Source organism: Ptychodera flava, chromosome 16 (assembly GCF_041260155.1).
Source record: "Ptychodera flava strain L36383 chromosome 16, AS_Pfla_20210202, whole genome shotgun sequence".
In the NCBI taxonomy this organism is placed as follows: Eukaryota; Metazoa; Hemichordata; class Enteropneusta; family Ptychoderidae; genus Ptychodera; species Ptychodera flava.
In genome coordinates, this window is record NC_091943.1 from 2,936,559 (window position 1) to 3,154,189 (window position 217,631).

The 217,631-nt window shown below is 37.3% G+C and overlaps 8 protein-coding genes, 1 long non-coding RNA gene and 1 other non-coding gene across 14 annotated transcripts; 8 read left to right on the forward strand and 2 right to left on the reverse strand.

The window, feature by feature from the left end:
* Positions 1-8,427: 8,427 nt before the first annotated feature.
* On the forward strand, positions 8,428-24,019 carry LOC139114900 (uncharacterized). Its single transcript, XM_070676830.1, has 12 exons — positions 8,428-8,529; positions 8,932-9,040; positions 12,426-12,550; positions 14,776-14,947; positions 16,219-16,347; positions 16,858-17,044; positions 20,410-20,519; positions 21,053-21,178; positions 21,378-21,638; positions 22,301-22,452; positions 23,023-23,185; positions 23,883-24,019. Exons 1-12 carry the CDS (start codon positions 8,428-8,430, stop codon positions 24,017-24,019), a joined length of 1,773 nt encoding a protein of 590 aa, XP_070532931.1.
* A 351-nt stretch (positions 24,020-24,370) lies between these two features.
* LOC139152524 (fibroblast growth factor receptor 3-like) lies at positions 24,371-27,752 on the forward strand. The gene is made up of 6 exons (XM_070725712.1): positions 24,371-24,571; positions 24,853-24,935; positions 25,470-25,510; positions 26,398-26,494; positions 26,797-26,908; positions 27,114-27,752. Exons 1-6 carry the CDS (start codon positions 24,428-24,430, stop codon positions 27,186-27,188), a joined length of 552 nt encoding a protein of 183 aa, XP_070581813.1. The 5' UTR covers positions 24,371-24,427; the 3' UTR covers positions 27,189-27,752.
* A 2,025-nt stretch (positions 27,753-29,777) lies between these two features.
* On the forward strand, positions 29,778-33,713 carry LOC139152432 (uncharacterized). Its single transcript, XR_011556631.1, has 3 exons — positions 29,778-29,814; positions 31,667-31,753; positions 33,632-33,713. It is a non-coding gene; the product is annotated as an uncharacterized lncRNA (long non-coding RNA).
* A 355-nt stretch (positions 33,714-34,068) lies between these two features.
* Positions 34,069-39,100, forward strand: LOC139114858 (uncharacterized). Its single transcript, XM_070676797.1, has 6 exons — positions 34,069-34,156; positions 34,569-34,674; positions 36,328-36,452; positions 36,782-36,953; positions 38,001-38,129; positions 38,657-39,100. Exons 1-6 carry the CDS (start codon positions 34,070-34,072, stop codon positions 39,007-39,009), a joined length of 972 nt encoding a protein of 323 aa, XP_070532898.1. The 5' UTR covers position 34,069; the 3' UTR covers positions 39,010-39,100.
* Positions 39,101-44,062: 4,962 nt separating this feature from the next.
* On the forward strand, positions 44,063-76,656 carry LOC139152526 (fibroblast growth factor receptor 3-like). 2 transcript variants are annotated; one of them, XM_070725714.1, is made up of 9 exons: positions 44,063-44,258; positions 45,750-45,912; positions 46,956-47,066; positions 72,466-72,746; positions 73,231-73,313; positions 73,668-73,708; positions 74,284-74,380; positions 74,683-74,794; positions 74,998-76,656. In XM_070725714.1, exons 1-9 carry the CDS (start codon positions 44,115-44,117, stop codon positions 75,070-75,072), a joined length of 1,107 nt encoding a protein of 368 aa, XP_070581815.1. In that variant the 5' UTR covers positions 44,063-44,114; the 3' UTR covers positions 75,073-76,656. The 2 variants fall into 2 exon arrangements, with proteins under 2 accessions (XP_070581815.1, XP_070581814.1); XM_070725713.1 differs by lacking the exons at positions 72,466-72,746; positions 73,231-73,313; positions 73,668-73,708; ... (1 more) ...; positions 74,683-74,794; positions 74,998-76,656 and adding exons at positions 47,355-47,635; positions 48,134-48,216; positions 48,563-48,603; ... (1 more) ...; positions 50,740-50,851; positions 51,055-51,472.
* Positions 76,657-82,266: 5,610 nt separating this feature from the next.
* LOC139152527 (medium-chain specific acyl-CoA dehydrogenase, mitochondrial-like) lies at positions 82,267-102,422 on the reverse strand. Of its 3 annotated transcripts, XM_070725718.1 has the most exons (11): positions 102,244-102,422; positions 100,261-100,363; positions 98,751-98,848; positions 97,924-97,993; positions 97,240-97,340; positions 96,492-96,572; positions 95,541-95,780; positions 85,566-85,706; positions 85,019-85,114; positions 84,100-84,348; positions 82,267-82,838 (listed from the first exon to the last, which is right to left on the reverse strand). In XM_070725718.1, exons 1-11 carry the CDS (start codon positions 102,286-102,288, stop codon positions 82,758-82,760), a joined length of 1,305 nt encoding a protein of 434 aa, XP_070581819.1. In that variant the 5' UTR covers positions 102,289-102,422; the 3' UTR covers positions 82,267-82,757. The 3 variants fall into 3 exon arrangements, with proteins under 3 accessions (XP_070581819.1, XP_070581817.1, XP_070581816.1); XM_070725716.1 differs by lacking the exons at positions 82,267-82,838; positions 84,100-84,348; positions 85,019-85,114; ... (5 more) ...; positions 100,261-100,363; positions 102,244-102,422 and adding exons at positions 87,201-89,104; positions 89,697-90,806; positions 94,316-94,536 and having other exon boundaries at positions 95,541-95,681; XM_070725715.1 differs by lacking the exons at positions 82,267-82,838; positions 84,100-84,348; positions 85,019-85,114; ... (6 more) ...; positions 100,261-100,363; positions 102,244-102,422 and adding exons at positions 87,201-89,104; positions 89,697-90,806; positions 92,940-93,337.
* A 2,944-nt stretch (positions 102,423-105,366) lies between these two features.
* On the reverse strand, positions 105,367-121,112 carry LOC139152528 (medium-chain specific acyl-CoA dehydrogenase, mitochondrial-like). Its single transcript, XM_070725719.1, has 11 exons — positions 120,992-121,112; positions 117,884-117,989; positions 116,525-116,622; positions 115,606-115,675; positions 115,196-115,296; positions 113,971-114,051; positions 112,444-112,683; positions 110,811-110,951; positions 110,076-110,171; positions 109,546-109,794; positions 105,367-108,958 (listed from the first exon to the last, which is right to left on the reverse strand). Exons 1-11 carry the CDS (start codon positions 121,031-121,033, stop codon positions 108,878-108,880), a joined length of 1,305 nt encoding a protein of 434 aa, XP_070581820.1. The 5' UTR covers positions 121,034-121,112; the 3' UTR covers positions 105,367-108,877.
* Positions 121,113-126,055: 4,943 nt separating this feature from the next.
* LOC139152529 (choline transporter-like protein 2) lies at positions 126,056-175,180 on the forward strand. Of its 2 annotated transcripts, XM_070725720.1 has the most exons (21): positions 126,056-126,274; positions 144,953-144,985; positions 149,230-149,278; positions 150,132-150,205; positions 152,098-152,179; positions 152,664-152,748; positions 153,318-153,566; positions 154,291-154,351; positions 155,402-155,543; positions 155,879-155,962; positions 156,317-156,429; positions 156,997-157,119; positions 157,853-157,952; positions 158,679-158,871; positions 159,428-159,663; positions 160,691-160,785; positions 161,279-161,382; positions 162,141-162,214; positions 163,523-163,688; positions 168,888-168,972; positions 169,712-175,180. In XM_070725720.1, the coding sequence occupies exons 1-21, from the start codon at positions 126,169-126,171 to the stop codon at positions 169,816-169,818; spliced, it is 2,361 nt and encodes a 786-aa protein (XP_070581821.1). In that variant the 5' UTR covers positions 126,056-126,168; the 3' UTR covers positions 169,819-175,180. The 2 variants fall into 2 exon arrangements, with proteins under 2 accessions (XP_070581821.1, XP_070581822.1); XM_070725721.1 differs by lacking the exon at positions 144,953-144,985 and having other exon boundaries at positions 126,057-126,274.
* Positions 175,181-184,613: 9,433 nt separating this feature from the next.
* Positions 184,614-184,695, forward strand: Trnas-gcu (transfer RNA serine (anticodon GCU)). The gene has a single exon. It is a non-coding gene; the product is annotated as a tRNA-Ser (tRNA).
* An 811-nt stretch (positions 184,696-185,506) lies between these two features.
* Positions 185,507-200,192, forward strand: LOC139152530 (uncharacterized). Its single transcript, XM_070725722.1, has 14 exons — positions 185,507-185,776; positions 187,028-187,091; positions 187,869-188,146; positions 188,572-188,713; positions 190,497-190,636; positions 191,765-191,848; positions 192,564-192,688; positions 193,215-193,367; positions 194,079-194,213; positions 194,712-194,871; positions 195,418-195,519; positions 196,287-197,401; positions 197,954-198,138; positions 199,113-200,192. Exons 1-14 carry the CDS (start codon positions 185,684-185,686, stop codon positions 199,292-199,294), a joined length of 2,958 nt encoding a protein of 985 aa, XP_070581823.1. The 5' UTR covers positions 185,507-185,683; the 3' UTR covers positions 199,295-200,192.
* Positions 200,193-217,631: the final 17,439 nt, after the last annotated feature.

Here is a 217,631-nt window from a genome sequence, read left to right on the forward strand (position 1 = left end):
CCTTTACAACTTACATGAACTATTCTACGAGCCTTGTCGCTCCTTGTCGACCGTCATAGCAATGCGATGAGTTTAAAAATTATGACGGTTTCATGTGTGTGAAGATCTCAAAGTGGTCCCAGACTACAAAGTGGTCCCCATCCTGAATGTCCGGTAAGATAGGGGTTAAACTCAAGTCTGACGACACCTAACCGGAGTCATTCTAGTCGCTGCTCTTAAATTCATAAACGGATATGAAATACACTTTGCAGCAGTGCTATGGCGTAGCAATCGCGCTTGAGGGTCAAAAATTCATCCCACAAGCCAACCCATAGACATTTTTGGTAGTTTACTTCGACCGGGACTATAACACCCGTCGGTTCACGACCTATTGTCTATACTTCTACTAGCTACCTCGATAATATAAACATGTATTTTCAACCATTTCCCCATGAGCCGACGTCTACGAATTCTGCAACGTTTGCCCTCGTATTGAGTACGTTGGATCTGTCAAAAGTTTAGAACCGAGCAGAAACAGTCGACGGCTCTTAAAAAACGGTTGATATTAGATGTTGCCACATTCGACATAATTAATGGAAGTAGGAGATGAGTCATAGATAGTCAGAGATAAAGTTGGCACATGTTCATTGATTCAAAGACTAAGCTTTTTCATTCTTTTGCGAGGTAAATAAAAAAACCTGATTGGTGTCGTAGTAAACTACGGAAAAGGTCTATGTTGGAAGTTGCAAGTTTTTAAAACTTCGTCACAAAAGCTCATAAAAAGTTCAATATACATTATTATTGTTAACGTAGACTGCATTTTTCATTCAAATCGTAAATGAAAATCGTGGAGGCAATACTTTGAAGGATATGCCCTCTTTATATAAATCTATTAATCTTTACATACGATCTATTTTTTCGCCTCTAATTTTGTAGAGCAGAAGTTAACCCATTCAATTTTATGAGCAACAGAAAAAAAAATTTATGATGTCAGTTATATGTGTCAGCGGTAAAACCTTTCACACTGATATAAATGAAATAACTGCCATGAATGTTGATTTAAAACATTGTAGCCTACGCTTTATATCCATGACAAATTGCTTCCCACCCATTTGAAGCTACAAATAACACATGCTGTAAACCAAAATACCCATAGTCTTTTTAGCTTGTCCTTTACAAATAACCGGTGTAGGGAAGCACGCATCATCGACCCTACTATTTACAAAGAACAGAGGAGAAAGTAAGATGACTTACTTTTTCAGTCATTTCTTAAAGTATCCAAATCTACAGGTAACAAGTATATGGTACTGCGATGCGATACCCTCCCCTGTTATTATCGCAGGCGATTTTATTGAATAGAGAAGAAAAAGCTGTGAAGTGGTCGTTTATGAAGTGGCGCTCTGTGAACCGAAAAGAAAATGTATTTATTTTTGCCGAACTCTTGTTTTATGACTAACTTTGCTGTATCTGTTCATCATTGAAGTCGGGAAGATGATGATTCCCATGATTGGTAACACGAAATAGTTTCCAGAATGGTTCATTATCAAAACAAATATCAAAAAAAAAATAAAAATAAAGCTATAATTTTGTGACGCACTCCTTTTCATATAATACATAGAATACATTATTTGGATATATATCTAAGTTTCAGCGTTTTTACGTTCTACCGATGAATTCGTATTACGTAAACTTGGTATTTTCCTATTTAAAGCTTTTCAGTTGCGAAAAAAAATACTTTGTAAGTTAAATGTTGACAATCCTTAAAGTAGAAATTGTTAATTACAGATTGCTTTATTTTTGAATTGTAAATTTTTAATTTATTTGCATTTTTGACGTGTAACTCCTCTGCAGTTGAGCCGGAGGGCTTGAAATGCAATAAACTATTATCAAATTATTATTAAAATACATGATTAATTTTGAGACCAATCTCAGCTAGTGGAAAGATATACAAAGTACTTTTGTCTTGTTTTCTGTGGCTGGCGGGAATCAAATTACATACCTTGGAATTTGAAAAGAGATCAGGAAAATGCAAATTTATTGTTAGTGAGAAGATTTTGCCCAGTCTGTTTAGAATATCACATCACCTGGATGTAATTGGTTGCCCTAAAACTGAATAAGGACTTGTGAGCCGTAATGTTGGATACTTTGCCTATGAAAGACTTGTTAAGTGAGTCATGTTACATTTCATTTCTGTGCGGAGGACTGTGGGCGTGCGCCTCTCTTAACTTGTCATCTTTAAAACCACAAAGCTACAAGGGCCTAGTGGGTCGTTTGGTTTATGGCGTATGAAATATTTGCTTCAGAAGTGTTAAACGTAATTTGTCACAGATTGATTGTTATGCTTAGTGATACCTTCTGAATTTTGCCCTGCTTTCATTTGGCTAATTTGGCCCTGAAAGTTATTTTTAATCTAAGTAGGTTTTCCCGTAACCTTAATATACAATTTACAAATCAAATTTCCATCAAATCTTCCAATTATAATGCAGTCGTTTTTGTGCTTTTGTCATTGCAACTAACTTTTCAAATTAGATTAAATTAAATTATCCCTGTAAACACGTTGATTTGGTCATATTGACATGATAGACAAATGAATGAGTGATGGATTACATAACTATTTTCCTCTGTCTTATAGAGCTCAAAACCTGTGAAGAAAGTATTTAATTTTAGAGACGAATTGGGAAGCAACGTAACTTCGTTCCAGATGCTGTCAGGCAACAAGGTAAATGTGTAAAAATTGGTCAACGTCCTTGTTAATCCTGTTTAACTTTGGAATTCTAGCCTAGGCGGAAATACATGAAGAGAAAACGAACAATACTGGTCGTGCATTGTCATCAACCTAAATGGATTCGGGTGGACTAGGCTTGACATCATTGAAATATGGATCAAAAGTAACTGGCGGAAGATTGATAGAGCAAAGGGGTTTCGTAATCTTTTTCGTTGGCGTACAAAAGGAACAAGTCGAACTAGTAGGGATCTCTTCTCACCTGGTAAAATTTCGGCCTGCTTTAAAAGAACCATGAGTATATGGCAGAAAGAGTTCCTCAAGTTATTTTATCAATTCAATCAATCAATCAATCAATCAATCAGTAGAGTTTTTATTGTGCCAAAATTAAAAAAAACTGTGATTTGCTCTCTGACGCTCAACGGTTAAATCAAACATAATGCTTTGGAGAAAAAGTGCGTTTTCAGTTTCCTTTGAAAGTTTAGGGATTCTCTGATGTCGAGTGGTAGTGCGTTCCATAGTTTTAGGTGGAGCGTATGAAAATGCACGGCCACCATAGGTGATGGTTTTGTAGGTTGCAGATGAAGGGAGTGTACTAGTTTGAATATAGGGTTGGAGTAGATCACAGATGTACGCATGAGTTCAGTCATCAATTGCCCTGAAAGTTAACAGCAATATTTCGTAGTTAATCCTGTGATGAACTGGTAATCAATGGAGATGGGTGAGAACTGGGGTGATCGGCACAAATTTCCTGGTATGTGTGATGATTCTCGCTACAGTATTTTGACTCGTTGTAACAGGCCGATTGTGTTGTCTTGGACTCTATATAGAAGTGAATTATAATAGTCAAATTGGGCTGTCAGAAGTTGTATGTTTGACAGGTTCCATTAGTAAGGTGGCGTCGTAAAGATCCAATGGGCGGAATTGGCTATAGATTGATTTCCAAGTGTACTTAATGTGCTGACTAAACATGTGATTGTTGTCATAGATTATGCCTATTTCTCGAGCAGATGAGAAGGGTAAGATAGAGGTAGATCCGTTGTTGACACTGTTGGCTGGAGCAGGTGCACTGTTAAAATGACTTCTGTTTTATTGTCGCTGAGCTGGATTTGTTTTGAGTCATCCATTCCTTGATGTCATGAATACATCTTTGGACTGAAAACAAGGCTCGAGAGTCACGATACGAACATGAAAGAAGAAGCTTGTTGTCGTCTGCATACTAGCGGAAGTTAAGCTCACGCTTTTCAATTAAATTTCCACATGACACAATGTAGATGGTGAGGGCCTAGAACAGAGCCCGATGGCAACCCGAAACTGAGTTATGATGATTTTGTTGATTTTGACGGACTGTTCCTTTGCATCAAGTATGAGTTGAACCAGTTGAGTGCAACACCGGCGATACCAAGATGAGAGAGTCTGTGAAGTAATATCTTGTGATCGATATTATTGAATGCTGCAGAGAGATCAAGGAGAATGAGTAGAACATAATTGCCAGATAAACAAATGTCATTGTGTACTTTCAGGAGGACAGTTTCAGTACGGTGACATTTCCTGTAAGCTGATTGAGATGGTAGCTGGAGAGAGGTTTTTTTGAGGGTAGTCGTTGATTTGGACAATGATGATCTTCTCAAGTACTTTAGAAAGAAATGGTAGATTGGAAATAGGTCGGTTAAGTTAAAGTCCAGTGACGATTTCATGAGGAGTGGAATGAATACTGCTGATTTGATTAGCTGTGGAACTGTGCCAGTGTGAAGAGACAGGTTGACAGTTTTTGTGATGAATGGAAGTAGAAGAGGGAGACATTTCTTGAGCAGTGAAGTTGGAATTTGTCGAGGCAGCATGATTTTGATGTCGAGTTAATTATGATTTTGCTGACATCCTCTGTTATGACGGACTAGAAGTGCGATAATTAGAAATTATTCCCTAATATTTTTCTTCGTTCAGCAAAGGAATATACGAATGACGTAATGACCGTGTCACCACGAGTCGAAGACGAGTGGTGACACGGTCATTAATTTTCCGAGCTGAAAGAAGAAAAATATTAGGAAATAATATACTTATCACATGCACAAGCCAAGAATTCGTTATTTTTTGCAAAATAAAATGTTTTCCATGACAATTCCGCGTTTATACTTTTGAACTACTTTAGGAATAAATATCAGTACGCCGTGCACAAGTTGTCAATCATTTCCAGTCGTCCGTCCTGTGCGTTAGCGCTCACGTTCGTTCGTGTGTTGAGCAAATGACAGCTCTCGGTCTACACGAAAACTACCTTCCGCAAAGTTATACTCTATTTCAAAGATAGCATAGTCCAAGAAATTTATCACAGACGAAGATACGCTATATTTCGGGAACAAATATCGACTGAATCTCGACGGCGCGAACACTGTAAACGTCGCGCCTGACCCTGTTTGCAATGCGTACGGAACCCACGGTATACGTGACCAGCTTCGAGTTCGTTGTTTCAGCAAATTATTCACGCAATTCCTTCGGAATATACAGGCGGTACACTCTTGTGTTTACATTGTTCGGATTAGTAATGTCGTAGTCTGTGAAAATATCGATTTAATTCCATGACTTTTGACCGTTGGAGAAACATTGGCCGCCATGTTGTTTGTTTACATATTTACGAGCACACTGAAGATCGACCAAAAAAAAGTCCGACGCACCAAAATTGATGACATAGACGCAGGTTGTCATGACGCAGAACGACCAGAGAATTAATCCCGTATTTTTTGTTCGGAGACGACAAACTTGGCTTGTGCATGTGATAAATAGGATTTATTCATGGTTTTGAAGTGGCTATGTTGAATGGTTGACGTGTTCGACTTGAGGATGTGACGAATATCGGTGATTTTCTTGATGGAGTACTGGCTGAATCGTTGTTTAAGATCGAGAATAGAAGTATATCAGTTATACCAACAATGCAAACACATGAATAATGAATATATAAATATTTAATATCAAGCAAATCCTGTATATGCTTAGAAATGTTGCAAAGAAAGACAAGTCACACAAGTAAAGATATCCTTATGTTGTGTATGTTGTGGGTTCAAACCCGATTGAAAACTAGCCGTATTTTCTACCTTGGGTTGGTAACTCTGCTGGTGGACAGAATTGTCCCCGAGGTTATCGTTCGCCCACTTAAAGCTATGAAATTCGTTTCTTCGCTTCAATAAGGTTTGTATGTGCGATGTGTGATAGTGAGCATGCGTGCGAGAGTGCTTCACGAACTCTTAAACGTGTGGAGCGGTCTCAGTCAGAAAAATGTAACAACTTAGCTGGCTATTGAACTACTCTTTTTTGGGAGTGGAGATTTAGCCGAGCGGTTCTCTCTGTGGCCTCTCCGCTAGGCGACTAATGCCGTATGTTGTTGGTTCGAACCCGATTGAAAACTAGCCGTATTTTCTACCTTGGGTTGGTAACTCTGCTGGCGGACAGAATTGTCCCCGAGGTTATCGTTCGCCCACTTAAAGCTATGAAATTTGTTTCTTCGCTTCGATAAAGTTTGTATGTGCGATGTGTGATAGTGAGCATGCGTGCGTGAGTGCTTCACGAACTCTACAACATGTGGAGCGGTCTCAGTCAGAAAAATGTAACAACTTAGCTGGCTATTGAACCACTCTTTTTTGGGAGTGGAGATTTAGTCGAGCGGTTCTCTCTGTGGCCTCTCCGCTAGGCGACTGATGCCATATGTTGTGGGTTCGAACCCGATTGAAAACTATCATCTGGATAATTTAAAATGCAATCAAAGTACCAAGTACCTTTATTCTTTTTATAAGTCACCCCATAGGCTGCTCCAAATTCAATCATTACTGGGAATCATGAATCTGAACTTATCCATTCACTTGTAGAATCGTCTCGTTTATCAACCCATAGCTTGAGTCAGTACTAGTATCATTAAATTCCTTTTCTTAGGACGACAGATTCAAGCTGCAGCCTGAAGGTATTCTGCTCACAGAAGGATTTTTTGACTGTGATATCGACGCTCATTACAAGCTGCACATGTCATTTATGGTGAGTTACATGGTTATCTTTTGGCCTAAATTAATATAGTGCATGCATCCACGAACGATGTACTTACACAGTACGTAATGACACCTTCATGCTTGCGTCCAAAATTTTGCATTATGGCGAAGAATAACACCGACGCCCAATGCAGAGGTGTAAATGTGTACTAGTGATATACGTGTCTGCATCCCACACCCACCGTACAACTAGCAGCTTTGGCTAAAGCAGGAAGTGGGAGTTCTATAAGTAATGTATCTACGAATGCCAAATTCGAAAGAAGAAGAGATATAAGCTGTACTGACGCCTTTTGTGTGAAAAGTCTACAGGATATCTCATATGACAGGCTACTACTCCTTTAAAAGTATGCCAATTATCGCTTGACTACATAACTGTTTGGGGGCCGTAAAAGCAGTTTCAGGCACTACAACAAGAAAAAGAACAAGTACGCGCGCAAGGCTTGAATCAACGCACAATAATGTAAATGCCAGGGAAAGCGGCATTGCACTCTAATAATGAGTAACTAACAGATTGTGTGTCTTAAAAGAAACTTAAAAGATATTTGAAGAAAGACGTACGGATTTGTGATACACAACACTAAACAGGACACTCATCACACAAAGTAAACATCCAGATACCAGATCCAGATATAATGGCCCCTTTAATGATCCTGGTCAAACTCCAGTGAGTGTCCCATGAACAAAGCTCATTCATATTACCTTATTAATGGTAGTACAAACTAATCCCAGGGCAGTGGGTACTAAAGATAGCTCGATGACTAACTATCCTTGATTTTGTCACCGGTACAATCGTTTTAGATAAGCATTGAAGTGCTATGGTTGTAATATTTTCACGATTTGGGTATTGATGTTATTTTAAGTTTCCAGGACTAGAAATGTGGTTCTAAGCTGAGAATCATAAAAAACATGTTGCTTCCAGGTTGATTAAAACACCGTTAAGGATGTGGATGAATTTCAAAAATACAATCCGACCAAACTGTAAAACGGTGAGCCGACAGGTCGACACATTTGACAACAGCGTCGGGTCTTACATACAACTGGTGCAGGTGCGAGGGTGCTAGCTGATTTTTACGTATCACCTGAAACGTGTCTCATATGTAATTTAGTCTTTTCAGATCTTCATAAAGACAGTTATTTTAAGGGTGGGGAATTTTCTCCAGTCTTTTTAAGGATCGGAATTTCGCCGAGCAGTGTTGACTGCGATGTCATAGCTAGGTGACAAGTTACCGTACATGGAGAGTTCGAATCCGATCGAAAACGTTCTGAATTTTCTACCCTAGGTTGATAGCTCTGCTGGTGGACAGATTGTCCCCGAGGCTATCTTTCGCCCAGTAACGCGATGTTTTCATTATTCCGATAAAGTTTGTGTGCGATTTGCGATAGCCAATATGTGAGTGCTGGTGCTTCATGAACTCTAGTGTGTAAAGGAGTCGAAGTTAGAAACATTGTAACAACTTATCTCGGTTATTGAACCACTTGTTTTTATGGGGGGATTTGGCTGAGCAGTTTTGACTGCGATGTCTTCGTTAGTCCATACGTTATGAGTTCGAATCCGATCAAAAATCTACTGACTTTCAACGGACTGCAATATAACGAAATCACATAAAATCTCTAAGACATATTTGTTTAATCAGCCATGGTTACACAAAGAGTTCTTAAATTTGTCTTTTTTCCCAAAAGGAACGTTCACAGGAGAATATGGCAACGTTGACAGTGGTTCTTCAGGACGAGCCCGACTGGCCACCATTTTACAACTCAACGTGTGAAACTACTGTTTATGAAGGCCTTCCAACGGCTGAAGTGAGTAATTATCTATTATGTGTATTACTCAAACAGACGACAATGATCACAATAAATTTTTGCGATAAAACGTGTATTCCAATAACAAAAAGAGGACATTTACACGATAATTCGTATATCACTATGTCCCGAAGCTTTCCGGAATGCACTGAAATAAATGCTATCCAAAGCAAAAAATTCAAAAGCTGTGCATGCAGGTATGTCAGTCTCCTCACTCACATTTGTAGTAATAAGTATAATTGCCAATTAGCCAACAGGATGTAAGTCAAAAATTGATAAAACTGACAAAGGTATCAAAACTCTAAACTTTGTTTGATGAAACCTTTTGTCTATAACCTGTATTTTTAAAGGAGATAGGATGGCGCAACGATAGTATCTTGACTTTCACGTTTCTATTTGCAGAATGACTATCAAGTTTTTTTCGATATATTTATTGGCGAAGCGAGAATTCCTGCATTCGATTTTCAACTTCCAGATCTGCTTTTGGATGCAGACTTGGACAATGGTAGATGTAAGTCCTTTCATTTGAACTCCTCGATATTAATGCCTTGAATATGCAATATTGCTTAAAACAGCAGTGGCTAGGTCATATTAGATGCATGGGTAGCCATGGTACCAGAAGCCAAAATACACCAGTAAAGGCACTGTAGAACACTCTGATACCTAAGAATATATTTCTGGCAATAATTCTGGAAACCAGATACCCGAACGTTGAATGCTTGTCCCTCTCTTGTTCCTACTGCCTTCATGTTAAGGATAACCCTTTATATCTCAGCAAAGTACATTACTTGTGAAACACAGATGTGTTGAAAGGACTTAGGCCGTACTATAATCCACAATTGTCATCGTCAGTTAAACGGCAACAGAATTCAGTGAGTGTAATAAGGTAATTAAACCATGTAATCAATATCTATGCCATTTGTCTTCTTTCAGTAATGATATTATCGAATCGCACATGCTCATTTGCTTTTATTAGAAGGCAAAATTCATTGGCGCTGTTGATTACAGTAAGCTTTCATCGTAAAATTTAAATATAAATACTGATCTCCAGGGCACAATCCTCTGATTGTCATTCATGCACTATCTGCCATCCAGTGTTCGCAATAAAGGACAGTAGTTAGGAGATCCTCCAGATGACTAGTATATTGATTCATTTTCGTAAAGGTTCAATGCATCCATAATTGTATTGTGGTGTGAAACAAGACGAAAAATTAAATATTTGATACGGGCTGATAAGATAGCTCCCGCACTGTATCTTGTCATTACCAATTGTGACAGCTGTAAAATATCCTGTGTTTTGTTAAGACGTGAACCGAATGATGTACTGTTATCATTCTCATTAAAAAGCTAAAATGAGTAAGTTCATTATATCATCTAGGTATGCAGAATGCAAACAAATGTATTAATATGAGAAGAAAGTATGTTGCTATTTGATAATTAGGGACTGGACATAAATTACAGGGGGGGTTGGGCCGGTGTTTTTCGAAACACCGCTGCATCAAAAATAGTGACCCTTCAAAAGTACATGCACAAAAATTAGTGACCCTCCCCCTTATCCGTGCATGAAAATAAGTTACCCTCCCCTGTTACTCAATACCCCCCCCCCAACAAACCCGCAATGTGTTCAAGACCTTCTTCTGACTTACTATACTTTTGAAGTCCCCTCCCAAAAAGAAGGTAAAATGCGGCCGGTGTAACGCTTTTCCAAAAACTATCAAATCATATATGTGTGATAATTTATGTAAATGTACTTTGTTTGAAGTGGCAGGTAAAAAGTGCTTGCATGTACAAAAATGTAATTTTTAGATTTCATCGATAATGTCGATTCACTATGCATGGCAGCCTATGATGAAACTATGAATATTTTATTTCCAATACAAAACTAGGTAAATCTGTGCATTTATGTACACCTAATTATTAGTATTAATGTTCGTGATTAGACTAGAGTGGTTTCAAGTCAATGGTTGTGCAAGAAATTTGATTTTGGAATTTCACTGAAATGTCCATTCACTATGCATGGCAGCCTATGATGAAACTATGAATATTTTTTTCCAATACAAAGCTAGGTAAATTTGTGCATTTATGTAAGCCTAATTATTAGTATTAATGTTCATGACTAGACTACAGTGGTTTCAAGTCTATGGTTGTGCAAGAAATTTGATTTTAGAATTTCACTGAAATGTCCATTCACTATGCATGGCAGCCTATGATGAAACTATGAATATTTTTTTCCAATATAAAGCTAGGTAAAAATTACAAATGACCTCAAAAGAGAGATAAAACTGCAGCAAGTGTGAAGGAATACAGTAAAAAATTGGCCGACTAGCGGGAAATACAGTATTCGTTAAAATAAAGAGCAAAGTTAAATCAAATACAGTAAAATACTAACCGACCAGCAGGAGATAAAACACTTGCAAAGCAGAGACTAAAAATTTTTAGTCTCTGCTTTGCAAGTGTTTTATCTCCCGCTGGTCGGTTAGTATTTTACTGTATTTGTTTTAACTTTGCTCTTTATTTAACGAATACTGTATTTCCCGCTAGTCGGCCAATTTTTTACTGTAAAGCTAGGTAAATTTGTGCATTTATGTACACCTAATTATTAGCATTAATGTTCATGATTAGACTAGAGTGGTTTCAAGTCAATGGTTGTGCAAGAAATTTGATTTTGGAATTTCACCGAATGTTGATTCTCTATACATTGTAGGCTTGAGAAAACTACAAATAACTCATAGGTTATCTGATCCAAAATTGTTATTCAAAAGTTGTTTGACCTGAAGCTTCCAGTTGTTATTGATGACATTTTGCACTATTCTGAATAGTTTGTATTCTGTCAATGTCCTCAAAAATGAAAAATGTATATACAGCTTCATGAACATTTGACACCGACCTATACCTAATGTATTGTCAATGGGAGAATGATATCAAATAAGTGATCTCCCAAATTGTTATTGAAAGCGTCATTATAGGGGACAGTTTATATGTACAATAGAGGAGTTATAAGTAGAAATCATGACAACTTAAATCAATGTCGCTGCTTGGATCATCATTACATTGTTTTTTATATCCATAAACTTGCGCCCGAAGGGCGCGCCAAAAATGGAAATGACAGAAACTGAAAGTGCCAGGAGGTATTTTTCTTTTTTCAGTATTCCATATTCTTTAATACGTGCACATGCAACTTCAGCTTTGATGCATAAAAAAGGTGACCCTCCCCCATAGGCTTGCACAAAATTTTATGACCCTTCAAAAATGCTTGCGCGAAAAATGGCGACCAACTCCCAAAAAAAACCGGCCCACCCCCCCCCCCTGTAATTTGTGTCCAGTCCCTTAAGCTGTAAATTTGTGTATAACTGGGACGTAATGACCTTGGGTAATAAAGGCAGGGACGATGATTACCCTCCTTTCTTAAGTTTACAGAAAGAGTGTGGCAGTCGGCCCTGAACTCATCATATGTCTTTATTTCAAAGATACAGATATTGAATTTTGTTGAATTTGTTTGATAATCATTTGTTTCCCTTTGCATATGTTTGCAAGGACACCAATAAGATTGCAACAATAACTACAACAACCTAGTTTTGTTAAGTTAAATCGGATGAAAGCTTTAACAACAACGACAACAACCAGATTTATTAGTTCTTTGTTGCTATATCGTTACGTCAGGACTGTAGTGATAGTGGTACAGCAACAGACGGAAGTAGTGGATGAGGTGACCGAGGTGGTAGATGGGAAAGCACATTTCGGTGTAAGCCTTTTATAACCACTGTCTTGCTGTTAATAAGTCTAAAAACGTTTATCATTCGATCGTGCCACATCTGCAACCCCAAATGGTGATCGAAGCTACTGGTGTACTGTTACACTGCAAATGTTCATTTGAACTCATTCTTTTAATTATACAGGTGGTGCTGACGTCTTCGTAGATTTAATCGACCCATTCAGATTCCTATGTGATTTTATAATAACATTTAGTCAACTGGAGGGACCACCAATTCCTCAGCCGAAAATCACGTTCTATCAGGGCAGGGTAGGTTACATTGCTCACCAGAACTGACATCTTCTTAATCAGTATGTTGGTGTCCTGATATTTTGAATCTAAGTTTAGGAAAAGATAACATCGCTATAAGGGGAATTCACAATATGCCAAACGACAAAAAATCCACTACTTGTCGCAAAAAGGCAATGAGTGGACTGTAGTTGGTATTTGTCTAGATTAAAAAGCAGACGATGGATATCTTGCGTAACCGAATGTTGGTTCCATCGCATTCAGAAATTCAAACTATGAGAGAGAGAGAGAGAGAGAGAGAGAGAGAGAGAGAGAGAGAGAGAGAGAGAGAGAGAGAGAGAGAGAGAGAGAGTGTGTGTGTGTAGTGCGTATGTGCGTTAACCTTATAAACAAAACAAATGAAGAGTAATAAGGCCATAGTCAAACTATATGTTTGGGAGACTAACAACACAAATAGAGTAAAACCAGATGTGAGGTTGAAATGCTTACATGTTCCAGTATATATTGCCATTGCCTGTGATAGTGGGCCGACGTTTTGTTCTGGAACCATGCCGCTACGCTGTAACAGTTGTTTAGGTGGTTTAAGTTGGATGCCCGGTAAATCTACTCGAAATATTTCTAATTTTCACAACAAATCAACTTAACCTATTATTGACCTCTGCATAACTAACTAACAACTGACTGACTGACTGACTGACTGACTGACTGGTTATATGCAAAGGACTTGTGTTACAGATTTAAAGTTTTCGACAGAATTACAAACTGATCAACGAACTCATCATAATCATAGCAGTAAACAGTACAACAAAGAGAGACATTGCCTATCCAAACGAACACTCAGTAGAGAAGAATGGAGTGGGGTTGTTGTTGAAGGACTACCATTCAACTACAGTGGAGGGACTGTGATTGAACAGACAAGATGTATACTACATAATTGTCAAAGTATCTATCTCTTTATTGCTTGTCTGGATACTTCTAGCAAGGCGTGTAACATTTACAACTTTTCAGTGTACTAGTGTGACCGCCGAAAACTTGGTGAACAAGATGGACCACCCAAAATTGAATCTGATGGTTGAAATGAGATAATTGGTGGTCGAACCCCGACACTGCTAATTGCTTTACAGAACAATCAGATATCGTCAGATCAATATCAGATAATCTGTAGCAGGTTTCATCAACTTTAGCACATTATTTTCGGAGTTAAATCACTAATTTCAAACTTTATTTGATGTGCAACTGAGCTATTTATTAACTTGACATTATCAAATGCTTCAAAGGACAATTACATCAGATCTTAGCACATTTCATCATATAATTTCAGAGTTAGATCACTTATTACAAAGTTCATTAAATATCCTTAGTTAACTTGACACTGTTCAGTGCTTCACGCAACAACTACATATTTATAACCTAAATATTTTTAGTAGGTACATATGCACATGAATCCACAATTAACTTCAAACTACTAAACGCTTCACAACACAGTCAGATATCTGTCAGATCTGTATCTGCAGCAGATTTCATCAAATTTGATTTACTTTCGATGTTCTACTACTAATAACAAAACTTCATTAACTATGCAAATAAGCTGTTTGATAACTTGACACTGTTCAATTCTTCTCAGTGCAATTAGATATGTATCAGATAAATATTTGTAGCAGGTATCACGAGTTCGATAAAGGAATTTTGGAATTATATTAGTATTACAAAAGTTCATTTAATATGCAAATGAGCAGATAATTAACATGACACTCACAGTATCATCATCATGTTCTGAGATTGTCATCAGTGAACACTTTCATGAAATTTTGTGCAGTATTTCTTGATATATGTCAACACTGTCAATACTGTCTCCATCGAAAACCGTTATATGAAAAAATGATATTCAATAATTTCATTAACATGCAAGCAACACCAACAAGAATCTAATCAGCTATTGCGATAGGTATACAGTACTTACATCTGATTTGATTCCGTTAAGGCGTTCTTGAGTTATCATGTAAACAGACAGACAGACAGACAGACATACAGACAGACAGACCGTAGACAGACAGACAGACAGACAGACAGACAGACCGAGAGACATCACTACGATTTTAGCTCACGTGTGTGAACACGTGAGCTAATAAACGTATACCTTTGAGAACTGAAAGCGGTAGTAAGAGATGAACTTTATTCCAGCCAGCATAACTGTCGGATTAAAATACGATGAACTGTATCACTCACGTATGCTCTCTTTCCTTCAGAACACGTTTCCTAGGAATTTTTCCAACGATTTTTCGATACGATCTGATTGTATTGTCGAAATATCAATTGAGCAGATTTCTACCAGCGAACCTATTGTGATGCTTATATCTGCTGCTGAATCCGCCGCTGAATTCGTCATGAACGCAGTGAAAGCAGAAGTTGTAATAAACGGTGAGCTAAATTTCACGACGACAGTGCTATATCTGTATTTATCACACTTTATTATTGTCACCTTTCCTACATAATCGCTCTTTATTTTTATAACGCTTCTGATTACTCAGTATCTTGAAATTTATTATCGCAACGAATTCTTAGTTCTCCATGTCACTGGACCACGATGATGGTGGGCTCTGGTATCGACCATGTCAGCACTCTGCCATTGACACTATTGCTTGTATTAGGAGTGGCGTCAAGACTGGTGTCAGGCTTCAGTAAAGCGCAATACTGTGCTTTTAACACAGGCACTTGGTAACTTACGGAACCAAGAACATATATTATAATGATGTTCTATAATTTTTCTTGTCGGTAACAACTATTAAAGGTCACCGAGCCATGTTTAACACACGTTGTGCATAGCATCTGAGTCCGAGGCGGTGAACTCTGTGAAAGCGATGTGTACTTGAAAACTATCATTCAGCTTGAAAAAGTTTATCAAGATACAGTACGAAATCAGAATGTTAAGGGTTTTTGTCCTCGTACAAATCAATTTCATTTATTTCTCCTGTGCTTCCTTGAGCCCTATGAGCTTGTTAAGAACGTAAGTCTTAGTTTAATTTACCTTTGCTCATTATATGTGCCCGTTCGCGAAAGTGTTGGACTGTAACTCTATCATGGAGTTCTTGAATTAAGTTTGCATTAGTCAAATATTTAGATTTTCCAGCAACGAAGAATTAGAGTTGCATGCGCATTATCACTGCAGGCAAGCGTTTGTTCAAGATCTTATGCATTGAAGGTAACAAACTGAACAGAGATTTTGTTAAATCGGTTCTTCTCGAGAATCCAGATCATTTTCATGGTATATCACCTTTTTTAAAAATAAAATAAGCATCAAGGTACAAAATTGTACTACAGAGGATTATCTATGATAAGAGCATTATAAACATGATGAAACGCCAAGATAAATCATCAGATCCCATGTATGCCAATGCGTCAAAGATAGGTACCAGAGGAGAGTTGATTCCCAGTATTACGCGGGCTTCAGTTGGGCAAGTGGCAGGCTAGACTGAAAGATTCAGTCATGTGCGGGCGCTCCGGCGCCCTGTGACCTGCTGAAGGGTCGTAGGTCGCAGTGAGCCGGAGCGCCCGCACACGACTGGATCTTTCAGTCTGGTGGCAGGCTGCCTCATGTGCAGAATAGATATATTATCGAGATGTTCTTGAAATAGACATCTTTCACGTTTCATGTATTGCTTTCTGCAATTTTCGGACATTTTTTCCTTTAGGCTGCCCAGAAGGTAGATACGGTTTTATGTGTGATAAAATGTGCATATGTAGAAATGGTGCTACTTGTCATGGATTCAATGGTGCTTGTAAATGCCCCAAAGGATGGACAGGACCAGCTTGTGATATAGGTAAACAAATTTGATATTTATGAAACTGTTAATACTGTCTCTTTTTTACTTCACTGTGCGGATTGCTTCAGGAGCCAGCTCAAACATTAAAAACAAGTAAAAGAAACTGCAAAGACTTTTCAGTTAGTGAACCCCTTTTGTAGCATGCAGCAAAGCTCCTCTTGATAACCGACTTTTTGCTCGGTGAGTATGATTCATTGCCTCAGAGTTCGAATTCAATAGAAAAAAATAAACTCAGTATTCAAACTCTGATGTTATGTAAAATACTGTAAAATGCTATAATCGAAATCGACTGGTCCTTCACAGGGAGATAAAATGTTAAGTTATGTTTACAGCAGTTAAAAGTTCATTAGTTGCTTCCAAACATGCATCACAGTACATAGGGTCCTTAGTGGTGGTAGTCGTGTTATTTCAACATGAAAAAATATTAAGTAGGCCTATTTTCACGAGCAATATACAAAATGTATTAAAAATTATTGTAACTTTTCAGGCGCATTTCTTTCATTGCAGCTTCAAAAGAGATATGGATAGTTCCTATGAGCAATGTGCCCATCTACGGACAAATGTTCTTCCTTTCCTGTCACTACAACTTTAAAGTAAACTCTTCAAACAGTACAATATGGACATTTTTCAATGGTTCATCTGGTACAATACCATTGGATTCAATAGAGCAGGTCTTTTATGAACTGCATAGCAGGTCAGTATTTTTCATATGAGACTCTAGTGCCTCACAGAAGAGATCCATTTTGGCTTTTAATAAATATCAGTCAAATATTGGTGAAACCTCAGAACATCATACTTTTTAGTATGGTTAGTTGATTATAATCAGATAAACTGCAAATGCTCAAGTGTTTCATTATATATTGCGGTTGTGTGTAAATTTAAACTTTTGCTACATGTTTGCAACGTCATTGAAAGTGTTATGATTAACATCATAAACAGTAAACGCCAAAGATTAATTGCAAAGGTCATATATTGCGTAAAAAATACTAGATTTCTTTGACTGCTGTCATTGTATCATCGAGTATAATTGCCTTTTTTCAAGTTCTTCAAGCTATATATACCAAACTGTGAAAGCCCATTAGATATGCAAATGATACATAAGCTGACATAAAAATGCGTAAAGACTTTCAATATTGTTTTAACCTGGTATAATTAGTGTACATAATATGTTTTGCCAACTTTGATCAAGTCAATGTTGGTATATATCACAATTAGAAAAGTTTATCAGATATGAAAATTAGAAATTGACTGAAATTAAGCGCTTAATGACTTAAAAAATAATGTTGGGAGTGGAGATTTAGCCGAGTGGTTCTGTCTGTGGCCTCTCAGCTAGGCGACTGATGCCGTATGTTGTGGGTTCGAATCCGATTGAAAACTATCCGTATTGTATCGAAGTATCGTCAATGTACATAGCAAGTTTCGTCAACTTTGATTAAGTCAATCAAGATATATATCCTTAATTTGGAAAGATCATTAAATATGCAAATTAGGAATTTACTGAAGTAACATTGTTGAATGACCAACTTTCGTCAATTTTGATCAAGTCACTTCAGATATATTTCCCCTATTAGGGAATTTCATTAAATATGCAAATTAGCAATTATCTTTCATTTCACCCCTTAAAGGCTTTCACGGGTGATAAACATTTGTAAAGCAAATATCAATGTATTTACGGTTTTTCTAAAATCATTAATTATGTAAATGAGCAAAAAGTAAGCAAGCCACGCCAACCAAAAATTATTCAGTTCTTGAGAGCAAAGCGGGGAGTTTTAACCTCGATAGCACAATTTCGGCTATGTTTATTACAGTATAGAATATAACGTGAAGATTTGTTTTTTCGGCTCTTTCTAAATTATCAACTTTGTGGAAACCTAGAATTTTAAATTCCAAGCTTAACGTCAGCGCAATCTTCAAGTGAAAATCTATTCTATACAACAAGCACGCAAATTCAACATCTTAACACAGATTTAAGGTTATCAATCTTTGAAGCAGCATTTGGTCAATATTTGAGTAAAAGACGTGTTTAAAATCGTTTTTTGCGTTCTTACATTTAATCAACTCTAACCTTATGTACCTAGTGCTGACTTTCTTGTAGAGATATAGCAATACCTTATGTGGTGTTCAATCCATACCAAAGTTTCTACTTTCTATTTTACTGTTCTGTAAACAATTTGATGGCTCAACATTCTATTCTGAATTCAATTTTACAACTCAGCACTCTATTCTAAATTCAATTTGACACCTCAATATTCTATTCTGAATTCAATTTAAGAGTCAACATCCAATTCTGACTTCAATTTTGCAACTTCACATCCTGTTCTGAATTGAGATTTACAACGCAACATTCAATTCTGAATTTAACTTTACAACTCAACGTTTCTTTTGACTTTGTGTACTACTATTCTATACAGAATATTGAGTTGTAAAATTGAATTCAGAATAGAATGTTGAGCTGTAAAATTGAATTCAGAATAGAATGTTGAGTTGTAAAATTGAATTCAGAATAGAACATTGAGTTGTAAAATTGAATTCACAACAGTAAAATAGAAAGTAGCAATTTTGGCAAGGATTAGACGCCATATACCTTACCCTACCTACCCGTCAATCTAACTACTCACTTTCTCAGTGTCAACACATCAGTGTCAAAATGCTTTCATCGGTTTATTCTGAATTAACGTTAATGACGGAAAATGGAACAAACGCCATTTTTTTTTATTTTTCATTCTATTTTTTTCGGTTTCCATGGAAATGTGATGAAAAACATTTGGAACCATGTATCAACAATCGTTGGCGGAACACGTTCAATTTTAAGTATATCAAATATAAGGAATAGGCATCTAACCTTTTCAAAACATTTAAAAGAAAGACTTCTTGCTTCAACATGGCGTCAGCATGAGTCAATTTTGTCTGAGAAAGTGTTGTAAAATCAATCCAGAATTTTCTTTTCCAATTCTCAATTCATTTTTCGAAAATTAAAAAATGGGAATAGGCAATGACACCTTCATATTTGTAATTAAATGAAACTAGATATCGTTTAATATATATTAGCAATGTATGTAGCCCAAGTGGTTGCATTTAGTTAATGTTATACATTTATATACTTATGCAAAGTATATATTATCAGATTAGTGATCAATTATGAACAATGACAATTTGTAAATCATAAGCTTTTCGAAAACGCAAAAAGGTGGGCAATTTTGTCTTATCTCATTCCGTGTAGACACTTTCCACAGATAGTTTAAATCGTATATATTGTAGAACTAAATTCGAGATCCTACTTGAGGTTTAAATATAGCGTCGTGATTTTCACATTATCAAATAAACAAGTGTCTCAATTGTGAATGTTGTCATTAACGCTAATAAAACGCTATGAAAACCATCTCTTTGGAAAGTTCGTATTTAAACAAAATCTTGTCTGAAGACGGTGAATGTTCATTTCTACCGGTAAACGAAGCCTCAACACATGACTTTGGCTGATGTGTAGCGTCTCAGAAGCTGATATCCAAATGGATTGCTGAATCTTACCGTTTTAAATCAATTATACAAAAAGACTCACTGCGTTGTTTTGAAACGTGACAATCGACCAATAAAATATAACCTTCTGAGCACGCTGCACATCAACAGGACCGCGTGAGTACGCTTTGAGCATATAAAAACAATACAAGTTTAGAAATAAGTGCTTGATTTACAGGTACAATATTTTTTTCTATTTTTTTTTTTTGCTCATATTTACAGATGTAAAAAGCATTGTTGATGTACGTTGAATGAATAATAAAATCCAAACATCAGTTACCTTTGATCATTTGAATAGTCTACTGGTACAAAGTCTTTCGTTTTTATAGAAGAGTAAAGAATTTCATTACCTGCATAACACTTTGACAAAACAAATTCAGATTTTTTCATTCTGACTCTATATTTATCTCTTATATACGCTTGAAAGTAAAAATGGTTTTGTATTTCTCGAGCAACTGAAGTAAATTTTAAATTTTCAACTTTTCGAACTTCTTCAAGTACTATGTGCTTATTATTTGTAATAGACTTCGTATTTGCTTACTTCAGTCGACTGATAATTGCTCATTTCTACGAGGGCCGAGTCGGTACTTACCGGTGTTCAGTTACCGATCTCGATGGAACAGAATACGTCGCTGAAGCTACCGTTACCTATTCAGGTAATCACTCTACATTATTGTTACCCATATCCCTGCCTGATCGTTAACGTGAACATCAACAGCGTTACGCAGATTCCTTTGTTATTGTCGTAGTACTCTATGTTCGTTGTTTGTTTTGATATTGAAGTCCTAAAAGGGGCAGTAACCTTTCAAAATATTGATATTACTCTGAAAACATGTGCATTTTATAATTCGTTTTACTAAAGTAGGCTACACCTCAAACTAATAAACCTGTAAAACACAGTCAGTGTGAACAATATGTGATCACGCTAGTTTTGACAAATGAATGTTTGTTTGGACTTAATACTGTTTTTATTTCAAATGATATGTGGACCAGGTAAAGAAAAGTTTTCAGCCAACAGAATGAAATTTAAGAGAAATTTAACAAACTTTACAGACAATTTCTGTATATTTAAAAGACGGTCACTAATGTCACAGAGTTTCTTAGTAAAACCTTTATCCACCTTGGTAAGTTACACTCTACACAATAATTAATAAGAAATAACAAATTAGCGGTGTACTCTACCACATAGGTTGTGCGGAAAACTTCTTTGGCGATTTCTGCAACGACACATGCAATTGCAAACAGGCAGTGAGATGTGATCGATCCACGGGTTGCGTTTGTCTGGACGGATGGACCGGACAATCGTGTGACTTGGGTGAGATTGTCAATTTTAAACATTCAGACTTATCTGTTACGCACACTGAAGATCAGTTCTATTGTTTATTCAGCATTTAGTTTATCTATTTATTTCTTTTTTGAGACATATACCATGTCAAGATAGAATGGTCTATCAAGATTGTATGCAATTTGAAATGTGGACAAGCATGACCTGATCCTCACATTTTGTCCAGCAGACGTCCAGGCACCAAATATCACTGGCTGTCCTGGAGACCTAACTGTGTTGGCAGACGTTGATGGCGATTCCGCCGTAGTCAGTTGGATCAACCCAACAATTATTGACAACTCTGGTCAGCCAGTTGCCTGGGGATCAAATCGAGAATCAGGACAAAGTTTTGGCATTGGAAAGCACGACATCATCATGTGGGTTTCGGATCAATCCAATAACACAGCCTCTTGCAATTTTTCCGTATTTGTTACAAGACAAATAGAGAATGGTAAGCTGTTTTAAGGTCTGGATAATTTACGCCTTATACCTATCGAATAATGTTCAATTCAATTTTACAACAGGCTATTTTGTTATGTTTTCCCGAGGACTGAACTACGAATAAAATATCCAGGCAAATTTGGTGACAATGTCACATTCGCTCAGCCAAGAAGCATGCACGAAACGAGCACACAGAACATGTCAATAAATATGTATCAATTCAAACGTTTTATAATTTAGAAAAGACAAGCAGAAATATTATCTGGTCAAGAGTTTTGAACTGTTTAGAACCTCAGTAACTCTTAAGGCAAGCATGACCTGGAAAACTGAAGTCAAAATGAAATACTTGTAAATTCTTAAAATAAATATTCGACCCTCAAACTGTTTCTTAGAGATAAATTTCACTCGATATGTGTACCTCAGATATAACAAAACGTTCTCTAGAGTAACGGTAACGTCTTTATCTGGGTAATTGTTCGTCTACAAAAGTCCAGTATCACATGGCAATTATGTACCTATACTAACAATAATAACCGTACTATCCTATTGTAATGTGATGGCAAATTAGCTAAATAATTCACCACATTGAGCAAGAAGTCTGAACTAAATGAATAACAAAATCGTGTGATACCGCAAAATACACACTTTATTTTGCAAACTTATCACCTACAGCTGGAACTATGTTTTTACCTCTCTATGTGTGGGTAATGATAGTAGTGGGTGCAGTTGTCATTATTCTTCTCCTGATCATGTATATTGTGAAAACGCAATGGTCTTACGTACCCGTAGATGGAAACGACCGAGAGTTTGAAGATTATCTACAGGCAAGACTCACTTTATTTCATTATTATGCTAAAATTGACTCTTTTGCGAAGATAATTTCTATTTCAATTAGTTTTCAACCCATGATTAAAATACCGTTTGGTTTCGTTTTCTTTATCAATTCCAAAGTTTAGATTTTCTACCCCAAGTATGTACCATCTTCATTCTTCGAGTAAACTATTGATACCATTCTAAACTTGTTGCTTGTTGAAAAGATATAGTTTGGCGGGGTTTTCATGTCATCTTTGGTAAAAAATATTGGTTAAGTACAACTGTATCTTAATTAACGTAAGTACTTTATATTAACACGTGTATGATTTCTTCACTTCTCGAGTTCAGGTTTTGCTTTCCAGACCCTTATACGATCTTACACGGACGGGTCCCTACGTCATGCAGACAAAATTGTTCAATTTTCAACTTCGCATTTTTATCACATAGATTAGCCGGAAGTGGGCAAACAAAAATAAATAAATCTGGTACAAATGATTTCGAAAAATGTGTCTCTATGCTTACTATCTTTTCGTTACTATGCTACTAATTCAATTAAAATTATATGTATCGTTTCTATCTAGGAACATTTACCAAAAGCAGCATTGGCTTGGAATGTTGAGAAGAAAGCTTTGAAGATACTTGATGAAGAGCCGATTGGTCTGGGAGAGTACGGACGAGTCTACAAAGCTCGATTGGTCCTCCACGGAAAGGAACAAATAGTCGCAGCTAAAACTCTCTGCGAAAGTGGGTCAAATACCTGTAAACACACAAGCTGTCCACTTTGATAAAGGCTGCTATTCGCCTTGCGCCCTCTCGGCCCTATAATATGAAAGTCAGGATTAGCGTGTGCTCATAAACGTTATCATATACCAATGCCCCTATATCGCTCCATCCGGGTGGCGTTTTCCCTGCAATATCAACAGTAATATTTTCCGTGTGTGTTCCCATATGCACAATAGGCGTCATCAGGTTTGGAGTGTTTCCAAACTACATTTTCAGTGTGATAGCAAGCAAGATATACAAACAAAATGACTGCCGCTGTCTGTCTACGATGTGATGTCGCCGACATAAAAATTAGAAGGGTTTTGAGGAACAAGGATATTTAAGGTAGCTAAATACGGCAATAATGCGTTGAATCTTGTGGTTATATCACGTGGTTATTCTATTAAAGTTTTTGTAATTTTTATCTAACCTCCACTAAACAGATATTTCCTTGTTAATGAGCAAGATTGAATGAAAGTAAGGCGTGAAAATTCAATTTTTCTCCTATCACTCATAAAATTCTGAGCATGAGTACATGTATATGATAAATCGATTATTACCTAATATTTTCCATTCCTTGCGTCATATCAGCACCCATATCATTTGTACTGGTTTAGACACGAGACGATGGTTCGCTTGAAATTGTCTACTTAACTATGATTTTCGCTTTTCAATTCAGCTCGTTCAGATGCAATAAGCCGGAAAAATTTCATCAACGAAGTCCGGTGTCTGCTGGAATTAGCATGCCATCCTAATATTATCTCATTTCTTGGCATTCGCATAATTGGAGGTATGACAATTAACTTCATCCTATAGGGACAAATGGGTTAAGAAAATCAGCTTCATACGATTAAACTACGATTAGACAAAGCAAAAGATAAGACCATTACCTAAATTGTATACCAATGCCAGGTTTTTGGAAATAAGGTGTTTCTCAATTCATCTGAATATCTGTAATCTTATCGTGAATCGTATTAATTAATTTCTTTTCACAGTAATAAAAAGTTTTGTTCGAAAGAAAGCGTTGTTATCCACAGTGGAAACCTAATTAATGTTAACTTATTTAAGTTCTTCTTCGTCCATTAAGATCCAAAATACATACTGACAGAATATGCATCCAACGGAGATCTGAAAAACTACCTCATATCGCTGAGATTACTAAACTCCGGGACTGAAACACGATTGATCAAAGTTGCAAGAGATGTCGCTAATGCTCTGTCATTCATGTCCATGAAACGTGTCATGCACAAAGACATCGCTGCTCGCAATGTGTTTCTGACTAACGATTTTACTGCCAAGATCGGAGATTTTGGACTTGGACGAGACGTTTACGAAAGACCTGAGAGTGATTATCATTCACTTTCATGGGTATGTTATTAATTATTTTGATTTTCTTAAAAGACACCATTTACGTTCTTTTAGTCATTTTCAAACAAGGAAAATATTAGGAGGTAGTTCTATCCTCTTGTCTGCTAAAACCGTTTATTTAATCTGAGCCCTTCCTGTCTACCGATTTCTATCTTCTGTGGATATGCAAGCTTACAGGAGCGTTCTGGTGGAAAGAGGGTTATCATGAGGTCACACGTGCCACGTTTTACTGCGTATACTCACTTCAGCGTTTGTGATATTTCTGATATTTCTGTTCGCAGGCAAATCATCAAATCCGATTTCCATTACGATGGATGCCGCCAGAGTTCCTCGTTGATGGAACATTTACACTTGAAGGCGATAGGTAAGTTAACCCTTTAAGCTTCAGAACAAATTTTTGTTGACTAGATAAAATATACCACAGTCAGTTTTTTCTGATTTTTGCCACAATTTTGAATAAAAACTGCAGCAAATGAAATGTGATGTCGATTTGGTAAAAATTCATCAGAAATATTACATATAAATTCATCAAAATTAGTAAAACAGGTAAAAACGCTAATGTAGAATATGTGGAATTTTTAAGATACCCTTATTTTTCATAATTTAAAAAAAAATAATACGATTACTTCAACGTTTGTAACACTGATAATGTTTCTTCTATCTATTATCAATAGAACCTTTCCGAATGTTTTTCGTTTTACTCGTATAATATTTTATCACCTCGAATATGACAACAAGAAAATTAGTTTGTAACGACTGTATGTTAGGTTTACTTCCTTAAATGAAACAACGACATGAACCTCATTTTCTCTTAATACTGATATTAGCCTGTGTTTTATAAACAATATTCATTGACATTTTGCAATACAGTAATTTTGTATGTTTGTTCTTGTCACAGATGGTCGTACGGAATACTACTTTGGGAAATAGGTTCTCTTGGTAAGTTCTGAAAATCAAGGTAAAAGAGGGCACATCAGTCCCAGACCTCTGCTTCATTTGGGGTGGTGACCATAACCTGGCATTTGACATCGATAAAGATCGTATGGCAGAGAACCCCCGCGAGTGGCGACTGTCAAAAAGCCTTATTTTAAAAATGTTTGATTGCTAGATTTGGTTGACGTGCGGCGGGTTCTTAATCCACAAGTTCGTCTTTACGCGCGCCTAGAAGCGTCTCAATCCTGCCATCATTTAAAGCAGGGTTGACCTTTTCTTGATCAGCGACTCCTTTATTGATAGTGTAGAGGAAATATGGTATTCTTCTTTGTGCCCTGTCAGATCACTCAGCCATCACTCTATTTTTGAAAACACACAGAAAATGGGGTAAATATATACAACTAACTGGTCCATATCAATGACTTGTTATTTTCACTGATAAATTGATCATATTGTAATGTTACTTTGTTGATTCTTCTGACAGTAATGAGTAATATAACTGTATATCCTTCTATGTAACTCGAACAAACTCTTATTAGCCTAAATACGAAAAAGTGCGGAACATCACATATTTTGTATTGAAGTTAGAGACAGAGAGAAGGTTTCCACTTCGAACATAATTGAAACTAATTTGGAAAAAAGGAAACTGTGGTAATGTTGATATGATCAGCAGATTTAAGCTTAACCACTTATCCCTTTTTGCGATGCACTTGTCTTTGTTGGTGATCTGTAATGTTTCAACTTTCAGCTATACGCCACCTAGTATTTTTGATAAATTCGAACAATAAAGATATCCTATTCTCTCACTTCGTTACAATTGTGTTTATAACATATGGATACCTGTAGTTCTATCTTATTTAATACCTTCTGTTCGATACTCGTCTTTTGACCAGGTGGTTCTCCCATGATGGGTGTACCAGTTGAAAATTTACTTGACTATCTACAAAGTGGCAGAAGACCAGTGAAACCAGAAGGATGTACAGCTACTGCGTAAGTAATTTTCACATGTATCGTTAAGGTCATAATATTTTATTTTCCTTGAAGTACCACTGCACTTACCCCTTAATTTCAAACGTTGGCACATCGTATTCATTTAAAACGTGAACAGAACGTACTCACCGTGTATACCAGAAGCCGATCGCCACCTTCAACTCCGTGTCTATGACGACTTTGTATTCTGTATGTAATATGATATACTTATACTATTTCAGCTGTATACTATGCCAAGATACAGGGATACAGAAATGCAGGAATGTTTGTCACCGTACACCGCTATGTTTCATTCTTTGTAGCTACCGGATTATGCAGCACTGTTGGCATGAAGACCGATACAATCGCCCAACACCGGACCAGTTGATGGCCGACTTCGATTATATGTTAAGAACTCAAGCGAACAAATCTGAAGTAAGTTCTATGAACTTCACTTTATTTTGTGCTCCTCGAGTGTTTTCGTAGACTGTCAGTTAGAAAACTTTTAACAATCTCAAATTTACATGAATGCGAAATATATCATTTTTGATGAGTGGCACATGCTGTTTTTCTGAGTGTGTATTTTTCTTTCTTTCTTACATGTTCATCATTACAAATTCAATGTTTTCATCATTTTTAGAGATTCTTCACTGAAGACTTTAAAGAAAGACACAACAATGGACTCAATAACGAATCATTTGAATTACCTGTATGACAACAGCGTGTGGCTGGAACATTTAAGTCTTGTTTGACAATCGACCATGTGCTAAAAGAGACGTCCCTCGTTATGCACAGAAACCAATATACACGCGTTTGACAAAGAAGACTTTAGTCTTGAAATGTCGAGCACAAGCATTAATCGGAAATTATCTAAATTCCTGTCAACATATGAAAGACTGTGTTCATGCTTCATATTAAAGATGTCGTCTGAAACCTTTTGGTTGAATACTCTGTGGACGTTAAATGTGAACGACGCAATCTAGGACAAAGGAAAAGCACAAGAACTACGATTCTATGTAGGCCTCAAGTTATATGATAGTTTTGCCATGTTTGCCGTGACACTTTGCGTTGAGATGTCGTTAACTAGATGTAAACCAGGCCTGCATTTGGCATCCATGCGGTATAACTTTCGATAGATATTAACATCGCATATCATAAATGTTCGCAAATTTCAGATTCGAAATGTTGATTTCAACAATAGTCTAATATTTTGTATGAACACATTCGGGATTCATCCATCGTAAACAAGCAACTAAGGAATGTGCTAAAACTTATTAAAACGCGCACGATTACTATGTACATTTGCATCTGTACTAAATTGAATGCACTAATCTATAGAACTTGTTGGTTGCTCGTCCTGCCATCCGAGAACCTTTGGTAGAAACTAAGGCAAGTCTCTAACAGAGACTGGCGGCACAACAGACTATAAATTGCTCTTGTCTACAATTCGGTCACAGTCGATTTATTAATGATTATACTGCTGGTGTCTTGAAGAAAGTGAAAGTTAGTTACAGTAATGCAGCTCGTATTTTTCTGGGCTATGATAGACGCAGTAGTGCAAGTTATATGTTTGTTTCTAATAGGATTGATAGTTTTGATGCTCTTTTACGAAAATAAAAGTATAGTCTGATGAAAAGAATATCTTACAGTGAAAATACAATTGTAAGAATGGTTAATGATGTACTGTTTTACAGTTCTGACTTGCGTAACCTGTGGAGAAAGTCGATCTTTAAACTTTGCACTTTTCATTGTAGCTTGTCCTTTCGTGCATGTGAATTTAACTATGACTATACGATAGCATCTTGCCAAAAAGAGCGAAATAAATTTGCCTGGTACTGCCACAAAGGCACAAGGCGGAGTTTGCTGCCATAACTTTTGGCATTTGAATATTTTCATTACGATACGAAGTTTGTACTTTGAAAAAATCCCCATTTTATGCAGAGATATAATCAGTGAATGTAAAGTAATTAGTATGCTAAGCAAAACTACGTTAGCACCGGTAGGAGTTCCACTTTCATACATTGTCATTGAGAGCGTGTCATCGACATCGGCCTCCCTATAGAAAATCATTTGACCACTCTTGAACTTTGCGTAAAGTCTTTTGGGGTCCTCTGACTTTCGTATTTGGTCATGTTCTCAACAGATTAGCTCATTGTCTTCAAATACAAGGCCTCGTTAGAAATAGGCAATCAGACGTTGTAAGTGTGTGTTAGAATTCTTATAATTGTTTTGATTAAAGCTTTTCTGTGTTCTGTATTTTCTGGCCTGATTTATTTTTGGTATAGGTGTATTTTTTTACAAATGTAAACTTTCTTTTATATTTGACTGCAAAAAGTGACGCTCTAAAAAGTATTAAACAATATAAATTAAACACGGTCGTCTTATTGGCCCAGTTTTACATAAATGAATAGAATAGAATGAATAGAAGACAAATATTGTATTAAATAAAAAGAATATGTGTGTTTTCGGTAACATTGCTCCGAAAATTAGGCTTCAACGGTTGGAAGCATTTTTAAATATTTTTCTCTTTGTTGACCGAAACCCACAACTCTAGGTAAAATTAGAGACGCCACTTGAAAAATATTTTTCTCTTTGTTGACCGAAACCCACAACTCTAGGTAAAATTAGAGACGCCACTTGAAAAATATTTTTCTCTTTGTTGACCGAAACCCACAACTCTAGGTACAATTAGAGACGCCACTTGAAAAAGTCTAGGGCCGGTCGGGTCACCGAAGCAAACACTGTGTTTGTTTAGCTGTACTGGAATTCCCTATTTCTGTTCTCACCTGAGTCACATGATACGCACGCATCTTATTTTCATGATGTGATTTTCAACCGTTTTAATAGTACGCTCTGTTGCTTCAAATTTAAAATTCGGAAGCAGTCTGTTGAAACACATACTTTCATGAAGGATCAATCATGAAGACTGTCGGACAAGGAATACGTTACGTGGAGACGCGCGTCCTTTGTTTTTTCTGTCTTATGACATTATTTTGTGTAGGTAAGTGTGTGTAAAGCTGCTGGCTGTAATATACTTGTAGTTCACTTGGTTAGCATGTTGTGGCGCAGAGGTTCGGATTATCATATATTTTGACGTGGCAAAATATACCCGATTGACTGACCTTAAAAAATCGCAAGAAACTATCTAGGGCAATTTAAAGCAGATTATAGGGAAGTTTCGTTCGTATGAAGATAAATCAACGCTATATGACATTAATGCATGCTATTTGTACGTTACCTACCCTGCCTTAATCTTTCTCTCTCTTTTTTTCGCAACAAAAGCCTCTTCAAAGCACGTTGAAGGCGAGAATAACCTGAACTTTACGATCCGTATACCCGAAGTAAGTAACGCCTACATAATTTGGGGGCTCTTTACCACTTATGGAAGCGATGTAAATTTAAAAGTCGGTGATCTGTGCTCAGGAAGGTTAGAACGTATCACCACACGTTCGGCAACTCTTTATTCAATATTACAGTGTGAATAGATACTTTTGTGTAGTCAGGCTAAACTTTTCTTTATCCAGAGTTAACAATTTACATTAGCTATTGTAAGACTCTCAGCGTAGTCGCTCCTTGTTGATCATCATAAATGCGATGAGTTAAAAATATATGACGGTTTCATGTTGGTGAGTTGCAAGCTTTTAAAACTGTCACAAAAACGAATAAACGGTTCAATATACATTATCATTGTTAATGTAGACTGCGTCATTCAAATTGAAAGTGAAAACTGCGACGTAATACTTTAAAGGATGTGCTCTCTTTACATACAACCTATTGCTCAGTCGAGACGAAAACGCGATCTTATTCTATAAAGCAGAAGTTAACTCATTCAAATTTATGACCAACAGAACAAAATGGAAGTTTTATAATGTCAATGGATTGCGTTTGTAGCAAAGCCTTTCACACTGATATAAATGCCTGAACTGCCATGCATATTGATTTATAGCATGTAGCCTACGCTTTACATCCATGACACATTGCTTCCAACCCGTTTGAGGCCAACAATAACACATAGGCCGTGAGCCAAAATACCTCTTGTCCTCCTAGCTGTGGCTTTTACAGAAAACAGGTGTAGTGAAGCACTTATCATTGATCCTACTATTGGCAAAGAACAGAAGTGACAGTAAGGTGACTCACTTTCAGTCATTTCGTAATGTATCCAAATGTACAGGTTTAAAATATATGGAGCGGCGACACGATCTCAATCCCCCGTTATAATCGCAGTCGATTTGGTCAAATGAAGAAGAAAAAGGTGTGAATTGGTCGTTTATAAAGAGAAGCTCTGTGGACTGAAAACAACATTTATTCATTTTTTTGCTGAATTTTCGTTTTATGACAATTCATCACTGAAGTCGGAAAGCTTATTTCGGAAGATGATGTTTCCCATGCTTGATAAAACGAAAAAAATTTCATTATGTTTGATTGTCAAAACAAATATTAAAAACCAAAATAAGGCTACAATTATGTGACACACTCCTTTTCATATAGTACATAGGCCTTGAGAAAGAAAAATGAGACCAGTCTCGGAAAGTAGAAAAATTAGGAAGTTTTTTGGTCTTTGGTTTTTTCTGACTGGCGGCAATCAAATTACATACCTTGGAATTTGAAAGGAGATCAGACAATTGATAAAGTTATTACTGAAGATTTTTCGCAGTCTGTTTAGAACATCACATCACCTAGACGTAATTGGTCACCCTAAAACTGTATCTTGACTTTTGAGCCGTATCGCTCGATACTTTGCCTTTGAAATAATTGTAAAGTGAGTCATGTTCAATTTCATTTCTAAATTCGTAATCGTTATAACAACAAAGCTCAAAGGGCATAAGGGGACTTTTATTGTATGACCTCTCAAGTATTCGCTACTTCAGAAGGGTTAAAAGTAACTTGTCACAGATGGATTGTTAAGCTTAATGATACCCTCTGACATTTCCCTACTTGTATTTGGCGCAGACGGCCCGGAACGTTTATTTTTTTTCTTCCATGCGGTTTCTCCCTAATCTTAATAGAAATTTACACGTCGACTTCCATCAAAACTTTCAATTATAAAGCAGTCGGTCTTTTATTTTTGTCATCGCATTTAACCTGTTGACTTAAATTACGCCTCTTAACACGTTGGCTTGATCACATTAATGTTGACATGATACACAAATTAATGAGTGATGGATTACATAACTATTTTCCTCTATCATATAGAGCTCAAATCCTGGAAAGATAGTGTTTAATTTCAAAGACTCTCTGGGAAGCAACGTAACTTCGTTCCAGATGCTGTCAGGAAACAAGGTAAATGTGTAAAAATGGGTCAACGTCCTTGTTAATCCAATATAAGTCTGGAATTGAGTAAACTGCTTTATCTCAGAGGAATCAGTTCGATTGGGGGGATGATCACAAAAATTTTATCCAAGGCGGAAAGAAATGAATAGAAAACGAACAATACTAGCCGTGCATTATAACCAGTCAAAATGGATTCGGGGCAACTTAGACTTGACGTTATGGAATTATGGATCAACAGTAATTGCTGCAAGATTGTTAGAGTAAAAGCGTTTCGATAATTTTTCGTCGGAGCCAAAAAGGAACCAGTCGAACTAGTAGGATCACTAAAACCAGGTAAAATTTCGGTCTGCTTCAAAACAACAATGAGTATGTGACAGAACGAGCTCCTTAACTTATTTTTAGTAGTTCAATCAATCAACCAATCAATCAACAAAGTTTTTTTTAAGTACCAAAATCCAAAAAAGCGTTTTGCTCTGTGGCGATCAATGGTTACACCACACAGAATGAAACGCATTTTCAGTTTTCGTTTGAAATTTTCCAAGAATTGGGATTCTCTGATTTCGATTGGTAGTGCGTTCCATGGTTTAGGTGCAGCGTACGGAAATGCACGGAACCATAGGTGATGGTTTTGTAGGTTGCAGGTTTTAAAAGTTTCTTGGTGTATGAAGGGAGTGTACGAGTTTGAATATGGGGCTTGAGTAGATCACTGATGTACACATGAGCTTTGTTGTCAATAACATTGGAAGTTAACAGCAATTTCTTTAGTCAATCCTGAAACGAACTGGTAACCAATGGAGATGGGTGGGAACTGGGGTGATCGGCGCAAATTTCCTGGTACGTGTGATTATTCTTGCTGCAGTATTTTGAGCTCGTTGTAACAGGCCTAGTTTCCTTTGAGATAGTCGGTGATTTCAACGGCGATGATCTTCTCAAGTACTTTAAAAAGAAATATCAGATTGGAATTAGGTCGATAATTTTTGAGAATGTTGAAGTCCAGTCACGATTTCATGAGGAGTGGAGTGACGACTGCTGACTTGAATAGCTGTGGAACTGTGCTAGTGTGAAGAGATAGGATGATAGTTTTTTGTGATGAATGAAAGAAGGGGGTCGAGACATTTCTTAAGTAGTGAAACTCGAATTTGGTCGAAGCAATATGATTTTGATAGCTAATTGATTCTGATTTTCCTGATATCCCCTGTTTGGGCGAACTTGAATTGCGATAAATTGGAGTTACTCTAGATTTTTAAGTGCCTCTGTTACTGGTTGACGTGCTGGACTTAACGTTGTGACGTATGTATGTGATTTTCTTGATGAAGTCCTGGCTAAATTGTTGTGTAGTATCGTTGTGACAATAGAAGTATGGGAAGAATCAGTTACACCAACAAAGCAAACACATTAATAATGAATATATACATATTTAATGTAAAGCTACAGAAATGCTTAGAAATTTTCCAAAGAACACGATTGGAACTAATGTGGGATAATTGAATTTTCATATTTTGCAAATTTCTCAAAAGTGTTAGGTGCCATATAGCTGAATGTTGCAATATCGCAAATTACTCATAAAACAAGTGTGTAATATAAAAAGAAACGCAGATGAGATAAAATTTGTAGGTTAAATCTTACTTCACCATGCAATTCTCCCAAATTAGTTCCAATCTTGTTAAAAAATGACAAGTCATACAAGTAAAGATATCCGTATAAATATCATCTGCATAATTTAAAATGCAATCCAAGTACCTTTGTACCTTTTATAAGTCACCCATAAGTTGCTCAAAATGAAACCATTGTGTGGAATCGTGAAGCTGAATTAATTCATCCACTTGCTGTATCTTCTAATTTATCAACCAATAGTTATATTCAATACCATTAAATTCCTTTTCGTAGGATGACAGATTCAAGCTACAGCCTGAGGGTATTCTACTCACGAAAGGATTTTTGGACTGTGATATCGACGCTCATTACAAGCTACACATGTCATTTATGGTAAGCATCATGCTTATCTTTTGTCCTAAATTACAGTATATATAATATACACTCATTTTAAAGTACGTCAATTATAGGTTGACTACATAGTTTATTTCAACATATCAACTGAAGTGTGTTTACTTCACTTTAGTTTTTATTTTAACTGTCTGATATATAGTTAAGTCTTTTCAGATCTTTATGAAGATAGTTATTATTAAATCTGACTTCAATATAACGATAATCACATAAAAGCTCTAAGACCTATTTGTTTAAGCAGCCATGGTTACACGACGAGTTCTTAATTTTGTCATTTTTTGCCAAAAGGAACGTTCACTAGAGAATATGGTAGCGTTGACAATGATTCTTCTGGACGAGTCGGACTGGCCACCATTTTACAACTCAACGTGTGAAACTCCTGTATATAAAGGCCTTCCAACGGCCCAAGTGAGTGATTGTCTAAATGTGTATTACTCTAACAGACGACAATGATCTCAATAAATTGTTGCGATAAAACTTGTATTCCAGTAACGAACTGACGACATTTACATGATAAACCGTATATCACAGTATTCCGAAGCTTTCTGGCATGCAATAAATGCCATCCAAAGAAAACAATTCAAAAGCCGTGTATGCAGAATCGTCAGTCTTCTCACTCACATTTGTAGTAGTAACTATCATTGCCAATTTGCCAACAGGATGTTAGCCAAATACTGATGAAACTTACAGAGGTTTCGAAACTCTAAATCTTTGTTTGATGAAATCTTACTTATTGAAAATAATTGTCTGTGACCCGTATTTTTAAAGGAGATTTGATGGCCTAACGATAGTATTTTGGGTTTCACGTTTTCGTTTGCAGAACGGCTATCTCATTTTCGATGTCTTTTTTGGCGAAGCAAGAATTCGTGGATTCGATATTCAACTTCAAGATGTAATTTTGGATGCAGATTCCGACAATGGTAGATGTAAGTCCTTTCAATTGAACTCCTCAGTATTAATGCCTTGAATATGCAATATTGCATAAAACAGCAGTGGCAGGTCATGTAAGATGTGTGGGTAGCCATGGTACTGGGAGCAAAAATACACCAATAAAGGCTCTGTACAGCATTCTGACACTTCATGATGTTAGCCAAATACTGATAAAACTTACAGAGGTTTCGAACCTCTACATCTTTGTTCGATGAAATCTTACTTATTGAAAGTAATTGCCAGTGACCCGTATTTTTTGCAGAATGGCTATCTCATTTTCGATGTCTACTTCTGGCAAGAATTTTGGAAACCAGATACCCGAAAGTTGAATTCTTACCCATCTCTTATTCTTTCTGCCTTAAAATTAAAGCACTCAGTAAAGTGAAAAGATTCTGAAGAATTCCCCCTTTAATCTCAGTTAAGTACACTATCTGTGAAACATAAATGTGTTGAAAGGACTAAGGCCGTACTATAATCCACACTGTCATCGTCATTTGAACGGCAACAGAATTCAGTGAGTGTAATAAGGAAACATTTCACCCATGTAATCAATGTTTATGCCATTAGTTCTTTACCAGTAATGATATCATCGCATTTGATTCTTTATTTGCCTTTATTATAAGGCAAAATTCGACGACTCTGTTGATCACACTTACCTTTTATCGTAAACTTTCAATATAAATACTGATCTCCTTGGCGCAATCCTCTCATTGATGTTCATGAACTATCTGCCATCCAGTGTTGCAATAGAGGAAAGTAGAAGAGACATACACATGACCATTATATTGATCCATTTCCTAAAACAGGTTCCATGCGTCCGTCATTGTGTTATGGTATTAAAACTGACGAAAAATTAAAAATTAGATAAGGGCTGATAAACTAATTCTGTATCTTGTCGTTTCCCTAACATTTCATTCTGACAGCTATGCACATTAAGTATCCCTTGTTTTGTAAAGACATACAGCAAATGATTTACTGTTATCATTGTCATTAAAAACTGGAAACGAGTAGGTTCATGGTATAATTCTTGGTATGCATAGTGCAAACAAAACGTATTAATAAGAGAAGAACATAGTTGCTATTTGATAATTAAGCTGTAAATTTGTCTAGAACGGGAGGTAATGACCCCCGGGTACTAACTGCAGGGTTAATAATTACGCTCCTTTGCCCTCCTTTGATTCTTAAGTTTACAGAAAGAGTGTGGCAGTCGATCCTGTGCTCATTTCATGTCTCTACTTCAAAACAAAAGATATTGTATCCCTTTGCTAATTACTTGTTCCCCTGTGCGTATGTTTGCAAGGACATCAATAAGAGTGAAATAATAGCTACAACAATCTAGTTTTGTTCAGTGAAATCGGATGAAAACTTGAGCAACAATGACGACAACCAGATTTATCAGTTCTTTATGGTTATATCGTTTCGCCAGGACTGTGGTGATAGTGGTACAGCAATAGACGGAAGTAGTGGGCTTGTTGACCGAGACGGCAGAATGAGAAAACACATTTTATTGTAAGCCTTTCATAACAACTGTCTTGATGTAAATAAGTCTACAAAAGTTTATCATTTGATCATGCCAAATGGTGGTGGAAGCTAATGGTGTACTGTTATACTGCAAATATTCATTTGAACTCATTCTTTTAATTATACAGGTGGTGCCGACATCTTCGTAGAATTAATCGATCCATTCAGATTCCTATGTGATTTTATAGTAACATTTAGTCAACTGGAGGGACCACCAGTTCCTGAACCAAAAACCAGGTTCTATCAGGGCAGGGTAAGTTATATTGAGAGTCAATCTTGTGTTGCCAGAACTGACATTTTCTTCATCACAACCAAATGCTTGTTCCAAAATTGGTCTAATTGCCTTCAATATGTTTGAAACTACCTTTTGCCTCATGTTGTGATACTATCGCAGTCAGAGAACAATGAAGAGTAGGAACACCAGGGTCAAACTATTTGCTTGTTTCGGAGACTAACGACAAAATAGAAAGGTATACCCTTGAGAATTGAAAGAGGTGAGATGAACTTTATTCTAGCAAACATAAGGGTTGGATTAAGATAAGTTGAAATGTATCACTCAAGTTTACGTTTTCTTTCCTTTAGGACACGTTTCCTAGAAATTTTTCCAACGATTTTCCGATACGATCTGATTGTATTGGCGAATTATCACTTGAGCAGATTCCTACCAGAGAAGCTGTCGTGATGCTTATATCTATTGCTCCTTCCGCCTCAGAATTTATCATGAACACAGTGAAAGGAGAATTTGTAATTAACGGTGAGCTAAATTTCATGACCACAGTCAACTACATTTGTATTTATAACGGTCTAATCTATTGTCTAATTATTGTTGCATTTCCTTCAAAATTGCTCTTTATAATGACGCTTCACGTTACTCAGTGTTCTCGAGATTTATGAACGCAACGATTTCCTAGTCCTACATGTTACTGGGCGACGATAATGGTGGGCTTTGGTATCGACCCTGTCGGCAGTCTGCCATTGACACTTGTATGAGGAATGGCGTCAGGACTGGTGTTAGGCTTAGGTAAAGCGTAATGCTATGCTTATAACACAGACACTTGGTAATCTATGAAAGCGACAGAAATAATAATGATGGTATATATTTCTCCTTGTCGGCAACAACTAATGAAGATCACCGAGCCATGTTTAACACACGGTGTGCATAGCATCTCAACAGCGGCGGTGAATTCTGTGCAAACAATATGTACTTGAAAGCTGTTATTCAGCTTGAATACAATTTAACAAGATAGGGTACGAAATCAGATTGTTCAGGATTTTTGTCCCCTTACTTATCAATTTCACTTATTCTCCTATGCCGACTTGAGTCAATGAGCTTGTTGAAAACGTATGTCTCAGTTTAACTTATCTTTGCTTATTCTATGTGCGTCTGTGCGAAAGTGTTGGACTGTAACTCTATCATGGAGTTCTGGAATGAAGTTTGAATTGGTCAAGTATTTAGATTTTCCAGCAACAGAAAATTAGAGCCGCATGAGCGTTAGCACTGCAGGTCAGCATAGAGAATGAACGGAGTTTTCGTTGAATCGGGTCCTCTCGAGAATCCAGACCATTTTCATACCATCTCAATTTCATTTTAAAAACTAAGCATCAAAATATAAAATTGTACGACAGAGGGTTATGCCAATGTGTTAGAGTTATTATACCAGACGAGACAGCATAACACTGCCTCCGGTAGGGCAACCTTGCACGCTGTCCCAATATTTATATTATCAATATGCTTTTACAGTCGAAATCCTTCACATTTCATTTTTTTCTTGCTGCAATTTTCGGACATTTTTTCCTACAGGCTGCCCAGAAGGTAGATATGGTTTGATGTGTGATAAAGACTGCATATGTAGAAATGGTGCTACTTGTCATGGATTCAATGGTGCTTGTAAATGCCCAAAAGGATGGACAGGACCAGCCTGCGATATAGGTAGACAAATTTGATACCTTTGAAATTGCAAATACTTTCTTTTTTACTTCACTGTACGGATTGCTTCGGAAGCCAACTCAAACAATAAAGACAAACAGCCGAAAGTGCAATGATACCTTTCGGTTATTCAACCCTTTGTAGCATGCAGCGTAGCTCCCGTGATGACCGACTTCTTTGCTAGGTGAGTATGTACTATAGGCCGTGAGTTCGAATCATCCAATAGAAAAACATAAACACAGTCTGTAAATACAGACGCCATATAAAATGTAAAAAGCTGTTATGCGGTAATCGAAAAATATCGCATTGTCCTTATCAAGGGAGATAAGATATTAAGTTATGTTTGCAGAATTTAAAGCTTCATTAACTTCTTCCAAACATTCATGTGAAATAAAGTCCTCAGCGGTAATAGTGGTGTTTTTTCAACATAAAATATGTTAAGTATGTCTAATTTCACGAGCATTACACAGTGTTGCAAAACATCATTGCACACTTTCTGGACAGTATCAGGCGCATTTGTTTCATTGCAGCTTCAAAAGAGATATGGATAGTACCTATGAGCACTGTGCCCATCTACGGACAAATGTTCTTCCTTTCCTGCCACTACAACTTTAAAGTTAACTCTTCAAACAGTACAATATGGACATTTTTCAATGGTTCAACTGGTACAATACCATTGGATTCCATAGAGCAGGTCTTTTATGAATTGCATAGCAGGTCAGTAAATTTCATAGGAGAATCTAGTGTCTGGCAGAAGAGATCCATGGTACCGTTAACGCGATTGGAACTAATTTGGGATAATTGGATCTTCATATTTTTCAAATTTCTAAAAAGGGTTAGGTGCCCTATAGCTGAATATTGCAATATTACAAATTACCCATAAAACGAGTGTTTAACATAAAAAGAAAAGTAGATGAGGTTTCTTTTGCAGATTAAGTCGACATTACTTCACCATCCAATTATCTCAAATTAGTTCCAATCGTGTTCGTTGCTTTTAAGAAATATCAGTAACGTGTTGATGAAACAGCAGAAATATATATATATATATATATATATATATATATATATATATATATATATATATATATATATATATATATATATATATATATATATATATATCAGATGCTCTAATGGTGACCAAATTACATTGCGTAAGGATATTTTTGCATCATTGTAGATTTGGAAATGCACAACTACATTTAGTAAATCATCAATTTAATAGTAGAATTCGTTCATATTTTTTGGTATATAAAATTTCACAATATTTGGTTTAGAGTTTTGAGACAGAAATATCGTTACATGTAATAACTCCTTGATTGGCCACTTTGTTCAAGATATCCAACATTAGGCACAGTATAAATGGTAAATCATCAACTATTTTATATTGCCCCCATGATTTGTACTAAAACACAACAAAAGATTGTCGTGATTGAGCACATTACTCACACCAGCTATCGAAGTATTCCACAATTAACAGGCAATAAATTTATCGAGTCAAAGAAAATTCATTCAATCTGGATACATTGTCGGCCCTTTAAACTACAACATGTTCAGAAAAGCAATGTACAAAATCCTGATTTGGAAAATAGTTGCGCTTGCAATCCCTTCTCGTTTTCTGAAAGGCAAAATAACTAATTATACTCAATCCATTTTGCCAAAAAGCCGGACATCTATAACCGTCATTTTGTCTTGTCTCATTCCAGAGTGCAGAAACTTTCCACAGATTTCTTCAATTGTATATTTTGTAGAACTGAATTCGAGATCCTACTTGAGGTTTAACCACGGCATCGTGACTTTCACATTATCTGATGAAAAAGTGTCCGAATTGTTAATGTTTGTCATTATTGCTAGTAAAACGCTATGAAAACATCTGTTTGAAAATTTCGCATAAACGAAAACCTGTATGCTGACGGTGAACCATCATTTCGACCAGTAAGCAAAGACTCAACACATACCTTGAATACCCTTAGGACCGAGAAAGTGCTTTCATAAGTAAAAACAATAAAATTTTAGAAATAAGTGGGTGATTTACATTTAAATATCTCATTCTATCGCTTTGCTGATATTAACATATGTAAAAGCGATTGCTTGATGTTCATTCAATGAATAATAAAATCCAACGTTGGGTTACCGTTGAATAGTCTACTGGTACAAAGTATTTCGCTATTACAGAAGAGTAAAGAATTCCACTACCTACATAACACTTTGTTAGAACAAGTTCAGATTTTTTCAATCGTATATTTATGCCTTAAAATATGGTTTGAAGTAAAAATGATTTTAAATTTCTAGAGTGACTAAAGCAAATTTTCAATTTTCAATATGTTGAACTCCTTCAAGTACTGTGTGGTTGTTATTTGTAATCGAATTCGTCTTTTTTACTTTAGTCGACTGATAATTTCCGATTTCAACGAGGGCCGAGTCGGTACTTACCAGTGTTCAGTTACCGATTTCGATGGAACAGAATACGTCGCTGAAGCTACCGTTACCTACTCAGGTAACCACTCTACGTTATTGTAACAATATCCCTGCCAAATCTTTAATATGAACATCAACATTATTACACAGATTTCTTCTCCTTTGTCGTATGTTCGTAGCTTGTTTTGATATTGAAATCTTAAAAGGGGCAACAGCAGTAGCCTTTCAAAATATTGGTATTGTTCTGAAAACATTCACTAAAGTAGGGTAAAATACAAATTTATAAACCTGTAAAATCAATGTAGTGTCTAATATGAGCGGTCACGATAGTTTGTTTGGACTTAACTCTTGTGTCAACATTTGGAACATACAGGCTGTGTTTCTATTTCAACACGATATGTGGACTAGGACAACAAACTATTTTCAACCAACAGAGTGAAATTTATGAGAAGTATATCAAACTTGACAAAACATTTCTGTATAATTAAAAGAAGAAAACAACTGCCACAGAATTTCTTAGTCCAACCTTCATCCACCTTGGTAAGCTACACTCTACACATACAAAGTACATAATACATTAGCAATGGAGTTTCCCATATAGGTTGTGCGGAAAACTTGTTTGGTAATTTCTGCAACGACACATGCAATTGCGAACAGGCAATGACATGTGATCGATCAACGGGCTGCGTTTGTCTGGACGGATGGACCGGAAAAGTGTGCGACTTGGGTAAGATAGTCAATTTATAAACATTCAAACTAATTTTTCCTTTATATTATGCACACTAAAATTAATTTTAGTTGTTTAATAAGCATTTGTTTAGCTATTTATTTCATTTGGCACATTATATATTATGTCAAGTTGGTATGCTCTATCAAGATTTTAAAAACTATCTACTGTTGATTGACCAATCAGAGTGCTCAATTCAGGGTGTTTTATTTACTCGTAAAGCCTTGGTCACCAAATTCCAGAAACGAATGACAGCGCCGTAGTAAAGTACTGTCCAATCAAAAGTGAACATGTCATATTCTGTAGACATCTGGTACGTTTTAAAAATTCAAATTTGGTAACACAGCGGAAACCAGCTGCAACACAAAATCTGCTGTGCCCTAGGGCATTTATATAATGTGCCCTAGGGCATTTATAGGATGTTCCATTACATTGGAAGGCTATTTCACAAATAAAAGTTTTAATTCATATCCTAAACATGTTACATTGACAAAGGGGACGGTTGACGTAAACACATTGAAAACGAAAATATATCATTTAGGGGCGTTGGTTTTTAAGTCGGATAAAACCCTCGTACTTCGGCTCTTCTGGTATATAAAGTCCAACCCTACGATAAAATGTCTTGGCCTGCGGCCTCGACATTTTATCGTTGGGTTGGACTTTATGTACCAGAAGAGCTCTCGTACTCGGGCTTTATCCTATACTTAAACAACTTTATATCTGGCCATGTATGACCTGATCATCACATTATTTCCAACAGACGTCCAGGCACCAAATATCACTGACTGTCCTGGAGACCTAACTGTGAGGACAGACGTTGATGGAAATTCCGCCGTAGTCAATTGGATCAACCCTACGGTTCTTGACAACTCTGGTCAGCCAGTTGCTTGGGGATCAAATCGAGAATCAGGACAAAGATTTGGCACTGGAAAGCACGACATCATCATATGGGCTTCGGATCAATCCAATAACACAGCTTTTTGCAACTTTACGGTATATGTTACCAGACAGGCAGAGAGTGGTAAGCTGTTTTATGAGAACTCGATAATTTGTGCATTATACATATCGAAGAATGTTAAATTCGATTGTACAACGCGCTATACTGTGATAATGTTTTCCTGACGACTGAACTACAAATAAAAATAAAAAACCCAGCAAATTGACAATTTCACATTTGACCAACCAAGAAGAGATGATATAACATTGCAATTGCCTGTTGATGCACGAAACGAGCACACAAAATATTTCAGTAAATATATATATATATATATATATATATATATATATATATATATATATATATATATATATATATATATATATATATATATATATATATATATATATATATATATATATATATATATATATATATATATATGTATGTATCAATTCAAACGACAAACAGAATTAAAGCTGCGAGCAGTGTTGGCGGGACCCAAACGGTTGCCGTGGTTTCAGGTGCTTGCCATGATGATACCATGTGCAAAATTTGAGATTAAAATGGTCTTTTGATTCTTGCGCAAAATAAATCTGAACATCATAATATTGTTATTGTAGGTTTAGCTTGTAATCGTAGGATTTTCACGAAAACCAACACGACCGCCAAACTATATAACCGATCAAAATGCCTTTCGCAAACTTAAAAGTGTTCACACTAAGGATGACACAAGTAAAATTCAGTTCAATTGGTGTTTTGTTCTGGAGTAGAAGATTTTAAAGATTAATTTGGATTTGCTGAAAATCCAATACCACGGCCGAACCACGGGACCGATTCAAAAGCCTTTCGCAGACTTGAAAGTACTCACAATAAGGATGACACCAGTAAAATTTCAATTCAATCGGTGTGTTCGTTCTGGAGAAGAAGATTTTTTTAAAGATTAAATTTGGATTTTCGCAAAATACAATACGGCGGCCAAATCATGTGACCTATCCAACTGCCTTTTCACAAACTTAAAAGTTATCACATGAGGATGATATGAGTAAAATTTCAGTTCAATCGGTGAATTAGTTCTGCAGAAGACGATTTTTGAAGATTAAATTTGGATTTTCGCAAAATCCAATTTGGCGGCCAAGGTCACGTTTATTTGTAAATTTCAAAGACCTAGAATCGCGATTGCTATACAAAGAATTTCAAATCGACTGGAAACCTAGGTCATCAGGAGAAGTCATTTTAAGGTTTTGGGAAATCCAATATGGCCGCTAGGTCATGTGACCTATCGAAACTTTTACAGTCAGGTACATTGGTACTCATATCTACTTATTAGCCCTTCAAGTTTGAGAAGTTAACGTCGAGCGATTTTTGAATTCTAGGTGAGCAAACAACTTAGGGAAGAAGAAAAAGTTGCAGAAGATTATTGAACTCCTACAAAACCAATAGGGGCCTAGCCATTGGTTTGGGACCCTCAATACTGCCTTGTCAAGAGTTTTGAACTCTTTTGAACCTCAGTAAATCTTAAGGTCAACACGAACTGAAAACTTGAACGTCAAAAAAAATAATTTTCAAATAAACTTGTAAAATAACTGTAAATTCTTTAACACTCATTCTTAGAGATAGATTGCACTCAACATCTGTACCCCATAAAAACAGATGTAACCCAAACATTCCCTACAGTAACCTCATTATCTGAGTAATTGTACAAAAGTTCAGTATCACATGGCAATTTTATGCCAATGCTGACAACAACCGTACACTCCATATTGTTATGTGATTGCAAATTAGCGAAATAATTCACCATATTCAGAAAAAAAACTGAACTAAATGAACAACAAAAGCAGAGACAATTGTTATCCAGCAAAAACTCACACTTCATTTTGCGAACTTGTCACCTACAGCTGGAACTATGTCTTTGCCACTCTATGTGTGGGTAATGATAGTAGCGGGTGCAGTTGCCGTTATTCTGCTTCTGGTCGTGAATATTGTAAAAACGAAATGGTCTTACGTACCCGTAGATGGAAACGACCGAGAGTTTGAAGATTATCTACAGGCAAGACTCATTTTAGTTTATCATTTTGCTCAAAATTACTCTTTTGCAAAGATTATTTCCATTTCAGTTAGTTTTTCAACCCCAGATTAAAATATCGGTTGATTGCTCCTTTAAGAATGACAAGAAATCTTAAGTTGGGTGAGAAAGAAGCGTAAAGTTATTCAAAATTATGCAAATCACCCGATTTCCTGCCATTTTTTCCTCTCGATTTCAGTATTTCAAAACAATAAGCCCCAGTCTGGCTGGATCAAACGTTGAGTCATTTTCAGATTGTGTTCTTTATGTACTATATAACAAACGAAATTTTGTTAGGCAATACAGTTCTAATATTTTGAATAAGAATCATTTCAATTTTTCTCATAATGGTTTTGATCATTTTATGAATGTCAGTCTTACAACCGTTGTCGTTGAAGAATGATAACAATGATAATAGATAGTGCTCAACAAAATTGTTGCCTGAATTACATGCTGTAGCTTCAAATGAGATATTAAATTTCATTAAGCAGTATCAAGTAGTTGACTTCAATAAAATTTATCATTGATACCAAAATTACGATTTTTTACCCCAAATAACTACCATCTTCATCCCTTGAGTAATCTATAGCTACCGTACTACACTTTATTTCCTCTGCTTGTTGAAAAGGTATTGTATAGCAGGGTTTTCATGTAATCTTTGATAAGAAATATTGCCTTTAAAATGTATTGGTTAAAGGCGGAGCCTCCCTTTAAAAGGACGCGAAGCTATGGCGGCGTTCATTGTGTAAGTGGACACCAAACAGGCAACACGCGGGTACATGCTCAAGAAAACGCAACTTTTTAGTTTTCCCCAGCCGCAAAAACGAAGACAGACTGTCAAGCGGTCATCGCGAAGTTGATGCCGATCGAACTCTGTGGTTATATTCAAAGTGTAACGCGACTGGAAGACAATTTTTTAGGAAATTCGAACGTTTGTGGTGGGGAATAAATGACCGTTGGCGATTTGAACCGACCGTCAATCAAACGCTTGTATAAACTCTGTTTGCAGGATTAACAAAAGGTGACAAAAGGTTGAGATCAGTTTGTGTAATTAATGCTATAGAAATCAAACATCGTACTGACCAAGTGTTTGACTGGGAGGAGAACTCCACTAATGCGAGAACCTGGGATTGACAATTGCGGCTTTAAGTGCAACTTTTTCGTAATTAACGTATATACCTCATATGAGCACTGTATGATTTCTTCACTTAGTTCAAATTTTGCTTTCCAGGCTCTAATTCGATTTTCCATGGAGGGGTCCCTTCGTCATGTCGTCATGAAGATAAAATTGTTAAATTTTCCGCTTTGTATTTTTATCACAGATATTCGCCTGAAGTGTGCAAACAAAAATAAATAGGCCTAACTTTGGTACAGGCTTCTCAAAAGCTATTATACAACTGATTTCCAAAAATGTGTCTTTGTGCTTTTCGTTATGCTACTAATTCAATTACCATGATATGTATCTTTTCTGACCAGGAACATTTACCGAAAGCAGCATTGGCTTGGAATGTTGAGAAGAAAGCTTTGAAAATACTGGATGAAGAACCGATTGGTGTTGGAGAGTATGGACGAGTCTACAAAGCTCGATTGGTCCTCCATGGAAAGGAACAAGTAGTTGCAGCTAAAACTCTCTGCGAAAGTGGGTCAAATACCTCTAAACACACAAGTTGTCCACTTTGATAAAGGTTGCTATTCGTCGTGTGCCCCCTCGGCCTTATAATTTGAAAAATCAGCGTTAGTGTGTGCTCATTAACGTTATCATATACCAATGCCCATGTCGCTCCATCTTGGTGGCGTTTACCGTGCAATATCAGCAGTGATATTTTACGGTAAACTTCGAGATATGAGAGATATGTTCCGACATGCACGATAGACGTCATCAGTTTTTGGAGTGAGTGTTCGCAAACTACATTTGCAGTGCGATAGTAAACAAAATATACAAACAAAATGGAAATCTACGATGCGATGTTGCCAACTTAAAACTTTGAAGGGTTTTGAGGAAAAAGGATGTTTCCTGTGGCTGAATACGGGAATAACGCGTTGAATCTTGTGGTGTTATCTCGTGGTTATTATATTAAATTTTTATATAAGCTCTACTAAATGTTCTAACTTTCGCATGGCCATGGTCTGCCGCAAAACAGGTAGTGAGCGCATGGCGTGACAGCGATGTCGCGAGCACGACACCTGTTGACATGGCAACTCTCAGTGTAAACTGACAACGTTGCCACCGCTCCGCATGACGACCGACCGCGATCGAAATCGGCAGAAGTTTAAAGCAGATAAAAGTTTTTTGATTGGAAAAGATTGGAATAACATACTGCTCCCAAAAAGTTCGAGTATGCCTATTTTTTTTCTACTGACGTTCACGGAGATATAGAGGTTTGTCGCACGTGGTGTCGACTTCTTCATATACTTTATGAATGAAGCCTGTTTACACAAACATTTCCTTGTTATGAGCAAGGCGGGTTAGAAGTAAAGCCTCAAAATTTGTTTTCTTATCATTTACAAATTTCCCGGCATGAGTACATGTGAATTATAAATCAATTACCCAATATCGCCAATCCTTGTGTCGTTTCGGCATTCGTGTAATTAGTATCGAGTCAGACACCAGACGATGGTTTGCACGAGAAGATGGTTTGCGTGAACGTGCCTACTGACTATGATTTTCTCTTTTCAATGCAGCTCGTTCAGATGCAATAAGTCGGAAAAATTTCATCAACGAAGTCCGGTGTCTGCTGGAATTAGCATGCCATCCTAATATTATCTCCTTTCTAGGCATTCGCATAACTGGAGGTACGACAATAAACGTCCTGCTATAGGGACAAAGCTTCACAAGATTAACTTATAATTATATAAAGCGAAGGATAATATTTAATGAGTAGATGTAAGCTCGGTTGTGGTAAATAAGGTGTTTCGCAATTCATGTGAATATTTGTGATCTTAGCGGCTGAAAATAGCGTGAATCGTATGAAACGAACTATTTTAAGTGTGAGAAAAAAGGTTTATTCGAAACAGGCGATGTTATTCACCATGAAAACCTAATTCATTTCAACTTATGTAAGTTCTTCTTCGTCCATCAAGACCCAAAATACATACTGACAGAATATGCATCCAACGGTGATCTGAAGAACTACCTCATCTCGCTGAGATCACTCAACACCAAGACTGAAACACGATTGATAGAAGTTGCCAGAGACATCGCCAAAGCGCTTTCATTCATGTCCATGAAACGTGTCATGCACAAAGACATCGCTGCTCGCAATGTGTTCCTGACTAAAAATTTCACAGCCAAGATCGGAGATTTTGGTCTTGGACGAGACGTTTACGAAAGACTTGAGAGCGATTATCATTCGCTTTCGTGGGTATGTTATGCATTATTTTGATTTTCTGAAAAGTCACCATTAAACTCCTTTTCAAACAAGGAAATATTAAAAAATAGTTGTAAAGCCTATACTTTCAAACGCTTTTTATCGATTTCAATGGCCAATAGAGCACGATTTTGTGTAAAAACGGAACAAATGAAGATGTATAATAAGCATTAGTTATTTTTCGTGGCTCTTGTATTCTGTTCATGTAGATGCTTCTGATATTTTACAGTAGACTGGAAGCGTTGTGGCAGTGTCACAAACTCTTTCTGCGTCACATTTGTATTCGTGCCTTATATCCTTGCTACTTTATCCTCTTGTCTGCTAAACCGTTTATTTGCCTCCCACCTGTCTACCGATTTCTATCTTCTGTAAATACGCAAGGTTACAGGGGTCTTCTGATGGAAAGAGGGTTATCATGAGGTCACATGTACCACGTTTTACTGCGTATACTCAAGGCAGCGTTTGTGATATTTCTGATATTTCTGTTCGCAGGCAAATCATCAAAACCGCTTTCCATTACGATGGATGCCGCCGGAGTTTCTCGTTGATGGAACATTTACACTTGAAGGCGACAGGTAAGATTAACAACGGAACAAAGTGTTTAAGTTCCCCTTATTTTTCATATTTTTTATCTAAATAATGTAAGTGATTACTCTCAATGTTTGGAAAACTGAAAATGTTTCTTTTCTGTATTTCAGTGAAACCTTTCCAAATATTTTCCATTTTTACTCCTATAATACTTTATCACCTCGAATATGACAACAAGAAAATAAGTTTGCAATATGTTTACGTTTCCTCCCTCTGTTAAAACTAAAATATGAACCTCATTTCATCTAAATACTGTTATTAGCTCGTATTGTATAAACAATATTTATTGATATTTTGCTATACAGTAATTTTGTATGTTTGTTCATTTCGCAGATGGTCGTACGGGATACTACTGTGGGAAATAGGTTCTCTTGGTAAGTGTTGAAAATCAAAAGTTTTCACATCTTCAAACTCTTGTTTAAGAGACAGAGAGGAGATTGCCACTTTAAAGCGAAAGAGTCGTCGAAACTGCGCCTGTGCGAGTTTCTTGTTTACAAACAATGTACTTCGTGCCAGCAGGGTTGACTGGATCAGAGGGTATTTTAGTGAACAAAATAACCATCCATTGAAGCTGTTTTTACTAGAGTACTGAATCAAGTTGGAGGTTTAAAGATGTTATTTTTAAGTTGATTTACTACCGTTGAAAATCACAGGTTTCTTTTACACCATGTTGAAAGCATGAGAAGATTTGATTTTGAAAATACCACACAGTGTAAATAATTTGAATTCCAGAAAAACTCTTCAGTGGAACAATAAGGACATTTTGATTGGCAAACGTTCTGTGTTTTACCAGGAATTTGTGGAAGTAGGAATTCTATATTTAGAACAACTGCACAATTAAAATGGTCAAAAGCTTGACAGGGAGACTGTACATAGTAAAGGTATCCCTCGATCATCAATATTCAAATGGTTTGGACTAAAAAGTAATATTCCAGCCAACATACAAGTAAATCAGCAAAGTCCAGCAGATGATGACGATGAAGTAAACATTGTATTGGAAAATAACAGGTCAATTAGTGTGGACCTGTATAATACAAAAGTAATCACACAGAAAATTAAAGACATTAATTTTATACAACCAAAATCAGAACTGTACTTTGAACATGAATTTAAAATCAACATTGACAACTGGAACCACATTTATTAACTTCCATTCAAAATAACTATAGACTCTAAATTGAGAGAGTTTCAGTTTAAAATATTGCACAATATCCTATACAAATGCTGGACTAATGAATTTGCCAACGGTTGAGAATGCTATGTTATGGGGACAAAAATTAAAATTGAGAAAAAGACCAAGAATATGGAAGATCATATCAGGTGATCCCAAACTTTCTGTTATTGTGAATTTTCTACTCCTTATTAGTAAAAGGTATATCTATATCTGTCATAGTAAAATAGGAACTACCCAGCTTTATAGCATAAAAAAGATTTGTTAACTCTGTACAAAAAAGTGATTTTCACATTGCCTTTACAAAAGAGATTTCACATTGCCTTTAGAAAAGAGATTTCACATTGCCTTTAGAAAAGAGAAAATGTCTGCACATAATAAGAAGTAGGGAATTTACAGTTCTAATATCCACCGAGACCCATGCACACCAGACATGACACATGACAGTGATGAATATTCAATATTTAATGGGCTTCTGTAATGTAAGACAATTTTTTTCTCCGATGTAATAAGGCATGTATAAAAACCTTTTTGATAACTCAAATAAGAAAACAAACAAACGAAAAAAACAATGTACTTCGTGCACGTCTCGATGCACCGCATCATCATCGCTGCAACATTTAAATTATACAATGAAGATTATGACAGACATGTTTAACTTTCATCTCACCATCCTACCTTGGATAAAATGTTTATATTTAGGAACTAATTTGTAAGAATAGGATATATGTTGGCATGTTCAGCAAATTTAAGCTCATCTTTCTATTTTTTGCAATGCACTTGTCTTCATGGGTTATTTGTAATATGGCAAATTTCAGCTATAGTGTACAATTTCTGATAATTTTGAACAATAAAAGATTCTATTTTCTCAATTAATTCTAATAATGTTTATAACACATGGATACCTGTAGTTCTATCTCATTTAATGCCTTCTGTTCGATGCTGGTCTTTCGACAAGGTGGTTCTCCCATGATGGGTGTACCAGTTGAAAATTTACTTGACTATCTACAAAGTGGCAGAAGACCGGTGAAACCAGAAGGATGTACACCTACTGCGTAAGTAATTTTTACACGTATCGTTAAGGTCATAAGTACCACTGTAGTTACCCCTTAATTTCGAACGTTGGCACATCGTTTTCATTTCAAAAGGGAACAGAATGTACTTACCGTGTATACCAGAAGCCGATCGCTACCTTCAACTCCGTGTCCATGCCGAGTTTGTAATCTGTATATAATATGACTTGCTTATACTGTATCAGCTATATACTATACCAAGATACAGGAATACAGGAATGCAGGAATGTTTGTCACCGTACACCGCTATGTTTCATTCTTTGTAGCTATCGGATTATGCAGCTGTGTTGGCATGAAGACCGGTACAATCGCCCAACACCAGACCAGCTGATGGCCGACTTCGATTATATGTTAAGACTTCCAGCGAACAGATCTGAAGTTAGTTATATGAATTGTACATCATTTTGTGCCCCTCAAGTGTTTTTGTAGACTGTCAGTTAGAAAAACGTATATTAATCTCAAATTTATATGAGTGGAAAATATATAATTTCAACGAGCGGCACATGCTGTTTTTCTAAGTGTGTATTTTTACCTTTCTCACATATTTACCGTTACAACTTAATTGTTTTCATTATGTGCAGAGATTCTTCACTGAAGACTTTAAAGAGAGACACAAAATGGACTCAATGACAAATCATATGAATTGCCTGCATGACAACAGCGTGTGACTGGAGCATTTAAGCCTTGTTTCGCAGTCTACCATGGGCTAAAAGAGGTAGTCCTACGTATACATTATGCACAGCAACCCATATACACGCGTTTGACAAAGGAGACTGTAATATTGAAATGTCGAGCACCAGCATGAATCGGATATTATCTACATTCTTGTCAACATATGAAAGACTGTGCTCACACTTCATGTCAAAGATGTCATCTGAAATCTTTAGGTTGAATAATCTGTGGACGTTAAATTTGAACGACACCATCTAGGATAAAGGAAAAGCACAAGAACTACGATTCTATGTAGGCCTCAAGTTATATGATAGTTTTGCCATATTTGCCGTGACACTTTGCGTTGAGATGTGGTTAACCAAAATTTATGTAAACCAGGCCTGCATTTGCCACCCATGCAGTATATCTATCGATAGATATTAACATTGCATTTCGTCAACGCTCGTAAATATCAGATTCAAAATGTTTATTTACACAATAGTCTAATATTCACCCATCGTAAACAAGCAGCTCATGAAAGTACTAAAACTTATTAACACGCGCACGATTACTATGTGCATTTGCATCTGTAATGAATTGAATGCACTAATCTATAGATAGAACTTGTTGGTTGCTCTCCTGCCATCTGAGTAACTTCGGTAGAAAGTGAGGCAAGTCTCTAAGAAAGACCGACGGCACAACATATAATAAAGTTCACTTGTCTAAAATTCGATCACAGTCGATTTATTAATAAATGATAGAATATAGGTCAAAGAAGAATGCCACATTGCTAAACTTGCGTTTGAGAAACAGGCGTTAACGAGGAAAGCCGCAATAAATATCCTTTGTCATTAATCGGGAACAGAATCTATACTCATGATGGGAAGCAAATTAAAATCCTTTGGATTTGAAACGAAATAAGCAAAATAATAAAGTTATTGTTACTAAGAAGCATTTACGCAGTCCATTTAGAATATCACATCACCTGGACGTAATTGGTCGCCCTAAAACTGAATAAGGACTTGTGAGCCGCAGTGTTGGATGTTTTGCCTATGAAAGACTTGTTAAGTGAGTCATGATACATTTCATTTCTATGCCGAAGCATCGAAGGCGTGCGCCCGTCTGAACCAGTAGTCGTTAAAACCACTAAGTTACAAGGGCCAAAGAGGTTTTTGGTTTATTGCGTCTCGCTACCTCAGAAGGGTTAATCGTTATTTTGGCACATGAGAAACAAATTACCCAAGAGTTACCAATACTTGAAATTCAAACTGGCCGCCATCTCTGTCTTAACTTTATGAATAAAAATTAAAATTTTCGATTTTCGACAATGATGAAAATTTTTCATACTGCAAGAGCTTTAAATTGTGCTCTCATAATTTGTAGACCAGAAAAGAATTGTTAAAGTTTCAGAGTCCAGATATCTGTCCCCGAGGCGCGTTTTCCCACTTAAACTTTGCACTTTTCATTGTAGCTTGCCCTTTCTTGAATATGAATTTAACTATGACTGCAAGATAGCATCTTGCCCAAAAAAAGCGAAATGAATTTGCCTGGTACTGCCACATAGGCACAAGGGAGAGTTTGTTGCCATAACTCTTGGCATTTGAATATTTTCATGACGATACTGTGTCTGTACTTTGAAAAAATCCCCATTTTATGCAGAGGTATAATGAACGAATGTAAAGTAATTAGTACGCTAAGCAAAACTACGTTAGCACCGGTAGGAGTTCCACTCTCATACATTGTCATTGTCAGCGTGTCATCGACATCGGCCTCCCCATAGGAATTGGTTTTAACACTCTTGAATTTTGCGTAAACAATTTTGGGATCCTCTGCCTTTCGTATTTGGTCATGTTCTGAACAGACTAGTCCATTGTCTTTAAATACAAGGCCCCGTTAGAAATTGGCATTCAAACGTTTTAAGTGTGTGTTCGAATTTTTATAATTGTTTTGATTAAACATTTTTTCTGTGTACTGTATATTCCGGTAAGATTTATTTACGGTATAGGTGTATGTATTTTAAACTTTCTTTTATATTTTACTGCAAATAAATGACGCTATAAAAGGTATTAAACAATATAAATTAAACACGGTCGTCTTATTGGCCCTTATTACATAAAAATGAATAGAATACAAATATTAGGTCAAATAGAAGAATATGTGTTTCCGGTAACATGGCTCCGAAAATTAGGCTACAATAGTTGGAAGCATTTTTAAATATTTTTCTTTTTGTTGACCGAAACCCAAAACCCTAGATAAGATTAGAGACGCCACTTTAAAAACGTCTAGGGCCGATCGACCCGACCGAAGCAATCACAATGTTTGTGTTCCTGTACCGGAATTCCCTATTTCTGTTCACACCTGAGTCACATGATACACACGCATCTTATTTTCATGATTTGATTTTCAATCGTGTTAAGAGTACGCTCTTTTGCTTCAAATTTAAAATTTGGAAGCAGACCTTTGAAACACGTGCTTTCATAAAGGATCCATCATGAAGACTGTCGGACAAGAAATACGTTACCTGGAGAAGCGCGTCCTTTGTTTTTTCTGTCTTAGCATATTATTTTGTGCAGGTAAGTGCGTGTAAAGCTGCTGGCTTTAACATCCTTGTAGTTCACTTGGTTAGCATGTTGCGGCGCAGACGTTCGGAGTATCATATATTTTGACGTGCAAAACGTTCGACAAAATCAACCCTGCACTTTTAATATCCGATCGACATACCATAAAAAATTGCAAGAAACTATCTAGGACAATTTAAAGCAGATTATAGGGAAGTTTTGTTCGTGTCAAAATAAATCAACGCTATATGACATTCATGCATGCTAATTGTACGTTACCTACTCGCCTTGATCTTTCTCTCTCATTTTTTTCGCAACAAAAGCCTCTTCAAAGCACGTTGAAGTCGAGAATAACCTTAACTTTACGATCCGTATACCCGAAGTAAGTAACGCCTACATTATTCGTAGCTCTTTCACCACTTAGGAAAGTGGAAGCGACGTGAAATTTAAAAGTCGGTGATCCGTGCTCAGGAGGGTTAGAACGAATCACCACACGTTCGACAACTCTTTATTCAATATTACAGTGTGAATTTACTTTTGGGAAGTCAGGCTAAACTTCTCTTTACACAGAGTTAACAATTTACATTAGCTATTGTAAGACTCTCGGTCTCCCTCCTTGTCGATCGTCCTAACAATGCGATGAGTTACAAATTTAAGATTGTGTCATGTGGGGGAGTTACAAGTTTTTAAAACTCACAGAAACTAATAAACGGTTCAATATATATTATTATTGTTAATGTAGACTGCGTCATTCAAATGGAAAGTGAAATTTTCGACGTAATACTTTAAAGGATATGCCCTCTTCACCACAACCTATTGCTCAGTCGAGACGAAAACGCGATCGTATTCTATAAAGCAGAAGTTAACTCATTCAAATTTATGACCAACAGAACAAAATGGAAGTTTTACAATGTCAATGGATTGCGTTCGTAGCAAAGCCTTTCACACTGATATAAATCGCGAACTGCCATGCATATTGATTTATAGCATGTAGCCTACGCTTTACATCCATGACAAATTGCTTCCAACCTGTTTGAGGCCAAAAATAACACATAAGCCGTGCGCCAAAATACCTCTTCTCCTTTTAGCTTGGTTTTTACAGATAATAGGTGTAGGGAAGCACTTATCATCGATCCTTCTATTGACAAAGAACAGAAGGGATATTACGATGACTCACTTTCAGTCATTTCGTAATGTGTCCAAATGTACAGGTAACAAATCTATGGTGCGGCGACGCGATCACCGTCCCCCGTTATAATCGCAGTCGATTTGGTCAAATAAAGAAGAAAAAGCTGTAAGGTGGTCGTTTATGAAGTGAAGCTCTGTGGACTGAAAACAGCATTTATTGAATTTTTGCTGAACTTTCGTTTTATGACAATTCATCATTGAAGTCAGAAACCTTATTTCAGAAGATGATGTTTCCAATGATTGATAAAACGAAGCAGTTCTCATTATATTTCAACGTCAAAGCAAATATTAAAAACGAAATTGAAGCTATAATTACGTGACTCACTCCTTTTCATATAGTACATAGAATACATTATTGGCCTTGGGAAATAAAAATGAGTTTCTGACTGGCGGAAAGCAAATTACATACCTTGGAATTTAAAATGAGATCAGAAAAATGATAAAGTTATAGTTACTTGAAAGATTTTTCGCAGTCTGTTTAAAACATCACATCATCTAGACGTAATTGGTCAACCTAAAATTCTATCTGGACTTTTGAGTCGTAGATGTGGATACTTTGCCTATGAAAGAATTGTAAAGTGAGTCATGTTAAATTTAATTTCTAAACTCGTAACCGTTATAACAACAAAGCTAAAAAGGCATAAGGGGACTTTTTGTGTATGACGTCTGAAGTATTCGCTTCTTCAGAAGGCGTAAACGCAATTTGTCACAGATGGATCATTCGGCTTTATGATACTCTCTGAATTTACCCTGCTTGCATTCTGTGCCAACGGCCCGGAACGTTCATTTTTCATTCGACGCGGTTTCTCCCTAGTCTTAATAGACAAATTACAAATCGACTTCCATCAAAACTTTCAATTATAAAGCAGTCGGTCTTTTATTTTTGTCATCCAAACTAACTTGTTGACTTAAATTAGGCCTGTAAACTTGTTGACTTGCTCACATTAATGTTGACATAATGGATAAATGATTGGGTGATTGATTACATAACTATTTTCCTCTGTCTTATAGAGCTCAAAACCTGAGCAGAAAGTATTTGATTTTAAAGACGAATTGGGAAGCAACGTAACTTCGTTCCTGATGCTGTCAGGAAACAAGGTAAATGTGTAATAATGGGTCAACGTCCTTGTTAATTCAATAAAAGTTTGGAATTGCGAAAACTGCTTTATCTCAGAGTAATCAAATCGATTGGGGGACTGATTACAAGAAAATCTTAGCCCGGGCGGAAATACATGAAGGGAAAACGAACAATACTGGTCGTGCATTGAAACCAATCAAAATGGATTCGAGGAATTTAGGCTTGACATTATGGAAAATTAATATGGATCAAACGTAACTGCTGCAAGATTCTTAGAGCAACAGCGATTCGTTAATTTTTCGTCACAGCCAAAAAGGAGCCAGTCGAAGTGGTAGGATCCCTTACACATGATAAAATTGTGGTCTGCTTTAAAACAGCAATGAGTATATGACAGAGTGAGCTCCTTAAGTTATTTTTGTTCGAACAATCAATCAATCAGCAAATGTTTTTAAAGTGCCAAAATCCCAAAATGTGTTTCACTCTGTGGCGCTGAATGGTTAAACCACACAGAATACTTTGGAGAACAAACGCGTTTTCAGTTTCCATTTGAAAGTTTCGAAGATTTGGGATTCTCTGATGTCGAGTGGTAGTGCGTTTCATAGTTTGGGTGCAGCGTATGAAAATGCACGGCCACCATATGTGATGGTTTTGTAGGTTGCAGATGTTCAACGTTTCTTGCTTGATGAACGGAGTGTACGCGTTGGAATATAGGGCTGGAGTAGATCACTGATGTATGCATGGGTTTACTTGTCAATAACCTTGGAAGTTAACAGCAAATTTTTAGTCAATCCTGAAACGAACTGGTAACCAATGGAGATGGATGAGAGCTAAGGTGATCGGCGCAAACTTCCTGGTACATGGTACGTCTGATTATTCTCGCTGCAGTAGCTATAACAGGCCTAGTTTTCTTTGAGGTAGTCGGTGATTTGAGCAGCGATGATCTTCTCAGGTAGATCTGAAAAGAAATGGCAGATTGGAATTAGGTCGACAATTCTTGAGAATGTTGAAGTCCGGTGACGATTTCATGAGGAGTGGAGTGACGACTGCTGACTTGAATAGCTGTGGTACTGTGACAGTTTGAAGAAACAGGTTGACAGTTTTTGTGATGATGAAAGTAGAGGGTGGAGACATTTCTTGAGCAGTAAAAGTCGAATTTGGTCTAGGCAGTAACAGTGTGATTTTGATGGCGAGTCGATTCTGAATTTCCTGACATCCTCTGTTTGGACGGACTTGAATTGCGATAAATTGGAGTCACTCTGCATATTGAAGTGGCTGTGTTTACTGGTTGACGTGTTGGGCTTAACGTCGCGACATATGTCTGTGATTTTCTTGATGAAGTACTGGCTAAATTGTTGTGTAGAATCGTTGTGAGAATAGATGTGTGAAGAATCAATCAACAAAGCAAACACGTTAATAATATATACATATACATATATATATATATATATATATATATATATATATATATATATATAAAGTAAATTCTTTATATGTTTGAAATGTTGCAAAGAAAGACAAGTCACACAAGTACACAAGTAAAGATACGCTTATAAATATCATCTCCATAATTTAAAATGCAATGCAAGTACCAAGTACCTTTGTACTTTTTATAAGTCACCCCATAAGTTGCTCTAAAATGAAATCATTGTTTGGAATCGTGAAGCTGAACTAAATTCATCCACTTGCTGCATCATCTTAATTATCAACCCATAGTTTTGTTTTATTCAATACCATTAAATTTCTTTTCTTAGGACGACAGGTTCAAGCTACAGCCTGAGGGTATGCTACTCACGAAAGGATTTTTGGACTGTGATATCGACGCTCATTACAAGTTGTACATGTCATTTATTGTAAGCAACATGCTTATCTTTTGTCTTAAATTAATGAATATATATAATACACACTCATTTAAAAGAACGTCAATAATCGGTTGACTACATAGCTTATTTCAACATATCACCTAAAATGTGTTCACTTCACCTTAGTTTTTTCAGATCTTTATAAAGATAATTATTATTAAATCTGGCTTCAATATCAATAATCACATGAAAGCTCTGAGACCTATTTGTTCAAGCAGCCCATGGTTACAACGAAGAGTTCTTAAATTTTGTCAGATCTTGTCAGATCTTTATGAAGGTAGTTATTATTAAATCTGACTTCAATAAAGCTTATAACGATAATCACGTGAAAACTTTGTGACCTATTTGTTTAAGCAGCCCATTGTTACAACGAAGAGTTCTTCTAATAAGTTTTGTCGTTTTTGTCAAAAGGAAGGTTCACTAGAGAATATGGTAACGTTGACTGTGATTCTTCTGGACGAGCCCGACTGGCCACCATTTTACAACTCAACGTGTGAAACCCCTATTTACAAAGGCCTTCCGACGGCTCAAGTAAGTGATTATCCAGATGTGTATTACTCTGACAGACGTCAATGATCATAAAACGTGTATTCCAATAACGAACAGACGGAATTTACACCATATTTTGTATACTACAGTGTCCCAAAGCTTTCCTGAATGCAATGAAATAAATGCCACCCAAGCAAATAATTTAACATCTGTGTATGCAGGATCGTCAATCTTCTCACTCATATTTGTAGTAATAAGTATAATTGCCAATTTGCCGACACGATGTAAGCCGAAAAAAATGACAAAACTGACAAAGGTTTTAAAACTGTAAATCTTTATTTGATGAATCTTGCTTACTCAGGGTAATTGTCTATAACCCGTGTATTTAAAGGAGATATGATGGCCTAACGATAGTATTTTGGCTTTCACGTTCCCGTTTGCAGAATGGCTATCTCATTTTCGATGTCTTTTTTGGCGAAGAGAGAATTCGTGGATTCGATATTCAAATTCAAGATGTAATTTTGGATGTAGACTCCGACAATGGTAGATGTAAGTCCCTTCAATCGAACTCTTCAATATTAATGTCTTTAATATGCAACATTGCGTAAAACTGCAGAGGCTAGGTCATGTTAGATGTGCGGGTATCCATGGTACCAGAAACCAAAATACATCGGTAACGGCAATGTAGAACATTCTGATACTTCAGAATGTATTTCTGGCTTGTAACCAGATACCCATCTCTTATTCTTTCTGCCTTAAAAGTAAAGCACTAGTAATTCTAAAATATTCTAAAGGATTCCCCTTTTAATCTCATAAAGTACATTGCTTGTGAAACATAATATATTGAAAGGACTTAGGCCGTACTATAATCCACAACTGTCGTCGTCAGTTGTACGGCAACAGAATTAAGTGAGTGTTATAATGTAACATTTTGGTTCTAGGACAGTTACCACCCGGACAAATACCCTCTTGACAATCACCACCCGACATTTACCCCAACCCCACCCCACCCCGGTCTAATTACCACCAACCATTTACCACTTAAATATTTACCCCTAAAGACATTTACCACCCGGTTATTACCCCAATACTATTTATAACGACAATATTGTTTTGTCGAAAATGTCAAATAGCAAATAATGACAAATGAAGGTTCCCGAACAATCGCGAAGACTGCGTTTGCATCTTTTCTAGTACTGTCTCCTACTGGGTGCCACAATACATATCTGTCAAAGCACTCTCACTGTCATGGATTTATGAAAATTCAATTTCTGTTCAACTGTGGAAAGGCACGATCGAAACATTAGCTCTCATTCTTAGAGATGCCGCGACTTTTAAAAGTATCACAAGTTTACGACCGTGGTGAGCCCAAAAGATTCCGTTCGATGGCACACAGAGTGTATGCTTGTGGTGGGCACAGCGCTGCCATCACCGGTCTCCGCCGGTGTCAACTTGTCAATGCCCATGTTAGTCGTCAATGTTTTCGTCTTACGGACTTTGATGTTTGCTGTGACACATTATCGCTCGTAGATACATTCTAATTTTGTTACTTGACGGAAACTCTGTTTTTGTTGTGAGTGTTGTCCGAGTCAACTTTCGAAAGACATCAGATTCCACAGCGCTCGACAGCTTTAATGTCTTCACTCACGGTCCCTCTATCAGGCCTTTATAGGCCGTGCTTCATTATACAACCCTATGCTGCAGCTTTGATTCCGATTGAGAATTAACGGAATGTTTTGTGTTATGAAGGTAATTTATCGTTGTTCGTCGAATGACTTTATGCTTGTGCCGTCTATGTTGCTTTCCCGAAGATTATACGATACTCGTTTATTTAGTTGAACTTACGTTGAGGTGTATCTTTCGGGTTTATCGCCAACCGGGATCGCCAGCTACGACTTCCACATTGAGCCTTACAACTCGACTGGAGCCGCGACGTTACTGAGCCATTAAAACGATCGACGGTATCCTCATTCGAGCCTTGGGAATAGCTACAGCTTTAGCGACTCGAAATTGCGTTGGCCATACCTTCTATGTTTCCATCATGTCTGGCTTTATCGGGTCGCCTTTTTGTAAAAATGCCATGAGAGTAGGGCATCGATCACGACAAATCGGTCTGTATAGCGGCGTGCATGTATGAACGGTATCATTGCAAGGAAAAAAGTTACGGTTGATGACGTACAATAGGGGTAATATGGATTTCTAATCTGTGCTGGTGCACGTCACACAGGTGGTGATACAGGCCACTTCACGTGATAACACTGCAAATATTCATTGAAACACTTTCTTTTAATTATACAGGTGGCGTTGACATCTTCGTAGATTTAATCGACCCATTCAATTTCATATGTGATTTTATAGTAAAATTTAGTCAACTGGAGGGACCACCAATACCTGAACCGAAAACAAGGTTCTATCACGGAAGGGTACGTTATATTGCCAGTAAATTGTGCGTTACCAGAATTGATATATTCTTCATCGTAACCAAATGTTGGTACCAAAATTGGTCGAATTGCATTCACTATGTTGGATATTACCTTTTCCCATATTTTATGACATAATCGCAGTCACAGAGGAATGAAGACTAACAACAAAATATTGTATATAAGTGGGAAAAAGGTATACCTTTGACAACTGAAGAGGGTGAGTGAAATTTATTCTAGCCAGCATAACGGTTGGATTCAGATAAGTTGAACTGTATCACTCACGTTTATGTTTTCTTTCCTTCAGGACACGTTTCCGAGGAATTTTTCCAACGATTTTTCGATACGATCTGATTGTATTCTCGAAATATCACTTGATCAGATTTCTACTGTCGATTCTGTCGTGATGCTTATATCTGCTGCTCCTTCCGCCTCGGACTTCATCATGAACACAGTGAAAGTAGAATATGTAATTAACGGTGAGCTAAATTTCATGACCAAGATCGTCACATCTGTACTTATAATGGTCTAGTCTATGATTATATTTGTTGCGTTTCCTACATAATTGCTCCTTATATTGGCTCTTCTCATTACTGTCTTCTTGAGATTTACGAATGCAACGAATTCTTACATGTTACTAGGCCAGGGTGATGATGTGCTCTGGTATCGACCCTGTTGCCACTCTGCAATTTGCACTTGTATGAGGAGTGGCGTCAGGAGTGGCGTCAGACTTAGTTAAAGCGCCACGCTATGCTTATAACACAGACACGGGAGAACCTATGAAACCAACAGAAATAATCATGATGGTATATATTTTTCCTTGTCGGTAACGACGATTGAAGATCACTGAGTCGTGTCTAACACACGTTTGCGTAGCATCTCAGTCAGCGGCGGTGAACTCTGTGTAAACTACATGTACTCGAAAACTATCATTCAGTTTGAATACAATTTAACAAGATAGAGTACGATATCACTATGTTCAGGATTTTTACCCCATACTTGTCAATTTCACTTATTCTCCTATGCCAACTGGCGTTCAATGAGCTTGTTACGAAAGTATGTCTCAGTTTAACTAATCTTTGCTTATTCTATGTGCCCGTTTGCGAAAATGTTGGACCATAACTCTATCACAGAGTTCTTGAAATCAGATTGAACTGGTTAAATCACAGACAAATAGAGAAACAGACTAGCAACGGGTATTGTTCAAGGTGTGAAGCGGTTACCTAAGCCCTCCATGTACGCCTCACCTCAGGTAGCTCTTGACTCTCTTTTCCGAAGAGTGCGACCATGCACCCTTCGGTAGTTTCCGGATTTTCGCCAATTTTTAAGCGAAAGTATGTTCGGCAAAGTTTGTGTTGTTGTTGTCGTGTGGTGCTGAGCGCAATTGGCGTGCTGGCGAAAACGAAAAAGTTTTGAGCTTCGAGAAGATAAATTTTACCATTTTAAAAATTCCTTTGACATTTTTATGAATATATAATGAGTGCGTTTGAACCAAATTTGAAAGTCTTTTATCGATACTGTCTGATTTTACTCAATGATTTACGGTCAATCATAACGTCTTTTACAATTTCATCATGGAAAGAGATGTTTATGAAACTGCTGGCGTGTTATGTTTTGATTTGCGTGAAGCAGTGTTTCTGCCCTGAGAGCACACACAATAAGTAGGGTTGCTACGCGACAGGCAGCACGATGCCATCTCGTCGTACTTTTTGAATAATCTCGTGCAATTATCAACCACGAAGAAAGTGTCCAAAAAGTTTAACTCCTGTGAAGCTCATTTTAGTATGAAAGGGCCATAAATTATCGAGACGACCATGGAACAAACGGCGTGCCGCGTTGCTAGTCTGTCTTTCTATTTGTTTGTGGTCAATATTTAGATTTTTTAACAATAGAGTATTAGAGCTGCTTGAGCGTCAGCACTGCAGGTGAGCATAAAGATTGAATAGAGCTTTCGTTGAATCGGTACTTTTTGAGAATCCAGACCATTTAAATGGTATTTAAGCTTCAATTTAAAAACTAAGCACCAAAAGTAGAAAATTATGTCAATAGATATGTGATAAGAGCATTACAAACATGTTGAAATGACAAGATAAATCGTCAGAACTCATACTTGCCAATGTATTAGAGGCATGACACCATAGGAGAGTTGTTTCTAGTGTTACGCGGCCTCCGGTCGGGCAAATGGAAGGGCTGCCTTTTTTACAGAATATTTACATTATCAATATGTTTTTCCAGTCGAAATCATTCAAATTTCATGTGTTTCTTGCTATAATTTTCGGATATTATTTCTACAGGCTGCCCAGAAGGTAGATATGGCTTGATGTGTGATAAAGACTGCATATGTAGAAATGGTGCTACTTGTCATGGATTCAATGGTGCTTGTAAATGCCCCAAAGGATGGACAGGACCAGCCTGTGATATAGGTAAACAAAAGTGAAACCTTTGAAACTGCAAATACTTTCGCATTTTTACGTAATTCTACATATTGCTTCGGGAGCCAACTAAAACAATTAAAACACACAGCTGAACTGCAATGACACCTTTCGGTTCTTCAACCCTTTTGCAGCATGCGGAGTAGCTCCGGTGATGACCGACTTCTTTGCTAGGTGCATGAGTATGTACCATTGGCCTTGAGTTCGAATCATCAAATAGAAAAACATAAACACATTATGCAAATACAGACGCAATATATAATGTAAAACTGCTGTTATGCTATTATAGAAAAATATCGCATTGTTACACGGGAGATAAGATATTAAGTTATGTTTCCAGAATTTAAAGCTTCATTAACTACTGCCAAACATTCATCTCACATCAGATCCTTAGTGGTACTAGTGGTGTTTTTTCAACATAAAAATGTTTAGTATGCCTAATTCCACGAGCATTGTACAAAGTTGGAAAAATCATTGTACATTTTCTTAATGATATCAAGCGCGTTTGTTTCATTGCAGCTTCAACAGAGATATGGATAGTTCCTATGAGCAATGTGCCCATCTACGGACAAATGTTCTTCCTTTCCTGTCACTACAACTTTAAAGTAAACTCTTCAAACAGTACAATATGGACATTTTTCAACGGTTCATCTGGTACAATACCATTGGATTCAATAGAGCAGGTCTTTTATGAACTGCATAGCAGGTCAGTAAATTTCATATGAGACTTTAGTGCCTGCAATAAGAGATCCCTGGTGGCTTTTAACATGTGACTTTAACAAGTCACGTGTTGATGAAACAGCAGAATATCATAATTTTAGTGTGGTTGGTCGATTATATAAATCAGATGCTCTTATGTGGACAAAACATGTAATAATTCCTTAATGAGTCAACTGGTTCAATATGTTTAACATTAGGCACAGTGCTTTATTTCTATAAATGGTCAATCATCAATTATTTTTATATTGCCCACGTGTTGTGTACTAAAACACAACAAACTATTCTTGCGCTTAAGTACATCATTCACACCTGCTCTCAAAGAATTTCACAATAAAGCAGTAAATTTATTGAGTCACAGATAGTTCTTTCAGTCAGGACATAAGGTCGGCCCTTTAAGGTGAAAAATGTTCAGACAAGCTATCTACAAAATCTTGATTTCGTGTACAAAATCATGATTTAGAAAATGTTTGTGCTTGCAAAACCTTTCTCGTGTATTGAAAGGCTTTTAATGATGATAGCCTGATTTCACAAATAAAAACCTACCTAACTCTGTGTGTGCTTGACATACTAAGCTTAGCTGGTACTTATCTTCCCCTGACATGCATTACATCTCAAGCAAAATCTTACGTACCTGGGTACCCCTGTTCCTTCACTGCTCAATATATAGTGAAGTACCTAAATAATCAAAAGCCGTACTTTTCAACTTTAAAGATCTTTCTGTTGATCATATACAAATCTTTTCAATATAATGAAAGTCTGAATCTGCAGAATGCATCTAGTTTGCTAGCATCGTTTGCACATTAATGTCACAACGCCTTTATCTTAAGATTCATAAAAATGCATTGACATTCACAACGCCCTTGGTATTTCAACACATCGGCAAAACCTTTCTGAGATGAATAATCATGTCTGTGCTTTAAGTGCCCAGCAGGGTATATTTCTCTCGGCTTTCTATTTTGACACTTATTGCAGATCGCAACAAATTTACTAGCTTCCATATACGGTAATTTGAAGCAGTATTTTAACTATCTTGACTCGACGTTGGTAAAAAAGATCAAAGCGGCCGGTTTAAACCTCAATAGCACGTCTTTTCGGTCATGTTCATCTAAGTATACAATATAACATGAAGAGTTGTTTTTCGACTCTTTTAAACCATCGACTTTGTGGAAACTCCGAATTTCAGATGCAAAGATTATCATCGGAGCAATCTTGAAGTCAAAATCAATTCTGTACAACATGCACGCAAATTCAACATCTCAACACAGGTTTAAGGTAATCAATCTTTGAAGCAGCATATGGTCAATATTTGAATACAAGACGTGTTTAAAATTGTTTTCGCATTCTTAAATTTTTGCAACCCTAGTCTTATGTACCTGGCAATGACTTATTTATGAAAATATAGCAATACTTTATATGGTGTCCAATCCATGCTTAATTACTACCTTCTATTTAACTGTTCTGAATTCAATTTTATCACTCAACATCCAATTCTGACATCAATTTTACAACTCCATATCCTGTTCTGAATTCAGTTTTACAACTCAACATTCAATTCTCAATTCAACTTAACAACTCAACATTTCTCTTGACTTTCTGTACCACTATTCTATGTAAAATGTTGAGTTGTAAAATTGAATTCAGAACTGTAAAATAGAAAGTAGTAATTTGTGCATGGAATAGACGCCATATACCTTACACTGCCTACCGTCAATCTACCTACTCTCTCAGTGTCAATAGATTGGTGCCAAAATACTTTCATCAGTTTACTCTACATTAACATCAATGACTGAAAATGAAACAACGCCATTTTTTTAAATTTTCAATCTATTTTTATGTTTTCATGGAAACATCATGAAAAGCATTAGGAACCATGTAGCAACAATCGTTGGCGGAACACGTGCAATTTTAAGTATATCAAATATAACGAATAGGCATCTAACCTTTTAAGACACCAAAAAGAAAGATTAGACTTCTTGCTCCAACACGGGGTCAGCATGAGTCAATTTTTTCAGCGAAAGTGCTAGCTGTAAAATTAAAATCAAACAATAATTTTCAGATTTTCGGTCCATTTTGCGAAAATTCAGAAACGGGAATGGGCACTGACACCTTCAAATTTGCAATTAAATGAAGCTAGATATCCTTTAGTATATATATGAGCAATGTATGTAGCCGAAATGGTTGCATTTGGTTAATGCTATGCTTTTATACAAAGTATACATTCTTAGAACAGTGACCAATTATGAACAATGACAATTTGTAAATCATGTGCTTTTCGAAAACCCAAAACATTTAGCCGGACATCGTTAACTGCCATTTTTTCTTATCTCATTCCAAAGTTTAGAAACTTCCACAGACTGCTTCAATTGTATTTACTGTAGATCTGAATGCCAGATCCTACTTGAAGTTAAAACATGGCATCGTGCTTTTCACATTATCGAATGAAAAAGCGTCTCAATGGTGAATGTTTGTCATTAAAGCTAGTAAACTCTATGGAAATCATCTGTTTGGAAATTTCACCTTAAACAAAATCTTGTCTGCAGGCAGTGAATGTTCATTTCGACCAGTAAACAAACACTCTACACATGCCTTAAGTACCCTTACAGCCGAGAAAGTACTTTCAGTATGTAAAAACAATAAAAGTTTAAAAATAAGTGGGTGATTTACAGGTAAATATCTTATTCTATCACTTTGTTGTTTGGTGTACCATTCAATGAATACCAAAATCCAATGATAGGTTACCGTTGATCATGTCATTTGAACAGTCTACTAATACAAAGTATTTCGTTATCACAAAAGAGCAAACATTTTCATTACCTACATAACACTTTGTTAGAACAAGTTCAGATTTTTTCATTCTGACAGCATATTTTTTCCCTATTAATTGAAAGTAAAAATGATTGTACATTTCTCGAGCAACTAAAGTAAGTTTTCAGATTTCAACACGTTGAACTCCTTCAAGTCTTCAAGTACTATGTGGTTATTATTTGTAATCAAATTCTTCTTCAGTCGACTGACAATTGCTCATTTCAACGAGGGCCGAGTCGGTTCTTACAAGTGTTCAGTTAATGATCTCGATGGAACAGAATACGTCGCTGAAGCTATTGTTACCTATGCAGGTAACTACTCTACGTTATTGAAACCGATATCCCTGCCTGATCGTTAACATGAACATCAACAGTGTTACACAGATTTCTTCATCTTTGTCGTAGTAATCTATGTTCGTAGTTTGTTTTGATATTGAAGTCTTAAAAGGGGCAACAGCAGTAGCCTTTCAAAATATTGGTATTGTTCTGAAAATATTCACTAAAGTAGGGTAAAATACAAATTTATAAACCTCTAAAAAGAAATGTAGTGTCTTAAATGTGTGGTCACGATAGTTTTTATTAAGAAATGTTTGTTTGTTTGTTTGTTTGTTTGGACTTAAGTTTTGTGTCAAAATAGGGCACATACAGGCTGTGTTTGTATTTGAACATGATATATGGACCAAGTCAAGAATTTTTTTTCAGTCAACAGAATGAAATTCAAGAGAAATATATCGAACTTGACAAATAAATGTTTGTATAATGAAAAGATGGTCGCCACTGTCACCGAATTTATTATTCTAACCTTTATCCACCTGGCTAAGTTACACTTTGCACTTCAAAATGCATAATAAATTAGCGATGAAGTTTCCTGATAGGTTGCACGGACAACATGTTTGGTAATTTCTGCAACGACACATGCAATTGCAAACAGGCCATGAGATGTGATCGATCAACGGGCTGCGTTTGTCAGGATGGATGGACAGGAAAAGTGTGCGACTTGGGTAAGATTTTCAATTATAAACATTCAAACTAATTTTTCCGTTATAAAATGAACACTAAAATTCATTTTGGTTGTTTATTCAGCAGTTTTTTATCTATTTATTTCAATGTTTGACACATTATAGATTATGTCAAGTCAGTATGTTCTATCAAGATTTTAAGCATCTTGAACCCTTGTCATGTATGACTAGATCTTCACATTGTTTGCAACAGATGTCCAGGCACCAAATATCACTGACTGTCCTGGAGACGTAACTGTAGGGGCAGACGTTGATGGAAATTCCGCAGTAGTCAATTGGATCGACCCTACCATTATTGACAACTCTGGTCAGTCAGTTGCTTGGGGATCAAATCGAGAATCTGGACAACGTTTTGGCATTGGAAAGCACGATATCATTGTGTGGGCTTCGGATCAATCCAATAACACTGCTTTTTGCAACTTTACAGTATACGTTACCAGACAGGCAGAGAGTGGTAAGCTGTTTTATAATTATGCCTATCGAAAAATGTAAATTACGATTTTGCAACGCGCTATATTGTGATAATGTAAATTTAATGACAATTTTACAATTGCCTGTTGATGGACGAAACGAGCACACACAATATTTCAGAAAATATGTATATCAATTCAAACATTTTATAGATTTTCAGAAAGACAGAATTAAAACTGCAAGCAGTGTTGGCGGGACCCAAACGGTTGCCATGGTTTCAGGCGCTTGCAATGATGATACTTTCTGCAATTTGGGATTGGGATTTAAATGATCTGTTGATTCTTGCAAAAATGAAATCTGAACATCATATTATGGTTATTGTAGGTTGCGCTTGTAATCGTAGGTTTTTCACAAAACCAAACACGGCCGCCAAACCATATAGCCGATCAAAATGCCTTTCGCGAACTTGAAAGTGTTCACACTATGGATGACACAAGTAAAATTTCAGTTCAATCCGTGTGTTGGTTCTGGACGTAGAAGATTTTTAAAGACTAAATTTAGATTGCGCAAAATCCAATATCACGGACAAACCACGTGACCGATTCAAAAGCCTTTCGCAAACTTGAAAGTACTCACACTAAGGATGACACGGGTAAAATTTCAGTTCAATTGGTGTGTTCGGTCTGGAGAAGAGGATTTTTAAAATTTAAATTTGGATTTTTGCAAAATCGAATATGGCGGCCAAATCACGTGACTTGCCCAACTGCCTTTCACAAACTTCAAAGTTATCAAATGAAGAATATATGAATTAAATTTCAGTTCAATCGGTGTGTTCGTTGTGGAGAAGAAGTTTTAGAAGATTAAATTTGGACTGTCGCTAAATCCAATATGGCGGCTATGGTCACGTGACCAAAAGTGATTTTATTGGCAAAGTTTAAAGACCTAGAATCACGATAACTATACAAAGAAGTTCAAATCGACTAGAACCGTACGTCATCAGGAGAAGCAATTTTAAGGTTTTGGGAAAATCCAATATGGCCGCTAGGTCATGCGACCAGTCGAAAATTTTAGAGTCAGTATTCATGACGTGTATTATTAGCCCTTCAAGTTTGGAACGTTAACGTCAAGCGGTTTTGAACACTTTTGAACCTCAGTAACTCTTAAGGTCAGCACGACCTGAAAACTCGAAAGTTAAATAAAATAATTGCCAAATAAACTTGTAAAATAACTGTCAGTTCTTCAACAGTCTTTCGTAGAGATACATTACACTTGACATCTGTACCATATGAAAACAGATGTAAACCAAACATTCCCTAACCTCATTATCTGAGAAATTCTACAAAATTTCACTATCACATGGCAATTATGTGCCAATGGTGACAATAACCGTACTCTCCATATTGTTATGTGATGGCAAATCAGCTAAACAATTCACCACATTCTTAAAAAAAGCCTGAACTAAATGAACAACAAAAGCAGAGACAATTGTGATCCAGCAAAAGTTCACACTTCATTTTGCAAACTTATCACCTCCAGCTGGAACTATGTCTTTGCCTCTCTATGTGTGGGCAATGATAGTAGCGGGTGCAGTTGCCGTTATTCTGCTTCTGGTCGTGTATATTGCAAAAACGAAATGGTCTTACGTACCCTTAGATGGAAACGACCGAGAGTTCGAAGATTATCTTCAGGCAAGACTCACTTTATTTTATCATTATGTTCAAAATAACTCTTTTTCAAAGACTATTTCAATTTCAATTAGTTTTTTACCCCAAAATTAAAGTATCGTTGGTTTCGCCTTTTAGAATGACAAGAAGTCGTAAGTTGGATGAGAAAGAAGGCGTAAACTTATTCAAAATTATGCAAATCACCCGATTTCCAGCCTTCTTTTCCTACCGATTTCAGTATATCAAAACAATAAGACCCACTCTGACTGGATCAAACCTTTAGTCATTTTCAGATTGTGTTCTTTATGTACAATGTAACAAACAAAAATATCGTAATGCAATGCTGTTCCAACATCTTGAATAAGAATCATTTCAGTTTTGCTTATAATGGTTTTGATCATTTTGTGAATGTAAGTCTATCAACCGTTGCTGCTTAAGGATGACAATAGATAGTGCTCAATAAAATTGTTTTTTCTACATATGCTCTAGCTTCAATCAGATAATTAATTACTTTAAGTGGTATCAAGTGTTTAACTTCAAACGAATTTATCATTGATACCAAAATTAAGATTTTGTACCCAAAATATATACCATCTTTATCCTTCGAGTAACCTATTGGCACCATACTACAGTTTATTTCCTCTGCTTGTCGAAAAGTTGTGGTATGGTGGGGTTTTCACGTAATCTTTAATAAGACATATTGCTTTTAACATGTATTGGTTTAGAGCAAATGTATCTTTAAGTTAATTAACGTAGGTACTTTATGTGAGCACGTGTATGATTTCTTCACTTCTCGAGTTCATGTTTTGCTTTCCAGACTCTAATTCGATCTGACATGGACGGGTCCCTACGTCATGAAGATAAAATTGTTAAATTTTCCACTTTGCATTTTTATCACATAGATTCGCCGGACATGGGCAAACAATAATAAATAACTCCCTTACCGGCTTCCCTAAAGCTATTCAACGATACAACTGATTTCCCAAACCGTGTCTTTGTGCTTTTCCTTATGCTACTAATTCAATTAACATGATATTTATCGTTTCTGACTAGGAACATTTACCGAAAGAAGCATTGGCTTGGAATGTTGAGAGGAAAGCTTTGAAGATACTGGATGAAGAGCCGATTGGTGTGGGAGAGTACGGACGAGTCTACAAAGCTCGATTGGTCCTCGACAGAAAGGAACAAATAGCCGCAGCTAAAACTCTCTGCGAAAGTGGGTCAAATTCCTCTAAACACACGTTGTTCACGTCGATAAAGGTTGTTATTCGTCTTGCCTGCCGCTCCCTCGCTCTTATGATATGAAAGTCAGCATTTGTGCGTGATCATAATAGTTATCGTATGCCTATGCCCATATCACTCTATCCGCGCGGCGTTTACCGTACAATATCAGCAGTGATATTTTACGGTGAACTTCAAGATATGAGAGATATGTTCCGACATACACGATAAACGTCATCAGTATAGGAGTGTTCCAAAACTACATTTGCACTGTGACAGTAAACAAAATATACAAACAAAATGGCTGTCTATGATGCGATGTTGCCGACATAAAAATTTGAAGGGTTTTGATGAACAAGGATATTTCAGATACGGTAATAATGCGTTGAATCTTGTGGTGCTATCACGTGGTTATTCCATTAAAGTTCTTGTAATTTTTTTACATAAGCTCCACTAAATATCCAACTTTCACATGACATGGTTTACCTCCGAACAGCTTATGAACGCCTGTCATGACAAGCGATTTCGTGAGTGTGACACCTGTTGACACGGCAACTCTTCGTGTAGACTGACAAAATGGCCACATCTCCCCTCCGTACGGCGATCGCCCGCAATCGAAATCGGTGCTGGAGAAACAAAATTATCTGGATTTCAAATATGGCCGCCACCTCCATGTTAACCGTATAAAGAAATATAAAATTTTCGATTTTCGAAAACCTGAGACAGTCAAATAATTCCTTACACCAAGAGCTTTAAAATGAACCCCCACAAGTGGTAGATCAGTTAAGAACTGTAAAAGTTTTGGAGTTCGAATATAGGTTCCCGAGGCGCGTTCTCTTTGATGAGCAAACTGATTAAAAGTGAAGCCTCAAAATATAAAGTTTTACTATCATTTATGATCTTCCGGGCATGAGTTCATGTATATGATAAATCGATTTTACTCAATACTGCCAGTTCTTTGTGTCATATCAGCACCCGTGCCATTAGTACTGGTTCAGACAAGAGAGGATGGTTTGCGTGAACGTGCCTTCTGACTATGATTTTCTCTTTTCAATTCAGCTCGTTCAGACGCAATAAGTCGGAAAAATTTCATCAACGAAGTCCGGTGTCTGCTGGAATTAGCATGCCACCCTAATATTATCTCCTTTCTTGGCATTCACATAACTGGAGGTATGACCATGAAACGTCCTGCTATAGGGACAAAGCTTCTCAAGATTAACCTATAGGCCTAATTAGATAAAGAGAAGGATAATACTTAATGAGGAGATGTAAGCTCGGTTGTGGCAAATAAGGTGTTTCTCAATTCATCTGAATATCTGTAATCTTAGCGGCTGAAAATAGCGTTAATCGTATGAAACGAACTGTTTTTAAAGTGTGAGAAAAAAGGTTTATTCGAAACAGGCGATGTTATTCACCATGAAAACCTAATTCATTTCAACTTAATATATGTTTATGTAAGTTCTTCTTCGTCCATTAAGATCCAAAATACATACTGACAGAATATGCATCCAACGGTGATCTGAAGAACTACCTCATATCGCTGAGATTACTCAACACCAAGACTGAAACACTATTGATAGAAGTTGCCAGAGACATCGCCAAAGCGCTGTCATTTATGTCCATGAAACGTGTCATGCACAAAGACATCGCTGCTCGCAATGTGTTCCTGACTAAAACTTTCACAGCCAAGATCGGAGATTTTGGACTTGGACGAGACGTTTACGAAAGACTTGAGAGCGATTATCATTCGCTTTCGTGGGTACGTTATCAATTATTTTGATTTTCTGAAAAGTCACCATTAAACTCCTTTTCAAACAAAACAAATATTAAAAGATAGTTTTAAAGCCTATATTTTCAAGAGTTTTTCCCCCTATTTCAATGGGCAAAAGAGCACGATATTGTGTACACGGAACTAATGAAAATGTGTAATTAGAATTAGTTATTTGTCGTGGCTATTGTATTCTGTTCATGTAGGTGCTTCTGATATTTTACAGTAGACTGGAAGCGTTGTGGCAGTGTCACAAACTATTCGTGCCGTATTTTTCTCGCTTCTTTATCCCCTTGTCTGCTAAACCGTTTATTTGCCCTGGCCCCTCCTGTCTACCGATTTCTATCCTCAGTGAACACGCAAGGTTACAGGGGCCTTCTGATGGAAAGTGGGTTATCATGAGGTCACATGTACCACGTTTTACTGCGTATACTCACAGCAGCGTTTGTGATATTTCTGATATTTCTGTTCACAGGCAAATCATCAAAACCGCTTTCCATTACGATGGATGCCGCCGGAGTTTCTCGTTGATGGAACATTTACACTTGAAGGCGACAGGTAAGATTAACAACGGAACAAAGTGTTTAAGTTCCCCTTATTTTTCATATTTTTTTATCTAAATAATGTAAGTGATTAGGCCTACTCTCGATGTTTGGAAAACTGAAAATGTTTCTTTTATCTATTTTCAGTGGCACCTTTCCAAATATTTTCAATGTTTTACTCGTATGATATTTTATCACCTCGAATATGACAATAAGAAAATAAGTTTGCAATGACTGTATATTTATGTTTCCTTCCTCTCATAAAACTAAAATATGAACCTCATTTTATCTACCATTGGCCCGTATTATATAAACAATATTCATTAACATTTTGCGATACAGTAATTTTGTATGTTTGTTCTTGTCACAGATGGTCGTATGGAATACTACTGTGGGAAATAGGTTCTCTTGGTAAGTGCTGAAAATCACAATTTTTATATCACAGTAAGCTCTTGTTTGAGAGACAGAGGGGAGACTACCATTTTAAAGGGAAACAGTTATCAGAACTGCGCCTGTGTGAGTTTCTTGTTTACAAATAATGTACTTCGTGCACGATATCTCGATGCACCTCATCGTCATCGCTGTAACATTTCAATTATACGATGTAGATTATGACAGACATGTTTTAACTTTCATCAATCAACTTTCGTACCTTGAATATAGTGTTTACATGGTCGTATGGATCCCATACGACCTTTGAGCGCAGTTCTGACGACTATCTGACGACTAATCTGTAAGAATAGAATGTATGTTGGTATGATCAGCAAATTTAAGCTTACCTGTCGATCTATATTTTACAATGCACTTGTCTTCCTGGGCTATTTGTAATATCGCAACTTCAGCTTTTGTGCACCTAACATTTTGATAAATTTGAACAATTAAAAGATCCTATTCTCCCAATTACTTCCAATAGTGTTTATAACACATCAATACCAGTAGTTCTATCTTATTTAATACCTTCTGTTCGATACTCGTCTTTTGACAAGGTGGTTCTCCCATGATGGGTGTACCAGTTGAAAATTTACTTGACTATCTACAAAGTGGCAGAAGACCAGTGAAACCAGAAGGATGCACACCTACAGCGTAAGTAATTTTCACATGTATCGTTAAGGTCATAATATTTTACCTTCCTTGAAGTACCACTTTACTTACCCCTTAATTTCAAACGTTGGCACATCGTATTCATTTCAAACGTGAACAGAACGTACTCACCGTGTATACCAGAAGCCGATCGCCACCTTCAACTCCGTGTCCATGCCGAGTTTGTAATCTGTATGTAATATGACTTGCTTATACTGTATCAGCTATATACTATACCAAGATACAGGAATACAGGAATGCAGGAATGTTTGTCACCGTACACCGCTATGTTTCATTCTTTGTAGCTATCGGATTATGCAGCTGTGTTGGCATGAAGACCGGTACAATCGCCCAACACCAGACCAGCTGATGGCCGACTTCGATTATATGTTAAGACTTCCAGCGAACAGATCTGAAGTAAGTTCTATGAATTCCACATCATTTTATGCCCCCAAAGTGTTTCTGTAGACTGTCAGTTAGAAAAACGTATAATAATCTCAAATTTATATGGATGGAAAATATATAATTTCCATGAGTGGCACATGCTATTTTTCTAAGTGTGTATTTGTTTCTTTCTCACATGTTCATCATTACAAATTCAATGTTTTCATCATTTGCAGAGATTCTTCACAGAAGACTTTAAAGAAAGACACAACAATGGACTCAATGACAAATCATATGAATTGCCTGTATGACAACAGCGTGTGACTGGAGCATTTAAGCTTTATTTGGCAGTCTACCAAGGGCTCAAAGAGGTAGTCCTACAAACATAAATACGCGTTTGACAAAGGAGACATTGGTCTTGAAATGTCGAGCAGTTATTGGAAATTATCTACATTCTTATCAACACGTGAAATACTGTGTTTACGCTTCACATATCGAAGACGTCGTCTGAAGTTCTTGCTAAAAAAGTATGTTGATGTGAAATCATAACATTTTATCGATGTTAAAATACTGTGTGCACGTTAGATGTGACGACACCATCTAGGACAAAGGAAAAGCACAATAACTACGATAGGCCTCAAGTTGTATGATAGTTTTGCCATGTTTGCCGTGACACTTTGCGTTGAGATGTTTTTAACCAGATGTAAACCAGGCCTGCATTTGCCGTGCATGCAGTATAATTATCGATAGATATTAACATCGCATTTCATCAATGTTTGTAAATTTCAGATTTGAAATGTTGATTTCAACAATAGTCTAATATTTTGTATGAACACATCCGGAATTCACCCATAGTAAGCAAGCAGCTTAGGACTGTTCGAAACTTATTATCAAGATTACTTTGTAGATTTGCATCTGTATTGAATTGAATGCACTGAACTTGCTGGTTGCTCGTCCTACCATCTGAGCATCTTTAGTTGAAACTGAGGCACGTCTCTAACAAAGACTAACAACACAGCAGATAATAAATTGCACTTGTCTACAATTACCGGTTTGGTTACAGTCGACTTATAAATTAATGATACATTAATACGGTCAGAGAACACTAACTGCGATATTGTTAAACGAGCGTTTGATAAAAAGGCGCTGACAAGAACGCCGCAATAAATCTCCTTTGCCTTTGATCGGGAACAGCATCATAGGTTAAGCATTACAAAAACTCTACCCATCCAGGTGAATGTTACCAAACCTGTATATCCGTTAGCTGAAATGTAACAATATGCCGCGATTTTTCACTTGTCTCATCATTAGGGTTTTCATAGTCTCAGAAAGAAAAAGCAATTTGAATCACAGTTACTTAGATTTCTGAATATATTGTGTTTACTTTTCATGAAGAAATTACAGTGACTTACGGGCCGGACTGGTGACAGTAATATGCCTTAAAATTTAGGATGCATTAAGGTAGAACGCACCTCGGGGACAGAAATTCGGGCCTTCAAATTTTATCAATTTTATTCTAACCTACCACTTGTGGGGGCTCATTTTGAAGCTCTTGGCAAAAGAAAAGCTTTCACCGTCTTAGATTTTCAAAAATCGAAAATTTTATTTTTTCCCATAGAGTTAACACAGGGATGGCGGCCATTTTGAATTTCAAATATCGAGAAATCGCAAGTTATATGTCTCTCTAGTACCAAAGTTTGCACGGTGAACCCTGATTTTTATTCTTGCTTTGGTAAGAGAATGGTTGAAAGTTTCACTGAGGAAAGTTTGAGCAAAAGTTTAAGTCTTTCACTTTCGAGGTGCATATTACCTTAAATTAGAGAGAAAACTTAACATCCTCAAGCAATGCGTTTATTTCATTAAAATATGTTTGATTCATTAAAGACATCTTTGATTGACATGACTTTTATATTTCTAAATTATTTGCAAACAGGTAAAAATACAAGCAACAGAGTAAGATAATTTATATATAAATATATATCAGAAACACATGATTGCATTAATGCTTTCCAAATCACCGAATAAAGACAAGAGAGATAGGAAGGGGATTTACCTATTCCTCGGAAGGGCTAGGCGATACCCATAAGTGCACTAAAAATAATAAAAATAAACATATTACCTCGAAACTAAGAGTCTTCCCATTCTTGCCAAGAAAAAAAATTGACGCAATAAACGACGCACCGTCTATGAATGGTCCAATAACATCTTGACTTAGCGCTTTGAGCACAGTGGCTGTTGAGAAGTTTCTGCTCGGATGCATGTTAAAAGGGACACTCCTCAATCCTGAGTTCACGCATTTGTCGTTCTTGACATTGAGTGTTTATATGCTGTTAGACAATAATTTTTCATTGATTTTTTTTATCAGGTTGTTCAACTTATTTTTTGATAAAGCAGATACACAACATGCCCTTTTAGAGCAGCGTATTACGGTGCAGTTTTATAATCTAATTGTCATTGTAATACACGACTTCATGGTACGTGTTTGCCAATTGATGGTTCAAATACCGTCAATATCCAGGTAGAGATTGACAAAGTACAGACTTACTCGTAGCCTGGCGCCTGCTTGTGAGGTTTGACACAACCGGGTTCGCGCTCTTCCGCTTTTTCAATGCTGTATTCATGAAATTTCCCGAACGTGACAACGGACGCAAATAGCAACGTACCATAGTTAAGTACAGCAACATGATAAAAAAAGATTGCCTGGTAACAGGGACAGCATAAAAGGCATCATGGAGAGTGCTACCCATCACAACTCATTGCAACACGGTGTATCACCTATACTTTGAAAACCAACCAATTTCATGCAGTAAAAAGCAAAACAGCGGTATGCCATTTCATTCAGCCGCAGGGTAGTTATTCATACCTCTCCTAATTCCACAATGCAGAAGAATATGAATTAAATGTGTTCCGATCGAGGACACTTCCAGGTAATATATGATACTATTAGCGCAATAAAACAATTTGAAAAAAGGAACTGAGACGATATCAGTGAGATCAAAGTGCTTCATTTCCCTATAATTGTATATACGTTTATGAGTGCTGGTTTGTTGAGTGTTTCCTAAGATAGCGATCATCAATACCATCCCCTGCATCCCCCTACGTATGGAAAGTCAGGAAGGCTGTTATTTTTACCGATTATGAATGCTACAGTACTTGTACATACAGCAGTGAATACTCAGTGCAAAGTTAAATCCCACCAATTTTTTTACCACGGAGTGTTTCTTGTTTTGCAATTTTTGTCATCACCAATAACTTGTTAGTTGAAATTTATACCCATGAATAACTCACCAAGTTCAGACTAAAAGAGACAAATAGTTGAATGAGCGGGGGATTACACAACTTTTCACCGTCTATCTTATAAACAGCTTGGGTAAAATCTGTTTAATTCTCAAGACACGTTTTGAAGCAATGCACATTCCTTAAATTTCTGCCATAAACAAGCTCAGTATAAGAAAATAGGTCAAGTTCTTCGATGCCATGACTTTGCATCGCCGTTAATCATCTTCCTATGACTAACAAAGATTTGCCGGAAATAGATCATAACATATTTCAGCGTAGGCGGTAACGAGTGATAGATTAGCCATAACTAAGTTCGGGAGTGCACCCTGACGAACACAGGGGATCGGGGAATAAGATTTGAAATAATTAAGAATATTGAAAAACGAAAAACGGAACAACCCTAAACTGTACGACACTAAGGAGAGAATTGTTATTTTTCTCACAGACACAATCTCATAAAACGTACAAATGAATGAATAGATAGCTAGAGAATTCTATTATGAAAACATACGGTTATGTTAACAAAATATTAAACAAGAAAGTTAACAAGCCGAGCAATTTTCAATATATCCACTGAAATATATGATGAAAGTGCCGATAAATTTGTCTTTCGTTCATTTTATAGTTTCTTTCTTCTGTGTCATTTTTTTTCTTCACTGTATACTATGTTGAACTATTGCGGATTTGGAGTGAAACGCCGTTTTGCTCAACGTATGTTCAAGTGAACGTAAAGCACCGTCAAGCTAATCTCTCTAAAGAGGCACTCCCACTTTGTAACATTTTTAAAACACAATTTTTTAATGCCAACGGTCGATATTTGAATTGGCGACTGGGCGCGGATCGCGAGATATCGATAAAAACATGTCATTTCCCGAGCGTATTTTTCACATCCCGAAGTTTTACGATCGTTCTAATTTTGACTCGAAATCCCCCGAAGGTTTGTTGTTGTGCTGATTGACGATATTCTAGGGAGTCTACAATAAGTTCGAACGACGCAATTAATTTACTTCCCAGTGCACTGCAAAGACTTCATATACAGCATTATGCCTTTACCTCAGGTAAGTTTTTAAAAACTTCTCCTTAGTTTTTGTCGTTTTCATTATTCTAAATCGGTTGTATTATATTTTTAACCAATATTACATAAACATCAGTTTTTACATGTCAAATATTAGCCGCCTCCGATGACTACATTTTGTCGTCTGTCACAAAGTACGCCGCGCGCGTGGTATGCGCGCGTGGCATGCGTCTATGCATATCACGCGGCGGCCGCTATGTATCAACCGCACGTAACTGTGCTAGTCACCTTTGCCAATTCTGGTGGAATCAGCAAAAATTGTTTTTCGTTTATACGCCAAGTCAGTAAGACTCAGCTTTCTCCCACAGGCCATGACCGATCACCGACGCCAGTAGTACTATGGCGTACAGCAGCGTCAGCGTAGACTCGTACTCCATAGCTTAGTTGACAATGGCCCCAGTGCCGAACTTCCGATGTTCGGAAGCTGAATTTAGGTGGGCCACCGGAATTCAAACTTTTACTTTTTTGAAGACATGTTTTTGTCGATATCTCGTGATCCGCGCGCAGTCGCCTCGTCAAATATCGACCGTTGGCATTAAAAAAATGTGCTTTAAAAATGTTACCAAATGTGAGTGCCACTTTAAAATGGAATGAAAATAAAGGGTCATCGTAAGTTCACAGTCCCTCCACCAAAGGGACTGTGGTAAGTTACTAGTAAGCTTACGTGACCTTAACCTTTAGACATTAACAATTTCACCTGAAATTGAACAATGGAGTTAGAGGCAATTCAATAGTGTAGTTTGGCTGCTTAATTCTCTATTTACATCTGGTGTTAGCCCGTAGTAATGAGGAGAGACATACGCTTTTTTGGAAATATCGCTTTTTTTACAAAGCTGTGCTTATAGGTAGGTTCAGTCTTCTGTATAGGTCTTTTTCTGCTTTGTACAAATTGAGTTGATATGTCTGACATTGTTTGCCTCCAATTTACAAACTTATTCTTTTTTTAAATGCAAGTACTGAATTAATCTGCAAGCCATCGCTAACACATCATATCACATACATTAATGTTGTAACATGCAAAAGTCATGTGTCCTCGTCTCCCGACAGAATATGGGCTATTTCTGCTCGGTTGTTCTTCGTCAAGAAAATCCGCGTTCATGTCATATATAGTTTTTTATGCGTCGATCTTCTTGGTGATCGTCAAGGAGAGCAATACAAAGCAACACAGCGATAAGTACTTCTCATCCAAACGAAATGTACGGTCTGCGTAGAAATTTCGTTATAGTCAAAACACACTCGTTTGTACGGCAATCAAGAATGAATCATCTTTAATGGCCACTCGGAAATTGTAGCATTGACAATTCTTCAAACTTTTGACCAATCTGCCAGTGCTACGAACACACGATATCGTTGGCCTCGTGATCAGACTGAGCAAGTTAAGCATTGAGAATGTAATGGTGAAAAGTAATGGGCACGCCCGTAACTGGGAAGCCGACTCCTTGAACGTAAAACAAATGCGGAAAATACGGTAGTGTTTATGTCACCTCTTTTGAATAATTGAGCTATCCCTGAAATTCAATGGGGCATCCCAAAGTCAGATTTCAGTAAATGAGTCATTTTCTACCGCATTTCTCGGTCAGAGTGTATACGTTTACAGTTCTCTTTCTATTCGCCATAAATTTCATATCCATTTCGTGACCTGTCCAAATTTTTCCTACATGAGTCTCTGGGTAGACAGTACTGCCTAATCGAAACGATCGAGGATGGGATGGCTACCTACGAGCATGGCCGCGTGCACGACCAACCCGACCCTCCGATGCAGACACATGAACATGATTACAAGTGATTAAGAGCTGTGCATTCGTAAAATTGTCAAACTGCTAATGTGAACGCCATTTGTATGTGCAGTAAGCCTGACATTTACGGTGTAAATTAAGGATAACAGCATAACATTCAGTAGGGTTTGGCGAGTACCCTCACTCTTCTGTGGCTTCACCACCACTCAATTTGCTCACAAGCTCACATCGCAAGGTCGCAAGGACCGGGGGGGGGGGGGTTCACTCAGGCTCCCTCTTTGTTTGTTTGTTTGTTTGCTTATGTGTATTTGTTAGCTATGAAGGATTATTTTCATATACAATAAAGGACCAATCAAGAGTTGTATTTGTATTCACGTTTGCCAACAAAGAACGGTGCCACCATCTTCGAATTACTTACAAATTCTGCATATATCTGTGATAAAGAATATTTCATTTTTTTCAAAATATAAATACACATCATTTTTGTAAATGCGAGAAATTGTAGGTTAAAAGGAAGAAAAAACAAGCACAAATCTTAAGTCAAATACTATGAAAACTTCAGAGAAACAAATAGACATTTTGTGTGACCATTCCATTCCCAAGGGGTACATACTTTAAATCATGCAACGTACCCAAAGTATCATGTTTAGGTGCCAGCTGCATTGCTAAAATACATGACCACCAATCTATCAGATTTAGTTTAATGAGTAGAGACAGAATAAGTTTTATTGAATCCAAATCAGCTTACCCATTCTAGACACCTAGGACATGGTTAGGAATACTCTGAATTATACCTGTTTTGATGTTTTGTATATAACAATTTCTGTTATTTGAGTCAGAAAAAAAAAAACACATCATGGGTTCAATGCTCACAATTTGTGAAGGTGAGTGACATTGGCTGTATCTGGTGACCAATGAACTAAGAATGAAGTGTACCAATTTATGAGATCAAGATATACCACGACTGCTGTCTGCTCGAAGCTAGTGTACTCATATACTGGCATACTGCAAAATATATCAACTCTAAATTTTGAACTCATTCCTTGAAACACAAGAATTACTATATATATATATATATATATATATATATATATATATATATATATATATATATATATATATATATATATAATATATATATATATATAATATGTATATATGTATATATATAAATATATATATATATCATTCCTTGAAACACAAGAATTAATATATATATATTAATATATATATATATATATATATATATATATATATATATATATATATGTATATATATATATCCATATATATATACATATACACTACTTTTCAGGCAGCAAACACTTGAAAATATTGTCAAAGCACCTCTGAATATTCTTAGACTTTGAAAAAATACAGAATGGTTGCCATAAATGTAAGTTAAGATCAAGACAGTCTGTTCACATAATTTATTTCTTTCTGGTGTGATTATAGAATTTTACATAAATGCAGACTAATAGAAGAATACTTAAGTCCTCAAAGTTCAAAATGAAGAAGAGTAAAAGCATATCCTGAGAAGCATTCAGATTTTTTCCTCACATCTCCTATCAAGAATGATATTGTCCTTTGAAGTTTAAGGGAGTACAAACTAAAATTGAGACTCGGCCATTGGCCAGCATGTATCATATGGCCTTTAAACATTGATCCTTGCAAATTTCTTGAGGGTCGATGTTTTAAATCTGTCACTATTCTCAATAAGTTGATACAAGAATTATACCCAAACTCAACCAAGGAAAATTTGCATTGCTCCGTGTTGCAATTAGCAGAACCAGCGTGATTGGCTATTATGTATAGCTTATTCTACACAACATAAATACTGAAACCAGATTGGCTGATCCCGATATGGTTATATTCCACGGAATTGGTATGAATGATCCATTGTGTCTCAGTGACCTCCTGCTTTGAATCTGCTGATCAATTCTCTGGATATCACAATTCTCTGGATCTGAGATGTGCCTTCGTAAATCTGAAAAGTGAAAATCACAATGATGCAAATCAGACGGTTAGTGTCGTGATGACAGGTGATCTGTTTGTGACTGCATCACTAAACACAACACCGCTCAAAGAAAGCAATCGTGAAATTATAGCATATTATTATTTTTTCCCGTAAATGTCGTATCTGATTGGACAAACTTCATTTGCAAATAGCAAATAAAATGTTACCTGAATTTTAAATTGAAACAGACTAACAAATATGAATTCCACATCTGCTAGTTGTTTTTGGTGATATTATATAGGGCACAGCCTTTGGTGTCGCGCCAGGGGTTAAGATTGGCAATGTTATTTGTATTGATTCACGATAAAATGTAATTAATTGTTATTTCATAAACGTTTATATGACAACTATGCCCAGTTTCCCTCTGATGAAATCAGTTCACGTACGTACACGACGTCAAACCCTGCAGCAGTGCAGGTATAGATTTTCTGTAACGTGTAAAAATTTTGGACAAAAATTGGCAATTTTTACAATGATAACAGCCTATTGCGTTAAACAAGGGACGTATTATGCAATCATTATCATTGCAATGGTAACCGCACTGCCCACCTTCCACTTGCAAGCTGAAAACTACAGCGTTCCGTCTAAAAACTGGCAAATTTTGAATCTAATTCTTGACACGGGGCGCCTTTCTAAAATTCAATCCCAGCATTCTTTGAGTAAAAAAATTATTCACTGGCTTAGTTCTGTGATAATCAGGAATTTTATTTCCTCCTTAGAGATAACACCAGGCATGGCAGCCATCTTGAATTTCAAATATCAGTAAATATTGAGTAATTCATTTCTCTTGCCCCATAACTCCATAAAGTAACCCATGGTTTTTATTCTAGATTTTGAAAGAGATTAGTCAAAAGTTTGTGTCAGGAAAGTTTGAGTAAATGTTTTACGTCTATCATTTTTAGTGCGCAAACTACCTTAACCCTTTGAGCGCTGTAATATTTTCCATCAAAATTTTAGTGCAACATTTTACCAGTTTTTATGAATTTTTCTGTAATTGTTTTGATAATTTTGGACCAAAGGGACATCACATTTCATTGGCTACAGTTTTTCATCAAAATTTTGGCAAAAACCTGAAAAAATTCGACTGGGGTTACATTTTATTAAGGTGAAAAAAATTGACTTTGGCACTCAAAGGGTTAAAAATGAAAACATATACATTATAACATGAAAATATTATCAAGAGTGAAAACTAATTTCTTACAAACACAGGTTCTTTGGGACAAAGCCATACCTGGTATATTTTGGCATCTCTCATTAATTTTTCCACAGGATATTCACTGCAATAACCTGATCCGCCAAAGATCTGCACAGCATCAGCAGCACACCTATTGGCAACTTCAGAGGCATAGGCTTTCGCGATGGACGCATAGTACGTATTACGCTCCCCTTGGTCGGTCTGCAGGGCTGAGCGTTGCATTACAAACCTAGATGTTTCCACTCCAATGGCCATGTCAGCTAGCATGAAGGCAACCGCCTGGTGCTGTAGTGAAATGACAGACAATTTATGAATCAGACAACAACTATATATGGTTATGATGTTTAAAAACTGCAAATAAAGGAGACTTACTATAACTCCACCAAGTGGAATCACTGTCTCAAGTATTTGAAAAACTATAACTTTGTATACAATGTTCTAAGGTCAACATAAGTAATGATATTCAGTTCTCCAACTGACCCAGAATAATTTAATCCTGCATGATTGGATGATTGTTACAGGTCACTTGAACAAGCATTGTGATTTCTGGCATTTTACAAAAGAAATTCAGCAATTTGCCCACACTCAGTGGCTACCTCAACACCGCAAAATAATCACACGAAGAAAATTCCCAAAACAGAAATAAATCAATATAATATCAATACTAGAACTGTAGGTCAATTGACGGACTTCACCCGTGTAATGTGGAGTTCATAAACACCATACAAGTGTTCTCCCAGGCAATTCTGATATCACAACAACCAATTTGCATAACAATATAATTGTTACAGTGTTTTCTATTGTTATACCAAAATTAAAGAGTAGCAACTTCTATGCTTTAATTGCTCTGGGAAGTACACTGAAAATCAACATCTGACAAATATATTTTACCAGTTCAAGTACTGAACGACAAAATAGGACGGCAAAACATAAAAAAGAAAATTCAATGACAAACCCCAGCAATTGGTTTTCCCATGGTCTTCCTCTCCAAGGAGTATCTTGTTGCTTCATCTAGAGCTCTCTGTGCCACACCAACGGCAGCAGCTGCAACCTGTAGCAGTGAAGAAAAATAGTAACGGAGATGTCTTGGTTTCTTTATGTGAATAGCAAATTTTCATAACCAGTTATATCACATCACTTATCTTTGGTCACCGTCTTCAGAAGTGTCGTTTGTGAACTTCAAATATACCTGGTAATATTTCTACACACTGACTGATTTGAATTTAAAATTCTGTGTTAATTATTTGTTATTCTTTCCTTGTTATCAGTGTTATTTCAAGATGTAGAATTTTCCAGATGATTTATGATTCAATGTCTCACGTTACGCTTTGAGCATACATCCATGTGCTGGTACAAATTGTAAGGTAGAGTCTGATAAAGATACTACTAAATTGAAAGTTGTTTCATGAAAAAATGTGAAGTTTTTCTTTGAAGTGAAAATCAACTGTTATTTGGATCTTAGCAGTGATCGCGATTTGATAGGCTAATGGAAAAGTTCTTACAGGTGGTCTGGTCTTGTCAAAGGCTCCCATTGCAATCTTGAATCCAGCGCCCTCACCAATCAAGACATTCTCCTTGGGTACTACAACATCTTCAAATGTGACGCCACGGGTGTCACTGCAACGCTGTCCCATCATAATTTCCTAGCAGATAAAGTCAAAATGAGTAAACTTTTGCACTGCAGTAATGAATCCATTGATGAAATCAGTATAACTGCAATAATCAATAGTCTGCTGAGATATCCCTGCAGCAGTCCATCCCAAGTATGCAAATTTGCATCAAGGTACATAACACTGACTGGTACAAACTTAGATTCCTGTAACAGTCCTCATTTATGTTAATTGTACTTAAACTTTTGCAACTTTCTCTCTATTGAGCTAATTGTGAAGTTAATCATGGTTATAAGAATGAAGAATTCAGAAATTTCATGCAGGGCAAATGCACTACAGTGCTCTATGGTATGCAAAGTGTTATAAATAATAATACAAATTACTTCAAGTACAAAGTAATAAAATCTGTTACTTACGTTTCATGCATCCTGCAATCTTCTGTTATTATATATATATATATATATATATATATATATATATATAATATATATATATATATATATATATATATATATATAAAAATTTGAAAAATATATATATATATATATATATAATATATATATATATATATATATATATATATATATATATATATCAATTAAAAATTTCAAGCAAACAATAAATGGCTAGTGAAAATCAACAATCCCGTAACAATAATTTTTTCCAGGAGTTGAGTTGTGTGCATGTTTTTCATTGCATGCTATCATGTATGTAGCACCCTGGCCAAGTATAAGGTGACCTAGGCATATACGCATACAGGGGTTAGTGCGCCCTCAACTGTAGAGTTCACAACAAAGAGAAAGATGTCACTGTCACCGAGGTAACCCCGGAAATTTTTTACTGCTTGACAACTTTAACCTTGCATTAGCCTTAAGCCGATTGTTTTTGGAGAGTTCCACTGTTGACGATCCACTAACCCCTGTCTACGCAATATATGCCTTGGTCACCTTTTACCAAACTCTTAATTTGCATATTTAATGAACTTTTGGAATTAGGGATATTCATTTGAATTGACTTGACCAAAATTGATGAAACTTGCATTGTACATTAAAGATACTATATAACATTGTTGAAATTCATTAAGCATTTTTATTACAGGGTCAGCGTGAAATTTGGCAGCAAGTAAATGAAAACCATTATCTATTTTGAAATTGATTTATCGTTCATTTGATGAGGTCATAAACAGATCCTTTTTCTTGCCATTTTCAAATCCCTATGATTGAAATAACTAAGGTCAAGTTTCTAAACTTGAAAAAATGATGTAGCAAACTGGTACAAGCATGAGAAAGGTACATTTGAATTTTGACAAATGTGGAAATTCTCAAATCACTGAAGTGCATTCAACTGTAAATTTTGTCAAGCATGTGCAAAGTATATAAAGTACTATCTGAATTGATGTGTAAAGCATTCAAGGGAGAAGAATATTCAAATTTTTTCCAGTCAATATGAAAAGCATGAACAACACAAACAAGCATGTGAATATCATGAATGTACATGTATGGAAGATATTCAACAGTACTCTCTGTAAGTATTTGAAAAGTATGGGTTTTTATTCACATGTGAAAAATGCAATGAGGTATTCCTGTTTACCGTACATTTTAACAATGCAAAAATGCACAAAGGCAAAAGATATTGTCTTATCAGTATGATGAATGTAAAGGTTTTATCAAAACATTGGGTAGAGAGGTAATTCTTACAAGTGTAAAATGCTCAACAGTAAACGATATTCTAAAATATATACTTTAGTCTATAGTAGGAGTTTGTATGGTTAAATAATGGTAAACATAAAAAGAATATAATGAAGTACATGGGGCATGCAGTATGCATAAGTAGATTTCACAGACTCAAAACTTTATCACTTCCAGACTTGGTCCAAGTCTGTGAATGTAAAGACTCTGATATACTGTACAGTTGAGTAACTATGTCTATTTTTTCCGACTGTGAGTGTGATGTAGTAGAGTTGTTATGAGATTTCTGGGAGACACTTACTGCAGATCGCATTCACGCCATGCATGTGAAAATCTACTACCCACAGAGTTCCGACCCTTCACAAGCTTTAAGAGCATAGGATTGTACTGCAGAATCTTATTCAAAACATATCCTATTAAGATAAACATGCCTCGAAGACAGACAGGCAGACTCTCAAATTTCTACAATTCTTTTCCGATCTACCACTTTAGGGGGCTCATTTTAAAGCTCTTGAAAAAGAAAAACTTTCAGAGTCTTAGTTTTTGAAAATCCAAGATTTAATTTCCCTTCATAGAGTTAAACACAGGAATGGCCGCCATTTTGAACTTCAAATATCGCAAAATGTTTTGTAATTTGTTATGCTTGTTCCAAACTTTGCACGGTGATTTGAAGTTTCATACAGAAAAGTTTGGGCAAAAGTTAAAAGTCTTTCACTTTCAACGCGAATTCTAAGTTACTGCATTTAAACTTGCTGAAATGACTTGACTTTACCAATCACTATCTCAAAATAAGTCTACATTAGTTCTAATAAAATGTGGAAACCCTGGGGTGTGTGCTCTCAATCACTGAACTCTGACTTGCAAATATTAATGGAAGTTATTGTTAACCCCATTTTCCTAAAGAGACTCATAATTACCGTTGACAAAAATGGTTTCAAGGCAAACCATGATGACAAATTCACAAGAGGAAAATGAACTTACCCTGTATACAAATTAACCCTTTCGGGACTGATTTTGTGGCTATCAGAGATCCTTTTATATAAATGCAGGTTTAGGCCTGAAAAGCTTGTCATGGGATAGAATAAATGTATGTGTTTTGAACAAAGTTTGTATTTTCAGTGAGAGGAATCTATTAATAACCAATGTTCCAGCCGAGCAATGATTCACACCTAATGGCTTTTGAATGAAAGTATAAATAATTTGGCAAAATAAAAGAATCTTTCAGATGATATCCTTCTTCATAATCTGTTCTGGAATTTGAGTAAAGAACACTGGTTTGGCGTAAGTACGAAGCTGTGATTAGATTACAGTATAGAAATAGTAATTGCTATACTTTTTATGTTCCAGTGTGTATGGGCAGACATCTTGTAATGTGGTTTAAGCATACAAGCCATCTTGCTGAAGGCTGGCAATCATCAAACAAAGAAATCTAAATTTTAGAATGAAAATTCTGTTTAAAGATACACACTTTCTGGCAGTGTGGCAGTTGCAATATTGCTTAACAGTAATACATTTATATGTAAAAGAAGAATGGCCTGAAATGAACCAATGAGAATAGAGTCCTTGCGAGTTAAAGCATTACTCGGTGAATTCACTGATGTCTATTTCAAGAGGAATCATGGCGTGGCAATTTCTCCTCTCGTCTCTTATTGCGTCTTCGTGCCTGAGCACATTCATCATTGATGATATCATTGAAAATTGGAATGCTCAGTCTTTCCACTTGACACTTCTCGCGAACAAATGCTGAAAAAAAAACAGAGAATATTTGAGAATTTTAAGTTACACTTTGATATGATATCATTTCCTATTGTACGGATGTTTTCCTACTCTGGCCAAACACAAGGTACATGCAAATGCGGTAAAAAACTTAAGCAATAGTACACACAATTAATTCTAATCCTGGTAGACAGCATCACTTCCCCAGATGCAAAGTCAATAAAAAGCAGTATTGAGCCAACGCTAATTTTCACCTATTTTCACATGGTATATGTTATAGACGGTTTATAGAAATTTACAGCATCTACGCATTTTGAGGTTTCAAATATTCCAGTAAAGCATATATGGAACTTTGTCTCCCCCACTGGTTTTTAATAACAACTGTGCCTGATGATGACATATGAACTTCGCAATATAAGGGTTAAACAATGTTGATGTAAACATTAGAAAATCAAAACATGGCTCATCAGGACCTTCAATCATCATAGACAATAAAAAAAGGTATACTATTTAATCCGTAGGGAGCCTCCCTACTTTCTATGGTAAGTTTTACTAATTCTAAAGTTTTTTTTATCTCTCCTGAAAGGAAAAAGAAAACACTTATGTGATCAGTACATACCTTTTATTGCTCCTGTTATTTCACTGTCCAAACCACGATGTCCAGAATTTTGCCATTGCCTATCTATTGTCATGGCCTTGGACACAGCTAGCACATCATCTGGGAAGAAGACACGGAGGAGTCTCCTAACGAGGTTTGTCTGTGGCTTTCCTCGAGTACTATTTGAAAATTCAATTGCTTCGTTGAGTTGTCTCTGTGTAAGGAATGCATCGTAACCCTCGTAGAGTCGTAACTTTGGTTGGCAGGTATCCTTTCCTCTGCGCTGCCTCAACCATGACATTGCATCGCCTGCTGATTGACAGATGGGTGAAGTCAATACAGTATGTGATGACGAATGGTCGCTATCACTGCCCTGATTGTCATTATTTGGCCGCAGGTACTCAATCGCCGTTAATTGAGGTGGTGAAGAGACCCTGCGTTGTGATGGAATACTGGGAGAAAGTGTAATGTCATCTGAACTACTACTAGATGGACTGTCAGAAGAATTGAAGTCTCCGGAAGGTGGAATTGGAGTAGATATAGAAGATGCATTTCCTGAGCCACTGTTGCGCGATCTCCTGAAGTAGTCCTGAAACAATTCATCCAATGAAGAAAATCGTGGAGGTGTGAAGTCATCACACGTAGCAAGAACAGATGAGACACCTTGACTAGAGTCATTAGTATGTGAAAGCTCAGAGGACTGCAGAGTCATACAGCTAGTTTTACCAAAACACGGATTGGACTCTTTGTTTTCAACAGAAACATCACTACCACTTTGGGAGGGCCTTTGACCAGACTTCATTCTTTCATTTGCTCTAGATCTGATGGCTGTTGGGTTTTCCTTGCCAGACAAATTTGACTCGCAGCTTGTTCCTTTTTCTCTTTTAGGGCGTATTTCATTTAACAACACCATAGGTGAATGAGATATGGCATCCTCTGTGCACTGTATCTTTGTGACTGCAAAGTGTTGACTATTTTCTTTCCTTTTCCTATCAGTTCTTGCAGGCTCTGTAATTCTTTCATCTGTGTATGGCTGAGTGACAGGTGACCACTGTTCCCTGCATGTGTCATCACTTGGTTCATCCATATCAAAAGTTGACTGTAAATCCTCCAATAGTTTCTTCTTTTCCCCTGAAATTGAAATTGAAACACAAATCATGCAAATATATAACTTGATGACTTTGAAAACTGCATCTAGGAAGAAGAGTTGATCAATTTAAGTTTCAAGGCATGGTCATCACAAAGTTAGCCTAGACCCTATTTTTAAGCTTTGGCCTCCATGCCTCCGACCAACCAGAGTGTGGTTGGAGGCACAGAGGCCGATGCAAAGAAATTCAAATATGGTCTAGGCTATCACAAATTCAGTTGCTATGGATATTAGAACCAGCAGTTTCCTTGAGAATTTACACATTTTTTTCCTCTCCAATCACAAACTTTACTTATTTATGTACAAGATATGAAATGTGAATGCCTTTTAAAATTATCTTTGAGATTGCTAATTTTATCATAATAATCCCTTACCGGTACCAATTTTCACTGAACACATATCTCAGCATGGTTCAGAGTCCACCACCATATCAGAACAATCAATGTTTTACTAAGGCAGGGCTGTCAATGTTTTTCAGAATAGAAGGGTACAAGTGAAAGAACAGGAGGGTACAGCCTTGTGCGGAGCGAAGCGAAGCAAGGCGTGCGCGCAAGCGCACGCGGGGGGAGGCCAGGAGGGGGTGTCCCCCCTCCTGAAGCTGAAGCTTTTCTAATTATTCATCTTCAATTGGTGGCCTGTGGTGGCACTTTTGAGGGCAATTTACTGTCAAGTTTATCGTAACTGAAGTATCAAAAGTAACATGAAATTGAATCTTGTGAAATAAATTATGAAAGACAAACAGAAGTATTACAGAGTTTATATGTTTATTGATACACCAGGTTATTATTGTTTGCATACAAATTCTGTTGAATTACAACCTGCTTAATAAAGATCATAATCTGAACCATAATCAGAATCACTGGAGTACTCATCTAAGCCCAAGGCTTGTATGGCAGTACCAGATGACAATACCTCAATATTGTGTGATTCTCAGGCTGATGAAACAGTAGCTTCAGAAACTACATCTGCAAAAACTATTTCTACAGATGTAGCTTTAGAAACTACACCTGCAGAAAAAATTTCTTAAGAAACAACATCTGCAGAAAGTAAATCAATAATTGTAATACGTTCCCATTCAAAAACAGCTAATCGTATTAGAATTTAAAAAATCTTGTCCCCACTGCAAAACTGATGTCATAACGTCACGACAACAAATTCCGATCTGCGTCTGGTTGATACTGCTGTAATTTTATTTTGTCTGTTTCAAGACCTCTCCTCAGAGTTACGGGCTATGAATTTCCAGTGTGAAAATTTACAAATGTAATAGGGTAAATACGAGACCATTACCAGAGACAATTTTAGTAGATGCTACGTCATACAGACAATTACATACTCAAGTTTACATCCGCTAATGAAATTGCGTGGCTTCGTTGTCCGTCGGCCTCTCAGTCGACAAGATTGAGAATATGTTGATTTATTTACGTAGTAAATCATTGCGCGTGAAAGTTAACGATCAAATCTTTTCTCCTGATGACTATCTATTCTGATATCCCTCACAGTAGTCCGAGTTTTGTCGAAACCCACGCCGGCCAAGTGGGTAGGCTCACTACATGCATGATATATCCATATTCAAAACATGGTTTACCGCCATACGTACGTGCAAGATACCGCGAAATTATACAGTCAAGCCTAGCTAAATTTTGTGATTGCCCTAAACATTAAAAAATGTTGGTCTTGGTAAATGATTTTGAAGGATCGGAATACCGATATTTGCTTTTGAGGAAAGATTTTGGATGTCGGAAAATATTTATTAAACTTCAATACTCGAGCCTTCGAAACGACCACAGTCCCTACCTACTACCGTAAGAATACATTTCATAGAACGACGGCTTGGTGCAAACAAATCCAGTGGTAGTCAAAACTCACTAAAAATTATGTCAATCCCCACAAAGTTGTTTTTGCGCTGAGTAAACGATTCTTACTGATTGTAAAGAGCGTTCACGATCTGCAAACGGGAAAACAAATCAAAAATTCCAGTCGCTAAATACACGTAATGCTATGGCACTTTGCTCAGATGCGGCGTGAAATCACATTGCATGCTATACCATTGATGGATTGAATCCCCGATCACTGAAATTCCTCAGGAAAATAAAATGATTTACAAATATTGACATTACTTTTATATCCAGAGCTAGTGTAAGCCTCTCGGGGTCTTTTTTGGACCCATAAATCCAACGTGGCTGTCGTTCTTTTCGTAGCCATATCGATCGTGTACGTCCGAAAACCAATCAGAACACGCAAACCTTTTTGACAGTACCGATTGAAACCAATCAGAAATCGACTACCAACGAGCCTTAGGGGATGCGCTTCTGTAGCACAGCGCAGCCAACGGTAGAATTGGGACAGGAAAGAATTCATAACGTGTGTCAAGATCATCACTGCAGGCCTTGAATAGGGAAAACAGGCGGCGGCAAGACCTGTGTCAGACGGCGATTTGCCGCCGGTGACCGGCTATAATTGACAGCCCTGCTAAGGTGTGATGTAATACATGTGACGAGATCCGAGATATATCTGCTCAGACTTGGATCGATGGAGATAAATTTTCCCGCTCAAAAAACTGCTTAGCCCTCTGAGCACCAAGTCAATTTTTTGTCGCCTTTATAAAAGTTTTTTTCGGATTTTTGCCACAATTTGATAAAAAATCTGTAGCCCGTGAAAATTTTACGTCCATTTGGGCAAAAATTATCAAAAAAATCACAGAAAATTAATAAAAATTGGTAAAATGTCGGACTCAAATTTTGGTGGGAAAAAATTACAGCACTCAAAGGGTTAACTGTAGTGTAGTCTAACTCCAGGATTGTAACAACCTTGCTACGTGATACAGGTCTCGGGTTTAATGTCAGCAGTCAGATCTACATGATTGCATGCAAACGGGGCAAAACATATGCAGAAAGGTACGATGTGCACAAATTAACTTGAAGAAGGGATTATTTACAAGGAAACGCCGATTCGGTCTCCTTCTGAACGCACGGTATTAAATCGTATAGTACGTCAACACACATCATCATGCGTCACTTATAATCTTGTCCTGTACCTATTGACTTGACAAGTGGTCATGTCGTCGTGCTACATATAGCGCTACCCAATGGACTGTACCATTATGGGGGTGGGGTGGCTAGCTGAACCGCACATTCCGAAGAGTTTTCATGAAGTTAAAATATTGTTTATTAAATAAATGTTATTTCTGTTTGTAGGAAACTCATAGATTTGCCCTAAGTCTGCGTGCACACAAAATATCGGTGCAGCTAGAGTTGACGTAAAACAGAAGGAATATACTTCAGCAGCTTTTCGCGCGTTGATTGAGGTGGTCGCGAAATTTGAAGCAATACTCCGGCAAACTGTCTCGTAGATCGTTGGATGCCCAATAGCGATATTATAAAGAGAACAAATCTACATCAAGACTTCACTAAAACGAAGTATTCGTCGTATGGCGGCACGATATGTTTACTGTAATTTGTAAAAGGGATAAAATCATAGCAAAAACAATACTTACATAACTTCTTCACAATTCCGGGGTAGTACCGTGATTTACCATCGGACTTCAGCGCTATGTTGTATTTTTTCCCCGATCTCGATACGTTCGTCCCCGATGACGATGATAGACGAAGTGCACTGCACACTCCATGTTTCTTCATTGCACCTTCTGCCCCCATGTTTGCACCAATAGATCAACGCAAACTTGTTTGAAGCCATTATACCGATCCGGATTGTGCTCTGTGTTTGTTTGAAAAAGCACTTCACTTCTGAGTGGACGTGGTACCAAAACCTGCCGCGGTACGACCGCGCGTTTACGGTGAATGCAGAGCAAGGCCCGGAGCTCTGGTAGAGGTGATAACTACATGTAATAAAGCGGAAGAATAGCGGACTTCTCTTTGTGTACTTAACTTAAATTGGCGCGCAAACTTAATTTTGGCCTTGAACACGCTCCATGTGCAAGCAAATCATTTAACCAATCAAAGCGATTTGTTTAAATGATGTCATATCATGCATATGAAGGTGATGTCACCCCAACCACATGTGAAAAATCATCGCACATCGAAAGAATTTCATCAGCAGCTCCAAGAGGGCGCGCTACCTTTTGGTGAAAGACTGATGCGTACGCCGCGCCGATGCCAAGTCAATACTTTTCTTTTAAATTTGGCAACTGAATTTTGCTGCATACCGGTAGTTTTCACGGAATGGATAATATATTAAATACACTTGCATTGTTTTCATTCTTAATCATATACAAAGGAAGAAACAAACTTTCCCTATGACACCTTTGTCCCTGTCATACTTTTGATTGAAGGAGTTTAGAACACAATAACGAATATTCTATATGCTTCAAACAGGTACACCAGACTGGCACACATTTTCAAAAAACAGTTTATTTTGCCAAAAAGTGCATGTTTTAACCAACATTCATGTCCCATGTATAATCACATGATCTTTATCGTCACCACATTATAAAAAGTTACTCTGTCCTGATATTACACAGTTCTTGTGAGTTATTGGCGAAATACCCTGTAGCTCAAAGTAGGTCATAGACCATATGGAACACCAACTCAGCTACCTCACCTTTTATCGATTTTCTGATTTTCATCTTATTTCATGTATTCATTTTATTGTTATGTTATTTTGAATACATTGATATCCAATGTTGATCTGTATTCAGGGCATAAATCTGGGGATATACAAGCATTTAGTGAAACTTTATGTTTTGTTTGTCTTGCATTTACCTTCTTTCCAGGCTGTACTCCGGGCGTGTCTCCATCTACAATAAACCCAGTAAATGAACCACTTGCTTTGGCTCTGGGGTCAGGATCAGTTCTGGCCAACACAAAGTACCAGTTGGCATGGCCACCGTTGGTTATCCACATCTTCTGTCCATTGATTACATACTCATCTCCCTTTTTCACAGCTTTGGTTGTTATTCCAGCGACATCGGAACCTGTTCCGGGCTCTGTTACACAATATGACTTGTGAGAAAAAAGTGGAAATTTGACTCTTAGCAATGGATGTTGCACCATCAGACTCCAAATAGATTTAAAATGTCATTTTTCAGAGCTTATTGGTTTACAGGGCATATCGGAAAATTTACTTTATATGCCACAGTAAAAAAAAATATGAATATTTCCTAGGTTACAAAAAAAACAAGGGTCAGTAAGTTGTGGCCATTTTGTCAAGTTTCCTGTTTTGCTCATTGTAACTGAATGAATACAGGAAGAAAGTAGATTCCTTTAAAGTTTAAAACCAATGCAAAAAAGTTTGAATTAGCAACATAAAATAGGATACATTGACTTGTCAGAAACATTTGTTTATACAACAGCCTTTAAATTTCCACAAAATTTCTTAGTGATTAAATTTGACCAAAATCAAATTCTTTTCAAAATTCCAGTGATATTCAAATTAAGGTCGTCATCAAATAAACGCTTTTGATATCACAAGAGTTTTAAGTTGTTTTGCTGTCAATCTGTCATAATCCATAAACAGTCAGAAATTTAGAGGAAATGGTGGAGTCCCAGCCAAATATCATTATGTTATATTGACTACCGGGTGCATGCCATGGTCTGAGTAAAGGTGACTCGATCACTTAGTCTAGAGAGTATCGTTGCTTGTTCCTTCACAGAGTCTAGTCTTCACTCGGATGATTACTGTATGTGCACCAAATATTTACCAGAAATACTTACAACAATTAAAGGCTCATCCATCAACCGTCCAAGATATTTCTTTTTCTGCTCGTCATTACCTGTCAGAATTACTGGTTGTTGCTGTAATTGTCAGTTTGTCAGTGTAAATCAAATATGATAGAAGCAGAAGCAAAAGACAAAAATATATATGTTCAATATGTAACTGTTCTTTCTGCTGATCCCTTAAATCCCAATAGGCAAGCCCACACTGAATGTCAATCACTCAACTGATTTGGGCCAAACCATTCTCGCGAAAGGATTGCAGGTTATTTTACAAGCATTCCCTTTGGAACATGAATGTGGTCATATAGGGGGATTATAGCAGCAACACATTTCTGGTAGTTCGATAAAACTGTGGGTGTGAAACTCTGAATTCACATACTTTCATACATTTTCCCTCTGGGATATTTTTTGAATGGCAACCAAGTATATGAATTTACTTTTTCACTAAATACAGGGACTCTTTGTCTAATTTTTGATTTGTGGAGTAACGAAATATTAAGTTTTAGTTGAGAGTGTCCAGCTGTGATGGATGATAATGTTCACATCATGTTTATCTGCGTGTAAAGTGCCCAAGGTCCGGAATAGGTCATTTCATTTAGAAATAGGGGTTGGCACTTATACTCATACAGACCCTATTCCGACTTCTTCAAAAATGTCTCCAGCTGGCATGGCTAGTGTTATGTGAAGCATATAGCATGGGCACTTATAATATGCAGATAAATATAGTAGATCTTATAATACTTACAGCGAGAGTTGTTGCAGTGAAAGTACACGCTACTCCGGCACATCCGTATGATAATTCCTCTGTCAACATGCATGACATCAGTGTCCCTAGCTCAGGGCCACCTGTGATTGTCGTACATGGAAAACAAAAATAAGCCATAGTAGCCCATACCCACAAATTGTTAATATTTCATGATGGCATCAAAACTTTGATGTTTGACATTGAGATTCACATTCTTAACATATGATGCGCCTCAAGGGCTAATTTTTAGACTCTCAGACTTTTACAATATTCACTTGGCCTTCCACTTAGCCTTAGTTTTGTGAAAATCAGGAATCTTATTTTGCCCATAGACACAAAGCAGGGATGGCGCTTTGTTTCACTTGTACCAAAATTTGCAGAGTGACCCTCTTAATTTTAAAAGAGAAAGTTGGCTTGAGGGAAGTTTGAGCAAAATGTTGAGTCTTTCATTTTCAGGGCACGAACTAAGTAACCTCAATGTCATTGGAAATTAAGGATGTGATCTAGTAGTACATGTAACTAGCTGCATCGTTATCCCTAACTTATGCATGTATACATCTACAAAAATGACTTATGTTTCTCTTGCACTACTTACGCCGCATTTTAAAAGTGAGAGTTTTAGACTGATCATGAAACGCCTAACAGAAATCATGTATGATTATTCAATCTCATCTTTGTCCTTACCATATTTCTCTGGAATTTCTGGATTTAGCAAACCAAGCTCCCATAACCTCGTCAATAAGCCTTGAGGGAACTGAAACCAAAATAAACTTTGATTAAAGGTGGCAATGAAGAATTCGCCTGTAGCTCTATGGCACCTCGATGACCAAACCTTACCATGTACTTTGCATGAAAGTTTGATACAGAGATTTCATCAAAAGCTAAAGAGTATAAAATTCACAGATAATGAGTTGTTGTTCAAGTCATGTCACTTTAGTATAGCAAGAAGCAGCTTAACTTCATTTGATTTATCCAAAAAGTAATTGGGCCGTCCTTAAAATTAAGGTAGAACACACCTTGGGATAGATATCCAAATTCTCTCACTTTTCTTTTCCGCATACCATGTGTGAGGGTACAGCTCTTGGTGTAAAAAAACATCATAATGGCTTAGTTTTTCAAAATTCGTATTTTTCTCCATAGAGGTGTAAATTGTATTTTTCTCCACAGAGGTGGTGGCCATTTTGAATTTTAAAGAATGGTAAATCTTGGGTTATTTGTTTCTCTAGTACCAAAATTTGCACTGTGACCCCGAATTTTTATTCTTCATTTTGAAAGAGAATAGTTGAAAGATTCCTGAAGGAAAGTTTGAGTAAAAGTTTAAGTCTTTCTCTTTCAAGGCGTACCTAAACTGTCCCAATTTGAAGTATAATTGGGAAGATACACAAAATTGACAATTAGGAAATCATGTGCGTAGATTGAACATTGCCCTTTGAACAAGGCTTAGGCGACATTATAGTTGTACTATAAAATTCAACATTCCTGACTGTGTGTTTTCACTTAATTTTATTTACCTCTCCAGTTCTGTCCAACTGTGCAGCTACTGGTATGATTTCCTCTCTGGTGAACTTGCGAACCATATCCTGTATTTGGCTCTGTTCCTCAGTAAACGCTGAAAGGAAATGCAACATGCACATGTATCTGTAGAATAGATCTTATGTAACAACTTTCAGGGCTGAAAAAAAGCTTCATAGTCAATATTATAATCCTCCAATTTTATTTTGAGGTCCATTAAAATTTATCAATGCAGTTTCTTTTCTTTGCCTGTAAAATGAAGTTTCTTATACAACTCCTAAAATGATGTTGAAATGCCTGAATTTTTAACTTGTGAACAGAGTCTGCATTGTCTGTTATGTGCAATGATGATCTGTTGTCGACAACCTCATTTTCAACGATGTCATTTGCATCTTGAACACAATTCATTACGTTGACAACTTTAATACTAAATTTGCATATTCATCATACAATGAAGAAGAGATAAAGAAAATGTACTTCTTTTATAAAAAAGAAATGAAAATATTACAAAAAGCTAAAGGTATCATCGCTTTAATTATTTAAGAATCCTTTTTTTTTTATTTTCACTGAATTTTCTTTAACATTTTTTTCCCGGAATCGTTTGTCCAATAGCAATCAAATTTGCTTTGTAAATTGTAAATTGCTAGGTGACCTCATTCAGGTTTGATCATATCACGATGAAATTTGCATAATATGCAGATTTGTGGATTTTAGTCTTCAAGTTGTGACAAAGAAATCAACCAGTCCAGTGTAGCCCTGTCATGGCCATAACATTTTTATTGAGCCATATGATAGATATATATTACATCTTTATTTCACATTTGTAGCGACCATTTTAAGTAATCCAATGTTTCTGCGCATTTCTCACTTTGGCCCAAACCCTAGAATATCAGACTTTTCCTCAAACTTTGAGCTATAAGTCAAATCTCTTTGCCACCATGGGAATGCTGCTCCTGTATATGTCAGATTATTCTCAGTTTCTTTCTGAGTCTTCTCAATACAACTGTCTTCTATTGTCATCGTTACTACAGTTTGTCTTGTTGATCAAAAGCAAGCGTGTTCGTTACGCACAACCCTGTTAAATATTTTCAGTACTTTGTTCTGTAAAACACATGGCTTTCCCTTTTTTCTTTTCTTCAAACAATAATCAAGTACAAACTTTAGCCTTGCCAACACGACACATTGTGTCCAATATGCAATTGTTGACGAAGGAATTCTCATTCTTATTGGATACAACACCGATACAGGTTCTGTTGTCAGGTTGAAAACTTTGACATTTTCATATGATTTGGAGAACAAGAATCCATTTTACATAGGGAAGAGAATTACTGTAAAGTGTATCAAACATGCAGTCGAATATTGACAATTAAATTGCAAACTAAGCGATGATTCACAAATCATTTACCAGGTTTCAGCAACTGAATATCAAAAGCAGTGCCTTTACATATTCAATACGCCTCGTACTATGAATTCAATATACCTCCTACTATTATGATAAGGTAAACTCACTGAATGAGAGGCCACCACTACGATCATTTTCTGGTTGTTCATACACTCCAGATGCTGTAGATTTCAGCCGTAGTCCCGGAACACTAGCATATCTGCAAAAGTTCTACAATGATGGAAAGGATTCCACTGTTAAAGTCCGATGAGTTATAAGTTCATAATGACATTATGTCAATAGTGTTGATTGCAATTTCAAATATGTTACGAAATATAGCTGCACATGCGCTACATTCGACAACACTGACTAAAATTCAAACAAATTTTGTTGCGAGTGTGGCTGTTGTTGAAGCTTGTAGTCTGAGCCATCAATTCATATGAATAAGTGTGACTTTAAGTATATATTGTAACAATAGCAGGTTTTATTTTCGTTGTTTATGCGGAAATTGCAGACAAATATTTATGCATATTAATGAGAAAAAAGTGACATAATTTGCGATCAGTGATACTTCTTTGCATTGTTTATTTTTTTCAGATCTTTGTTTGAAAACTTATTTGCTAATTTCTCCTATTTCTTCATTTGTTTATTTCTTTATGCTCAATGTGTAAAAAAGAAACATGATTGGAACTAATTTGGGAGAATGGGATCTTTATATTTTTCAACTTTCTGAAAAGTGTTTGGTGCCCTATAGCTGAATGGTATATCACAAATTACTCATAAAAAAGTTGCTTCAAGAGAAATTCAGATTAGCTTACATTTGTAGATTAAACCTTCAATACTTCACTATTCAATTATCCCAGATTAGTTCCAATTGTGTTTAGGGCAACTCTTTTTTTAATCATTAAGTTGTATGTTATTTTTAAACAGGCTAGACATAATACAAGGGCTAATAGTTTTGAGCATTTTTCCCTGCCATGCAACTAGCATGCTTGTTTGTTTGTATGTTTGTTTCTTTTTTTCAGAAAAAATGTGAATGTGTGCACCTTCCAATTATTTCTCAGGCTTGTATTGGGTCTGAAATGAAGGTTACTGTATTACTTCGAACACAAGCCAATCTAGATTAATTATTAGTTAGTGATTTTGTCTGAGAAAGTAGGCCATAGTCGATGGCATTTTCAGGTAATGTGTTCAGGTTCTCTACAACCTAAGTCTTTTTTAATATCATGTGCAGCAAATGAAGCAGCTTGTGCAAAAAGGTGTTTGTGTGCAGTTTTTCAACAGGAAGGCACATTCATGGAGGAAAAGTCACCAATTACTGTGGGCACAGAAGAAATTTTAGCTTTCACTGTGCATGGGCAGGGAGAAAATTTCTGGCAGTGGGTACTGGAAAACATGTGGATTGAGGGGAATGCTGTGGTTGATAGAACGTCAGGGAAGATTAAGTGCCTTAGTAGCAGGGAAACAATATTCAAAGGTTAGATAAGTGTGTTGCCTGCACAGTTTTGTATTGACCTACTTTAGAGGGCAGCGGGCAGCTTGATCAACTGTTGTGGGGAGTAGCATGGAAAGCAGTGGGCATTTTAATTCAGAGGGTCACTGAATGGACACGTTTTGCACATATGTACGTGGGAAGGTAGTTACGAACAGCTTCACTTTACCCACCAAATTATAAGGTCATGGTCGTTGCACCTGTGATATATGAAGACATGAAAATTATTATCTTAAGGTTGTTCTTTAATCAGGACTCTTTGCGACTTGCCTTGTCTGTCCCAGAGGGATTATCAGTCGTAGGACCTTGCTGCAGTTCCGTAGCCCAAGCCCATAACTTTCCCTGGAGATTTTGGCCACCTTTCCCCTCCATCGCCGCGGGGAAAGTTGTGGGCTACTGAACAGCAGCAGCCTGGGACTCTAAGCCCCAAAAGTTTACCGCAATAGGTACCATATAATGCTCTTTCGTCACGGGTTTCTCTGACTCAGTCTCTCAGTACATTTGAACACGAATCGCCTAGCGGGAGTGCACAGTGAACGGAATCGGAGACACAAACACGAGTCCGAGTGGAGTATACTCGTCTTACATTATTAAAGTTCACAATAAAAACAAAACTTACCCCATGAAAACGGGCTACACTCGATAGCGTACGCAGAACAGACATCTTTGATCTTTTGCCCTAGACGAGCCCCGGAGAAGAGCATGGACTCTGGTCCCCCTACTGCAGTTTATTATTACAGTGAATCTCTGGGACATATACGCACGCAAGCAGTCAACTTGTACTTTGTACGGCCAAAGGTCATATAAGGTCATATACTGCTCTCACACTCTCTATATTTGATCACTAGAGGGCTCACTCGCTGAGTAGGGTCCAGTCTGTTGTTCAGAGAATATTCATAAGTTCACATCAGGTTATTTCAGGAAAATTTTGAATTGGAAGCCCTTCTTGCTTTTTATGTCATGGCATTGACATTTTCGTTTCTGAAGACTGTAACCTTTGAGACACTGACACACAGGTATATACTGTTCAGGGCTCGAAATTAACTTTTTCCCTAGGTAGTCCACTTGGGCTACCATTTTCAGTTGGTAGCCCAGTGACAATTGCTGGTAGCCCATGCATATTTTAGTTTAGGGGTTTTTTATTAACAAGAGAAGAAAAAGCCATTTTTCAAGATTCTGCCCATGAAGTGACTTTGTTAGTCATTTGATGTTAATACTTGCACACCCTTATTACCCAAAGGAAACTGGTATAATTGACGACAGTGACACTAAAAAGTTTGGTGACCTATCATTGTATTGACAACCCGTTTCATTCTCAGAGTTGCATGCCAATTTTGATAGTCGTCATGGCAATGACCATTGCCTTCTCGGCTTAAAACAGACCATGGGCTTTCTGTAGTTGGAAGGAATTTGTGATTGGTGCATTTTGATCAAAATGCAATGAGAATACGTTTTCGTTGGCCATCATTGTCTGTGCCTATCATCCAAGTATATCATTTGAAATATTGAAACTTTGTTGTAAAGTTCCATCGCAAGGTCGTCTTTGTAATTTGCAAAACAAAGTCATAGTCTGGCCTTACTGTGTCCAGCTGGGTTTGACTGCATTTAGCTCGTCCAAAAGTCAAAGACCGGACATGGCACGCCAAGTGCTGACTGAATTTCATGTCCCAGGCATTGGTTGTCCATGTGGGCTACCATTTCATGGACTTTGGTAGTCCCAGAGAAAAGTTGGTAGTCTGTGGGCCCGGGACTACCTCTAATTTCGAGCCCTGCTGTTCGATTTAAAAATCAGATATCGAAATCAGTAATTGTCAGTATATTCAGTATCTTTTAACAACAGAGTGAGCAAAACACTGCTGCATTTCCTTCTTCTATAACGCTTAACTTCATACAGGGTACCAGTACACTGAGGGTACCATCTCCAGTCCTGTGTGAGGTTTGTGAAATACGATCCTTTGCTGCTGCATTCACAAACATCACGGAGGGGGATTTGAAAATATTAAGGGCGTTTCATGTGTTTGGGGGCTTTGAAGGGATTTGGGGACTGAAATGGGGAGGCTCAAAACAAAACTGTCTCTGATTGATATGAAATATGCCTTGGGTTGTGCATTTATAATAACTTTTGGCTAATTTTTTTTTTGGGGGGGAGAGGGGAAGAGTGTATCTACTGCAGTTTCTTGTTCTACTGTCTGAAGTGTGATGAAAAGTCGTTTTTAACTTATCAACACAGCCATATATGCGTACAGTAAGCATTGCTATTGTTTAAAATTGTATTCAAGTCTGTACCAGAATTCATTTGTCATCAGTAACACATGATTATGGTCTTTACACATATATAAAGTATTTTGCCAAACAGAATACTTGTTATTCTGGCTTGCTGTAGGGAGAAGAACATTGCAGCGGTTGATACACAGACAACGTACTGAAAAATTGGCCAAACAGTACAGCTAACGTCCCTTCTATACAATTATGTAAATTATCTTCAGTTTTCCTGACAGGTGAGGGAAGTCATCCTGTTTCCAAACCTGATTTATGTGATAGCTGTTTTTCTGCTTTACCAGATCGAGTTTTCCTGTGAGAAAATATGTCAAAGTGGCACCATACATATCCCCTAAAGAAATATATGTCCATTCCAAATTTAGGCAAGCTTAACCCTTTGAGAACCAAAGTCAATTTTTGTCACCTTTATAAAATATAGCCCTGTAAATTTTTTTCAGATTTTTGCCAAAATTTTGATAAAAATCTGCAGCCAATGAAATGTGATGTCCATGTGGTCCAAAATTATCATATAAAAATTGGTAAAATTTTGCGCTAAAATTTTGGTGGGAAAAAATTGCAGTTACTGTACTCAAAGGGTTAATTTTAAGGGGGGATTTCTTTATTACAGAAAGTCCGTATTTTGAGTTTGTTACCAGGAAGGGGGGGGGGGCAGCATTTAAAAATCAGAGAACTTTTTTGGGATGCTCCTGCTGCTACCCCCCCCCCCCTTTTCCAGGTGTAGTGAATGCCACCTAAGTCCTGTTCCACTTTTATAACCCTTGACATATTGTGTTCTGTCTGATCCTGTTACTTTTTAAAGGCCATTTTGTATGTGAACACAGAAACCTGAATACATTGTAGAGTTCTGCTGCAAAGTCTCCCCGCAGCTGTGGTTTGCGTCTTTTACTTTAATTTTTACAAATCTGTGCGTCCTGCATGAATCAATGGGCCTATGCTGAGAATGGCCAATGCTGAGAATATCACTTCAACCATCATGGCTGACTAAAAGCATGAAAAGTCACTTATAACATAGTTTGTAACTAGTTTCTTTACTACCTGCTGCATCACAAATGACACATGCCAGTTTATCATGACGATGTGTATGTCACTGCATTTCTGTTCTATGCTAAAAGGGCTGATTCAGTGTACTAGAGACTGTTTCCCTGAAGGATGGTTAATAGAATCGCCATCTCAATGACTTAGGCCAGCTGACCAGTGCAAGGTCTAAAAGGTGGTAGATATTGTCAAACCCTGGTTTAAAGTAGTACTGTAACAGTGTGAAGCTCACAAACATCTTCAGTAATTCTGTTCAGATAGCTGTCAGATGTTGTAACCTTTCAAAATTCATTGGCAGATTATAACAGTCATATACAACTTGTTGTTGTAACACTATGAGAAGGGGTTACCTAGACACTAACTCACTTCCGTTTCTCAATCTGACCTCTCCAATGGAAAACATGATGAAGACAGATTCCGTTACCAACATAGCATTGCAATCTTTTTATTGATAAATAATCTTAAATAGACAGATATATGGAGTGAAATATTTGCATTGAAACTGCTCTGTGCTCTAATACATACTGGCCATTTGCTGATCTGCTTCAAAACATAACAAGAACAGATGACATAATGTGGTCAGATGAGCACAGATACATGCTGCCACTGTTTAGTTATGACAAATACATATTTCCATCAACAATGAAAAAACATGACCCCTTTCATGATCTTCATTACAATGACAATGACCACTGTCTCAAAACCTGTAAACACCATTTTTTTCTATTATACCCTTTCATTTGTTATACTCTTTCAATATCTCAGAGATTATCAATGAATTTCAGTATGTGTATTCCCATTCTATGCAAACCTGACAAATTTAAACTTCCCTGTCTCGAATATCAATCTTTTAAATAACACAACTTAGCAAGAGTAAATTCCCAGACCCGTTTACATTAACAATATAAATTGTTTTTGCCCGACTTGAAGACTTGCACTGTGATTTGAATTAGAAAATGGCTGGTTTAAAAGCTTCTCACTACAAAGTAAGTTTACATTACCAAAGTTTTCCAGATATTTGAAATTCAAAATCAAAGCCATCCCTATGTGAACTTTATGGGAATAAAAATACAATTTCTGATTTTCAAAAAATCCTACAGGGTGAAAAGTTTTCTAACTCCGAGAGCTTTAAGTTGAGCCCCTACAAGTTGTAGATCAGAATAAACTGTATAAGTTTGAACTCTGCATATCTGACCCTGAGCAGGGTTCTCAAAAATTTTTGAAGTAGGCGGAAAATTCAGAAAAGTAGGCGGTTAGCTTCTGTGTGCAACCAGAATCCCTGGGCGGGCGGGGGAGACAGTTCTGAGCAATTTCATGCATTCTTATACAGTATAAAAGGCTATTCCAACATACACACAGGGGGAGGGTTTCCTGTGTGCAAGAAATTTTTAAAATTTGAAGGCATTTTGGAGTAATTTCATGCATTATTGTACTGTACGGAAAGACCATTTCAGCATGAGAGTGTTAAGGATTATTTTTAAATTTGAAGACATTTCTGAGCAATTTCATGCATTCTTATACAAGTGTATAAAAGGCTATTTCAACATACACAAAGGGGGAGAGGGTTTCAGGGACGGGGACGTGTGTGGGCAAGAAATCTTAAATTTTGAAGACATTTTGGAGTAATTTTATGCATTCTTGTACAGTATTTAAGACCATTTCAGCATACAGAATAATCATTATCATTGCCAATTACAACATGTTTTCAAGGGATAAAGTTTAAAAAAGTCAGAAAAATTAAGTTGATATCACTCGGGCCTGTCAACTGCATTCAGTTGACATGGATAATAGCAAAATTTCACCAGATTGTTGTGTAGAATTATGACTTGAACAAACATTTTGAAATACATCATAGAATAGGGGTTTTCACTACCCAGAAAACGATCCGCTAGAATCCTGACCAGCCTGGCTGCACAAAGTGTTTTACTGATTTAAATAAACTTGATTGAAGATACAGTAAAATCAAAGAGTTTATTCATTCAATGAATTATAGGAACACAATTTTCAGTGATTTTAATTCACTGTACTAATTTCACAATAAAACGAATCCGCTAGCTGATTATTGATTTTTTGCTGATGTTGAATATAATTGAAAATGAAAGCTAAATTTCAGTGTTCATGTTTGATAAAACCTCAAACTAACGACACTGAACGCCAGCCTGTATTACACCGTGTGTGTACAAAGCACCGGTAGTCAGTACACACAACGCGATATCGGTCGACCTGAAATTTGACACTGTGATCGACGTAGCGTTTCAAAAGTACGAAAAGTGAGACCAAGTAATTTTTGTTTATTTAGATTTGATCTAAACCTCCCAAAACCAACAGACAAAGTCAGAAAATCAAAGTTTTCGAGCGTCGACTTTCTCTTCCGCGATGCACACAACCACGGCCCCTCCACAAAACGCGATGTCGATCGACTTGAGTTGACATCGTGATCGACCATGGATAGATTGACGTGGCGTTTCGAAAGTATGAAAAATGAGACTCAGTAACTTGTGGTCGCTTTAGATTGATCAAAAACCTACCAAACCCATCAGACTAGGCCCTACTCTTACGCAGAAAACCAAAGCTCTCGAGCGTCGACTTTCTCTTCCGCGTTTGAGCGAAACAAAAGTCGGCTTCATTCGGAAATGGTCGCTATTCGCGGCATAACGTAATTGTATGTTAGTCCAATTTTCGGCTCTACCCGATGTGAACGTCGGAATAATTCGGGCTGTGATCGGGCGAGCGAGGTTGACCTCGAGAGCGATTCCTAGTCACGGTGTACAGTACAACACGTTCGCTGATTGCGGTACTACAGTGATAGCAACAAGTTCACCGCGTAAATTGCTAGACTACATATAGCCACATCGGCACTTCTGAAATATTATCTGCGGCTTGCAAGACCACCAAAAAATCTAATTATTGTTATCAAAACCAGAATTTCCAGGCCAGAGAGCGAAACAGTGTTGAAAAGTAGCCGGCCAAAATACGAAAGTAGCCGGTCAATTTGGCCGGCATCCGGCTAAAAATGAACACGCTGCTGAGACACATTCTACCTGAGGCTTGCAACCACTGGATGTTGAAATTCAAATAACTCACTAAGAAACATATGGTGACAGAATTTTCATGACAAGCACAATCGTAACCAGTATCACAGAAAATTCATGCCATGAAGTTTGTGTACAGGTAGTGGATGCAACAATAGTTTTTCATAAATTATTACTGGTCATATGTTTGGCATAACATTACAACATTCTTGCCTTTAAAGAAGACAACAAATTGGTAAAGACATTCACTTTCTAAATTTTACAGTTCTCTTTTCTAGTCCACTGCTTGCGTTTTGAAGCCCACAGAGGAAATTAACTTTCCATGGTCTTGTATAACCCTTTCACCCCCAGTTCCCTGTATAAAGGTCCAACTTTACCATAGAAAACAATGGATTTGGGACAAACCATGGTGGTGAAAGGGTTTTAAGTGATACATCGAAAATTTATTTTTTCAAAATAGAGTTGACACAGGGTCAGCAGCCATTTTGAAGTTCAACTGTCAGTAAATTTTAACAAATTTGTTTCTCCAGTATCATACTTGCACAATGACCTACAATTTTTATTATTGTTTTTTAAAGAGAATGGTTCAAACTTTCCCTGAGGACAGTTCGGGTAAGGGTGGAAGTTTGTCGTTTTGAGGTGCATACTACCATAACTCTTAAGTAATAGCTACATTTGATAAAAAGTTGTATTTACAGTTTTTGCATGAAGATAACATCAAACACAAAAGCAAAAGTGTTGCAGAAAGTTCCCCGACTAGAATGAACTTTCCTTATTGAAATGATACTTGAAAATAATTTTTAAATTTTAAATATTCATATTTATCCACAATCACACAAGGAAGTCACCTGGTTGGTTCTTCAGAGCATCATGTGACCATCAGGTGACAGGAGATCAGACAGCCTTTTAATGTCCACCTTCTTTGACCTTGTTGATCCATTCTCTTGAGATAATGACTCTCTGAATCTGGGCAGTTCCTTCATAGATCTAGTAAAATTAATGTAACAGGAAATTACAAGTAGAATTCACGCTATGAATATAGTTTTTGGTAAACAGACAGAATTTCAGTTCTGTGTGAGAAAAGTTTTTTCATGGAAAAAATTTAATGTCATCAAATGTAAAAGGCAAAATGTTCACAGAAAAATTTCCTGAAGGCACCCTTAGGACATTGGTTTTTCCCCTTTGAGTCCGATAATGGAAAACCTCGGCCTCTTGAAACTATTGTATACTTACACATACTTGACCAGAGCATTTGCATCAATAAATTGTGTACAAATGCTAGTTTACTTTGTCAGACTTTGAAGCATTAACCTGTTTACCCTTAAAACCCTGTGAACAAGTCCAAAATCGGCACTGATAACAATGGCTCTGGTCTAAACCACAGTGGTGAAGGGTTTTAAAGATGGAGAGGGGAGAGTCATGAGCTTCTTAGCTGAGTTTCATCTGCACTTTGGACGCTCTCCTTCTCTACATGGAAAACGGCACTGAAATCGACATCAGTGAGAACAAACACTGCACTGCAATCAACATCAGTAGGAATACAATGTCGATCACCTTCAGTAAAAATTGCTCACCTGATAGATCTTGGCATCTCTCATTAGTTTCTCCACCGGGTATTCGCTGTTGAATCCATTACCGCCGAACACCTGGACTGCATCTGTGGCCGCCTTGTTGGCCACATCACCGGCCATGGCCTTGGCAATCGATGCAAAGTAAGTGTTGCGGCGACCCTGATCAATTTCCCATGATGCTCTGTAGGTCAGCAGCCTGGAGGCTTCGACGCCCATGGCCATCTCGGCCAATATGAATGCTACAGCTTGGTGCTGAGAATGGAAAAACAAATATGAAACTTTAAATATTACTAACGACACTCAATTTTTAAAGACACATTCAGAATAATTCTGTGACAAAATTTATCACAGCGTAAGCAGTGGTAGCAATAAGCAGGCTCACAAGTGACTTATCATGATACAGGTGCAGAATAAATATACCAAGTTAGAGGTAGTAAGGTGGACTTCAGTCCTGCAAATTAGCATCACCTTTCCAAACTTTATGAGTGCCCCTATATAGACTTGGTGGTTTGTGTTTTGAAAGGGTCACTGACCTGTGCAATGGCTTTGCCCATGGTTTTCCTCTCCAGTGCGTACTTTGTAGCTTCATCTAAGGCTCTCTGTGCCAGACCTACAGCTCCTGCTGCAACCTATGGACAAACAAGACAGGGAGAATGGCTAGGGTGTTGACCCGTTTGTGGTGTTTAAGAGAATCAAACAGAATATCAAAGTCACGGACCTCTAACTAGATATAGCGATTTAATGTTTGCAGTGAAGACTGGAGATTTTTCAGTGCCATTAAAATTATTTTCTGTGATGGTAAAAGTCAAACAGGTACATAAATATTTAAATTTGCTGCCACACACAGACATCATGTCACGTCTCCTAACAATGGCAGAAATCATTGTTCAAAATTCACAAAGTACCCTCAGCCATTCAACATTGACCTGTGACATTCTTCCCACTACATGATAGGCTCTTCTGGTTCAAAATGGGACAAAAGTCCTCCTTAATACAATAAATAACTAGTAACGATAAGAAATCCTTAAATTTTTCTCTCAAGAAAGGTTCTTAAAATTGTACTGAATTTACTTCATCAAAAGTGTTATTACTTTGTAATGAACTTAGACTATTTGCCTTATATTCCATTTGCTTTGGTAAGCCATTTCTTTTATGCCCTTCTACAGACTGTATTTGGTTATTGTGATGACCTTGAACTTTATATATTTGTGGGGATGTCATGAGACATTCAGAAAACTTCAACATTAAGCATTAATTAACTGACTTACAGGTGGTCTTGTCTTGTCAAAGGCTCCCATTGCAATCTTGAATCCAGCGCCCTCACCAACCAAGACATTCTCCTTGGGCACGACAACATCTTCAAATGTGATGCCACGAGTGTCACTGCAGCGTTGTCCCATATTCCATTCCTGGAGAACAGCATATGCACACACACGAACATTAAAACTTCATGTTTCCAATACAGTCTAGTATTAATTGTAGCTTCAATTTGTTGACCAACATTTCGCATAACTTATTCCACTCACTATAGTTTCACCCAATCACTAGAAGAATGCTGAAACAGTTGAGAAGGACCATTCAATACATGCTTTCCTACATCTTACCCTACCGTCACATGCCAATGTTTGGCACGGTCTCATACATCACCGTAGTATCATAAATTTCAAAATTATAGGTAACTGGTTTTTGACCCTGGAACCTTTCCTATGACAGCAATGATACATCAGTTCAATGTATCACGGTACTGCCCTCATCAAAACACAGTATATCATTCAAAACGGACTAAATGTATTTCTTTCATGGGTTGTTTGTATTGACCGTTTCCATACTTGTTCAGCTTTTAAAAATGTCTAGGAACACCATAATTCTATTGTAAATATCTTTAAAGGTAGTATGTGCCTTGAAATTGAAAGATATTTTCTTTTAACCATGATATTTTAATATCATGATTATGAACAAGTCATCACCAGGCAAATTTGGGGCAAAATAAAGTCACCTTGGATTTACTGATATTTGAAATTCAAAGTCGCCACAAATTTCTGTGTGTGGGGAAAAATTAAATTTTCGATTTTCACAAAAATACAAGGATGTAAATTAAGGTTACTCCTAGAGACTCAAAGTGAGCCTCGACAAGCAGTAGATCAGAGTAGTACTGTATGTCCCCTGGGCGAGGCATATTCATCCTCAAGTGTACAGTGAGTTGTGTTCTGATTCACAATTGAATTCAATGAAGGAGATTCCAACTGAAATTAACTAAGGAATATTGACATCCCTTTGAAAGTTCACACTGGGAAGTGAGCATGGAGGCATCATGGGCCAGTGGCTAGAGCAGTGGACTCACGATCAAAGGATGGTGAGTTCGAGCCCCAGCATGGCTATGGTGTTGTGTCCTTGAGCAAGGCACTTTATTCCTCATTGCTTCTCTCCACCCAGGAGTGATGGGTACCTGGTAGGACATTGGTTGTAATGTGTGCGTTTAGCTCTGCTGCGCTTATTGGCTACACATGTGAGCTGCTGTTTGCTCCCCAGGGAGTTGAGTGGTATCATATCAGGTCCAGTGACCAGGGGTAATAATAATTGTAAAGCGCCTTGATCACATGTACTTGTGGATATGTGCGCTATATAAGAACCCAATATTATTATTATTATTATGTAGAGACAGTTGGACTCTGTCATCATCATCAGAAAATTGGGGTTATCATTGGAGCCCTCCATTGCTTTATGAAGCAACTGGATCCCCTAGGATGATGTTGATTTTAAAATTGTTCTTACAATGGCAACCAATAGCAAATTCCATTGTTTTCTATGATGAAGTTGGACCTCAACACAGGGAAATGGGGTGAAAGGGTTAAACACAGGTACACATGCACTGCAGTTCATAGAAACCAGGACCCATCTCACCTTTCTGCCAGGCGTAAGTCCAGGTGTGTCTCTGTCCACTATGAAACCAGTGAAGGCCTTGCTGGCAGGGGCCTTTGGGTCAGGGTCAGTTCTGGCCAACACAAAGTACCAGTTGGCATGGCCACCGTTGGTTATCCACATCTTCTGTCCATTGATGACGTAATGGTCGCCTTTCTTAACAGCTCTTGTTTTAAGACCAGCCACATCAGATCCAGCGCCTGGTTCAGTGACACCATATGACTTCAATGACAAATCAAGAGAGGGGACTGATTTACATGGGTTTGGCAACTAAAGGCATATCAGTTGATAAGAGACTTTCAGGGTCCATCCACTCATCCTCGCTTAAAATGGCTTTTTTAAAAATGTTGAAAGATAATTTGAGGTCAAGAACACAGTTTTCCAGGTATCATTTTTGTAATATGTCATTTTAAATTTTATATTAATGCCGTCAGCGTTGTTAGGAAGCAAATGTTCAAGTCAAAGAGAAAGTACTTTTCAAGTTGAGAAATCTTTACCATTTTGGGGAATAATTTTTGCTTATTTGCAGATCACTCATACAATAATTGCAACTTGGTTTGAACAAACCTAGATCTGCATCAAGTGATTCTAAACAAAATTTCAAAGTCCTAGAGCAAGTAATTTCTCTGTGTACGTTAAATATTTTTGGCCTTGAACATTTTTATTTATTTTGCTCATTTGCACAATGGTCAACCAATCAACTTGGCAATGAACAAACTGAAATCTGCTACTCAGTCAGACTATTTTGAACAATTTTAAAGGTCTAGGTTTGGTGGTGTTTGAAATTTTTTTATCATTTATGCTTTCATTGAGCTCATTTGCACATTTTTGAGCCATTAACATCTCAGAAATTCTATCTTTCAACCAAACTACATTTACATATCAAATTTCAAGTGAATAAGTGCTATAGATTCCAAGAAAACTTTATGGACAGATAGACTGACATACATACAAACATAAAATGAATGTTAGATAACTACTGTACCCCTATAGCTTCTTTTACCTTTCCTATCAAATCAATATTCTCCCAAGACCCATTAAAGCATAAAGAAATACGAAAAAACTCATTAACATATAATTGGTTAAACCCGAAATGGACCGAATTCAAATGGACCACGGTACAAACAAAACCACACGCACAAAAACGTGCACAGAAATACTTGCATTTCTATACACATTTGTACACGTTGATTCATTAGTACTGGTGTCACGGAATCTCTTGGTTGTCTGAGAGTCTGCAGAATACAGTTCATCCTTTTTGTTCTGGAGTAGAACCATTGCATTGTCATGAAAATTTCTAGGGAGAATATTTATATATAGCAACTGGAGGCTAAAGAAAACTACGACAATACTATGAATAGTATGTAATATAAGTATTGAATACTGTCAATAGAACACTTTGGTGTGTCAGTCAAACTTTAGTTATGGAAAAGCCATTTATATGTTGCAGAACCCACTAATGATTGAAGCCAAAATGACAAAGATTATATTCCTAGCATTTCAACTCACACACATGAGCGGTTCCTCCATCATTCTTCCCAAATATTTCTTCTTTTGCTCCTCATTACCGGCCAGGATCACCGGCATTTGCTGCAACGAAATATAGAATCCGTGTTTAGTCCTTTTTTTCACGCATAATAGATTTACTTGCAAGCGTATTTTTAGATTTACACAGAGAAAACTGCACTTTCCGGCAGAACAGTTTTGAAACAGCAATACGGTTTTTCAACAATAACAAATAACTTCAATCCAGGAGAAAGACTGTTCAAAAACGCATATGGTATCTGTATTTTGACTGTTTGATATTACTTTAGTTGCCTATTCTTTGTAAAGTGCCCCTATATATGCTTCTGTGTAACAGTATGTAACTTTATTATTTTCTTGTCATGTATCAAAGATTGGAGGCCCCATGTACTGAATAAACATGTTCTTCTTGAATAATGCCTTTATTGTTTCTGCTTTACCACTACGACTGCAACATATGCAATAGCGTTTCTATTCAAACTTGGATTTGAGAGTTTGTTTTTCACTAGTCTAAAGATAAACTAAAAGTATGTGTCTTCCATTTCTGCTATAAAGAAAGCTAATAGAATTCACCATACCGTGGCATACCATACTTCTAGTAGCATGTACCGGGTACATAGCATGTAATCAGGGTGATAAAATTAAGCAAATTCAAAGACCAGAAATCTTTCAGGCTGCTGTAAACTGAATCAACAAAGTTCTCTTCAATGCTGTTACATCTAATAATGCTTTAATATAGAATGTGCATCTCCCACCGCTGAGACAGAAATTTGGACAATACTTTTTCGGTCGACCACTTGTAGGGGTCATCTTAAAGCTCATGGAGTAAGCACACTTTTAACTGGTTTATTTTTGTAAAAATCCAGAGTTTAATTTTCTGATTGAGTCTGCACAGGGATAGCTGCTATTTTCAATTTCAATTGTCTGGAAATATAAGTAATTTTTTTCTCTTGTACTAAATTTTGCCCAGTGACCCCTGACTTTCTTTCTCCATAACCGAAAGTATAAGCATGGCGCGTATCCCCTTCACTGACTAAACTGTAGGATATTGTTCTATTTTACGTTAAGCAATGTGTACCTCTAACTCTGACATTAGTTATCTCATTTTGTACTGATTCAACAGTCTCCACATTGGTGCAGCCAATTATTGTTTTATATAGCACTCTGAGAAACATGGATTGAGACTTTTCAATTATATCACACTACTCACCCCGAGTGAGTTTGCCTCAATGGCTGTCTGAACTCCTGTACATCCATAGGCTAACTCTTCAGTTATTATACAGGCATCCAGAATGCCCAATTCAGGTCCACCTTTGTCGAGTGAGAAACATTATAAATGTTATTACAGAAAGATCTTGACCTTGACACTGTGGTTTAATGTTACAATTTCACCCAGCTTCAATATTTTGAAAATCATTTGCATGTCTGTATTCAATACAAATAAATAAATGGTAATTATAGAAATACAACTTCTAAATTTGCATTCATCAAGTACCATCAGATACAATGAACTGATTGTCTACAAAACGCTTGGGTCTCCTGTGATCTGCCCTGCTGAATAAACTGCTGCAATAGACTGGGAATTTGGGTAGAAACTGAAACCGTTGAAGACTCACTTACCACAATTGGCAGGAATGTGTGTGTTCATCAAACCGAGTTCCCATGCTTTTCTGATGATATCCACAGGGTACTGTGAAGAAAGCATACACAGTATGATCAAAACGTTTTCATATTCTAACCTTCATGCTCAAATGGCTAGAGCCCTGGTGGAAACTCTGCAAAAATACAGGTGGCTTCTGTTTTATGAATGAAGTTCCAATGCATTTTACATTCAAACTACCGACTCGATCACTTCTTGTAAAACGCACTCATTTCCTTGGACCAAACAAGACACGACAGCTGTTACATGCAAATGATTTCACAGCACCACCTGAGAGCAGTTTTCTTCATAATAAAAGCACCACAGCATCAAGTACATCTCTTAAAACATATGATCACTGACAGAATGTGAACTCATTTCTTTTACAGAAGACTAGAGCCGGTGTCTATACAGCAAAAGATGAAACTGGACATTGTATTGTATTGTTGCAGAAACATCAACCACATGTACTACTTGTCTGCAATTTTTTCTCTCACTGTAAGATAGATCCTATGTGACTTACAGTAGATTGCATTGAACCGTTGGCAATACGGGAAACTAGTCATACTACATTGAGGAGTTGCCAACACTGTAAGGTGTAACTATCGTCCAGTGGTAATATCAGTCAATCACAAAGAAACTAATTCTGTGAACGTTGAAACATTATCTGGAAGGAGGTCAGACATGTCCAAAACAACACCACCTGATCCATACAAATAATGCTTCCAAATGATACATTCTGAGCGTTATGGGTGCGGATGTGAGGTGTTGTTTTGACTAATTGTTACCCCCTTCCAGACAATGTTTCCACTTTCACACAGTTGATTTCTTTGTTGACTGATATTACTGCCTAGCCAATGGCATGTGTTTAATTCAACGAATCTTCTTCATTTTCTATACCTCTCCAGACTTGTCATAGTCTGCTGCCTTTGGAACAATTTCTTCCCTTGCAAACTTCCTGGCTAGTTGTTGGTACTCAGTTTGGTCTGCAGTCAGCTCTGATGAATAAACAAAGAAAAAACCAAGTTCAAGTATTGTCATATGACAATTTTCTTCCCCACATCATAATCAAAGCTATGATTTCAAATGACTTTAGTGTAGGAAACACTAAGTTGCCTGCAGGCTGTTGTCACAATGGTCCTACTCCGGAATAAAAAGGATGCGTTCTACAGACTCAGTACGCCAAAATAATCACGTGATGCCGGTACAAACAAACCCACATGTGTACTAACGCATATGGAAATACACATACATCTAAGCGCGTTTGCGCACATGGCTTTGTTTGTACCGTGGTCGATTCGAATTCCGGGTTTGGCCTATTACTCAGTTCGCTCTGACCTACAACCATACGGTTCATTGGTGAAGTATGTTAACCCTTTAAGTGCTGTAAATTTTTCCCCTTAAAAATTTTTGTGGAAGATTTTATCAATTTTTGTTATGATTATTTCTGTAATTGTTTGATAATTTTGGCCAAATCGACATCACTTTTTATTGTTACAATTTTTGATCAAAATTTTAGGAAAAATCAACATTATATCATCAGTATATTTTAAAAAGGTGACAAAATGGACTTAGGCACTCAAAAGGTTGATGACATTGTCAATCAAAAGAAGTCCAATGGAGTATACAATTGAGCAGAGAATTTTGAATGTGCATCTGTTTCAATGTTCCTGCCTTTTTCAACTGCACATACTCTGTTATCTAAGCATGTCTACTACAGTGAATCATGCATTTTTACAGAGATCACCTGGTTATCAACTGGGGTCAGAGGTTAACAGCAAAGTATATATGTTGAACAAAGTGACTCAATATAACCTGCTAAAAGAGATTTTAACCTGATTAAAAACTGACAGAGTTCCTACAATAAATTGTTTACCATTCAATTTTCACAACACTATGAACCTCATATTTGGTCACTTTTTGAGGCTCATTATCACGAAAGTGACAGTTAGAATGTACCAACAGAGAGATTGTTATAATTTACGGATAATGGTCGATGGAACAATTCTTTCTTCTGTCAATGATAACCCCTTTTGCATGTAGGTATACACTTGATTTGGATACAATTCTGTGTAAAATCCACTCCATATAGCACTTGCTCAGTGGCTCTAGCCGTATGTCATTCACTTAATAAATAAATAAATAAATAAATAAATAAATAAATAAGACGGAAAAGGCTTGACTCTTTCTGTTTACAATAATTCCTTGTCTGAGCACGTTGAAGTCACCAGGACAGCACTGATGGAGATGACTACCTACCAAAATTGACACCCATTGATGAGATTTCTGTTTCTTCTTCAGTACCAGGGTTTGGTATGGTAGATAAAGCCCTTCTGTTGACCCGCCTTGTACCTCTGGTCAATTGCTGCAGTCAGAAAAATATCACCCCTTGTCAGTAATTTCTAAAGTGACACTGAATAATGGCACAAGTTATAATACAGAGCTACCTTTCTGCTACCATCATTGACTCTACCAAAACTACCAGTGCAGTCACTGTATCATTGTAGTGTTCTGCCCAGAACAATTAAGGCATAGGCAATACTCTTCAATTTTGGTAAAAACAATGGAAACAGACGATTTAAATGTTACGCAAATTGGCCATTGTGCTATCAGAAATTCACCATGTAATGGAGAGAACACTGTGTATGCATAACCACAGAGGTAATAGACGGATTCAAGGTAAAACTTAGCTGCAGTACAGTAGCTCGAGGTTTTGCCTGGGTATTAGGGTCGGACGGCAAAACCAGACCCAAGCAAAGCCTCAAGCTACTGTACTGCAGCTAGGTACAACTACACTTGAACACGGTCCCTCTATCACCGTGACTTGAACAATTTTGACGAAAGAGCTAGAGGTCGTAGGTAACTGGTCAACCGGCAATCGCATCTCAAAATTGAACCAGCCTAAGGGACCGTTCAGTTTTTACGGCCGGGGGCGGCAAAATCCAGGAGGGGGGTCATCATAATTTTGGACTCCGTGAAGGGGGGTCATCACTTTTTCATTGGTAGGAAAGGGGGGATCACCACATTTTCAAAAACATAATACCTACAATGAAGTTCACTTTATGCCATGGCCATAATCGACCCTCTTTACCGGCGGTCCACCTTTGGCTGCCCACTACAATAAATATACTTTATGTATTACCCATGACCCTCTTAACGGGCAGACGCCTATTGCGGCCCACTCCAATTAGGTTTACTTCATGCAATGGCCATGATCGACATTCTTTACCGGCTGGCCGCCTGCGGCGGCCCACTAAAATAAAATGACTTTATTGTAATACTCCATGACCATCTTAACGGCCGGACGCCTTCAGCTGCCCTGTTCAGTAAAGTTTACTTCGTGCAATGGCCATGATCGACCCTCTTTTTACCAGCGGGCCACCTTTGGTTGCCCACGAGAGTAAAGTTGACTTTACGTAATGGCCCATGACCCTCTTAACTAGAGGGCTGCCTTTGGCGAACCACTCCAATAAAGTTTACTTTATACAATGTCCATGGACATAAGTTGTCTATGGAAATGAAGTTAAAAATTGCCTTACAGTCGTCCTAATTAACAGACGTTTGCATGGATGTGGCTGAGAAGTTTGTGCACTGGCATCTCTGGTACACGAATAAAGTGCGCCGCGTACCGGAGTTCAAATCCAAACCGTGCGGGTAAATTTGACATATGGGTTTTGATTATTTTTCAGCGGGGGGGGGGGGGGGGGGGGGGGGTCATCAATTTTTTCGTCTGACAAAAGGGGGGCTCATCATTTTTTCGCGAAAAATGCAGAGGGGTCTATATTTTTTTGAACACCGGCGACAAGATTTTGCCAGCCCCCCCAGGCCGTAAAAACTGAACGGTCCCTAAACTGTATTGTGTTGAATAATATCGTTGTCACCACAGTCGTTTGGAGAGCTATTCAGCGCTGGGACTATTCGCCCCATAGACGAGAGTACAGAAGCGAGAAATACCTCAAGTCTGGAAACAGAATGGCTATAAAAACCACGTCATGTCACATTCCGTGTCCGATTTCACTGTGAAAATTAGCAAGTTCATCTGTTATGCAACCGTCGATCGTTCCCTATCATTCTAAAATTTCATACCTGATACTTTATCTGATTCAAAAACGCTCGTTTCGTGTGATTTTCGGCCGAATTCGACGGACACCTCGCCAAAACCTGGGGGTGAGCAACATTCCGGTCACCTCACAGTGGACGTTGGGCACCTTCACTTTACTGACGTTAGCGCCGCGTACCTATGAGGGTGACTTGAAGGTTGTTCATGCCTTATGTTTTGGCGACGTGTCTTCTGAATTCGGCCGAAAATCACACGAAAATTCATACCTGATACTTCATCTGCTTACAAAATGCTCATTTCCTGTCATTTTCGGCCGAGTTCGAGAGACACCTGGCCAAAACATAAGCGTGAGTAACATTCCAGTCATCCCTCATGGGTAGGCGGCGCCAACGTCAGTAAAGTGGAGGTACCCAAGAGGTGACCGGAATGTTGCTCACCCCCAGGTTTTGGCGAGGTGTCCGTCGAATTCGGCCGAAAGTCACACGAAACAAGCGTTTTTGAATCAGATAAAGTATCAGGTATGAACTTTTAGAATGATAGGGAACGATCGACGGTTGCATAACAGATGAACTTGCTAATTTTCACAGTGAAATCGGACACGGAATGTGACATGGCGTGGTTTTTATAGCCATTCTGTTTCCAGACTTGAGGTATTTCTCGCTTCTGTACTTCTCGTCTATGGGGCGAATAGTCCCAGCGCTGGATAGCTCTCCAAACGACTGTGTTGTCACCCATCGGCGTCCGCAGTCTATGGGTACATTACTTTTACAATTACACACACATAATACACTTGCTGCGGATCCGTAGCCCTACCACTCCCTTTGCTGGTTGTGTTGGGGGAGTGGTAGGGCTACGGAGTGGGAGTGTTTACACCCCCAACACAACCAGCAAAGGGAGTGGTAGGGCTACGGATCCGCGGCAAATAATACACATACTCAGTACGGGAATAACATTGTACATCCATGACCCACAGTCATTTCTAAACAGCCTCTGTGAAATGTTCCACGTTGGAGAAAAGGTAAACGGCGAAACATCTCGGATGCAGGGATGGATACGATTTCGGACCGAAATGTTAATGAGCCTATTAAAACTGTCGCGATGCTGTGACGGCAGAAACGGCCGAAAGATATGGTGCGGGACATTTGTGCCAGCTCTCTTTCCCGATTCTCAATATCATTACGTAATCGACGTTAAAGGTGTCGGGAAAACACTTATGATTTTACCCACAGCACCGTTATCGCATTGTAAAGTTTACGTTTCGAAGTAGTGTTTGGCATTTTAACAAAACCTAACAGCTTAAAGATTACCTTCAAGTTTGCAAGACTCCGGAGGACACTTCTTCCTGCCATAGTGACGGTTGTGTAACTGCAGCGCAGTGTCTTCTTCGTACTGTGGTTGAGCGTGACGTCGCGAGCCCCAGTGCAGGTCGCCTAACAATGTTAATAAATTAACACAACAGTGCCTCAACAAATACACGAAATCGGTAAGACCGTCTCGGCCGCAAATTTCGTCCATCAATAAAGTACTATTGCTGAGAATTACTATTTACTCTACACTAATGAAATATGTTCATCCATGACCACAGAAGGTACGCTTTCAATTTTTAATGTGTATATGCCACAGCTTGCAGTGATAATTATCATTTATTTGTGGAATATCTTGCAAAAATTCAAAGTTGTATCGATGAATCACCTTCCAATAATGTGCTAGTTAAGCTTATTGGCAATTGGAATACAGACATCCAATCAGAGTTTGGCAATGGACTTGAATCTTTTTGTGATTCTAACGATTTAATACGTTCAGATATCAAGTTATTAGGTATTAATAAGTCCAACTTGCTTACATTTTATAGTAAGGTGCATCATACAACGTCTTGGCTGGATCATTGTATTTCTACTATCAATGTTCATAATTGTCTTCAAGATATTACTATTCTTCATAACTATTTGGGTTATGACCATTTTCCCATTAATTGTGTGAACTGTAATCTTGACTGTCTTCAAAAGTATGACTCAACTCCCGTGATTAACACTAGTTGTTCACACATTAACTGCTCCAAGGTGAATCATATATCAATGCATCGTTATCTCAACAGTTCATGTAATAACCTTAGAGGAAATTAGGATTAGCAGAGAAGCTTTCATTTGTAGAAATTCAAACTGTACTGACCCTTCTCATTTACAATCAATTTCAAAACTATATGATGACATTGTTGAAGCTTTGAAGGATGCTGGTTTGCAAAGCATTCGTTCTAATATTCAGTGTAATGGGGCTAAATCAATTCCAGGTTGGAATCAACATGTTAAAGATTATCATGCCATTGCTCGTGATGCTTTCCTGTTGAGACAAGGTCCGATTTTTGATCTCATGAGGACATCACGTGCTAAGTTTAAGTATGTTTTTAAGATCTGTAAAAATAATGAGTCTAAAATGAGAGCTAACACTTAGCGGACAACCTCTGTAACAATAATAACAAGCAGTTTTGGAAGCGTGTTAAAAGTAAAAAGAAGTCACCTTTATTATCAACCATTGATGGCTGTAATGGGTTACATGACATTGCAAATTTGTGGCGTGACCATTTTGCAAGTCTGCTTTCCTCTGTCACCAACAACAGTAATGAGTGGTTTGTGAAAGATACTATTTCGAGTGTTTCATTCGATGAGAATATGATTGTCACTCCAACTGCCATTAGAAATTCCATTGCAAAATTGGCCAGTGGTAAGGGACTGGTCAGTTTCTTCGGCCTGGGGGGGGGGCGGTGGATTATTTTTTGCCGACGTCAAAAAGTGGCTGACCCCCCCTATTCCAAATTTTGAAAACAGGGTGACCCCCCTATTCCAAATTTCTAAAACAGGGTGACCCCCCCCCCGGGCGCGACAAAGGTAAAACAAAAGATGGACATAAATTTTATATATATATATATATATATATATATATATATATATATATATATATATATATATATATATATATATATATATTATATTTTACATATATTTATATTTTAAATAGTCATTGTATGTTTTAGTGAAATTGTTGACATGTCAGTTGTAAGATAGGAATTTCAAAGTGTCAATCTTAAAGTTTAAATACAGTACATTTTGAATGAGCTGTATTTTGAATGAGCTGTGAATGTATTTCACACTTTCTCTGCTTAACCAGATGTCCTGAACTGTTGTACAGAAATGGATGTCAATCATTAATATCAAAGAGGAAAAAGCAGTGAATCAAAAACTTTGATGGGTGTTAAGACTTGCCAACCATCCAATTAAATCTACTGAGGAGCCATAGAGAGCTTTTTTAGCCAAATCTGATGTGTACAGCTATCTGAGAGGACCTTTTCTTGTAACATTGAAACCATAAAAGCACAGCTAATAATGACAAAAACTGCCTTTTTTGACTGTTCTTTTGATCATAAAAAGCATCTTTCTACAGAAAACCTATGAAACAAAGGAAAATAATTGCATCAATGAGAAGGAAAGATATCTTGTCATTTTTCTATCTCTAAAATAAGTCACTGTATCAAATATATATTGTGAAATATTTGTGCATGTTGCTTTCTCATACTGAATTCTCACAGAGAGAACAGAAAAGTATTAGGAATTTGTCATCCTTTTCATATGAAATGCAGATTTCATAATGGTACACTTTCACTTAGCAAACATCAAGATATCTCTGAAAGTATGGCGCCCGAAGGACGCGCCAAAAAATATGAAACATCCTGATATCTCTGATATATATGCCTTGTATATTAAAGTCATGCACCTGAAGGGCATGCTGAAAGATGTATGATATATTAAAGTAATGAGCTTGAAGAGCACGCTGAAAAATATTGAACATACAGATATCTCTGATGTATGTATGCTTGATATGTTAAAGTTGGGCGTGCTGAAAAATATGACTGATTATTAAAGTTACGCGCCCGAAGGGCGCGCCGAAAAATACAACTGAATGATGAATTGTGGCTGACACTAGCATTTTAGGCAATGATGAGCCTGTGTCAAAATTCAAAAACACACTGACCCCCCTATTGGGCATTTCAAAAACATGGTGACCCCCCCTATCACCAAAGTCAAAAACAGGGTGACCCCCCCATGAATCCACCGCCCCCCCCCAGGCTGAAGAAACTGACCAGTCCCTAAATCTGCTGGTCCAGATAGCATTACAGCTGAGCATCTGAAGTTTGCGCATTCACGCCTGCATGTTCTTCTCTCAGTGATGCTTACTGCAGCGCATATTCATGGTTAATTGCTATCTTGCATGATGGACACCACCTTAGTTCCACTTGTAAAGAATAAAAATGGTGATGTTACTAATTCTTGGAATTATCGCCCAATTGCTATTGCCACTGCCCTTTCTAGGATGTATGAATTATTCATTCTTGATAAGTGTGATAGTCTACTGTACACAAGTGATGGTTTTAAAGAAAGTCACTCAACTGATATGTGTCTGTTTTTATTAAAAGAAATAATTGATTTTTATAAGCGTCACAATACCCCTGTTTTCCTTTAATTTGTTTTCTTGACGCGACAAAAGCCTTCGATAAAGTGAATCATTGGACACTATTTCGCGAAGTGATTGATCGAGGTAGTCCGAATTTTATAGTTCGTATGTTGGTTTATTGGTATAGGCATCAAGAAATTGCTGCAGTAAGGTGGGGTTCTGTTTTATCTGAACATTTTAAAACAAATCAGGCAGCAATTCAGGGACATTTTAAAGACATTCGAAAAACGTGACATGCAGTAAATCTGTGACATTCCAAAAACGTGCAGTAATTCAGCTTCAGGGACATCTGCAGACATGTAGCAATTTGGACATTTGATGATGTGTACTATGCCTAGGGTATTTTGGGGATTGCGGGCATACTCTACTGATGCAAGACATGAATTTCTCTTGGTATAAAAGAAAAACGATATTAAGCGTGCACTCAACAAACTGCACGGTCAACATTTTCACGGGTTCTTTTGTACTGTAAGGATAATCTTGCCATTTGGTTTTGAAAGCTAGCCTGATGACATCACTTTTTCAAAACGACTTCTTAATCCTAGTCTGTGAAATTTTCAAGAAATGGCAATATTTGATTTAATATGATGATGTTCTGATACTGCCTTTCTTTCAAGTCATTAGTTTATCACGAAATGTTAAAGTTGACTGACTTCTTTATCCCTTGATGAGTTCAACACGGTAGCTCATTAGGCAGTGTTTACAGACTATAAAGTGACGTACACTGTCGTCATATACTACATGTGAGAGTATATGGCGAGAGTGTACGTTGCCAGGGATATCAAATAATGATAGTGTCCTTGTAGCGTTTCTTATGACATCTAGATTACGTTTGAACCAACACAACAACACAACAGTGTTGAATTGTATTGGTCAATAACAACAACAACATGACTAATAAACATGACTTAGGTAGGGTCTTGCTAAAAATCACAAACTATCCTCAATATATAGCGGCATTATATATACACGCAATCAGTGCTGACAGAACAAATTCTGACCTTCACGTTTATGAAAATCTCCCAGAATAGAAAAAACTGTAAAAATTTGTACAAGTAAAATGCCCGTAAAGTCACAGTACAGAAGTATGAAATTGATTCAAAGGATTAATTTTTCTTCTAGCCTTTCTTGGTCTTCTTTATGCCTGCAAAAGACTTGTTTTGTTTTTTTCAATCCCCCCCCCCCCACCACCCATTTTTCCCGAAGTGAAATCTTGGCGCTCAGTCGACGCTACCACATTGTGGTTAGGTACATGGCGAAGGCCCCTGTAACCAAGGAAAAAGGCCTTTTCCGTGCACCTAACCACAAGCGACGTTTGGTGCTAGCGGCAGAACCAGAAAGTCTCTGCAGCGGTCAATTAATTAAATTTTAAATTGTAAGTTTGGAGAACCTGAAAAGCTAATAGGTGGCGCACATCACGAAATATCTTCTGTGGTGGCTGAGCACTTTCACATCACTCGCCTCCAAGCGGTTGTGAAAGGAAGATCACACGCCCGAGAATTATATTCTCCGTTTCATATTATTACTATTGCTTGTCTGTAATGTCCTTTCATTGCAGTTCTGAATGTAAACGTTTGTTAAGTTTTGCGTTACTATACAAAACTACTACATGTATCTTTTATGTTAAAGCTAAAGGGTCCAATTTGTACATCTTATCCGAAAAACAAATAAACGTCACCTGTATTATCGTTTATTGTTTTCACGTTTGATTGTGAGAAGGTTAGATATGACATATATCCTGTTGCGTGTGTTGAGGTCAGAAGACTTGGAAATCAGCAGGCAAAATGTTTACCCCGGAAATGAAGCCTCAGCAATCGCAAGCCAATCAGCTTTCACTGTTTTGTGTCACGTGACAATTAAAAAAAGCAGCTGACGCGCCGAAGACTACGCCTAAAAACAATATACATGCTACTGGCGGTCAAAGTGTTCAACAGGAATCTCAGCACCCGAAACTGAGGGCTATTTCATTCATTCAGGCACCATGGTTGGCAAGAAAAGACCACCGAAGGACGGTGCGGTAGAGGAAACAGACTTTTCAGCCCCAGCCGTTCCGAAGGATGAGAATGAGTCCGGTAAATCAAAATACGGTAAGTGTTGAGAACGTACAAGGTCTCGGATATGTTCGTAAACCGTGCAGACCCATTCGAACGCCCGTTGTGTTGATTGACATACGTCACGTAAATGACTGTAGCAAGTAATTCTGCGAAAAAATGTTATTGGTGAGGAAATGTTTAGCTGCTGTTTTTACCCGGAACGTATACATTGATGATTATTAACGACTGGTTTGTTAGTCGCACGGCTATTAATGTTCCAATGTAATTAATGTTACTGTACATTGTAAACAAAGAAAGTGTAGTTCTAGTTGATAGAAATTCAAATATTACATTAGACTCTGCGAGTTTGTTGTTCCTCCGTTTCTTCAGTTTCTGATAAAAAAAAGACATTGAACATGAATGTATTCATTTGTTGCTTATTCAGTCGCATATTGCAAAGAGACATATCGTACCGTACGTCGTCTTGCATAAAATTAGTTCGCATGCTGTAATGGATAATAGATAGGTAGAAATGAGACACACCTATGGTTGTTACGTAACGAGCTACTGTCGTAGCCTCGCGGGGGGGGGGGATGATGTTATTTTTTTTGCCTCGATCACTTTATTGAACTTGAAGACACTTGTTTGATTTAATACTTCAAGTTCATATCAATTCGTGAGCCGAGAAACTTGTGAAGAATCAAACTTGCCTGTGTGTAAAATCAATCAAATTTATATAATTGAGTCATAGACATGAGACATCCTCCAGTTCAACAACCACGTTTCTCATATTCATATCATTCCATGTTTATGAAATGTTTTTGTCGATTCCTATAGTGTTTTGTGCCAAGATTTCAAATGAGCAACAAGTCTGTGATGTAAAACTGACAAGTATGAGGTATTGTGTATAACTTCACTAAATTTTCAACTATCATAAAATTCGTATGTCTGCCCTACTGTGACTGGGTGACCCCATCAGTAATTACCAGAGAATGAATTATTAGTTTCAGGAAATTAAACACGAAAGGATGAAAATTCTGTCACAATTCCCAGAAACAGTGAATATGTATGAAATCACCAAAACAAGTTAGCCAATCATAAGTCAAATTTAAGATGAGCATACTGACGATGATGAATAATTTTGCTGAAGGACTGTAAAGTGATCTTAAAAGCCTGAGATATGCAAACATCAAACATGCCGACGTCAATTTTTCTCACCTTTATAAAATATATCACAGTCAACTTTTCTCAAAGTTTTGATAAAAAACTGTAGAAGGTATGTAATGAATTACTGCATCAAAGATAAGATACAGTTTATTGTTCTTCTCACAAAATCATGTTTGAATACCTGTATGTTTAACTTGTCTGCACTGATAGCTTGTATACATGTATAATGCCCAATTATATTGTTCACAAGGGGATTGAAGTGACTGTGTGGACTGTCATTCATATGTCAATAACTACATCACAAATTGGGCACAAGCCACAGAGTTTTCGGCATCTAATACTTTGCACTTTAGGGGCAGGAATGAGATAATGTACCTCTTTTACAGAACAAAAATAGAGAAAATATATCAAAATTACAGCAGCTTTCCTTCTGACGAAAGAATTTCCACGTAGAATATGATGTCCTCAACAAACAGTGTCTAAGTCATCAGGACAGTACATGAATGACAGCTTGGCGAGTTAATTGTTCTTTTTGCAGAAAAGGGATATTTTTAGATAATGACTGTTGTCCTCCATCTAATTCCATTGTTTTCATCATGGTCACGGTGACCTTGTTCTAATTTCCCCAACTGTTCACACACCATCTTTCAAGGAAGTTCCCGTTTAATCTCATTGATTTTACAAGGAGTACAACTTTGTTGATCCATTGATCAGACTATTTTGCACTGTTACCACTTGAGTTGTTGAAACTCCAAATAAGTAAAACCATTTTCAATGCCATTGCAAGACACAATACAATCAGTACGGAAACTCATGTGTCCTTGTGTAAACAATGTTGTTTTATTATAAAATAAGAAATGAGTACACATTCCTTCCAGGAAGTCTTTTGAGCAAAACAGTTATGTTTATGATGCAAGCCTTACAGTAGCCTTCTAAGAATTTACCAAAGTGCTTAATGAAACGTTCTTTTACATGCACTGTTGTCAGTATTGATTGTACGGTATCTTTGGTACTTGCAATTGTATGCAATTCTAATGCTTAAATGCTTGTTCAGGTGATATTGCAGAATCGAAACACAGCAGAACGACAGTTTATAGATATTGATGTAAAATGCCTATTTCTCTGATCAAAAGATGTGCTTTCTTCAGTATGTAACTCTGAGCGGTTCAATTTCATACACCATTCAGATACATTGATACTTTACTTCATACGTTTGGGGGGTTGGGGGGAGGTTTGGTTATTCAACCATTTTATGGGGAACCGAGGGGGGCCCTATTAACATGATGCAAATATTGTTCATGAGTGATATGTTGTTTACATTATGGTCATGGTTGGATGATGCCATTCCTATATTAATGAAACCCCAAGTGGCGTATATTTACCCATCAGTAATGAAGCTTTTAGGGATAACTAATCAATACTCATGCAGGAATTAAAAGAATCAATAAAAGAACTAGCAAAAATACAAGGACACTGTCAGCTGAGCTGTATTTGAATTACAGCTGTGAATCTGATAGTCTGTTATAATATTTGGTTTATGATAACACTGTCAAGGAACTGGGTGAGTCAGAGGTAATAAAATGACTATTGCCATGACAACTATCAATAATAATATACCTGGACTACACCCCCTTTCCCCAGCTGGTTACTTGTGTATTACCAGTGCCGTATCAGTATTTATATACACATACCTATAGGTTTCATGTTCAAGATCTCCTGAATGAAAATCAATAATTTATGTACAGTACATGTATGCATATAAACATGTGAGAAGGATATGTTAGTCATTATGACAATTTCATACATGTACATGTCTGTTTCATATTCAAGATTGCGTCCTAAGGGAAAATCTTCTGTTGTTTACATACACTACGTACATGTTAAAGGGACATTAGCCATATTTTGTTCTGCTGAATCCTACAGAAACTACGTGTATACACAGTGAAATGCAAACAGGATTGTCTGTGCCAACAGGACTGCATTTTATTTCATATTCCTCATATATTGATGAATATCCCATGCCACATACAATTCAATGGTAACCTATTGATGACATCACAGACCACATACATGTAGTCATTGTTTGGCTGAAAGTGACCTGGATCTACTTGTATCTTCAAGTTGTCAACTACAGAATTTTAAAATGATCAAATTACATGTTTTACACTAAAAATCCGGTTTTAGAAAGGAACTATGTACCCTTGATGCAGGATACCATTTGCCTTCCTAATGTTGGGCTAATGATCACCTGCCCTTGGACACATAATACCTTCTTTGCCACACTTTGGGCAATAATATTGTATAATAATATATTATACACCACACATTATAGCCCAAACAAGGGTCTACATGTATGCCTGGTACAAATGTTGGTCACTAGTTGAATACTGGGCACATCAGCATGATTTTGTGAATGAACGATTTGTTTGTCAAGACACCATACCGGTATATATACCGGTATTTACATATAAAAAAGAGAGAAAAGGGTTATCGGAGGTAACTGATGGATCTTCAAGTTGCAATTAAAGTAACAATTACAAAATAACTCTGCTGGCTACAGTACATTTATCTTTTAACATTTGAAGCAATAGAGGTCCACCTCCATTTTCCTTGAGCCATTATTTTTATAGACTAACTATCCATACCATTTGTAATGATTTATACTTTGAATCAAAATATCCACAATCAGCGGTCGCTATAATTCATGTTCATGCACGATACGTGCAGAAAAGTGTGTCGTCCTGTTCCTCTCATACAGGGACAAATTAAGCCACAGATATATGATACAGGCCATCATCATCATCAGTGGCACACAATGATTGATAATCTAGAGAGGGAAGAAATAATTCAAAAGGTCAGCGGTGTCTGTGGATAATGTGCTGCTGATGGCCATTCAAGCATGTAACTTCTGATCTACAGACTGAGACAAATCAGTGAAATGGAAAGTAGACGTGCGTTGTGTGACCGCACCCAATATCCTTTTTCATTGGTACAATCAATTTTCATTCACAACTGAAATAGCAGCCACAAATACTTCATTTGTTCCAAAAAAAGACAATTAGGCTTTGGTTTTTGAAATATGATATTTATGCTCTATATTTGTCTCTGTCAGTGCTTTTACTTAAACTGTATTACGTGACTACCAGATCTCGCAAAAGTACTTGGTGTATAATCGCTAAGTTTAAGACAAGAATGACGTAACGGTAGTACTAACGTGTATCAGAATGTCATTGATTGAACACACGGAATACTTTCACATTTTGTGACCATGTCTAGGGCTCTGTAGGATTTAATATCAAAAGGTATGAAATGTCCTCAGAAAATCTAAATATCTTTCAGATGACATATCTGGTATCCAGTGATAGTACCCTGTATTATTTTGCTGTGTACAACCATTTTATAAATTTACCGCTATTTTTTTCATTCAACATACATCAGTGTATGCAAGATTGATTGTAAATCCTTTGAAGGTCAACTTTCCCAACATAGATTTAACAACAAAGATTTACATTGTTTGCTCATTTGTCAAGGTGTAAAGCTTCTTATTTCTCATCTGAAATTGTTTATACAATAATTTAATATTTACCAATATGTTTAATTCAAAGTGGCCACCCTCCCTGCGGAAACTCTATGAAAAAAGTACAATTTTTGATTGTGGAAAAAATGCAATTTTTAATTTTCAAAGATCTTAACTGAAAGTTTTTTCTGACTCCAAGAGCTTTATAATGAATCCCCCCCAATACATGTAGGTAGAAGAGAAGTATTGAAAACAAATTTTCTTCATTTTTCTGTTTTTCTTCAATATTTTTTGTTTACAGTAATAGCATGCATTTACCCATTTATTCACCTTGCTGGACAAATCAGTTTGATGATTGTTACTGATTTATTCACATCAAATACATGTACTCATGGTTTTTGTGTAAAGTCAACCTCTAAAGCAGGACCAACGTACTGTAGTTATGAATATTAACTACAGAAAAGTCTCACCAAAAATGAACTGTTATGTTTATCAGTAGCACAATACACATGGACGTCAGTCAGAACTACATGTACCCTACATATAACTCACAAGATCAAATATTTTGATTGAAATTGTCAGTACAAAGAACTGAAATGAGCTTTTGTGTGTTTGTATGACAGTTTCCATATTTTGATGTGGCATATTCTGTTTAAAATTAAATGGAAGCCGCAGCTGAGTCACAATTTATAATCATACTTGTCAATAAATATGATAAATTATCATAACTACACAGATATTTAATATATTATTATATTGATCGATGCTCTCTGCGCTCATTCTAATTTCAGTCTGTATTTTGTAAAATTGAATCAACTGAGGAATCCCAAAAATGTTGTATTTTTAACCATCAAAATATTAATATTTCTTTTAAATATGAAATTTCTGCAAATGGGGTTTTCTTAGAGGGCCTCCTGTAGCTGTTTGAAACAACTAACTTTCTAGGTTTATGTTAGTTCGTAAAATTCAGTATTGGCCAAATTGTCTTTTTTTTCAGTGTTGCTACATGTACCTCTGTTACATTTTAGTTTTCTGTATACCTGAACATTAACAGTAAATTTTCCTACACTGTAGTTCTTGCTGTAGGTACAACAGGACATGAAACTGATGAAGTTGCTAACTCAAAAGTTTACAACCAGGTGTTCACACTTAGTGTTGTGCAGTTCTCTACGAGGATTTAGTTAAAGACCCAGGAGTGAAACGTCTTGGTCATGATTTAACCCTTTACACCTATGCAAAACATTGTTAAATTCACTGCCATTGCCAGTTTTAAAAATTAAATTACAAAGTAAGAACTCTGTCAGAGAAATGTGGACAAAAATGTTCATTAACCGTTTACCTGCCAAGTTCATATTTCACCATCAGGTCAAGCCGGTTAAAACTAGTGAAGCAAAACATGTCCCATATGGTGCACTTTAACGAAGACTTGAGGATTTGAATGTCCCTGAAGACACAGATACTTTAAACATGATTTTTACAGACTTAGGCAGCTATAACATACCAAGCCAAGCGGGTGAAAATACACATGGTTTTGACTCAATACAGCTTTTTACTGACTTGGCAGATAGGGAAGTGATACTGTCTGTCTAAAGGGTTTATTAGTATTTGCCATTACCAGATGTATTACAGTGATAACATTTTGAACTATGGCACCAGTAGGCAACTTCCATATATTGTATGTTGTATCAGATGTCATTTTGAATACAGTGATATTGAATTAGTGAACTGCAGCAACATAAAAGCAGTTGATACAGAGAAGTGTCTTGTGTTCAGACTGCCTGCTGGCCCTTTACCAACATCCCTCGTGACAAACCATAGATCCTGAAAAAAGACAAACCAATGGCACTGATCAAGTACAGGCAAAGAGAGAGCACAAACCATGGCCCATTGAAGTCCTTTATTCAGTCTATATAAGGGTATTTATACCAGAACTGCAAAGAAAAGTAAGCCCCTCTAAGGCTCTTTGAATGGGAGTGTTTGGCACAAGCTATTTTATCTGAGGCATTCATTGATACAAAAGTGGCTTCCAGTTTCAAAACTACTGTTATATGCTGCCTCACATGAAACTCTCAGACTGAGGTCAATGTGCTGCAGGACACTCAGGTCTTTCTCGGGTTTTCTCAGTTATCCTTCTGTGGATTCCACTTAAGGTGGTTGGAAAGGCTATTTTTTGCACCAATTCTTTTCTCAGAGTTAATGTCAAGTTTCAAGTGTAAGAATCAAGATATTTAGTTCAAATTTTCAGGATAACTCCCTCAGTTAATATTTTCTCCAAAGAATATGAAAATTGTATATTTGCAGCCATGATTTTGAAATATGACACCAGTAAATATTAAAATTTAATTTTTCATATTTTTTTACATATTTGAATTTAATAATAATTGGATAGTATTAATATTACCAAATTAGTTATAAATATGTTGACAGTATTATTGTAAGATTTGTACGGCAGGATTTGTAAATAAAATTTGTTTTTATGATTTTACATGGGTTTACATATCAAAAAATTATTAAAAATTCTTTCAAATTTCAAAATGTGATTTTTCAAAAAGTACTTCAAATACAGGAAAATTGTGCCGTACAAATCTTATCTGTAACATTGTTAATAAGCCTCAAAAATTCCATGTCCATATCTCATTTCAAAGTTGGATTAAATTGGTATACAATTACTGTATGTAGGAAAACTGTTATTCTGTCAAAAATGTTGAAAACAAGCCATATTTGCACCCCTCTTTTGAAGTCATAGAGCAGTTTTTTTGGTTAATCTCACTTTTGACACCTCTTTGACACTCAAAGAATCTAAAAATGCATTTACAATAGCAGCACTCACTCTGAATGCCAGCACCGCCTTGTCAAACTTTCCTGAAAAACAGCAAATAATGACTTTCCCTTTTCAAACATTTTATTAACAGTTAAGGGACCTCAACCATAGTTAATACACTAAGGACTCCCCAACTTCTTCTTATTTGCTCAGTTTTTCAGAAGTTTTAACAGGCTATAACTCTGCAATGCCTTTGTCCCCAAATGTCTAGTTTTTATCACAACTGGAAGTTGTGATATAGAGGTGGTTTCAACCGGTGTTTGATGTCGTCCATTTCCGTAAACGACAAAAAGTCAAAAACTGCTGAACAGACTGCGTTGATATTTGATACCGATACATAGACTGGTTCCAAGGTTCCAATTCCGAAAAATGGAGCCAAACGGAGCGCCGGTTAGATAGTTTTGGGAAATTTCTAACCCCCCTTTTTAACTAATTGATTTTAGGGGTCTTTCATATATGTAGTTTTGGAATGTACACCAATCCTGCATTGTGGACTGTTTTATGAGTTGTTGAACAGAAATGAGGTTTTGATGAATGTTAGAAATATGCAGGATGGCTGATTCGAAGTATAAGAGATTTCTATGGTCTTTTGGGCATCAAAAGCATTAAAAAAAAATATTTCATAGTTTAGATCCTCACTTTTGAGATGACCCTAGGCATTTGTTAAGTAAACATCCTTGAGTCAATATACAGACTTTGACATTCCAGAGATTAAGTATCCACAACCTCACATGTTACAGTCTTTCACTACAATGGTATAGCCCAAACCCATTGTTATCAATGGAGAGTGTGGACCTGTCTACACGAAATTGGGGTGAACAGGTTAGACAATGACGTTACAAGTTGTAGGTTAGTTATCAAGGTAGCACCAGCATAGAGTCCTGAGCATCTGTCCATGTGTTCTCACAGCAAATTACAGGGAAAAAAATTATTTGAGAAGTTCTCTCCTTTAAATAGAAGTATATTACAATTTAAAGCTGTCATGGATGGATTGCTCTGAAATGATCTGAAACACAGTTATTGCCCATTAGCAACAAATCTACAGCAAGATTTATGTAAAGTTCATGAACTTACACAAGGTATTAGACAAAAGATGACCATGACTTTGCTACTTTTCAACATTTATTTCATCAGATTTCCCCAGCTTAGTGTATAATTTTGTAATCTTAATTACTGTCAACTTAGCTTTACACTTATTCTAACCTCATTATTCTTACACTACCGTAGTGTTATACCTTATAACCACAAAATTTCAAGAGATGCATATATGATTGTCACTTAACAACAATTTACATATGTCTTCTGCTATTTCTCCATATACATATACATGTCTCTTTCTCATAAAAATGAGCTTAAAATCACAATGTGAAAAATAGTCTTTCAGCTATATGTTGCACATTGACTTCGTGGTCTGTCTAATTCACAGTGAGTGTGGTTGTTGATAAATGCCGATAATACTAGGCGGTCATTATGTCCAAGCGCCATTGGCGGTATTTTTTAACATAATGACCATAGGTCATTATCACATCTGGAAGTTGTGATATAGGGTTAGCTTCAACCAGTGGCAGACAGTGTCCATTTTCCGTAAACGACAAAAAGTCAAAAACCGCTGAACAGACTGCATTGATATTTGGTACAGATATTCAGACTAATTCCAAGGTTCCGATTCCGAAAAATGGAGCCAAACGGAGCAGGGGTTAGATAGTTTTGGGAAATTTCTAACCCCCCTTTAACTAATTGATTTTAGGGGTCTTTCATATATGTAGTTTGGAATGTACACCAATCCTGCATTGTGGACTATTTAATGAGTTGTGGAACAGAAATGAGGTTTTGATGAATGTTACAATATGCAGGATGGCTGATTCAAAGTATCAGAGATTTTCATGCGCTTTTGGTAATAAAATTGATAAAAAACAACATATTTAATGTTTTAGATTTCTCACATTTGTTATGACCCTTAACATTACAGACTTGATGACATAACTAGCTGCTGGACCTGTTTACTGGCGCATTGATTTAAAGACAAAGATCGTGTTTATTTTGTGATAAGGACGTGTGATTTCGTAAAACATAGTCTATTAGCCTGGAAATGTGATTTTTGCGAATATTGCTTACCCCACTGACAAACAGTGTGGTTTGAAAATGGCTGGAATTCGCTACTTCGGGACTTTGTTTTCTGTGTGCATTTACTGACAAACTCCAAACCCGCAGCACCTACCATTCAGTATTTCATGTACAGGTGTACCCAGAGATAGAGTAGTTTCACAATGTGCCAGTTGTGATCAAGTGCCATTGGCGCTATTTTTTTATTCCACAGAGAATGTTACTACTTTTATATTTTAATAGCTTTGTTGAAATTTATAACTGACGCTCTAGCCTTTCCAACCACCTTAACAACTGTTGAAACCAATCCAAAAACTTGCATTCCAAAACTACAAAGTTTTAATTCCCATTTATTATCAAACAGTTCATTTAACCAATACTAATCAGTATGGGAATATGGGTTTGTATTGTTTGAAAATCTCAACATCACACTTAGCTGCTTAGCACTAAAAGTCCAGCTCCTTTGATGTTAGATGCTATCAGTAGGAAAAAAAATGTTTAAATAAATTGACCTTTATGGGGTCAGACTTTGATGTTGGACCTTTGTGAGGTCAGACTTTGATGTACCTCTTCATACAAGTTCCAGTGCAATGCCTTATACATTTAGAATGCAATACATCAAAATTTGTGATGATTTGTAATTTGCTGCGTTCTGAACTGTGTTACATTCATGTGTGATTTTTCATTTTGATAGAATGACATCACTTTTATCTTTCACTCCAACACATGATGCAATCATAACAATATACATCAATTGTGCTGCATTTAGGACGACAAGAACTAGTAAACTGTTTGAAGATTTTAATTTTCCATTTGACACGCAAGACAACAATGTAGTTCTTCTTACTGATGTCATTCCCATGCTTGCAAGTGTGTTATAAGCACGAAGAGTTACGCAATGGTGCATTATTGCATATAAAAACACTTATCAAAAATAACCAGTCAATACATTTGCAGAAAACCATTCATTACACACAATGGCAGCTTCAGCCATAGAAAGTACTGTCTATGCTTCAACGTAATCATGTATGATTGAGAACAATTACCAGGGACTTGTAAGTGGGAACCATAATATTTGTAATGAAATGCCAAAAGCATTGTGAAAATTGCAACTACTGACCCATTTTATGCATATTAACATAATCTATGATTTGTCATGGCAGTTGTTTCCTTGATAAACATAAATATTCTATCACCACAGTCACTTACTAACTTGGCCGTCTGTATTGTGTGTGTAATGAAATAATTTCAATAGAGTCATTCCAGAGAATAGGCCCTTAAAATACAGTAAACAAAATCAATATGTACTTGTGAAACTTTGCGTCATGCTTGTAACATTACGGCAGGTTAATCAACTTTATCTGACCTTTCATAAACAACGCCATTATACTCTACTTGTCTCTGTTTCATCTTGAACGGGTCCATTAGCGATAACCTCAGATTTATTTTTCATTTATTCCCATTTTGGTGAAACGCTCCCCTGTTCTACTCCCCAAATCATGTTAAAATGCCTATTGTCCAACTTGTCAATACAACCAGAATGTTTATGAAATTCAATTATATCTGACAACAGATACAAAAGTCGTTTGCAAGCAAAAACAATGCAGTGTTCTCAACAGCTTGGAAAATAGAAGGCAGCCAACTTTCATAATAAAGCATGATTTGCATATTCTTTTGTTGTGAAAATGTATAAATTTATTCTTTTGTACAGTTATTAACATATCAATACATTTCTCCAAAAACAGGGGTGCCCCCACCCCCCACCCGAGGAGAACCCTGCATTGCATATATTGTGAACATTTTGCCTTGTTTGCAAGGCAAATACATAGCAAAAATATTTATCTTGTAGAACAAAAGCACTGAAAATATTATCAAAAGTTACAGCTACACGTATTGTTCCTATATCCTACATCATATACACCCTGGAAAATTTCACATGTCATATTTTCTTATTATAGTACATTAACCCTTTTCCTGCCGAGCGCCCTTGTCCGTTATCCTCCCAAGTCAGTAGAAAACCGCCCCATAATATGTGCCTGCAAAAGATTGGCTCTCCTGCATGTTATCCTGCCAGGCATTTTGGCAGAAATCGCCCATTTTCAGGGTAGTTTTAGCCGTACTTATACGTGTTAGACTTCGATAATTTCTACATGCCCGTAGACAGGGAAGGAGCTCAAGGGTTGCTGCAGAAAAAAATTGAGGTCACCGGCTTTGTTTGCCCCTGGGAGTGCGTCATTTTATTGCCGTTTCATGTTTATTTTTTCGGAAATAAACTCCTTCAGTATTACGCACGTCCGCTAGGCACAAACATCACCTCACTCGTCTGTTAGTCAGAGACCCTGAGGGTCGTGCTAGGGGTGCAGAAGCACCGTCAAACCTGTCCTGTTTCCCCAGGGTAGGGTCATTGAATACGTACCTCAACGACTTGGCAGTGTAGCACAAAAACTACGTTTTTGCCGTTGTATTAACGACATGGCTGAGCCATTGAAGCACAGCTCAACGTAGTTTAGCCAGCTCAGTTGGGAGTTGGCTTACGAGTGTTACCGTTCATTACTGACTTAATCGAGTGGTCCTCAGTCAGGTACGGGTTTGTACCGACATGGCTTGGGCTGCAGCTAACCAGTGATAACCAGTCACTACACCCAAGTCTTCAGTTCACTTTTGCGATGCACGGGTGCAACGCAATATGCTTCCATTGTTCTAGCCATCGACGTGTCCACATGCTGGCAGCCATATTGTACTGCTAGCTGGTTTGCATAACAAAAGCAGTCCCTGCTAACTGCAGGCGGTATCCCCTTAGCATATTGACCTTATGTCACCTTTTGAATTCTCTGTACGCAAACAGCGTACGTAGTTACCAATGCGTCGGCAAGAGGATACGTTTGCCTGCAAACCAGAGCCAATACTTCGGACGATGGAATAAATAAAAATCCAAAGCTACGTCCATTGAATGGCACGGCCAAGGCGGTGAAGGACGTTGCCTGGCTTGAACTTGCAGAGCTGAAGCCCAGCTTAGTATGTCAGACACCAGTTTGTAATGGTATTTCCGAGTCGTTCATATCCGTTCCATCGGAGAACAAGTCGAGCCGTCCCGTCAAAATACGTTCTCATTTTCAGTCACGCACAACTGAATAAGTGACTTTCGTCTCGCTCCATCGGCATATCTGCCAAGTCGTTTGCAAGAGGTAGCCTTCTAGATTAGCATTGCCGAGTTGGTCAAGTTCGGCAGCAATCTCTATAGTGCCAGGCAGCCAAGTACATCCAACTCCGCCAGAAAACGTCACCATGCTATCCTGCCAAGTCCGCTAAAAAGCGGTAAAAAAAAACCAGCCCCCCTCGGGTGTGGGGGACTGGCGGACAGGTTTCTGCACCTTTCCCTGTCTATCGACTCCCTGCGAACCCATTTCGAGGGAAAAGGCGTTCCTTGTCAGAAAACCTCTCCTCAGATAACCCCTAAATGCACAGGGGATAGCAAAACGTAGTGCCGTCGTCTTGGCAGGAAAGGGGGTACCCAAAAGGGCCCGATTACCACCGGTTGGGAGAATAACGGTCACCAGTGCTTAGATTCTGGCTACACCGAATTTCAAGCGGATTTTCACCGACTTGGCAGGAAAAGGGTTAATAGTCCTGAATATGATTGTCATTGTGCAATTAGTAAACCATTAAAAGTTGTAACACTTGCTGGCTACAATAGCCTCTGGTTTCACTCAGTTTAGAATTAAATCAATGGCAAAAAAGCCCCATACAGTTTCCCTCAGGGTAAAATTGTTTCAAAATGTTGCAATACAACCCAGTAATTTACTTCATAACAGAGATGTCATGTGTCTTCCTTGCTTACTCCCTTTGGTTTCATTACTATATAAACTATGTTTATTACACCGCTGGGAGACATGAAAGAGCCATTTAATTTTAATGTACAGTAAATTTGATATAACTTGGTTGGTAAAATTTTCCCCGAAGACTTTGCAGTCGCATCTTAGGGAATTTGTTGCACCAAATGTAAAATTTAACTGATTTTATGTCATGTCATGTCACAGTTGCATCATTTAAATACAAAGATAAATGTTGGTTTGAAAATGTTTATTTAGGCTTTGGATAGTTCGCTTACAGGAACGGTGAAAGTGGTACTTTTTTCACCATAAATGGTACACTGATGATTGACAACATCAAAATCACATGACTATTGATCCAATCACATGCTGCGAGGAATATACACAAACTCTAACTCACAAAAATTTGTCTGAATTTCTGTGGACAGCAGTGGATATGTTCGGCATGTAATGGCAGATGCTATGCTCAGAAAACAAACGTACAGTCATGAACGGCACCATATGGATCAAATAATTTGACAGTGCAAAGATAAAGAACACAGTTGGCATAGACCTTTCTAGGACTATAACAATGGAAGTATTGTATTTTGTTGTAATTTATCATTTTATAACATTCTAGATAAGACACATTTGCTGAAAACAAAGGATAAATTATTAATTTTTAAAGGAGATATTTAACTTATCGATTGATTGATCGTTACATGACCGGAGCGTATGGTTATAAAAAGTGATTTGTTCCATATATGTATGGAAATATGTTTGGATCACCAGGGTTTGCATTATAATACAGTTGAACAGACCAACTATTGGTGCTAGTTAATGTCACAATCACCGGTGGATGTTAGATACTAGTACCTTCTTCAGATCATTAACCGTTTGAGTGCTGTAATTTTTCCCACCAAAATTTTACTTCCACATTTTGCCAATTTTTATGAATTTTTCTGAAATTTTGTGATAATTTTGGACCAAATGGACATCACATTTTATTGGCTACAGTGTGTCATCAAAATTTTGACAAAAATCTGAAAAAATTATTGACAGGAGTATATTTTCAAAAAAGTGACCAAAATTGACTTTGGCACCCAAAGGGTAAATTTGTTTGTGCGATTAGTAAACAGAGTTCTCAACCAAGGGATTTAAGGGGTGGACCACCCCTCTGTATCTGGAGAATTTTATTTGTATGTTAAAAACAATACTAAGAAAAGAACGCATTTTCACAACAAAAGAATATGCAAATTATACATTGATATGTAAACTAGCCATTCCTCTGTTTCACCAAACTGTGGAGAACACTGGTAAAATACAGAATGGCACATACATACATATACATTGTTTAGTACAATATCTTGATGTATTGTATTTGAAATATGAATAATTTATTTCGATTAGTCGTCATGTCCAGCATAGGCTTGAGGGGGGAGGGAAAATTACTTTCAAAGAAATTGAGAGACACAGGACTGTTGTGAGTAGACTGTATGTGATGGGACATTTTGTAAGAAGTATACTGTGCACATGTGCAAATACATCAAGTGTTTTTCTTACAGCTGTAGCTCAAATGACAATCTGAAATCATGTATGAAATGTACATGTAGACTGTAGTGAAGTAATTCATTGGTCTGGAGCTGTGTTAAAGTGTTATCTGTCCCTTGTGCTCATTTGACTTCAGTTTTGCCCTTAAAAATATTTATCATCACAATGTCACATTGACTTCTCATCGTTGTAAAACACGCAGGCCTCTTTACATCAATGGCTGCACGCAAAACTAATGTTTTGCCTACATGTAGGATTATGGAGCTGGAAAAAAGATCTGGCTTGAGAAAATGTGGCTTATTGGCACATTACCGGTATATGGCAGTGGGTAAAATAATTCAGGTATATTATCAATCTACATGTAATATTGCAACAATATTTACCAGTGAATGACATTGCTGTACCAGTAGTATCCAATACATACACACTGCTGTATAATGTTGAATTGAACCAGGGTAATTATACGTGGCTTAACATAAACCTGGGATTCTTAGGTCCAATAATACCCAATTGCAAGTTCCCAATGTGTTAATATCTGTACCCATATGCAATACACGTAGTTGGCTTGTATTGTTGTACCATACGTGGCATCGGACATATGCCTTGTGAAAACAGTGTAATTTTGTTCTGCACTGTTTAGATAAACAATATTGACAAACCATTATACTTGTAGGAGTCTAGTTTATGTTATAAACACCCACAAGTAAGAACCTTGAAAATCCTTTAGAGAAAACCAAAAGCCATACGTGTACTTGGACAGGAAGCTATATCTAATAAGGACAAATTATTTTGCAAGCCTGTAAATTATTCTTGGTTCAAATTGTTTGGTGTGATTAATAATATATTGAAAGGAAAAGAAAATTATGGATTATATAACTTGCACAAAGGAATTGAAATAAACATGGCTTCTGAGCAGAATAATGCAATGAACAAAGCATGCTCAAATTTACATTTAATGATTGACGTACACAATGTAACAGTAATCTGTGATTCTTAAATTGTTGAATCATTCTTGCATTGATGCAGGGGATATCAAATACATAGAGTAACAGGCTTTATTATAGGCAGTGCACATTTTATAGCTATAGGTAGGTTATGTGTTTACACAGATCAACTGTGACAGCTTTTTGTCTTTGTTTACAGAACGGTTATCAGGGTGTGTACATCATCATTCAGGCTCTAAACTATCCCATGATGACAGGCTGTGATAAATCAAAGGTCATGTAGGGGTCACTCAGCAGAGAATCATGGAAAACCATGTTACTTTATGATTTTGTACAATGTCAGGTTGCAAAATGTCACATGTGGTCCTTCAACAGCCGTGTGCGCTGTTTCAAGGACATCACGACAGTGACAGTCACCATAAACAAGGTCATAGATTTCAGTAAACAAGTTTAGATTTACTGGAAACAGAAGGAGGAAAAAAGTGACAAATCTGGCCTGATTGTTTATATATTCAAATTAGTTTGTAACTTACAAGGGTCAGTTTTTCCCTAATTCACTTAACATCTTCAATTTACGACATATTGAAATACTGAAGAGCAACATGTGTCAGCGATATTTAAAATGTCTTTGACTGGAAAAAAAATTGTTGCTGTGCAACTCTGTTAAGGCTGCAGCCTTGCAAAATATGAAACAACCTTGAGATATGTACAGAGACTATTTCTTTACAGAGGGCTGAGTCCATCGTTACTACTACCATGAGTGAGCGATACTGACAGGTTCAACTGTATTTTGTATGCGAGTTTCTGTTCCCTAAAATATGGTATATATGCAAATTGAGTCATTTGCACGTGTTTATTACACTCTAAGGGAATTTCACATACCGGTAAGTGAAATGTTTACCAAATAAAAAGACAAATATAACTACCATATGTGAGTACTGCGTGTAGTACAATTGTTGATCCCATATTTAGAATGTTCTCAAACAGCTCCTCACTGGCTACAATGCAGCTCCTGCATAGCTAACAAGTTTTGCCAGTTTGTAGCCTTTCTTCCTAATCTAAGGCTCAGTAACCACAAGTACTGCAATTCTGTGAGGACTGAAGAACAGAGGCTTGGCCAAGCACACAGTTATTCATCAGTTCTCAGAATGCATTATCAGCACCCGTTTCACTTTCATGACCTGTAGATGAAGGGAGCCATATTATTATGCATGGCATAATATAACATACAATGTTATTAAAGTTTGGACCTCATGCAAACTTTTGTAATGAAATCATAATTGGCAGTGCTTTTCATACAGATAAGGGTAGCAGCTTATTCTTACGTTGTGGCAATGTTTATTTTTCATAGCAAAGCAAGTAGGAAAAGGAAATATCCATTTTATCGTGAGATCGAAAACAAAATCATTTGTTGGCATTCAGCAAAGGGAAATTCTTGACACTTTTGGAGTTCCATGTATTTACATGTAACGTCATCACTTTGTATCCTGAATCAGTATTCAAAGTTATCTTTATATCACAAATGGGTAAAGAAAGAGGGACTTTGTCCCTTTGTTTCTAGTAATATGAGGTACATACCAAGGTTCTTAGATCTGAGATTCTTGGATCTGAGGTCTGAATCTGAGTGTGAAAATCTGAAAAGTCAACTGTACCAGAGCCATCATTATTATATCAGCCTCTGGAATGTCAGAGGAATCTTATCAAGAAATTTTTGTACATTTACACCCTTGCTTCATAAAGTTGTCATTCAATTATGAATTACTGTATTTTCATAACATAAGCCTGGAATGGTGGATTTATAGTACCAGGAGATGATAACTTTGATGGCTTGAGAAGGGATCTGACAGTGTTTGCTGGAGTGTTGAATGATCTACTGAACTTTTAACTCTGACCTGAGGAGGCGGTTCTGTGCATTACCTGATAAAACCAATGGACAATGCTGGTAATAGACATCAGTAATGCACATTGTGTACCAGCAGTTGAAACTTAACATCACAAGTTCCATTAATAATATGAGCTGATGGCAATAATTTGCTTTAATTTCAGCACAGTCAAAATCACGACAGTGATGGTTTTAGAAAAAAACTCTATTAATCTTGTCTTGGAGAGTTACTGATCTCAAAGTGAAAGTGTTATAATGCTATTGGTTTCACACTTCAGCTGTGTGTTGTATTCTTTGAATTAATGGGTTACAACATCAAGTGCTTGATTTCCTCAATAATGATATTCATTTATGCAAAGTGTATTAATGATCATTGTTTGAATATGCAAATCAACTTCAAAATTGTCATTATCAATGGAGACTGTTCATTGGTCCAAAATAGGGCATTACATAAGTTACATTGTGTCAATAAGATTCAGAGAAATGTGAGAGTGTATTGAAGATAGAACTGTGTAATAATAAATGCTACCTTCAAGTATTACACAGTTCAGAGGCTACAGAGAAAACCAAACGCATAGAACAAATGTCAGAATAATTCATAGTAAGATGTCAGAGAAGTGTGTCTCTGAAATTTGTTTATGGTAATGATGCAAGGTTGAGATTTGTTCAATCCTCTTTCCATCAGTTTTAAAATTGTATGAAAATGGTGAAGACATTATAAGCTCGCGCTTTGTTGTTTATACATGCATGTATTAAACTCAATTGTACTGACCTCTCCAGCCTAATTTGTCTGGTGATTATCATAGTTTCACTCATATTTCTGCATTTTTTATTTGTATTGTGCATGCACTATCTATTATTTTACCATTATTTCCTTTCTTTATCACAATATTATTAACCTGTGTTCATCATTTCGAATTTTCTTGTTTCTGCAATAGGTGCACTAGAAATGGATCGTGAGAACAAATATGGTAATTGCACTTAGACAGGGAGTTCAAAGTTCAAACCCCTGCCCCCATTACTAAGGGATAGTGGCAAATCTAAGGTGTTCTTGCATGTATCCCCAAGGATGAAGGAAGGGTGTGAATGTCAAGGAGTTATGCCAAACAATAGAAGTCACATGTCACTGTCAAAGGCCAAGTTATTGTGTCAGTTGTGTGCCACAATGCAACTGCCAATACCAATTAGATTGATATACTGGTACCACAGGGTATTGCAAACGGTATTCGTCTGGATGGTATGATAAATAAATCTCATGTGTTTAACAATTGTACTATACAATGCTTACCAGTGTCATGTTTGTGCCTATACTTTACCCTCGCTATCTCTGTATACTATTTCAAAGAAAACAGTCCATATCTGTTAATTATCCTCCCTAGTCACCTTTATTCAATTGTTCTACCATCACCAACTTGGAGGTTTATGTTAGTGAAGAAGATAATCCTCCATTGTTGGTGATTGTAGAAAAAACTAATTAGGCAATTAGAGAGGGCAATTAACAGAGATGGACTGTTTTATTTGAAATACTATACAGAGATACATGTAGCAAGGGTAAATTATAAGCACATACATGACACAGGTAAGGCTTGTAATTGTATAGTAAAATTTTTTAGTACATGACATTTTATCATAACATTCAGACAAATATTGTTTGCAATACCCTTTGCTAGTACCTACTGGTGTACCGCCGGGGCTTGTAGTTTGGGGCATAGTAATAGTTAACAGCCCTTTTGCTTTTGTAGATGCTTTTTAGAGCATTGTGTTTCATTTTCCATTTCCAAAATTAACCTGAAAGCTATTCCCTTGGAGTAACTGTGCTTTGCCCAAACTTTCAAACATTATCAAAGGTGGAGTCGAGAACAAGTTGCACATTGAGTGACCTTTGACCTAATGAATCCGACACGGTTCCAAGGAATCCATGACATTGATGCAGCTACCATATGTGTCTTAAACAATAGTTACTCTGGTTTGCCAATACTCTGACTGGTGTAAAATGATTTACAAATTTGTTAAAAATCTATTTCCCGGTTAACATATCCAACACCCTAAATTATTGCGCTTATTGAATCTTTCCTTCCTTTCATCAGCTTGTGCATGAGGGCAAAAATACTGTAGGTTTTCATAGTTGTATGAGAAATATTTATCTTATAGAAGGGTTGAAGGTGATGTAGGAAAGCCAAGACCAGCAGAAAATGAAATGCATGTATTGTCGGAATGTCGGGTGTTTGGTAGTTGCTTCTAGTTTAGTTATCCGCATTTGTCAAATGTATCACTTCACAAACACAGTATTTAGGACTTGTAATTATAGCGGACATGTACAAGAAAACAACTTTTGTAAAAACCACTCCGAACTCGATATGAAAACAGACAACTTCATTTACAGTAAAGCATTACGATCCTCAACTTTTGATTTAGGTTTCTTGCAAAACAACCAATAGAATTGTCGTTGACATAAGATTTGGTTTGGGCAATTCAGCAAACTGCCTTGCTATTAAAAAAAAACATGATTGTCTTCAGGCAGATCAACATTACAGTATCAGGTAATTAAAACTTTCACAGGGAATATTCCCATGCATTATACAAAGTACATGTGTCATATACATATATGCATACTCAGCAGGTATTTGGAATTTTATGGAGCTGTATTTTACATGCTAGTTTGCATTTCAATATGTCTACCCCAACAGAAGATGGAAATTGGATAAACAAGTCACCTTTTACTGACAGTAACTGATGAAAAGAGAAATTTTGCTCTCCCAGTACAATTTGTTTTCTTCTTCTTCTACAAATAGTCCCTATCGTGCAAACTCAGAAAGTGAAAATGTTTACTTTCCACCGTATGTTGTTGTTGCTGGATTAATAGCTGCAGGATACAATGTACTGGCACATGTAGCTACATGTACCATCATTATTATAAAACTGTACAACCTCATTAAATCCATCCAGCAGAACGTGAATCAGAAAGCCATCGTGCCCCCTTCAAATCATAGTCATTACTTTCGATGTAATATTTTATTGCAATAACGATGAAAGTCAACATTCTATACAGTGCTGAGAAAGTATTTTTTGTAAGATTTGTTTGCCAAAAGGGGCTGTGTATGTTAAATATATGCCTTTTCTCTGTTTCTGTAAAATTTCCCATTCCCAGGTGCAGGAGAATTATACATATCAATACATATTCAAAAATCATTTTAAACCGTAAGACGTGCAAATATTTGCAAAACATGTTTAATGAGTAATGATGATAAATAGCAAGGTTTGCTCTCAATTGTGTATGTAGTCTAATTGTCATGGCAACAGAATATCATCTCTATTATGACGCAATATGCAAATTCAGTGAAAGCTTCTCAAATTCATTGCTTTCACCCAACATCTCTGCAAGATGTGTATTTTTTGAACTATAAGTGAACTCACAAGACCATATGATAGCTATAGTTGCAATTACACTTTGTAAAAGTTTGTTTTGTACGGCACATATTTTCATATGTTAAAACTCAGTACAAGTGTACATGTACCTGCTATAGAATTTGATACGTGTAATGAGCAAGGATCATAAACCAGATTTGATTATTTTATATAAATGGTAACCTTGAAATATTGCATCAGCACACATTGTTTTGATTGATGTTTTCTACAAAAATTATATTATTACTGTTAGAATTTTTCAAAAGCCAAACCAAATGTGTGGCAAAATCAAATACACAAGGAAATGCCTGCCATTGCCATTGCAGTCAACATCATCAGTTCCTGTAGTCCCAGTGACATATAATGCAGAGCATGCATTGCGATGATGAACCCCTCCAACTGCATGTACACTGTACCTCATAATTCAGATTCACTTTCTCCAATGCTGACAGTTGTACATTCAGCTCTCTGAGCCAGTAATCTTTCTAAGTTCACAAAGGTCAAGCATGTGTAGAGCTATCACCACCAATTCTGACCATGACCTTGACCAAGTGTGCATGAATGCTTTCTGGGAAGACAGAATGTACTTTTACATCCTGCTTTCAGTTCTTGCATGTAAATTCGATTGAGGTTAATTTAAGGGTTTTAAGAAATGGACATCCTTACATGTGCAGAATGTGGATGCATGTAAACTTGAACTTGTGTAATGTTCGCACATTTGCATGCACGAGTGATCATAACGTAGATGTGATATTTTAGTTTTAATGTTTTAGCAGTTATCTCATCAACTCAGTCACATATATTTTAGAAACATCAATGCTCTCTTTATCTATTTGCTTTCAACCACTTTTTAAATTTGGCTGACTGAACAGTTTTGCCATCTGTGTTGATGCTGTGTCATGTATGGTTCACTGCTGTCCAAAAGAATGATGGTGGACAATTTTTATGCTTGAATTTGGTTATTGGTGTTCATTTCTGAATTGGATCTTCAAGTTTGTTCAGAGCAACTGCAATCATTTGGTGCTTCCTCTGGTGTGTTTGGTGAATGTTACATCAGACTTTTGTCATTGGCTGATGATGTCGTAGAGCAGTACAGTATGCTCCACTGTTCTATCTGTCTTGGTCATACGGTGCAGGATTTCACTGGTTTAGATTCTCTCCATAGCAGTTTCTATGCATGGGACATGCCAAGCTTTGGCTTTCATCCTGTAAATGTTCCTGCCATGGAGGGGGTTGTGAGTACGTGCAGATGTGCAGCCAATTGTCTCAGTGACATGTCATTGGTTTCTTGAGTATGATTGCATTACAGCCAGCAGCAGTCTAGCATAAGTCGGTAACAGGGAAAAACATATCATTATGCGTCATGCACTGTGAAGCTGAGTCTTTTTCTGCAACCCTCCCTGCTGTAATAATTAACAAGATTTCTTCTTCACCCCTACCCTTCTCTTACAGGTGATTTTTCAATTCATATTGAATGCTATTGATAGAACGAAACATTCTTTACTCTCATGCAGCTGCCACTCTGCGCTTTGCCCAACTGCCAGTAGAGGGTTTGCAGGGTTCTGCTGCATGTAAAATTTTACCTTTTTATCATCATCTTGAAGTGTTCAAATACCAGAAAAAGCATCGAACAGCAAATATTGTCATCTGTTGTTCTACCATGATTTACAATCAGATTTCTGAGACAAGTTGAATCAAATTTATATATTTGGTGACAAAAGGTGACATTTAATTCTTTGTCAAATGCATCGCCATTCTGCATCTTTCAGTCTGTAATTACACAATACTTTGGCATTTTTGTTCTGAACAGGTGAGCCGCTACGATACGATCCGTCGTTCCATGGCCCTATAGCAAACCGGTGAGTATGATGTGTGGCAATGCATGATCAGTTACGCATTGCAGGGTTGTAAGTTTCTGCCCAAGAATATGTTATTGTATTCTGTTCATTTTCTCCGACCGGCCTCTGATGTTCATCCAGTGAATCTTGCAGTCAGTGAACCAACTTGGGAGGTTCCACTGTATCAGGGGAATGGGATAATGTAGTCATACAGTTGTAAGTTGGCATGCTAGCCAATCAATAAGAAAACATTGGTGATTCCATTATATCATGGGGGTAGCACACACTGATTATATCATGGCAAGTCAGTGAACCAGGATTTCCTGGTTAAACATGTCCTGGTATTTGTATAAATGAGACAAGTACCGGTAATTCCATACGGTCACCATTGTTCTCAATGTCCGTCTGTTGCCCTTTCAATGATGCAGAACAAAGCAAGACAGTAAACAAAAGTATCAAATAACCACTAGGTAACATTTCACTGATTGCAAAACATCAAATTATCAAAACACGTCAAATTATCTTTTAAGGCTAATGTCAGAACAGTGACAGATAGAATTCACCAATGATTCATTCAAAAATCCATAATTTCAATACATAGAATATATCATGTATTTTTGATTTCAAAGAGCAATATAGATACATGACATTTTTTCAGAGAAATTATCCCAGAATATAGATCTGAAATAGTTTAAGCTCAGAAGAATCCTAGTGAAAAATATAAGAAAACTTAAAATTAAATTAATTTGCAAGTGTAATGCTCTGATACATGGACCCTACCTGTACATGTACCTGGTGAAGATCATCAGCTCAGATCGTTTGACTCAATACTAGGTTCATCTAATGTATTTTTTTTATCTTTATCTTTTCTCAGAGGCTGCACAGATATAATATGTTGCATTCTATTTTTACTGTTCATTTCTGGCATGTTTGTCATTGGATACTTTGGTGAGTAATCAATGCTACTTCAGATTCTGTCTCCTTTTTCCACTGTTTATTTTCTACAGTAAGAGGTGATGGCCCAAAGTACGCAAAAGCTACAGTATATATTCAATATATCAAGACTCTGTAGTCTTTACAAAATTATATGTCCATGCAAGCCAACTGTACTGGTATTGCATATATTTTTACTGCAAATCAGACCATTTGATGATTTTGTAGTAGTTCTCTGTTTCTATGACCTTATATTTTGGTATTGTTAGTAGTACATTTATGTACTACTAACAATACCAATGTCCTGAAATCCTTATGTTTATGGATTTTTGATATCAATTTTGTATTGTCTTCTAAATTCACCATTCTACCTTAGACTATGGGAAGACTTTGTATGTACATGTAAATAACCTCCTTCACTAATTTAGTACAGGTGGTTTGGCAGATACAAAGTTTTCAATCCAACCGATGGTTTCATACCTATGGTACAAAAACACATCAATATCTACATTTAAGTCATGTAGGAGTTACAAAACTGCATTTATGTGTCTCAAAAATTGTTAAAATATGCAATAGAGAACAGAAACCATGAATGAAAGGTCGATAATACCTGAAACGGTTTTCCTTATCTGCTAGCTGATCATTGCACTCTAAAATCTCAGCCACACAATGTACATATATCAGACTTAGTACAGCTAATGTAAACAAATATGGCTGATATGATAAATTGTGGACCACATCATTCATATGGTACCGTACTTGGTAGCATAGTGCTTCTGCATTGTAGGATGGTATAACTCTATCCCCAAACACATCCCATTGTCTACAGATAATGTTTACTTGCAATATGGCTATATGTATGTTATCTTTGAATACCCCGGCAGTCTCTGTCTGACATGCCAGTTTAGCAGAAAGTGTCACCTGAGTTAAATACTCTATGTTAAATTGTATGCATATGATAAATCCATGAGTTATGAGTTTCTAGTATACATCTGAGAAATGAGGCTTTGATTAAATGTGAATTTTGACAATTTGAATTCAAACCTCTGGTAAGCCAGTAGAATGCAATGATCCCGATGCAGTGCAATTTATTGTTGTTCTAGTGGACACATGTACATTTCTATAAATTGACCATGACGGGCCCTTTCAGGAAGAGGAAATTTTCATTGATTCAATAGTGATATACACACCCCAAACCCACTTCCCTTCTGACCACACCCAGGCTTCTACGGTAACACTGCCCAACATCTCCAATGGAAACAGTGAAAAGGATTGATTGTACAAGGGTAAAGACCACAGATGAATGCATGTACAATATACAAATTAGTGATTTCTTCACTGCTGTGAAATTTTGCACAAATATCATCAATGGATTTTATGCGAAGGATTGTATGAAATTTGGCAAAAGAAATATAACTAAAGATGCTCATATTTTTTGTCCTGTAATATCTTCATACCAGTATATTAATGGTGCAAATACAGCGATCTGATTGGTCGAGACGTGAAGATAACCCATGCTATATTCGCAATATAGCACGGTTGAAACAGGCATGAGCTTTCAGCTGGAGAAAAATTTGGTTTTTGACATTTCATACCATAATTTCAATTTAATATTATGATATAAATGTAATAGCAATTAACCACCTTAGCAATTGGCATACCACTCCATTTTGACTAGTTTACACCATATTAGCATTCGCTATTGCTCATGCACAATATTGTTAACTGGTCAAAATCTCATTGTATACCATCGTTGGGTGTGGTTTCTTGCTTAAATAACACTGATTTATGCATGCAAAAGAAAGTTTCTTTTTTCAACTCCTTTTCACTTACTTACTTACACTTGTAAATATGTAATTCTGCCAGATTTATGTTGTATTGACTGAATATCAAATTTGTATCGACAGGATGGAGTAGAGGAGATCCAAACAAACTAATCTACCCGACAGACTCTAGAGGGCGTATTTGCGGTTACGACGATGGGTTAGAGTAAGTGTACATATCTAATGAGATGTTCAGCAAGTGTAATGCATTCTCATTTGTAGATTTAGGAACGTTATTCTGTAGGATCATTAGAATATAACTAAACAACTTTTGCAGTTTCAGTTTTCATATAAATTTTGTATTCTGAGAATGGCATCACAAATAAAGACCAGTAAAAAAATCAATGTTGCTAATGCATTTTCATTATGTAGCTATTGAATATTCCATAAGAATGTTATAGAAGGGATATTCATATATTGTAAAGTATATTTTCTTTTCTATTGCAACACCTATATTGAATTCAAAAGTTCAAGGTCTTCTACAGATTTCAACTGAGAAGATAAGAGAAAAGTTGACAAGTATGATTTATAGTGGCTTCTGACTTTAAGACATACCGTAATTATCCTGACTGTAGTATCCTCATCTCATACAGCACAGTGATGTTTCTTCACAAACAGGTTTTCTTTGGTTTTCTTATTCCCATTATCAGGAACAAGACCAATCTATTCTTCTTTGATCTGTTGGCATGTGCCGACACAACAACACTACTGGAGCTAGCATGTCCCACACCACAGGTAAGCCATGGCTTTCAGTGTGTCATTGTCCCATTCTTTGCAGTTTTATCAGCAATGAAGAGACAAAATTACCAAGACTCGATCATACAGTCATACCATAAACCTGTTAACATGCAACACTTTATAGTACATGTGTATATGCCATGAAGTTACTCCTCCAAACAAGATCTTTTTCAGTGAGAAACAAATTTCTCACTCCGATCCATATTTTGAACATGCTACTGTTATGTTCTCCATGTTAAGTCTCTCAAGTCTTTTCTCATTCAGCCCATAAAGCTGGTGCAGCTCTTTTTCATTCCATTTTCCTGAACAAATTACATCCAAGTATATTAAGTCACACGTATGATGGCTACAACATTTAGTAATGTATGTATATGGGACCTCCTACCAGTTGAACTGGGCTGAAAAACAACTTGAATGTCTCAGAATTTTGTGTTTTTTCTGTGACTTTAATTGGATTTGCCTTGGCTTGTTATCATAGCCGTTGCATTTTGTTTTATGTTTCATATTTGAATGTGTTCAACTTGTCAATCTGCATATTAAAGTGTCCCTCCTTGTGTTTATTTCAGGTGTGCGTAAATAGTTGCCCTCCAAACACCTGGATTGGCTACTATGAACAGAAAGACCTACTGGTGGAGCTTGGCAAGGTGATCGCATCATTTGACCCTAGCAGCTGGGAAGATCTGTTCAACATTGCAGAAAGCACACAAAAGGCAGACAGAATGACAGCCGCTGACAGGGTCGGCGAAGTGTTCTGGTCCAAATTCATCTGTGATTATGGAATTGATCCCAAGGACGAGTTTGTCGTCAATGGTCATGTGAGTTTATGTTCATATTCTGTTTCTGCTATGACACTCAGATGTAACAAACACTGCTCCGGTTTCTTTGATTCGAAGGACACAGCACTCAGCTGATTCCAATTTAAAGTGCACCAGTCAAGCAGACACTGGAAATTAAACAGAAGTTAATGCAAGGTTTGTCCATTTGTTTGAAAGTGTCTTTTCTCTTGAACGTGTGATTGCACGATTCCCCCTTCTGATGCTCATAAAATAATCACAAATTTGGGAAATGTCACCCTAACTATGAAATGAGACATTGATAATACAGTGTATTGATTTAATAATTGACCCACACTTTAACCTTAATGTGTTACTTCGATAAAATAAACTTTAAATAATGCATAATTTTGCATAATTTAACATCATTCCTCTTCAATCAGAACCAAAGGCCCCCAAAAAAATTTCAAGGAGAGTGGAACATTCTCCTTTCGTGAGAGAAACCTGGAAAAAATACTGGTTCAATACTATGGTCCTGTAATGTACCTGATGGTACCGTAATACAACACATGCATTTGTGATAAAATCTATATAAACAAGGAATAAATATTATGCTAGACTGAACAACTTTAGTAAGCCAAATTTAGTATCTACTTGGAGAAAATATATGTAGAACGGCCTACCTTAGAACATTTCTATATATCATTACAGTAGTTCATATTTTATAATGTTTGCACGTCCCAATATAATGATTGCTGTTTTCTAGACACCTTTTGCTCTGTTTGAGATGGAGATGTGTGCTTCATACTATGTGACAAGCAAAGACCGTGAGTACCTGTATTTACATCAAATGCCCATGATTGCTTGGCTCTCATGTTGTCAGTCGGACACAGTTATGTTTTCATATTAGAAATGTAATGATGTTTCCAATCCAATCACTGTACACCGGAGATTCAAATGAAAAATTGGTCAGTTTATGTCAAAATAGAAGCAGACTTTCCTCATGGTAGAATTCTGCTTATCTTTGTGAGCCATTTGCAATTGAATGAACAGAATAAATGCCCCCCTAGGATAGTGTTCATTTGTAGTATGGCTTGGTATGAATCAAGAATTAGCCTTTCTTTCAATGTAGTCTATGTAAATTTAGGGAGTATTTTGACCTCAGTTTAGACCATAACCACTCAGACTCAGATCAGATCTACCAGAAGCAAAGTGTGAAATCATGTACATTGTGCTTAGTTTTGAGCCATGATAGATTTTTCCAGCTATCCTGGTACTAACACATGTATCTTGTGGTAATAGTGGTATATTAACACGGAGGCAAAACAAATGGTTTCTTTGTGTGCCCTCAGAATGCGGAAATCTACCACATTAACTGATTTTGAGCAGACTCTTGCACATTGCATGGGTTGCCATGTTCTCATTCATACTAGTTCAGGGAGGGTGCAAATTAAAGGACCAGTTATGCTAACTTTTGATTATATTTTCACTATTTTTTAATTTAATGTCAACAATAATTTCTTGTTCTTCCAAAGTATGTTGAGATACATGATATTTATCTTGTAAACTCACCTTGTACATGAGTAAACTGCATTATTATTGTTGACAAGTGAATTCTGATCTGGACTAGAATTCAAATGTAAATAATAACAGTGCATTTTTCTCATACAGATGCTATGTTGACAAACTCAATAGAGGGTGTTTCAACATTCTGTTGGGAGTAGAATAGAACCTGCAATTTATATACAAAATAAAAGTAATGAACAAATTATCAAAAGTTAGCATTTGTGGCCCTTTGAAGCAAACACACAGTAACTAAAAATAGGAGACTGAAGATGCTGTCCTGAAAAATTATCATGTGACACTTCCCTCTGTAGTGTTCCAGAGGTGTGTGCCTTCCTACCTGGTTGATGCTATCGGTAGCCTTGACGATGCCCTCACTGACCTTGACAACCGGACGCTGATAGATCCCAGAACTGGACAGAACATCACAGGATCTGACATTGGTCTTGCTGAAACGTGAGTATTATCATGAGTTCTGTGTCCTGTTTGTCAACAAAACAGGGCTCATTTGAAATGGTGTCACAGTTCTATCATTAATGTGCAAAAAACAAATGTCGGTCTGAAATGTTTTGCAAGACTCCTGTGACAATAGAAGCAGTATCGTAATTTATCGCTTCACATATCTTGATGGAAACCATAAAGTGTTATCCACAGCTTGGGAAACTTCACCATATTATTCATGTATGTTGTGTGAATCGACACTTTTGAGAAACTAAAAATATTTTTACATACTTGTTAAAATGCTGACATATGTTTCACGGTTTAAAAATTATCCACTCTGTCCTTTCCAGGGCCTTGGCAGCAGTGATCAATGCCCAGCAGTTGGCAAGCAGGGTTTTACAGGATTTCCAGAAAGCTTGGCACCTTATTCTTGGGTAAGTCAAACTCTCCTCTGTGTTCAGTGTAAGTCTGAGTGTCCTATGGGTAGGGAAGGCACTATGTTGTTGTGAAATCATCATGTATTGTTGGCACACATCTACCAAGTGTTGATTTCCATGTGAATGAAGTGCTTATACGTCATCTAAAACTATGTTTTTCTTGAATTTTAGTAATGTTAGAAATTCAATGCATAATCAATTATTTGCAAGTCTCAATTTCTCTTGTCTTGCAAACGTGAATGTTTAAAACAATCTGTTTTCTGTACAACTGTGAAGATTAGAGCACAAACACACTGCATTCTATATTTTCTATTTTAAGTTACAAGTCATATGATCTTTTCTGTATGACAGGGCCTTGGTTTTATCATCGATTTTATCATTCCTGTGGATTTTAGTCATGCGATGGGTTGCTGGTGTTATGGTGTGGTTTGGAATCTTAGCCATGTTTGCTCTCTTAGTTTTTGGTAAGTCACCAACCATTATTTTGATATAATGTGTGAAGTTATGCATGCATTGATTACTTAGTGGGATTGGTCATCATAGTGATGGCTGTGATAATTGTAATAGTAATAAATATGATGTACGATTTGATTCATTTAAGCAACAATGTACCCCTCCTGGCTTATAATGAATGGAAGCACACTTTGTATGACATAGTATACGAGGCAAAGTCAAGTGCATGTTGGAGACCCCAGTGCAAAGTTTTCGTGGGGTACATTTTTGCTATAATTTTACTTCTTTGGTGATGCCAAGGAATTTGTAGATGTAGGAAACATCTGGGGCCACAATACTGGATGTTCAGATACAGTAATAATCCTGGGAGTGACTCACAAATTCACTAGTATTGACAAGGCTATAATATAATTACAAATAAGTGACGGAGGATGATGCTGGTGATGACAATGGAAATGATGATGATGATGTTGTTGATGATTATTGTTGATGATCATGATTATGATGGCAATGTGACAAATCTGAATTAATCGTAGCTTTGAAGTTTCAGTTGTTAATTCCTTGCCCTCAACCAACAGGTCAGTATTACTGCTATAGCATGTACATAGATCTGAAGAATGTACCGGGATCCGACGCCTCCTTCACATTCACTTTGAATTTGAAATCCTATCTGGAACTCAGAGATACATGGCTGGCATTTGGTAAGTCAAATCAATGATAGCATCCACCTAATGTTGGCATTTCACAACACATATTCAAAATACAACAGCCAAGATTGCTGCATGCAGGCTGTGCTTACTGTGACATTACTGGAAAGTAAAATTGATGAATAAATATTGACATTCTGCCATGGGTATATGATACAGTACACATTCCACCAACTCAGACAATCACTTGACTCTCTGTCAGTCATTCAGATATGCAAGGGTCACGTGTGTGTAGTTGAAGGTTGTGAGAGAAACTGACAAATATATAGTGAGACAGTGGAGAGAGGTACACAAACATTGGAACACACACAGCAAATCATTTATCATTTATTGATATACCGTATACGGTAGCATTTTGTGAAGTAAGGTAGTACGAGGCTCCAAATTGAAAGTTTTAAACCTTTGCTCACACTTAAGGAAACTTTAAATCATTCTCTTCCATGTCAAGAATAAAAATCAGGGGTCATTATTCAAAATTTTAATATCAGAGACAGATTGCCTAAAATTTACCCATTTTTGAGATACAATGACTCTTTGGGAAAAAAGTGTATTTTCAATTTTCTCAAAATATGGTGAAATTTCCATGGATTTCAAGGGTGTCCAAATATGGACTCAAGAAACACTTTGTAAAATTTTCAGCATCCAACTAACTGACGAGTGCCCCCAGGATACGTTCTACCTGAATAAAGACACTGGTATGCTTTGCTTTGTTTTTTTTTCATCTCAGGTATCATACAAAGTGTGATTACTCTCATCATGTTGCTGATTCTCATATTCCTGTGTAAACGTATTCGCATTGCCATTGAATTAATCAAGGAAGGCAGTAGGTGAGAACAATTCCATTTATTGGGTATTACACAGGCAATAAGCATTTGTCACCTCATAAATTTTCTGTGAAATTAATATCATTTCTTCTTCAAACATAAAAATTGTTAGTGGATGTTATGCTTCAGTAACTGTAAGAGCAAAAAATTAGCTTTATATCAACCTAGTGCAACTACAGGTACTGTTTGTAAAATTTACAAAATGATATTATGAAACTCTAGTCCAGTCTTTTATACATGTATAAACTGACCTGAGACTGGCAAAGGCCAGAGTCCAATGCAGTGTAACATGGATCGTTTTACCATAGTGTTTTATGTTTTGTTGCAAAGGTGGAAATCTGATTAGTCCTGTCATACTAAAACATTACAAAAAGTGCAATGTATAAAAAAATCATACTGTTCAATGTAGTGTGTGCCACTTAAAGTTTTGTTTCATTCTCATAACAAAGCAAGATAAAATGGAGGTCATTGTGCAAATTTACTAGTCTAAGAGAAACATATTATCAAGAGTTACAGATATTTGGAACTGTATTGGGTGAAATTTTGAAGATTTTCTCAAAACTAAGATGTTGAAAAATTTATCTATTCAAAGAACTTTAAAATGAGCCCTCACAAGTGGTAGACCAGAAAAGGATGGTAAAAATTAAGACTTTGAGTTTCCATCCGCAAAGTGCATTCTAACTTTAATTACACCCAAAATAATGACCAAGTGTATTTTCATATTCTTAGGGCTGTATCCAGTATGATGTTCACATTACTGTGGCCAATCATACCTTACCTCATGCAAATTGTTATTATTGTGCTGTGGGCTTTCATTGCCGTCTATCTGGCCACCTCGGGTCAGGCAACATACATGGTGGCCAATGTACCCACTAACTATGAAGATGGAAATCTGGTGAATGGATCGTCTTGTCAACCTGAGGTAAGTTTGTTTGTTCTCACTGTCTGCTCACCTACAGGGAGTTGTAGAGAGTGTGAGAGACGTTTCCTTTCAATTTGAGAACACATAAACTCTCTCTGTGAAGCAAGGATGCTCAACATAACCATTTCCAGTTTTCTTCCTAAACTTATAGTTAACCTGTGAGATGGAATTATTATGTTCAGTGAAGATAAATTCTTCAGTAAAAATGTCATTACAGCGCTGAAACATAATAATGAAAATCCAGTATGATATTAATAAAGTATACATTTTGTAATTTGTGCAGCCAGTAATCTTTATGTAAAGAAAAAGTCTTAATTTTCTGCACACTGTTTCAATAAACAACAGTTTACATTACTTTTCCAAAATGCCTTAGCCAAATATTGCCAGAATCCTTAATGCTCATTTGATATTTTGTGGACAGTTTTCTGATTTTCATAGCTGAGTTAACAAATTTATCAACTGTGCCACAAGGGATATGATGCTGACGATAGGTCAATTTTGATGTGCTGATTGGTAAAGTGGCTGTGTTCTCTCATCTGCTGTTTGTTTCTTTCAGATTTTCAATAGCATGAACACATCAGCCATCTGTGTGTTCGTTGAGTATGGCGGTGACCCTAATCTGTTTAGAATGCAGATCTATGCGCTGTTTGGTCTCTTTTGGATGATGTGTTTCGTTGTTGCCCTGGGTCAGATAGTTCTTGCTGGGGCCTTTGCATCCTACTACTGGGCTTTCCATAAACCCAAAGATATCCCATCATTCCCTGTGACAATGTCACTAGGAAGAGCCCTCAGGTGAGTGTCCGTGACAGTCATCACGTACAGCTATTTGATATCTAGCTTGTTTAAGTGATATTTGAAGTTGGCAAAATTATCATTGGTTTTGCACTTCAACAAAATAAACAGACAGCGATAGAAAAACACTCAGGCACATCTAAGTCACATTTCTTGCATTCTCACTGATTCACATGAATAGATGGCAGTTGCGCTATCAAAATTCTGCTTATGTGCAGCGTGCTCGGAAGGTTATATCTGATTGGTTGATGTCACTATTCACAGCAACTTAGAGACTCTATTTGTATTATTCAATTATAACAGTCAGATTCAGCCAACCAATTGGATAACAGCTTCCGAGACGCTGCACATTAGCCCTCAAAATTCACATGCATACACCAATTTAGTCAGGCTTGTTCATTTCAAGTTCAGTATTTTACAATAATTTGCCAGAAATACCCCCATACACAGCTAATACAAATGATTAAAATAAACAATAGGGACAGAAAAAGAGTTGAAAAAGTCAAGTTTATCAAATTATGACACTTTCAAACACAAGTGTATTTGCACAATGAATGTTAGTCTGCTTAGTGTGCTGTGGCAACCCTATTGCCTTGTTCCACAGTTTAAGTCACAGATATGTGTGTCAGCTTCAATCATAGTTTGAATAATACCAGTCACACAAACATCAATCTTCAATATTTACAATACAGAATGTTTTCCTAGCACCAGATGATACAAGTGTCATAAGAGCACTGAGTGAACAAGAGTGTTAAGTCTGATATTGGTATCGGCCATGGCTGTTCATATCTGATTATGCTGCAAAAAAAATTCAATAAAGCTTTTCCAATAATTAAAAAAATCCCTAGTTACAAATATTAAATAAAGTCAAAACAATTCAATGATAATTGTGTCACTGCTGTTCAAGGAGTATGTTCATCAGAACACAGCCATGAAGGGCTATTTCCTCTGATGGTTTGCTGAAATGTGAATATCAACAAAGAAAATGAGAAAAAATGTGCTAATATAGCCTCTCTTTGTTTGACAGATATCATCTTGGGTCACTAGCATTTGGATCATTGATAATTGCCATTGTGAAAATAATTAGAGTCCTTTTAGAGTACATGGAGAAAAAATTGAAAGGTAAGACTCCAAGCTCAGTCAGTTGCATTACTTGGCATAGGGGTAGAGCGCCCCCATATTTAATTATTGATAATTCTATCGTTTTTTTCTGTAGAAGAACTGGTGCATGTGGCTTCATTGGCTGTCATACTTGACATCATGTACTTGATTCTACCTCTTTTCATTGCAGACAAAACTAGTGTGCAACTTAATTTGTTTTAAACTCTTTTTGGGCTGTAAGTCTGATGCCCTGAATGACCTTAACTCTGTTGTTTTTGCCAAATCTATACTTCCCCATATTGCATTTTTGTCACCATATTTGATCATGTAGGGTAAGTAGCTAGGATAATTGTTAAGTAGAGTGTCACCATTTTCAGACTTTGATTTTCTTTCATGTGTAAGGACACCTTGTCAATGTTAATACAAAATTAAAACCCTTGTTTTCCAAGACTTTCATGTTCAATATTTTTGAGGTTTTAAGCCAATTCTCTTGTCTACATTTCCATGGCAACAGGGGCAGAAAACAGAGTGGCCAGGTTCATTCTTAGATGCTTGAAGTGTTGTTTCTGGTGCCTGGAAAAATGTCTGAAGTTTATCAACAAGAATGCCTACATTATGGTTAGTTTTCAAACGTTGATAGTTAAAATGTTCATAATTTAAAAACTCATCATGTTAAAGGGAGGTCTTTAACCCTTTCACCACCATGGTTTGTCCCAAATCCATTGTTTCTATGGTAAAGTTGGACCTGTATACAGGGAACTGGGGGTGAAAGGGTTAAATGCATTTTTGATTATCATGTGCAAAGTCACACCAGCTTTATGCTCCAGTTGCCTTAAATGAATCATGTACATTGTGTGATCTTGATCAACATCCAGATTTTGTTTGGAAATTTCAATCAATAAAACGGTGAGCAGTATTAATTTCCAACACCGCATCCTGCAATTAATTGTGATATGAGAAAGTTCAAATAATAATATGTATTTTCACCTTTGAAACTTTTATGTATGGGAAGGAGTATTGAGGTCAAACACATTTGCCATGCATATATTTTAATTATTCATGGTACCCTAGAGACACAGCAAGAGTTCATTCGCACTACATTGGATAGAAAACCATTATTCACACTGCTACACTTGGTGATAATAATGTGAAGATAAAGAATAAAGATACCAAAACTTATCCTTTCTTCCTGAAATTGGTTTGTCTCAAACAGAGATCAAGTTGTCCGTCAGTTTAGTTCATAAAGATCCTTCAAACAGAAAGCATTTTATATGACTACATTTTGTTTTGTTCCGTGTGCTCTCAAAGGAGAATACACACTGTACACATTCCACTTTCATTAATCTATCTTTTCCCTCTATCTCTTCCCTTCACAGATTGCTGTCTACGGGAAAAGCTTCTGTCCTTCTGCTAAAAAAGCATTCTTTCTTTTAATGAGAAACATTGTCAGGTAAGAATCTAAAACCAACAAGTTGGTGAAATATCACCAAGACAAATCAAAAGAGCCCTCACCTCAAGATGATCAAGTTAAAGTTATCTCTCAAACTTATTATTTGTAAAAAAGTGTTTTATTTTATTCTCAACACAGACAACTTTGCTCCCTGAAAGAAAGGCAGTGACTTCATCCTCTTCAACACATGATACAAGGGATATTGAGGGTAGCCTGTCACTTGCAATTACATGGTATTAAGGTGGTTGGAAAGGCTATTTTTGCCACCAATTCTTTTCTCAGAGTTAATGTCAAGTTTCAAGTGTTAGAATCAAGATATTTAGTTCAAATTTTCAGGATAACTCCCTTAGTTAATGTTTTTCTCCAAAGAATATAAAAATTGTATATTTGCAGCCATGATTTTGAAATATGACACCAGTAAATATTAACATTTAATTTTTCATATTTTTTTTACATATTTGAATTTAATAATAATTGGATAGTATTAATATTACCAAATTAGTTATAAATATGTTGACACTATTTATTGTAAGATTTGTACGGCAGGATTTGTAAATAAAATTTGTTTTTATGATTTTACATGGGTTTATATATCAAAAAATTATTAAAAATTCTTTCAAATTTCAAAATGTGATTTTTCAAAAAGTACTTCAAATACAGGAAAATTGTGCCGTACAAATCTTATCTGTAACCTTGTTAATAGGCTGTAAAAATTCCATGTCCATATCTCATTTCAAAGTTGGATTAAATTGGTATACAATTATGTAGGAAAACTTATTCTGTCAAAAATGTTGAAAACAAGCCATATTTGCACCCCTCTTTTGAAGTCATAGAGCAGTTTTTTTTGGTTAATCTCACTTTTGACACCTCTTTGATACTCAAAGAATCTAAAAATGCATTTACAATAGCAGTCACTCACTCTGAATGCCAGCACCGCCTTGTCAAACTTTCCTGAAAAACAGCAAATAATGACTTTCCCTTTTCAAACATTTTATTAAAAGCTAGGGGACCTCTACCATAGTTAATACACTAAGGACTCCCCAACTCTTCTTATTTGGTCAGTTTTCAGAAGTTTTAACAGGCTATAACTCTGCAATGCCTTTGTGCCCAAATGTCTAGTTTTTTTATTCCACAGAGAATGTTGACTACTTTTATATTTTAATAGTTTTTTTGAAATTTATAACTGACGCTCTAGCCTTTCCAACCACCTTAAATATCACAAGATTTTAAAATTTTATATGAAATGCTCTTTTGTCTTCATGGAAAGTTTCAATTCCCTCCTTATGACAAGACTTCTTCAATTTTCAGAGTCGTGGTCTTGGACAAAATGACAGATTTCTTGCTGTTCATTGGAAAGTTTTGCATCATTCTCGGCGTAGGGGTTGGATCTTTCTACTTCTTCTCAGGTAGAGTGGATTGGTTCAACGACCTGATGGTGCTGCCAAGTTTGAACTACTACTGGATTCCAATCATCGTGAGTCGTCATAAATATTTGCATATGCTAATTATTTAACCCTTTGTTCCGTTGTTGTTTTAATGTTCAATTGTAAATTTTGATTGATGTTAATTGTGCTTACAAAACTGATCAAATATGCCATTTATCACCTATGACATTTGGTCTTATCTTCCATTCTCAACTGACAAAAAATCCTGGAAATTTTAAAAGCTGCGTGATTTTGGAAATAAACGAATATTTTTGGGAATTTAATATGATATTAAGAGCAGTGGACCAAGTGGAATATTTTGTGAGATATGATGAGCTCAAGGTGCATTATTCAACAGTTTATACCGTATTCCTCCGATTCTAAGACCCCCTTTTCAGAACCAAAGATGACGAAAAAGATATGGGGGGTCTAATAAACGGATGTCACCGCGAAATCGAACATCGAAGTTAATTTATGCTAATTTAAGCAATGTTATGCAAATTTTTATGCCAATGATTTTTTGATTCACGCTACAGACAACTCATACTTTGTGATATCGACTCATGGCCATGCTGTGTAGATACTGGCAGTCGAATCTGTACAAATATAAATTAATGGAGATCCACAAGTCTTGAAATATAACGTATTTGCCATACCTTCTTTTACTAAACAATTCGATAGCAATAAATCTTTGTATTTCGTGAATAGATAATCACCACGAAACTTTGTACAACAAGTACGTTCCTCAGCAGCAGCTAGCTCCCCATAGCATGGCCACAAAGGTCAGACAATGAGTGAAGGGAAAGTCCCTGAAGTTCCGCTGGCTGTGATTGGTCAATTTACGCAATAGGTCAAAGGTGTCAGTGCATGAGGTCAAGGTAAAATTCTGTTCAGTGAGCTGGTGTCCGTCCGATGTTTTCTATGTACGATTTCATTTACTGTACTCCTTAAAATAAACAATCAATTACACGTCGTGAGTTTTATTTATTATTTTGCTCCTAGTTTCAAAAAGTCTAACCGTATCTCGAAACGAAATGTGATCTTACGAACAGGCAGGCTCGAACAGTAGACCTACCGTAAAGTGTTGAGGCATCGGCTGGCCGAGACGAAAGATTGCTGCGCCAATCTGCTTTATATTTGATGTTTGATTTTTGGCAATACACCCTGAAGTTTTTTTATTACTTGTATCGATGACCGAAATATCTCCTGATGTGGAATTCAGTCATTTATGATCAACTGTTCGGAATATGGTACGATCATGCACGTTTTTATTAGTCCCCACGGACATCGTCCGGGGGGACTTATAGGTTTGGTCATGTCCGTGCGTGCGTGCGTGCGTGTGTGCGTCCGTCCGTCCGTTCACGCAGATATCTCAGAGATGCCTTTAGCGATTTCATTCAAACTTGGTACAAGGATTACTTCATATGTCATACAGATGCACGTCGATTTGTTTCGTGATACGATCCAATATGGCTGCCAGGCGGCCATTTTATTACGATTTTTTCATGTACAGAGCAATAACTCAGGCATGTTTCAACTGATTTTATTCAAAGTTGATACAAGGACATTGACCAATGTCATAGATATGCACTTCAATTTTTTTGGTGATACGATCCAATATGGCCGCCGTGCGGCCATTTTGTTATGATTTTTTCATGTACAGAGCCATGTCAGGCATATCTCAACCGATTTTATTCAAAGTTGGTACAAGGATATTGACCTATGTGATACATATGCATGTCAATTTGTTTTGCGATACAATCCAATATGGCCGCCAGGCGGCCATTTTATTATGATTTTTTCATGTACAGAGCCATTACTCAGGCATGTTTCAACAGATTTTATTCAAAGTTAGTACAAGGACATTGATCAATGTCATAGCTATGCACATCAATTTGTTTTGTGATACAATCCAATATGGCCGCTGTGCGGCCATTTTGTTACGATTTTTTCATGTACAGAGCCATAACTCAGGCATATCTCAACCGATTTTATTCAAAGTTGGTACAATGACATTGACCTATGTCATACACATGCACATTGATTTGTTTTGTAATACGATCCAATATGGCCGCCGTTCTGTGGCCATTTTTATACGTTTTTTTATGTCCAGAACCATAACTCAGACATGTATCAAGCGATTTTATTCAAAGTTGGTAAAAGGAGATTGACCAATGTCATACATATGCACGTTAATTTGCTTTGTGATACGATTCAATATGGCTGCTGTGCGGCCATTTTGATATGATTTTTTCATGTACAAAGCCATAACTCAGGCATATCTGAACCGATTTTAATCAAAGTTGGTACGAGGACATTGACCTAAGTCATACATATGCACATTGATTTGTTTTGTGATATGATCCAATATGGCCACCATGTGGCCATTTTATTACGATTTTTTCATGTCCTGAACTACAACTCAGACATGTATCAAGCGAATTTATTCAAAAGTATTTTTATCACAGACCTAATGAAGAGGACTCTATCATATCTGAGGACCTGTAATCAAAGTACCTATTAACAATTGGGACTGTGTCATCAACGATGACTTGTTCTAACTGTAAGTGTATAGGGCCGTTTAAGCTTATGAAGTTGGGTATTTTTCCCTCGCAAGACTTCGAAAGCGTGCATAATCTTGAAAATCTGTTACACTATCGTTCTTGCTGGGACTAGTTCAGGAAAGGACACAAACAAATGCCGTCCAAACAATAAATACCTTCATTATATGAGAAAAACTACAAAATCGATGAAACATAAACGGAAGAAATTCAAAGAATTTTCAGTTCATGCGCGGAAGAAACTTTGGATATCGCGTTTCGTTTGTCAACACAATAATTGCCCTCTTCATCTAAGTCAAACCAGTCGAAGTTGATATCGTCGTCATTAAGTCTTTTTGAAAGATTTTACGATGCCAATGATATTTCTATTTTCACTGGTTGCTTATACGGTAAAGTTGAACGTAAGAGAAAACTTGCAGCGCTTCACAATGATCACAAAGGAAAACTTACGTGATAGAAAACTGTTGAAAAAATCTTTTTATACTTTAATGGTAAATTGAACGTAAGAGAAAACGTGCAGCTATTCACAATGATCACAAAAGATACCTTACCTGATAGAAAACATACCTTACCTGATAGAAAACTGTTGAAAAAATCTTTATAAGCACACCATTTAAAGAGCAACTTTTTCATGTGCCGTAGTCTTTTGCCTCAGTAGTATGAAAACAAAAGTGTAAAAGTTGAGCGAAGCAAGTTCAAAGCTCGTGTCATTCACACGTCCCAAGTTTTCTATTGATAACGGCAACAAAAGGATTTCCCCACATCGTTACAAGATCCTATAAAAATGCGTCGATTTATCGTAGACTTTATTTTCTGAAAAGTCATAAGACCGTGCACGGTCGTCATGGGCAAGAAAAAAAGTAATTATTAAAAACATTCTCGCTGTCGGCATGCCTAACTACCGTCGCAATCAGCTAGAACTTGGTTTGCCGTATGAACTTCGCCGAGATGCAGACAACATACACGATCGAAATGCTGTAGCCGTTGTTCAAGATGGTTGCAAAGTTGAAAGTTTGAAGCAAGATGCAGCACTCATACCGGGCATGGTTACTTTCGATATCATCGATCGTGACGTGTCAGTCAACAAAAATACTACTTGAAGGCAAAGAAGAAAGCATTCATCCATTCTCCAAGAGTTGGCATGGCAGAGAAATGTCACGTCGGTGTTTTGGCAAATAATGCGGCTGTACCTCTGCTAAAGCAATCAGTCCGAGGTACTGTTTTCACCGTACATATTCACTAAAACAGACCAAATCATGCCGCTGACAAAAAAAAATGAAACTGTCCTTTTAAGGGCCACAACAGTCTCCAAAAAGAGAACTGATACCCAAACTTTTTTGTGTTTGTATGAGTGTAAATTGTGTTTGTTTGATCGTGATGAAATGAGCGAATCGTACTTGATCGACAAGTCCGAAAACCCGACGATCCTAAATGTTCATTTCATGGTAGCCAAATTGCATCGAAATGTTCGATTCGTACATAATCAGATGTTGAAAAATCTGCTTATTTTGATGGTAGCAAAATGACAGTAACGAAAAGACGATATTGTACTAGATCGAGACGCTAAAAAATCCAACTCTTTTATATTGTTCATTTAGGTAGTGAAATCCAAGTGTAGTTTTATCGCCAGGAAATTATAGAACTGTTCCCGATTGACATGTTCCAAACCCCAACAATAGTGTGCGTGTGTGTGTGAGGTTTGATACTTCACTTTGACACTTGTTGTGACTTTGATAAGCAGCGTAGGTGTTGTGGATATTCTGGTCTCATTACATGACGATGGCGCTATTGTTCCAGTCAAAATTCGGGTGTACCCCCTGGGGGGTCTTATTAACGAACTAACAGCTAATTGCGAATTGATAAAATAATCCTGGGGGTCTTATAAACGGGCGGGGTCTTAGAATCGGAGGAATACGGTATTCACATCACCATTACAATACATTAATCTCAGCTCAATGCATCATTAACAATGACGAATCAGTATGACATACCACATTCTCAATATTATACAATGCCTATCGTCCAAATTCTGAATAAAAGCTGTACAGTGGTATACACATTCTGTGCATATGTGTAACAATGAACAGACACACTTCCTATGTCAAGGATAATAACATGACACTACTCCTGTTTTGAAAGTAAAATCATAAAAGGGATGCCAAAGTTTCTTGTGACTGTGGGTTTAGAGTGTGAATGTCGGTTTAAAAGTTCATTTACACATTTTGTAGTTTTACTCGAAGTGTGCAGTACAGCATGTCAACATAGCATATATACCATGATTGATAATGGACATTGGTATAATAGTCAATGAGTTACATACATGTAAGTGTTTAGGTGTGACTCACATGTATCCATGCATTCTTTACAACGCTCCCTCTTGGCCATGCACAGTGACCCTCTCTTGGCCTTGACAATTTAAGGTGAATGTAGCCAGTTCCTGTCCTATGATATGAGGTCAGAGTAGCCTCAGTTCAGCAAGCTGATGTAACCAGCTTGGGACTAAAGGGGCCAGACCGCCAAGGGCACATCAGTTAAAGGCTGGGAGTAAAAGCTTGTCATCAAACAACGGGCTTTGACAGTGTCTAGAATACAAGCTCTATCATGTAAATCAAGCTTTTAGTTTTAAAAAATGGTACATGTCAGGATATGACTGACAAATACAAATATTTCCTTTACCGTCTCTTTCAGTTAATCATCGTAGGAACATACTTCATCGCGTCCTGTTTCTTCAGCGTCTACAACATGGCTGTTGACACTTTGTTCCTATGCTTCTGTAAGTATGATATCCTAGTACTGATATTGCAAAATGCTTTGTCTCTGTCACTTGAATGGAAAATAAAGATGTTGATTTTTGCTTAGAGGGGATACTGGCATTGCTCCTGGTGAAAACCACTGGTGATTTTTTACGCCTGTTCGGTTTATTGTAACCCATAGCAACCTGATAGGTAGCAAAGATTTTAACGAAAGTCGAAATAGCAGTGTGTGCATGGATATTTTACATCTGGCGTTAAGCGTCTATTTTGACGTCGAAAACGTCGAAAGGCTTCACTGGACTGGGTAACCATGGAAACCGGTCAGTACATCGTTCACTGGTCCACTAACTTCCAGATGTTCCTATTCAAATCAATGCACTGATTTGCACTCACATCGAGGCATGTAATAATTTATAGAACTAATTGATTTATCTAGCAAAATCAACTCATTTCCAAACAAGGCACCCTCTATAGAGAATATGTATATGTATTTTCAATGTATATGAAAAATGTGTCTGAAGAAGATGGAGCTGAATCTCCATTATGAAAACAATCAGGTTTCCATATACAGCCATCCAACACAGTTGTGAAGCGACTGGACCCCTTAGGATTACATTGATTTGTAAAAGTGTGTGGCCCAGTAGCACTCAGTGTTAAGCCCTCGATGCCATATCTGTGCAAGACACAGAGCAACTCAAGACTCGAGCTCTCACAAATATATCACAAGTAACTTAAATATTTTTCTGTCATACCCTACAGTGGAAGACCTGGAACGACATGATGGCTCTGCAGAAAAGCCTTACTACATGAACAAAGGACTCATGAAGATTCTGGGAAAAAAGAACAAAAAGCCGGAGGCAGAGTGATGAACTTTCTCCAACACAACCTAACATTGTTGCAACTTAGAACAGTCAAGACTTGGATCAGTGAAATCACTCTCTGGTACATAATTGGAGTAAAGAAATTATAAACAACAGAAGCATCTATTGTCAAGAAACAATATGGCCACAATGCACCTCTGGGGTGATATGTCAGTTAACAGTCTACAATCAAAGTTGATGGCAAAGTTAAGGGCATTGTGGCCTAGTTTTCTAGACAACAATAGTTGCAATTGACAAGGAAAGCCAAACCTGTTACTAGCTCAGTACGCTGCATTCTGAAATGTCTCATACTGGTCTGAATACAGGAATAAAGATACAATGTTTGCTTTCAACCCCCGGGAAAAGCATGAACTGTTACTAGACCACAGCAGCGGTTGACAATATGCTTCCAAAGACAGCAATTGTTGCTCAAATCAAATCTGGTGAGCTATTATAATACAGTAATAGTGATAAGACAGATCACAGTGCCAAATGGGTGATGGCTTAACATCTTCAATTGCGGCTATTATAGTTTTTGCCTCAGAGTAAATTTTGTCTGTCTTCTGTTTTTTAGCTTTATTTGGCGGTAGAATGATTCATTTAAATTTTAAGTGCCACCATTTGCCATCAACTTTAGAAATATCATCACTTATATGTTTGTACCATTTTATTTGATTTCTTTAATTTCCCATGCAGTACCTAGTAACTTGTGAAATATATTTTTAAAACATAGAAAGGAGGGTTTTGAACTTTTTAAAATAATTTGTAAGGATCTTTTTTTATTATTGTTTGGACTGTATATAGAGGTTTTGAGATGCTTGTAGTTGACAGTCCATTGCACATATGAGGCATTGAACAAACAAATGGAAGTCAATTTATTCTGTTTCTTGAGCCCAGTACACAATAGTTAGTATTAATATGGACAGTACATCCTGCTTGCTTACGTTGGCATGGTAGATGCCGTATTTACATTTATTTTAAAAGGTTTAAGAGGCTATTTAAGATTTTTTAAACATTTTTTTCTCAATATGATGTACAAGATAGACTGTGATACAATGGGGGTGAAAAATACCATTCCACTCTCTTTGTTTTGCATGATAATGTTGTCATGGGTAACTTGATAAACCAGACGGAATACTGATGGGAGAGCAACACTTTAGATAGATGACAAGTATAACCGATTGATCCCCAGTTTCCCTGTAAACAGGTCCACACTCACCATTGCTAACAATGAGTTTGTACCGAACCAGGATGGTGAAAGGAGTAGAAATTCTATACTGCTGTAAGTTTTGATGTACTTTCAATTATTTTGTGTTCTGTTTGTCAAATACAGTTGGTGCTTGTTCTGCTCCCAAAATCATGATGAAAACACAGTATGTTTAACACAGTCAAAGGTATACTGTCAGCTGTTCCAATTTTGCCACAGTTACCATGGAAAGAGAAATTCTAACCAATCACAGATTTAAGTGGGTGGCCGCTTTTTAAAAACAGCGCCCTCACATGGGCATTTTGAATACCAAGGAATGCCCCTTTGACCATACCGGTAGTATAATGAGAAGAAGAAATTTGCTTGATGTCAGAAACAAATTTATCAAAATGTTATCAAAAGGTACAGCTATAGTCTTTTCAATATCTACAGTAACACTTTGCTCCCTCAAACTTCGGTAGGATAACTCTGTTTTGTGTGGCTGTGAGGGCGCTGTATTAAAAGAAATATGGATGAAAGGGTGACAGTGTAAATTTTTTGATGAATTTCATTACAGTATATCATTGAGATGAAATCAAATCTGAGATCGTTCACTGATTGGCTGAGGGGGAGACATAGTAATTTATCAACCAATCAGTAGGTGTGTACGTGATTTGCATCTCGGTGCAAAGTTACTGTCAATTTTGTGAACTCTCTGTACTCATGATAGTGAATCCATGTGAGATATCTCTCCAAAATTCTACAAATCATGGAAGAAGAAGAGATAGTTTTATTCTACCCATTGAATATGTCAGTGAATGAAATATGTGATTGATTTCTTAATCATGTTATTTAAATAGCGTAAAATAACAGGTACAATGTATCACCATATTGCTTGACTTTTATTGAGAAACACTTTATTCATGTACATGTACAAGTGTGGTAAGTTACAGCACAATATCTGTATATTTTGAAAATAATATAACAACGTAATGTACTGGTAATATATTGAAACAAAGGAAAACTTTTAGGTACAAAGAATATCTAATAAGTAATAGTACTTAGTCACCCCTATAATTGTTGTTCTAGAGTGTGATGAACCATGAGAACAATAGGGATATACCAAATACCATTAAATTTAGGGATGATATTGAAGTAATTATTACCGAATTATGCAGTGGTAGTTGTGTTAATATGGAGTTTCCACGTTTTTATTATGATCCTTTTAAATAGGGGTTTATTTTCAGTGAATTAATATTTTCAGCTACATATCACGCCCAAGACATATATATCTTCTATAGGATGGTAATTTTGGTGTCTTGGAAAATCCCTGTTGTTATCAGAGACGAGGAACCTCCTTCTTGGATTGTGTGTATGTAACTTGGCAAGAAACCTACCTTAGTTTTGCGTTTTGCCGAGACACAAAAGCAAAAACTGACTAGAAATACATTATTCTTAAGGTTGAAGTGAATCTGAGCTTGAACAGATAATGCAGCGGAATGTGTGCAGTTAGGAAATTGGTTTTAGAAACTAGAGACATTGCCAAGTTATCAAGAAAATCATTTCATTCTCATGAGAATTATAATAATTCTCATGAGAGGATTCTCCGTGCCAAGCAATATGGGCAAATGTCACTCTTCCAAAGTTTTATTCCGGCAGAAAATCAAAATACCAGTTGAGGTACTGTATTCAATATTCCGATTCCCGAGAAAACAAGAAATATTTAAGAAAGTTTTAAGATAGTCAAATTTTTCAATGGAATGTTTCTTCTTCAAATATATCCACAACTAATAATGTTTGGCTTCAGTGTAAGATTCAATCTGTTCACATGAAGTGATGATTATTTCAGGACAGCAGACACTTTGTGCAACGTTCTCTCATTTAAATTATTGAGGAATCCTCGTGGAATCCCCGTAAAGACTGCATATGTAGAATCATAGGTTTCTGAATTTCAATAGTTTTCACAATTTTACCTTCACATCCTATTGTACATTTAACTTTATTTTGCCAGATTTTGAATGTTGTCAAACCCTGTAAATGAAGTCAATTTTAGCAAAACCCTTGGTCCAAACAGTTGGACACACCAACCAGTAGAAAAATGTTGAAGTCCAAATGTGCGGAATTCAAGTCTGAAATCCAGTCTCATTACAATGTGAAGATATCTTCAAATACAGATTATGGTGATACAAATAATGCAACATGCAAGTTTCTCGACTTTCACAACTCTCAAAAATCAACAATGGTTTACTTCTCTTCATGAACAAAGTCTGATCTCTCAACTGAACAACCTCCATAATTAGTACCAGAGGGCCTTCAAATGGACCTTCTGGAACTCTTGGATTTGCTCAAGTTCTTTAGACATTTTCTAGTCAAAATATGGACTCCCCTATGAGGGTTGACATATTTGATTGCATTTTCTTCACACATTTTTCATAACATATGTTACTTGTATAACGTCAGTTTTTCAGTAATAATATATAAAAATTCAAGTCTTTCAAGTATTTATAACTCTTTCAACATATCATTTTTTGGAAAGTTTTATTTAACGGTTTCCCATGAACTGATATTTACTTTATTTTAAATTCTGCTTAAAGGGACTTCAGTTTTTAGCCTTTCTTTTCTTTTAATACGAATAATAATGATATGAGGCTGTAGAGATGGTGATTTTTTTCTCAAAACTTTTTTTTTCCAGAGGCTTGTAAGATTTCTATTGACATCCATTGAGAGGCTAGGAGATATCTCTAACTTTTTATATTAGTATATATTTGTCTTTATGAGATAGTGATTTTTCCATTCTACACTTTAACTGATATTAACTATCCCTTCTCTTTATATGGAGTGAAAATTTAAATATCTTTAACACGTGTCAGGTGCCTCATATTGTCACAGAATGGTGATATTTTCAATTAGAGTAAAGAATGTTTCTTATTCTGACCTTTGACACTTGTATATTAGGCTTGCATGATGGCACTGTTTGTAAGAGAACCTAACTTCATGTATTTTCTCAATGATATTACTAAATGGTCATATTGTGTTACAAAATGTGCATTTCCCTGTAGAGGTAAAAGTTACCTGATATTGTCAGACAGGGGTCATAGGTCACAAATCGAATTTGATCACAGATTCTTTCCAAAAATGATAAAGATGCATAATTGTTGAGTGCATTACAAGTACAGAGAGTCAAATATGTAAAAAGTGAACTCTTGCAATCGAGACAGATCTATACCATCATAGCTTCAGGCAAGTCTCTCTGCATGGCTGGGAGTTTTGTTTATTGAAAAAAGGTACCCAATTATCAGTATTCAGTTTGGACTGATCCAATCAGATCAAGATGAGATTGAGAATCATTATTTCCGCTTTGCCAGGTCATGTATTTTCATTTACAGATTCCTGTCAACTGTACTTTATGCTTTAGGGAAACTTTTGCCGAAATTGGTAGATGTTTCAGTTAGATATGTAAATTTATTGCTGATAATGTAAAAGTCTACAAATCATGATATACACATGCACTTCTGTAGATGTGCTTGGCTCAAAAGTCATCAGTCGTTCAGTAAAAAGCGTCTTTAAATGTCACTGTACTCTTATGACTTTATGCACCACAAGTAGATTATCACAGGTAATCATCAAAACAAAAAGGTTAGAATAGATTGAACTACTGCACATTTAGTGAGTTCCCTTGATAAGATTATGATATGATAACTTGTTTGATTTTCTAATTATGCTTCGATTTTAAAAGATTTTTGATGTGTAAATTGAAACATGAAGGTTTTTATGTTTGAATGGTTGTGGTCATAACCACCCAGAAGTGAACAAGATTCAGATTAAGATGATTCAGGTACTGAAATTCAAACAGAATCTCAATAGTATGCTCACCCAGGACACACAAGGAACTCACCATATGTGCAATGTTAGTGGGAGAGCGGACAGATGCTCGAAGTTTGGATGAAGTTCTCAAACTTCGTTTACCTTTCCGTTGATAATCTCGTATGCAAATGAGCAAATGAAACAAAGGGTAGCAATATAACAGTTGAAGTGAAAGTAACAAAAGTGTCACATGATGTACGATATCATGTCTGGATTTACCTATTGTATACAGAACTAATTTTGTCAACTATTCGATCTATCTTTTCTACGTGTCAACTTTTGGTATATTTTTCAATAAAGTCGTATCCAATAGCAACACGTTATTGTTGTCCTGTCTTGAGTAAAGCAAAGGTTGTATATCATTTAATGCAGATCAGAGATGTCACTGCGAAAGTTCTTTTCTTTTACATACCCAGGTGCTGAAAGGGAGGTGGTCATTGGAACTGCATGTGTGTGACTTTCTTGTTTGCAAAGTGTATTTCATGCATTATATAAAGTTTCAATAGAGCCGTGTTGATCTTGACTAAATCTTGTGAATATTGTTGAGGGTAGCACACTGTAGATCAACTTTTTTAGTATGACATAAGCTTTCGGAGACAACAGTCTCCTTCATCTGATGTACTTGCAGAATGGACAAAGAAGCAAATTTAGGCCAAATGCAATCGTGGGTAATGGACAATGCCTAAAGGAGGTGTCAATGTGAAACAAAGAGTTTGAGCAAAGGTGTAAAAACACTGTTGAATGAGGACAATGGTTGGAACAACTGGGGCAAAATACAGCCAAAATAGTTATTTGTAATGTGTTAAAAATCCGTAATCTCGATTGAGTCCTTCTTTGACACAGTCGAAATATTGTATAATTTTGAGTTCTTCAGTCTCTCTGCGGATGGTGCTTTTACTACGAATCTTTCTAAGTACAGCCACACGGAAATCATTGATAGAATGTCCGGCCAGGTTAAAGTGTTCGGCAACAGGTTTATATGTTTTGTTGCTCTGTATATCGAACTTGTGATTGTTGATGCGTTTCCGCAGTGGCTGTCCCGTTTGGCCAATGTATACAGCGGAAGGACATCTTATACAGGTGATAGCATAGATGACGTTACTGGAGTCACAGTTATATGATCCTTTGATTGTGAAATTCTTCTGATTGGGTCCGACTACAGTGGTGGCGGTATTGATGAGAGGGCACAGTTTGCATCTTACTTTATTACAGGGTTTTGTTCCATGGGATTGGATGGTCATAGGAAGTTACTGGTGACAATGCGTTGTTTGAGGTTAGGAGGCTGCCTATACGCTACGATCGGTTTTTCCGGGAAGACTTCTCGGAGTAGTGTGTCCTCTCGTATGATTGGGTGGAGTTCATTGACTATTTTGTTCAGTTTGTTCAGTTGTGTACTGTAAGTTACAACCAGTGGGATTCTGTTTAAGTCTTTCTTTCGAATGATTTCCGTGTGGCTGTACTTAGAAAGATTCGTAGTAAAAGCACCATCCGCAGAGAGACTGAAGAACTCAAAATTATACAATATTTCGACTGTGTCAAAGAAGGACTCAATCGAGATTACGGATTTTTAACACATTACAAATAACTATTTTGGCTGTATTTTGCCCCAGTTGTTCCAACCATTGTCCTCATTCAACAGTGTTTTTACACCTTTGCTCAAACTCTTTGTTTCACATTGACACCTCCTTTAGGCATTGTCCATTACCCACGATGCATTTGGCCTTTTGCTTCTTTGTCCATTCTGCAAGTACATCTGATGAAGGAGACTGTTGTCTCCGAAAGCTTATGTCATACTAAAAAAGTTGATCTACAGTGTGCTACCCTCAACAATATTCACATGCATTATATATAGATGCATCACGTCAACATAGCTGCAACATTTAAATTTTACGATATTCATTGTCAACAACATGTTTTAACTTTCACCAATTGCCAATTTAATCAAGATACAGTGTTTACTTCGGTCGTAGGGGTCCCTTGCAACCTTAGAGCAGAGTTCCAACAACCCCCTCCATTTAATCAAGTGCCAAAATGTGTCAATGCACAAAATGTTCCATAGTGTCACTGCATACGAGGATGTGAGCGAGGACATATGTGTGAATATTTGTTTCACATTTTATTCTAAAGTATCAGTTTATTTCAAAATTTCTTACACACATTGTTTTGGTCTTGTTGCAGATCCATATAAAGTATTTGGTATTATCATTCCATACTTAAAAGTTATATATTATACACAATACAGGGCATAGGTATATGATAATGTTTATTATATCATACCAGTATATTGATGGTGCAAATGCAGCGATCTGATTGGTCGAGACGCGAAAAGAACCGTGGTATATTGGCGATATACCACGGCTGGCATAGGCGCGAGCTCTCAGCTTGAGCAAAAATTTATGACGTTCCACGCCAGAATTTCAATATACTGTTATGATATAATAGCAATAAATCACACCCAGCGACGGTATACCACTCGATTTTGACCAGTTCACTTCATATATGCACTCGCTATCGCTCGTGCATATATGTCGTGAACTGGTCAAAATCTCGTGGTATACCATCGCTGGGTGTGCTTTATTGGTTCCCAGACACTTCGCACCAAAACCACTTCGCACCATACCATCTCGTCCGATACCATTTCGCACCAAAACAACCTCGTACCAAAACCACTTCGTCCCTAAAGTCACGTCGCCCAAACCATTTCGCCCCCAAAACAATGCCACTTTGCCCAAAACTTATCGCAAACCGATAAAGCTGAAAATAACCAACCACTGCCATCGAAGTTTTCATCACCTTTCTATCATCCAAGGACTGAAATCTTGAAATTGTACACATTTCGAGAAAATGACATCGTGCAATTCCGCGCACGGCACCTGAGTTGTAGCATTGAGTAGTTTGCGTGTTTCTTATTTCTTATTCTACTGTTTATGGTTTCATGCAGCAATAAATGGTTCGTGGTAGCCAAAGTGTCCTGACACATTAATGCTTCCAAGTTGCAGGTAGAAACAATGTTATGATACGTCGTGGCATCGTTGTTTTAGGACGAGTTGATGGTACTACACTTTCGGCGAAGTGGTTTTAGTACGAGGTGGTACTTGGGGCGAAGTGGCGTTGGACAAGGTGGTTTTGTGCGAAATGGTTTTGGGCGAAGTCGTGTGGGGCGAACTGGTTTTGGTGCGAAGTGTCTGGACCCCTGCTTTATTTCTTACATATAACCTACTGAACTGGGCATTGAAGGATGAGAAGATGAGCGGCAGAACAACGCCCTCAGTTGTCGAGTATGTTCCACGGGATTCGTTGTAACACCTTTTCTTGTTCATTCATCAAACAAAACCAGCGAAAACAAAGCAACGTACCATGTGTAAAAAATGTAACATGTCAGAAAAGTTGAGAAATGATGAAACCAAAAAAGATAATGAACCTATTGGTTCACGATGGATTGTTTTTCGAGTTCTCTATGCTATAAAGGACACCTATACTGCAATATCGTCGTAGACAGGAGATCGGGGCGCATAGTTGATCACTGTTTGCACCGAACATGAAATATTTCTATAAACTTATGTCCAGTAACTTTTATCTTATTCCGTTGAAAAAGTCTTTGCCCATCAAAGAACGAAAGACACCTGGACGCAAAGGGCCAAAGCCCATGATTTTTTCACTCTTTTTATTTTGATGTCAACTACAGTTTCTTGTTTTACTCCAAAAAGCATACTTAGGGAGTCGTCATTATTTACGGTCCTGGGGAGTCGGAGGAATTTCATCAGAAACTCTGAAATTTGGAGTAACCCCAACGTGATGAATTTGAGTAACCCCCTCTCCACTGAACACAAGGGTTTTACTGACCCCCTCCCCTCGACTTAGAAACGCCAATACATGTATGTATTTACAAAAATACAGCAATAGTAAAGACCATTCAAATTCTAGTGTACCCTGCTAGATAATCATTGGTTATCTCATGGCGGTTGAAATAGGTGAAACCAACAAAATGAAATTCAAAGTCACAACAAAATACATGGATATAAGCTCACGCTATAACAAGTATCCAACAATATAGTATTGTTTACTTTGGATGGGTATCATGACAGGGGATATCTGACTGGGCAGAATTTGGTACGGGGAGAGAACACGCGGGAGGCTGAGGGGGAAAGTGTCAGAGGAGGTTATCTCCTCTCTTGCGGACCCCATTGAGCTTTCAGTTTTTAGAGTGACCCCCCTCACACTCCTCTGACCCTACAGACCGTAAATAATGACGGCTCCGGATCCCTGAGATACAAAATATTAAGCTTGTACACTTAGTCTGCACATGTATAAACTGCACTGTTATTGTTGACAAGTTAATACTGGTCCGGACAAGAATTCAATACTAAATCAAAAAAGACCTTTCAATTGACACACAAAATATAAAATAGCGCAAAATCAGCAAAGTTGCAGCTACTGGTCCTTTAAAGGTTTATTTTGATGTACACGATTTGACTCCGGACAATGAAGTAATGGCCGAGTCTTTCAACCCTCAGCAGCTGGTAACTTTAACAGTATCTTTATGAAGTACAACCATTTGCAATAATAGAGCGCGAAGCCACTGCAGTGAACTGCAATAAAACTGCTTACACTAATTAGTTTCAGCTGTAGCCGTGGCCACTTTGGTGTTGAACAAGGCTACTTGATAAAGACCAAAAAGTCTGCTTGTACAAAGGCAAAACTAGTTCTGTCTGAGGCTCGAGTTGTAAATGAGAGTTTACGATTGGCACCCTGTGTTCAAGATTAAGATACAATGTAACATTACCATGCACTGGTCCATGTACAAATCTTTTTTATTTCAATTTCCCCAGACAAACTGTCTGCATGGGACATACAATGTTGTCGACTTTGCCAGCTGGCTACAGCTGAAACTAATTAGTGTGAGCAGTTTTATTGCAGTTCACTGCAGTGGCTTCGCGCTCTATTACTGAAAAGGGTAGTAATTTCTGTCCAATTTGTTACGTCAAGTTGCTTGTCTATTCTCTGAAACGTATAAACTTGAATGCCCGTTCATAAGCTTAAAATACAGAGTACATCAGAGTACATGTGTTGTGTGTGTGTGGTGTTGTGTGTGTGTGTGTATGTGTGTGTGTATATATATATATATATATATATATATATATATATTATATATATATATATATATATATTATATTACATATATATATATATATATATATATATATATATATATATATATATATATATATATATATATATATATATATATATATATAGGTAGATGAAAGTCCGGAGCTGGATTATAGATTAAAACATTTATTCGCTACTCAGAATTTCGTGCATCTTGCGATGCACTCATCAGGCAACTGCCAAATACAAACCAATACATTCTAGAGTAATGAGAAAATAGAACAAAGGCATTCTGAATGGAACATATCGTGATGCGCGTATTTACGCGCGCGTATACGTGTTTAATTTATGTGGGATAGCAGAAATCTTTTAGAGTGCCTGCAGCACGAAATTAGCTCATTTCTTTTGTTGAGCGTTGCCATGGTTGGTCTACATATGATAAAAAACTTTTCCCACAAACACAAGTTGCACTTCTTGTTGGTATTGGAGTATGGCTTAGCTTGTTTTACCTTTCTCCATTTGATTTCATACTCAATGAGAAGAGACTCATTGAGAAAACTGAACATTTTCTTCGCCGTGTGCGTTGGATAGCGCACTTCTTCCTTAACCCAAGAAAACCAAAGACAAAGGAAACCTACGGCTTTAAATCACGAAATTCGCCGCCACAAGTTGAAGAACTGAAACCTTTCGAAAACGACATGTTAAAACTCATCCAAAATGTCAAGTTCAAAGATGTTAAATGCTGTTTCCAGAAAAAACTATCCAACGACATCAAGACCATCATAAAACCAGGTAAACTTCTCATACCCTCGGATAAAACCACAAATTACTACAAAATGGACACTGAATCTTATGACAAGTTACTGAAAGAAAATATCACAAAAACATACAAGAAGTCCAATCCAGAAGTAGTTACCGCAATCGACGCAGAAGCAGCCAAAATAGCCTATAAACTTGAATTAGACGATCGCATAGAAAAAATAGCACAGAAGGAAGCATATATCACCCTTAAAGACCATAAACCCACATTCAATGATCATCCGACGTGTCGCCTAATCAACCCAACCAAATCAGAAATTGGCATGGTAAGCAAGCAAATCCTCGATAAAATTAATAAGCCAATCATCAATGCCACGAACATCAACCAGTGGAAGAACACATTAGACGTCCTTAAATGGTTCAACAATCTAGAGCATAAAGAGACGCTTTCCTTGATAAGCTTTGATATATGCGAATTTTACCCATCGATCAATGAAGAGTTACTGACCAAAGCCCTAAATTTTGCCAGCAAATACCGCCAAATAAGTAGTGACGAACGTGACATCATCATGCAGGCCAGGCGCTCATTGTTATTCGAAACCAACATACCATGGGAGAAGAAATCGTCATCTGACCAATTCGACGTGACCATGGGTTCATTCGACGGAGCGGAAATATGTGAATTGGTCGGTTGCTATATACTGTCTCTACTCACTGAAAAGTACGGCCAAAATGTCGGGCTTTATAGGGACGACGGGTTAGCAGCTTTCAAGGGAAAACCGCAAGAAATTGAAAACATCAAGAAAGGAATCTGCGAAATCTTCCGCAACAACGGTTTAAAGATCACAGTTGAGGCTAACCAAACCATTGTCAATTTCCTGGATGTGACGCTAGACCTGAAGAGTGGTAAGCACACGCCATACATGAAACCGGGTAATGTGCCATTGTATGTACACCGCAAATCTAATCATCCACCATCCATCCTGAAAAATATCCCTGAATCGATCAACAGACAGGAGACTGTCTAAAATATCATCAGACAAAGAATCTTTCGACAACACCAAATCTGCATACCAGGATGCCTTGAATAAGAGTGGATACCATTACAATCTTACATACAAAGAAGAACCAGCTAAAAGGAAAAGAAATAGACAAAGAAACACTACGTGGTACAACCCCCCTTACAGCAAAAGCGTGGATACTAATATAGGAAAATGCTTCCTTAGTCTGATCGATAAGCATTTCACCAAATCAAATCCTTTGCACAAAATATTTTCGAGAAATACACTAAAAATTAGTTATAGAGGCATGAGTAATATGGTACAATAATAACAAACAACAACAAGGCTAAATTAAACAACTTAAACCCCAGTGAAGAGAATAAGACAAACTGCAACTGCAATAATAAATGCCCGATGAATGGTAGTTGCAATGATGAACACATAGTATACCAAGCGGAAGTCATTACATCGGACACAAAACAAACTTACACCGGACTATGTGATACAACATTTAAATTTAGATATAGAAACCATATTTGCTCGTTCAAAAACCAACGCTATAAAAATGCAACTGAGTTAAGTAAATATATTTGGAACTTAAAAGACCAGAACATTGGGTATGAAATCAAATGGAGAAAGGTAAAACAAGCTAAGCCATACTCCAATACCAACAAGAAGTGCAACTTGTGTTTGTGGGAAAAGTTTTTTTATCATATGTAGACCAACCATGGCAACGCTCAACAAAAGAAATGAGCTAATTTCGTGCTGCAGGCACTCTAAAAGATTTCTGCTATCCCACATAAATTAAACACGTATACGCGCGCGTAAATACGCGCATCACGATATGTTCCATTCAGAATGCCTTTGTTCTATTTTCTCATTACTCTAGAATGTATTGGTTTGTATTTGGCAGTTGCCTGATGACTGCATCGCAAGATGCACGAAACTCTGAGTAGCGAATAAATGTTTTAATCTATAATCCAGCTCCGGACTTTCATCTACCTATAGCTCTAGTTCAACTATTGAGCACTCTGCCAGTCCGATGAAGACATCAATCTACGTCCTGCTCGTGTATATATATATATATATATATATATATATATATATATATATATATATATATATATATATATATATATATATATATATATATATATATATATATATATATATATATATATATATATATATATATATATATATATATATACGCAGTGACTCGTGACAAAACGAATTTATTCGTGAATTTCCAATTAATTATTCCAGGATGTTTATGATGCCGGGTGTATGATATATGCGGTGGAAGCCCAATTAACTAAAACATTTGACGATTTGGTTAGAATACTTACAACAAGCCAATTACCGGGCATTTTAAAGCGTTTTCTAGAGAGCGTTTTCTAGGGCACAAAAACCTAGAGTAGAAAAAAATCTGTAGAAAGAAAAAGAAATACAAACTGCATAAATTGCAACGCTTTGTGAAGCTTATCACATTTCGTGTGAACACATATGTGTCAAAGTGTCACGTCTCTTCCTTTACGGTCTCTGAGTTGAGGTACCGGTATTTTCTTAAACTGTAGTAATATTTTCTTTTATATGCTGTATACTGAAAGAACCGTCGCTCGGGGAGGGGAGCGTAGAGAGCGCCCTCGAGCGACGGATCTATCAGTCTAGTTAAACTGAAGCTGACAATAGACTCTCGAGAAAAACGAGGGTCTATGAGCTGACACAGCAAGTTTAAGCACCACTTTCGATCTTTATTACTACTAGTAAGCAGCAAGGGAGACGACTCGAAGTCTGCTCTCCAATCTCTCTACCAGCTCTGTTCTACTCTTTGTCTAGAAAGTGTACAACTTAAATCGTTACCGAGTCTACATATTGTAATAGATGCTTAATGATACTTTATACACATAAGTACCGGAAGAATGTAAGATGTGTTCGGAACTAAAGAGCGTCAACACAGCACTAAGCTGTTCTAAATAGGCATAGCTTGTTGATGACGTTCATGATTAGTAAAACAATACATCACCCTGCGCTAAGTCTAATGGAATTAAGTGTCTTTAACACTAGATTCAGTGGCGTAGAATTTATATATGAGATTTCTCAGCCTTGACCATTTGAGAAACGCTAGATGTTGCGTGGATATCATCGTACGTCAAATATCTGATTCGTGGGAAAGGCGTGACACTCGTGGCAAATGCATCGTAATGTTCATAGCTGAAATAGACTGCCTATCCCCTTGTGAACACAGCGCAGCCAACGGCAAAAGGGGAGAAGTATCAAACTCCTCGCACACCTGTAGTCTCGAGTGCAGTCCCTGTAACCGAGACCACGGTCCCTACACAAACTAAGACACCTTGAAAACAGGCTGTCGATCAATCTAGCTGCGTGGTATTCTTCATAGAGTATCTCGAGCTCCTTGGCACAGCACTAACGGAGGTTGAAGATAATATCTAAAAGTAGTTTCCTTCGAAAATCTCGTGACTTTTTCTCAAACACGATTGGAACTAATTTGGGAGAATATGATCTTTTAATTCATATTCAATTGTTATCCAAGGTGACTTATCATTTAAGTTTCATTTATAAATTTTCTTTGATTCGGATTTAAAGTCATTAAATCACGGGAGAATTTTAGTCTTCAATAAACAGTGCTTTGAGGGACAGAAATTTGAAAGAAGATCAATTTCTCAAGCAAACACAGTCATTGAACAGAAATCACTATGGCCTTTAAATTACAGCGCCTTATATCATTTATAATGTCGTACAAGTTGATTAACAAAGAAGTCTTATTTCTTCTGCCTGTACAATGATATATGCATTGATGTTATGCAGAGCTGTATTTTGGAAGAATTTTTTGGAGCGCCTCATCAAGTTCCGATCAGAAGGACGAGGTGGCCGAGTGGTTAAGGCGATGGACTGCTAATCCATTGTGCTCTGCACGCGTGGGTTCGAATCCCATCCTCGTCGCGTGATATTTTGTCAACATTACCTTATGACATATATTGGCAATCCTGAATTGCTGACGCGTACGGTCAAGTGAAACCCTTCTGACCCTCGACCAATGCTCCTGACTTCAGTAACTATGCAATCATTGTCACAGTGGAACCCAAGGTGCTTCCACACTACTGGAGACTCTTCTAAAATTGAGGATCATTTTGTGTAATATTTAAAGACAAACTATTTTGAGAATAAATGTTGTTTACCTTGATGTAGAATAGACCTGGTAATTTCTTTAAGAGGGATTCGAGGGAAAAAGATGTTGAATTGATGTATATATGAAAAATAAGGGAATTTCATCTTCCTTATTTCAAGTTATATTAATTTTATTAGTAGGCCTAAAACTATATAGGATCATATAGATACTATGCCGTTTACTCAAACCTTCAAGTTATTAAAATATGTTTACTTGCATGCGTGCATAACGTTGACACGCGATTGCAAACAGACAGAGACAGGCTGTTGAAACATAGGGTGTGTATTTGCGTTTTCTACCAGCACATCGGTAAAACATACACGCTTCGTGTTGCAGTGCGGTGTCCAAGGTCGACATCCCACAGTATCGACACGTGTCACACTCAAATTCTGCATTTTAACAGACAGTTTTGTGACGATGGTAAACACGATGTCGAGTATAGCTGCGCCAGGCTGTTTACACAGAAAGAAAATTTGGGTCTGTTCGGCAAATGCGGTAGCAACTGACACAGCGGAAACAAAACACCCTAAAGGTGTATCGATTTTAATGTATGCAACAGTCACACTGCGTACTGAATATTCAAATATCATGAAAAGTCGTCCACAAAGGTCCACCATGTTGCTTCCCAGCTGACGGCTCGAGTGCGCGTAAATATTTCGTAGGGATTATCATGTTGGAGGTAAATCTGTACTGTCGGCTAGAAGAGCACCATTTTGACACCGACACTGCTGCTTGCTGGTATTGTAGGGACACGTTGCCACCATGGATATACGCGACGTGACGATTGTCGGTCTCTGCATTTCAGCGTTATTTGGGCTTGTGTTTTGCGAGGAAGAAGGTCACAATGTTACCCCAGTAAGTAATATACTGCTTTTCTAACCTGAAAATCTACGGAGTAGTAACTGCCACAGATGTAAAATCGGAATACGGAAAAAATCTCAGCGCCGTGATTGGACGAGGATCAACAGGTATTCAGGTATTCAGCTGCCTCGCACACAGTTTATTGTTAGACATGTTACACCCGTGTTACGCACGTAATCATTACGTCATGCCCTTCCCTGCTTTCTTAAACCATGGAGGTAGAAGGAGAGACCACAATTAACAAACGTGTAGTTAAATTCAGAAAGGTTTAATTCAGACGAAATTTGAACACTGTCAATGCCTGCCGATGTGACACGTCAAACCGAAATAAACGAGGCGCTTCGTTTTGATGATATGGGCCGACAGGAAGTTTTCATTTTTTGCGAGCCCCTTTCAGAAATATGACCCCTTGTTCGGGAACTTTGTATTCCCGTGTAAGTGCACGTAACGCTTGTGACTTCATGAATAGGTTGTGGATGTTAAGTGGGACTCTTACGATTTCAATGTATAGGGTCTATTTGTGCGACCGACCGTGACGCGATCTGTACATGGCATATTAAATTACAGTAAGAATTTTTGTCCAGTTCCTATCCGAAAAGGCTTTTTGCACACCAACTTATGACAGCATTGGCCGGGATTACCACATTTGCTTATTTAGGCATGCGTGTAACATCACGTTATGACACTATACTTGAAAAGAGACCTAAGTTAAGTATGTACTCACTATTGTGTATTCATATGTAAGCTTACAGGTAAAAACTTGTTTGCTAAAGTATGTAAAAAACTGTACAATGGTTAACGTCACATATTTGAAATGATTTTACAGCACCCATTCAAAAGAAATAGCGCTGTGGCCGGGCCCTTTATCACGTTATGAACTCTTTTCAAGTTGTGAAATTCCGAAATACTTCAAATAACCATGGTAGCGACAAGTCACGGAGCTGATCGTGTTCGCGCAGTCATGAAAGTCTGTGGTGTTTTATTTTGCCAGGCCATTCACCCTCATTAATGTCATATATTGCTTGTAAGTTGTGGCATACACAGTAGAGGGGGAAGACTTTACTGTCTATGGTTGTGGCGAAGGTGCACTTCATGGAGTGTCCCGCAACGCAACGCATGCGTACTGCACCCATGCTGAGAAACGTTTTCGGAGCAACAACTCCGGAGCAGGGGGTGATGTGCACATTAGGGGGAATTTGGCGTTTTCAATTAAAAAAAAACTATTATTTTTGTCTTTGATTACAGTTTCATGAAGCGTTATCAAGCCGAGCTCTGAAGTTTTACTTTGACGTTGAGGAACACAGCAACGGTAAGATACATGCTTCAAACATTTCTGTAAGTTGTGAAAGAGATAGAGTCAGAGAAAGACGAGCAGTCAAATGAGACAAATTTCCTTACCAATATGACGAATAGATGTTGAGTACAAAGTACAATATGATTGAAAGTAAAAAGTATATTTGCGAAACACCTGAACTGGAATATTTATTCTGACGACAGATTGCGTACAGAGATTGTCGGACCGACTTTTTGTTGCCATCGGGGCGTAGGCCGGTCGTTAATTCACGTTCCGACGATCTGAGTCGTACAGCGCAGACGACTGAAAGTTCTCTTCGTTTTGTAAGGACCCCCGAGTTTGTAGAACAGGCACGATTTGGCTTTACTCGAGTCTTTAGATTACAATTGCTGACACGCAATGGACAAAAATGTTCAAATTCGAGAGAATTTGATTTTTCCGGTTTTAGCAGTTTCTGGCAATGTTCATGATGAAATATAGAATTCATTTACGTCACACATAATTAATTCATGACGTAATACTGAGTACTGACAAGATGTCTGTATACTAAAAAATTATGAGTGATAAATTTAGCTTTAACACAATGTCTTTTGACTTTTATTTATTTGACTTTTGACAAGATATGTCAAGAAACGTATGTCTTAGTTTACCACAGACATGTTCAATGTGTAATTGTGAAATTTCCATTACAGAAAAATTCGCAATATATACTAAGTCATATTCAACGACTAATACCCCAAAGAAACAGTCATAAACCACAAGAAAGTTTACTTTTGCCTTCTTTTAAAACAGTTCCGACATACACTTTCGGAGAGCCGCAAAAACGATCAAAGACAGCCAGGGATGTGACGTCATCAGCCCTTCACTACAAGCTGGATGTATTCGGTGAGGAATTCCTCCTCGACCTCGAACCGAACCTTGGCTTGCTGAGTCCCGGATTCCACGTCCAGTACATCACGGGAAACGGATCGTCGTGGCTGGATACGGTGTACGATATCCCCTGTTACCTTGGAAACTCGGCAAATCACAATGACTCCAAGGTTTACGTTGGGATTATGGGTGACCAGCTGGTGAGATATTGTTTTTGTAATGGCTCATCGTCTGAAAATGTCATTGCGCTTATGAATCATCGTGTCTTGTTGTGCGCATGTGTCGATCTATTTCATTTCATCGGGAAATTTGTAAGTTTACGATACGCAAAGATGACGTAATTTCACAAAGTCACTAATATTGTCATGTTTTGCATTCTTATTAGTAATATCGACACGTCTTTTAAAATAAAAGTACCTTTATTTCTAAAGAATAGAAACAAACCCCTCTCTCCCTCACTCCTCTCCCCTCTCTATATCTGTCTATCCCCCTCCCTCCCTCTCTCTCTCCCCCCCTCTCTCTCTCTCTCTCTCTCTCTCTCTCTCTCTCTCTCTCTCTCTCTCTCTCTCTCTCTCTCTCTCTCATATCCCTTTTTAAATATCTGTTATATTCATCATAATTTCAGACTGGGTTCATCCGATATGACAACGTGACACTGGTCATAATACCAGTCCTTGAGGATGATTATAACACGGTTGATGAGCTCTCTGACCAGGAGTACACAAATCCGCATCTTATCTACACACTTGTCAGTGACTCAACACAAGGTAAAGTGTCGATGACACATAGAAAAGTATTCCTATACATTGCGACGGCGGGAAATTATATCCGATAAAATATCCATTCTATATATTATACATGTAACATGTCGGGGGTTTCGAAAGATGGTCGCTGCATAATAAGGCTCACCAAGCGATGGCTTTCGATATTCTTTTTGTCATACAGACATCGTAGTTAGAGTTCAAGAAGTGATGCTGCGCATGACTTGTTCAGCAAAATCTGGATTATTTGCTCTTGAACTGGGACTTGTAAGCGTCTGCTAGGAGCGAGCGTTATTTGAATAACAAATTATTAGCGAGTACAATTGCTCGCTGTTGTCAGAGTCTCTGATCAAGAAATATTTCACCGATGTACCATACACACAACTATTATGGTTTAACGATTTACTTATTGTTTAAGTATTGTTTTACGCAAAATAAGAAAAATTTTAAGTTTCAGTGAACTTCAACAATGTAAATTTATGTCAATCTTTTGGAGATATTTTTTATTTAAAGTTGAATTTCGTTTGTTCTGTGGTTTCGCACTCAACGAAGTTATTTACGTGCAGGACGTTATGAGGCAATTTATGCCCAGAACGTTAAAAAAATAACCCGAGAGTATCCTCTATAGTCAGTACAATGCCAAACGGCAACATGTGTTGGCGTGACTCATAGGAACCAATCACAGCTGTGCACTTGTGAAATTACATATTTATTTGCAGTAAATTATTGCGCAGGGCATTGCCTGTGTGATTGAAACGATACCGTTTCTTAGGCAATCTAAAATTTTACCGTAAAGTGTAGTACGCGAGGATGTCCAATAGCGACGGCGAGGGGAATAAACTTCACACACTGCATGTGCTGAGTCGAGTTTGAACGTTTAGCTTTGCCTTGGATAGAATGTACAACGTTGACGTCATTGTTTTTTGTGTTATTATCATAACCAGGAACGCCATGTGATGACTATTTGAAAACCTTGTGATTTTTTTTGTAACTTGACAAGCTGACGCCTTCTCAACTAATCCGCTGAAAGCACGGTTTAATAATCGATCTTATAATTTTACACCTCAAATTAATTATTTGAATTGAATCATAGTCTGTTGAAAGTTTGCATGGTGAAAACGGAAGGTGACAATTATCAATTCATATCAACACAATCCTTGCAAGTTACTCGGCTTTGAAGCTTCTCTTTCGCCTGACTGAACTATACACGGTACATCTATATACACGGTACATCTATATAGACTTATCTACATTTTAATCCTTTGTAAAGGAAGTTCATAAAATACAACGACAGAAGAGGGTAAATATTTGTTTTAGTTAACTTTCCTCTCGCAATGAATTTAACTTAATAAGTTAGTTCGTAATTTTGACAAGTCGAATTGTTGCTTCAGGATGCTCTATTTGCTTATTTGCTCAGAATAAAGAATATGCATGAATTATGGAACCGCGGGTGCAAGATGATCTAGCATAATACGATTGAGCATACAACAACAAGGACATTGTAGGCCGCTTCAATCCGTCGACAGGGGGGATTTGATGTTTTCAAAGATCACCAGGATATAAAAAGACTTGCGACAACCTCGCTGTTCTTGCAAAAGAAAAATGCGTGTTTGCAGTAATACTGTGTTTCTTATTCAGCCTTTACAGTCGAAAGTCACCATCGCTATTTAGAACCTGTAGAACCTTGGGTCTGAGGATTTCTGTCTCGCACACCCAACAATCCGTAAGCTAGTGTCAATCTGTCGCTGATCTCATTGAAGCGTAGATCTCTCTGTTTCCTCTCGAATAGATCCAATTCAAGACAAAGTCAGAGTGCAGAGAAGTGCCTATGAACCCAACTATTTGGAATTGGCATTAGTTGCCGATCCAAGTATGTATTCGCATCATGGCGACGACACTGCAGAATATATTCTTATGATGTTGAATGGAGTGAGTATTTCATGTCCCTGTTAACAGCATTTTGTGAAGGCCACGGGTGCAGTATCTCTTATTTTGCTGCCATTACAATGCTTATTCCTTCTATGATTACAAAAAGCGACTTTTCGTGTTTTAAATTTCGCAAGCTTTGTAAGTAATGCGGTTTGCTTCAGGAGTAATATGCAATGAAGCCCATAATCACTTTGGAAAAGTAGAGCTAACAAAAAGGCGAAGTAAGTAAATTCTTTAAGTCAACTCAGATTTTCGAAAGTGGTTTTAAAAGACTCACCCAAAAATTAACACAAAGTCAATTTCACTTAGTTGACAGTGCTAACATACACCATACTCATGCCCGTATACGGGTACCGTTTTACGTCATGACCGCATATACTTCAATGTTTGTATTATATGAATACTGTATGGAAGTTTCTTGTCGCAGTCATAGATTTAGCGATAGAATATCGCTGATGACAAAACAATTGCGGGAAAAATTTAAAGTGTGGGATTTTTTTTCTTTCTTGTTGTTTTTTAACTTTTGCGCGACAGCCAAAACAAAGAATTACTAAACCCTGGCCTAATAACAATATACGTTTTAACGTTGAAATGTTTCCTAAAGGGACAAAAGCTGTGACTCTCGATTATACTGTCACTACTTTTTAGATTACATGTTCTTATTTATGTCCTTACAGTTCGTCAAAATACAAAATATTAACCATCTCAACATGTCACACATTTGTGTGCAATTCGCAATATTGTTGATCTAGATAAATCCTAGTGTACGGACTTAATAAAATTCAAACGACAACAATAGCATGGAACTTTACTCCAAAACAGTCTGTGTTGACAGGTTGTAAACTGGACTCTTCGATACGATTTCGGGAGTAAAATGAGTTACTGTATTTTACAAACAATGACATTTGGGAAAGACGTCAGAAGTTACAGGTTGTGAAAGTTTGATGACGCGGTAGTATTTGATTTTTTTGCAATTAAGTACATTCGGTGCCGTTGTCCCGTTTTTTCAAAACTTTTTGCAGCTTCATCAACAAGATTTCGTCACCTATTGACTTAAAAGTCTGCAGAATTTCTCACAAATATGCACTCCAAGCTACGCTGACACATATTTTGTTAATCTGCTTCCAGGTTGCGGGATTGTACGCAGATCCGTCGCTTGGTGTTGACATCACCCTCTTCGTGTCAAAGATCACCATCCTTACAGAAGGAGATGTAAGTATTCTTATCTAAGTATTACAACTTAAGATCCTTCGTTACAGGAATGCCAAACCCTTGAGCCCTCTTCACTTATCTTAACGTTTGACTGGATTTTCGAACAATATATGTTGCTATATCATCGCATAATTGGACATCAGCGACATTAAGGTTGTACGTGTCTCGAAGTTGAAAGATTGCTCCAATTTCAGGGTCTGAATATCTATCCTAAAGACGCATTCTGCCCTAAAAAATCTAAGGCACCTTATGTTTTCTTATCAGGAGCTAGGTTTTTGTAAAAAAAGTTAACTTGTAACCTGTTGCGAACTAGTATTCTCAAAAACTATGAGCTGCTCATCTTTTATCTATATATCACGTGACTCCAAAGCCACTAAGGTGACACAACCTGTCATTCTGACCGTGTTTGATCGATTTGATTGCACCAGATGTAGGGTAGGAAAGGCGACCAATAGAGCAGCCAAACAATAATATGGGGATCAAACACCAGTTTGATTTCTACATCTGATCTGAATCAGACTTTAAACTGATGTAAACTGAAGATGTATAGATATAGGTCAATGAGGAATCGTAAACAAAATAACAACTGTAAAGAGCTCGTGTTACCTTAAGGCACCTCTAAACAGACATTTTTGCTGGTCGCGTGATGCAATATCTCGATTGTATGCGTACACGTATTTTATAAGGATGATCTTTTTATTTTTAATTTTATTAGCCTAACTTGTACGTTGACCCAAACTCCGACGAAGCGCTCAAGAACTTCCGCGACTGGATGAGGCCGAAGTACGTTGAAGACGACAACGATCCCATGCACTTCGACGCCGCAGCTTTGATTACCAGGTAAAACAATACCACGAATAAGCATATAAAAATATGACGAATACTGCGAAAATAGTCTTTACGCATACCAGCTGACGCTACTTCACTATTGTTAAAGACGATTTAATTTCCGTCGCTTGGACAATAACTCCATCATTAGCACAGTTTTTAATCCTTTGTCTAAATTCGAATGTCCCTGATTTAAGATTAATCACCATTCGATGTTTATTTCAAATCATATAGATACTGATTTTGTTACGTTTGTATCTTCCTTTTACCACAGTTTTGCCTTATTAGAAGTCAAATATTATTGCAATATGAACGCATTGAAATAAATTAAATTTCAAAGGTTGCTACTGGCATTATGTTTTTATCGTACATAAAACATTATTACTAATATAATCAAGAAGAGCGTTACTTTTCATTAATATTAAATGAAGTTGTAAATATACATAATATAATGTATGCATGCTTGATATCCATGGGATCTTTGGAAATCGCAACTCTCACTTTCTCCGTTTCATGAGCACTTCTTTCAAATTCACAGGGTTGATTTATACAGTGGCGATGACAACAATTACCAAAACACTGGTCTGGGTTACAAATGGGGTGCCTGTGACCCCGAGGCTATGTACTCCGTCAACGAAGATCACGGTCCGATGGCGTTGGTACTCACGTTGGCACATGAACTTGGACACAAGTAAGTCTGAACATCCGTAAACATGGCAACGTTTGCATCGGCGTGGGGACAAACATAGCTCTTTAACTCGAGCCATCAGGAGGGCGTTGAAGCTTAGCGTTTGACAGCCGAAAAAAAAAAAATTAAGGATATTTCATTGGATAGATTCACACAAATGCCCACAAAAAGGAAATAAGCTTATTGGTCAGATAAACACATCATGCAACTTAAGGTAGTATGCACCTCGAAAGTGAAAGACTTAAACTTTTGCTCAAGCTTTCCTTAAGGACTCTTTCCACCATTCTCTTTCAAAATCAACAATAAAAAAATAGGGGTCACAGTGCAATTTTTGGTACTAGAGAAACAAATAACCCAAGATTTACGGATATCTAAAATTCAAAATGGCAACCATCCCCGTGTTAACTCTATGGAAAAAAATACGAATTTCGAAAAAACTAAGTCGGTGAAAATTTCCCTTACACCAAGAGCTTTAAAATGAACCCCCACAAGTGTTATATCAGAAAAAACTGTAAAAGAGTCCGAAAATCTGTCCCCGAGGCGCGTCCTATCTTAAGTACCAACATTGTGGCGATGTTCAATTTCTTCTTAGGATGAAATTGCTTTCCTTCACATACATGATTGTGAAAGATGCGGGTCTGTACAGACCGCATTTTTCATGTTTACAGCTCACATTAAACAGGTTTTTTTTGTTTAATTGAATCAATTCGGCAGCTTGGGGATGCGACATGACGGAAACTTGAACGACTGTCCGGACAATACCTATATAATGACCGGCTATCCTGTTGGTGGTTCAAATGCGGTCAAGTGGTCATCGTGTAGCAGAGATGCCGTCATTGATTTCCTGAAGTGAGTCTGTCTTACTTGAGCTAGCAGCACACCAGCCTAAAGTCTGTCAACAAATGAATAAGTACCGCCTACTGTATGCCAGGAACCCTTAATACTATCCGTCTGGCCCATAAAGATTTTATTCATAAGTTGACATTTAGGGATATGTTAATGATACAACCGACAAACGACAGCTGTTTGAGGTATTTGTAGCGGAAGACAAAAATCATTATGACCGATTAAAATATCACATTGTATTTTTAGCCTTACGGGCTTAGAGTTAAAATTCAATATGTTTTACCACAGGAAGGAGCAGACGAGACTTTGTTACATAAATCTTCAAGTTATTTTCTGCCGTTCAATATTTTAACCCGGCGTTTTACCCATAGCTTTTACTATTCCAAAAACTTTATACGCCAACAATGGTCTTGATTTCCGTTCGCAAATATTTTTGACTACTTTTGCCATATTTAGGCTTGGTACACGATCAGGGAGTAATTTTTCGTTTTGTTTCCTCAGCTCCGACAAGTCATTTTGCCTCCGCGACTATCCATCATCACCGGAAGTCTTGAAAGTTGAACCCAACAAACCGGCGCCCGGTTTAATATACGACAGTGACGAACAGTGCCGGATGGTCTATAGTTACGATGCCGAAGAATGCATTGAAATCACTGGCCAGGTGCTCAATTTGCCTAATATTCATGTAATGGTAATGGGTATTTATTCTGAAAATGGTGTAGCATTGCAAGTGCTTACTAGATGGAACAAGTTATAGCGACCAAAATGTTACAGCACTGCATATCTGAATATTGAACACTTTGAAAATGTATAATATTACAACTTTGGTAATGCCAGTGACGCCATCGCGCATCTGTCTAACATATTACTGATAATGTATCCGATTATACAGTATTGTAGCCCCAAAATGTTTTCTACAAGTACAAGACTCAAAAGCAAACTTTACACTCTATAATCACACTCTGTTTCGCCTCTTGTACTCAGTTGTGCAGTTTCCTTTCATCCATAATGGCCCGGGAGAGGGTACATTTTTGCGTAAATAACATGTATTTGTTCTTTGGGCGTATACATATAAGAGCTGTAGCTCTAGTGACAATTGAAACTGATGAACTTGCAGTTTCTTTTCTTGTCACTTTCATGTCTGTCTTTCGTTTCCAATGACTATTTAGTCCCTTATGAAAAATAATGAAAAGTAAATTTCCTTTAGGCGAAATGCGAAGAGCTGAAGTGTTTAGTTCCGTCGCAGAGTTCGTACTGTATAGGTGATTCCAGACCGCCACTGGACGGAACATCATGCGGCTATGGACAGGTAGATAAGTGTTTCAATGTCTTGGATTTATAGTGTTTGTCTTATCTCTCATGCACATTGACGATGATGGACAAAGTTTTTCCAAAATTGTGAATGACAACCGTCTTTGGAGTAACCTGAAATATCACCGTGCCTTCATCAGAAATTCATCTTTTGCCGCTTGTTTGTTTGGCTTTTTATGTTTGCCAGGGTACTAGATTGATGACGACACAGGCCAGTTATTTGCATATTAAGCTGGTCAGTCCACTAGTGAACTATTTTATAGTATTTGTTTGTGAATGAGAGAACTGGCACACAAGTTAGTGAACTAGTTACTAATAGATGATTAGTTGGTCTTAGTCAGTCAGTCAATCTGGAAGTTATTCATTCTTCATTGTTATTTAATTCACAATTAGTTAGTTCATTACACTGCAATTTTGATGATTAAATGTTTGTTTGTTTACAAGCTGGTCAGTTCATTAGCTAGTCAGTCGGTTTTGACAGTTAGTTGCCCCTATAAAACCTATTGGCAATAATGTGATTTTTTAAAATTTTAGTATCGTTTTGTTTAGTTTTGTTTACACTGGATTGTCCCACAGTTTTTTGTATTGCACTGTATCGTTATGGATTGCTGTGTATCATACTGTACTGTGTATATTTCCAATTTAGAGCCCTTAGACAAACAAGCTTCTTTAGGGAAGTTTACCGGGCTAACCTCCTTAATTAAGATTCACTAATTCAAAATAATGAATTTAGCAAAGTTGAACTCTTTACATTTACCTCCACAGTGGTGTATGAGTGGATTCTGTGTCCAGAAACCGGTCTTGGAAGAAGGTGAGGAAGGATTTGAGCCAGACGAAGAGGAAGACGAGTTTCTGGACGAAAATGACAGTTGGATGGAAGACTCAGACGATGATTTCTACGGAGATGAAGATTTATTTACTGATGGAAACGAAAATCCTGCTCCTCAAACAGATGAATATGGAAACCCTATTTATCCCCAAGATCCTTACGAAACCCCAGTAAACCAGCAAACAGATGAATATGGAAACCCAATCAACCAAGAAACAGACCAGTATGGCAACCCAGTAAGCCAGCAAACAGACCAGTACGGCAACCCAATCGTTCCACAAACAGATGAATATGGAAACCCAATCAACCAAGAAACAGACCAGTATGGCAACCCAGTAAGCCAGCAAACAGATGAATATGGAAACCCAATCGTTCCACAAACAGATGAATATGGAAACCCAATCAACCAAGAAACAGACCAGTATGGCAACCCAATAAGCCAGCAAACAGATGAATATGGAAACCCAATCGTTCCACAAACAGATGAATATGGAAACCCAATCAACCAAGAAACAGACCAGTATGGAAACCCAATCAACCAAGAAACAGACCAGTATGGCAACCCAATAAACCAGCAAACAGACCAATATGGAAACCCAATCAACCAAGAAACAGACCAGTATGGAAACCCAATCAACCAAGAAACAGACCAGTATGGAAACCCAATCAACCAAGAAACAGACCAGTATGGCAACCCAGTAAGCCAGCAAACTGATGAATATGGAAACCCAATCGTTCCACAAACAGATGAATATGGAAACCCAATCAACCAAGAAACAGACCAGTACGGAAACCCTGTTAACCAGGGTACGGATATTTATGGCAACCCCCTGAATCCAGGAGAAGATCAGTACGGAAACCCAACTGACTCCAAAACAGACATATATGGAAACCCAATTAACCCCGATGAAAACCCGTTTGATCAGCAGACGGACATTTACGGCAATCCGGTTAACACCGGAGAGGAACAGTTTGGGTACACTGACGAAGGCAGTCCCACAGATGAACCAGTAAACCCGGCAACTCAGTTAATTGAAAGATTTGAAATAGGGTAAGTATTCCAAAATAACATCAGGTTCGCTGGCAAACTATCCTCTCTTGCTTGACGGATTCGTTTGTTCTTACAACGAAAGTTCGCTTGTTCCTTGACTCTACATCAAATTTTTGTTTATCATACCAATGCTAACCTAACAACATCCAAAATACATGCAGTCTGTTTAACCAACATTTCACTTATCTTAAAGTCCAAATCATATTTTACACTATTAATTCAGCTCTCTGCCGGTGGAACGCCATTTCAGGATACTTTGTCACTACAAATTTGCATATCTCCATATATGGTGAGGCGTGTCAGCCAAGGTTGCTCCCGAACCTCCGATAGTCGGTGACTTAATGGGCCCGATGAAAAATCGATGTAATGATAGGATTGGTGACTTTAAGTACGGGCTATACACAGTATCGTAATGTGCAGTGTGTCTTCACAACAAACTGTGGATTTTAGCAATGCGGTAACTAGGTTTCGCAAGTTTGGACCACTTCGTTAAGAACAGTGAGAGGCGTTATTCCGCCAAACTGAAAATACGTTTCTTTCACTTACTTGTAGATGGTTTGTCGGTGAATTTGGAGAATGCAGCGCCCCGTGTGATGGTGGAAACCGAACCAGACAGGTTGTCTGTGCTCTGCATAACTCCACTTACCCAATCCCATTGGAGGAAGAGCTCTGCCTCCGCGATGTTCCAGAGAAACCTTCTACCACTGAGGAGTGCAATATGCATTCCTGCTTCATGAGTAAGAGTTGCTACAGTCATCTCCTGTGAATTATGTCCTCCCTTCCTCTTACACAAATATTGCGTTAATCCAATAGGATTCTAATGAGATTTCTGTAAAATAATCGGCCGTTATCGTGAGTCATTGTTGAAAATTACCATTGAAATCACGCCAATTGTCAAAGCGGAGTCCTATTGGTTCTGGTGGGACTTTGTCCGATAGGAGTTTATCCTCTCTCTCTCTCTCTCTCTCTCTCTCTCTCTCTCTCTCTCTCTCTCTCTGATCTGAAGTAAATCTAATTTAAAAAAACAGTATTTATACAAATTTATACAAAAATTATGTAATTGACGTAATAGCGCTGATCGCAAATGACGTCACTGTTCTCTGTCATTAATATGCATAAATACATATTTGTCCGCATTTTCCGCATCGACGACGAAAATGTTACCTGCGAGTGTTAGAATGGCTATTTAGCGTAACACTTATTCGTATGAACCGATGACTAAGACTACAAGCTGCAACAACAGCCGCGCATACAAACACAAATTTTGTCCGAATTTCAGCATATCTGTCCAAAAGTCGCGCGCGTGCAGCTATATTTAGTGACAAACCCGAAATCGCGATCAACGCTATTTCAAATTATTTCTATCTGTGGGTTGTAAGCAAAGCTTTTACTGACGTACCACTTTTATTCGTCATCACAAACGGTACAAATACCTAATGAAATTGAAAAAAAATCAAAAGAGCTAATTTTTACCTTTAAAGAATCCACGATATATTTCTTTAACTTAAAATTAGACGTCTTCGACAAAAAGATCCGAAATGTAAATACCATCGAACTGTTGGGCCGGTGTAATCACTAATGCAAAAGTGTTGTGCAAAGCTATAAATTTAAAATGCTCTGAATATTATCTGTATCTGGCTTATTGATCTCACATCCGATTTTGAAAGTTTATGTTACTAATCTTTCAAAATTTATTTCTTGCTCACAACAGACAACTTCCTTTTGAAGAATGACACTATGAAATTCGGAACCATAGTGATCGGGCTTGCCTTTCTCGTGATTGCGTCCTTAATGGTTTTTATTGGCATATACAGAAGATACAAGCCGCTGGCTTTCTCAAAATCGCACAGGTATGCCAAGCTATCGACTGAGCTGGACGGGTCCGATATATAGACTTGATGTAATAATTGCTCCGAGTCTTTTTGCGTGAAATCATCGTTTCTGTGAAGACCTATTGGAAGTGCAGTTTTCTACCGGCTAGCTTCACATGCAGACATCATATTCTGGACTTCCCCCAGGACTGGAGCAAAATTTTAAAATATTGCGTGTCTCGTCTAACTTAAAGAAATTTAAAGAAAGAAAATATGGTTTGAACCAAGCAAGTTTACCTCTGCGTCAGTATTAGTTTGTCATAATTGCTTGCAATCTTCGTATGTCACTAATCGCTGTATTTTTTTCACGCGAGGGCCAAAATTTACAACCTAGAGCAAACTGATTAAGTTATTATTTAAACTACTTAAGATTTACTTTTAACAGTCTTCAATTTTAGGTTTGTTTTATCTGTATAGCATAAAGATGCATCCATCCTGAATAGCTTTATAGTTGTTACTTTAGGGATATACCTTGCAAGTTTTTTAGGAACACAATTGTCCATACAAGCTTTGTTATTTTATGCAATATTGTCGGATTGGCAACTCTCTGTTCCGATTGCTACTGTGGACGAAGGTTAAGTTCTTGTATTGTAACTTTCGATGAAAAGGGGATGTAACATTCGCATGACATTACAGAAGCAATCCACGTTGTTTACAGTAAATGTTTCCCTTTCCATACTCTTTGCTATTGACAATCTCCAGTTGGCAATATGTCTTGTGTTTATATGGACTTAGAACCACCATATATTTTGACAAATTGTCTGAAATAATTTGTCATCTAGTGTGTCGAGAATATTTTTTATTTCATCAAGGTTTTAGGTTTTTCGATGAAGATAATAGGCGCTATAAGCTTACATAGTTTACTTAAGCAATTTTCCGATCTACAGGAATTAAAAATAAATAACATCGTCATTTTTAAATACCAACTTAGTAGTAAATTCTTCAGTAGATGAAAAATATATGAAAAATTGAAATAACTAATTGTGCAGTATTGATGTCGCAATCTCTCGTTTGAAATTGAAGCAATAACTTTTTCCAACTATACAGTTTCTTTTAAACGTATATACGGTGTATTGAGCTAAGTTTCTTTCAACTACTATAAAGGGCAAAAGGACAGCTTTTACAACATTTGGGTACATGAAAGGGCTGGCATATTTAATTTTACATAAATACTAGTAGGAAGACTATTTTAATGTAGAATTCGTCTTGGGGACGGTTAGTCTGACTCTCGAATTTTACAGAACTTTCTGGTCTACCTTCTGCAGGGGCTTATTTTACAGTTCTTGGAGAAAGAAAAGTTTTCACCGTCTTAGTTTTTTCGAAAATCAAAAATGCTATTTTTCCCCATAGAGTTAACACAGGGGTGGCAGCCATCTTGAATTTCAAACATCGGCAAATGTTGGGTAATTCGTTTCTCTAGTATCGAAATTTGCAAGGTGGCCACAAATTTTTATTCTTGATTTGGTAAGAGAACGTTTGAAAGTTTCATTGAAACTTTCAAAGCCTGAGCAGAAGTGTAAGTCTTTCGCTTTTGAAGCGTGTATTACCTTAAGAATGGGAATGACAAACATCCGCACCAATTGGGTTGGTAGAGTGTAGGCCTGCACATTTGCCGTATAAAGTGGTGCCTGTTTCACCGCTTCTCAATACCAATGCCATATGTTGTGGAGGCTAAACAAAGAACTTTACATATTTAGATGCAATGTCTTGACGTTTTGTCGCATTTTTTACATTTCAGAAATGTTTTGGTTTCAGGGAATTCTGCAATAAACGCATATGTACTGATTTTATATCATATAAATAAATAAATAAATAAATAAATAAATAAATAAATAAATAAATAAATAAATATAAACAGAGTGATTAACTAAGTACATGTTTTACATTTAATTTAAGATTCAGTGTAGTGTGATTTGAATACGGTCGGTCCGTTAGCCACTGCATACACAGGCGAACTAGACATTAATAGTCGAAAAATATGATATTATTTTCGTTATTATTAAAAACGATAAATCGTAATTATGAAACATTGATATCACTAAGACCAAGTTAGTATTTCATCTGGGTTGAGCTTCCTTCTTGCGTAACAGGACTGGATAAAAACACTACGTATGTGTAGTATGAGTTGTGTTTAAATTTGGCATAGGCGGCCAGGGCGTGCAATATACAGCGTTTACAGGCAAGCCTTGCCACTTCGATGCCTGGTATGCATGTTTTTTTACACACACTAAATGTTTTCATGTCATTAACAGGAAGGAACCTAATGACTGGATTGTTTGTAATAGCGTGCCTGACTTTAATTTGGATGTGTGTGAGTCAATAGCCATCTGGTCGTAAAGACATTATTTGCACCCCAGACTGGTGATAGTAATCTGTCTCAAGGCTTACATGTCAGATATATTTCAGTGTCAGTTTTCGGTTGTTTATCCTGTACAAACAATCCAGTCATAAAGTTCCTTCCTGTTAATGATATGAAAACGTTTGGTCTGTGTGAAAAAACATGCATACCACGCATCGAAGTGGCAAGGCTTGCCTGTAAGCGCTGTACTAGGGAACTCCTCCAGTATATTGGACGCCCTGGCCGGCCAGCCGGCCACCGTCTATGTCATACACAAATCATACACATACAGCGTTTATATCGAGTGCTGCTCCGCAGAAATGAAGCTCAACCCTGATTGCTCTGCATGGCAGGGCTGTGTGTTACCGGCGTTATACGGCCTCTGTGGTGGGAGGCCGTATAACGCCGGTAACACACAGCCCTGCCATGCAGAGCTAAACCCGGATGAAATACTAACTTGGTTTTAGTGATATCAATGTTTCATCTTATTATTTTTAATAATTATAAATATAAATGTCTAGTTCGCCTGTGTGCATACTTTAGAAAGCTGGAGGCCGCAGTCGTGTCCAGTAATACGATCGGAGCATTTTTTGAATAAATGGCATATAAGGTATTTGAGAGACATTAGCTACAAGGTTTAATGATATTTTAGTAATGCTGTTCAACAATAGCAAACGTATTTTCTTTCTCTTCTCCCTAAAGTGTGTTCAAATACAAAGTATAATCCGTGTCGACAAAATGTACACTCAGCATTGTTATTCTTGACAAATGAATTCTAGTTCCGATAAAAATATAGCTGTCAACACTATAAATGATTTATCCATGATTCATCGAGTAGAACTAGAAAATGTTTCATAGTCGGGACAAATACTCAAACACATGAAACTTTACAGCGAATTTAACTCTGAGGGCTATGTTGATGTTTGAAAGTTGTTTTTGTTAATTTTGAAGTATTTGAAAGGCTATGCGTACAAGCATCGGCCTGCACCTTTACTGTAAATACGTTAAAATAGCGGTCGACAATGCATGCCGTCAGCCCCCTTTTAGGGACCGCCACACATGGAAGACATTGCATATCACCTCAACTCTGCTCTAACGAAAGTTTGTGAGTGCAGAAATTCGAAATACTGATATGAATTTTTCCAAAACGAGACAGATTTGTTTGAAGTGTAAACTGTTGATGACATGTTTTGTTGAACGACTAACGGTGATTGAGTACCTCACGTATACATGGTAGCATACAGTTTTTTGCTAATGTATATGCACGATAATTTGAATAGATCTAAACTGTCTGCCCCGGAAACGCAATATGTATCGTTTGATTATCCACGGTCCCTTTAATGATCGAGTTGACGAAGGAGGCGATGACATTGTTCTTGAGGCCAAAAAAAAGCTGTTCAACGGGCGGGATGACTTCAAAGTTGGGTAGGTAGGGCGGATTTTTTTTTGATTTTTTTTTTTTTGTTTTTCTTGAACAGAACATATAATATAAACACTTTTGTGTGTTTCATGCTTTTCTAAGTCACATAACATATACTGGATATTTTGTTAGTACGTTCATGATTTTTTCAATTTTTGTTGACATGGGTTGGTTGTCTCAGAACACCTTCTTTGCCTTCACTTCTACAGTTCAATATACAGGTGCCGCCAACTGGTAAATTTCATGAATTTCTCAAAATCATCACAAAACTGTTTTGAAGGCTGATATACTGATTTTTCTTATTTTTGACCCTGACCTAAAACTTGGAGGGGAAAGTGAGAGCTGTTCGTAACTGCCCTCCCACTGCCATACACTGAAAATGTGCCTTCCCACTGGTTTTTGATGCCCACTGCCCTCCGGTATCTACAGTCTGCCCGCTCCCCACTCCCCATAACAATTCAAGCTCCCTGCTGCCCTCTCCCTACTACTGAAATTCCCCATTGCCAACTAGATGACCACTATGCAACCCAGATCAACACAAAACCATGCAAGCAGTTAGCAGTATACCTTGGAACATTGTTAAGCACGCCGCTTTGCCCTCCCTCTACGTATTTTCCGGTGCCCACTGTCAAAAATTTTCTCCCCGCCCGCTGAAAGTAATGAAATTTCTTCCCCGCCCACAGTAAATATCGATATTTTCTCCCCGCCCGCTGATTAGTTTTGAAATCTGCCCGCCCGCTGAAAAACTTCGCACGAACACCTTTTTGCACGAACAGCTTCGTTGGCGGCACCTGAATCTAACGGAGCTAATTTCTGTGTTGGTGTCACCAGCCATATGAGCACGGTGCATTCCAACCAAAACTCGCGACTCAGAAACTGACGGGTCAGCCCCGGGGATGTCCGGGGTGACGTCGTCGAGCGAGGGAGCGAAATTAGACCATTCGTCCTGTGTCCAAGTCAAACAAATGTCACAAGGTTGATTCTTGACAACGGAAACACAAATCATGTCCGTCCTGCAGTGGGAACTGCTGCTTACAATCATACATTCGATAGGAGAAAGCCATGACTATAATCGGAACGAGTGATGACTCAAAGAACAATAAAGAATTTTCAAGGAACACTGAAAATACGAACACTAGAAAACATACTTATGAAGACCGGTCACGACATGCGACATGCGAGTTTTTTTTAAACTGCGACCTGGGAGTTCTTAAACTGCGACATGCGAGTTCTTAAACTGCGACATGCAAGTTGCAAAACTAATATGGCGTTTGCATACATGTCATTTCGTTCTCCTCCTAACGATGGATTACAGAGGTAGAGACGAGCTTATTTCTGCATACTTCTACAATGAATACACCGTGGGAGAAATAGCGGCCACGTTAGGACTCAGACATAGTATGGAAGACCGGTCACGACCTGCGACATACGACCTGCGTCTTTAAACTGTGATCTGCGACCTAACCCTAACCCTAACCCTACCCTAACCCTAACCCTAACCCTAACCCCTAACGCTAACTAACCCTAAGTTATGCCGTTACAATTTTTCCCTCCCTTTGCCTAACCTCCAGGGTTGAGAGCGAAGTAAGGCTTTTTACCAGAGAAAACCTAACCTCTAACCCTAACCTAACCCCTACCCTAACCCTAACCCTAACCCCTAACCAAACCCTAACGGCAGACGCAGTTTTAAAAAGTCGCATGTCGCATGTCGTGACCGGTCTTCCATATGTTTGAGACCATCAAAGTCAATTTTCATCCGATTAATTTGAGACAGTAAGGATGAAATGTCAACATGATTATAGTCAACAGGGGGTAACTTCGATAAGTCTTTTGCTACACAGCACGGTATATTGTCAGGTTCAATTTCCAGTAAAAGAGTCAGTATATCTCGTAAATTAGACGATGATTTATTCTGACCTTGTCTTCTTCTAAAGCGACGCGAACTAAACTCGCCACACAGATCGAAAATCAACGACTTGGCCAACTCAATGTCATGGTCACCGTAGGTGTCAACGCATAACTTTACAATAACATCGAAAGGAAGAATATCCATCTTGTTTATCATGAAACACAAAAGTTCATTTATGATTACATTACCAGTGGGATGAGCCCTCTCTAGGGAAGTGTTTTGCGAGGTAGAACTTCTTAGATGGCGAGAGCTTGAAGCACCAGGTGAATCGCCAGAGGTCAAAGGATCAGATACACTGTTGTGACCGCCATTGAACGTTGACTGTGACGCATCATGCCTCTGACCAACATGAAACCGCTTTCTGTTGCACTGAGAGCAAAGATCCAGGTCACCTTGGCATAAACTGACACCCTGGGTAGTTCCACAATCTGCACACTGCATAGTTGCGAGAAAAACCAAGGCAACGATACGAAAAACAGAGAATTTAGCAGAGCAGGCTGAGCAACACGCAACCCCCAGCATGCCCTGGGATTCTACTTCCATAATGAATACGGTAACTTCAATTTCGCTAAGGTTGATAACTTGTTGCAACGGAATCTGTAAAAGCAATCCTGTTGGTAGAAGAAAGTCTGTGTACCGACAGAGTGGGATTTGTTACCAGATGACTACCTTGATCGTTTTAAAGTACCGGTAGAACAGAACTAATCAGCCGCTTTATGTTGTTTTGTGCACGCGTTTACTTTAACCAAAGAGTAACTGTGTCTTGCTGTTCAACAAGATATTTCCGCAACATTATTAGTGAGTATTTGCCTTCGCGTGCGCGCTAGTCTCTATCTATAGTGTCTGTCTCTTGTATTTATATTAGTTTGTTTTACATATTTACACATATCTAGACTTGGGGTTGCATTTTAATGGTGAAATAAATTTTACTTTCGAAAAAAAGATTAAAACGTTGCTCTTTTTCAGATGTACAATTTATCCCAGGAGTGGGGGCACACACACCCATCAGTATATTTGAATTCCACCGTCTAAAAACAGTCCCAAGTATTAAAACTTCGCTTTTTGGTTTGCATGGCATGAATATCTACAGCTCCTTGTGGTCTCTAAATACTACCATAAACCAGATTTTGTTTTACGTAACTTTTGTTTTTACAGAAAGGGGCATACAATTTTCAACTTTGTTCAAAACAATATTTGAGTGATGTATTCGAGGGAAATTCATGATGAGACATGCCAAGCTATGCTACTTTACATGTAGGATTACTGCCATATTACTCTCTCTCTGATAGAATGTGTATCGATCAGACGACAAATCAAGAACACCGAGAAATAAGTTCCAGCACAAGCCAAACGAACATTCTCCAAAGAAATGATTCCAAGGAAAGTCATCTTTCTCTCTTCTTTAACCTATAATAGACTAAAATTGAACTTCCGTAAGGGATCTGTCATTATTTATGGCCTGGGGGGTCGGAGGAATCTGAGGGGGTCACTCAAAAATTGGAAAACTACAATGGGGGTTGCTCAAAAGTGGAGAATAAGAAGGGGAGGGGTTACTCAATTTTGTTGATATGTACTGAAACATTTACTGAAGTTATGAATTAATACAACAATAATAGTAAAGAACAGCAATATGTATGCTTGAGATATGTATGTTCATACCCGGTATATGTACACACACACACACACACACACACACACACACACACACACATATATATATATATATATATATATATATATATATATATATATATATATATATATATATATATATATATATATATATATCATAATACAGGTGGTTTCAAGTAGAAACTAAAATCTCATTACACTATGTGTTTCACGTTATTGTGATCTTCAGACGAGAATGATCAGCCATTCGACGTGGCAAGCCTTTAATGTTAGAGGCTAGTACTGAGTACATTTTTCAGTATTTCCTGATTAAAGATACTGGCCTGAAAATTCATGAGAAACGTCTGCTTTCTGTATTCTATATTGTATAGGTTACTGATAGGGGAAAATGTGTAAAGCAAGCTAATTCTGATTCTATAAAGTTTAAAACCAGTGGAATGCCTTGACAACAAACCCATCTTTTATTTGCAGGAAAATAATAATAAATAATAAATGTGAATAAATGTATGTCTGTCGCTATTTTTTCGTTTTCAAAAAATGTAATGTTCATTGAAATCAATGAACTGGAATATAAGTTTTGGAATACTGTCTCAGATTTCTGTTCCTTTGAGTTTTTATAAGAAAAAAATCTGAAAAATATACTCCCCAAGTGCCACCAAATAACACCATTTTAATCTCTATTCTTCAAAAGCTCCAACGGCAGGAGGGGGGGACACCCCCTCCTGACCTCCCCCCGTTGCGCGGTCGCTTGTGGTGCTTTCGCACCACATCTTCGCCCTCTTGTGAAAAATCCTACGGAGAACACTGCATGTCATCAGAGCACTATACACAGACCTGTACATCAGCCCCTGTCACAGCAATGGAACCTCTTTCCAACACAGGCCTGTACCACAGGGTTTAATCAGGGTCTGTACAGGGCCTGTCGCAGCAGCAATCCATTTTACTGTATAGATATTTAACTTTCCCAATTTCTTTTTTTTTCGGGGGGGGGGGTTCACTCAAAATTTTAGTAGCAGAGAGGGGGGTTACTCAAACACGTCATGGTTGGCAGGGGGGGGTTACTCGAAATTTTGGAGTTTCTAAAGCAATTCCTCCGACCCCCCCCCCCCCCAAAGACCGTAAATAATGACGGCTCCCTAAGAGCTATGTGCACAACTTCGAAGCGACCCGCAGAGTACGAGTCAAATGAATGCAAAGGCTTTGCCTTCGCTTTGACCTGTAAAGTGCAAGGTGCCAGGCACGCACGGAACGATGCAGCGCCTTTCAAAACAAACACGGACTCCCATAATGACCGTACAAAATGTGACAATCGTCGACGTTTGTTCGTTATTTGTTGTCCGCTTTGAGTGAACATAGTAATGGTAAATATTTCCGACGTGAACATACATCAGGCGAGAAAAAAAATTATCTGTTCAACGGGCCCCGACCGACCCATATTTGGACCACTCCACATTTTTCTTTTCTTTTTTCCCCCGAAATCTTCATGAATCTGAAGAAACGCGGAGATGTTATTCAGTGAACATCTGTCTGTAAGATGAATGACCTTCACATTTCGATGACATTGACTTGAGTGAGATTGATACAGGCTATGATTTGAAGAGTAAAGGTGGAAGCCCATCACAAACATTTGGTCAAGGTGAAGGGCAGGGTTAATACGCCGTGGAAAATAAACTATTACGCCACGTGTTCCGTATAGCATAGACACTCTGTACTGTATTGTTTCACTGGCGTTTATTTCACGTCCGAGTGCAGTTTAAGAACTCCCAGGTCGCATATTAAAAAAATTCGCATGTCGCATGTCGTGACCGGTCTTCCATACAAACATGACGTCAATAATATGTCCAAACTTTATTTAGAAACAACCGATGACATTCGCCATATTAAAGCAGCTGTATGTGGTTCGACTTCAAAACAGTGCTCTAGAGAAGTAGTTTCGAGTCCGCGAACAGAATCGTCAGAACTCAAATGCGCTCGTGAAGGTGTTAATTTAATCAGTGTGATGGTGAACATAGTACGCTTGTCTTGCACAAGCCACCTGTTGATCCTACGATGACAAACTCAAATGAGTATGGTGATAATGACGGTGCAATTCATGTCAGCGATTCTGTGTTCATAAACAACAAAAAGAAGAATATCGATGTAAATACAGATGTGAGGGGCGACAACGATGATGATTTTACAACGGTTACTTATCGCCACCGTAAGCGAAGGCCTTCAAGCTATGCAGATGCGCTTGTAAATGGAATACCAACCGAGCAAGCAGCGAAGTCTTCTGGGAGTTCCGCTGTGTCGTTGGTGCTAAATGGCCAATCATCTCACGGAAGACAAGTTTCCACTCAGCCAGCAAGCCGTCGAAAGTATGTACTCGGCAAGAAAAAGCATGATGGGCTAATGCCGGTTGCATCACAGAGAAAGTCGGTTTTCGTCAGTAGGCTCGGTCCAGATACTGACGCGGATCAACTGAAAAAATATATCCTGGAAGTTATGAATACCAGTGTCCTGGAATGTGAAAGACTTCAAACAAAATACAGGTCATATGCTTCCTTCCGCGTCACTGTTAATTCGTTGAATTTTGACTCTCTATTGAATCCAGATGTTTGGCCTGAAGGAGTGCTGATCAGGAAGTTTTATCAACCTCATATTAGATGAAAAAGCTACGTATCGCGTCATACAACTGTTGATCCGTTAGGAACTCGATAAATGATGTCCAAGCTCTCTGTGAAACACACGACATTTGTTTACTACAGGAACACTGGCTTACGAAAGATAACATTGCTTTTTTATCATCTGTACATAAAGATTTTGACTATTACGGCGAGTCTCCAGTTGATACTAGTAAGCAACTGTTAATTGGGAGACCGTTTGGTGGTGTAGCTATGGCGCAAATCTTTGGTAACGCCATCAAAGTTAAGTAATTTGATGACAGCAGAATTGCTGGTGTAGAATTTGACAATGGCACGTGTAAAATGCTTATTATATGTGTTTATATGCCTACTTGCAGTAGGGAAAACTATGATGAATTTTTAGACTATTTGGCGAAAATTTATTGTATTGTTCAATCTAGTAACTCTCATATCTGTATGGTTATTGGTGACTGGAATGCTGATAAAAGTATTTGTTCGGTTCATCACTGCAAAGCTTTTGCAAAGATTACAATTATTGTATTTCTGACTGCGCTGTTTTGCCTGAAAAATTCATTTACTTATGTCAGTGATGTGCACGGCACTACGTCTTGGATAGACCATTGTATTTCTACTTATGGTGCTCATGAATGTATAGATTCTATCTCAGTCATGTATGATACGATCTCTTCAGATCATTTACTTCTCAGCATAAATTGTGACGTTGGTATTTTACCATCAGAATCTACCCCTAAGTCTGACTCCGGTAAAGTTGAACAAACGATGAAATGGGCTAAGATCACTGATCAACAGCGTAACACTTTCTATGATATCTCTGATAGGCTTCTGGGAAAATTATATTCCTAGTAATGCGCTTTGTTGTAAAGATATACATTGCAAATGTAAAGAACATGTTGATAGCATTTCTCATTTCCATGACAACATCATTGATTGCCTTTACTCAGCCGGGATGCAGGTGATACCAGGCGTTAAAAACAATGGGAATCGTATTTTCCTAGTTGGAATGACTATCTTAAAGATGTTCATTCAATTGCACGTGATGCCTTTAAATTATGGCGCGATTGTGGAAAACCCAAGCATGGACCTTTGTTTGATTTTAAACGTCGAACCCATGCCCGTTTCAAGTATGCGTTGAGAGATTGTCGACGTAACAAAAGTCAAATTATTGCTGATACTGCTGGAAAAAGTCTCCGTTGTGGTGATCAACGCCAATTCTGGCGTTCAGTTAACAAGATTAATGCTAAGACTCCATCCAGGCCCAGCAGCGTCAACGGCTGCTGTGGAGATTCAAATATCGCCGAAATGTGGCGGGAACATATAGTACCTCTTTAATAATGTGCATAATAACAGGGATCAGAAGTGGTTTTGGATATGATAGATGATTGTGTAATTGATAATGCAATTCTTGTTTCTCCTTATGACATTCAGTGTGCCATTGGTAAATTACAAAAGGGTAAATCTGCTGGTCCTGATTCACTTTCAGCAGAACACTTTATTCTTGCTAGTACCAAAGTGTCAGTTTTGCTTAGTATGTGCTTTACAGCAATGTTGGTTCACGGTGTATGTCCAAACAGACTTTCTGAAACTATTTTAGTCCCGATTATCAAAGATAAGAATAGTAATATAAGTAGTATAAACAACTATCGTCCGATAGCATTATCCAACATTGCTTCTAAGATAATGGAAGTTGTTATTTTGAGTAAAATTGAGTCGTTTCTAGAAACTTCGCCTTTCCAGTTTGGCTTCAAGAAAGGACATTCAACTGATATGTGTCTTTTCGTTTTAAAGGAAGTTATCAACTACTATAGGAAACATGGAAGTGATGTCATTGTAACTTTCTTAGATGCATCTAAAGCATTTGATCGAGTAAATCATTGGTCACTTTTAAAGAAGTTGATTTCCCGTAAAGTTCCGATCTTTATTGTGAGATTTCTCCTTGTTTGGTATAGGACTCAGTGTATATTTATTCGTTGGGGCGACTGTGTTTCATCTGGTTTCACAGTTTCTAACGGTGTGAAACAAGGGGGAGTTTTATCACCAAAACTCTTTAATGTTTATGTTGATCAGTTAAGGTAGTATGCACCTCGAAAGTGAAAGACTTAAACTTTTGCTCTAACTTTCCTCAAGGAATCTTTCAATCATTCTCTTTCAAAATCAAGAATAAAAATAGGGGGTCACCGTGCAAATTTTGGTACTAGAGAAACAAATTACCCAAGATTTACCGATATTAGAAATTCAAAATGGCCGCCATCCCTGTGTTAACTCTATGGAGAAAAATATAAATTTTCGAATTTCAAAAAACTAAGCCGGTGAAAAGTTTTATTTCACCAAGAGCTTTAAAATGAACCCCACATGTGGTATATCAGAAGAGAATTGTAAAAGTTTGTGAGTTCGAATGTCTGTCCCCGAGGTGCGTTCTACCTTAAGTACACGACTTACAAATTCTTTAACAGGGTGTTATGTAGGGGGTTGCTTCGTAAACCACCTCATATATGCTGACGATATTTGTTTGTTGAGTCCCTCTGTCAAAGGGACACAGAAGCTGGTAAAATATGTAGTAATTATGGTGATATTTACGACATTATTTTTAATACTGGAAAGAATGAATGTTTATGTGTCACTACTGACAAGTCAAGTACTGTTCGTTTGCCCACGGTATATCTTAATGGTGTTAAACTTGTTTTCGTAGAGAACAAAAAGTATCTTGGTTATATATTAACAACCCACTTCAGAGACGATGCTGACATTGAACGACAGAAAAGATCGTTCTACGTTTCAGCTAATATGCTTCTCAGGAAATTCTGCTCATGTTCTTTTGATGTTAAATGTACGATATTTAAGATTTATCGTCATCAATTGTATGGGGCACACCTCTGGTTCAACCATACTGCCAGTGCCCTGAGAAGTTGAGGGTCGCCTACAACAATGCGGCTCGGATATTTCTAGGATTTGACAAACGGAGTAGCGCCAGTGAAATGTTTGTTACCAATAATTTGTACAACTTCGATGCACTTCGTAGAAAACAAATGTATGGTTTTATGACACGCTTATCGAGAAGTGAAAATATGATTGTTAGGTTGGTACATGATCGTCTTTATTTCATCTCTGATATTTGTAAATTGTGGATCGATTCCCTGTACCTTTGATTTTGTTTTTCTCTACCAACACAGAAAATCATATTTTGTAATGCTTTAAGAAAATTTTTCAACGCGTGAATCATGAATTATATGGACTGATTTAGTCCGAAATAAAGTGAAATAAATAAATTATGGAAGAAAATGTAGGACGATCAAGTTTAGGATCAAGCTCTTACAACCGAAAGGGAGTTTGTTTCAGAAAACAGAGGCAAGACACGTGTCAATGTGTACGGTTGTCCGGCCCTATCTCTGTAAGACTGCAGTATTTGTCTGAATGAAGCAGTCAGGTGCCGCCAACAGGTAAATTTCATCAATTTCGCATAATCATCACTGAATATGTTTTGAAGGCTGATATACCAATTTTACTTATTTTTGACCTTGACCTAAAATTTGGAGGGGAAAGCAGAGCTGTTCGTAACTGCCCTCCCACTTGCACACATGGAATATGTGCCCCCCCCCCCACTGAATTTTGATGCCCTCCAGTATCTATTGTCTGCCCGCTCCAAATTCCCCACAACAATTCAAGCTCCCCACTGTCCTCTCCCCACTACTGAAAGTCCCCGTTGCCCATTTGATGCCCACTATAGGTAACCAGATCAACACAAAGCCGTGCCAGCAGCCAGCAGTATACCTTGGAACATATTGCTCCCCTCTAAGTTAGGCGCTTAATCTCCCCTCAAGTTCTATCATCAACCACGGCTTTTCCCTCCCTCTACGTATTTTCTGGTAGGCTTACCCAGTGTCAAAAATATTCTCCCCGCCCACTGAAATTAATGAAATGTCTTCCCCGCCCACAGTAAATATCGAACTTTTCTCGCCGCCCGCTGATTAATTTTAAAATTTGCCCGCCCGCTGAAAAACTGTGCACGAACACCTTCTTGCACGAACAGCTTAGTTAGCGGCACCCGAGCAGTGGAGTATAAGCTCTCCAATTTCAAGAACATGGTTTACATTTTTCGTGAAGGGTTTAGTGTACCTAGCAGCTGCCGCAATTATGGCGAAGGGTTAAGATTTTGTTTGGGAGACGTAGGAATGAGAGAGAGAGAGAGAGAGAGAGAGAGAGAGAGAGAGAGAGAGAGAGAGAGAGAGAGAGAGAGAGAGGAGAGAGAGAGGCTCTCCAATTTCAAGAACATGGTTTTACATTTTTTCGTGAAGGGTTAAGTGTACCTAGCATCTGCCGCAATTATGGCGAAGGGTTAAGATTTTGTTTGGAGACGTAGGAATGAGAGAGAGAGAGAGAGAGAGAGAGAGAGAGAGAGAGAGAGAGAGAGAGAGAGAGAGAGAGAGAGAGAGAGAGAGAGAGAGAGGGGGGATGGATGGAGGGAGGGAGGAAGGGAGGAAGGGAGGGAGGGAGGGGGTCTTCGATACGATAGCAAGGAAGAAATTTAGAAGAAACACTGTGAAACAAAAGGTTAGACGTCCAGTATCTTGTTAGTCTGCATTGTCTTACCATATTCTTAAACAAAATAGATCTACAGCCAAGCACGTGCGATGGCTTAAGTTTAAAAACTCCCGGGACAAGCAGTATAGCGTGAGATTTCTTATAATGCCCGGCTTCATACACTGACATAATCGAGTTCTAAGTGTCTTTCTCTGACACGGTTGGAAGTAATTTAGCAGAATACGATCTCTTATAATAGTTCAAATTTATCAAAATTGGTTGGTGCCCTACAGCTGAAAGTTGCAATATTACAAACTACCCATGAAAACAAGTGAATTGCAAAAAAGAAAAGTAGATGAGCTTACATTTGTTGATTAAATAAACATTACTACGATATCCAATTATCCAAAATTAGTTCCAATGACGTTCTCTGTAAAATTACAAATGTACCTGGAACTATACAATTCCGATCAACTGAAACGCACGACTATTTCAAAGCTTGGTTCAATGATACTAATTAGGGAAATTTATCCCACGCTATTTGCTCTCCAGACAATAAATTTAATTTTTACACTGGAGCGTCATATCCTGCTCATATTTGTAAACATTACAGAAATATTACAATTTCCTGTGACACGTCACGACAGATACGCAATCAACTGCAGAGCCTGTTGAAGCATCACGTGTTCAGCTTATAAAAGTTGTTAATTATGACAGTACTCTGACTATCAGTGACATAGGAAAAACTATCAAGAATGACCGATGAACACGTCGTGTGGTCTAGCTATAGCTTGGTGACCTGTATTTTTGTCGACGTCCAGTGTACGAGACTAACGTTTTTAAAAGAGCACGTTCTCTGCAATTGCTTATTGATTAATTATCATAGTCTGTCTGTCTGTCTGTCTGTCTGTCTGTCTGTCTGTCTGTCTGTCTGTCTCTCTCTCTCTCTCTCTCTCTCTCTCTCTCTCTCTCTCTCTCTCTCTCTCTCTCTCTCTCTCCCCCCCGGTACGAGTTATGCTGTTTATCTTTCATATCACATAGCTTTCGCACGCTTTTCCAGCAGTGAACAACCACCCTTAAACGTTTCAGAGTCCATGATTATCTTACAAGATAAAGGTGTTGTGTCATATGTATATAAGTACTCATATCTTATTTACATCGCACGTCCGTTTTCCGCTGAATTTCAATTCCTAGAAACAAATGTATTGAATTTACTTTTTTGTTCAGTCTTTAAAGAAATACTTGAATGCCTCCTAATGTCCTGAACCAGGTCATTGCAAAGTATTGATAAATCTCAAAGACATTTGTTTCCTGGTAACATTAAGATGCAACCAAAGAGACACATATGATACACCTCTGTAACCATGGATACTGGACATCTTTATAAGAACGAATGATGTACCTCACCTAGGATTTTACAAACTCCCCTTTTACGGATACGTCAAATCCAGTCGTTGCCAGGATTTGATCCATGTGAGTACAAAGTATATCCATAAAAAATATAATGTGGACAAGTACGTGAAGGGCTTGCTGATACTACAGACCCTACAGCAAGTGTGAGGTCCATGCTGACACATTCGCATTACTCCGCGACCTGTTTATTACGTGGCGTTTTACGAATATTTTATCACTACACTATTAGCGTTACAAAGAATAATATTGATGTTCAGTATATTTTCTTTCTTGAGGCGTTTAAAAGTGAGCTTTACACCTGGGTGTGGTATTTCAATACAACCACAAAATTCAACCTGAGTAAACGGCGATATGTAACTATATATATTTCTATCACTGTTTTTTCAAAGTTTTGCATAGGTGTTATTATGCCTATACTGAGACTGGACCCGTTGTCATGGAAATTGATATGACAATGTACGTACCGTGAGTGAAGTCCTTTTTTGGGAAGTGTGTTGGCGATGGTCATGGTTGGCAGGGCAATTGTTGCTGAGTGACGGTGTATTAACAAAACACGATTGAATGTGTCGAACGAACGTAATGGGATGATTTCTTTCACAGACGAGGAAATGGTAAAGCGACCGTGTGGAGCTGCAGAATGATAAATAAACATGGGCTCTGGCATCCAAGTCAACATAGTTCGCGCCTCGAAACTGTAAGACTTAAACTTTTGCCCAAACTTTCCTCAATAAAACTATAAACCATTCCTTTTCGAAATCAATGATAGAAATCAAGGTTCACAGTGCAAAATTTGGTACAAGAGGCAAAAATACCCAATGTATTCCGATGTACTGATAATACAAAATGGCCGCCATACCTAGACTAACAACATGGGGAAAAATGAAAATTTGGAATTTTACAAAAATAAGCTCAGTGAAAAGTAAATGTTATCTAACTGTTTTAAAGTTCGATTATCTGTCCTTGAGGCAAATTCTACCTGCATCGTTTCTGAAACGCGTTTTAGGGATCACCAACCAATAAAAGAGAAATTTGCACCATGTTGCACCAACATCCGCAATAAAATTCAGATTTTTCAAGACTTCATTTTCGGGGGGAGGAGGTGGGAAACATGCAAGAATGAAATAGTCATGATTTCCGAATTCTTGTTGAGACACAGAAAATATAGTTGACAGTATAACATACGGCGCTTGCAAGCCCCCACAATCGGCGTGATTTCTGCAACGTATCAAAACGTGTCGAAACTGATTGACGAAACAGTGGCAGTCGGAAATGCACATGGTCCAAATAACAGTTGCGGAGATCCATGTTTACCGGGACCAATATGTAGGTATCATACAACTTATTTCGCGCGAGAGAAAGTACGTAGACAAGCAACCACACACATGGTTTCACGTTGTATTTTTTTCCATCTCAGCGGTGTTTCACATGAAACAGAGTTGTTCATGTCCTGCCCGTTGTCCGTGACGTGGTGTGAACGCATGCATGAGTGTTTGTCAAATTCTAAGGTAAAGTTACATTCTAAAAACAACACATTAAACACGTACGCAAATTAACGTCGACAGTTTCTGAGTCACATGGTTATGAATAAAATAACCAGCAACTATGTACTCTGTGGATAAGTTTAATTTGCATATTCATATTTATTAATTTCTTTGTTGAAATGTACTTGAAAATTAAAGTTCTTTTACGCCTCAATGGCGTCTCTGTGCAAGAAATAATTACATGTACTCAAATAGTAATTTCAGTTGACAATGGCGTATTCCAGTAAATTTTCATTTAGAATGTCTCTTGTGGATAGGAAAAGTCAATTGATATTTTTTGAATAACAGAAAGGTAAAAAGAATTGCCCTTTTTAAAGCTGTGTTTTTGTTTTCTTTTGTGGTTTTGTTTTTTCGTTGCTACAGGTATAGCTTACTAGACAAAGAGATCAATCGATTCATTGAAAGCGAATACCTTGAATACAATTGTAAATGACGTCCAACAGAAATGATACTCTGGTGAAATTAGTTTTCGGCCAAAGTCGGTAAATTCTTTGTTCTGCGTCCACTCTGAATCCCGAAAAGGTAGGCAGGTAAGCGGTAAAAATGCACACGCACATATACAATTTAAAACAAAACCGATTTGCCTTTACAGTGATCTCGAACAACTGGCACATTTCTGTGGCAATGTGCTTCCATAGGGTACCGATTTACGTCACCACATGGTTCAATAGTTGTAATGTGACTGCTGTGAGGAAGTACTCTGTCGCAGTGTGAAAATCATGACTTGGTTTTGTGTTAGAACATAGCCGAATCATGGCTTGGTTTTGCCGCAGAACATCGCCAACGATGGAAAATTAAGCAAGAAAACTTTGTTTTTTCCCCACTCCCACCCTGAAAGACTTTAAAAACCTACACATTAGGGGACGCAACAGTGACGCGAAACGGAGAATTGACTTACTTTGGCCGTATTAAAGGCATACTCTCATCTGTTCCAATTTTGCTACAG

Coding starts and splice junctions, on each gene's coding strand:
- LOC139114900 (XM_070676830.1), top strand. CDS start 8,428: ATGGCAACGTTGACAGTGGTTCTTCAGGACGAGCCCGACTGGCCACCA. Junction 12,551..14,775: donor TCACGTTCTATCAGGGCAGG/GTAGGTTACATT, acceptor TCTTTCCTTCAG/AACACGTTTCCTAGGAATTT. Junction 23,186..23,882: donor AGCTAAAACTCTCTGCGAAA/GTGGGTCAAATA, acceptor TTTTCAATTCAG/CTCGTTCAGATGCAATAAGC.
- LOC139152524 (XM_070725712.1), top strand. CDS start 24,428: ATGTCCATGAAACGTGTCATGCACAAAGACATCGCTGCTCGCAATGTG. Junction 24,936..25,469: donor TTTACACTTGAAGGCGATAG/GTAAGTTAACCC, acceptor TTCTTGTCACAG/ATGGTCGTACGGAATACTAC. Junction 26,495..26,796: donor GAAGGATGTACAGCTACTGC/GTAAGTAATTTT, acceptor CATTCTTTGTAG/CTACCGGATTATGCAGCACT.
- LOC139114858 (XM_070676797.1), top strand. CDS start 34,070: ATGATTCTTCTGGACGAGTCGGACTGGCCACCATTTTACAACTCAACG. Junction 34,157..34,568: donor AAGGCCTTCCAACGGCCCAA/GTGAGTGATTGT, acceptor TTTCGTTTGCAG/AACGGCTATCTCATTTTCGA. Junction 38,130..38,656: donor AGGACCAGCCTGCGATATAG/GTAGACAAATTT, acceptor GTTTCATTGCAG/CTTCAAAAGAGATATGGATA.
- LOC139152526 (XM_070725713.1), top strand. CDS start 44,115: ATGTCTTTGCCACTCTATGTGTGGGTAATGATAGTAGCGGGTGCAGTT. Junction 45,913..46,955: donor AGCTAAAACTCTCTGCGAAA/GTGGGTCAAATA, acceptor TTTTCAATGCAG/CTCGTTCAGATGCAATAAGT. Junction 47,067..47,354: donor AGGCATTCGCATAACTGGAG/GTACGACAATAA, acceptor TCGTCCATCAAG/ACCCAAAATACATACTGACA.
- LOC139152527 (XM_070725715.1), bottom strand. CDS start 93,198: ATGATCTTGACACACGTTATGAATTCTTTCCTGTCCCAATTCTACCGT. Junction 90,807..92,939: donor CACTAGCTCTGGATATAAAA/GTAATGTCAATA, acceptor TTTCAATTTCAG/GGGAAAAGAAGAAACTATTG. Junction 89,105..89,696: donor AATAACAGGAGCAATAAAAG/GTATGTACTGAT, acceptor TTTTTTTTTCAG/CATTTGTTCGCGAGAAGTGT.
- LOC139152528 (XM_070725719.1), bottom strand. CDS start 121,033: ATGGCAGGAAGAAGTGTCCTCCGGAGTCTTGCAAACTTGAAG. Junction 115,297..115,605: donor ACACATTCCTGCCAATTGTG/GTAAGTGAGTCT, acceptor CACTCGACAAAG/GTGGACCTGAATTGGGCATT. Junction 110,172..110,810: donor TTGACAAGACAAGACCACCT/GTAAGTCAGTTA, acceptor GTTTGTCCATAG/GTTGCAGCAGGAGCTGTAGG.
- LOC139152529 (XM_070725720.1), top strand. CDS start 126,169: ATGGTTGGCAAGAAAAGACCACCGAAGGACGGTGCGGTAGAGGAAACA. Junction 149,279..150,131: donor CATGGCCCTATAGCAAACCG/GTGAGTATGATG, acceptor ATCTTTTCTCAG/AGGCTGCACAGATATAATAT. Junction 158,872..159,427: donor GATCGTCTTGTCAACCTGAG/GTAAGTTTGTTT, acceptor TGTTTCTTTCAG/ATTTTCAATAGCATGAACAC.
- LOC139152530 (XM_070725722.1), top strand. CDS start 185,684: ATGGATATACGCGACGTGACGATTGTCGGTCTCTGCATTTCAGCGTTA. Junction 190,637..191,764: donor TTCTTATGATGTTGAATGGA/GTGAGTATTTCA, acceptor ATCTGCTTCCAG/GTTGCGGGATTGTACGCAGA. Junction 192,689..193,214: donor GCCGCAGCTTTGATTACCAG/GTAAAACAATAC, acceptor TCAAATTCACAG/GGTTGATTTATACAGTGGCG.